General features: G+C 40.6%; 3 protein-coding genes across 12 annotated transcripts; 1 reads left to right on the top strand and 2 right to left on the bottom strand.

Moving 5' to 3' along the window:
- Positions 1-7,761: 7,761 nt before the first annotated feature.
- On the bottom strand, positions 7,762-66,210 carry bcl11aa (BCL11 transcription factor A a). 3 transcript variants are annotated; one of them, XM_054798314.1, is made up of 3 exons: positions 65,788-66,210; positions 62,707-63,159; positions 7,762-14,449 (listed from the first exon to the last, which is right to left on the bottom strand). In XM_054798314.1, exons 1-3 carry the CDS (start codon positions 65,840-65,842, stop codon positions 12,219-12,221), a joined length of 2,739 nt encoding a protein of 912 aa, XP_054654289.1. In that variant the 5' UTR covers positions 65,843-66,210; the 3' UTR covers positions 7,762-12,218. The 3 variants fall into 3 exon arrangements, with proteins under 3 accessions (XP_054654289.1, XP_054654290.1, XP_054654291.1); XM_054798315.1 differs by having other exon boundaries at positions 7,763-14,449; positions 62,707-63,156; positions 65,788-66,209; XM_054798316.1 differs by lacking the exons at positions 62,707-63,159; positions 65,788-66,210 and adding an exon at positions 41,700-44,396 and having other exon boundaries at positions 7,764-14,449.
- An 8,317-nt stretch (positions 66,211-74,527) lies between these two features.
- LOC129194230 (regulating synaptic membrane exocytosis protein 1-like) lies at positions 74,528-217,087 on the bottom strand. Of its 5 annotated transcripts, XM_054799302.1 has the most exons (34): positions 216,132-217,087; positions 201,301-201,375; positions 176,192-176,402; positions 169,783-169,794; positions 150,932-151,200; positions 148,879-149,558; positions 135,217-135,257; positions 134,910-135,023; positions 134,685-134,784; positions 131,713-131,836; positions 129,582-129,599; positions 127,920-127,966; positions 121,199-121,314; positions 120,984-121,114; positions 120,619-120,790; positions 118,834-118,987; positions 118,556-118,609; positions 114,300-114,465; positions 111,885-111,989; positions 111,423-111,482; positions 107,683-107,760; positions 104,049-104,138; positions 102,271-102,354; positions 100,205-100,270; positions 95,760-95,863; positions 93,163-93,281; positions 90,408-90,568; positions 90,069-90,283; positions 88,520-88,552; positions 86,243-86,408; positions 83,704-83,816; positions 82,521-82,622; positions 82,238-82,377; positions 74,528-78,715 (listed from the first exon to the last, which is right to left on the bottom strand). In XM_054799302.1, the coding sequence occupies exons 1-34, from the start codon at positions 216,281-216,283 to the stop codon at positions 78,497-78,499; spliced, it is 4,491 nt and encodes a 1,496-aa protein (XP_054655277.1). In that variant the 5' UTR covers positions 216,284-217,087; the 3' UTR covers positions 74,528-78,496. The 5 variants fall into 5 exon arrangements, with proteins under 5 accessions (XP_054655277.1, XP_054655278.1, XP_054655279.1 ...); XM_054799303.1 differs by lacking the exon at positions 88,520-88,552 and having other exon boundaries at positions 74,529-78,715; positions 216,132-217,086; XM_054799304.1 differs by lacking the exons at positions 88,520-88,552; positions 107,683-107,760; positions 129,582-129,599 and having other exon boundaries at positions 74,530-78,715; positions 121,199-121,311; positions 216,132-217,085.
- Positions 217,088-221,798: 4,711 nt separating this feature from the next.
- On the top strand, positions 221,799-238,389 carry asrgl1 (asparaginase and isoaspartyl peptidase 1). 4 transcript variants are annotated; one of them, XM_054799370.1, is made up of 9 exons: positions 222,385-222,477; positions 222,549-222,604; positions 222,680-222,717; positions 223,596-223,802; positions 225,062-225,204; positions 226,377-226,531; positions 229,800-229,921; positions 234,301-234,411; positions 238,082-238,387. In XM_054799370.1, exons 2-9 carry the CDS (start codon positions 222,582-222,584, stop codon positions 238,294-238,296), a joined length of 1,014 nt encoding a protein of 337 aa, XP_054655345.1. In that variant the 5' UTR covers positions 222,385-222,477; positions 222,549-222,581; the 3' UTR covers positions 238,297-238,387. The 4 variants fall into 4 exon arrangements, with proteins under 4 accessions (XP_054655344.1, XP_054655346.1, XP_054655347.1 ...); XM_054799369.1 differs by lacking the exons at positions 222,385-222,477; positions 222,549-222,604; positions 222,680-222,717 and adding an exon at positions 221,799-222,009 and having other exon boundaries at positions 238,082-238,389; XM_054799371.1 differs by lacking the exons at positions 222,385-222,477; positions 222,549-222,604; positions 222,680-222,717; positions 238,082-238,387 and adding exons at positions 221,799-222,009; positions 235,051-238,027.
- The last annotated feature ends 2,521 nt before the right edge of the window (positions 238,390-240,910 follow it).

Raw genomic sequence — 240,910 nt, 5'->3', positions numbered from 1 at the left:
AAACAAACCTACACACTTCGTGCATCCTCCACAGAACAACATGTATCTTTCGTATGTTTTTCTTGTGTCAGGTTTCGGCAGTTTTTTTGTAGGTCACACTTGTGGACCCCCGTGTGTTTTGTGCGCCACACGTGCACTCCACATATACTGTATGTAATTAATGTGGCCATCGAACGTTCGGATATTTTGTACGTCCTCCATGCATGCCAAGATTGTACTCCTTCATGGTCACAACAACTACATTCTGCACAAAAAAAAAGCAATCTGGGGAACACCAAAAACCACACAGCCAAAAAATCTTAAATCTGGTTGTGATCTAGGCTTAAGGGACAACCCAGCCACCCTACGGAGGAAATTTTGGTCGTTTATACCCGCAATCTTGTCCTTGTGGTCACTACCCAAAGCTCATGACCAAAGAGGAAAGCATCGACAGGTAAATTGAGGCTATTTTATGAGAAAAATAAAATACAAAAACATTTACTTTACTCGCAAAGTTGGGGTATGTCATCCGGAAGAGTAGAACCACTGCTCCTCCGCATTGAGAGGAGCCAGATGAGGTGGCTTGGGCATCTGGTCAGGATGCCTCCTGGACGCCTCCCAGGGGAGGTGTTCAAGGCACGTCCAACCGGTAGTAGGCCTAGGGGAGGACCCAGGACACGTTGGCGAGACTAAGTCTAAACTGGCCTGGAAATGCCTCGGAACGCCTCCGCTGGGAGGAGCTGGACTAAGTAGCTGTGGAGAGGGAAGTCTGGGCTTCCCTGCTTAGGCTGCTGCCCCCGCAACCCGACCTCGGATAAGCGGAGGAAGATGGATGGATGGATGGATGGATGGATGGATGGATGGATGGATGGATGGATGGATGGATGCATGGATGGATGGATGGATGGATGGATGGATGGATGGATGGATGGATGGATGGAGTTGGGGTATGCGATCACATTGCATGTGCTTGTCACTTCTATGTATAAACTACCAGTCAAAAGTTTTAGAACACCCCGATTTTTCCAGTTATTTATTGAAATTCAAGTCGTTCAAGTCCAATGAATAGCTCGAAATGGTACAAAGGTAAGTGGTGACGTGCCAGAGGTTAAAAACGGTAAGGTTACCCAAAACTGAAAAATAATGTGTCTTACAGAATTATACATAAAGGCCTGTTTCAGGGACCACAAAATGGGGTAATAAGCAGTTCTTCAGAAATGGAGGTTGATCAAGCCTTGGCAGTTGGTGCAAGAAATTCCTACAGGTGTTCCAAGTTCTGGAGTACTTACTACCTCCTCTGTCTGCATAAAACAGTGTTCGGAACACACTGTGGTACTATACCCTCATGAACATCAGTCGAACAGCATGGTACTGGAGAAAGTCATTTGTTGCTACAAAAAGGGCAAGAAAAAAGGGAATTATCAATGGAAGAGAGACAGACCATCTCAACACTTAAAAATGTGTGTTTTTCCTCCAAAGATATTGGGGTGTTCCAAAACTTTTGCCCGATAGTGTATGAGCCACTTGTGTTTGTTGCGTAGGGGGAGAAGTTGGTTGTCTTTTCGAATTAAAATGAAAAGTACCTCTCTAAAACTTTCAACAGTGCAAAACTGGTCAAAAGACTGTGCTGCCACGCCCGTCTAACCTTGTAAAAATACTGTCACCCACACACAAAATGGAGTTAAAGTTACATTTCGTGTTCTCGTATAACAATAACATATAGTGAAATGGGACTTCTCAAAAGCTGTCCGTAGCTCGCAAACAGAGGCCCATGAGTCAAAACAAAAGGCACAAGAGACATAACAATAGAAACAAAACATAAATACAATATTTATAGCAATCAATAATCACTCCCCAACAAACCTCCCTCAAACCCAAAAAGCATCCAAAGTGAACCAAGACATATCATGAGCTCCACACAATGTATCAGACACTGCATGGAAGTAAGACACAAGGGCTCAGAGCTACGTACAGTACATTAATACAAGTCCATCACTTTTACTTTATGATTTGAGCCAAGATGGGTTTGTACAAATCAACATACTTTAAGTAGCTGTTTTTTCAGTCTGTTAAAAACAGAGTGATGATGATTTACAGTTTATAGTGCTGTCTAACTCCGAATACTGTATGTGGACCATTACAGGTTACACTAAAACATGTCCCCGTAAGTTTTTGTTCCTTACGAGTTGTATTCCCTTCGTGTTGTAGCCAAGAGTGGGAAAAGTTATTGGAATGAGTTTACAGAGTTATTGACCGAGTTCTTACTGTCGTTACTGAACCGGAACTCACATTTGTCTCCTTTAACCCGTTCACTTACTCTGCTGCCGCTAGCTAAATTCAAAAGAAAACCAGATAACATGGCATTAATTGTGCAACTGTTACTCAAACTGTATTTGTATAAATGTATTAACCCTGTGGAAAAAGCTACACATCTGCTTCTTGCCTCAAATCAACTCTCCTTTCCACTTCCTGATCCTGTTTGAGCTGCTCGCTCGTCATTGCCGAGCCTAGCACTCGAAGAACCCAGGCGCTTGTGAACGTAGACTCACAAGCCTCACTCGCCAACACCGGCATGAGGGGGCCGACAAGTGAATCGTGAAACTGACTTGGGCTCATAGGTTTAGTGAGTTGTACACGTGCAAGAGTTTCACGGGTGACGTAGACGCCGCATTGAGCGCCGAATCATACGTCGACATCACCGCCATATTGGATGTGGCAAGAGAGAATGGGGAAGATGCCTAATTCATGTTGTGCATGGAATTTACCAACCGGTTGACAAGCCAAAGAAGATCTCACAGGATTACCAGTAAGGCTGAAAAATACTGATTTTCGGGTGAATCACCCTCATTCGTTTTCCACAAAAAAGTCAGACCTCACATTCGCTCGGTGCAATTTTCCTTCCCCTCATATCGCTATGTAAGACACTGCAGACACAAGTACACACAGAAGGGGAAAAAAGACAAACATGCATTCTTTTCTCATTCTTTTGGAACAGCGTTGCGTCAAGGCCGACAAAAGCAGTGAGAAAAAAAACAGACTGTAGGCGGAGGACGTCTTTTTGGGAAACCCTGCAGGCCAAAGACAAATGCGCAAGCATTTACAGAAGACTGCAGGTCACGGTTGTATACATTTTATTACAGTGACAAATGCATTATGCTTCTCATATAAAACCACAAAAGGAGAGCCCCACTGAAAGGCTTGAATGCTTTGTAGGTTTACAACAACCAGCGTGTCACAAAATCAACTCCAGAATCAGAGAAGAGAGTGAGCGAAAAAGAAAAGTGAAAAAATATGGTGCTGATTTGTTTTATTTGCCCAGGTGGTGCAGCCAGTGGCTAGTTTGATTGTTTAATGGGGGGCAACGTGGAAACTGTTGCCACTTGTCGGTCCTGGGGTGGGAAATAAAGTTTTTACTATATTTTCATGTCCAACACACCTGAACCTCGAAAACATGAGCTCTCAGGGCTTCCACTGGGTTTGCCAGACACATAAAAGACAAAATATAGAACTGATGCAGATCTTGAGTGTTTGTGAGTTCTTGTAGGTTCTATGGAAACTGTTACTATACGTTGCGCGACTATGTATGGGGGGTGTCACGAGATCTTGCCAGATTAAAACGTGATGTAATTTCTCATTCAGAAAAAAACTGTCCAACGATAATAAATAAATAAACTTGAAAATGAAAATGATCTCGATAATTTGCCGTGTGCATGCGTCTCTTGCCTCCAAATATGCACTCTGTGCATTAGTTCAGTACCTAGACCAGCCGTTGGCAACCTGTGGCTCCGGGGCAGCATGCGGCTCTTCAGCCTCCTTGTTGCGCCTCTCACGGCAAGATCTGATGTACTGACACCGAAACAAGTCTTGGCACTAAAAAGATTTCATTGAAAATAAAACACAGACATTCAAAAATTGTCATTTTGGCATCTTTTTTTACATTATGATGTGGTTTTCGGTGGATTTCCTCCTCATGTCCATTTTTTTTCAGTGACTATTCTTTTATTTTTTTATTGTGCATCATCATCCGCTTCCTGGATTTGACTTATTGCTTTCACTTAACAAATTATTGTTAAGTGATTTGGCATGAGTGGGTGTGGTCACAGGGAGGGGCTAGGAGCACGTGAATGAGTGGTCAGCGGAGGCACCTCTCTTGTCCCTTCTTCACCTTTCGGCCTTCCTAATTCATTATTGCCTGTGAATATTCTCATTCATCCGGATCATTGTGCTCTCAGGGTATTGAATTGATCATAACTGGACTACTCAGCTCGTCTTAGAAGACATTTTGCCTCTCATCCGAGCATCATCAGTTCATGCTCAAAAACTAACTAGGCCAAGTCGACTAGAGCTGTCCTATCTAAAACTAGTTAGGACCAGTCGACCAGTCGGTTACTGAAATAAATTTTGTGTAAATACCCGTATGTAATGTTGTGTAATTTTGTATGTTGACTGTTAAGCGTTAAGCGTGCTAAGCGTTAACGCCGTAAGAAAGGCTAGGAATACATTGTACACTGTTGTCCGCTTTACCCCGCCCACCTCTCTTGCTCACCATCATGGCGGACATTCTGCTCCATGCCATACTACACTGTTGCATTCATTTTTTGCGGCCGGGTCGACAGTCCTAGTCAATTCTAGCGTCCTCGGTCACAACAAACGTGGACACGAGGACAGCAACACAGCTACTGTCAGCGTCAGGTGAGGAGAATGCAGTAGATGAAGCTGAGAGTGACGGTTTTTAATCACAAAGATGTGAGTATTAAAGAGGTAAACTATATTAAATGTCGTTTAATGTTCTTATCCATTACAGTAAAAACGTTGAGATGATTCACTAATGTTAATCCACCAGTGGGAATGTAAGAACTTTATCTAGTTTAAGAAATAGGATAATTTTCTCATGTTTACACTTGTTAGAAGATGATAAACATGAATATTTCCATTCGTTTTGGGGGGGGGGGGTATATAAACATGGCTAAGTAACGAGCAACTTAAGATGACAGATAACTCTAACAGATTTCAAACACAAGAAAAAAGTGGCCTAAATGGAGGGCCCCAATGGCCCCAGGTTTGCATTGGGCCCCCAAATGAGAAAATACGCCCCTGGATAGAACATGTGTTCTAATGATAAAGCCCCTACGCAGTTGTGAGGCAGGTTACATCTTCTGGCTCTGTCACCCGTGTCCACTGAAGTATCCAAGTGTTTCTTTCTTTTCTACCACTCATTCCTGACCAACAAGACTGTTTTTTTGGTGGCTTGCCCAATTATTTACCTTGATGTCTGTACGTCTCATTTGCGCAGGAGCGCCAATTGTTGCGGCGGTGGGGGCACACACACAACTCTGCTGGAAAAGGCTCAACCTGACCGGTCTGAAAAGCTCACTCAAAAAACAAACGTCATATTTGCTGGATAATGAAAACAGCCCTTTATACATCCACAAATAAAGCCTATATCTTGCCATTCACACACACACACACACACACACACACACACACACGCATATGTCAGTGAACTGAACGACTAAATGTATGTAAGAAGAAGTTGAATTAATTAGGTCATATTTCAACCAATCCAGCACACCAGCCAATATTAGTTTGTTGAATCGTCAGTTTGAGGTTGTCTATGAGTTAGTATCAAGTCACGCCTTGGCTAAAGAGGCTGAAGAGTGTGTAAGCTGAGAAGAAGGGTGCGGTGGCTAGAAGACATTGTGCTGATTGATCCTGACAGCTTTATGAGGCTTTGTGACTATTGAGCAAACTGAGGGACATAATTATGTTTGCTTAAGGACATTCTGTGAGAGGAAGCCATTATACGTGTGCTCATACTGTTAGTATGTCAAGTGAATGTGTGTCTCTGTCTATGGGAGCAGCCCTTATCAGCAGCGGGTTGCCACATATTCACCATTCAGCATTCACAACCCAGCAAATTCACAGATTTTTGGTCAAACGGATACTTTTTTTCTTTGAAAATAGGTCATTTTTTCCACTCATTCAGCATAAGTCGGTTTTAATTTCTAAATACATAATAATACAGGTAAAATGCATAGCATACATGCACCACTGTTAGAAAGCCCAAAATGTTAACATGTTCATGCTGCAATGATAACTTTATTTGGACGTACCATAGTTGGATGCCGAGTCGCTGAAGTTTGTTTGTCTATGAGAACACTACTTAGTGCTAAAGTTGACTCCCTTTTCATGTGTTCATGGATCCATTCATCCACTTTCTGTACCGCGTGTTCTCACTAGCATCGCGGGTATCCTGCAGCCTATCCCAGCTGTCTTCAGGCAAGAGGCGGGGTATACCCTGAACTGGTCATCAGCTGTTTGCAGGGCACATATAGACAACATTCATTAGTGAAGAGTACCTCCATATTTTATACGTTAAATGTGTTTTGGAGCTGAATCAAATTTAGTAATGACAGTCACTTTTATTGCAAATGTGTATCTGAAATGGGAGGAAAACGTCAACATCAAGCAAGCAGGATGTTTTGGAGGTTGGGGGTGCGCTGTGTGTCAAAAATAGACATTTTTATGGGTGGATCATTTACTTGCGGTTTTTCGCCATTAACTACGGGTCCGGGAACGTAAGTCGGCCGAGTATAGTATATACAGTACTAGGGGTGCACTTATAATTATTGTGAGATTGTGAGTGAGATTACCTGTACTGTGCTATAGGGTGAGAGGATGGGCAAATCAAGCGCTCCTTTTCTCCTACGTGTGACGTGCTGTAAAGACGTGATGCAAACAAACGTGGCATCGATTGTGTGGGACCGCCCACTGCCTGCACGCTAGTCACACCAAACACTCCGCAAACACTTCATAGCGAGAGAAAAATAAAACATGGACCCTCAACACATCAAACCCCAACCTCGGTGGGGTGCTGCTAATTTTTTTAAATGTTTTGTTCACAGTGGTGATGTCATGATATTTGGTAGACTAATCTACGGGCACCATTTGCGAAATCCAACTTTGTTTGAGTTGTTCTTACCTCCAGGTGTGCACAAACTACAGTCAAATGTACATAAATTAAAAAAAATAACAGGTATAAAAACGTATTGGTTATCAGTGTCGGTCTTGAGAAGCAGGAAGTTATTGGGATTGAAAAAAACATCTCTCATCCCTGGTACAGTATATACAGTACAGTCATCCCTCGCAATATCACGGTTCGGTTATCGCTCCCTCGCTTTATTGCTGTTTTTCAAAAATGTATTAATGAATCAATGGTCACTGTTTTGTGGTTGACTATGGCCCAGTGTTAGTCAAAAATATTGAAATGCAAAGGCATATGTAGTATTCTGGCCACTAGACGCAATGTTTTAAACCCTTTCTTAAGTTTAAAATACAGTAAATAAATTGTTGGCTAAGTAACAGCTAGCTAGCTAGCTTGCTAATGGTTAAAGCCATGGCCGTGTCCCTGCAGTGATCCCGTAGTCTGCGTATTGCAGTTGAGCAAAGAATAATAGGAGTGGGGAGGTGGCCACAGGGGTGTTATTTTATGTCTACAGGGCTCTAATAATGGTAAAGATTGTATTTAGAAAGTCATAAATAGGTTTTCTACGCTCTAACTACAACAATGTTCCATTTATTGATACTGAATCTGACTTTGCGGAAATTCACTCATCACGATGGAGTCTGGAACCAATTAACCGAGATAAACGAGGGATGACCGTACGGCACTTTTAAGTAGGTCTGTGTACGGGTACTTAGAGATAGCATAAAAACCCAGGGGAAAATTGTATTCTGCATGGATATACAGACACACACGCAGTCACCGAGTGCATGTAGTACACGTCCAAAGACTGGCTTTCATTTATTTGGGTTCAATTTTAACTAACCAGAATCCAAAACAAAGTCAGTTTTGGAACACTGCTTACATTCTATATCCACGTGTACGTGAAAGATCTTTTTCTTCATGCTTGCTTACGTGAGTAAAACAATTGTGAACATGAGGACATATATACTGTAGCGTGGCACGTTCATGTGTGCTGTGAAGGTCGGCGATACGAACAAGGCAACAACCCCTGAGATAATAACAACCACAATGGAGATAAGGGACAAGTGCCAATATACTTTCATTTTTTTTATTAACTGTTTTTCGATAAAGGGACAAAATGGGGGTGTGAACAGGATTATGCAGACATCTGCCAGAAAACACAGACAGTGGTTTTCTCATTACAACTGAACAGGTACTTAAAACAAGTACAACTGGAATTAATAAAGAGCTTGGTTTGTCAAATGACCATTGGCCACAAATACAAAAGAAAGAAAAAACAGAATCAGAATGAAAATATACTTTAACATAAAATATAAAATTAAAATGAAACCAAACCAAGGATTGATCCCATATCTCTGTTTTGAACAGAGCATAAAGGTTATAATAAATAGCAACTCCCATTGCAAAAGATAAAGTTCAAGTTCAAGTTACAACAAACAGCTTTCAGAACAGGAATAGAAAACGCTAATAACAAAATATTCCGCATTGCCATTTACAAAAATTCCCGACTCAAGCAGTTTTCTCCACGTATCCCCGGTCAATTTTAAATATGCTTTGCATATGAAAGTTTACCCAATCTAAATAAAAAGCACCATTTTGCATTTGGCAATGAAAAAAACTGCAAAACATTGAATTCTTTTTAGATGTACTTATTTTGACTGGTGTTTTGTTTATTTTTTTAATCCATGTACTGCATATGATCTTTTTTGAATTTTTCTTTCTCTCCTTTTGTTGGAATGTTGTCAGGTAGGAGGGGTAAGAGAGACAGAAGCACACAACAGAACAGGCCAATGTCAGCTTGTGTTACTGCATACAACAATGGCAGCAGGATGGAACGAGGGTCCGAAGCAAAAACCAAAGAAGATATGTACAACAACCTCTGTAGACAGGAAAACTGAGCAGTAGCCATCTTATGACCAAGAATGCCTCCCAATGCCACGCACGTTAGCTGCTTTTTTTGTATTAGGTTTTTCCTTTTATCTCTTTAAACATACAAATAATTTGTACTATATTATCCTGCCAAATTAAAAAAATATACCGTGGCAGCTTGGGATTTTTTTTTTTCCACTACCAAAAAAGGTATGGTACCTTTAGAGAGAACAAGCAACAGTTAAAAATACGAGCCTCAATATAAATACTATAGTACCTACTCTAAGTGAACATGGAATTCAAATACAGTTCTAGAAATACAAAAAAATTGACCATAAATGTGTTTCAGTATAGGAATGGACATGTATGTGCATTTTCCTATATTTTAAGTTGTTTATATATTCATATATAATCTTACTCATTTCCCCAATGCAAATTGTATTTCAACCTGAAGAGCTGTGAAGAGCCAAGGCAAAAGAAAATATAAAACCATCACAGATTTTTTTTGTTTGACTTTTCTTTGTCCTTTTTTTTTTTAAATATTTCATATATACTGTGGTCGAAGTCTTGAACATCACCAAGACGCTGAGAAAAAGAGAAACGACAACAAACTTAACAGTTTACCCTAAAAGACAGCGAAGTGTTATTTCCAAAAAAACTTTTATTTCCATACCGAGAATGAAAGGAACATTTATACAAAAACAGATTCTTGCAGTGCGAGCAACAAGATTTGAGTGTTTATCGTCGAGTCTACAAGGTCTAGAGATGAAAGATGGCAAGAATGACACAATGCAGCCTCTTAAAACCAATGTGAACATTTTGCATTCATGCCATTAACACCATAGTCTGTTTGGAACCAATTTCAGAGTGCTGTCATTTTAATGTGCAGACCTTGGGGTTTGTTCGAGGTAACAACGTGACAAATGTTCTTACGTAAAATGGCAAGGGTGTGTAATTGAACTATTATGCAACTGGGATTGCTGTCACCACTGTATTTTACTGCTTTTACCAGTCGAACCCTTTTCCCCCTTCAGCGTGAACTTGGAATTTGAAACAATGCAAGAGAGATGATGGTACTTCCAAGTTGCGTGACGAGTGCTTTATTGGATACAGTGTAAAAGAAAATAGGAAAGAAATAAGAGGTCTCCTTTTAGGGAAAATAATCATCTTGATCTTGATATGATATGTGGGAATTTTACCACTATATCGATAAATCCGATAACATTAAAAATAATTCAGATAACCGATAATAAAAAAAACAAAGAGCTCCAATGAGGCGAGATTACCCGTACTGTGCAGGTGAGTAAATCAAGCGCTCCTTTTTTTCTCCTCCCTGTGATGTTAATGGCTTGTCGTAACTTCCCCTGACCTCACTTGTAAACAAAAATTCACTTCCGGAGACATTTGCCATGCTAGTTGGACCAAATGCCCTGCAATGAGGGGAGAAAACCCACATCGAACCTTATCAGTCACCTGAAACGCCACATCGCTGCCACGCCTGGGGCATGTTGCGCCATGGAGTTTGAAAAGTGCAAGGTTTGCCAGAGACCTTTGTGGCATCACACCAGCTTCTTGGAGCATGTGCCCAAATACAGTGCATCTTGCTGGGCCACGCCAGGTGGCTCCTCCCGCTCTATACTCCGGTTCTCCTGACCTCCGTAGCAGCACACCGGCTGCTCGAAGCATGTGTCCGAATATAGTGCACTTTGCTGGGCCACAGCAGATGGCTACTCTGGTTCTCCTGATAGTAATGGTGTGGTAGTTGTAATGTCATGATATTTGATTAGGACAAATCAACAGGTACAGTTGGTCAAATCCAAATTTGTTTTGAGTCCTTCTTCCCTCTAGGTGTTCACAAACTACACTGAAATCTAAATTTAAAAAGTAGATATAAAAACATTATCGGTTATCAGTTATCGGTTATCGGTTATCGGTACCATATCAGTCTTAAGAAGCAGAAAGTTATCAGTATCGGTATGAAAAAAGAAAAAGATCTTATGCATCTCTGGTTAAAAGTGAAAGCAAACAAAATGTGCTCTCCATTTGCCAACGCACACTGATTAAAATGCTCACTCTTTTTAAGAGCAAAGGGGCTATTTTTGCTGTAGTTCATAAATGCCGACCCTGTTTTGATACAATGTAACGTCAAATGAAATATAATCCCTATCACACGCACGGATTTTCAAGTTTGTTGTAGCTTTCTCTCTTTCTAGCGTGAATTTATTTCTCACTTGGAGGTCGTGTATGCCTTAATGCATCGTTCCACGCACCACAAATCAAAGCAGCGTTGCAGGTTTGTGCTAACTTAGAGACATGTCACTTGTATCCCTCAAGTTCAGGATTGTACATTACAGGTAATTGTTTTTTTCCCCCCTCAAAAGTAGCTCCTCATCAGAAACAAAACTACACATATTCAGATATACACAATACTGGTCGTACCATGCTCATTGTGAAATCTGTATACGGAAGAAAAGCCCATTGAACATGTACTAGGTAGCTAAATGATGATTAACTAGAACTCTGAATCTTTGATTATGAGTTGTCACAGTCAGGTGCTTGATGCAAGGACCTTTTGTTGGTGGTTTCAAGAGCCTAATGTGACCTCAGACCTCTGGATAGGATTATGGCCAATGTAGTTTTAAGATATCAAAGGCACTCTTTCTTGCTCTACTAAATGATAGTACATTTTAAAGTCACCATCGTGTTATTGAAATTTGACTTCCACTAATATTATTCATTTCAATCATAGAACAATGTGGTATTTTTTTTTAACCCTGTGTGAACATGGCATCTTTTAGAAAGATCAGGATAAGTGCATTTCCAGGGTTTCCAGAAGAGGGTCATGGTCATTTTCCATGTAACAACACAAAACTGTACATGATATGTGTTACAGGGTGTATGCAGCATGGATATACTGTATCTTTCTTGTCCTTTCTCTTTTTGAATAATAAAAAGAAAAAAAACATAACAAGAGAAAAACAGCAACACATTTACTCAACAAGTAACCAACCAGGGACAAGTTATTTTCTTTTTTTTCTTTCTTTTTTGATTAGCAAAAACATACTATGCATGCTGACAAATTCTTAGAAATGAAAACGGAAAAACTCCAAAAAGAAAATAGTACACAACATGTAATTTATTGCACAAGAAAAAGGCTCAAAATGTTGCCTCAATGCAAGAGTATTGCCCCGATACAGATCATGCATTCAATGGGTAATGAACACAGGCTGTGCTGGTGCAGAGTACATGGTCTTAACTTTCCACCAGCCTAGTGAAAGTTTGGGGTGAGTTTTGGGCGTTGGGGCAAAACTGCAAGAGTCTAGGGATAAACAGGGAGCTAATGGCAGACAGCTGCAGGGAAAAGGTCCCATAGTTCGGCCCTCTACTCAGACTTTATTTCGGTACTCATAGGACGGTCACTGTGCCATTTTTTCATGTGTTTCTCCAAGGTGCTATAGACACTAAAGGGCATCTGACAAATTTCACACTTGTACACATCCTTGCCCACCTGACCATGGGTCTTCATATGACGGGTAAGTTTGGAGCTCTGGGCACAAGCGTAATTGCAAAGCTCACACTTGTATGGCCTCTCCCCTGTGTGGCTGCGCCGGTGCACAGTCAAATTACTACAGTTCTTGAACACCTTGCCACAATACTCACAAGTATCACTCCTTCGACCGTCCTTGGAACTGGGCCTCCCTGGACCCCCGAGATGAGGTGTGCTGCCCCCGCTGCCTGTACCACTGCGGCCCGACATCCCTCCATCGAGTTCTCCCGGAGGAGTTGAGAAACGCAGACTGCCATTCTCTGAGGAATGCTCGGACGAAGAGGCAAAGGGCGATTGTCTGGAATCCCCAAAGTTCAGAAAAGGATCCTTGAGTTGTCGAGAAGCGGCGTAGCCAGCCAGCCACTGCGAGTAGACGTTCTCTGTGTTGGGGATTGTGGGGGTGGGCAGGTCAAATTCTTTTTCCAGCTTGATGCGTTTAGAGAAAGGGCTAAGTGGACTTGGGCTACCCAAAAGCAGTTTCTTAGAAAGGCAGACAGAGGCGGACTCATTAGGGGATGCTCCGCGCCCGTTGACTGTTGAGACAGAGCCCTCCTCTCCACGATCTGTTTCCGGCACTGAATTAGCATCACACATCTCCCGATTTTGTGGATGTCCTCTGTTAAGGTGGAGGTGGAGGTGGTTCTCTTGGGCAATTGCATTCCGTTTGTGTGCATTAAGGGCTTCGCTGAAATGCTGCATGCTTGCTGCAAGACCTATTCCCTGCATCACCTCAGGGAGTGAACGTGGAATGGACCCCTCATCAGTCACTCCGCCTAGTCTGCTTCCAATACTGCCGTTGTTTTCATGTTGACGTGCCGCGTCAAGGTTCAAGCCGAAGTGGTAGCTGTTGTTGTTTCGTCTAGCTGCCCTCTCTCCATGATGTTCCTCCTCTTCCTCTCCTTCTTCTTCCTCTTCTTCCTCTTCTTCTTCCTCCTCCTCTTCTTCCTCTTCTTCCTCCTCCTCTTCCTCTCCATTTTCACGCAGGATTCGGTTGTTTTCACATTTGAGCTTTGCCACAACTGACTTAAGGGCATTGCTTGCGCTGCCCATGTGTTCACTGGTGCCAGGCTCTGGAGAGGAGGCCGTCGAAAGTCCATCTTCTGACTTGCCGGTGTTTGGCGAGGAGGATTTGTGCATGTGAGTTTTCATGTGGCGCTTCAATTTACTCGCCTGAGTGCAGGCATGGTCACACAAATGGCATTTATACGGCTTTTCTCCTGTGTGGCTGCGCCTGTGCACTATTAGGTTACTCTGAAACTTGAAGGCTTTGCCGCAAAACTCACAACACTTTGATTTCATCGGAACGTTGGAGGAAGGTGTTGCTCCAGCAGAGGTGAGCGGAGTGGTCGGAGTGGTCTGAGAGCCCACTGGTGACTGCATGGAGCCTGGCAGAGGCGGGGGTGTTGCAAGATATGGGGTTTTGTTGCCCGTTCCACCTCCTGTACCGATGCTCCCTACTGCTGTCTGGAATGGCTGGAGTAAGCGCTGCATGGGACCAGGCCGGCTGGGGGATAGAGGAGGAGTGGACCCTGAGGTGTTACCCGCCAGCTCCCGCAACCGCCGGGAGAAGTCCATTGTCGGAGGGGGTTCCATGGGAAGAGGAGGATTGAGGCGCAGCACCCTGTCAAAGGCACTCGGGTGGTGGGCTGCCAGCGCCAGCTCCTCTGGGCTCAGGTGGTGGTGGTCCAGGTGGTTCCTTGGAGGGGGGCTGAAGATGGGTGGTGTTGGAGGAAAACGCTGATGAAGCACCCCAGCACCAGCCCCAAGTGCACTTCCTGCTCCCACACTGTCCCTTCCCCCTGAGCCTGAGCCTGGGATTCGAAGGAGATTGAAGGGGCTTGCATCAGGAGGCAGATGGAGGCCGTGAAGGGGAGGGTGAGAAGGACAATCTGCGCCCCCACCCAGGGAGGATGGCCCACCCATGCGCGGGGTGAGGGGGCTGCCATGTTCACTTTCCAGGTAGATACGGAAACCGTGGGAGTTCTGGGCATGCTGCAGCAGGAACCAGGCGCTGCCATATGACTGCTTACATGTAGTGCACGTGTAGGTTGTCGGTTCTTCTTTGCCTGTGATGACAAAGGGAAAAAAAGGACACGTTAGAAGTATGTATGCTTATGTCAGGCTAAATTCAGTACAAACTAAAAGCTTAAGTTCATTTTTCCCCATCAGTAATATCACAATACCAAATAATTACACAATACCAAGACATGACCAAATACTGTAATGTCCCTGTCCCTCATGCTTATGTTTTATAAGCATGAGGGACGGAGTCTTGGTTGAACCAATCACTTTTTGCAACCTTAGGCCAAAGTGTTACAGCTTTTAAAAACGGTTGGCACATGGTATGACAAGTACAATGGTACCTCTTATCGAGGATAAGGCCCACATGAGTAACATGTGACAATAAGCGTGTGTGTTTCTTTCAGTTTGCGCTGCTAGTCTAAAAATATCCCTTTGAGCTAAATGTTCATTCATTTCAGTTCAATGGCAATACATGGTCATATGCAACACAGTGGTGTTACATCTTCACACTAATGCAAGTATGAATATTGAATATATCTATATGTTGTAGATACACATGTGTGTGCGCGCGCGTGTGTGTGTGTGTGCATATCTACTCGTATCGGTACTTAAAAAAAACATACTAATTTTGCCTTTTTCTTTTTACAGAATTTTGTGACATGCAAGTTAAATAGTCATAATATAATAGAATGGTAATTTAAATAATTGACAAATATAAATAAAATGATAACTAAGTAATTAATTCAACAATACGGAAAAATGTACACAAAAAATTGTTTGCAAAATGTGCAAAAACATTGGCCAGATTTTACAGTATTATAAACGCAGACACTCCCGCACCAACTGGAGCAGAAATTGATAACTGGTATACAATTGTGGTCATGTCAGGTGACTGTTTCAATGATGTTTGCTCGTTAATCCCACATGCCTGAGCAACCAGCTTGTGTTATATGTTGAATGCACCTTGCCGTTAGCGTGACTGGTGGATAATGAGGCAGGGTCATATTGCTGGTGTAGACAGCGATGGAGAAATGCGTGTGCTCGCCTCTATACTTACGTTTTGCCACTTCAGTAATAGTAATATGTTCTGCTGTGTGAAGTTCATTTGAAAATCCTTATGTTTAATTATGTGATACACAATATTGCAGCTGCAACTAAGGATTATTTTCATAGTTGATTAATCTGAAACTTCTAGTTTCGATTAATTGAGTGATCGGTTAGGACCAAATCAATATGAACCAAACAGTTGGTGGTTTGGTCCACAACATATCAGAATTGAGGCAAAGATGTCCATCACTGTTTTCCAAAGTCCAAGCTGATATGTGTGAATATCTTTCATTCATTTTCTATGCCGCTCGTCCTCAGTAAGGTCGCGGGGGTTTGCTGAAGCCTATTCCAGCTAACTCCGGGCGAGAGGCGGTCGCCAGCCAATCGCAGGGCACATACAGACAAGAGTCGCCAATTAACCTAACGTGGGAGGAAGCTAGAGTACACAGAGAAAACCCACGCGCATCAAACTCCAACGAAGATTCGAACCCAGACATTCCATATCTCCTGACTGTGTGGCAAACATGCTAACCACTAGGCCACCGTGCTGCCGTGTGTGAATATCTATTTTTGCCGAAAACACAAAGATAATAGGATGGATGACTATGGAAATTCAAAAATATTCACATTTCAGAGGCTGAAATGAGAGGATATTTACATTTTTAATAAAAAAAAAAAACTATGAATCAAACACTAAAATATAATGACTTATTGGATAATCTATTAATTGTTGATTCAGCAATTCTTTGCTGCAGCGCTACACAATGATACAAAATATCAGCAAAGAGAACATCTATGATGTCTGTTACAGCAGGCATTCATTCACAATCACCATACTGATCAACAAATAGCTGGTGTGTAATTATGTAAGTGTTAAATTGTGTGTGAGAGTGTTGCATTTGCCTTGTGAAATCTCTTTTTCTGTGTCTATCCTTTCCAACACATGATTGTCCCACACGACCACAAGAGAGGCTTCTAAATTATGTATCATTAAAATTGGCACAAATTACCACTAATGTGTCCACCTGCATGGGATATAACCTCCGAACATCATTTGCATTATCAAGACTAGACATGGTTAATCTTATTCAATCATTCATTGTTTTACTCTTGTTGAACTATTCACTCTTTATTATTAGCAGGAGGCACAAATTGAACATTACTGTTATGTTGGGGAATGAGCCAAGTGACACATTTCAAATGTAGGTTCCTGCACGTTGTACCCATCGTGTTCTCCCGTAGTATCATTTTCCAGCAACATAAAAACAAGGGATGTCAATGAAAAAAACAAAACAAGACCAAACTCTGAAGCTAATATGTTCCTTTTAGACTGGTAGCTGAGATTTGTCCCTACACTCACTGAAACTGTAAGGTTAATGGATTTTAGAGTAGACCGCTCCACTCCGTCTTTCTGTAATATACTCCCATCAACCACTTCATTAGGGAAACTCCGCCACTCTGAGGTAGAGAAATGAAGTGAGAAAGTGGAGTGGAGACAGAGAGATGAAGGCAGGGGGCGGGGAGTTGAGATGCAATAGGTGAAGTAATCCTTTCAGTTCAAATAAATACACAATGACAAACATCTGCTATATAACTTGTTAGCTCGAGTACAGCAGATGAAGAGGAGGAGAGGAGGGGGGGGTAGCGCGTGTGACGATATCGGCTGATTCCTGACTTACAGGTAAATGTCAAAGCTCCTGGTGAGACTCTGGAGAACAGACGCAAGCTCAGTTTCAGAAATGTCCTTACACTCAATACCAGCCATGCTACGGTGACCAGCTCAGGCATTAAGCTCTATTAAACCAAGGGCATTGCCTGGACACTTAAGTGGTGCTAGATGGGAGAGCGAGGCAGTAAGGCTGCTTGGCTCGTGTTTCACTCCTTTACGAGTGTGTGTGTGTGTGTGTGTGTGTGTGTGTGTGTGTGAGAGAGAGAGAGAGCAAAATGTGAAGCGAAATAATGATAATGCTGAGTGCAATTGCATTAAATTATCTAAATTGCGGGTAATGATTTTGGATTGTAACACAATGCTACTTAAAAAAATGTATACTTAATTGCTAAAGGAATATATTTCACACCAGCCACAGCATTTAAAAAAATACATATTGGGTCTTGGGTCACAAACTGTGATAAAGACCATGTGAAGCAAGTACGTGTATGGACTAGTGGTGTGCAGCTCAGGGCCAGTAAGGCCTTCTCTGCCGGCCTAAATGGTAAACGAAGCACTGAATTACATTTAGTGACCTTAAATTCTAGCATTTGCTCTATGAAATTGTATTAATTCATTCCCAATCGTCTATTATCTTGCAGCGTGTTTCTTGGCTGCACTGCTTTCAGTAGTGTAGGTGTATATTACATTTTTTTGTGCAGTCAGATTTCAGCTTCTGTGTGTTGCCATGTCAATGTTATCTGCCCAGGGCCTTCAGAATCAAGAGTGCTGGCCCCTGTCACATACATACCATTAGCAATGGGGCTGTTTCTTTAACCAATCAGATTTCAGATTCACCTCTCAGGGCCAGCTAGGTGGCCCACAGTGACATCAAATTTGTCCATCCTCTGACTGGTTGATCAGAGCAAAGCTGTTCAACAAGCCAAGTTTCACCCACAATGGCTGACTGAGGAGGAGAAATTAACATCTGTGGTGAGTAGATGCATTTCATTTCAAAGGTTTTATATTTTTGTCATGTTATTTGATAAATATTGATTCCAAACTAGGCCAGGTGATGTTGTAGCATCGATTTTCGGAGTTGCCTGAACCCTCAATCACCGAGCCGTTCAATATATGCTCTTTACATTTGGCTGAGCATCAAGTTTAGCACCAGTGCCACCAATCACCACTGGAAATTAGTTACTAATGCTCAAAGTTACGAGCAGTAATGTAAGTCAGAATTATCGGTGACTTTGTATTCAAAGATAAGGGGACTTTTGTTATTATCAATACTGCATTGTTATCACGTAAATCCGTTATCACTCATCATGTTGGCGCTCTCCTTACTGTAACCTCCAGTATGGAGCAGTGAAACATCTAAATGTATTCAAGGGATGCATAGGCGGCTGTTTTTATCAGTACGGGTGGTACTTGTGTATTTCAAACAGCATGAAATGAAGCCAATCAGCTGTACTTTGAAATTCTCTTTGAGGATATAGCACTGTCTGTTAGTCTGATCTTCATCCAGTCATTCTGTTCTATAAATTAGCTGGACTATCACTATTACATTTCTTTCAGGCCAGGGACAAACAAACACAAATGCCAAGTCTTGTCCACAATTAAAGATAGACATTCCATCATTTTTAGCCTTGCATGAATTTCATCCATGTCTACAATTAGACTTTTCTCCATTTACCAGCCATTTCATTCGTTAGACTTATTTTTATACCTGATTTCCATCTTTTCTGTTCAATCTAAGCTCCCCATCCTCGAGTCTGTTTCAAACATCAATGGATTTGTGGCAGTGTCCTTGGCTGTGTCCATCTCTACGTCGGATGATAGTAATTGATGTAATGGAACATTGCTAAAACAGGATTAAGAACGCTCACTGGGAGTGAGGGACAATGGCTCTGAATCCAATTTGGCATTTATATCTACACCTCAGCCTTTTAGGTTTTACTGCTTATATTTGCATCTGGGCATCACTGTTAACCTTCATCCCCTCCTTCTTCACCCTAAAGGAATTGTAGGAAACGTTAGGTTCTGATAGCTTTCTTCATTTAATTATGCATGTTACGGTGAAGCAAGTGCAAAACTTCGTTGTATCTGCTGCTCTGGCTTGGTGATATTTTTCAAGGTAAATTCAAACTTCTGACTGAAGTCCAGTAATTGAGTATCTACCCAACATATTCATCCTAAACGACTAAATCCAGGGCAAACAATTGGAAAGCAAACAGAGGCAATCTGTGTCCTGTCAACACAGTAAAGTGACTGCAAACACTCAAAAAGGCAGAGCATTGTTTGGATGGAATTATGAAACACAGCAGGAATGTCCAAACTTTTTCCAGCGAGGGCTGCCTACAGAAAAGTGGAAGGGTACATTTTGTAGCTCGAAGATGCTAAAACCAATCCAATCTAGGTCATTATATGCTAAGCTTCTTGAAGAAAATATTTTTATTTTGTTTTATATGAGCCAAATCAAAGTTATTAGTGTAATATATAATAATAAGTCGAATTAATAATTAATTCATTTCAGTTTTCTAAATATGCCAAGGGTAAAAAAAAATTATAATTACAAATCCGTGGGCTGCAACAGTAGGATTCCTTATTTAGAAATGGAATATTTTCATAGTTCAGTTAAACAGTTAAGTTAAATAGTTAAGTTAAATAGTAAACCTGTTTACTGACATTATTAGAGAGAGATGAAATAGCACACCTATAGTCACCTTTACACTCATGTTACCCAATATAATAGACATAATAATAGAACATTTTATTTGTGATTTTTATTAGGGATTATTGTGCCTGTTGTGAGATAATTACTGACACCCAGTTATACTAAATACTAATACTAATACTACATCCATATCATCACATGTGTCTTCTGAATGCCTTATATTTCTATTTTACTTCATTTAGTCATTTTTTTGGCTTAAAAAAATTGATTTAGGCAAAACATATTTTAAAATTGTTAAATATGTATAGTTTCTTTTACTAATAATAGGACGCATTCAACCACAAAACAGCATTTATTAATATATTTTTGAAAAAAAAATGTGATAGAGTGAAGCTGCGGAATCTGTAGCGCAGTATATTAAATATTAACAAGTGGAGGAGACTGCTTCATGGCTCTGTAGAAACATGACGTCATGATATTATCATCTTCAATTGTTGTGACTCGGTCCAACCACAAGTCTTACGAGCCAATAAACTGGAAAAGTATTCCATGTGCTTTTCCAGTTTATGGGCTCATAAGATTAACCAGATAAACCAGGATTGGCTCAGTCCGTAAGAGGGCGCAGAGTACTGCCGAGGTGCCCTTGAGCAAAACACTGAACCGCCCCAAACCTCAGCTCACCCAGCCTCTGGTCGGACATCTGTGTCCTTGCATGCCTGTTTGAGTGTGGTCTGGTTCTGTGTGGTGTGTAACATAATATATGGGATTATAATTAGTAGAATAAATTCAATAAAAAATGACAGCTTGGCCTTAAAAATACAGTAGATCGCCACTTTTTGTAAGGGTTACGGTGCAGGACCACCAGCAAATGGTGAAAATCCGCAAGTAATTGAGATACACATAAGAATGTCTATTTTTGACACACAGTACACACACCCCCTTCTAAACCCTCCTGCTTGCTTGACATTGACAATTTCCTCTGATTTTGGATCAACATTTGCAATAAAAGTGGCTTATGAAATGATTTGATTAGATTCAGCTCCAGAACCTTCCACGCCTCACACACTTATTAAACACATTCAAAGTATCGAATGTGTAGGTAATCACCACTAATGAATGATCAATGAACAGATGGAATGGGGGTCACGGGGTAGAACTTTTATAAGGTTCACTTTTGCGTCTAACGGCGACGATGGGGCGTTCAAGGCCCGCTGAACAAAGTGAAATCTCAACGCTTGACAAAAAAAACATCATCAGTGAAGCCTAAAGACATAAGCATGTAAAAACGGTGGGCTTTTTTTTAAACAGTGGTACATTTTACCTGTAGTATCACCTATTTGTAAATTATTATTATTATGATAGAGTGACTGAGGTGCATTTATTGCACAAAAAATGGACTATTCTCGAAGAAAAAACATTTCTTTTTAAACATTTGCAAGTCTGTGAATGTTGAATCGTTAAAAAATTCTCACATTTCAGTTGTGTCAACAGTACGCCTGCAGCTACCAGTCATGGGCAACTCTTTCCACGCAAGACAATATAAATGTTTTTAAACGACACAAAACAAGAATAGATTTTCGACCATGTTTGATTGCACGCTGTGTGTGCGTGCTCCTGCTAAATAGCCACACACTCTCTCTCACTCTCGCCTTATGAGCAAAAAATATCAATATCGTCTGTCCGTGTGTGTGTGCGTTTGTGGAATATATCAATACCTTCTGTCTCTGTGTTTAGAACCCCTGCTGAGCTACAGACTGTGCTATCCGCAACTCTCTCACTTGTAATCTAGCATGTGTGTGTGTGTTTCTGTATGTGTGTGTGCATGTGTGTGTGCAGCAATCGACCGCTAACCATTATAGCTGCAATGTGCAAAGTTTTTTTTCTTTCATTCTGTCATACCATGCACACTTTGACGCTCAGGCGCACATACACACACACACACACACACACACACTTACAATAATGCATCTTGTAAAGGCTGTCCTAATGACAAAGCCTGCACTTTTAGACTGTGTTTTTAAATGTAATTAAATGGATGGCGACCTTTGTAGAAGCATGTGCACTGTGGCAGTAAGCTTGCATGTGTGTGTGTGTGTGTGTGTGTGTACAAGTGAGTTTGTGTGTCCATGTGGAAGGCCGGCACCCCTGATAGCAGCGACAGCCTCCACTTAACCCTAAACCACCATGGTGAAATTACAGAGCATCCAAATTACAGCACTTATGTTAGCCGGGAGAGAGAGCGAGACGGGAGGGTTTGAAAGACAGAAGGTGGTCCTCAGTGTGTCTGTGCTTGTGTTGGAAGCTTCTGAACTGAGTTACACAAGAGTCAGGCTTTAGTCTACAGACACACAAATGACTGAGCCTTTGTGGGCCACTCGAATGCAGAAGCTTCCTTTCAACTCTTAATCTCTTGCCGTTTCATCAGATTTAATTTGATCAGTCCATCTTGGTTTGGACTGAGGCTGAATAATTGAGGCTTTTGATTGATTGCGTAAAGCTGACACTGTTCTCCTTGCAGGACCTTTACATTAGAAGAGAACAAGAGCAGCTATGTGTTTACTTTTGTTTCCACAAATGTATATGTTCAGGAGTTTGATGGCAACAGATCTAACACACACACACACACACACGTAGGTAGTATTGAGCGATCTGCGGGGACCAGCAACAGCTGCCAAACAGGACAATTCAGTCATCATTGTGTATGTGTGTGCCGGCGTGTGTGTGTGTGTGTGTGTGTGCAGTGTGCGTGCTGCAGTGACCGCTGTAGGAGATCACTCTGAGCCGAGCAAACACCTCAGCTGGACGGAGGCCCACACATAAACACACGCACAGCACTTTGCTTCCTCTCCTCATCTAATCCCTCCTCCGCACACTTGGCTTCATCCCTCCATCTGTCCATCAACACTGCATACAGGTGGCTGTCTTCTCACTCTCTGTCTTCTTTTTCTGCTCTGAGTGGCCCACTGTGTGCCCTCCTTTTTGTTCCCCCATTCCATCCATTAATCAGCTTAACATTCTCCTCTCTCGCTTGAGGTTTTCGCAGCGACAGAAAGGATGCGATGATGAATTAGAACCGATCGATTACAATTACAGTAAAAAATGGCACAGCACTGGGACGGCCATAAAAATGCTTATTTTGACACTCTAACACAAACCAACCAAACAGCAAGCGCAATACTGTTTTGTGTACTTGTGGCCTTCCTAGTGTGCCTTGCGGGTTATAAATGAGAATTAAAAAAAATGTTTTGTACGTATATTAGTGTGGAAGTGTCTATTCCAAAATCCTAGTCTGTGTGGTATAGTTACATTGTGTGTTCCACATGTGTTACTTGTGTTAATTTTGGTTGCACAGATAGTGAGGTAGCCATTTGGGCCGGTAAGCTCCTGTTGGTTTGTGATGAGTGAGTCAGGGTGTAAATATTAGTGCTGTCAAGAGATTTAAAAAAATTGAGAGATTAATTCATTATGATCTGTAATTAATGTTGATTGATCTCTTTTAAATCTCACTTTAAAAATTTGAGAAAAGCCATCACCTGGAGGGGTTTTCATTTAAAATTCATTACATTATTATGGCAGATCAATCGTTAGCTATGGCTGCACTTGTGACTGCGTGGTTTGCATTGATGGCTGCTTCGGTGGTAAGCAAACCTCTTCCTATGAAGAAGGCATATCACGCTACCTTTATCAATGGTCCCATCTGGGCGTTTTTGAAATGTAAATTTCCCGGAAACTCTCCTTCCTCCATTTTCATGTTTCCTCTCCGCTACTCCCTGCTCCTCACCTTGCCCTCAAATACAATGGGAGCCAATGGGATTGATGCTAAACAAGCCCAAACACAATGGCAGCCAATCAAAATCCACTTCAGGTTGTGACTGACAGTTGTTTTTCCATCCTCAACAACTCAAGCACAAGAAGCCCAACACATAAAAACGGACTTTATAAAAAGACAACTCGCATCCGGAATCAGGAAATAAAAACATTTGATTAACACAAAAAAAACAAAAATGCAAGATGACAATGAATGTTTTAATTTGACTAATAAATATCAAGTTGATTCACTGCATATAAAGAACAACTCCTCAGGCAAGTCTACTTTCTGTGCAACTCAAGCTTTGCCAATGTAGGCCAAGTTCCCAAATGCCTGCAGAACCATAAGACAACTATCGAAAATAGCCCAGACTAGCAGTCAAACTAGTGTACTAGCCATCATTACACTTCCATTTTTTTTAAAACATAACAAAAGTTTTCTCCATTATTATTATTATTATTATTATTATTGTTATTATTATTATTATTATTATTATTATTATTATTATTATTATTATTATTATTATTATTATTATTGTATGTATTACAATTATATAAGAACATAATATATTATCTTCTTTCATATTATACATTATTGTCCATATAGAGTATTTTGTGTATTCTATCAGTCCCTTCTTTTCCTTTCCACCAAGTTGTCCGCCTTCCGGCCATCCCTCCATTCTCCCCTCCCAGGTGGGAAGTACTGGGAAGTACCGATCTCTTTAATTGTATTCATTTAAGGCTAATCGATAGGAGACATATTTAATACAAATTTATGAGCGTAAGCCATCAGCAATAAAAAGCCTTTACCTTCCGAGATAGCGCTGGTTTGTGGTGAAAGAGTGAAAGAAGAGTGGAGGAGGAAGGAGAGGAAATCTGTGCCATCCTGCCTTTAACACAAACAGCCTCCCACTGTCTCACTGTTGACCTTGGAGAGATACAGTTTAGGCTGCAGCAAAAACACTCCGATTCAAGATATTTTACCCCGCTGGTACTTTTCAGATGAGGCTTCAACTTCAAGTGGGTCTCGGGTGTATTTGGGGAGCTTTTTCAAGCATTTGATTTTAGTACTCAGCTCACAAGTGGGCTTCAAGACGGGCTCTGGCAGTGACAAGTCATATGAATTGGTTATTTTTTATATATTTTACCAAAATATAGCAACTCTTTAATCTGCTCAGATGGTACAGTAGCTTCTCATAAGGAGACCAGTGTTCCTCTTATCGCCACATCAGCTACTTTAGTGGTCTGTAATACTGCCAGAGCCAGCTGGGCACTTATTTGCTGTTTTTGTTTGTTTGTTTGTTTGTTTTACTCATATTTTGTGAGTGCTGATGATACCGTTCAGAAAAACATTATGATACATTTCTATTTTAGAGCAGAATTTTAAAAGATGCATCTTACAGATGGTTAAAATGCACATTCATCACTGTTGCACTGTATTGTGGCTGTGAAACTGAATGTATGGAGGGCTTTTTAAGATATCGATTGCAGGTCGTCTCCGACACAAGTCATTTTTGTGCAAAAAGGCAAATGAGGTGAAATTCAGCGATCGTGAGGGACTTAATTAACTCACAGATTTCTGGTTAAGTCTTGAGCACCAACATGAACACCAGCCGTTGTCACAAGAAGATGAAGCACAGAGACAAACTCCCCTCCAGCGTCTTTCTCAACCTTGTCTGATTAACAAACACTGTAGACTTCATTCATTAGAGCTGCAGTCACTACACCCTGAGAGCCCCATCGATCCCCCAGACATTTTATAACGGCTGGGGAAAAACTGAGAGCAATGACGGGGGGGAAAAAAGCAAGCACGACAGGCAGAATATATGGCTGTGTTAATATGAACCGAACAGCAGTTTACCTGCCTCTTTAACTGTGTGCTTCTGTGTGTGCAAGCCAACGGGGATGGATCTCGCAGAGAGAAACCCGTGCTGTTCGCCAAAAGAAATCTTTTGTCCTCCAAGAGAAACAAGGTGTGCAAGTACTAGAACCACAACCGAGATGAAGGAGACAGGTTTTTGGTTTGTGTGAAATTACCAGACAGATGTACTTGACAGACCTTTTTAAGAGCCTTATTTAACTTCACATTTCATTTTAACATATAGAACAGGGGTCCCCAACCACCAGCCGTGGAACCGTACCGGTCCGTGGGTGGGTGGGGCCGCAAAAAACAGAAGCAACAGAAGCAAATACAGTCGGCCTGTGTTGATAGCTGTGAATTGGTTACAGATCCGACCGCGTTAAAGGAATTTCCACAGTATAGGATTCAATGTAATAAATGGAATTTTTTCATAGTTACAGCATTGTTTAACTCGCATTGGGACTTTTATGCAGCAGGGACTTGTGAGATTACAAGCTAGCGAGCTAACCAGTTAGCCCCAAATGTATTTCTTCTAAACTTAAAAAGTCAAAAATGTACCACTTCCACTCGGGATGAGAGTAGAACTTGTTTTTCACTCTATCATGGCTGACTTCATGTCTCCATGCAGTGTTAAGGTAAGGTAATGTCTCAATGTTTTGTATCATTACTGCCGCCTAGTGACCAGAATACAACATATTTGCATTTCAATATGTTTTGACTAATAATAGACCATAGTCTACTATGAGACAACTAGCATTTACTAATTAATTCATTTTTTTTCTGAAAAAAAACTCTCATTCACCGTAAGTTGGCAATTTTTACATGTAGGCCTGCCACGATAATCGATAAATCAATTAATCGAATGATAGAAAAAAACACTTGCTAGGGCGCTTGCTGGGGCATTTGATCTGCGAAGTGAATGTATAGGGCGGGTCGGTGGTGTGCGCTTGTGGACGGTGTCGCTCACTGCATTGCAGGGGAGGTGCAGCCTTTCGGTGCGGTTCGGTTGAGGGGCCTGTATTTCGGCAGATGTTGGAGCATGCTGGACGGTGCGGGTTGCCTGGGAGGGCGTGCATGCATGGCAACGGTTCCTGAGAGGTGTGGCCGAGTGGAGGAGGACGCATTGAAGTACAATCAGCAACATTGCATTTTACACCGCTGCGGTCCAGCTCAAATATGACCCCCGACATTAGTTTAACAATAATAATAATAATAACTGCATGTGTGTGCGTGTAGGTTTTATTGGAGTGTTGTTTTTTTTTCTTAACAGAGACGCTCTATATAGTGTAGCGTCGCCGGGAGCACTTGTTGTTTCCCAGCACGCTTTGCTGTACTGTACTTTAACGACACCGTGAGTGGGATTGGTATTTTCAGTGGGGTTGTGAAGTTCATTATGAGCTGTGCTGTTACTTTGCTTGCAAAATAAAGTTACCTCTTCCTCACAGACTCGTGAGTGCCACAATAGGCAACTTCACACAGGTATACTATAGTTGAGTACCATCGAGTGGTTCAAAATGGGACATGACACCATGAAAATTGGTTTAAAAAAGTTGATATTATCAATTATTGACAATAATTTATAGCGCAATTATCGATCAGCAAAATTTGTTATAGTGGCAGGCCTATTTACATGTTTATTTCTCTATGCTTCATTGATGATGTTTTTCGTCACTAAAAATATTGTTTCATCACTTCCATGCTAATCCGCCAAACCACTTGTGTGTCCTTTGCATTTTCAGCGCTGACCACCACCAAAATAAAGCGGACAGTAAAAAACAAAAGTGGGAGGTTGTTAGTTCAACTTGTCAGATAAAAAAAAAAAATCAATAACAAAAGGAAACTTTTTTTTAACACTCAGATGGAAGCTTGAGTTACGTAATTGAAGTGCATAAAAAACAAGCAATTTTGTTTTTCATTTAGTCAGTAAACGTTTTTGAGCGTAAAACCAAAACTGGCTGCATAACTTATTACAAACATAATATAAAAATCCATATACCATACAAGTGAAAGGTCCAATGTAAAAAAAAAAAAACTCTTTGTGCCTTTGGTGGTGAAAAATGGCTTCAGGGTGGATGCGGCTGGTCGACGGCTGCCAGAGCATATGGTATAGACAGCGCTTGGGAGTGACAAAAGACTCGTGATAGATGTGAAAGGCTCTTCTGTTTTCGTGTGAAGCTGCATTCAGTTCTGCATACACAAACACACACACACACACACACACACACTAATATGCCTGGGGCCGGGCCACCAGGAGAGGACAAAAAGGCCAGTAAATAATTAAGAAGTGAGAACAGCACTGAGTGGTGGGGTAGCGTGTACAGTTATAAAAGTGATGTCCTCTTTAACATACGGAACATTCATAATGTGTGGATCCAGGTAAAATAGGGGTAGAATGTAAAGTGTTCTTTGTCTGCCGGCATGTGGCAAGATATGTGTGTGTGTGTGTGTGTGTTTGAGTGTCCAAAGATGCTCCATTAGTGATTTGGAAAGTGGTGAGGAGGCCTGGCATTCCCATCAGGGCCAGTATGGCTTAAGTGCTGCACCACACACTCCCAAACCCCCAAAAACCCCACCCTCATGGGCACGGCCTGTATCCCCCCCCCCCCCCCCCCCCCCCACCCCCCTTCAATCCCACCTAAGACGACCTTACAGTCTGACAGCTGATTTCCAAAATGCCACACACACATTTGCACACATACTCACAGTCCACTAATGACCAAACCCAAACAGCTTCCAAACAACTCAGAAAAGCTATTAAGAGAGGGATTTTGACGAGGAAGTGATTTTTTTATATGCCATTAAAAGCCATGGATAAAATGTGTGTTCTCGTAAAAAGCCACAGGTCAGAGGGAGCGCCAAACAGAGACAATTGAGAAACCAGACTTTCCCCCCTGAGATAAAGGTAAAGCAGTATCCACATGTTGGGCTTTATCAAACTGTAGCGCATGCAGAATACATTTGAAAGCAATCTTGTTTCTTCTGCTGTAAATGACATATTTGTCATGTGTTTTCCTTTTTTGTGGCATGAAAGTCAAAGTGTTGGATAATAACCCAACATGAATAAAGTTGAATATTGTAAATTGTCTTTCCCCATTTGGTTACATTTACATTTTTATGAAAACGAAAGAAAAACATGTTGTGGTCTTTTGTGTTTTGTCAGAAGAAACAAAACAAAAATAGATAGTCACACCCCACTGTGACTATCTATATAGTTTCATGGAAATCAGTTTCTTCATAATCCTGGTAACTATACTGGTCTTAGTATTAATTCTTTTACCACAACAAAAGAATGCTTTGAAAAAGGTAATAAAAACCACAAAAGCATAAATGAAACCTTGGTTAGCGTCGTTAGCTGTTCAAGAGGGTTGACTCTAACCAAGTACATTTTTCCCATAAAAAATCATGTAAATCCTATTAATCTTTTCCTGAAAGCAAAAACAGTTTTACAATTATAGTTTGACATGCACAAAACAATTCTAAATACATATGAATGATGAATGAAAAGGATGAATGAACATTCAAGGTTACTTTTACCTTCATTGAAAATATGATTCTTGCCAAAGACACAATGTGGCGGCAAGATCAACACAGACACCAACTTCTTGTTTTGTTATTTCTTGAATTCTCACCTAAAGTCTCTGCTTTTCTCCTGATCACAGCTGCAATATAACCCAAAATGGAGTCAAAGAAAGTTGCAAGTGCCAGCAATTTGACAAAAAAGGTAAGTAACACTATTGAATTCAAGAAATAACTCAAAACACCAAGGCGGTGTCCGTGTTGATCTCGCTGCCACATTGTTTCTTTGTCGTACGTCTTCAGTTAAAGTAAAAGAAACCTTAAATGCTCATTTATCCCTTTCATTCATCATTTACCGTATATGCATTGAGAATTTGTAATAAAAATGTTGTTTTGTGTTAACATTTTTGAGCCCAGTGGAGAAACCTTGTTAGTTAGCAAAGAACTCCAGAGCCCACCGCTGATGACATTGCGACGGGCGACGGAGCTGACTCCTGCTTCCTGTTTTCATGAATTAGCAAGCTGCTAACAAGGATGTTTTGCAATAGAAAGTGTACTAATAACACGACCGGACGCGCGCCATATTGTACGCCGACAGGAAAATGTACGCAAACCAAGGTCAAATTTTGGCATAAACTTTTGATGTTAACCGAAAAACACGCCAACTGGGCCGGACGCTAGTCGAGGTTCCACTGTAACTTGGTCAGGCCTTTTAACGCTGATTTTAAAGATAATGTAGACGTCATTGTACAGCTAATATTTCACTCATACATGTTGATGAACATATACTGTAATGCCTGACCAAGTCAGCTGTGGCTGCTTTACAGGCTTCTGATTGGCCAAAATGTGCATGACAGCCTGTGAATACTGTATGGTTTTTTTTTATTGACAAAGATTTCTTTAAAACTCCACTTGTATGGATGGTGATTTTTTCTGAAGCGGGGGAAACATGCTTTTGAAAATGTCGGTTTTAATGTGGCCTTTGTCTTAGCACATGTCACATGTATACTTTTGTTTTTCTTGTGATAATGTGCAATTACAACTGGTAAAACACTTAAACACCATGCTGAACAAGCTATACACATGGAATTTCAAATCTTGGGACTTGAATGCAGCATGAGCCCACCGGGGGCTTGTGATAGAGAGAAAATAGCTCTGGTTCCAGGGTAAACATGGCCCATTCCTTGCAAGTGGAGAGCCACTGGGATTCACGTCAGGTCAGGTTCAGGCATGATTTAAAACCGAGGCAATATTTTCCTAGAAGGAGATGGAGGGTTTCTATACCTGCTTATTAGCACCTTTTTACAATCTCCTCTTTGCCGCTGTCTTAAGGCAGGTAGTGAATGGAAGACAAAACGTAAACCCATTCGTCAACACATGCACTCACACACACACTGTACCACTACGCCCATGTTCAAACGGATAGTAAGAACACAAAGTAGGGAAGAGGAAACGTCCAGACACCCTGGAGGCCCCACACAGAGGCACACCTCATATTTAGGGTGGCTATTCCCCTCCACCTCCTCCTCTTTGGCTTTTTAGAAACCACAAGGCCATCGCATTTGTAGCTGCTATTAGGCAATCTGGAGAAAAATACTTCCTGAAGAGAAGGTCACTCAACCTATTAGACAAGTGTATGCCCGTTTAGAGAATGCACAACCTGAGAGGGGCCATAGCAGGAGAGGAGAAAAAAGCCTTTACATCAGGAGTTTCAAACTTGCGGCACATTTTGTGGGACGCTACTTGACATCAAAGTTGACTGTTAGTGCAGCCCGTGCACCCTGGGAGTTTTAGATTAATATTACATCTATAGTGGCAGCCTTGAATCCGGCAAGAGATGGTCAGAGGCACTTCAGCTTGCTTAAAGGAAGCAGCTCTTTAATCAGGGAAGCACAGAATTTGCAGTGAGGTTGTCAGTTGAATTTTTTTTTTGTGTGATTTTTATTAGGGATTATTGTGCCTGTTAATTGGTTCCGTGAAGTAGGATTCCTTATTTGTAAATAGAATATTTTCACAGTTAGAGCACAGAAAACCTGTTTACAACTTTCTAAATATGTTTTTTTTAACATTATTAGGTCCCTCTAGACATAAAATAATGCCCCATAGTCACCCGGAATAGTAGAAATAATAAAAGAAAATAATCCATTTAAGACATAAATAAGACTCAAGCTTGTGTGTTTCTGTACATATGTTCCGGTGTTGAACAGGAAGTGACACTGGGGGTTCAGAGTTGAGTTTTAGATTGGTGTGGGTGTTCAGGATTCTTGTGTCCGTGGTGAGATCATTCAAACCTGCAATAAAAGCCTGTTGTTCTGCTGATCAAGTCTTGTGCTTGCGTGTCTCACCCAACATTACAGTGACATTACAGCTTTTACCCACAGGCCATCAGGCTTCTCAACGAAGCACTCACACATGCCGCACGCAACACACGCACACACTCATAACTCTATTTATTTATTTATTTATTTATTTATTTATTTATTCGTTGGTATTCATGTCTGTTCTGTTGTTGTTGCTTAATTTATTGGAATTAATGTTTCTTATGTTCTTATGCATTTTCTTGTGTTTTCTTTCTTTTTTGGGAGAATGAACAGAACAAGAATTTCATTGCATAGCAGAACTACCTGTTTTACTGTGCATATGACAATAAAACTCTTGAATCATGAACATTACTGACACCTAGTGACCAGTGTAGAATACGACATATCATCACAACGTTTTTTGCATGCATTTTTGTATTTACATTATTTAGAAATGTTTATGCTTCAAAAATGCTAGGCAAAAAATATAAAAAATTTGAATATGAATATTTTTGGAATACTAATAGGCTGTATTCAACCACAAAAAAGCATGATTTATTAATGATTTTTTTTTAAACGTATAAGCTGCAAAATTGTATAAATTCATTCTGTTTTTACGTTTTAGATTTTTGGGGACTTTTCCAAACCCTTTTTCTGTGGAATACTTGACCTCCAGCGGCCTCCAGGTAAGTTGAGTTTGAACCCCTGCTTTACATGCTGATGCATGACATTAAAAGACAAAAAAGCAGTAGAGTGCTTATACATTATCATCCCAGTAATGCAAAGATACTGTATAAGCAAACATAAACCTCATGACCCTTCGCATGAGCCTTTTTAACAGTGTCATATTGTTCAACCACTGAAGTTGGATGGGTCTCAATGTCACGGGACGCACATCGCTGAGCACTTTTCACTTTTAATGTCATAAACAATACGAGCTGACTAGAATCAGCGCTCCTTCTTATTCCTTAGAGGTGGTTGGAAAACTTTCCTGATGAAGTGATGAAGTGATAAAAGCACAGACACCATTGCCTTCATGTGCATCCATTTATGGATCTGTTTTGGCTTTCAGATGAGCTTTTATTCTCTCAGTTTGTGGGATATCACTCTCTGCCATCCCCAGAACCCTGTGAGTCACATCATTAAAAGCACACACATGCATGTCTCTCCAAAGGCATCATCCCAGTCATTCGGAATGATCTACAAAGGACATTATTGGAATGGATTTTGAAGGGAGAAAAAGTCCCTGTAAAATAGCTGACACAATCATTTACGACAGTAAGTTCTCAAATGTCTTTCTCCAATATTTTGAGCAGAGCTGATGGAATGTAACTCTATGGGTTGTCTATTTTGTATATGGAGTGTATGGAGCAGTGTGTCAGATGCACAGATTAATTCCCACAAAGCACGCTTCTCCTTACACGGCAGCAACTACTGGACCTCATAAAACCCTGCACCATTTCTGTTTAAAACTCTTATACAGTGGCTATATTTCTTCCTTCCCAGGCCCACCACTTGTAAACTGTACTCCCCCATTTCCCTCCGTCTGTCCGTCTATGTCCCCTGCCTGCATTTTTACTCCCATTGCCTGAGGTGAGCCTTCTAAATCAAGCTGAAACATAGCATAGCTGCATGTGTATGAGTGCACACGTCTGTGTATATGTGCAGGTACAACCACTGCCAAATAACCAATAATGTTCCAATTGCACCCTTCCCTCTCTTCCCCCATACGCCTACCTATTTATGTACATGTGCAAGGTGTGCATGCATGTGTGAGTGTGTAGAAGGTAGAGCTGGGTACTGTCAGGGTCGTAGGGGTTGAAGGAGTGTATCATGCAGGCTTATCACATGTAGAAATAGTTGAAAAAAAAGAAAGAAAAAAAGAAAGAAAAGAATAAAATTGTGGAGTTTTATTGATTAGATATTGATTAATTACTTATTGTTGAGTGCAGTTAACTTAGTTTTTTTCCATAAATATATCTATATAGCCGAACAGTACAGTAATACCTTGTTTATGGTGGTTAATTGGTTCCAGACCTGACCATGATAAGTGAATTTCTGCAAAGTAGGATGTTTATTTATAAATCAAATACCTGTATGTTCGTAGTTGCAGCATAGAAAATCTGTTTCCGACCTTCTAAACGTGTTTTTTTAACATTATTAAAGCCCTCTAAACATTGAAATAACATCCCTATGGTCACCTTTACATTCCTATTACCCAATATAGTAGACATAAGAGAAAATAAGACATATAAGACATAAATAAAACTTGTGCTCGTGCGTGTTGCTGTAAATGTGTTCCGGTGTTGGGGGAGTTGAGTGGGGGGCAGACAGGAAGTGACATCGGACTTGAGTTGAGTTTTAGCTTGGCATGGGTTACGGCCCCAACAGTGGGCCGTGTTTGGGATTATTGTGCCTGTTGTGAGATCATTCAAACCTGCAATAAAAGCGTGTTGTTCCGCACAATCAAATCAGGTGCTTGTGTGTCTCACCCAACATTACAGTAACATCACGCACACCTAGTGACCAGTGTAGAATACTACATATCATCACAATGCTTTTGAATGCATCTTGAATGCCTTATATTAATGCCTTACAGTATATTTTTACTTAATTTAGCCATTTTTATGCTTGAAAATACTTCATTTAGGCAAAAAATATTGAACATTTACTTAAATATTTTTGACTAATAATAGGCCGTATTCAACCAGCAGACAATATGATTTATGAATCCATATATTTCTGGAAAAACGTGAAATTTGAAGCCCAAAGTGGTGAGGGATTACTGTACTTCTATTTTACGTCATTCAGTACAAACATTGTGCTTTTCCACTGGGGACAGTTTTCACTAAAACTTTGCCTTTGTTCTCCAGCACTGTCTCAGTTATCATACAACTGCACATAACAAACTGTTGTATTTTACCCTTTGGTGCGTTGAATCTTGTGGTACAGTCATCCCTCGCAATATTCTCAGTTCGCTCTATCGCGGCTTTCCAAAAATGATCGCTGTTTCGTGGTTCACTACGGCATATTATTAGTCAAAAAATATTGAAAGACAAGTCATATATGTAGTATTCTGGTCACTAGGCATGAGTAATGTTCCATTATTGATGATATTAGATTACCATCACACTGCATGGAGTCAGCCATGGCATGCATAGTGAAAAGAAGTTATCCTCCCATTCCGTGTGGAAGTGGTAAGGTTTTCGCTTCTTTGTCCTTTTCCCCCACTCCGTTTTAAAACCTTTCTTAAGTTTAGAATGCCAATATTTAGAATACAAAAATAAATTAGAGACTAACTAGTTAGTTCACGAGCTTGATAATGGTTAAACCATGGCTGTCTCTTCTGTCCGTGCATTGATCCCATAGCCTGCACATTACATTTGAGCAATGTGGTGTAAACAGAGAATAATAGGAGTGTAAAGGTGACTACAGGGGTGTTATATCATGTTTACATGGCTCTAATAATGTTAAAGATTTTATTTAGAAAGTCATAAACAGGTTTTCCATGCTGTAACTACGGAAATGTTCCATTTATTATTATTGAATCCCGCTTTGTGGAAATGTATTTATCGCGGTTGGGTCTGGAACCAATTAACCGCAATAAACTAACGATGACTGTATTGTAAAGATGTGCATGATAGCATCGTGTGTTTATTCATCCATCTTGGGTCACCATCTTGGAACAACCAACATCCAGTCTTATGACACAATACCACCGTATCCTGTTAGGCACATTCATTCGGCAAACTCAAATGAGAACGTTACGCAAACTAGCTTCCAATTGAATTGACGTTTCAGCTTTCGTCTGACCTTTTGGGACAAATTCATTTAAAAAAAAAAAACAAGGTACCTCTGTGTTCGTTTAAAGTAGAGTCTACAAACATTGTTACCGTTATATGCCAGCATAAACGTGTTTTGGAAATGTTGTACACGATGGATATTCTTGAAACTGGGCCTGGATCAGTGGTATATGTGGCTCTGTTCAAAATAGGAACAGTGTGCATTAGGCTACTAGTGCTAGACTGATATGTCATCTTTAACTGTTCCAAACCTCAGAGACTAAATACAAAGTTTTGCATTGGTCATCATTTATCAAAGGCCAGTAATAACAGTGCCAATAACCTTATTTTATGTTTTTCATACAGTCACCAGTATGAGAGACGTGAGTCACAGTTACTGTAATTCAATACAAATGTACTCCTCGGAGAACGTAGACGACTGATCTGATTTATTGCCACAGTGTTGGAGCACATTATAAATGCACACACAGAAACAGTTGGAACTTGTGTTGTGAACAGTACTCATGTAAAGGATTTTCCCCCCACTAGCTTTCCAGAAACTACAGTACATGAGAAGGGGGCACGTCTGAAAGGGTGGGAAAGTATGCCATATTTAGTCCAGACTGGCAAAGACAGGAGCTAACTGTTGCTTTTCACACATGCACTTGCATTACCATCTGCCCTCGTCTTCCTCGGCGAGTGTCTTCTCTGTTGCTCCGTCCCAATACTTGCCTCATACTTGCATATGTGCTCTGACATAACTTCCATCACTTCCTGTATGCCTTTTTCTCACCATTAAACGCACATCAGCTTCTCAACCAGACAGTAGCACGCCTCACACGTCTTGCCAAAACCCCCGACGGCCATCATAGCTCTACACTCGCAGTTTGCGCCTTAAGATGGCTCCCGTTTAACGCTGTAGCACACTTTGATATTAGAGGCTGCAGATACGCTGTAAAAAAAACTGTGTTCATCACAAATACAGTGAAGTTGGAGCTTCCACAGAGTCTGAAGTGTGTCTGTGGAAAGCAAGGAAGGAAGGTCAGAAAGGCAGAGAGGTCCGGCCTCTGTTCTAGTTCATCCCAAAAGTGTTTGATGGGTTTGGCTTTCACCGTACCTGGCAACATTTACATTTAAAAATAAGGAACATTTTCCGCAAAATAAGGGAAATTCCCCCACCCCGACAGAAGAAAAAAAGAAAACAGATCTGACTGCCCACTGCCATTGTCCTCACAGACTGTTGTGGCTCAAGCGTGGATACTGTGTTGGTAAATGTTTACATACTACAGAAGGCTTAGCGCTGTAGACCGGAACCAGAAGGTGGGATACTGTTGTCCGAGCTACGAGTGAGTATGAGAGGTGTGACATTAGAGCAATAAAGAGTTGAGATATTGTTACATGTTGCTGCTCCTGCTTTGTCTACACAATGAAAGTTAAAATACGGGAAAATTACAGGAAACTTTTTAAACGGCAAAGTAAGGCAAAATAGGGGAGTTTCCCAAGGAAAGGAGGGTTGACAGGTGTGGCTTTGACGTTTTTTCAAATATGCTGTGCTGGAACACGCTGGAAGCCAAAAGCGCCATTGCCAAACTGTTCCCACAATGGCGATGGTAATGATAATGAAAATGGTTGCATTTATTTTGAACATGCCTGCACAGGTTAGACTGGAATACATCACACATTACAATTCACAATTCCACATGTCCAAAAAAGTATAGGAAGAAGCACAGCCTATTTAATACTAATAGGACATAAATAAGGCTCACGTGTGTTTTTCAAAGTGCAAAGTGGTGAGGGATTACTGTATACTACCTGAATGTTGATACAGGTGTGTATCAATATTTTTACACATTTGTGTAAAATTTGTGTCTGTACAGACACAATGAGAATTTTCAGTTACGTACTGTCTATATATGTTTTACTTTGTGTTTAAAAAATGCTGGTGTGTCTGCCATGAGCACAATGAGGTGATAATATGCATAGATAAGCCTGTCTGCACCTGGGGACACTGAACTTGTACCACTGGTGCTGCTGTAATTCCGTCCGGAGCTCAACGTCCCTCCACTGTGGCCAACTCAGGGCTCATGTTGTGCTAATTAACCCTGTTAATCTAAGTGGGCACTGCTTTAGTGTGTGTATTTGTGTGTGTGTGTGTGTGGCTGTAGCTGGCTAACCCCAGCAGATGAGCCCTCACCCCATCCCAGCCCCCTTATTTGCTGGCAGACTGCCGTCCGACTTGGCAGACGCACGCTCACAAGGGGTCTGGCGTGCACGTGTGCATTAGTGGCTGTGTGTGCACACACGCATGTTCATTTGAGCCCGTGTGTGATTTCACAAGAGAGGGAGGATTATAGATGTTGAACATACACACGCAAATGAGCACAGGGCCCGACTGGTGTGCATGGTCCGTGTGTGTCTGTGTGCTATAATAAAGCCAACAGTGCTTTACTGGCCCGCTGACACAGCGCACAAAAAGATCAGTGGGCCAAATCCATTAGTGGTATAATTGCATTACATGGTAAATATTCCTAAAAGGTCAACATCTCCATCATTGGAGAGCATTGCAGTCCAAACAAGAACTGTGGGACTGCTCTCAGGCATCTACTGTGGCAATAGCGGTGTTTGCTTCAAATGAATACAGTAGGATTTTTTTGGTTCAAGTTTGTATCATCAAAACCTGTGAAGGATAAAAACAATCCAATGTGTTCCTTCCTAAGTAAGGATGGACGTATGCAATGGAGCAAGCACACTGAAATGGGAGGGACACAGAGCACACCTGTTCCCAGACAAAGTTTTTCTTCTAAGAGCCAGATACATGCCACGTATTGCTGGATGTCTTACATTGTTATGCTTTGTTTGTTTGTGTCACTCTACTGTAACGCCATACGACTTACATAGCATACACAGGTATGTGTTTGGAGCCGACACTGCAAACAATATGTACATTTGGTGGTTTTTGATCACCAGCCTGATCAGCATCCTTTCAGGAGAAAGTTTAGATGTCACAAAGCTAAACCACGGTTGCCACAGATTTATAATACAGCTTTAGCAAAGTAGCATTTTTATGGGAACCACATACTCTATACTATTCCTCAATAACAAACTATGCACAAATTTGCGGGACAGATGAATGCCGAATCGTGGATGTGCGAGGAGCCACTGTATGCATTGTTGGACAAGAGTCTGATCTTTTTAATGCCTGCCTTTTTCTCTCTGCTCAGTTATATTTCTGATGGATTTGTAAACAAAACCATTCTGTGAAACAACCCCTAAAATATAATAATTACACATAAAAATGCAAATGTTATGAAAGGAGCCAACAGAGTCTGTCTCTGTCCACACAAAACACTCCTCAGATTTTCTTTTTGGCAGGTTGAAAATACATTGTGTCCACATTGTGCCAAATTAGTGAATAGTTGCATCCAGACGGGAGTGGATCCCTGGGTGATAACGATGCAATACATGAGGCACACCAACGTGTGGCGCGGTGAGCAGACAAGCAGACGGAACCACATGACACACCAAACTACAGAAGAAGAAAGAACGAGCTGTTTTAAAAAGTGTTTTAAAAAAATAAAATAAAAGTGGGTCGCGACTTAATGACCATTAGAAAATGTGCTTCCCAGTTTTGAGAGACCCTGATCTAAAGGAATGAATTGTTGCATGCGTGTGTGTGTGTGTGCGTGCGCGTGTGTGTGTGTGTGTGTGTGTGTAAAAACCCTGTGCCTATCCAACTGCAAAAGAGTACTATACTGAATAACATGGTGCATGATTACATTTAGAATTTATGGAATTGGAGCAAGTATTTATAGGGCACTAAAAAAGGTTTGACATGCGGATACCTGACGCATGTTTTCATTTTGACTACAAGAACACATGCTGAGTCGCTTAACAGCAATATCAAACCAAGCATTCTTTATTCCAGGTTGTCTGGCTTCAGCCATATGTGATGGAGAAACACTGAAAAAGCACTTTAAGGAGCACATTTTATAGATTATGCTGCGATGAGGCATTGTTTGAGTTTCCAATGTTCTGGTAATTGGGTTTGGGTGTTGTCCATGTGCTGGGTTGTCCGATACCGGTGCCAAAACAGTACTTTTGAAACAGTCCCGGTGTCATTACGATACCCAGTTTCAGTACGCATCCCTACTGGTAATGCTAATTCACTCCCATTTCTAAAATTGGTGGTGTATAATGATCAAAATGTGTTTTAAGATTTGGGGTCAATCAGGCAGGGGCTTATTACTTTACTAGATGGATGTGAACAGTCGACGCCCTGGCAGCTGCTGCCGAGCGGATAAAAAGCAAATATCTGATATAGCTGTATTTCTCAAGAAAAAGATTGAGGCTAAAAGCGTTGAGGGAAACCAAAGAGCGGAAACACACAAGCACACGGTTTCATAAGAGAAGGCACACAAACACAATCACAAACACACACATAGCCTCCGGGCTGTTGTCCTCCAAATTTAGGTCAGAGTGAATCTAACAGTTACACACACACCCCAGGAGGCTCTCCTCACCTGCAAAGAGGCCAGTTTGGACACAGTGTCAAAGATTAAACCTGTTTTATCTCAGAGACGAGAGCCTGCTTGGGGGAGAGTGAGTAAGAGGGTGCGTCGCTCAGTCCTTTAAACCAGGAGGCAGAGGGTCACCGGGGAATACACTTTTCTTCGGATACACATGCACACACTTACACACACAGCTGGCCCTCTCTGTGTGCGCGGTCAAGTAGAAAGGTGGATCTGTGTCAGGTAGCAAGGGTATTTACTGCTACTGAGACAAGCGGGTTGAGGAAACACAAACACAGCGAAGGGGTGGGGAGAGGGGGCGTTAAGGAGAGCTAGCGTGAGGCTGAAAAAAGAAGACTAAACAAGAAGGAACTGAAACAGAACCATGAGGGGAACAGCACGGTCTGAGACCTTGGCAGTTATCCGAATGCGGCCGCGTGTGGCCTCAGGTAGCTGACTTAAAGCAGGCTGAAAGGAACAAGCATCTACATCGACGGCCATCTGACAAAACACAATGCCGGCATCGCCAAGAAAGCATGCGACTTAAGGAAGCGGGGGGGAAATTCAAGGGACTTGGAGCGCCGACCGCAAAATCTACATCGAGTTAAATGGAGGACCAGTGGAAGCCAAAGTACTTGTCACGGACAACAAGGAACTGGACCAATATTAACGACGACATCATCTTGACTACAAGGAAATAAAAGACACAAATGCATGCTGTTCATCAGTATTAAGCAATACAGTAATCCCCCGCCACTTTTCGCTTTGAATTTTACGGTTTCACTCAATAATGGTTTTTAAAAAAATATTAATACATAAATTATATTTTTCCATGGTCGAATACGACTACACGGCTATTATTAGTCAAGAATATACGTATTTAAGCACATTTTACATATTTGTTGCCTGAATGAAGCATTTTCAAGCATAAAAATGGCAAAATGTAGTAAAATACAAATATAAGGCATTCAGAAGACGCAGTCAAAGACATTGTGATGATATGTAGTATTCTACACTGGTCAATAGGTGTCAGTAATGTTACTGTAATGTTTGGTGAGACACACAAGCGCCAATCTTGATCGGCAGATCAACAAGCTTTGATTGCAGGTTCGAATGATCTCACAACAGGCATAATTATCCCTAACACAGGTGACCGTTCCAGCCGTGACCCACGGCAATCTAAAACTCAACTCTGAGTCCCTGACGTCACTTCCTGTCTGCCCACCACTCAGCTCCCCTAGCACTGGAACACATTTAAGGCAACACACACGGGCACAGGTCGCATTCATGTCTTAAAAGTTTATTTTCTCTTCTTATGTCTACTGTACTGGGTAATAGGAGGGTAAAGGTAATTATAGGGGTGTTATTTCATGTCAAGAGAGCTCTAATAATGTTAAAAGCCTTCAAGATGGTCGTAAACAGGTTTCCTATGCCGTAACTACGAAAATATTCAATTTATAAATAAGGAATCCTACTTCACAAACATTCACTAATCAAGGTCAGGTCTGGGAAGTAATTAATCACAATAAACAAGGGATTATTGTATTCCTATTTCATTAGTTTAATTAAATTGTAATCTTATTTAGTTCTGTTTTAGGACCAGGTAGATCAATCCCCAAATGAGCATAGATACCTGGGGCGATGTAGCGATGTATGCATCAGCCATCTCAAAGCTGTGGTGATGTATGGTGACGTTGTGTTGTTTCATTTTTATTTGAGCTTTTTTTTCACAAAATATTGTGTCAACATATAAAAGCTACGAATTATCAGTAATAGGCATGGAGGAATGTCTTAATAAGCTCTGCTCTGTCCCGCTCCTTTTCGGACTTGTGCAAATGTATCCTTAATGTAACTTGCTAGGCATGTCTGAAACAAATAAACCATACCGTACCAGAGCCTTCTAATTCCAATGTTTTGACATGATTTTGATGTACTTGAACATGGACTGTCACTCCAAAAAGTCATGGAAGGCCAACTGGAGCAACAGACAGTCATAATCACTCAATGAGGTTGAGAAAGCATCTTAAGGATTTAGCTTCCCACCTCCACAAACAACTCTAAAAACAAACTTTTGTGAATTATATCTGACTGGATCATTAAATGAAAAAGACAACTACTTGTACCAGTAGTGAACGTTTTGTCACTCACCATCTGTCATCCTCACGTATACGAGTCAAACAGCAAAGTGCCACCTCACGAGGCAGCTGGAATGTCTTCAGTCAGCGCTAAACAAAGTTTATAAGCGACTGACAAAAGCATCTGAATGATCAACTGATGACTGAATGTTAACACACGTGTTTCTTCTTCCTCGGCTAAAGGATTACCAAGAGAGACACTGAGGTGCGGACAGAGCAAGAGAGAGAGAGAGAGAGACGGAAAAGATAAGTACTAAGATGAGGTATTGTTTGCCTAAATTAAGCATTTTTAAGTGACTAAATGAACTAAAATACAAATATAAGGCATTCAGAAGATGCATTCAAAGACATTATGTAGTATTCTACACTGGTCACTAAGAGTCAGTCATTTTTCGGTAATGTTGGGTGAGACACACAAGCACCAGACTTGATCGCCGGAACAACAGGCTTTTATTGCAGCTTTAAATAAGCTCACACCAGACACAATAATCTCTAACACGAGCTACAGTTGCGGCCGTCACCCATGCCAAGCTAAAAGTCTACATCGCTCCCTGTCCACGCCACCAAAACACATTTGCATCAATACGCACAAGCAAGGGTCTTAATTATGTCTTATTTTATTATTATGTCTACTAAATTGGGTAAAGGTGACTATAGGGGTGTTATTTCATGTCTAGAACGCTCTAATAATGTTAAAAAAACATATTTAGAAGGTCGTAAACAGGCTTTTTATGCTCTAATTACAAATATATTGCATTCATAAATAAGGAATCCTACTTTGCGGAAATTCACTTATCACTGTCGAGTCTGGAAACAATTAATCACAATAAACGAGGGATGACTGTAGTCCACACTGTTTGCCTGTTGTAATTCCACGATGTACACATATTCACTTGTGTTCACTTCACTGCAAGCTTTGAGGCCAGATTCTTTTATATTTATGTTTTATACACATCTCACGGCAACTATGGTGCGTTCAAGGATCACCAAACAAAGTGCTAAATCTACTGAAAGCACTTAACAAAAAAAAACGTTAACGCTGAAGCATGAAGACACAAACATGTCAAAATAGAGCAAAACATGTTTTGACCAAAAATCAGCAAATGCTACATGGCTAATGTGCGGGGATCCACTGTGGTAGATTAATGAAATACCTTTCAATTATCATGACAACACTCCTGACTGACATTGAACAGGATTCAAAAATGCTTGTATATCTGCCAAAAGGACAACATCAAGACATTAAAATGTTTCTCCTTTCTGGTGTGGAGAGTAAAAGGGGAAAGGAGAGCAAGGGACCACAGGTGCTTGGGTGAATCCGATAGACATCCGTAATTTATCATTCATAGGCCAGTGATGGCAGGCCTAGCCAAAATATGGCCTGGTAAACACAAGCCATAGATCATTCACAGCCACAGACGACTCAGACATTCCCAGAATCTGATAAATACACTCTCATACACGCACACACACACACACACACACACACACATGCATAAAAATGTATCTTAGAAGACAGATGCTTTTATGCGTACACGGGGCTGGACATGGGTCATGTCACAACATGTCTCTTTCTGCATGGTGAAGACATCTTCTGCTTTCCTTCAATTCACTTCATCTCTGTCTGTCTTTTGTCTGCCTCCTGCAGTTTATACCTTAATCATGAGCATTTCTAGCAGAATACCCGGCACCCTTTTATTAAAGAAAGAAATAGATTTGTCCTTTAACCCTGTGTAGGGCAGAAAAGTGATTTCCCTTGAACAACTAAAACTGCTTTTTGTTGTAGATTCACACTGGGATTTTAATCAATGTGATGCATTAGCACCATTTTTCTTTCTTTCAGGCTAAAGACAATGAACAGAGCGCAGACGTAAACCTACCTCGCCTAAATATGGAGCATCGCTAAACTGTAAATCCAAGCTTTAGAGGTCTGTATCACAGTATCATCAATGCTGGCCTGCATCTGCCAGAAGAAGCTGGGAGCTGATTTTTGTGTTTACACAAGATTAGAGAGCAGGGACGGAAGAAGGTAGCGGATATGGTAGCTTCAAGCCAAGCAGCTCCACTTTCTAATTCAGCCAACAACGCACAAACTGGGGAACACAGGGGTGAGGTGAGGGAAAGCCATAGGAGGTAGAAACAATACGTTTTGCACCACTTACAAGCCTGGAAACCTGTATGTGTGTGTCGACTGCCTTGGGCAGTGGTGTCCAAAGTGCGGCCCGGGGGCCATCAGTGGCCAGCGACTGCTGTTTTACTGACCCTCGGCACATTCTACAAATACAATTAAACATGAAAAAAGAGGAAAGATTTTCCAAGTATAAAGTCAAAATATTAAGAATAAAGTCATAAATGTTAAGAGAGAAAAATCTCACAAGACAAAAAGTTGTAATTTTATGAGAATAACTGTTTTGTTTTGTTTTTATTCTGAGGACCAGCAACACAAAGAAGAAAGTTGCAATTTTTGGAAAATTTGGTTGGGAAAAAGTTTGGTATACTTCTGAGCTGTTTTTTACTGGCCTGTGGCACATTCTAAAAATATAATTTAACAAGAAAACTAAAAAATAAAATGTAAAAAAAAAACAACAACAACAGCCAAAATGGAAAATCAGCAATAATTTTACAAGGATCATGTAAAAAATATTAAAAGAAAAAAGTTGTAAGTCATTTTTATACAAGAGTAATGTCTTAATATTGTGAGGGAGGAAAAATAACATAAACAAAAGAAATGTTGTAATATTATGAAAAAACAGAATAAAATTGTAATTTTTTTGAAAATTAAGTTAGGGAAAAAGTCATAATATTATAGGAATAAAGTCAAAATATTATGGGGAATAAAGTCATAGTCTGATGAGAAGAAAATTTATTTAAAAATTATTGAAGAAGAAAGTTGAAATATTTGGAAAATGAAAAGAACAACGGCAAAAATGGGGATAAAAAGAAAAACCCCAAAAGTAGATAGTAATAATAGTTTTTTTCACCTATAGGAGAAAGCTGAGATGCAGTTTTTTCTTGAAATATATATAGCTTCTTAGCATATCTACATGTGTTGCTTTATAAAATATCATAGCGGCCTTTGCATCCTTTCATTTTTCAGGATGTAGTCCTCTCTGAAAATGTTTGGACACCCCTGGCCTTTGGCGACCATGTTTTGACCCGACAATGAGATATTCAAATGGTACTGGAATACATTTAAAGTCTGCCTCTGCTGTATGGATAGAAATACTACCTATAACCACAGACACAAATTCAGATTCGGCTTCCCAGAGGTTACCCAACATGTTTTATTGTGTCTAAAATAAAATAAAATGTCTTTGACAAGTTTCAATGATGCAAAAACAAAATCTCTGGAATAAAATAATAATAGAAATAATTCTGTATAAGAAAAATCGGCCTGTAAGAAAATAATACATCTATTTTTAAGTCTTACTGGATAAATAAATATCTAAAAAATATGAAAAAAAAAATTATATTAACAAATGTATATTTTTTTAATTGTTTAGTTTTAATTAGTTTGTAAATCAAACTACTAGGTGTGTCAGTGCCCAAGATATGCAGCGTCACTGTCCTTAAGAATGCTTTTTTTTGCTGTGTGGACAACAACGAATGAAAAATGCACACACTTACTAAATAAAATAAAAAAATAAAAATGAAAAAAACCCTCCTGCTAGTTTGACATTGATGTTCTCTGATTTCGGATCAACATTTGCAATAAAAGGGACTGGTGTAATTACTAGACTGGATTCAGCTCCAGGTATATAAGTATTTATAAATTATTACCCACTTATGGTGAAAGAGATGTGCATTCTGTGGAAAAAACAGCCTATTTTCAGAAAAAAAAACAACAAAAAATATTCATATTTTCGACCATTGATGAATTTAACTATATATTTATCATTGCAGTGATGCACTTTGTAACTGCACTGAATCATAGAGACGTTTACATCGCGTACTCTAGTTACCAAAAGATTGGCATTATTATTTAATTATCATGAAATTCTTCAGAAAATAATTTAAAACGTAATTGCCAGAATTAAAATGTCATTTGATTATTTCATTCTACCATCTTATATTCTTTTCAATATGTCTTCTTCAAGTCAGACATGTGATGAACAGACAGGACACACTGCTGTTGTTTTTATGTGTTGTGAACATGGAGTATAGTAGGTGTCAGCATGGCCAGGTTAGGGTCATGTTACATGCTGTAAAGGCTTATAATGCAACTTAAGTCCACTTACCACCTGCCCTGTCATATGGCACTCACACTGACACAAACGGTAAACATGCACGAGTGACCCTTAAAAAAATCACAACTCATGATAAAAATTACAATTGCAGCTGCACATAACACTCAGTATGTTTACATGCACACATGAGTCGGATAGTCCCAGTTTACATGCACATGCTCTAACTGCATCGTTGGGCAAACTCTGGGCCTGTCCACACACAAACATTTTCAGCATTTTACATTTTTCAGCCTTGCGTCCACATGGCTCTGACGTTTTGGACGTGCAAATCCGGATTTTTTTTTTTTTTAAACAGCTCCTTAATCTTGAAACCGCTTTGGAGTGCCTCCGTGCGGACAACAAATTGGCTACTTTTGTGAAACCATGATGTCACAACAGTAATATCTCGTTTATCACGGTTAATTGGTTCCAGACCCGACTGTGATAAGTGAATTTCCGCAAAGGTAGGATTCTTTATTTATAAATGAAATTTTTCATAGGTAGAGCATAGAAAACCTGTTTAAAATATGACTTTTGGCATTATTAGAGCCGTCCACACATGAAATAACACCGCTATAATCGCCTTCACACTCCTATTACCCAATATAGAAGACTTAATAAGCAAAAATAAGACATTTAATATATAAATAAGACTTGTACTGGTGTGTGTTGCTGTAAATGTGTTCCACTGGTGCAGACAGGAAGTGATGTTGGGGTTAAGACGTAGCCCATGTTAGAGATTATGAGATCATTCAAAGCTGCTAATAAAGCCTGTTTGGTCAAGCTTGCTGATTGTGTGTCTCACTGAACATTACAGTAACATTACTGACATCTAGCGGCCAGTGTGGAACACTGCATATCACCACAGCGTCTTTGAATGTATCTTCTGAATGCCTTAGATTTGTATTTTACTTCAAAATGCTTAATTTAGGCAAAAATATGTAACATTTGCTCCAATGTGCATATTTTTTACTAATAATAGGCCGCATTCAACCACGTAACACTGATCATTTTATTCATTGATATATTTTTGAGAAGCCACAAAATTTGAACCGCAACGTGGCGACGGATTACTGCACATTAAATTGCTCAATATTGTTACAGATAGCCAAACCCTAAACCTAACACATTCATTATCCTAAAGGCATTACATCATGAATTCCGACATGACGTGACTCCCAGTCTACATTTTGCTTTGAGTTTTTGTACTTAGAACGTAACTCATCCATTGCCACACCACGCTTGTTTTGGTCCCTGGCTCTCTGTCATGTCTGCTGTCTTTTTTGTCTGCTTTGGAGTTTGCACGCAGTGCATGCTCTGTGACACGCGTAACAAAGAGAGAAAGAAAAACAGATGCCGCACCGCTTCAGGTGTTGTGCAGAGCATGTCATGCTGGGGGATGCCACAAACTTTTTATTAAAAAAGAACACTCGTATGGCTAAAATGCCAATTAAGAGCCACTCCCTATGAAGGTAATTCAAAACTGTACGGCGGAATCACTCGGACAATAACCAAGTTCATGGTAAAAGATGTGACGCCTATTGGTACGGTGACCAAGTAAGAGTTCGTAGCGTTGATAAAGAAATATGCTTGGTAAATGGACCAGTATACACCACTACATAATGTACTAGTCAGAATACAGAAGGTACACACAAAACCTTCATACTGTAACCCTGAATGAAGTACTAGGATGGCAAACACATCAACATCCAGCCAGCACTAAACGCACTGGTAATTGGTACTGTGGTACTAAGTCACGCCTATTTTAATTCATTCTAACAAATAGACCAATATTGTGTTGATCATATTTAAATCATTCATTATTTGAATTCAGATTAAAAGAATAATATAATGATACATGATACATCATGTGCATCGGATCATATCATCATACACCTTGATATGATAATATTGTAGTATAATAATATAAGATCGTTTTCAAATAATTCATTATTTTAATTCATTATATGTTGAAAAAACAGAACTCAAAAAATTCAATTTTAAATCGCATATCACCATCATAATACTGGAGAAAACAATAGCGATGGCAGGAATGATCTTGTGCGTGTATGAACGTACGTAAAATAATACAAATGACAGACAATGAAGTGCTACAGCAAGTGTGTGTAAAGGTGTGGGAGGGGGGTGCCATGTACACACACACACACACACACACACACACCACCTTACAACACTCGTCTCATCAAACAGTTGGACGTAGGCCAAGTTCATCTGTTAATGGACAGCCGTCGTCAGGGCTCAGCCCTCCCCCACAACCCCTATCCATCTATATCCATATCCACCCCCCCACCAAGGCACAGCAGGCCTCAAGGCACTCCACCCCTATGTGCCCTTTCTTCCTCATCCCTCAATCCCGCTTTTTCTACCTTTTTTTCCTCACTTCAATCCCCCCTCTTTCTCTCATCACCTAACTTTGTCTACCAGCATTTCCTTTGTATGGCAAAGATAAATGTGAGTGTGCGCGTATGCGCGCGTGCGTGCGTGTGCGTGCGTGTGTACACATGCGGGTTCCTTTGGCTGTCAGCAGACAGTTCATGCTCACACTTAATTAATCAGGAATTAAGCAACGGCGGTAATAAATACGTTTCAAGGCAATAAAAAAATATTTAAAGCCATATGGTGTGTGCGTGTGTGCGCGCGCGTGTGTGTGTGTGTGTGTGTGTACTACAGTGTCTAACGGAAGAAGGGACAAAAATGATGTACTGTAGGACAAAAGAGAAGAGAAAGAGTGATGGAAAAAAGTGAGAGGTTGGTAAAGAATAGCTCAGGGAGCTTTTCGTCTCTGCTGTGTTCACCATTTCAACTTTTTCTGTGAATGAACGTCTCAAAACCTTTTATTTGTTTATTTATTTATTTGGTTATTTTTTTTGCCGCACACCAATAAAAAAAATGCCGCAGATGGGTCGGATGTTGAACAGGCAAGTTGTATTTTGGAGGTTTCAGTCTCGAGCTGCAACAATTAATCAATGGATCAATGATTAATCAATTATCCAATTAATCAACAGCTATTTAGGTGTTCAATTCATTGTTTTTTTTTATGTAAAAATGTAAATATGCTCTGATTTCAGCCTCTCAAATGTGAATATTTTGAACTTGCTTAGCCATCCGTGAAAGCAGATTTATTGTCTTTGTGTTTTAGACAAAACAAGACATTCACACACATCAGCTTTGACTTCGGAAAACAGCGATGCCTCTTTTCTGATATGTTGCGGACCAAACCACTAACTGTTTGTGTTTGCTTCATGCTGATTTTGTCCGTCTAGTGCCCAACAGATTACTCGATTAAGCTTCAGATTAATCGACTAAGGAAGTAATCGTTAGTTGCAGCCCTGTCTCAGTCGATATAAAATGTTAACGACCTGTCTACCAGGAGTCTACCGAATTTTGCCCTTCTTTCTTGGTGCCCGCCTGTTTTAATAGTGTCCCTTATTATTCCCATATTTTTACTGTCCTCTCCGGTTCTGCCGCACAGCTTCCATGCCACATTCTGCCAACATTCAGGGTGCTGAATCTTGTGCAAGACCAGAATTTCTCGTATTTTCCGGAAAATCTCCCTCATTTTCCAATGCAAACGTTGACAGGTATGATGATGTCAAATTGAGGTTTTCTGTGTGTGCACAAATTTTGGGCAACTTTTAGTTTTATTTAAATAAACTAAATCACACTTGTTTATCTTCATCAGCTAAAATGAGAATAACAACTCCAAAATGTACAAATAAACATTTCTGACTTTTAAAAAAGACTTTGTTTCAGTGACAGTCATAAAGCCTTCTATCCATGGAGTCAGTCTGTTTCTTCATTTGTTGATGATCAACTTTTTGTATAGCAGCAAGCACAGCCTCACAGACACTGTCCAGTTTTTGGTCTCGATAGAGTTTCGGTCGGGTGAGGAAGGGGGAGCCATGTCATTATTAGAAGAATAATGGCACGGAGAACCATACAGTCTTGGTCAGTGTTGCTGAGCTTTCAGCCTTCACTACCTCGGCCATGTCTCGGAGCACTGAACACCTTGTACTGCTGTGTACCCCAGTGGGTTACGGTTGTGGAATATGACAACACGAGAGGATAATGGCTTCCTGCAAGCTTCACCTTTGATTCTTCTAAAATCTCCTTTTTCTCTCAATACACTTCTTGCTACCCTGTTGTCTCTTTTCTCTGCAATTTCAAGACCGCAACATCAGAGACTAATGGAGACTTATTCGATTAATCTGAAGCTTGTTGTTTCGATTAATCGAGTAATCGGTTAGGACCAAATGAATATGAACCCACAGTTCTGCAACTTATCAAAAGAGGCAAATATGTCAATCACCGTTTTCCAAAGTCAAAGCTGATGTGTGTGAATGTCTTGTTTTGTCTGAAACACAAAGATAATAGCTGTGCTGTCATGGACGACTAAGGAAATTCAAAAATATTCACATTGGAGAGGTGGAACTCAGAGGATGTTGACATTTTTAAATAAAAAAAACGATGATTTGAATACCAAAATAGTTGTCGGCTCATTGGATAATCGATTAATCATCGATTAATTGTTGCAGCTCGATAATATTTTATTTTAAGTTTGCAAGGCTTGGAGTTGGAAAATATGCATAAAAAATAATGATTTAGTCAAAATACTCGCCTAATAATTGTTCACATGGTGAAAATACATGGAGATACATGCACACACACACACACACACACACACACACACACACACACACACACACACACACATGCGCGCAAAGAATGTCTCACTGTATTGTTTAACAAAAAAGGTGATGTCCTTATTTTAATTGGAAATAACATGTGTACATGTTTCCCTTCCTTTTTTGTGAAGCTGGTGAAAGGTGTTAAACTGCAGGCTGTTGAAATTGTCACGCATTTGAATTTCATTTTTAAACTCCAGCTGTATTAAAAAAAAAAAGAAGAAGGATTTGTTGAAGCTAAAGTTATACTGTTGGCAACAAAAAAAAAACATGGCTGATATTGGCTGCAGCAAATTTGTTGTAAACAAAAAATAAATGCTAATAAAGTAGCTTTATTTAGTTTTAAGTTGTTTTTTTTTTTTACTTTGAAAGCACGTTACTATTACTGCCCCCCTTTGGACCACACACAGTGAAAATGATACACACATGCGTGCAGGAACGGCCACAGGGGAAACAGAGAGAAAAATGGCTAAAAAGTACATTTTAGCCGTTCCATTTTGGGGGGATAAATTATCCATTAGATTTCATCATATCTTACAGGGCAATTACATCAAGAAAATGATAGCGGGCACGGGATCAATTATTCATGCTCTTGGCCTAAGACCAAGCACCGGGCATACACACACACACACACACACACACACACACACGCACGCACACGCGTGAGAAAATGGCCCATCAGTTCATCTCACTACCTAAAAAAGTTCATTCGCTTAATAATTTACCTGTACTCTGGATACAGTTTCCCAGCTGAATATTAAGCACTTTGAAGTGGGGAGGCAGCCACAGGTATATACGGCATGTGAGGTAGGAGTGTGTGTGAAGGGGGCGAAAAGAGACCTCAGGAAACAGAGTCTCCGTGGAGGCTCCGCCTCAAAACACACACATACCGTAAACCCACACGTGGGTCATTCTCCTGAAAGGGGTGCCAAAAGCCTGACATCGCAAGCAAAACTTGAAGTTGTTATTTTCTAACCAATTTGCACATTAAAACTTGCAAGAAAATATCACACGTTGGTATCTTTCATGGCAGCAGGGCACTGTTTACTGAAAAAAATGCTCTCATTTATTTGCTTATTATCTTTTTTGGAGAAATGCTTGCATTTTGTATGCGTAGATGAATGAGTTTTAAGTCAAACATAAAAAAAAAAAAACAATTTTGACATTTTCTGAGTGTTTCGCCGTTTCTTTCGTTTTTCTCTGCATACACAAACAGTACTGGAAAAATAATATTGTGCACTCTATTTATTACAATTTAAAGGCGTAGTTCAGATTTGTTGACATGAAGTTGTATGACATCCCCATCAGTGGAACACATACGTAAACAAGATGGCCGCGGCGCTGCATCGCGGAAGTAGAGGCGACAGTGCGCAGGAATATGGTGGGAGACAAATACATAACGCCGAGCGTTTTGTGAGCTCTGATTTTTCTGAGAAGGCATTTTTGTGATGCAAATGTCTTCTTTTGAACGCATATTGTTTTGAGAAGCCAAACTCTTTACTTAATTGTCCCCAGCAACTAAGTGAAACTACGTTCTTCATCATGAAACTCTGGCCATACTGGACTTAGGAGACCAAGTGGGAGGTAAGTCGCCATTATTGGCTACAATGCTGAACAACTTCATGTCAAAAAATCCGAACTAATGGTAATGGTGCCACGGTTATAGAACAGAGCTAGTGGACGGACCCTGCTTCAAACACTGTGTTCTTCCAAGCATTATTAGTTTGCACGAAAGTAACACACTTCACCTTCCACGGGACACATGACGTAAAACAACAGAAAAAATAGATAAAGCATATCATGTACTATCACGCCGTATTTCTGATTCTGAATCAGTGTCACTTTTGTTACAAGACAGGGAAAGAACGCTAAAAGTCGGCAGACAAATTCTTACTTTTGCTTGCTTATTTTTCAAGGAAAGGTTAGTTCAGCCCAAAAGTTGAAGCCCATTGTGGTTGATGGCATATTAAGCGTAAGGGTGAGCGTGTATGGCGAGGAGCAGCTAGCATTAGCTTCTGCTGCTGTTTGCTCTCCTTGGCTCGATTGTTTATAAATGCAGAGTTGTAACACTGAAACCTGTTTACATTTCTGTTGAAAGTAAAATCTGCCTGCTCCAGTAAGTCATGTGTGGTTGTACGTTACTGTATAGTAGCATTTTTTAAAAATAACCACTGGGAAGGAAATAATAACAGTTGTGTTCCAATGTACTTCGGGGGTCATTAATGGGCCTGCCTTTTGATAGCCAATACTTACAACAACAAAATTCACAAACCAGAGTAAAACAACTCAAGGATAGAATATAAAAAATGCATTTTTGTCATAAACAAACTTGGAAATGATTGGAATCAAATCAAAACAGTAAGTCAAATCATTTTTATAAAGTAATTCACAGTTTTACGTTAAATCAACTTCACATTGATGGTAAAAAACCTAAGCTATTAAGTTTCATGGTTGTTTTAAGTGAACCCACCCCGGCGGCGGCGGGGGGCGGGTGGGTTTCGTATGAGTGCCCAGTATTTGGTGCCACACCCCTGCTTGCACACACACTGGGAGGAAGTGCACTAGAACGTGGGGATGAAAAGACCAAGTAACAAAAGGAAGAAGAGAAGAAAAGCTCAGGATTCGTGCTTGTGTACGCCACCTCTAATCTTTGTCCTCATTTGAATCCTTCCACAACATCGTGTTTCATTGGCTTTGTTCAGGGTCAAGGACGGTGTCCGTGAGACATGTGTCCATGTATGTCCAACCGTGCAACACGCAGTCACAGTTTTCTCTCATGAATGACCTCATCATCATCATTTACAGAATGAAAACTCTTTTACGAAGACGACCGCAATTTGCAAAACCGGGGGAAAAAAGAGAGCTCGTCGAAATGTTTGTTGAAGACAAAGAAAAAAAGACAGTTGACATGTAAAATGAATGGGCTGACAAAGAGAGGGAGAGAGAGCGAGATGGGCATTGAGAAATCATTTTACCATGTCAGCTGACCCATATAGGACCCAGCCAGATGGTTTGTTGTCTATATTTTGTGTGTGTGTGTGTGTGTGTGTGTGTGTGTGTGTGTGTAAGACAAGAGCTGTAATGAGGGAACAGGCGAGACATCATGTAAATTAAATACGTCCAATCTCTGGCTCTGCTCTAAATCATCACAATTAAAAATAATGCAACTTTCATTTATATTAGCCTAAAAAAAAAACATCCATGGCTCTCTCACACACATCCTACGCTAGGCACAGAAATACACAACACACACACACACACACATAAGCATGAAAACACCCCCTGACATGCGGGCTCTGACAAGCGTGGCTGATGTGCACGGCGAATGCGCATGGTAATAGGCCAATCAAAAATGCAAAACAATTGGCAATTACTGTGAGGAACTAATGGTCATTAGAATTTACAACTAGGTAATGAACTAAAGTCTGCCCACTGCATGCATATTCATAAAGCTATTTGAGCTTTGAAGATTAAAGTAGCGCTTAAAATTCAAATGAGCGTCCGCAAATTATCTGGAAAAGTCAGTGCTGCTGCTGGTGGCAGTTTGTGTACGTGTGTGTGTGTGTGTCGGTGTGTGTGTGTGCGTGGGGGTGGGGTCCCTTATGCATATGTGTTTACGGGTGTAAAAAAAAAAAACTGTTATTTGCCGACGCTTATGACACGGTGCCAGTTTGTACATTTTTATGTTATCAGTGGATTTTCACCGATAAATGTTCACCAGCGGACTGAAAGCGGTGACGAATGAGTCGCTGCACAACGCTCACACTACTTCACATGTGATGAGAGTATTGACCAGTCTTACGAGGAATGTTGTGTGATGTTTCACAATTCAACAATTCTCTACCAAAACACGAGCGGAGACTGTTATCCTGAGAGTGAGCAAACACGCATCTTGTTGACGAGCTCTTTAACTTCCTGTGTAGTCGAACAGTGGCGACTGGCGCAACATCCAGACGGCTGCTGTACAGTAATCCCTCGCCACTTTGACCTTCAAATTTTGCGGCTTCACTCTATCACGGTGTTTCCAAAATATAATAATTAACCCATAAAATTCAAAATCAGTCAAAAAATACACATATTCCAGACAATGTCACCTTTTTTGCCTTAATTAAGCATTTTCAAGCATAAAGTAAAATTTAAAGCATTCAGAAGGCGCATTCTATGTAATTATTGTAATGTTGGGTGAGACACACAAGCACCAGACTTTTATTGCAGGTTTGAATGATCTCCCTAACACGGGCTGCCCATTCCAATCTAAAACTCAACCCTGAACCTCCAATGTCACTTTCTGTTCAACACCGGACAGCAACACACAAACACACAAACAACACACAAACTCGAATTGTATTTACTCGTATGTCTTAAAAGGCTTATTTTCTTTTATTATGTCTACTATGTTGGGTCATGCGAGTGTAAAGGTGTCTATGGGGCGTTATTTCATGTCTAGAAGGACCTAATCGAAAGTCGTAAACGTGTTTTCTATGCTCTAAATCCAAAAATATTCTATTTACAAATAAGAAATCCTACTTCACTTATCACAAAACCAATTAACTGCGATAAACGAGGGATTACTGTCCATAACAGTGCATAGCAATGCGCCACATTTCACTGTCAGTGAAATAGTAATTAATTTGATTACCCATTACTGGAAAACAATAGTAAGGCTGTTAACTCCCTGTGCTGCTTGGTTTGTTGAGAATGACAAAGGAGGAAGTTGGTCAATCTATGAACATTTGTACTTCAAAATGTGCAGCTTTTGCGCAGTAGAGACTGAGACACTGAGAATGAAGCCCCACACTAATCTAAAGCATTGAAATCATATCCACATTGTTGCACTGAGTTGCATTGAGACGCCATCTGCAGCTGTTGAAGTCGATCCAGCGAGATGATATAGCTGCACTTGAAATGATTCAGCCCTCATTATAAATTGCATTTCTTTCCATTTCCATGTGCAAACCTTAAAAGAACAGTGACTAAAGTTTCTGAACTTCAGAATTTGCAATGAGGGGTGAACACCGGTGCAAGTCGCCGTTATCGTGCTGTCAAAATGGATCCTACTTTTCATGGCAACGTACACACTTTTCATTTACTGCAGAGAGGGATGTCGAGTGCAGATGGGAGACAAATAGAACACACACACAACGCCACAGTAAAAGATTAGACCCACTCACTCCCAACAGTGTGTGTCTTATGACGTGTGTCTGCATCATTTATATAGGTCAGTAAACGCATCACTCTCTCACATACACACGCAACCTAGCAATGGATCTCCTGTGTTGCCATTGACGAGTTGCACACACTCGTATTCAAACGGCGTAGGTCATAATAAGGGAGGCGTTGATAAATGTGTGTGTGTGTGTGTCTGCGCGTTCACGAGTGTGTGTTGAAAAGTGCTCTGTAATCCAGCGGCATATATAAATAAACTTTGTAGCATATAAACACTTTTATGAAGCCTTCAAGATAATAAGAGAGTAACATGTGCAACCCGTGAGCAGTCTGAGTGTGCAGAGTGTGTATATGTGTGTGTGTGTGTGTGGAAATAAACACACCCAGTGAGCAGCAAGTGAGCCAAAAACAGACGCTTTTCCTTCTCGCCACGAGGAGTAAATGTAGCGTGGACACTGAATTGCTTAGATAAACACAAAGGAATCAGATCAATAAACAATCCTTCCTCATCAGCGCAATGCCGACTAGTGTGCTGGAGTAGTCGCAGACGCCAGGGATGCCACGGTAAATACTGCCGACGAGCATCATATCTATGTGTGTTTGTCATTGTTTTATATGCGGGAGGTCTGGTGCGGTCCACCAACCGCTCTCCATCTGTGGCGTGTCGTCTCAGGGATCAGCTGTCAATCAACGAGTGCGGCAATGTCATCCTTTTCAGTCTTTTTTTATTTAGTTGCTCCTATCCGTTTTTGTCTCCGGCTCTTATTACGGATTACTTGTGACAGACGGAGCGAGCATGGCTGCAAACGATGTCATCACCTCGCTTTCAGCGCCACCTTAGTATGTTAATACTTCAAATAGCCGGCGATATCACTCCCCTCCACTTCATTTGTTGTGAAAGTGTTCTCTGCATTTCTACAATCCCCCAGGAGGTGCGGGCAGCAACCGTGTAGCACCAGGGGACCAAATCAAGATCTTGTTTCAGTACTTTGATCTATGGAACTGACGGAAAATGAACACATTTTTGATAGTGAAGGTGGAGATAGCGGAGGGAACTTTCACACTCCACACAGAAAAGGTCCAAAAGTCGTGTGTTAGAGTGTACAGTAAGCCCTCGTTTATTACGGTTAATTGGTTCCAGACCCAACCATGATAAATGAAGTAGGATTATATATTTATAAACACAATATTGTCGTAGTTACAGCATAGAAAATCTGTTTCTGACCTTCTAAATACACTTTTTAATATTATTAGAGCCCTCTAGACATGAAATAACACCCCTATAGTTGCCTTTACACTACTATTACCCAATATAGTAGCCATAATAAGACAAAATAAGACATTTAACACATAAATAAAACTTATCCTCAAGCTAAAAGGTGTGGGTTATGGCCGCAACAGTAGCTCATGTTAGGGTGTCTGTTGGGAGATCATTCAAACTTGCAATAAAAGCCTCTTGTTCTGGCGATCACGTCGGGTGCTTGTGTGTCTCACCCAACATTACAGTAACATTACTGACACCTGGTGGCCAGTGTAGAATACCACATATCATCACAATGTCTTAGAATGCATTTCCTGAATGCCGTATATTTGCATTTTACTTCATTTAGCCATTTTCATGTTTGAAAAGGCTGGGCAAAAAAATACATAACATTTGCATTTTTTGCAGATTCAACCACGAAACAGCATATTTATTAATTAATTTCCATCCCTAATTCACACATTAGTAGAATTACACTCATAAACACAAATACTGCATATAAACTGCAATACATTTTGTTAATTTGTTGCCCTCACCAGCAAGTTGCTGTTTTGCCATTCAGTCATAGCTGTCCACTCTCCCGTTTTTCCTGGTACACGCCCGTATTTTGCCCTTCTTTCCCCACCACCCTCGCATTTAAATAGTTTTCTGTGAATTTCATCCAAAACATATCCCCTCCGGTACGGCAGGTGACGGTGGTGATGGTGTCCACGCTTGAGCCACAGCGGCCTGCGAGGGCAACGGTGCAGTAGTCGCGTCTTTCGGGAATTTCCCTTATTTTCCGGAAATCCTCGATGTTACTTTCAAATGCAAATACGCATTCAGTCTGTATGCGTTATATTTCATTCATCCAGAAAGATCTTGACATTTCCAGCTCATTCCGAACCCTTTCACAGTTTGTCCGTCACCAAACGAGAAGATTCAAGTTCCAAAAGGCTGCACTTGAGCCCACTAATAAATCTTATGTTGGAAAAGAACGAAACAGGGGCCAACAATAGATTAGTGATGGCAGCCTGTGTGTGAAATCTCTTTGTAGGCTCGCCGCGGCGTGAGAGACGCACACCAAACACAAGCAGTGGGCTTCACTTTCCGTCTGCGGTGCGGGATTTGCATCAAGTGCTTGTCGCAAGCAGGGGAGATGAACGCGTGAGTCAAAAGAGAAAATGAAATGAACGAAAACAAAATAAGAAAAGTAAGAGTCGGGACAGTGGGGGGGCAGAGAGAGAGAGGAATGAGGCTGAGAATAAGATCTGACATCAAGCAAGAGAATAAATGGGCCTTGGAGATGAACTAATATGTATCGAGGTGAGCTGCATTAGCTTTGATGATGAGATAATTACTAAACAATAAATCACACGCAACAATTATCATGTTGGCGGGATAGGGATGGGAATAAGTTATCAGAGCCATGCTAATGGAGTTCATTGATAGTTTGAAGAGGGTCTCGGTACATTTTGGAGTTCATCTGCGCAAGCACTAATAATGTCTGTGCTAATGGGCTAATATTGATAGGGTTGCACTGTTTGTCAGCCGATAACGTGATTGGTCAACAGGATGAACGATTGTTTCTTCTGGCTCCATTTCAGCTCGTTAACACACGTCATTACCGAGGAATGCTTTTATTTGTCTTATTAGGCGTCCAATCATATTCATAGAACAAAATAGTACCAAAGGAATCCATCCAAGATATTCAATTATCAAAGAAAGAATTTTATAATCAATCAAAGTCAAGCTGAGATGAGAGATGTGGTCATTCACACACACACACACACACACGCACACACACACGCACACACACACATGCAAAGCCCTCTCTTTTGAGACATTAGTAATGCTTTTTTTGAATGAACTGCGCCTCAGGGATTATAATCACAATTTTCATCTCAGTCAGGGATTAATAGAATAAATGGGCAAGAGAGAGTGCATAATGTGTGTGTGTGTGTGTGTGTGTGATAGGGAGGTATGCTGTTTTTTGCATCACTGATCACTGATTTGCTTATACAGTTCACACACACACACACACACACGCACGCACGCACAGACGCACAAGCAATGTATCCTCTCCACGGCCGCAGCTCTTTGATATGCAAATAGCGGCTGCCAAGCACGAGTCGGACGCTTTGTGCTCTTCGGAGCGTTGCAGCTGGAGCATCATTGTCGCACTCTGACCACAGATACACATTTCACAACAAGCAGCCAGAGAGCCATCACATCACACGCGCAGACCCGGACACAAAAACATGCTCCAAAAAAATGCAAGTCTAAGCTTGAATAATGGATCACATTTCCAGGAATGACTGCAGATATTTTGAAACAATTACTGTGGTATAAAACAATAAATCCTAATGTATGGTGTTTGGAGCAGGGATGCTACGAACAGTCATTTCCTTCGTCAGTTCACCTGAAGCTTTGTTGTTTCCATGAATCGAGTAATCGGTTAGAACAGGGGTGCCCAAACCTTTTCCACCGAGGGCCACGTAGTGAAAAACGTTGATGTTTTATATATTGTAAACCAACCCGTGTTTATGCTAAGACGTTGAAGATAAACCATCCTCCACCTGAAGCGTTGCATTATAGGCGCCAAAGCCTATGATTGATATGATGTTTTTTCTCTTTACAATTACTTTTTTACAAACATTTCAACTTTATTCACATCAATCTAATTTTATATTCTATTCTCTTAGTATTCTGACGTTGTTGTTTTTTTTATTTGCTGTTGTTTTTTTAAGTGTTCTTTCTTGGAATGTGCCAAGGGCCATTAAAAAACAGCTGTGGTCTGCAAATGGCCCCCGGGCCTCACTTTGGACACCCCCGGGTTAGGCCCTAGACCAGGGGTCAGGAACCTTTTTAGCAAAAAGCGCCATGGAAGCCACATATTTTAAAATGTATTTCCCTGAGAGCCATAGCATATTTTTAACATTGAATGCAACTAAAAGAGTGCATTTTTAATCAAGACAAACAATTTTAGAATATAATAAGTCTCTGAATTTATTCTTTTTAATAATGTTGGTTATACTGAAGCTATCCAATAATACAGGTAAATAAAATACTTCTTACCATTAATGCGACCTGTGGTGCTGCATGGTTTTGCACCGTACTCCTTGTCTTTCTTTCTTTTCGCCATCTTCTTCATCATTCTTCAAAGGCTCTGCAGAATTAGCTAGCTGACTATTTGATTAAAGGAGGCAAGCTTACTTGTTCTCAATGACCCGGGTGGGCTACCGCATTATCCGGTAATAATCAAGTTTTGGTGTCTGACCTGGAAGATTGGCTCTGGCCGCAGTAGAAAATGGATGGATGGATTTAAATGCAGAAGAAAGTTTTCTATTTTGAAGGTTATTTTTAACATTGTGATTTCTGTAACGTTTTATTTTAAAATGTCAGTGAAAAACATTGAAATATATCAATTTTATCATGTTAAGAAATGCCTGAGAGCCAGATGCAGGCACCAAAAGGGCCATATCTGGCTCCCGAGCCACAGGTTCCGTACCCCTGCCCTAGACGCACCAAATCGATGTGAAGCAAACACAAACAGTTAGTGGTTTGGTCCGCAACATATCAAAAAAGAGGCAAAAATGTCCATCACTGGTTTCCAAAGTCGAAGCTGATGTTTGTGATGCGTTTTGCCTAAAACACAAAAATACGTCCGCTTTCATGGATGACTTAAGGAAATTAAAAAATATTCACATTTGAGAGGCTGAAATCAGAGGATATTTACATTTTGACATCAAGAAACAATGAATCGAATCCCAAAATAGTTCATCGATTCATTGCTGCAGCTCTAAAGTGGACCGTGCTATGACGCATTTTAGCACACAAAGTGCGATATTTAAAATGGTGACCGCTGACACTAGATTGTCGATACATAGATACTTTATTGATCTCCAAGAGATCTGTTTGACCGATATACACTTCCTTTATTGTGCGACTGGCAACATTTACTGTAAGAAGAAATCAAATGAGTAGAGATGCGGTTTGAACACAACAAGTCAGCATGAATAAATAAGCGCCCCCTCTCTTCATTGCTTTGTCATTAGGAATGTTGGGCGGCCCTAATCAAGGCTGAAGCTACAGCAGGATTTTTCGGTGACATATTTACTTCGCCGTGACAGTTTGGGGTCAATTAGGATGAAAGCGACGGGGCAGGAAGGGGAACGCTGGCTTTTATTATAAGAGTAGATGTGTTCTTTTTTTTTTTTTTTTTTTTATCTAACATGCGGTTGAGATTTGCTGCCTTAAAATACAAATATTTTGTGCAGTCCAACACATATCACACAGTTATCCTCTTTTCTTCAGCGGTTTGAGTGTACAGCTGTTCATACCAGGACGTTCCCACACACACGGCTATTGAAGCAAGCAGACGCCGGCATTATGATGTAAATGTCTCTAATAACCCAGTTGAGCTGGTGAGTGCGTCGTGCATGTGTGGAAATATACACACCCAAGACCACACCCTCTTTCACGCAGACATAGATTTGTCAAGATGCAGAGGAGGTCAGAGGTGAAACGCACGACTTGTCTGTCGATAATTTTCCTCGCCTGGGCTCAACTCAACTGCTTTGTGGCTTTATTTCCACACAAACACGCACGCACACACCAAGCGGACTAAATGGGACACAAACTGGAGCACTTAGGATTCCTGAGACGCACTCAAAGAGCAAAATGATAACGTGCGTGTTTTTATTGTGTCTTTCCACTGCTCTATTTCATCTGCATCCTCTTTCTGCACGGGCTCATTTGGTACAGACAGGCTTCTGCTAAAAACTGCTGCTAATTAAAATGCACAGGGAGGAAAAGATGGCAGCGCAACAAATAATTAGTGGCGTTAAGATGCTTTATATAAGTGACTTTTCCTCTCTGAGCACAACTAAGGCTGGCTTTTCCCCCGCTATGCATGCTTGGTATTGGATTGATTGGCAAGAAAAAGATGCGAGTGAGGGCACATCTATTTTACCTATGAGGTTTGGTACACAGCAGGAGAAGAAGACGTTTAAAGCAGTTAAAGGGGAGCGCTGGGCTGCATTTAGTTGGGTAAGATGTGGCAATGGAAGAGGGGAAACCACACCAAGCGGACACATCTGCTCAAGCCACATAAAAGAGAAGCGATCACACACACACACTTTATAAAAGAACACACATTCTGCGCGCCCAAGCTCAGAAAGAGGCTGCACTACTCTCAAGAAGTCATAAATACACACACTTATACGTGCACAAACACACTGACCAGGAGGCCCACCAAGTGCACCGGGGTGATCATGTGACAAGACAGAAGCACATTGTTCCCGGTGTCGCTCCTAACCCTCATCTGCAGAAAAGCAAGACTTCAGGCCTGTTTGGACACGTCACCTTGCACCACAGTTAGGTGAAGCATGTGCAGGTAAGAGGCTCTTGCAACGCGACAACGCACACACACAGCACGCACTATCATAGAATACGTTGCTAAAAAGATGGAACTTAGCTGCAGTCCATTCATAATTGGAACAATGGTTTGTGTGTTCCTTATTTATACCTGAAAAGCTAACCTAAACGTTTACACGCTCTTCCTGGATGGGACAGGCGTCCACTACAAAGGCCTCAGAAAAGCTGTTTCGTCTATTCCGTGGCACCGCGTGCAACCCTGCCGAGTGTTGATGCATGATGGGAGGTGTGACAGCAGGTTACCTGGGAGGAGCTCCTGTTTGGGGCAGATTCCCCGAGGCGACGAGAAATGGTCATCGTCGTCGTCTGCCAGCGTGGCCTGGATGCCAACTTCCACGGGCCTCCGGCTGCGCAGAGAGCTCAAGGCGGGGGACGGGGTCAGGGCCAGGCCCGGGGAGGGGGAGGGGGGCTTGTCCAGCCCTCGGCCCACGGCCAGACAGGGTGGCCCGTGACATCGCTTCCTCTTGTGCTCGATAAAGAGCAGGATGTCCGCCAGGGGGAAGGTGGCCTGGCACTGTCCGCAGGTCAGCAGGTCCTGCTCCGGCGAGGGGTGGGGGTCATGACCCAGCCGGGACAGCCGCCCTGCGGTTGAGCCCGGGCGGTGCCCGTTGAGGCTGCCGCTCTCCTCCGAGTGCTCCGAGCAGCGCTCCGACAGCTCCTCCGATGAGACGACTGCCGTGGATAGAGGATCGGCTGCTGGCAGGGAAGAGAAAGGGCAAAGAAAGAGAAATAGGAGTGGGAGGAATGAGGAAGAGTGAGTAAAAGGGAGGAAATTAGGAGGTGAGTCTTACACTCAGGAAATGGAGTGTAATGTTCATACATACAATCTTCTTCAGTCTCACAATTCCTTGCGTGTGAACAACCAAAACAACTAAACAGACTTAAAAGATGCTTGGTATGTAATACCTGGAGTGTAGCTGCAAGCTGCAAATTACAATTGATTTGCCAGTGATAGAGAATTGATGGCTATATGCATTTGCCAGAAAAAGCGTGACAAACACGTTGAAGGTGAGTACAGAGTGTGTGTCGGGGCACCGTGCCTTACACTGACTCGTACAGCAAGAACCCAAGACGCGTCATTCAACTCTATTTCTCACCCAGATAGACGCCAGACTACTTTTAAGGAGGCTTTTGTCAAACGTGCACCATCCTGCAGCGGGGGAGACGTGTGCAAACACAGCGGCTGCCTGAATTCAAGAAGCATCCTTCAGTGTCCTTCTTTTAAAGGAGATCTTCCAGTGGAAGGTGAGGAGTGTGACGCCGCGCTCGCCGGATAACTCATGTCGACCTTCTTTACTCGGCCGCCCAATTTCACATTTTAATGAACTCGAAACCACTGAGGATCAAAAAATAGATTTTAATTTTCAACGTCTGGGTTGAACGGTACAGATTTTGTCTGGATGGAGAGTGTGTGTAGGAATGCAGGCCTGCGTGTGTGCGTGTGTGTGTGTGTGTGTGCTTGCGTTTGTGTGTGTGTGTGTGTGTGTGTGCTTTCTATGTTATGTGGACTTCATCCCCTCCAGGAATTATCAGTTGAACGCCGCACTCCTGCACACATCTGCGCACAAACTGGGACATGGAGATAACATGATAAATTCACCACTCCCTGCACCCCGGTATCATCCTCTGCCCTCCATCCCCTGAACCGTTTTGATTTAACTTTCAGGTCAGCAGCCTCACGCCCGTTACTCAACTACAAAAAGGAGCTTAGACGGCAGCACAGCCACAGAGGCAGGCCAGATGTAACAACACAAGCTGGACGTAAGTCCATCATATTTTCATGCATATTTTTAAGGTGACCAGTCTAAGTAAGTACAAGAGCAAGAGCAACACTGAGTATATATCGGTATTTGCAAATCAATACACGCGCAAGATGATGGATTATACCTAAAAAGTATCACACTAAAAGACTAAACTTGAAAAAAAAATAAATGTATTTTATATTCTTACTTACTACAGTAGTAAACCCATAATTTAGTTTTGAACTCTACAAATGAAGTGCTCTCATGCTGTAAAAAGTCCTATATAATAAATGGTGTGTTGCAAATGATTGTCAAATGTTAACAAATGTGTATTATCATGCAATCCTGTACTGCAATCGTATGTTAAATCAAAATACATAAACATCAGTGATGACAATCTTGTTGTGTATTTAGGATAGTGATATGTGCAATGGTAACGGTGGTAGTGGTGGGGGGCCTTCTAATGCATCTACCCATCAACACCCCCCCCCCCCCCCACACACACACACACACACACACATCACCCCCTCCCTCTCTCCAGTCTACACATATTACCCAGTGAGTATGTAAAGGGTTGGCAGTGAAAGTGATGAAGTTCAAGCTATGAGCAGGATTTTATGATCGTGCTCTGCCTCCTAGCGACAGTTTATCGCCATGGTGACTGTCACCCAGACCCCCCCCCACCCACCCACCCACACGCCCCCACCAAAAAAATAAATAAAAAAAAAAACACAGCATGAGAGACAGACAGTCGACATGCCAAAACATAATCAAGCGCCGATGAGTAAAAATGCCCAAATATGTTATTGCTTTTATTGTTGTTGTTTTTTGTTTGTTTAACTACTTGGGAGAGTCGTTGAAACACAACAGGACTCGTAATAATTCAATAACAAATTAATTTGCCCCCCACGCCATATATTCGAATTAAATGGTCCTTCAAGTCGTGAAAGACAACAAATTACCGCTCAGGTGGTCATGAAGTCGTCGTCGTGCGTAATAGAGGACTTTTCTGTAAAACAGCTATATGACTTGCCTAAAACTATTTATGAATGTTTACATGTTGATGCCCTAATTTGTTTTTTTGTACAAAAAACAAACAAACAAAAAGACAGAGAGGGACAGAAATACAGGCATGTTGCGGTCTTGGAAGTCCAAGCGAGAAAGTCCCTCAAGTAAACGTCACTATTATAATTTTAAAAAGATAAATCTGCACATCCAAACCACGTTTATAATAAATCGTCCAAAAATAGAAAGAGTTGCACACACAGAAAATGAGGCAGAAAGAGGGGATCTGTCCACCAAAGTGTGCATGCTAGAGAGAGCGCAGACTCCTGCGGGTCAGAGGCGCCGTGTGCGCGCCTCCACTGACCGGACCCACCGTGGGGGCACCGGGGTAGGAAAGACACGTTATCGTCTTTTTTGGCTCATATGCAACAAGAGCCACAAACTTGTTGTCTCTTTTATGCGCGCTAATGTGTTGCACTTTTGAGTCCAGTTGGGTCCTAGCGGTGCATCCCGGTGTCGGTGAGCTGAGCGAGATGTTCAGTGCATGGACGTTTGTGTTTCTGGCTTTGGTACTTACGCGAGAAATCCCGTTTACTTAAGTGCTGAGGTTTGCCTTGCTTGCGGCGAGACATGGTGGCTGGCGGCGGCGGCGCTCAGTGCGGATCACATCGGGAAAAGCCGGCGTTACGCATAGGAAACTCCGGTGGGACAAGAGAATGTCTTCATCCGGTGCCTTCGTCATCCACGAACAACAACAAAAATAATCATTTAGATCATGAAAAAAAATTACAAATATGGCGAGGAGGCGAAGATGGATCGCGGGATCGCCTTCATGGCTTTTTTGAGAAAGAAGAGCGGAGAAAAGAGAGAGAGAGTGTGAGGATGGAGAGAGAGGAGAGAGGGGAGAGCGATGGAAAAAAAATGGCAAAAGCCCCCCTCCGCCACCCCCCTCCCCCCCCACTACCACCACCACCCCTCCCCTCAACCCCCCACCCCCTCTGTGCTGTGCAAGTTCAAGTGCACGGACGTGACGTTCCCGGCGAACTTGAACGTCAGGCGGTGGACGGACACCCGACGCACAAAAACATGGGCAGGGCCGCGGCACCCGAGTGGGAGTGGGAGTGGGAGGAGGGACGCAATAACAACACCAATGGACGATCATTGGAGAGGGGAGGGGCAGGGCTGCACACGAGAAATAGACCCGGTGGAAGCCAATGGACACGGAGATCAGGGGGGCCGGACAAGACACACTTGGAAGGATATGTGTGTGTGTGTGTGTGTGTGTGTGTGTGTGTGTGTGTGTGTGTGTGTGTGCAGGAGAGAGAGGGAGAGAGAGGAGAGATGCATAATGAAAGCAATATGCAGAGAGCGAGAGAGAGAAAAGGGGGCGGGGGGGTACGTGGACGTGAAACAGGGCAAGAGTAATGATACTCGCGCACATACTTACGCACACATACCGAGCCATCCGCGTGCGTGTGTCGTGCGCGTCGTCGCTGGCACCGAACACTTGGAAAACTTAAAGAGAGTTGAGGCGTGTGCGTAATGGCCCGAAAATCCGAATCCACCAAGTTAACCTTTTGGGTGGCTTTTTACGCATCATAATGAAAATATGATTACATTGCTATCAATCTTATCAGAAATGTTCCTATTTCACCCCAGTTATAATGCATATATGGTCAAGCTGACTTTATTGCACGAATGTACGAGTTCATAGGTCATCTCGTGTCTGGGTCATGTTCACAAATCACTTCTTTTCACCGTTTAAAGCGCTTGTATGGACGTGTTGCGCGAGCGTCCATGTCTGTAGTGACTCCGTCAAGCTGGAAGAAGAAGTTTCAGATGTGCCTCAGGTTCGAGCTGGAACTGGGGAGGGTGCGTCGGTTGTGGGGGTGGTGAAGGGGAGAAGGAGGAGGAAGAGTGAAGAAGAAGAAGAAGAAGAAGAGGAGGGGGAAGAGATTGTAAATACTCTTGTAATAAAAGGGGGGTTTGGTAATATAAGACAGCAAAGGCGTACTCGTGCAGCGTGCATCGTCTGAGGAGACACCGGGCGGGAAGACACCGGTTCTTGCACGAGACGGATGAGGAGGACACGGGGATGAGAAGATGCAGAGAAAGTGGCTCGGAAGCAGCGGCTGAAGCCTGGAGAAGATGGAGCGAGCCACCTCGGCGTTGGCGGAGGGAGCCTGGAGTGGTGCTTGCTTGTCAGAGCCGGAGATACGCGCATTGACCGAAGAGGACGCGCACTTAATACAGAGGGGGTGGCTTGGGGGTGTTGGTGGTGTGGGGAGGCAGGCCAGAAGGATGGGGGTGGAGGAGGAAGGGGGGGAGGCAGCGAAGGAGAGAGAGTCGCCAGAGGAGTGGAGGAGGAGGTTCAACGTCAAAGGGGGGAAAAATGCATGACCAGTGAGTGAAATATTTTGCAGGTTGGAACTTGCTTGCATGGCTTGCACGGGACGCAGGCGCGTGCATGCGCGTCCATAGGTGTAACCGCGCGTGCACAGGAGATATGAAAATGTATTTGATCAAAAAGTGCTTGATCTTTCTAACGCATTCAAGTTGACGATAAATTGCATTTATTCTCATGCAAGGGCTGCCCTTATTTAGAGGATTTCTACCTCTTGAGCGAGCAACAATCATGCAGGACATGTTTTGGACTGCAGGCTCAGCGCACTGAAACTATGAGAGGCGCATTTATTCCGGATTCCAATCATTTTCTTAAATGATTTGAATGACTTTGAAACTCTTAGAGCACATGCCCCCTTTCTTCCCTATTTGTCGTCATTATTTAACACCGCGTCTTTGAAATATTAGACTCTTTGCATTTGTTTTGTTATTTTTAACAATAGCGACTTAGAATTGAAATCTTCCGATTTTCTATCAATATTTGATTATTTATGGAATATTTTCCTTGCGCGTACAATGTGATATTTGGCTGGCGACTTGGCATGAAGCTGGTCCAGTCCTTTAATGACACACTTTATCACATTTCCGGAATTGCCATGAGTGTGAAGCGGATTTCTTTACACATTCAAGTCCCAAACATCCAAACCCTTAAAGATGGGGGGGCCATACGTTTAAGGGGCCCATCCTAATTGGTAGCCACGCTTAAAGGGAGCATCATTTCACACTCCTCAAATTCAACCGTGACCTCTCTCTGCACTCGCCGCTTCATCTGTTGTGTTTTTTATTGTCTTTTTTCCTCCCTAAACACACGCACGCACGTGCACACGCGTTGGCCAAAGCCCGCAAAGCTGGGAAGCAGGGCGCGCGCACTGGGGTGTCTCTATATACAGTGTATGGAAACTGGAAGCGCGTCGCCGATCATAAATCTGACTTTACAATATCGAGGTGCACGGCGCGTCCGCTGCAGGTTGATGTCCATGCATGATCCAGCGGTGTGTGTGTGTGTGTGTGCGTGTGTGTGTGTGTGTTTGCGGACCGGTGACGGTCACATGCGCGCCTTCCTCTGCATGCACGACAGCTCCAGGGAAAGTGAGTAACTGGGGGCGCATTTCAATATATGGAAATGACCAGGGGCCCCTCATATAAATCAGCTCCTAGACACCCCACCCCCATTCACCCCCGCCTTCTTCACACCTTCATTTCTCTTTCTTGGTCTCTCGGGTCGCTGCTTAGATTGTTTTTAAATCCCCCCCACCCAAAAAAAATCGCACGCTTTGAGGACTGTTATGGGCTTTTTAGAACTCCAGTGTCACAATGACGAGACTACATGCTAAACTAAAACATGCTGAATTTATATTTCTAAATGTAGAATGCGTCTGTTGTACGTTGAAATGGGCTACTAGTCCAAAGTGAAACGCATGCTATTTGTTGTAGAACCGGACCCAAACTTACAATGTAGTGTTTGTGCCTACTTTTTACGCATACTTTTTACGCATTCATTTATCATTAATCTGCTTGGGATATTTTACTGTCAAAAATGTTCTGTTTTCCGACACGTGCTTCTAAAAACAGCTCCAAGCAATATGTTAAATTATCCCCCACCCTTTTTTTCAGGTGTCGTCTTAATTTCTAATGCAGAGCTTCAAATCCCTGTCACAGCCAGTCTTTGGCTTTAGCAGAGGAATTTCATGTTCGCACTTCCAGACGTATATCTCCACACACGCACACTCACGCACACACACACACACACACACACACACACCACCGTCAATTTCCACAGCCATTCTAAAAGATTTACAAAAACGGGAGCAGGCTGGATTTTTACAAGCAACTATTATCACGTCGCGGGATGTGCGCGCACGTCGCCGCGTCTGCCCGGTGGTATTAGATGAAATCAGGCAGGATTACGCAGCTATAGACCAAATTACCAGACACCCGCCCCCTGCAACACACACACACGCCGCTTGTGTGCACATGGACGTGACAACCGAGACAGCCACAATGCAAATCATTTGACACGATGGAGGTTCACCCAAAAACCTTCAATCTATCCAAACGCGAGTAAAAAAGTCCCTGCAGGTTGACTTGCATTGGCGTCACCGAGCATCACCTGAGAAGGGCCCAGCACTCCCTATTAAGCCTCCATCAGCACCATCCATCTGCCTCTAATGCACCGGCACGTTTATGGCCGCCGTTAGTTAAGTAGTTGTTAATTTTACACTAACTGGTTGTTATGAAGATGAATGACGAGGGCGAATGATACGCCTGGGACCTTTGTGTTGCAAGTATGGAGCCCAGCAGTGCGGATATACGCGTAAGAGATCTATAAAGGCAGCAAAGTGCTGGTCTGGAGGGACCTTGTAGTGCGCTGCTGGTGTTGAACACGGCGGTGTTGGAATGATAAGGCTTAAGTGAAGTGGGCATATTTTTATTTGACTCGTGCATCCCCAACATTTTGCAGGTAGACTCTCAAATGATGCCTTTAAATGAAAATAAAAGCTCCATGTAGCGTCTAAAATACGTACCTGAGGGATGTACAACTCATCTAACGTCCTTACGAGTGTTCATAAAGTCGGGATGGACAATAGTGAGCATCCTGCTGAGGTGGCTGGTTTAACAGCTCCAAACACGGATTGCGGCGCCCTCTAGTGGCCACATGCTGCAAGTGTAAGAGAAGCGGCCCCGAACTTGCTCCAGCTCCGGGCCCGCAGCGTCAACCGGACATCCAAGGCGGAGAGTTGAATTATTGTATTAGCAACCAAAATCAAACGCGATTAAACTGATAACACGTGTTATTTTTAGTCAAGTGTTTTTGTTTCAGACTCTTTTTTTCTCTTTGAAAGAATCATATTGTAATCATATTAATCAAACGCGATTAGATAGATTAATAAAATATACATTTAAGATCTATGTTGAAATATAACTATAAGTGTATATTAAAAATATATCAACATACAAGTTATCGTTATTCATGTGTTTTTTTTAATCAAGCTTTTTTCCTGTGCTAAAATAATCAAATTAATTAAAATAGCTTAAAAAAATGAAAACATAATGATTAAAAATAGCACGCTATCTTTATTTAAGCTTTTTTTTTTTTTTTTTTAGTTTTTCCCTTGAAAGAAGCCAACAAAGCCAGTCCGTAAATACGACTTGAAAACTAATTTCACGATCAACGTTGATAATCACATTTACTTTCATAACTTTTTTAAAGTCAGTTTTAAAAAATAAACCAAAAAAAACATAGCTGACACGATAAATACAATTTCTCTCCATTTCTACACATGAAATGATCATTTAGAGCTCAGAAATATGAATACGATTATTAAAGATTTTTTTTCCAGAGCAGTAAAAGCAGTGCAATATTAAACGTGGAATAAATCCTGGATATTCCAGGAGATGAGCAGCAGTCAAAATGAATGAATTGAATGCGTTCAACGCCGCTTCCACCTTGGGAAGGCTGTTCAGGTCGTACCTCGGAGATCTTAGTGATAAATCATGTATTTTTAATGAATATCAATACAAGAACCAGCTAATGAGATTAAGCGGCGGTGCGGGGGAACAGCGCGGTAATGACGGCTGCATCACGGCCGCCACTTTCTAATGGGCTCTGAAGCAAAGTAGGGGGCCTCTCAAAGCATTAACACCGAGGGGGGAAATAACAAATCTAATCTGACATGACACCCTTCTGTTTCAGTCTGCCTCTTAACCAGAAAGCCTCCATTACTGGCAAAGTCCCTGCGTCTAATGCCATCTGACTCCTCGACTTGTGTGTTCATTGTGCGTCTCTGGAGACCCAAGAGGACATATTATTATCATAATTGAGCAATTATAGGTTACACTCCGCATGTTTGTTTACACGTGCACGTCCCCCTGTAAAACCACAGCCGTGGAATCATTCTTTTTGATCGACAAAATATGCACGTGACGATAGCTTATGAAATAATAATAATTATAACAGGGGCGGGGGTTGATGTGGCTTCCTGAGGTTTTCCTGCAAAAACTTGCTTCATACACCCACGAGGTGCATGCGCACTAATAATTACAAGCATATTCATGATAAAAGCGGATTTCAAAGACGAAATAATGCTCGGTTTTGGTGCAAAATATGTTAAATATATCACGTCTGAGAGTGTCCGGCAAAACTAAGCATTATTGTCTCTGCAAAAAAGAAGAATTTCATGCACTCCACCCCACTTATTTCATTTTTTCACACAACATGAAAGCCAAAAGGGTTAATAATAATAATAATAATAATAATATTGTTGTAGGCCACAGAAGGTAATGAAGAAACTATTCATAGTGGAGCAATTGTAATTTACTGTCACAAAGCAGATGTGTTCTTATGAGACAGTAATTCTCTTCGCGGGAACAAATAACAAGCCATTCACTTTCACCTTACCCTTTTCCCGCCATGACGGATTTTCATGCTTTTTTTTCTATGATATGCGCACAACACTGATGTATTGAAACGCTAATTTGGCCGTCATCCGGGATTTATAGCTGTAAATATTTGACAGATTATTGATAGATGGCAAAATATGATATATATGTGACACTGATGTGTTTCACTTGCGCCTTAATTCCCAATAAATGAATGAATAAATATGATTTATCTACCTAACCCATTTAAAACATTTTGTTTCCATCATAGTCTTCTCTATTTTTTGTCCACAAAGTGACACATTTGAGCGAGTACTGTAAACAATGCAGTTGATAAGTTTGACCGCACGGTGGCGACAAAGAGCGGATAAGCTTCTCGTCAGCATGCATGCAGTTTTGGAAGTGCGGCGTCGCAGGGCGTCACAGTGAGACACGGTGAGTCTGTCATCTCCTAAGTACGGTGGCCAGGAAGTAGAGGTAACACTCCACTGGTCTGACGATGACTGTGCTGTGAAGCTGCTGGTAATGATGCTTGCTGACTCGCACGGATGATGAAGAGCTCAGCTTCTCGCTGACTTTCACTTCAGTGTCTGCTAAAAGTTTCATGTTTTCTCATTTAACATTTAAATGATTGCCCCTTTTATGCTGTGGCCTTATGTTTACTAACCTTCTCATGTTAGGCCACTTTCCTTTTAGCAGCTGATGTTTCCATACACACACATCAGACTATCACATGGAAACAAAGCTAAGATTATAATCATTCTCATAATAAACCTCTAATGCTTTCATCAACACCGTCAGGGAAGTATGAATTTAACATTTCGCTTAGAATTGCACCGCATCGTACGACTGCATGAATGAAGCAATAAGGTAACCACAACATGAAGACTTGTCAGCCTGGTCACATGACTAATGAAACATCATGTGCACTAATCCCATGCTTATGGACATTAATTGGTTCCAGACCCATCCCTGATAAGCACATTTCCACAAAGAAGGATTCCTTACTTATAAATGGAATATTTTCATAGTTAAGAGCTTATAAAACCTGTTTACAACCTTCTAAATACCATTTTAAACATTATTAGAGCCCTCTAGGCATTAAATAACACCCCTATAGTCATCTTTGCACTCCTATTACCCGTTATAGTACATAGAATACAAGAAAATACGACATGTAGACTCACCCATGTTAGCATTGGGCGAGTCCCTTGTTGTTGTTTTTGTACTTCCTGTTCTGTACAGTACTTCCTGCGGTGGCTAGAGTCTCATCAGTGTAACATTACTGTTAGAACACTACATATCATCACAACATCTTTGAATGTGTCTTCTGAATGCCTTATATTTGTATTTTACTTCATTTAGCCATTTTTATACTGAAAATGATTCATTTAGGCACAACAAAAACTGTAACATTTGCTTAAATATGTTTTTTAATATATTTTTTGGACTAATAATAGGCCACATTCAACCACGAATCAGCATGATTTATTCATTAATACATTTTGGAAAAAACATGATAGAATAAAGCCGCAAAAATCGAGGGAGTGAGGGATTACCGTATTTTTTTAGTATTTATTTATTTTTGGGTATATATATTTTAGTTATTTTTCCAGTAAGAGTGCTATTATTTTCTCACAGGCCAATTTTTTGTAATACCGAAGAGACATTATTTGCGTGATTATTTCATTCCAGAGATTTTCAAGGGTTTTTTGCACCATTGAAACCCATCAAGGAGATTTTGTTTTAGGCATAATAAAACATGCTGTGTCACCTCTCAAGCCCATCTGAATGTGTGCCTTGAAATGTATTTTAATGTAATGTTGGTCAACCTCACTCCCTGACGCCCTAAAAGAAAACTGCACTTTTTTTTAGAATTTTGCCCATCGTCCATCCACAATCCTAAAGTGCGACATGGACACACGTCTTTCTCTTTTCTGTGCATTCTAAAGATATAAAAACAGATCAAAAGAGGCAGGTAATTAATGCACCTACCGCCTACAAAGACTGCTAAGACCTTCACAACCTCCATCATTTTTATACACAGTACATGCTATATCCATATAGTAACATTCACGTTCATTGTAACATGTAATACTTATAATATTTTCACGTATTTTGGTCATTTTTAAGCATTACGGGACTTCCTTCCTGGGTGCACTGATTTCACATAGCAACATAGAAACGAATGCTACACCTAGCATTCACTTTTCCTCAAAAACAATATGTAGCGTTACCTTTTGGTAGCAGCCTGAGAGCAAATGTGTGTCGAAGCTAGTCGCTAGCCGGCTAGTAGCTAGCCGGTGTGGTGTGGCGAGGTGTCAGCACGCCAGTAACGCAGTTCTTCAGCGTAACAATGTTAATAACAATAACAATAAAAATATCGGGCCGCACGGTGGCCTAGTGGTTAGCACGTTGACCACACAGTCAGGAGATCTGGGTTCAGATGTCCGTTGGGCATCCCTGTGTGGAGATTGCATGTTCTCGCCCGTGCGTACGTGGCTCTTCTCCGGGTACTCCGGTTTCCTCCCACATTCCAAAAACATGCACGTTAGCTTAATTGGCGGCTCTAAATTGTCCATAGGTATGAATGTGAGTGTGAATGGTTGATTGGCTGGTGACCAGTCCAGGGTGTACCTCGCCCTAAGTCAGCTGGGATAGGCTCCAGCATACCCCCAGTGGATGGATGACAATATCCCTGCAGCTTGGTTAAGATACAGGTCACATTATTTAAACGGACCATTTTGGGAGTTTTTTGCAGATGCTTTATAGGCGGAATAGGTGCATCCCATTACGCGCGTTCCTAGCTGTCTCATTTGATCTGCTTTTATATCTTTAGAACGCACACAAAAGAGAAAGACATATGTGTTCATGTTTCACATAAGGACTGTGGATGAGGGGCAAAATCCTCCCCCAAAAAGTGCAGTTTTCTTTGGGCAACGAGTTGACAGCGACAGCTTTTAGGCTAGCGTAGCTCACCTCTCAGACAATGGGAATCTGTGAACGTGGGCCAAGATGCACAGTGCAGCCTGCAGATGAACTGATTGAAAATCAGGAAATACGAATAATGTCAAGTCACCTCTCTTACCTTGTCTCTAGCGAGTGGATCCGAGAGACAACTGGAACGATCTTTCCAATGTTTTCTTTGCATGTTGTCTTCGGCTCTGCCGCTAGGAACTGGTAATAACGAGGCATTTTCTTTGGAAAGAGCAGCTGTCTTCTTCTGCACAGTCTTTTATTTGTAAATAATAAAAATGAACTCTTGAATATAAAACATACACATCAGTAGAGCCACATCTGTTATACAAACAAGAACTGTTGCAGTGAATACTTCTCCGTCTTTCGTCTAGCATCGTGGTTTGGGTTCGGGGAGCCATGGGCTGTAAACAATCAGTATTTGTCAAGTAATACTGACAAAGGAAAGGGCAGTCGGCCACACTGCCGAGAGTTTCAACACAAACATCAGCAACGCGGGTCTGCAAAATCAGATTCTTCATCGGTTCTAGATGTCCGGTCCCAACCAACAGATTTGAACAGAAGGAGGGAGTTCGTGGAAAGAAAAACAACCGTTCAGCCGTTTCTGCTTTCTTGGGGAAAAAAAACAAAAAAACACACACATAGGGCCTTTCAGCGCCCCCCTGTGGCTCAGCACCGCTCAGCAGCTAGAGCTCAACAAAAGGATGACACTTTCTCTCCAAGCAAAACAAATCAACAAAACACAGAAATGCGTGTGTGTGTGTGTGTGTGTCACTGATGTTTGTCTTGTCCACAACCTCTCCTGGTTTTCTATGTACAAGGTGTGCAGGTACACTCGTTTATATATTCATATATATCTCTATCTCGATCATTTCTTTCAACTCCTAACGTATAGCTCTTTTACACACATTCTCTATCTCTGTCTGGAGCTGGCAAACTGACACTACAATTACATGGTCATGATCAGCAGGGGGGGACCAGTATGCTCCGTACTACAGCACAGCACTGGCATTCAAAGGGCAAAAAGGAGCAATTCTTGATATGAATAGTGAGACCCAGAGTGGAAGGCGTGGCCGGGTAGACACTACCCCCTCGGTCGGGGTGAGGATCGGCTTGGCGATTTCTCAGTTTGTATTCATATTCAGTACAAGCAAACTGTACAAGAACATGCAACGTACAAGCTGGTCTAAAAGTATGTGGAACTAACACACACAGCAGCGTCTTTTTTCTTTCTTTTTCTCTTTTTTTCAAGATTTGTTCATTTCTTTTGTCGTCGAGTTCAACAAATAAAATAAAGCAGCAAAAAAAAAAACAGAAGTGAAAGTAAATGAAATGAACAAAACATGCATGCAGCTGGGGGTTGGGACAGGGCGGTACCGTGAACGTTAAACAAAAGAACGGAAATTCTAAATGCGGCAATCCAGGGGTGTCCAAACATTTTCATCAAAGGTCGCATACTGAAAAGTCAAAGGGCGGATGGGACACGTTTTCCATTTGGCATTTTACAAACCAGCTCATGGTCATTTGTTAACAGGTTACGTGTACTCCAATAAGAAACAGCCTTTGGGATATCAGTGAAGAAGCGCATAACTGGTATCAACTTTTTCTCCTGAAATTACACTTTTTTTTGCTCCTTTTTCCATCTGTTGCTGGTTATTTTTCCAAATATTTGCACATTTACATTTTCTTTGTCTTGTAATGTTATGACTTTATTCCCATAATATTTTGACTTTATTCTCATAATAATATCAATTTTTCCCAACCAAATTTTCCAACATTTGCAACTTAATTCTTTGTTTTCTCTCTCATAATAGTAGCACTTAAAAAAACAACAGTTTTTCTTTAATATTTAAACTCAATGCGAAAAAAATGTTTTTTCCTCTGAATATTACGACTTTGTTCTCATAAGATGACAACTTTTTTCCTGTAACATTTTGAATTTATTCTCCTAATATCATCACTTTTCCCCCACCTGAATGTCCACCTTCATTCTTTGATTTGTCTCTCATATCATTCCCACTTTAGAAAATTACAGTTTTTCTTTAATATTCCAACTTTATTATGGTAACATTTTGTTCTTGTTATATTCTACTTTATTCTCCTAATATTTAGACTTTATTCAGGTCAAACTACTGCTGTTTTTTTCTATTTCTATTGTTTTGTTCTGTAATTGTATTTTTTTAATGTGCTGCACTTTGGACACCCCTGCAGTAATCCCTCGTTTATGGCGGTTAACTGCCGCCAGACCCGACAGTGATAAGTGAATTTCCCCAAAGTAAGATTCCTTATTTAGATATGGAACATTTTCATAGTTAGAGCATAGAAAACCTGTTTACAACCTTCTAAATACCATTTTTAACATTATTAGAGCCCTCTAGACATGAAATAACACCCCTATAGTCACCTTTACAGTTCCATTACCCAATATAGTAGATAAAATAAGAGAAAATAAGACATTTAAGACATAAATGTGTGTTGCTGTAAATGTGTTCTGATGATGGGGAGCTAAGTGGTGAGCAGACAAGGAGCGACGTCAGGGATTCAGAGTTCAATTTGTTGTTGCGGTGATCAAGTCTGGTGCCTGTGTGTGTCATCGGACATTACCGTAACACTACTGACACCTAGTGACCAGTTTAGAATACTACATATCTACGCAACGTCTTTGAATGTGTCTTCTGAATGCCGTATATTTGGATTTTACTTCATTTAGTCATGTTATGATCGAAAATGCTCCATTCAGGCCCAAATACGTAACATTTCTTTAAATAAGCAGATTTCCTTTGACTAATAGTAGCCCGTATTCAAACATAAAACAGCATGATTCATTAATATATTTTTGAAAAACTGATCCATAGTGCAAAGTGGCGAGGGATTACTGTAAAGCATAAAAAGCACGTACATTTGGCGTGTATTATTTCCTGTTCACACAAAGATCAAAACCTTTGCTGCCACTCTCTTGTGCTTCCGTTCATATCTCACAACAAGGCAAGGAATCAGAATGTGTGTGTGTGTGTGTGTGTGTGTCTTACTTAAAAAGTTTAGCAAACCATGGCAAACAGCAGCCCCTCGTTCTCAGCTACACTCATCAATGCCAATGGAGATCTCAGGCAGGCATTGATCCACATGAAGGTGTATCAGTTTGACCCCTTAGGAACTCCAACACAGAGTTTCTAGCACTGCTAGCTATCAGGTGCACAAAAGTAAAAAAAAAAAAGGAAAAAAGATACATGATAGAAATCCAATCCAGAGAAAAGATCATGAAGGTGGACATAAACCTGCAGCTCAGAGGAACACAAATGACCAAGCTTGCAAAACAAAAGGCTCAAGTAGAGAAAGAAGGGAAGGTGTGAGAAATGATTGTCAGACTCCTTTGAAGCGCTGATTGGCTCGTTCTATCTCTCCCTCGCTCATTCGCCGTCTCTCTGTCTGGCTTTTATTGTTTCACCGAGATCGGGCATTTTGCCAACCTCTGTGTTCCTCTATTTTGTCATTGAAGGGATTTTGGAGGGTTCGTGTCATCACGGTCACTAGGACCGAACACCCGGGGCTGGTCCTGAGCTGTCCAATGATGTCTGAGACGCCAGTCGTGTAAGCGGAGCTAGAGTCGGATCCACCAATGAGGACGGTGGAAAGAGTTTGTACCATCCGATCACCGTGCTTGAGAGATCCAAATCCTCCAGTAAGATCTGTGCTACACCCATAAAACATTTGTGGTCCAACCGTCCATAGTCGCCCCACACTATCACCTACAGGAGAGAAGAGCAGCGTCGTGAATGTGCAGGTTGGTAAAAAGGCAAAAGGACCCAAAGACAACGCCTCTATATTTTTAAAACACGCCAACTACCCAAAAGGGCTGTAATCAAACACTCACAGATGACACAGCAGACAGAACAAGAAAGGTTGAGGCAAGACTAAACAGCTGAACAAGCTGAAGAACCAAAGAGACCGGAGGTCCTCAACAGGTGGATTGCGGCCTGGATTAGGACGCAAACACAAGAAACCAGCCACTTATTCTGCATTTACTGTTGTCTTATTTGAACGTAAGCAGCTCTTCAGGCCATTCTAATGCTAAATGTTTGTACCAGGGGTGTCTTAGCATCACAGACCATTTGAAGATTCCATCCAGAGGAGTCTGATTCGACTATCAACCTCACCATCGAATTGGATGAACACGTCATGTGACCAAGATTCTGACTACATTGGGTGCTGAACATGGCTAGGGCTGTCAAATGATTAAAATTTTCAATCAGATTAATCACAGTTTTCAAATTAATTAATCACCGTTAATCACCATTTGCGACTATGTCTGAAATATGCCCATTTTTGATGTATTTTATTGACAAAAGATCAAAGGCAGGACAGGATTATATATATTTGTACGTATTAACGGCTCTGACTGAAAATTTAAATCAAGCTAAAAGACAGCACACATGTATGGAACTCTATTTGCCTGACACTAGTTTCTTTAATTGTAGCAGAACATTTGAATCAAACTTTAACCATGTGAGGGGTTACATTCAAAGACACCACCCAACTCAAGTTGAATTCACATGTTTTGAGTTTAGTTTCCGGGATTTCCAAGCATATTTAATGCAACAAATTGTTCGTCCGCATTAAGAGTTACAAAGTGAGTGACAAGAATATCCCACTTCTTGCTTTTCTTTGTCCTTCTGTTTATTTAGGCCACACATACACGTATGATAAAGATGTTGTTGCGATGTTCGGAGTGTCCCTGAATGCATCTTGCGGTTTTCCAGTGACAAAGAGGAAGCGTTGTCCCGAGGAGGACTAGAGATGTGTTTGCGAGTGGGAGATACACCGATGTACCTTGATACGTATGTGATGTTGGAATTGCACTACTGTTGATGTGTTAAGGTCAGAATAAAGTCACAAAAAAGCGTCAAACCTTGTGCGACTCTGTGGGGACACTACACTCGGCTTCCGTTTGCCGTTGGAACAGGCGCTATTTTTGACAGCCCTAATTTTTACATACAATGTCTGTTTTATTGAAAAAAGATAAAAGACAGGACAGGATTATATATATTTGTACGTATCAATGGCTCCAAATTAACTGAAAATTTCAATCAAGCAGCTTTTTCCATATGCCCCAACAACACCCAACATGGCGCATCGTTTACAACGAGTAAGCCTTCATGTTATATTCCCACTGTGGATTTTAATCCAACAAATGAGGCTGCTTACTGAGAGTTTTGGCAAACCATGCTGTTCCTATTTTATGTGCACCTGGCTAATGTGTGGTATGCCCACTTGCCGAAAGTGACCGTGTTTGGCTTTTGTTCATCTTGGTTTCTGTGTCTCTAAATGAATAAAGGTACTGTTGTTGCTCACCTATCATCGTTTATCTGAGTGTTTTAGCCTTTTTCTTTGAGGTGGAAAAAGTTCAAAATGAAATCTGTTTATTTGTAGGGATCCCCATTAGCTGTGCGCTAAAAAATAATGAAAAAAAAAAAAATTGACAGTCGACTACAGACAAAATCAGCTATGAAAATCCTTAGTCGAAGACAGCTCTAATGCATGCACACGGCAATATATCGAGGCCGGCAAAATGACCGAGTTAATTTTCATTTTAATGGTGTCGTTAATTAATTTATTTATTATCGTACCAGGTAGGTAGGCATGGACCGGTTACCAGTTCCAAGGCATACCACGGTATGAAAACGTCACGGTTTCAAACCCGCTAAAACAGTCCATCATACCGTCCTCCGGTCTGAGAGAAAGTGGAGGTCCAGAGTGGCCACTATGTGGGCTTCCATGTTCTGAAACCACGGGCGTGAGCTGTGTTGCCAAATGTCGGCAACTTAACCATCGCGGCCTAGCTAGCGGTGTGACAAGACGTGTGCCCTCGAAAAGTTTGGCGTCCCGTAGCGTGTGGATTTAGTGTGTATTTAAACTGGTTTTGCTGCTATCGAACTGATGTGTAAGCACATAACACTATTTAAGTACATTTTTAACATGTTAACATGAATATCATAACCAAGTAAGTCGCAAATGTCATCGTTTCATCGCTTGTAGTGTAAACACACGTAATGACACTCCACGTTGCAGCGTACAACGTATAGTAAATGACAAAATACACAAATGTAGCATTATTAAGTGAAAACATTGAATTCACGTGAAAGATTCCTCCCACGGGATGCACATTTACAACAGGTTTCCTTGTTATGCGCATGCACGGTAGCACTCGGTGGCAGAACTCGACGAAAGCACACGTGTCGTTACTCCACCGATACTGTCACGCTGTTATCGTTGTCCATCGACATGTTACCAAATGTGCAGATGTGATTCAGAAGGAGACAGAAGCCGAGGGTAAGTGATATAAACCCTCAATCTCCACTGAACAACAAGCAACACGTGCTTAGCAACAGTTGCTAACAACAATCACATGACCAAATGGAAGTGAAACTTGGTGATGCAAGCAAATGAATATAAACTCCGCAAATACATAATCCAACAACTCCAGAACACTTGTGGACACGTCGTGACCTGCACATTCAATAAATGACAAAACATAACAAAGTTTTTTAAAATTATTATTTATGTTGTGGCCATTTTTGAGGCACTGATTCAGCCAGTCATTGCATTTATCTGCATTTTGCGTTGTTTTTAGTAAGAAAATATTTGTGGTCTTGTGACATGAGTCGCAGGATTAGTCACCGTACACTGCATTAAGAACTGCATTCATTTGTGATTTATTTCGAAAGAATTCAGTTATGCAATTTAAATACATAGGTTCCACTTCCATCCTGCTCTGTTATGTTGTTTAAAAATGACTGTTCAACAGTAACGTTTTTTTTCTCTTCTTTTCAATACAGATATTTCAAAATAACACATATTAGAGCTGTAATTCTAATACCGTGGAAACCATGATGTTTGTGCCCAAGGTTATCATATTGTCGGACTCTCATTCCAGCCCGTGCCTTGTCCCAAGATATCAACCGGTATCAAAAATAGACATTTTTATGGGGGTCTCAATTACCCTTTTTTCGCAAAAAAAAAAGCAGGGATTTACTGTACTAACAGGAAGGAGAGGGGAACGACTAATGAGACACAATATTGATAAGACACAAGTGATGAGTTAACAAAAATACACAAAACTTAGTCCAACAAAAAAATCGTACCTCTCCTGTAAGAAAAAAAAAAAAGTTTGACAGAAACTTCAATTTTTTTTTTGGATTAATGCTGTTATTATCCATTCTTGATATGTCTGTCTCACACACACACACACGCACGCACGCACGGGAGATTACCTGAAGCACCTTGCCCTGAGGACTCTCTTCAAAGAGCAGATGCTGCTGGTACAGAGGCTCCAGGGTCTTTCGTGCAATCTTCGTTTTCTTTTTGGCTTTACAATTTCCATTATCCAGCAGGTACACCTTGACGTAGGGAGCTGAGGATGCAGTGATGGAGTTAAAGGGATTACAAAATGAGGCACTAAGGAGTGAAGGAATGGAGAGCACATTTTGGGTATAGTGATGTCCTGCAAAGTGAGAGAGATGCAAACAGGAAGAAGTGGCGAGGGAAATTTCTTACCTGGGAGGGATTTGGAGCCCGGTTTGGGAGTAAGGCCTCGCGCCCTGATCACCTCCACCTCCAACTGTCCTTTCTTATCCATCAAACCAATTTGAACATCACCTGTATATGTGGGGAAAACACACGAACAAAATCCAGTGAAGTAAAATTGCAAGTATTTAGATATCATAACAATAAGATTATCATTTAATAAATGACCTATTGCAGTGGTATCCAAAGTGTGTCCCGGGGGATCAATCGGGGAGTTTTTTGTTTTTATTGGCCCATGACACATATAATTTAACAAAAAAACTAAAAAAAAAAAACCCAGCAAAAATGGAAAAAATCAACAGTAATTTCATGATAATAAGGTAATTTTAGTGGCATAAAGTTGAAATATTGAAAAAAGACATCATACTTGTGTCATCATATTATAAAAACCAAACAACTAATACAATTGTACAGGTTGGAAAACGAAGTTTCGGAAAAAGTTTTAATGTTATGAGAATAATGTCAAAATATGGGTCATAATTACCAGAAAAAAATTGACAAGAAGAAAGTTGAAAGAGTTGGAAAATGAAAAAAAAAAAACGACAACAGGAGAAAACAATATCAGTAATTTTAAGAGAACAAAGTCAAAACACTAAGAGAAAATAGTAGTGTTCTAACAAAAAAAAAGCAGAATTTTACCAGAATAAACTTGTAATATTGTGAGGAAAAATAATGTCATTGTAGTAGCAGTAGTACAGTTGAAGTATTAAAGAAAAAATACATTCTTTTTTAAAGTCCTAATATTATAAGAGACAAACAAACCAAAACAAAAGCGTCAATTTTGGTAAATTAGGTTGGGGAAAAAGTTAGAATATTAGGGGAATAAGGTGAAAATATTATAATGGAAAAAAAGATATAATATTACGTGAATAAAATGTCCAAAGATTATTTAGGAAGATTATTGAAACATTTGGAAAATTAAAAAAGAAACAGCAAAAATTGGAAAAAAAAGAGCAAAAACCAAACTTGATGCTAATAATAAGCTTTTTCACCTACAGTATAATCACAAAGCTCAGATGCAGTGTTTTTCTTGGAATATGCAGTATATAACTTCTCAGCATATCTCTGCATCCTTTCATTTTTCACCATGTGGCCCGAAGTGGAAAAGGTGGGAACACCCGTGACATTCTCACCTCCACGAGTCAACACTTACCCATTGCAGGTGTTGCCAGTGTTTGCCGGCCCACCAGCTGACCGGGCCCTAAACCATCCAGAAAGTCACTGAACTGGCTGTCAGCACCCAACCTCATCCCTGAGAAGATCAGACTGAAACACACATTCACACACAATAACAGACACGGAAACCAAGTACGATATATCGGACTCGTAGTTGCCCATCCACCGCTGCAGAGATTTTTTTGTGCTAAGAAAGCCACCCCATCTTGTCTCAATGACTGTTGACAACACACCGTGAAGGTGATGGAGAGATTGATTGTGGGCCGCCTACGACCACAGGTGAAACCTGACTCTCTGCAGTTTTCCTCCCAGCTGCATGTTGGTGTGTATGAAGCCGCCATCTATCTGATGCATCGTGTTCACTCACTCCTGGAGGTAAAAGTGAGAAGATGTTTCGGATGGGTCTCCTGGATCACTGAGAACTTATCATTTTGCACACTCGCTGATGTTGTGGTCAGTAATGTCAGAACTGTCATGTCTACTTTTCTGCTCACATCGTACACCTCAGACCTCCAGTATAACTGTGCAACCCCGTAGAAGCTCTCTGATGACTCTGTGGTGTATTAGAGATGGACTGGACTGGATACAGCGAGCTGCTTGACAGCTTTGTGGACTTGTGCAGCAGGAACTGGTCCTTATCACTAGCAAACCGAGGAACAAGCGGTGGACTTTAGGAGGACCAGGGACAGCACTAAGACAGTTACCATCGTAGGGGAGTATACTGAGATAGTGGAGCAGTACAAGTACTTGTATACATGAACAATGGACTGGATTGGACGATGCTGGGGACTGTATTTGCAGACGAGGCTCAGATTCTTAAATGTGCGGCAACTGTTGGAGACCAGTCTGTGGTAGCGAGTGCCATCTACTTTGCCGTTCTATGCAGCATCAGTGGCAGGGGACACTAGCAGGGAGGAGGCTAGTGACACCATGGGACTAAAGATGAAGTTGTTTGGGTCAGGGTGGGACAACAGATCACTGAGCACTAGGTGTGTCACGAGACACTCGGTTCACGAGACGAGACGATGTACGAGATTGGGTCTGCGAGAACGAGACAAGACAAGATGTTACCATTACGTTTAAAAAAAGTACAATGAAAAAAAACATTTCTATATAAATACATTTCTATATATATAATTACATTGCAATCTACTAATTTAATTTCTACTGTTACACTCTTCTGCACTCTGTGTGTATGATAGCAGCCCCGCCTCTACCCACCAAGGCAAAGAGACTGTATGATTAACATAAGGGCTCACTTCGTTCATGCTGTTGTTCTATGGAACAAACGTGGTAAGGTGCTGAATCCAATGCACAGAGTGAAGCCGCTTCCTGCCTGTTTGGAGGCGGGAGGCAAGGAAAACAGACACGCATGCAAATGGTTATATATTGAGCCAGCAAAATGATCAAGTTCATTTTCATTTATAGTGTAATTAATACATTTATTTATTATCACCCCAGGCCTTGAGCCCATGAGATGGTTTTTTTCTGAAAGAGAAATCTTGGCACTAGGGATGCTCTGGCTCCGATCAGGGTTTTTATGCTGCCGGTTCCGAAACCGATCATCCATGAGTGAGTTGATAGCGATGCTGATCACATGGATTAATTATACATTTTTACATTTATGTATGATGAGTGCTATTAGCCAGGTGTATAGTATAAGGGGGGGAAAGTCAGGACAATTCCAAGGTCTCCTGACTACCATAGGCCCCCAAAAATAGGCAATTACTAATAAAAAATAATAATTAACAGGGGGATGGGGGTGTTAAAAGTTGTTTTATGTGCTTCCATCGCAAGTTATTTTTCATGTTTTGTTTTGGCACGCCTGTGCAGTGTGAAGGAAAGTGGAAGGAGGACGCTACCTAAGATGTATGTTAGGTTAAGACACTACACTGTACGCAGGGGTCGCTACAGCTGCAGTAGTGCTAGCCACAGGCTTTTGTGATCGGCGTTGAAAGGCATTTATCAGCATATGCCGATCATGTGTGTTTTCATGGAAATCGTCCGATACTGATCGGCAGACGATCATTCGGAGCATCTCTACTTGTTACTGTTTAATCTTGCGAGCTCTTGTGACACCTGAACCGAGCAAATTGCTTGCCATCAGGAAAATGGACCTTCTCATCCTCCCCATAACACTCTGCAGCAGCAGAAGAGCCTTTATACAAAACTCATTCATCCAGGCTGTCATATTCAATGGTTTAGGTCGGTGATTCTCAACTGGTGGGTCACAACCCGAAAGCAGACCCATTTTCAGTGGGTCGCGAGTCTTTGCCTGGGCAAATAAAATACAAAAGTAATTTGGCGCTTTACGCACTGCGTTGAATGTTCCACACCTGTCTCTTGTTGAGCAATTTGGGTCATGGCTTTTCATTTAAACCGGTTGAGAACCACTGGTTTAAGCCAATCCTTTTTCCATTAATTTGCAAATTAGCAATATTATACACTGAAATTGCTTGAAGGTACAATACTACATGCCGTACATTTCTAGATCTAATGGTGTAGGGTGTACTTACTTTCCCTCAGAGCTGTAGCTGTTCATGCTGCCATCAGTAGATTCCCTACTGGCCTGACGGTTCATGGCTGACCCTCCTCGTGGGTACTCCACCGCCCTGCCCGTCTCCACGCTCCTTTGGATGCTGCTGCTGCCGGCCTTAGACACCTTCTTACCCGCTGATGATTCTGTGGCAAACAAGAAATTTCAGTTTAGAGTTTGCGCTTGCATGAACTTTTTCACTGAGGATATTATCAGTTATCAGACATGACATGAAACAAGTGACTTCTCAAATTCATGTGTTGTGCTTTTTCTGGAGATTTCAAAGAAGGTCTGACAACCCTGATAACATCACAGCGCGCAGGCAAACAAATCGTCCATGGTGACCTGACTAATTTGCACCATGTGAATTGGAAGGATATTTTTGGTGATGAGTGGCGGCGCCCCTTACAATGGCATATTTAGTTCACCTATGTTTAAATGTTTAAAAGGTGATATTTGGGGATAAAAACGCATGCAGCCATCATCCAAACTAAGATGAGGGATTCAGCTCTTTCCAAAAACCTGCTGTTGAAAGTTCAAACCAGATGTTTCACCACTAGTAAATAATGCAGAAGTCCAAATGGTGATTTTTCTGGCTTCTTTAAGAACTGAACCACATTCAACACTTTTGCTGCATTTCAGACTACTGGGAAGTCCGCTGACAAGGTCAGATCTCAATGCATTCCAGCCAAATGCAGTGACAGAAAGCACGGTCAATAGTAAGTACAGTGGAACCTCAGTTGGCGTGTTTTTCGGTTAACTCATTTTCACCAAAATTTTGCCTCGGCTTGTGCACATTTTCCAGTTAGCATACAATATGTCGCACATCTTGTCATGTTATTAATACACTAAGTGAGTCTAACTGTGTTCTTTAAGTATTTTTATCACAAAACATCTTTGTTAGTAGCCTATTAGCTAGCTAATACATGGAATCAGGAAGCAGAAGTCAGCTATGTCGCGTGTCTATGACGTCATCAGTGGTTGACTGTAGTTCTTTGCTAGCTAACACAGTTACAAGTCTCAAAAATGTTAACACAAAACAACTTTTTATAATTTTATATGCATAAAACAATTGTAACTGCATATAAATAACACATTAATGTTAAACATTTAAGGTTACTTGATTGACACGAATTGAAAGACAATGGCAATGAGATTAACACGGACACCATCTTGGTGTTTTGCTATGATTTATTTCCTGAATTCAATAGTTCAATCGTTTCTCACCTTCTTTATCAAAATGCTGGCGACTTTCTTCAGCTCCATTTTGGGTTATTTTGCAGCCGTGATCAAAAGAAAAGCAGAGACTTGAGGTGAGAAACACTACCGAGTTCAAGAAATAACTCATAGCAAGACACCAAGGTGGTGTCCGTGTTGATCTCGCTGCCACATGGTGTCTTTGTCAACAACCACGTCTTCGATGAAGGTAAAAGTAACCTTAAATGTTCACTTATCCCTTTCATTCATCATTTATATACATTTTCATGCATGTAAAACTATTATTGTAAAACTATAAAAAGGTGTTTTGTGTTAGCGTTTGTGATACTTGTGATGTAACTGTGTTAGTTAGCAAACAACAACAAACAACCGCTGATGACATCATAGATGGGTGACCAAGCTGACTGCCGCTTCCTGTTTCCATGTATTGTCAAGCTGCTAGCAAGAATGTTCTGTGACAAAAAAAGTTTATTAATAACAGACGCGTGCCATTTGGATGCAAATGTACACAAAATGTTGACGTTCCGAGGTTCCAATGTACAGATTAATACAGTTTATATAGTCTTTTAGTGCATCTTGTGCATCTGAACTTCAACAATGTTGGGGTGCAGAGATTTGCCCCAAATTCATATAAAGGAACACAGAGTTGACATAGTTTCACATTTCCTAGTTTGAGGTCTGAAATATTCCAACTTCCTAGCTCCTTGAAATGCAGCAGTCATAGATGGAAGAGGACGAGGATCGGAGCGTGCTGGAGACAGAGGTCAGGAGGGGGCTGGGAATACAGATAACTACTTTTCCTCTCTGTCATGATCTGAGTTGCACTCTACTTCTAAATATTACACAAGTACTTAAACCCACAAAAATATTAGCAACTACCAGCTTACCATACTTTACACTACTGTGTGTAAAATGCGTGATATCAAAAAATCACTTATTTATGCACATAACTTTTACGTATAGGTGCTGGGTATGACTTAAACTTAATCGTAATATGTAGATTGTTGGTCCATTCTACACTGTCTTTCTATCGGTTTACCTTTCTGTCTCTCTGCCGCCTTACCCGCCGCCTCTGAAATAACACACATAACAACAAAACCAATGAAAAACAACAAACACCAAAGCACTGGAAACACAGATAAATGTCTTTGCATGTGTAGTAGTCTTACACTTAAAGACACCGGCGCATACTGTACACATGACTTTAAAGCCTTGGTCACAACCAGTCGTACGAGCTCCTTCGGCTGGTCTACGTGCAAAAAAACAAAAGAAACACAAGGAGGGTGCGCGTGTGACGTGCTGATTTTCGAGCTGTAGACTGGCAGCTTTTTTTGCAAGACAAACTTACGCACTTTGGATGTCTTTGTGCATCGTCCGTACAGCCAGCGTGTGTCTTTCCTATGTTTTGCTGATGTCAGGTTTGGGAAAAATCTACATTTTTTCGTACGTCGCACTTGTGGACTCCTATGTGTGTCGTGTGGCACATGTGCACCCCACATATGTAATTAGTGTGGACCAACGCACGTTCAGATATTTTGTACTTCCTCCATGCATGTTAAGATCTTACTCCTTCATGGTCACTACAACTGCTTTCTTCACGAAAAAAAAACAAACACAACGATTTGAGGAACGCCAAAAATCGTACGTCTGGTTGTGACCTAGGCTTTAATAACTTCCCATGACTGACAATGGGAGATGCAATAAAAGTGTTCTACCGATGCATAACCGCTTCACATTTCCATGAATAGATATTACCATCCCTGCTAGGTCAGCACTTGCTTTGAGTTGGCAATGACATCCACACAACCTCTTGACGGGTTGGCTTTCAAGGACCGTGATGTGCTTCACACACGCAACACATCATCAGTTGCGCAGCCCGGCTTCGTTGGGTGTTTCGGCCATTCAATACACCCGGTGAAGCCGAGGCAGGCCCACCACTGGCTGATCAGAGCAGGGTGTGTGTCGCATAGTGGAAAAGGTCATTAAGCAGCCAAGACAGCATCCTTCCACTTCAGCCACAGCCAGGCTGATTCTTTCAGGAGTGGTGGCGAGATCCTTGACGACCTTTTGCTGGGCCTGCCTTCTAATGCCCACTTACTCGAGGAGCCTTGTGGGTGACCTCGCCATAAATCACCATAAGTACTTATGTATTGTATTAATAATTTATGGGGGCACGTTCGTAACTACAAAACCTTAGAAGACGAAACGTCGTAAAATGAGGACCCCCTGTAAACAAAGAAAGATTAGCCAGGACATCTTCGGTTCGTCCGCATCAAGCCCCCTTGTGGCTTGACTGATTATAAAAAATGAACTTTTGACTCACTGAAAAATGTCTTTCTGGACCTTTAAGATTTGTATTGGATTTTCTAACAGACGGATGAAATGAGGCAAAACACATGATGAGGAGGTATCAACAATATCCTATACATAATGTTTGATACATTGCAATGTCCTACTACATATCCTACCATGTGGTTGGTGCCCCACCATTTTGTGCTCATTTTAAAACTCCACTGAGGAAGATTATGTGTCAGAGTGATTCCCTCTCACTGTGTCTCCATCCTGGATTTTCTTAGATCATATCTGACCTGTCTGGCTGAGCTGCGAGGTACTCCGACTGCGCCTCGATGGCAGGATGGCAACAACACGTTGGCTGAGGCTGGAGCGCCGCTTTTTGATCCCGTTTCCCAAGCTCCCGAGGGCGGTGTCGGATTGGCTGCCATCTGCGTGCTCCATACCGTAGATCTCGCCGCTCACACTGGTGCTCTTCATCATGTGGCGGCCCGTCACACGCATGGCTCGACTGATCGTTCATTTTCACAAAATCAATACTGTTATTTCATATCACTCCAATATTGATCCAGTCACACAGGAGGGTCTTTGCAAAAGAGACATGTAACTGCTTGAAAACAGTAGTATTTATGTACCTGAAGCGTCCTCGGGGTCTCTCTGACTGGATGGACATGTAGCTGGTGCTACTAATGCGAGAGGCACTGCTGGTTCGAGAGATGGCTGACACGTCGCTGACATCACTGTCTGAAGACTTATGGGAAGCATTCTCGCTGCTTGTCCTGTGGTCCTTGTAGAGCTGCAGGAACAAGCAATTACAGATAAGCAGTGTTGGGCAAATTACTTTAAAAAAGGGAATTAGTTATACAGATCCCTTGTTTATCGCGGTTAATTGGTTCTGGACCCAAACATGATAAGTGAATTTCCCCCAAGTAGGATTCCTTATTTGGTTTTCGTGGTGGCCGCACGGTGGCCTAGTGGTTAGAATGTTGGCCACACATTCAGGAGATTGGGAAGATCTTGGTTTGAATCGCCGGTTGGGCATCTCTGTGTTGAGTTTGCATGTTCTCACCGTGCGTGGGTTTTCTCCGGGTACTCCAGTTTCCTCCCACATTCCAAAAACATGCATGTTAGGTTAATTGGAGACTCTAAATCCTCCATAGGTATGAATGTGAGTGTGAATGGTTGTTTGGGGACCAGTCCACGGTGTACCCCTTGCCCTAAGTCAGCTGGGATAGGCTCCAGCATATCCCCGTGACTCGAGTGAGGATAAGCGGCATAGAAAATGGATGGATGTTTTCGTAGTTAGAACACAGAAAAGCAACATTATTAGCACCCCCTGGACATGAAATAACACTCCTATAGACATTTGCACTAGTGTTACCTAATATGACAGACATAATAAGAGACAATAAGCCATTTAAGACATAAATAAGACTCATGCTTGTGTGTCTTGCTGTAAATGTGTTCTGGTGCTAGAGAAGCTGAATGGGGGGCGGACAGGAAGTGACATTAGGTTGAAGAGTTTTAGCTTGGGGTGGGTTACGGCCGCAACAGTAGTCCGTGTCAGGGATTATTGTGCCTGTTGTGAGATTCATTAAGACCTGTGATAAACGCCTGTTCTTCCGACAAGTATGGCGCTTGTGTGTCTTACCCAACATTACATTAACACGACTGACACCTAGTGACCAGTGTGGAATACTACATATCATCACAGCTTTGAATGCATCCTCTGAAAGCCTTATGTTTGTATTTTACTCCATTTTGCCATATTTATGCTTGAAAATGCTGAATTTAGACAAAAAAAACATCATGTAAAACATCATGTAACAACATGTAAAAATAGCTTAAACTTGCACGATTTTTGACTAATAATAGGCTGTATTCAACCACAACACAGCCTTATTTATTAATTCATCAATGCTTGAAAAATCGTGATAGAGTGAAGCCATGATATTCCAAGTGCAAAGTGGCGAGGGATTACTGTACTTTATAGTTACTTTCCCGAAAATGTAACTGAATTAGTAACGGAATTACTCATTTACAAATATATTTATTTACAAGGGAAAGCAATTACTGCATTACTTTATGGAACAACACTTACATTTGGAAAACAGGGGTGTCCAAACATTTTCCTCCGAGGGCTGCATATTTAAAAATCAAAAGGATACGCGGACCACTTTTACATTTTCTAAACCAACTGTTTAGAAATGTTGTGAAATGTTTTATATCTAAAGAAAAAAACAGCCTGCATCTCTGCTTGGTGTTATCAGTGACAAAGCACATTATTAGTATGAATTTTTCTCCTTATATTACACTTTGTTGTTTTTTTGTTTAATCTTCTACATGTTTTTCTCATGATATTGACATTTTTTTTTTAATTATCGTAATATTAGAACTTTTTCCCAACCATTTTTTTTCAAAAAGTGGAACTTTATTCTTTGTTTTGTTTCTCATGACGACTTTTTTTTTCCTATAATGCTTCATTTTTATGCAATTTTTTTCCTCTTAATATTATGACTTAAGCCACATGGTGGCCTATGGGTTAGCATGTTGGCCACACAGTCAGGAAATCGGGAAGATCTGGGTTCGAATCTCCGTTGGGCATCTCTGTATGGAGTTTGCATGTTCTCCCCGTGCGTGGGTTTTCTCCGGGTACGCCGGTTTCCTCCCACATTCCAAAAACATGCATGTTAGGTTAATTGGAGACTCTAAATTGTCCATAGGTATGAATGTGAGTGTGAATGGTTGTTTGTCTATATGTGCCCTGCCATTGGCTGGCGACCAGTCCAGGGTGTGTCCCGCCTCTCGCCCGATGTCAGCTGAGATAGGCTCCAGCATACCCGCGACCCTAGTGAGGATAAGCGGCATAGAAGATGGATGGATGGATGGATTATGACTTTTGTCTCTATTCTTGTAAAAATTACTGCTCCTTTTTCCATTTTTGCGGTCGTCTTTTTAACTTTCTTGTTCAATTGTATTTTAGAATGTGTTGAGGGCCATTAAAAAAAAACAGATGTGGGCTGTACTATGGACACCCCTGATGTCAGAGAATTGGGATTTAGCTTTGTTGTGGAGTGTACCATTGAGATGTTTCATGAGATTAGGCTGGGGTCTGAGCTTGTGAATTGCAATTCTCTACCAAAACGCTAGGGGGCGGTGTTTCCATGAGCGTGAGTAACCTCAACTCTTGTGACTAGCTATTTAGCTTCCTGTGGAGGAGTAGTGAACAATGGCGACTGAATTGATATCAGTGCAGCATGAATGAGTGAATGTTTTCATTCAAGTTGGGTTGATTTCAGTCAGACACAGGTATTTCAATGTATCAATGTTGGACTAACTAATAATTTCATTTAATATTAACGTATGGCTCATTCAGGACTTGAAACTGACCTCCCGTTTGCTCTTGAGGGCTCTATCCAGGTCCTGCTGGCTGGAGGTATTGGCAGCTGACATCCGGTTAGATTGAACCCTCATCTGGAGTTCACGGACGCGCTCCTCTGCTACCAGGGCTGGACAACATAAGACAACATAAAACAAAATAAAACTAACGTTTCATGTACCACAGAGAGAATGAAGTGTAGTAGCCAGCAGGTGTGTCACAAGACGCACACAAGATTTTAACATGACTTTTAAGAAAAGTGTAATGAAAAAATATATTAATTATGTAATTATATAAATATTTTGCAATCTACTAATTTAATTTCTACTAATTTCTGTGTGTTGCACTCTGTGTGTATGCTAGCGGCCCCGCCTCTACCCCCCAAGACAAAGAGACTGTATGACTGAAAAAGGGCTCACTCTGTTCAAGCTGTTGTTCTATGGAGCAAATGTACTAAGGTGCTGAAACCAATGCACAGAGTGAACTCTCTTCCTGCCTGTTTGGAAGCGAGTGACAAGGAAAACAGACAAGCCTGCACATGGCAATATATTGAGGCTGGCAAAATGATCAAGTTCATTTTCATTTATTATAGTGAGGCTAAGCAGCTTAGAAAATAGATGGATGGGTGTGATTAATTAATTAGTTTATTGTCATCCCAGGCCTAGTTCCAAGTTGACATTTAGTTTCTGAACCAGAAATCATGTCACGTTTTAATCTCGCGAGATCTTGTGACACAAGATCTTGAGACATCCCTGGTAGCCAGTCGTTGTATCAACTGAGACTTTACTGAGGTACACCAAAGAATGAAAACGTCCGGATTATTTGGAAGTGTTTCAACGTGACAGTAATGTCATGTGCGCACTCTGCTGGTGTTTGCTGCCATCTGCTGTCTGTTTGCAGTACCGCTGTTTGGTCTCACTGGGCAGGTCCTCTGCTGCACACCTGCCTTCCATCAGTAATCACCAGGACTCTTTAACCTTGCTTGCAGGCTTGCTCAACACCAGCTTTGCCAATCCTGCTTTGATTTTTGGTTTTTACTCTCATCTCTATTTAGTAAGTTCTTGTGCCTTTTGCCATGTATCTTTTGTTGTACTTTGTTGTAGCTTTTCACTTCTTGTGGTGCGCCCTTGGTTCTTTTTGTTAAACCTTGTCAAATGGCTGCTTTCTCCGTCTCTGCAATTCTTCTAGAGCCAGAGAAAGCTTCAGCACTTTCCTCTTATTAAATAATACAGTGGAACCACGGTTAGTGTGTCTTAAAGCTAAGGTTGAAAATTTTGCCTCAGTTTGCATATATTTTCTGAAAAACCACAAGTCTCAAAAATGTTAAAACGAAACACGTTTGTATAGTTTTACAATTTACATGAATAAAACAATTGGAAATGTTTAGAATGATGAATGAAATGTATAAATGAGCATTTAAGGTTACTTTTATCTTCAGTGAAGCCATGATGATGAGTTGACAAAGACATAATGTAGTAGAGCGATCAACACGGACACCACCTTGGTGTTTTGCTATAACTTATTTCCCAAATTCAATAGTGTTTCTCTCCTTTATCAAAATGCTCGTACTTGCAACTTTCTAGGGTTCCATTTTGGCTTTTTTTGCAACCGCGATCAAAAGAAAAGACACTTGAGGTGAGAAACACTATTGAATTCAAAATAATACATAGCAAAAGGTAGCAAAGGTGGTGTCCGTGTTAATCTCGCTGCCACATCGTGTCTTTGGCAACAATCACGTCTTCAATGAAGGTAAAGGGAACCTGAAATGTTCATTTATCCCTTTCATTCATCATTTATATGCATTTAGAATTGTTTGTGCAATTTATGAACCCTCGGGGTCAACCTTGAGGGTTCATAAATTGCACTTCATACATTGTTTATAACTGCTTCTATCCTACAGAAGATCTTGCGGTGCCGACAGTTTTCTTCAGATCATAATGGCAGAACTAATGGGAAGTTGTTTTTTTTTTTACACAAATTAAACAAATTCAGATGGTACTCTATGCCCACTTACCTTGTCTTTCTGTGTGTCCTGGTGGAATGTTTAACCCACTATATGAGCCACTTTATTGACACATGCAACTTAAGCTATAGCGATAGCTTCTCGTTCTGGAAGGTATCAGTATAGTTTATGGTAAGATGCTGAACATCTGTAGTGTCGTTTTCTATAAACTGAATGGATTACATGGACAGTTAAACCTGAAAATCTTTTTAAAATCTGAAAATAGAGTACCATTTTTTTGGGGGGGGGGGGCAAATATGAGCATTTTTTTTTGATAATCCAAAATATGCTGCTATAGAAATAAAGGGAACACTTAATCCATCACAATCACTGTTATGTGAAATCAAACTGTCCACTTAAGAAGCAACACAGATTGACCATCAATTTCACATGCAAATGGGATAGACAACAGGCGGACAGCAAGACACCCCCAATAATAATCATAAAAAACAATTATAAATTGATTTCCATTTATAATTTAGTGTGATTTTGTTGTCAAGAACAAAGTATTTAATGAGAATATTGTGAGCAGTATATTTTGATGATTTAAAGCAGTATTTCCTCTCTTTTTTCCAAGGCATGCGTAGTGTACCAATGAACAAGTACCTTGCTCTACACTGTTGCTCTTGGGGGGAAGCTGGGGGAGCTGCCTCACTTTGCGAGCTGACGAAGACGTCACTGAGGATAGAGATGTACCTTGATGGTGACCCCTAGTATTACGTAAGAAGGGAACAGACAGACGAAGGGATCAGGAGATGACAAAAATGGAGAGTTTCGATTCCAAAATAGTAATGTCATAAAGCTGTACATTACGTAAATTGATTGTAAAGAGCAGGAACATTTTTTTTGTACGCACACCTAAAACATCACACACACACACACATACACACACACACATCACAAAGAGCTGTGGGTGAAAACAGAAATACAGCAGATCCCTGTGCATTCGCAATCCAGCATCCCTGAAAATTCATGGATTTTTGGTCGAAACATATTTTTTTCCATCTCAGAAAATAGGCTATAGTGGTTTTTTTGGGGGGCAAAAAACACATTTAATACATCCTAAATCAATTTGAATTGTGTGGCTTCACTCTATCACAGGGGTCACCAACCCATCGATCTTTCAGACTTTGCCGGTCGATCGTGAAAATATTAGAAAAAAAAATAATTACATCAGTGCCCTCCCCTCCCGGAGAGTGACCAACAGGCACGCATTTTGACCAATGGACACGCCCGTACGCCTCGCCGCCCTCCATGCACCAAACTCGCATGCTTCCGCCAGGAGCCCAGTCCCCAAAACCCGACTGGAGGTATCGGCGCACGTTCACCGGATCGCCTCACTGCAAAAGCAGTATCGGTTAAGTGATGGAGAGAGAGTGAATGACAGAGCGCAGCGACGTGCCTGTGCAGACATCAGTAGTTAATGCACGGTGACATTGGCTAAAAATCCGCCTTTGCTACCTCAAAATCAAGGCACAAATATACCTCCATAGATGTGCAACTCCAAAAAAATCTTTGAGTAAGGCTCAATCGGGCTGTGTCTCTCTCCTCACCATCGCTCGCCCACGACACCGAGCGAACAAGCCGAGATGTACTTTTCTCAGAGAGCCCACGCCACAAATGCGGCTCGGGGGCCATCTGCGGCCCATGGCTCATTCGTCACTGCATCACTGGAGAAACAAAATGGAATTTAAAAAACAGCAAAAATAATAAAAATGGAGCAAAAGACACAATGAGAAAAAGCTGAATTGTTGACACCAACATCCAATAATAACACAAAGCTTTGTACTGAAGACAAAGCTTTAAATATGCCGGAACATCAGGCTGTTATTATCAGATTGAGTGATCTCTACACAATAATCCCACGCCAAGCTAAAGCACAACTCTGTCCTCTCCCCACTCAGCTCCCCTAACACCAGAACACATTTACAGCAACACACACAAGCATAAATATTATTTATGTCTTCAATGTTCTTTTCTCTTATGTTTACTATATTGGTTAATATGAGTGTAAAGGCGACTATAGGGGTGTTATTTCATGTCTAGAGGGCTCTAATGATGTTAAAGCCCTATTTTAGAAGGTCATAAACAGGCTTTCTATGCTCTAACTACAAAAATATTCCATTTATAAATAAGGAATCCAACTTCACAGAAATTCATTCATCACGGTCACGATCACGGTCGGGTCTGGAGTGAGTTAACTGTGATAAATGAGGGATTACTGTAATTCCAATTAGAGTGTGTCAAAAATAGACCTTTTTACGGACGGATTAATTACGCGCTGATTTCTGCCGTTCCCTGGCAGCCTAGGAACGGAACCCGTGCGAAAAGCGGGGATCTACTGTATTTGGAGTCAGCCTGCAAGTTTATATTTATCATAATCTTGCACATATATTTAAAATAAAGCAGTAGAGAACAGTTCAACATGTGAAACACTGAGCAAATCGCACCTGTTATTGCATTCACTCAGGTGACACACACAAACTACATGCTCACACAACACATACACACTAAACACACACACTAGATTACATGTCTTGGGGCAGACATGTTTCACAAGAAAGGCAGTGTGCTTATTTCTCGCAGTACCTAGCAGAGTATCTAGAGTATCATTGGAGATGGAGGGGTAATCCCCTTACCAAAAGGTCACAGAAGAAGCCTCTTAAGATGAGAGGTGGATTTACTCACATACTGTAGGACAGTGCACAAGACAGCAGGCAAAAATAACAGAAAGCAAATGAATGACACACAACTCAAATAACGAAACACGGAAATCACACGTTGACAGGACCACTTTTACTTTGGCATGTCACACATTAGGTATAAAAACACTAAGGGATGTTTATTAAACTGTAGCAGGGATGGCCAAAGTGCAGCTCGGGGGCCATGTTTTTGTTTTTTTATTGGCCCTCAGCACAGCAAAAATGAAAAAAAAAAGCAGCCATTTTACAAGAATAAAGACAAAATATTAAGAGAATAACATCATAATATTAGGAGGGAAAAAATTGCATAGATTTGAAATATCTGGAAAAAATGAGTATGAGCAACAAAACAAAAAATAACATTGTAATCTTTGGAAAATTAGGTTGGGGAAAAGGGGGTGTCCAAATCTTTTCCACTGAGGGCCGCATGCTGAAAAATCAAAGTCTACGGGGGCCAAGTATACATTTTCTAAACCCACACATGTAGATATTAGGGATGTAAACATCTTTGTGACAGACCATTCCATTCAAACCCAGATAGACAGGCTACCATACGATTTTAAAAAATGCTACATTTTAAAAATAGAACAATTCGATGTCGTGTACAAACGATAGGATTCGATTTGATTGTACAGTTAATGTGTGTTGATGTAAATATTCATCTTACATTATAAAATAAAGATGTCAAATGAAAGTGCCATTCTTTGAGTATTTTCAACTGTGCAAAAGAGCACATCGTGTCCTTAAGTGTGCTGTAGGGCACTGGCAAAACTAAGGTCAACAGAATAACATCCATCCATCCATCCATCCATCCATCCATATTCTACCGCTTATCTGAGGTTGGGTTGGCCAGCAGCCTAAGCAGGGAAGCCCAGACTTCCCCCTCCCCGACCACTTCGTCCAGCTCTTCTTGGCCGGTCCCAAGGCGTTCCCAGGCCAGTTGAGAGACATAGTCTCTCCAATGTGTCCTGGGTCTTCCCCGAGGCTTTCTACCAGTCAGACATGCTCTGAACACCTCCCCAGGGAGGTGTCCGGGAGGCATCCTGACCAGATGCCTGACCCACCTCATCTGGCTCCTCTCAATGCGGAGGGTAGGAACGTAGATAGACCGATAAATTGAGAGCTTTGCTTTTCGGCCCAGCTCCCTCTTCACCACAACGGACCGATGTCCGCATCACTGCAGATGCCACACCAATTCGCCCGTCGATCTCGCGAACAGAATAACATGTCAAATGTATTTTTTAGACACACGCCAAAAAGAGAATTGCTGAATGAACATCTTTTTGTTTGATGGGATCACAATAACATATACAGTAACAATGGACTCCCTTTGGCCTTCAGAGCTGCTCTGTTGTCATATTTAACGACAAAAACTGCCTGCATCTCAGTTTTGTGTTATCAGTGACAAAACCGTGTTAATAGTAAGAACTTTTGCTCCTTTTGGTACATTTTTTTCTTGTAACTGTGACTTTATTCTCAGATTAATTTGACTCTCATAACTTTTTCCCAACCTAATTTTCTAAAAATTGCAATTTTATTATTTGTTTTGATTCTCATATTACAACTTTTTCCCCCATAATATTTCATCTTAATGCTATTTTTTCCCTCTTAATAATATGACTTTATTCTCCTAATATTTAACCTTTATTCTTGTAAAAATTACTGCTCGTTCATCCATTTTGGCTGTTGTTTTTTTAAAATTGTTTTGTTTAATTGTATTTTAGAATGTGCTGAGGACCAAAAAAAAAACTTAAATGACCCCTGTGCCGCACTTTGAACACCCCTGAGTTATAATATTATGATAATAAAGTAAAAATATTAGGAGAATAAAGTCAAAAAAAAAAAAAACAATTTATAAAAATAAAAAAACAGCAAAAAAGTGTAGTGTAAGCAGAAAAAGTTCATACTGTTAATATCTCTGATAACCCAAAGCTGAGATGCAGGCTGTTTTTTTCTTTGAATATAATAAACATCTGTGCATATCCATATTTTTTGGTTCAGAAAATATAACAGTGACCCCCGTATCCTTTTGATTTTTCAGTATGTGGCCCTCGGTGGAATAGTTTGGACACCCCTACAGTACCTACCTTTGCCCTATGTGTAAAACGGGAGACATTTGCATTATTGTTTTAAACACAAAACATGAACAAATTACAATACATCTAAAAATAAATTGAATGAGGCATCTGTTATTGGTCAGGAAGTGATATGTGTTATTTGTGTCGAGACAATACTGAGGTGCTGGTACACTTTTACACGTAGCCTCTCCGTGACCTCACGCATGATGCATGGCTTAATGATGCATGGCTGCATGGTGCATGGCTGCTGTTTGACATGTACATGCCTTACCTGCTGCTTTCAGAGAGATTCCTGCCACGTGTCTGACATTCAGGTGTATCCAAGGTCTGAGGCTGCCTGGAGGATGGCGGTGGAGCAACGGAGAGCAACCAGAACAGAAAAAAACATGGATGGATGGTGGATGAGAGTGTAAAGGAAAACAAATGGAGGACAAATATGGAGGATATACTGCGGTATCATTGAAGATTTTAATGGTGCTTACATTTTTCACAGCATAGAAAAGAGTGAATTAGTGACATGTGATGGGTGTTGTGAAAAAGGGACTCATTCTTCATCTGCAAATATGTGTGTTTGTGCAGATCCCTGAACAAAATACTTGCTTTTCAAGAGTCACAGACTTCAAAAAAGGGGAAGAATGACACACACACGTCCACACAACTAAGAGTTCTAAGCCAATGCTGAGCACGAGGTCGTGAAAAACGGGCTTGAGCACATAGAAGCTGCATCTGCGATTCCTACAAGAAAAATGACCACTGCAAAAAGCAACAAGGCAAGCTCTCGCATCAAAAGCAGTCCAAACTACCACAAGTTAAGAAAGAGCACAGGCTGAAGCTCAGCAAGGGAGGAAACAATACAAAACCAACGAGACACAACGTCAACACTAAACCATCACTACAAACCTTAGCCAAGAGATGAGAAACAAGCCTGGAAGCAAAAGCCTCACACAATGTGAGTGACAAACTGTGTACAACTTGTCTTTTTTGGGGACAAGTTCCACTTTGTAGGCCACAGTCACTCTCACTGTGTGGAAGCTATTCATAACCACAGAGTACCAGCAATGGAAGCTAAGTGATGAACAGATAACCAAGAAAAGCATCAATGTGCAATTTCATCCTATTAGTTCAAGTTCGGGGCAGCAGGTGCCTTACAGGAGGTGCCCACAGCAAATTTAGCAGTAAATTCAGTTTCATTATATTTTCCTGCATGCAGCTTCATATGTAAAATGAACTCAGTTAAAAGAGATGAGCATATTTATTTTGAACCTGCCTGTTTGCCAAGTTTGGCATAAAAGAGTGAGAGATTTGTATGATTTACAGTACAGTAATCCCTCGCCTATCGCGCGTGATAAGTTCATTTCTGCAAAGTAGGATTCCTTATTTATAAATGGAATATGTTCATAGTTAGAGCTTAGAAAACCTGTTTACAACCTACTAAACACGGTTTTTAACATTATTAGAACCCTCTAGAAATAAAATAACAAGCCTTTAGTCACCCTTACACTTATGTTACCCAATATAGTTGATATAATAACAGGAAAAAAGATATTTAAGACAAATAACATAATATAGACTCACACGTTAGGAATGTTGTTCTTTCTTTCTGGACAGTGTGCTACTTGTGTTTGCTCTTGTCTCATCAATGTAACATTACTGACACCTAGTGACAAGTGTAAAAGACTACATATCATGTTTTTAAAAGCATCTTCTGAATGCTTTAGCCATTTTTTGGCTTAAAAACGCTTAATTTTGGAAGATTAGGCTTAAATAACAGGCAGTATTCAACTACAAAATTGTGATGATTTATTAATAAACATACTTTTTATTAATAAACATACTTAACCCAAAACTGGGTTGAAGTGAAGCCGTGAAATTTGAAGCGCGAAGTGGCGAGGGATTACTAATGACTGCAGCTTCTCAAAAATAAAAAAAAACAATCCAATTAAAGTTTGAATATCCAATTAGTTTTAGCTGATGTGACAGGCCTGGTTGAGGGTCCGTGACTGCGTCTTTAACACCCCATGATAACCAGGGGCCTTAGAAACTAGTAAAGTATTGGCATATTTCTTTCATGGGGCTCCAAAGGAGTGTCTGTATCCCTGCTTGCAGTCTCCGCATAACAATCGAACCCAAGAAATTGTGGATTGGCTTTAGAAAATAAAAACAGAAATAAAAAGGAGAGCGATAAATTCATTACTATGCTTTGCCTGAAAACTTAGTTGATGCAATTTGATCAGGATTCAGTGTTTGCGGTAGGTACTCGGTGGCATCACACTTTAGATCACAAGTCAAACTGAAGAGAGTCAAGAGAGTGCAGGTCACGGCTCCACACAAGGGTACCTGTCATCTTCAGGGGAGGCATGTTGGATAAAAATCCTGGGACTGGGAGGCCGTCTCCAGGGCAAGGAATGGCACAATGATTTTCTATTGTGCACAAGGAAAAATAACTTCATTGACAAAAAGACGTAACTAATGTCCAGTAAGTTGAGAAGGACACACTGGTCATACACCAACACAATATGCAGCACCTTGTCTGCTATATTTACAACTTACAACTAAAAAAATCACAAGGATATCAGTGAAGCTATAATCAGCAAACCTTTGGATTTTATTCTCAAAAGTTGTAAAAAAAAAATAAATAAATCAATAAAAAACTAAAAATCAAAATAGCTGAAAAATGTTTACGATTTTTTCGGGATCCTAAATGTAATCCTTTTTTTGTAATGTAATAATAAATGTAACACAGTACTGAGTACAATTAAAATCAAACTGCAGTGCTTTATTTCTACCACTTGAGGGCAGCATAGACTGTTGTATTTATGTTGTATTTATGTATCGCCGTTAGGCGCTTAAACTTATTATATTTATGTCAAGTGACGTTTTTATTAAATCAGATTCAACACAGTTTTCAAATACATTAATTATGATGAATCACCATTTGCAACCGAAATATGCCCATTTTTGCAGTATTTTATCAAAAGAAAGCTAAATGACAAGACCGGATTCTACATAGTTGTATGTTTTAACAGTTCTAAATTAACTGAAAATTTGAATCAAGCTAAAAAAAAATAACCAACATGTCTGAAAATCTATTTACCTGTAGTCTCTTTAATAGAAGCAGCACATTTGAAACATACTTTAAGGAGGGGTTGCGTTCAAAGACACCACGTCGTTTAAGTTGAATTCGCATGTTTTCAGTGCATTTTCTGGGGTTTCCCAGCACACTTCAATGCTCAGAATATTCACCCATTGTTCTTTGTTTTCTTACTGTTGTATTTAGACCACACATACACGAACAATAAAGACTTCGTTGTGATGTATGGAGTCCCTAAATGCACCTCGAGAATGAGGAAGTGTTGCTCACCGGACAAGCAGACTCGAGGCAAGTTTGCGAGTTGGAGATACATATATGGTGTTAGGATTGCACTGCTGTTGATGTGTACCAGTCACAATAACGTTTTAAAAGCCTTTGTGTGACTCTGTGGTGAAGCTACACTCCCTGTGCCTCCATCTGCCGTCATAACAGAGGCGTGGCTTGCCATGATGCGCATGTGTTAATTACGCTAAAAATAATGTTATCGTAATTAATGAAATAAATGAGTTACCACCGTTATTTTTGACAGCCCTCATTTATATTGTTTTTTAAATTGAGTGTTATGGAACAATTTTACAATATCGTCTTTTTTACTGCACAACATGGGACATCAGTGATACTAGCTAGCGAGCTAAACTAGCTATGGATACGAGACACAAGCAACAAACATTAGGTCTTTAGGACAGAAATGAGCTAGTTGCATGAATCAGTCTCACCAAGCAGACAACTGACGACTGGTTATGGTAAAGGAGAGCAAAAGACAGCTGAGATGCTGACAAGTTGGTAAAGATCCAGGATTAACCTCGCCTATCATAGTAGAAATACAAAGAGCTTACTGTCTAAATGCATGCAGTTTATATGTGAGGGAAAAGTGGTGTTCTGTGGGCGCTGGTTGAGGTTGAGTGTGAAATTAAATATTGCAACAAGTGGGGAGAAAGGCAAGGGAGCATCAATGAAGGTGAAGAAAGGAAGAGGATAACGGCAGCACTGCAGGAGGGGTCGGGGTGGATACAAAGCATGGTACCTTTCCAACTCAGGTGAGGGGGCATGATTATCTGGAGTCAGACAGTTGGTGCTAGCACTCCTAACCCTGTCCAGAGAAGGTTGAAGATCACTACAGGCAGCACAGCACAACATGTCATCCAATGGTGGAGGAGGAGGATGGAGAGGAGAGACAGGGGGGAGAGGTCAACCACAAAGAGAAAAACAATGGACAAACACAAAACATACTTCAAACAAATGTCTGGTTGGATTCCCAAAATGGGACGTTTGAGAACTAAGCCATGCCAAGGAAAATCACGTGAATGGATGGAAGTTGTGTACTGTACTGTATGTCTTTAGCACGTACAGTGATCCCTCGTTTATCACAGTTAGTTGGTTCCAGACCCGACCGTGATCAGTGAATTTCCCCAAAGGAGGATTTATAAATGAGATATTTTCGTAGCCTGTTTACGACCTTCTAAATACCTTTTTTATTATTCATTATGACAGCCTTGAAGACATAAAATAACACCCCTATAGTCACCTTTACACTCCTATTACCCAATACAGTAGACATGGTAACAGTAAATAAGACATGAATAAGTGCTGATGTGTGTTGCTGTAAAATGTGTTCTGGTGCAAGGGGAGCTGAGGGGGTGAGGACAGGAAGTGATGTCAGGGATTCAGAGTTGAGTTTTAGCACACAACAGTGTGTTTTTAGTAGGGATTTCTACTGTGGCTGTTGTGAGACTATGTAAATCTAATCAAAGTCTGGTGCTTGTGTGTCTCACCCAACATTACAGGAACATGACCGACACTTAGGGACCGTCTTGGAATCAGTGTCTTCTGAATGCCTCATATTTGTATTTTACTTCATTTAGCCATTTGTATGTTTGAAAACGCGTAATTTTGGCCAAAAATACATACAATTTGCTTAAATACGCATATATTTTGACTAATAACAGGCCATATTTAACCACGCGCATGATTTCATGATTCTTGAAAACCCATGACGTGAATTTTCAAGCGTGGGAGGGATTACTGTATTTACTGTATTTACTACTAGTCGTTTGTCAGGTACTCAACAAAAATATAAACACTTGTTTTTGCTCTCGTTATACGTGAGCTGAACTGAAAGCTGTAAAACCTTTACTTTGTACACAAAAAAGGCATATTTCTCTGAATTACTGTTCACAAATCTGTCTAAATCTGTTAGTCAGCACTTCCCCATTGCCAAGATAATCCATCCACCTGACAGGTGTGGCATGTCAAGATGCTGATTGGACAGCATGATCATTGCACAGGTGTGCCTTAGGCTGGCCACATTAAAAGGCCACTCCAAAAAGTGCATAAAGCAGCACTTTTTAACCCCCACCCCAAATATCTTTACAGATGCCTGTCGGTGGTGTGCGTTGTGGTCATAAGAGGTCACCAGTGACCTGTTTACTTGCATGCAAATGAACTTGAATTATGGATAATATCTCATTTTCTAATAAAATACTCATATAAGTGAAAACTATAATATAATATGGCAAGTAGAGCAGCAACATTGAATCCATGATTAATTCATTATCCAATTAACCAACACTTTTTGGTATTTGATTAATGGTTTTTGATTTAAAAATGTAAATATCCTCTGATCAGCCTCTCAAATGTGAATATTTTTTTTTACTTTCCTGAGTCATCCATGAAAGCAGACCGATTGTGTTTTAGACAAAGTAAGACCTGCACTAACCGTTGCTTCAGTATTGATCTGGTCTGTCTAGGGCCTAACCAAATACTCCATTAATCAAAACAAGCTTCAGATTAATCAACTAAGAAAATAGTCATTAGTTGCAGCCCGAATGAAAAGTATCATCTACTATTACTAGCACATAAAACAGTAGCAAAGTAACGCCACCTTTGTCAGTATGCTTCAAACAAAGAATCAAATGACAGCATTCGACAACTTAGTAGCTTCCAAACAAGATATTAATTATTTTTCTTATGGTAAACTTTCATATTATAGGGCTCTGCTACAAGTATAATCACTGCAAATATGTTCAGTCTCTTTGGAGTGTAGTAAAAAAAAATAAAAAAAATAAATAATATTGGCTTGAACGTGCTTGATATTCATTAAAAACAGTAATTGGTGTGTTACCATGATTCGTGGTAATAGTAAAGCATCATGTCAGAAATGTTATACAGTGCTTTTGTTAAGTAGGCTTGAAATGCAATTGATGTTGATAAATTCACATTTTTTGTACTTTGAAGAAAGAAAAATAATTAACGAGAAGGTCTGTGCTGGGCTGAAATGTTATTTCCTTTAAGATTGTACTGTAAAATTATTACCTTTATCAGGCTAAATACTAGATGACTATACTTTGACGATTATGTTACATAAAGCAGCCTGAGAGTGTTTCAATATAAGAAACGGACATACGGTAATCTCCTCCCTTTGTGCTTTGAATCTCACGGCTTCACTCTCACTGTTTGTCGAAAACATATCATTTAATAAATCATGCTGTTTCATGTTTGAATACAGCCTATTGCCTATGTTGGGTGAGACACACAAGCACCAGACTTGATCGCCGGAACAGCAGGAATTTATTGCAGGTAGGCATGGGCCGGTATGAGATTCTGACAGTATGATAGCCTAGGGCAAAAATATGCCTGTTTGATGGTCTGACGGGATATAACAAAGCAACACAAAAATAACTGAATTCTTTCTAAACAAATAATAAAAAAATCAAATGCAGTTCTCAGTGCAGTCAACTGTGGCTAATCTGGCAACTCAAGTCAAATCAGAAGGTCGCAACATAAATATTAAAAAAAACAACTTACCGTATTTTACGAAATAACAATGTAATGTTATGTTATTTCATAGTGGCAGGCCACACTTTTCCACAAACTTCCGTTTGCGGGTCATGTGATCTGTCTCGATCTGAATCACATCTCCACATTTGGTGACCCTCGACGTGAGTAACAGTTCAACTGACAACAGCGACAACAGTGCAGCCGTACAGGCGCCGCTCTATGCTACCGAGGCAATACACCACACGCATGTGGTTTCAACACATTGAAGCCCAGTTCCGGCTGCGAGGAATAACACAGAATGTGGCGAAGTATTTCTACGTCGTGGCCGCGCTGGAGCTCCGCTTTCTCACATCTCGTAGGAACGGTATGATGCACAATTTCAGTGGTTTTGAAACTGCGACTTTTTCATAAATGTGATATACCGTGAAACCAGTTACCGACCCATGCCTTATTGCAGGTTTGAATGATCTCCCAACAAGCACAATAATCCTTAACACGGGCTACTGCTGTGGCCGTAACCCACGGCAAGATAAAAGTAAACTCTGAACCTCTAAAGTCAATTAATGTCTGTGCCACCAGAACACCTTTACAGCAACACGCACGAGGACAAGTCTTATTCATGTCTTAAATTTGTTCTTATTATGTCTACTATATTGAGTAACACAAGTGTAAAGGTGACTATAGGGTTTTATTTCACGTCTAGAGGGCTCTAATAATGTTAAAAACCTTATTTAGAAGGTTGTAAACATGTTTTCTAATGCTCTAACTACAAAAATATACCATTTATAAATAAGGACTCCTACTTGAAATAAAAATTTGGGAATGTATACAAACACTTCACATATGGTTTCATTTGAAGCATACTGAATCCCTTTTCTTACCTTTTCATGTTGTTGTGGGTATTGTTGAATAAAAGTGGCATCTTGGTTGGGAGTGTTTTATAGTGCCTAGTTGGTGTCCTAAATTAAGCATGCACGCCAGAGACAGAAGCAACAAAACGGACACGATTGCAAGACATGGGAAGAAAAAAGAAATTGGTTGTGCTGACAACTGACAGAGGAGTTCCACAGGGCAAATAAAGTGGCAAGGTTAGCAGTGATTTTATGCAATAGTATCTTGTGGTATGTATGTAGTATCTTGAGGTATAGAAGGCAACTATGATGAATGATGATACCCAAGTTACTCTATTTCCATTTAGCATGAACGTCCACAGTATGGTCTTTGCAAAAATCACAGCCTAAGCTTGCATTTTTTCACTTGTACGGGGATATAAATCCGGAAAAGAATGATGCCAGCTGCCATTTTTCAGCCAGGAATCAAAAAAGTTGTTCCAAGCAATGCGGTTAGACATGTGCTTGCACCATTGTTATTAGCAGTGGCGGTTCTAGCTTCAGTGGCGCCCTGTGCGAGGCCTTTGCGTCACCCCTTAAAAAATCCATGTAATTTATTGCCACATCAATTGTTCATTTTATTAGACATTTACCATCGTCGCCCACAGCCCTCTCTGCCCGCCCTCTTTCAGATGCTATCTGCGCTCAAGACAACACAGGAGAGCGCTAATTCCCCACACAGCTCAACATATGCAACCAGTGATTGACAAGACATGCAATTTATTTACTTCCGGCAGAGCCCCACACCCCTCCTTCATCAATGCTGCCTCATAATACGCATGCTGAAACCGCCACTGCCTCCAGAATTTCGGGATGTTGTGATCACACTAATTCTTGCAACCCTGCAACATTATCCAATCCACACAACTTCCCCGCACATTCTGGTCACAGCCCATCGAGTTTGTCGAAGTCAATGTAGCGCTCTAACGCGCATGTCAACCGTCTAACCAATAAAAGGTGTCCCTTCATCGCACACGCACATCCACTTCCTTGTTTACATTAACAAAGATGTTGGCTCTCATTGGTTTGGTTTTATCCACTCCATGTGAGCAGTATGGAGGACGCCATCTGACACATATCCTGACCTGATGAGCAAATAAGCGCTCGACACCAATAAATATGAATCTCCCCCCACCCTTGCGGTCCCCCCTAGAGAATGGCGCTTTGGCCAATTGCCCATGTGGTCCATAGCTAGAACCGCCACTAGAATTAGAAACACAGAGTGCAACTTACCTTTTTGACTGTGAGAATAGGTGGGACCACACTGCCAATAAGCATGCTAAAGCATTACCACAGACTTGTTCCGATGTTTTGCCGGTAATTCTGATTTTGTGTTTTACTAACTTTGCTGCTTCAGTGTTTGTTTGGGATTGCTATTACATCACCTTAGTTGTAATGAGCAGTTAGAAATATTTTCTTAAATTCCAACACAACATTGGTATGCCTGAGCAAACCACAGTCGTTTTGAAGGTCTAACTAGCACACTGTGCTATCTCGGTTTTTGTTATTAATTCATTCCAAAAGGTCCAACAAAAATTTAAATGTTCAAAAAACAAAGCCATTTTCCCGATTGGAAAGAATGTAAATTCAATAAATCAGTTCCAGGCGCCCCAAAATATTAATGCAAAATACATTTTATGGAGAATAATTATAGTTCTAGATGCAGAAAACAATTCTAAATAATTACTGTAATACTGTAAATGATGGATGAAATGGGTGTTGAGGGGGTCCAGTTTGGGGGCCTTAGGATCTCGTCTCTGGTATTCGCAGACGATGTGGTCATGATGGCCTCATGGGGCTGTGCCCTTCAGCATTTACTGCGGCAGTGCGCAGCTTAGTGTGAAGCTTCTAGGATGAAGCACTTCCAAATCTGAGGCCATGGTTCTCAGCCGGAAAAGGGTGGATGGCACCCTTCGGGTTGGGAGGGTGGTCTTGTTCATGAGTGAGGGAAGGCTAAACCGTAACAGACCTTTGAAAAAACATCTGATTTGGAAGGCAAAGCTCTCAATTTACCAGTCTATCCACGTTTCCAACCTCATCTATGGTCATGAGCTTTGGGTCAGGACCAAAAGAACAAGACTGTGGATACAAGCGACCAAAATGAGTTTCCTCCGTAGCTGGATTCAGACAGGGTAAGGAGTTCTGTCATCCTGGAGGTGCTGCTCCTTCACATGGAGAGGAGCCAGTTGAGGTGGCTCGGGCATGTAGTCCAGATGTCTCCGGGACATCTCCCTGGTGAGGTGTTCCAGGCATGCCCAGCCGGCCCCTATGTCTCACAGCTGGCCTGGGAACGCCTCAATGTCCCCCCCCCAGTGGAACTGGAAGGGGTGGTTTCATTCTCATGTGCGGCCTTACAGGATAAACTACAGTTAGTATCTCTAGATTTGGTGTTGGGTGTGTGATTCAAGATGGCTGAATAAACAAGCAATCCCGAAAGTATCGTCCGTCCACATCCTTATTTATGCCACAAGATTTGATGTGCCAAACTGAAATATTGTACGATAATTGACAAAATTTGGGCAAAAAAATTAATGGAAAACCATATTACACAAAAACAGGTCAAACCGAGGTTTGACTGTATTTTGACTTTTCGTCTTGGCTTCAGCTTCTTTAAAACATGTAAAATGCTTATTATTGTTTTTCCATTGTATAATAGAAAGATGTAAAACATAATGTTAGTAAATGCTGCAGCAGCAAAGTTAGTGAAACATTAAATCTCGGTCACTCAGGGCCGTAAACGGTGCTGTGGCATCATCTTATATACCATGGATCTCAGGCCACATTGCAACTATAATCCCATGTGCTACTCTTGTATGCTTTCTTTCTGTCCTCCTCTTTTTATACATGTGTGCATCTTAACAACAGACTTTCCTAATAGCTGTTATAGCTTTTACGTTAAGTGATGTCCGTACATCTTTTATCATTACTATTGCGTGTGATTAAAAAAATATATACTATTAGATTAGTAATGCATTGAAAATAACTGTTTTTATGTTTTAACAATACTATTAGGCAGGGGTTCTCAACTGGTCTCATACTGGGACCCACATTTTCCCATTGTCATGAAAGTGGTACCCACTTTTATAGACATAAAAGCATTTTTTTTTAGTTAAAATACCCTTCAGAGTACACTTAAAAGGAGCAATGCCAACTGCAAGTAAATTAGTATTTGTATACACCAAGGAAGAAGATGCCAGTATTTGCTTTTTTAATTTGTATTTCAAAATACAAATACGCCTACACAGACGTATTTCAAAATAAAGAAAAAAAAACACTTTAGACTATTAGAAAATTTGATTAAAATATTTAATGTAACACACCAACTAAAGTACATTAAAATATGTAATGTAATTTTCTAATGTATACTAATTACCTTCAAATATTTAATGTCATTTTCTGACATATGTTTTTATTTTGAAATACAAATATTTTAAACTGTTTTAATACCATTTTCTGATATATGAGGTATGTTTTTTAAATTTAAAATACAAATATTTTGAAAATATATTTTAACATATATTCTAAATATATTTTTTCCTGATCCACCATTTGAGAATCACTGCTACAGTATAAGGCATATATTTTTCCCACGATATTTCTCCCAGCCAAATCAAGTTGTTAAAATATGTGAATTTCAATGACAAGGCGCTGGAACTAAATACGATACACGTACAGTTTTGACAAGTTCACATCAACAACAATAATAAATATGGCGTGATTGGCCAAGTTACCTGGAGCGGATGCATTCAGCACTTTTGCCTCGCATTGATTGGTGAATCATGATGACTTCACTGTGGTAACCATGGTGATGCATGACACGAGGAAATCAACAACAATTCCCCAAAAAAGGAGAGCAAAGGGTGAAGAGAGTGAATTGGAACGAGAGGATGCTATGCACAAACACAAACACACGCTCAAAAACACACAAAGACAAAAAGCTAATCACTACCCCGCCAAACTCAGTTCAAGGGCCAAAGATGCCAACCATGAAAAGGCGACATTTCTGAACACGAGCGCAAAGAAACAACAAGTATTTAAATTGACTGACAGAATGAAGTTTCAGCGACAATGACAGTAGACATTCAAACACACACACACATACACACATTTGAATTTGATATCACTTCTGGCAGTGCATACAATTAAGCAGTCAGTATGGCTCCATGTACTAAGACAGGACTAAGATGGCATACCTGTCATCCAGGTACTCCTCATCCTTAAGGTGACTTCTAGCAGAGTCGTAGTAGCGGGTGGGAGAACGAGAACGCAGAGAGTGTGAAAGCTCCTCGTCTAGACTCCTGACAAAGGAAGACAAGTTCAAAATAAAAACTTAATGGACTTATGTCACAGTCGTGTTGGAGCAGCATGGCAGACAATTCTTGACCGGGATCATTTGGCTCTGAATGTAAAAGCAGAATTGGCAGCACAACGAGTTTCAGAGTAGTCGGGTCATTTCATCAGTAGTTTGGTAGCTTCCAACAATCATCGTCTGTCTCATTCTATCATCTTATAGCTTACCTTTCATATATATTGAACTGATGTGTACTCTGCATGCTTGACGGAAACATGTCTTAATAGCACTAGTTGAATAGCAGAGCACTTTTTCAAAGCAGAAATGCAACAGACTCAACATAGTTGACCTTGGTACTTTCATTTAGGAACAACATTATGGGCTGAAAAGTTCATAATGGTTAAATCTGACCAAATCTAGTATATTTTTCAACAAAGTCTCCCCTGTGGTTTGCACACTTCTTCCATCAGTGTTGCAGCGCTTGGATTCCCATGGCATTGAAACTCTCATCCTGATCCTCAAACAACAGCAGATATCATGGTACCAAATACGAAGAATACAGAGGGTGATCAACCTGTTCAAAGCCACAGTCGAGCAGAGCAGCCACTGCAACCACAGACTTGTGTGCAAGAGCATTGTCCTCGTGAAACACAGAGGAAGCCATTGAGCAGAAACCTTCTACATTCCAAGTTCCTTGTGCAGAATGTTCTCTACTCGATCACGGGAAATGCCTACAGTTTTAGCTATGAAAGTGATTCTCAACTGGTAGGCCAGGACCCAAATGTGGGTCACGGAGCTGTTTTCAGTGGGTCGCGGATTTATGCCTTGGCCATCCATCCATCTATCTACCGCTTATCTGAGGTCGGGGAAGCCCAGATTTCCCTCTCCCCAGCTACTTCATCCAGCTCCTCCCAGTGCATCCCAAGGCCAGTTGGGAGACACAGGCTCTCCAATGTGTCCTGGTTCTTCCCCTAGGCCTCCTAGTTGACCGTGCCCTGAACACCTCCCCAGAGGCATCCTGACCAGATGCCCAAGCCACCTCATCTGGCTCCTCTCAATGCAGAGGAGCAGCAGTTCTCCGGGTTTCTCCTGAGATGACAGTGCTTCTCACCTTATCTATCTAAGAGAGAGCCAGGCCACCTTACGGAGAAAACTCACTTTGGTCGCTTATCACTCTTGTCCTTTCCCTCACTACTTAAAGCTCATGACCACAGGTGAGGGTAGGAACGTAGATTAACCGGTGAATTGAGAGTTTTGCCTTTCGACTCTGCAGAGTCTGCATCACGGCAGACGCCGCACCAATCCACATGACAATCTCGAATTCTATCCTTCCCTCACTTGTGACCAAAACCCTGATGTACTTAAACTCCTCCAATTGGGGCAGGATCTCATCCCCAACCCGGAAATGACACTCCTCCCTCCACCCATGGACTAATCCCTGGGCTAAAAAAACAAAAAGTGACTTGATTTCCGTGAATGCACCTTGTGTTCTTGTCTGTGCTGTTCGCTTGCTACGCCACCACGAGGAGCGTGCCATGTTTGTGGCTTAACTTGAGTTGAAGGGGAAGAACTTTGAGTGGTGTCGTCTGTCCGACACACAGCTACAGATATCTGCTGGAGAAAAGCGCAGCATAAAGAGAGGACAGTGCCTCAACGCTGCATCTCACTTGTTGCTAACAGTCCCTTTAAACATAAGATATTTGAGAAGTTTGAGTTGAAAATTCCTCAATTTGGGTCGGCGCGTTTCGTTGGGCAGTGATGGCGCGTTGAGAACCACTGAGCTATCAGAATAACAGTGTCATTCATCAAAGTGGGATGAACACGGTTGATGTGTTCTTAGGTGGTGGCTGCGGCAGGACGTTCGGACCTTGCGTCATTTTCAAGGCTCTCGCTACCGCTCTTGAATTCAGCTGCCCATTTTTGCACGGCTGATAAAGCCGGAGCATCATTCCTTAATGTCACAAACATGTCAGCATGAATATCCTTGGAGGGCAACTCCTTTTTTTGCACTAGTACTAGTACTAGTGCCACTTGGAGTATACGTACGTTAATGTGGGTTTCTCTGAAAGGAAACCATGCACTTATCAGGAAAGTTTGAATTTCATGCTTACCAGTTTTCATTGCTGTGGCATAACTGGGATTGTAACAACCTATGAACTTTTCAGCCCACCCTCGTATGTTTCTCAAATATACTGTACGTGCAACAGAAGCAGATCAGAAGCAGATGACTAATACGTGTGATACTTTTATTAATGACAAAAATCATTGTTGCCTCTTTGCATGCAGCAATATGTTACCTTCTCATCCAACCCCTCACCTCTGTGCAGGGACGTTGGCTGGCCTAGACCGGATGCATCCTTGCTCCTCACGGTGCGGGGAGACCGAGCGGGAACGTATATGATGTGAGGGCGTCCTCTGGCGCTTGGGCACCTCCAAGGTGGCTGTGGGCTCCCGCTGTCGCTCCCTGCCACGCCCATCCGCTGCTAGGCACCAGTGAACGTGTATGGATACAAAGACACACACACACGCACACACACACACAAACACACAAGGTGAATGAAAAGGCCTGTGCTTGGAGCAGTTTTCAGACAGACACACACGCATATGGTTTTGAGATCACGCATGACAAGTCCCATCTATCTAGCACGTGAGGGAGGTGTTTGGTTTGATGACCTCCTGTTGGTTTGTGAGCATGTGTGAGTGTGGTGTGAATGTCAAGCTAATTCATTGCATACAAGCAACGCTTCCTCAAGGAACCCGATGGTACGTACAGTTCGGTAATGTCATAACCGTAGCCCAGACTTGATTAGAATGTCAAAACCTTTTTATAGTTGTCGCAATTACTCACGTTTTTTGCAATTCCAGAGAGGATGCACTGCACTAAAAAAAACATAGTATTTCCATACAGCATGTATGGAAATGCGTTATCTAAAGCACGGCACTGCTGAAACTGCATATGTAACAACTAAAACAAGCCTTGGATACAGCAAAAAATACTGACTAGAACTGAAGAGTGCTATTTTTACAATATATGAAACACACTTCTTTGTTGTTGCAATAGAACACTGTCTAAAGATAAAAATAGAAAAAAAGACGATGATCAGCCTTGAAAAGATATGTACCGCCTTGGTGGGCTTTGTTTTGATCCCAAGGTCCCTGGCTTCATTTCCAACAGTGCAGTCCTTCAAAGCTCATACTGGCCCACTAGTTTCTCTTTTGAGTAGTACCACCATGTTTTACATTCCCATTTATACCTACCCAGACACACCAGATGGTTTGCTTTACAAAATAATTGTTTCATGAACCCATCTGGGAAAGTGTTGATGGAAGCTCGATCGAAGGACAGGAACTTTCGGAATAAGTCGGAAAGTGACAGGATGATGGTGGTTCTGTCTGTCTTGTATGACAGGCCAATTATTTAAATAAGTATGTGGTTATTTTTGCCAAAACTACAGAATTTACACAGCAAAATTCTTGCCTGGCCAGTATACAGTGGAACTCTGGTTAGTGGTCATTAATCCGTTGCAGAAGGTAAGACGAAACCCGAAACATACGCTACCCATATGAAATAATGCAAATCCAATTAGTCCGTTCTGGACACCCAACAATGACACACAAAACACTCTTAATATCAACAATTATAGTTTTACCCGCAGAAAACAATTAAAAATGCATACGGATGACAAATGAAAGGGATAAATGAACATTTAATGTCAATTTTACCTTTGTTGACTAAGGCTACATTCACACTGCAGGCTATTCGGATTTTTTGTTTTTTTCTGTTCACATTACCAAAAAACGTGACGTGTATTTGTGGGGAATGTAAACGCAATGTGTCAGGGAAGTGTCGCGCATGTGCAATGACGTCCTACGCATGTGAGTGTGTTTATGGAATTAAACATGTCCGCAATTCATGGTCTTAGCCCTGCCGCATTTGTGGCAACTTCAAGGGAAATGCAAAATGCTATCACTTGACAGAAAAAAACATTATCAGTGAAGCATTATTACATAAACATGTAATTGTAATTGTGGTCTTTTTTTTTAACAGTGGTACTGTATTAACCATTTAAAGAGAATGGCATCTGTTTTCTGCACAAAAAAACTGCCCATTTTCTGAGAAGAAAAATTTTTAAAAAACTATTTTTGACCTAACATTTGTGACTTTGCAGGGATTTACTGTATTTCTGGTCTATCCATTGTTGCATATGGATTGTTGCGCTGCCCTCGCCTGGCATACATGTTTGTTACGTTGTTTGTGAGTTTGACTTTTGACCAACAGGCTTCCGTAGCCGAGTAGTAAGAAGCCAGCAGTCATAACTTTGCTTTCAGAGTGTATAAGAAATATATGCCTGTAAGTAATATAAATGCTGTTTTATGCCAAGTTTGTTCTGGTAAAATCTCTTGTTCAATGCTTGCAACAGATTATTGCGAATGCTAATATATTAGCATCAGGCTAGAATAGCCTGATGCTAATATATTAGCATATAGAAAATTGCTACCTTTCTTAACTAACGTTACTTACTTAAAAAAATATATATCATGCCATACTTTATTGTTATTTGAAAATCCGTTATGTGTATTTGAATGTTTTTTATTTTGTGTGCTTCAGTTTTACAGTAACTTCATTTGGAGGCAATCAATAAACAGCCTCCACTTGCAAAGTGAAGGACTGTTTACCGATCTGCCAAACTCAATATCAACATTCAGGGAGAGCAGAGTCAATATTTGTATTGACTTGACGTAAACATACATAAACAGAAACATAAATGAAAAAGTAAATAGGTGACAATATCAAAAGTTAGGCCACTATACCAAAGATTTGGAAGAAACTCATGACAGACATACTAATGCATACACAATGTCAATAAGGCACAAAGTCATGTCTTAACACATAAGGCATGAAATGACAGTCAAGCAAATGTTAAAATCAAATAAAAATGTCACTAACAGAACAAAAAAATAGGCCTTAAAGAACACAGTGCTTTTGTCCTTTTTTAAATGCTGCTCATTTTGGAATCTTGGGGCGTGGACAGTATCAACATATCATCTACATTGGAGTTCATTGCAGGGTTTTCCCCACCTAGGGTAAACTGTTACATGTACTGTATATGGTCAATATTATTTCCCATTTTTACAGTCGTGAGCCAAAATTGTTTTTATTTAATAATACAGTAATCCCTCCCCACTTTACACTTCAAATTTCACGGCCTGACTCTATTACAGTTTAAAAAATACTGTATATATTAATTAATAAATCATGTTGTTTTACGGTTGAATACGGCCTATTCAACGGCATATTTAAGCAAATGTTAATTTTTTTTTGCCTAAATGAAGCATTTTCAAATATAAAAATAGCAAAATGAAGTAAAATACAAATATAAGGCATTCAGAAGATGCATTCAAAGACGTGATTATATGTAGTATTTTACACTGGTCACCAGGTGTCAGTAATGTTACACAGCACCAGACTTGATCGTCGGAACAACAGGCTTTTTGAATGATCTCACGACAGGCACAATAATCACTACCACGGGCTACAGTTGCGGCCATATCTCATTCCAAGCTAAAACAAAACACCCATCGCCACATCCTGTCTGCCCCCCACTCAGCTCCGCTAGCACCACAACCTATTTACAGCAACACACATAAGCACAAGTCTTATTTACATCTTGAATGTTTTATTTTCTCTTATTGTGTCAACTGTATTGGGTAACATGAGTGTAAGGGTGACTACAGGGGTGTTAGTTCATGCCCAGAAGGCTCACATAATTTAAAAAAAAACATATTTAGAAGGTTGTAAGCTGTTTTTTTAATGCTCTATGGAAATTTTCTATTTATCATAAGGAATCCTAGTTCGCGAAAATTCACTTATCAAGGTGGGGTCTGGAAGCAATTAATAGCCACTGGCGAGGGATTATTGTACTACATATACAGGGTGTCTAAAAAAAATGATACACCGTTTGTTTTTCTTTGCAGATTAAACACACTGGAATGAATGATGGCAGCCAGACTAAACCTTGAAGAAAGGAAATTCATTCTAAAAAAGCGTGAATGCACGCGAATGCCAAGGGAATTGCTTCATGATGTGTGCAGTTCCATTGCTTTGCGTGTCTGCTTTGCCTCAACAGTGTCTGCATCGGAACGGTCAGTTTGAGAACAGGCGGTGACGAAACAATAAAATGATGTTATTACAGTTTGAAAATTGAACAAATTATAATAAACACCTAGTTTACAATGATTTGAAGTGTGTATATGTTTTTTTGGGGGACTTCCTGTATAAATTGCATGTAAAAAAAGGATGGATTTAATGTAAAACAGATAAAATGTGTTTTATTCAAATGCAATCCAATTTCTTTATTTGATTTGATTTTGTTTTATAACTTTTAATGATATTTAAATGTTTATTTGTATTCATCCCCTACTACCCCAACTGTGATTTAATTACTACTTGTGGAGCATATTTTTGAACAAAACTGACTTCTCATTCCATTCATGAGGAAACAAAATATTTAAAGAACAACACAAATAAAATAAATTGGGAAACATTGCATAGAGGAAAGGGTCCCCACCCACCTTTAGACACTACTGCTGTACCCTCAAATTCAGGCTCTGTTACACGCTGAGAACCTACATAGTCACACACACGCACACACAGGCATGCACACATTCCAGTACAGATAAAGTATTAGGGAAGGGAAGTGAAAGCAGACATTAACATTGATGTAAATGCAATACAAAGCCTGCCACTTGTAAACAAGACAGCCTCGTTCACACATTGAACATTTGACAGAGCTTCAAATAGACACTCATCATTGGGTACATTTGCTTCACACAGACACTGTGATACTTACGCTGCAGCTTCCTGCCGGGATTGTCTGTGTGTGTGTGTCGACGAGACAGGTACGGGGAGGGCCTTGGGAGAGGTATGGATGACACATCGTGGGTTTGGAGTGGATACCAGTGTGGCTTGTCATCCAGCAGGGCTGTCTCCAGCTCTATAAGGATCTGCCAAGGTAACGTTCTCACTGTAAATGCTTCATTAAAAAAAAACAAAGATTAAGCTTTCTATCTGGTGGTACATGTCATGATATGTTTCGTTTAACAATGCCTCCAATAGGGAGAGCAGGTTGCAGATTTGGATGTGATATGGGCCACCCTGCTTGAGAACAACAAAGAAAAACATATTTAGAAAATCTGCTAAAATGACTTTGATGATGTTTAAAGACAGCATGAATAGATTTTTAACACCTATGGTTAGGGTTGAGCAGAAAATTCCACAAAATATGCTCCAAAAATGAGTTTTTCAGGCAGCAAGCGAGGCCCCCAACAGTATTATGTTCTCTGAGCGAAGCGCTTTTGGGCAAATTACATAAAAAAATTAATTACTTATTGTTACTTTCCCCCCAGAAATAATTGAATTAGTAACAGAATTACTTCTTCATGAATGTAATTAATTACCAGGGAAAGTATTGTAAAGTAATTATAAAGTATTGCATTATTTTTTTGAAAAACCTTTAAATATGTAAAAGAATTCAGATTTAGCTTTGTATGACTATTCATGACATTTATGGACATGGACATTTTCATGACATTAAGGCTGAGCGTGTGCCAAAAATGCTTTCCTGAGAGTGAGCAACCACATCACTTGCTGACTCGCTATTTAACGTCCTGTAGTGAACAATGGCGATTGAAGCCACATGCAGATCGTTCATATAGATATCAGTGCATAATAACATGCCACATTTTACTATTGGAAACAGTAATTCCATTCGAAATAGTAATTAATTACATTACCCTTTACAGTACCAGACCTGACCATGATAAGTGAATTTCCATGAAGTAGGATTCCTTATTTATAAATGGAATATTTTCGTAGTTAGAGCATTAAAAACCTGTTTACGACCTTCTAAATATTATTAGAGCCCTTTAGACATGAAATAACACAACTGTAATCACCTTTACACTCGTATTACCCAATATAGTATACAGATTAAGAGAAAATAAGACATTTAAGGCATAAATAAGACTCGCGCTTGTGTGTGTTGCTGTAAATGTGTTCCGGTGTTAGGCAGTTAGTGATGTTGGAGGTTTAGAGTTAAGATTTAGCTTGGCATGGGTTACAACCACAACACTAGCCCGTCTTAGGGATAACCTGCAATAAAAGCCTGTTGTTCCTGCAATCAAGACTGATGCTTGTGTGTCTCACCCAACATTACGGTACAGTAACATTACTGACACCTAGTGACCAGTATAGAATACTACATATCATTTCACCGTCTTTGAATGAGTCTTCTGAATGCCTTATATATTTATTTGCATACATGCATATTTTTTTATCTAATAATAGGTTGTATTCAACCGCGAAACAACATGATTTATTAATGAATATACTTTTGGAAAACTGTGACAGGGTGAAGCTGCAAAATTGGAAGAGCCAAGTGGCGAGGGATTACTGAGTATATTTGCATGGCAATGTTCTGTAAACGGAAGAGATTATACTATGAGCAACTCATAAAAACAACATCTTCCTTAAAATGAGCGCAATAGTTTAGCAATTGCTATTGTAAACCTATTGAATTGAAAAAAACAAGCAAATAGTGAGGAAAGTCTGTGTGTATGTTTGTATGTGCACTTACTTCACCCATAAAGATGCTGTCCTCCTCTGGTGACCTGGGCTGGTCCCACACAGTCAGCTCCAGCATATGATTACGAAAATCCCTACGATGGATGTGAGTGTAGACGAATGTTTGGTTCCACTTGGGCTCACAGGTCTTCTTCACTGCTTTTGTCCTGCGCTTGCTCTTGTCACTGTTTTAAACACAGACAGACACGTCCACATAAATACAGAGACGTTACTTCCACAGTTGATGCTTCCAGCTAGTTTCATTCCAAGGACGGGAGCGAACCCCTGGAGCAAAAATGTCAATATCAAATGAAAAACGTTTTTTGCATGATAAAACCTGCCCCTTTAGAGTGGACCAAAGGTACATAACAGCTGTACCTGCGGTCAGGAAGGAAGTACATTTTGACGTAGGGGCTTCTTGGACGTCCATCAGGCCGGAGAGGGAGTTCTGCCGCCTGGAGCACATTGACTATTAGCTGGTGACCTGCTTTGTCATACCACAGCTTCACCTGCAGGAGAAACACAAACAAAAACATCTGATGCACAGCCTTCACCTAAATAAATACGCAACAACAGAATAACAGTGCACTCACAGAAAGTTTTCCTGGCATTAGCTGTGGAGCATCCAGAACCATTCCAGGACTGGTGGGAGATAAAAGATTTAGGGATGGTCTCTCCATCTTCTGGGACTCAAATGAACTCGAACCTGCTATGAAATAAAACAAAAAAGGACTGTGAAGTTTCCAAGGGAAAGGTAAGAAAGGAAATATTGCTGTCACATTGAGAGCAGCAGACTGTGTTGCATTTTTTAAGCATTTTATCAAAGAAGAAGGACATTTCATGTGTACAGTAGCTCAGTTTGTGGTGTCTCAACAATGGGGACTGGGTTTGGCCACGGCTTTAGGTGACGCTGTAAAGGCTATTTCTTCTCTGTAGCCTTTCTTCCCAGTTCTTGGTAGCGCATTGCTATCCGAGAAGCAGTTACGGTTTTCAAAAAGGAAAGTGAAAGTTAAGTTTGTGTTACGGATGGGAGTGAGAACAATGCACCTATTGCAGGGATGCTCCGATCAGGGTTTAATGCTGTCGATCGGCAGCATGGATTAACTGTACATTTTTCAATTTATTTATGATGAGTGCAATTGGCCGGGGGTGCCGTGAGACAATTCCAAGGGCCCCTGGCAAATAGGTAATTAATAATAACTAAACTTTTGGGCGGATAGTCGTTTTTTGTTCTTTTGCCTTTATTTTTGTGAAGCAATTTTTGTACTACCGTATTTTCGCACCGGTGTTTAAGCTGCAACCACAAAATTTAGAGAGAAAAAAAGATTTGTACATAAGCCGCACCGGACTATAAGCCGTACATGATGTCATAAAATGGCATATTACGGCACGCACGAGTCCGTGAGGACCAGGTAGCTCTTTCTTTGACAGGAGCCAATCATGAGCTATGAAAAAACTCACAACGAGCTTGTCAACCCATAAAAAATTGCAGGACGTCATTACTCTATATTACAGTCTGACTCATGGTGTCATTTTACAAAGAATGCTAAAATCATCACACAGCAACACTCAAAAGATAGCTAAAAAACATACAAAACAAGTACCGATACGAGTTTAAAATTAAAAAAAACAACTATTTTAACAGCTTCTCATCATGCATTTTGCCCCAGCAAAGCATTTCACTGGACGTGGCTGCCAGGGGAGAGTTAGCCGGCGTCTCCCTCTGGGCTCTGGGCTCCTCTGGCTACCTCTGGTGGACAGGGGCATCTGATAAATCATTGCAGCGCCCCGGCAGCCAAATCCAATGAAATGTTTTGCTAATCTGATATGATTGATGATATGATAATGATGATGTTGATAATCTGAATGAAATGCTTCCACTGACTGTCTTCAGCAGGACTTTCTTGTGCATCATCTTTCGAAGAAGCATCCTTCGGAGATGACAGAGTCATGCAGACCAGTTTGAGTGTGACGTGTGGTCTGACCCCCAACCCCTACCCCTTCAACCTCTGCAGCAATGCTGGCAGCACTCATACGTCTATTTTAGAAACCCAACCTCTGGAAATGACCCTGAGCAAGTGCACTCAACAGCCTCTTCTGAGTGGAAGCTGTCCAGTTAGCCTTGGCCACCATGCTGCAGCTCACTTTCAGGGTGTTGGCAATCTTCGCATCGCCTACAACCTGGGTTCCCAAAGTGGTGTATGCCTACCCTCAGGTGTACCCCAATTGTAATAAGGGGTATGTGAAAAAAAATCGGAACAATTAGCGCCTAACACTCTCAACTACAAGTGCGTCTGAATGCCTCACGGCGCAATGGAGAACGGAAGAGAAGGCAGCAAGGAGACAGCACACAATGTTGTTCATTGCTCTGTGTGCATCATATGAACAAATAAGTAAGTTTGATGATTATTTTGTGCATTAATAGTGTTTAATCTCAGAGATTTTAATGATATTGGTGTTCCAATCCCCGCACGGTGCAGCGGTGAAAACCTGTCACTGTGAGTGGGGCTTTATTGTTGGTTGTATGTATTTTTGTACTTCAGATACTGCTTTATCGTGATTGTGAAACTTTCCCCTTCAATTTGGTCATAAATTATTATGCAGATTTAAACCGTAGCCATGGTCATTGGCAAAAATATGAAACGTTATCCAAAATGTGACCATGCAAAATACACCATTTTTAACCCAAAATGACTGTAAAATTAATACCAATTAATTATGTTCAATATTTCAAGTCAATTAATATCAAAAGATGTGTGTTTTTTTTTAACTGTGCAGGAGTAGGGGGTACATGGCTTCAGGTCAAATGTCTGAAGGGGTACGGCACTGTAAAAAGTGTGGGAACCACCGGCCTACAACATCTTCATGTAGAGCAACTATTCTTTTTTTCACATCCTCAGAGAGTTCTTTCCCATGAGGTGCCAAGTTGAACTTCCAGTCACCAGTATGAGAACGACAACACCTACTCCTCATTCACACCTAAAACCTGGCAACACGAATGAGTCACATGACCCCCCCCGCGCTCAATTAGTACAGTTTAACATAAGGGTGTACTCAAATTTGTTGTCAGCGGTTCAGACATTAACGGTGGCGTGTTGAGTTATTTTAATGGGACATTAGCTGATGGGCATATGATGGGTACTTTTTGACATACTGCGTATGATATTTTAAGGTAAAAGTATTCCCAGCCCTTTTCTACTCACCAAGAGAGTCTAAAATGGCAGAATTTAGCCACTCTTCTGTTCCTGCTGGTGTAATGGTATATTAAGGCAATGGGCGTGGGTTCGATCCCCTGCCAGCGTTGCGTCAGGAAGGGCGTCCAGTGTAAACATTAAGGTAAAATCATCAAGCGGTTATTTTGCACAAAAAATTAACAATTTGCTTCCTGTGTTTGTATTAGTCCAAAACATGCATCTAATTAAAGGGACTGTTTGCAACGTGCTCACAAAATATATTTTTTGATCCCCAAAAATATAACATATTTATGATGCCCTACAAAAGTAATTTTACACAAATATAAAATGACAAAAAACACACATATATGATTGAAGACGATCGGGTCGGTCGGCACTGCCAACAAGGTGTCTCTTATTTATTTTTCAGTGAGATGACAACCCTAACCCGAACTTCATGTAGAAGAAGAAGAACCAAATTACTTCGAGAATCTGACTGTTTTAGATGTGTGATGTGATGTGTACTAATCCACGAAATTATTTCAGCCTGTATTGATGAGTCCATGACATAAGAGTAGCGACTGTCTCTCACAACCATCGGCACCATCGGGTCCTACAAGAAAGCAGTATGGGCATAAAATTACTTTTGTTCCATTAGCTTTACCATCAGCTGTGTTTGAACCATAGACTGCATTTAGAAGTGTTGATATTAGTGTCATTTTGCTACCTATAATCTGTCAAGTGCTCTCAACCAGGATTCCCCCACAGTGAGGTGCGCACTCCTCGTCATTAAAAGTATAATGGCTTTGGTTTTTTTTCCCTAAGAGTGTTTTTTGGTTTTTAAAAACTAAAAAGATGCAATATGAGCATTCCCTCTATGAAGTATATCTGGTCCCCTTCCTAGAAGTAAAATCAACATCGCAGGCCACACGATGGCCTAGTGGTTAGCATGTCAGGACATCGGGAAGATCTGGGTTCGATTCTCCGTTGGCCATCTCTGTGTGGAGTTTGCATGTTCTCCGTGTGCGTGGGTTTTCTCCGTGTACTCCAGTTTCCTCCCACATTCCAAAAACATGCATGTTAGGCTAATGGTTGTTTGTCTATATGTGCCCTGCGATTGGCTGGCGGCCAGTCTAGGGTGTACCCCGCCTCTCGTGCGAAGTCAGCTAGGATAGGCTCCAGCATATAAGCGGCATAGAAGATGGATGGAATCAACATAGCTGTTTGTACGCAGGTCATTTCTTGCAAGCATGCCAAATTGGCTCAACACTTGAAAATTTGATGGTTTAGTTTAGTTTCAGAAAGGAACCACTAAACTACGAAGTGTGCTGGAGTAGGAGAGAAAAACATAGCCGACATCCCAGTGTGTGGTATGCTGTGTTCTGGATAACAACTGTCTGGAGTACATCCGAAGCCCCTTGAGGATGTGAAGGGTTCATAGGTTAAAACTAGGGATGTCCGATAATATCGGCCCACTGATACTATCGGCCCAATACTGGCATAAAAATGTAATACCGGTTGATATCGGTATCGGGTTTTTCCCTATAATTAAGACTAATAATAAAAAAACTGCTGTATATATATATATATATATATATATATATATATATATAGTCCTATGGGCTCCCGTACTTGCCGTCATCGAGGCATCCAGCGGAGCCAATACATGGAAACACTTCGTCACGTCTTCTGTTATTCCTTGCAGTCGGAACTGGGCTTGATATGTTGAAACCACGGGCGTGGGTGTTAGCTAAGTCGTTAGCTTTGTAGCGGCGCCGACACGGTTTGTTGTCTCTGTTGTCAGTCAACATTTTTAGCCACGTCGAGGGTCACCAAATGAACACAACGAGACAGGAGCCGAGTTTACTCTCCACTCAACTCAACCACAAGCAACAGCCCTTTAGCAATAGCTAAGTGGCTACAACAACCTCATGATCTGGAAACGGAAGTACACTTGATAGATATATACATAGGTAGGTAGGTAGGTAGGTAGGTAGGTCGGTCGATCGATCGATAGATGGATAGGTTGATAGATAGATATTTTATAAATCTCCAATGTCTAAAAGAAAGAAATGTCTAAAACAATATTGTGGGTCACCACATGTGTTAATATCATGACATATGTGATGTTACACATATTGGTATCGATTGATATCGGAATTGTACATTGAGAGTTGGACAATATCGGTATATTGGTTATCGCCAAAAAAAGCCAATGTCGGACATCCCTATTTAAAACATTTACAAAAGTCCTTGCTGCTGTGAGAGCTTTCCTGGCCAATTTGATCCAACACTAAAAAGCTGTGAATAAAAACACCTCCATATCATGTTTTTTTGTGTGTGTGTGAGCACACCATGCAGCTAAAGAATGGCATCATTGTCCATATACTGTACATTTTGTCCTATGGTGACTCTGCTTTGCTGGTTTTGGAGTGCTAGCACCTCCTAAGTGACACATGTGTCTCTTCAGCTGCTAAATGCTCCACTGTGTTCACCAACTAACTGTGTGCATCATTTGGTGACAAGTACAGTATTTTGTATGCAATGTACTTTTTACTGGAAAAGGCACCTTTAAAGACTGAAAGTGGCAGGACCGATCAAAACAGTCCAGTCACTGTAGGACAAATAAATATGGGTTTATATTCACTATAAAGCCTCTGAAAGGCAAGAGAAGGTGACATTATACATGGTATGCACGGAATCCTGTCCTGTCTTAGTGTGGTTTTATAAGTAACTGGTTTGCTTGAAAATGGACAGGCGCTTGTGAAAACTGTCTGATATACTTCTGTGTTATTTCAGTCGCACGTTAAATACACATCATTGGTGCTGTTATGTAAATGTAAGTAGAAAATCACACTATTTATGGGCAGATAACCAATCAGGGTCAGGTCCTGAAAAAAATCCAATTTGAATCAAAGAAAATGATCTGTACATACAAGAAGTGTAATGACATGCATGCTGTAATGAAATACAGTGGAAGGTCCCAGACTTGTACAGTTAAGAATTCAACCAAAACTTGGGGGGAAATGTGCTTCTAGGGTCGCACAAAAACTTGAGAGGTTGAGCTGTCATTGTTTGTGATTGTCACGCGAGTCAAGTCAGCACAGAGAGCAGCGTAAAGATAAACTCCAATAGTAAAGTGGGTCCTCGCACATTCACAAATTAGCAGATTTTTGCTCAAAATAAATCCCACATGCGGGTGAGGCGGGACCTTTCCATTTTCTTTTTTTAAAAATGAGAGGTATTGCGCTGTCCACACTGTTTATAGCGAGGACGGAGGCCTGCTGACCTCAATTGAGGATATAGTCGGGCAGTGGAAAGAATACTTTGAGGCCCTTCTCAATCCCACTGACATACCTTCCATCGAGGAAGCAAGGAGTTCCATCACCTTGGTGACTGAGGTAGTCAAAAAAACTCCTCAGTGGCAAAGCTCCAGGAGTGGACGCGTTTCGCCCTGAATTGGGAACGTGAAGGATGGTTGGAACGTGACGTCAACAGGTGGATCGGCGCAGTGTCTGAAGTAATACGGTCGATATACCGGACCGTCACGGTGAAGAGAGAATTGTACCCGCATGATGGATGGTGAAAGAAAGTATATATATTTTATACTTCAAAAAATATGCCTTTTTTCCCAAGAAAACACATCTCAATCACCCTAAGCCAGTAATAATTTTATACAAACGTGATTATATTTTTTGTACATACAATGTTTACATGTTTACGTCGTTATGCTTCATTGATTATGTTTTTTCTTCAAGCGTTGAGATTCCGCACCTTGTTCGGCAGCCCTTGAACAAACCATAGTTACTGTGAGACGCACAAGTGAAACTTATACAGTATATAACAACAAGCAGAGTTCATTATGTGTGTTATGCTTCTCCCACAGCTAGCCGGGACGACCCAGTGGCCTGCAGGCAGGGGAGCCATGTACTACCGGTGGCCGCTTCAGAGTGAGGTGCGAAGTGGAGCGAAGCTATACATTTTATACTTTAAAAGTGTGTAGGGGTGTGCATTTGTGCATTTAGCATTTAGCTTGTTAGCCTCGGTCGCTACATACATTAGAGTAATGTGTATACATGCACAAATAAATTAGAGTCTCTGTGTGTTTTAGGTGTGTTCATATAACAAAAAAGACACCTACTAGATTCTAATGGAGGGTGGGACGTGTCTGGGATTCTTGGGATATCACTGAAATACAAAAAGCAAAGATACATCAGTCATTTGCATGTTTGCATCTGCCTGATTGAAATACTATGAAGTTAGTCATGTTGTGGATGCACAGGCATGCATGCTTGATTCAAACATAAAGTCCAGTCCAAACTGCTTATTTAGATGTTCAAGCTAAACCTTCATGGTAAGGATACTTGGCAAATCAAATTGAGGATGTGAGCCTTTGTTATAAATACACTGAGCAGTAGTTGGGTCACAGCAAGAAGCACCAGAATTTCTTCCACCAGCTTCAGGGAACTAAACTAATTGTGAAGTGAGGATCAATGCATATGAAGTTGTAACATCATGTATATACCCTCAATTGTGATCGTTTTTCATTGAATAAAAAAGTTCCCTGATGAAGAAGTCAAGGATTCTTTGCTGCATGATCTTTCTTGTCGTAAAAATGGTTATTGTTGTACAATAATCCCTCGTTTATCGTGGTTAATTGGTTCCAAATCGGACTGTAAAAAGTGAATTTCCACCAGGTAGGATTCCTTATTTATAAATAGAATATTTTTTTTAGAGTTACAGCATAGAAAACCTATAGACGACCTTCTAAATATGGTTTTTAACATTATTAGAGCCCTCTAGGCATTATAAGAGTAGGCATAATAAGTAGGCATAATAAGAGAAAAGACATATAAGACAGAAATAAGACTCATGCTCATGCTGTAAATGTGTTCCAGTGCTAGGGAACAGCAAGCGACATTGGGGGGGTTCAGAGTTGAGTTTTAGCTTGGCGTGGGTTATGGCAGCAATGGTAGCCCGTGTTAGGGATCATTGTGCCTGTTGTGAGATCATTAAACCTGCAATAAAAGCCTGTTGTTCTGGCAATCAAGTCTGGTGCTTGTGTGTCTCACCCAACATTACAGTAACATTACTGACACCTCGTGACCAGTGTAGAATACTTCACACCATCACAACGCTTTGCTTCTTCCTACTTCTTTTGGAAATGCATATGTGATGTATTCAAATGTACCTTGTATGCATATTCAAAGATATTAAACTATAACCATAATGTCTCTGAATGTGTCTTCTGAATGCCATATAATTGGATTTTACTTCATTTAGCCATTTTTGTACTTGAAAATGTTTAATTTCGGCCCAATATGCATATTTTTGACTCATGATAGCCCGTATTCAACCACCAACCAGTATGATTTATTAATTAATAGATCTTTGAACCGTGTTAACAATAAGCCACAAAATTCAAAGTGCAAAGGGGCGAGGGATTACTGTATTTACTGTATGTGGTGTTCGATGGACAGGAAGTTGCCTCAAATGCAAGAATAGAATCATGAATTCAGCAAACATTAGTGAAATAAACTCGTGCTTCATCAAAATCAGCAGTGAAAAAATTTGTGTTTTGCATTTTGCATCCTTTCACATTCAAATGATGTCAAATAGAATGGAGATGAAAATTAGAGACATGTATTTTCACCAAAGATAAAATGTGCATATTCCCAAATACAGTAAAAAAAAAGAGAGTCTTGCCCTTTTCAGGATGCAAAATGGTACCAGCAAAATGAAACTATTGCTCCATAAGCATGAGAGGATCCAAAAATCCCAATAAAACAATAAAATTACTTACTGATATTTTCTATACACCCTTTGCGAGTGTTTGGAGAGAAATTATAACATTCAACTTTTGTTTCAACAAAGCAAATGTGGTCCAATCTTAAATTTGCACATTTCAACATATGAACACATAATACATATGTCAGGTAAAATATGCTGCGTGTTAAAGCAGTGTCATGCATTTGGTAACAAGAACATTTCGATTGAACATTTCGAAGCAATGCGCCATACATGACATGAAAGAACACTTTCCAGGATCATTTTAAAGCTTTTCATATCATCCTAGAATATTGCTCTGTGTAGACAATTATTTTGTGTTTTGTAATATGTCATTGAACAGTCTGCAGTTAATATTGGAATACATATTCTTATGGATCACAGCTATTTAAGTACAAGGTGCAGTAGCTGCAACTGAGATTACACTGTGGGTCACATCTTACCTCTCTGAGCCCTACACATCACAAACAGCACCTTAACTGCGGCGTACGCCAAGGCTCAATTTTAGTCCTGTTCTCTAAGTATTTGCCACCTTTGGGGTCCCAAAACCAGGCAAATGCTCTGTTTGTGCTCTGTTGTCTCAGAGACATTAGAGTGTGGAGGTCCTGTCCATTTCCATTAAGCTAAATGACAAATGTAAAAGAAATGATTATATTTGGTAATACCCAGGGCTGCAACGATTACTCAACACAATCGACAACGTTGATTCTAAAAGTTTGTCCATGGAGAGTTGTTATTGTTGATGCATCGCTTAATCAAATTTTTATTAAAATACCTTTTAAATATTTTATTTATTTATTTATTTATTTATTTATTTAACAGTCTAACTGACTGTTAAATAACAGTTAATTTATTTTTTAGTTAACTTTTCTAACTTGATTGTAACTCATTGTCAAAACCTATTCTAGTAAATTACTTACTTCAGTTGAAATTACTTCAGAAGGAATGGTTTCATTTTACAGTAATCCCTCGCTTATCGCGGTTAACTGGTTCCAGACCCGACCGTGATAAGCACATTTCCGTAGCATTGCTTGTTTAGAGATTCAATATTTTTGCAGTTAGAGCATAGAAAACCTGTTTACTGCTTTCTAAATATGATTTTTGACATTATTAGAGCCCTCTAAACATGAAATAACACCTCTATAGTTACCTTTACACTCCTATTATCTAATATAGTAGACATAATAAGACAAAGAAGAATAGTGTATGTTGCTATAAATGTGTTCCCTAAGGGAGCAGAATGAGTAACGAACAGGAAGTGACATCGGCGTTTGGTTCAGAGTTGAGTTTTAGCTTGGCGTGGGTTACAGCCGCAACAGTAGCCCATGTTCGGGATTACTTTAGCTGCAATAAAAGCCCGTTGTTCTGGCGATCGAGTCTGGTGCTTGTGTGTGTCACTGAACATTACAGCAACTGAAAACTAGTGACCCTTGTAGAATACTACATATCATCGAAACGTCTTTGAATGCATCTTCTAAATGCCTTATATTTGTATTTTACTTCAATTAGCCATTTTGATGCTTAAAAATAATTTTGGAAAAAATTGTAACATTTGCTTGAATATGATATTTTTGGACTAATAATAGGTTGCATTCAGCATGATTGGAACCACATGATTTATTCATAAATATATTTTTGAAGAACTGTGATAGAGTGAAGCCACAAAATTCAAAGCATGAGGTGGCACGGGATTACAGTATTCATGTTATATTTTTCCAATAAAAGTGCCCTTTTTTTATTTATTCGTCTTCTTCCACCAAAAAATACATTTTGACAAACACTTTACTTAATATGTCAATTTAAATAGCTACCTAATATTAATTAGATTACATAATATTAGATTAGATTATTTAAAATAGTATTATATATATTTCATAATTCCAGTGGATAGACATTAAGTGCATCTGTGCAAAGTGCAAGGGAAATACTGTATGATGTGAATCGGTTCCAGGCTTGAAACAGCCTAAAGATGGCACACCTGCACAATCTAGAGAAAAGTATAAGGACAGCTATCAAGATCAGGCAATCAAAAATAGGTGGCATTCTTGTGCAGGTGTACATAATTAAGTGTGTAGTTTACAATTGTGTCCGGCTATGATGTTTTAACTATCCAATTAACAAACAGTGAGTGTCTTGTTCCAACTTACCCGATTGGTCGGGATACAACCAGCTCGACTTGAGGCTCAGCTTGAGATTCGAGGATGATGTTGTAAACTTCCTTCATGGTGGCTCCTGGTAACAGCTTCCCATTCCACTGTAAAACCTCATCCCCTGAAATAAGACATTGGCCAATATTCTGTGTGAAAGCGATTTCATGTGATGAGCAGTAAATAAATAGTGTTGACATGATAGTCTGGCTTGAGTTGTTTACTGGCATAATGCCCGCCAACTGTATGCATGCGAACGTACGGTTTGACTGCAGTGTAGCAGCTGCAACGAGCGATTATTTTCTTAGTCGATTAATCTGAAGCTTGTTTTTTATGATGAATCGAGTAATCACTGAGGCCCTTCATGTACCACATCAGTTTGAACCAAACACAAACTTTGATCCGCAACATATCAGAAAAGAGGCAAAAATGTCCATTATTGTTTCCCAAAGTCAAAGCTGGTGTGTGAATACCTTGTTTTGCAGAAAACACAAAGATAATAGGTCTGCTTTCATGAATGACTAAGGACATTAAAGACATTTGCGTTTGAGAGGCTGAAATCTAGGGATGTCGAAATTTTTAAATAAAAAACAATTAATCGAATACCAAATAGATTAACTGGATAATCAATTAATCATCGATTAATCAATCTATTGTTGCATCTCTACTGGAGTGTTAACAATTTGATAAACAATGTGCTTAGTAGTGCAGCAGTATTATATTATGGACAGTTAGATTAATTGAGATCAGGGGTGTCCAAAGTTTTTCCAGTGTGGGCCACATGGTGACAAATGAAAGGTGATATTTTGTAAAGCAACACATGTAGATACACTGGTGTGAAAAAGTGTTTGCCCTCTTCCTGATTTCTTATTTTTTTGCATGTTTGTCACACTTAAATGCTTCAGATCATCAAACAAATTTAGATATTACTCAATAACAACACAACTGAACACAAAATGCAGTTTTTAAATGAAGCTTTTCATTATTAAGGGAAAAAATCCAAACCTACATGAAAAAGTGGTTGCCCCCTAAACCTAATAACTGGTTGGGCCACCCTTAGCAGCAACAACTGCAATCAAGCATTTGCGATAACTTGCAATGAGTCTCCTACAGCGCTGTGGAGGAATTCTGGCCCACTCATCTTTGCAGAATTGTTGTAATTCAGCCACATTGGAGGGTTTTCCAGCATGAAGCGCCTTTTTAAAGTCATGCCACAGCATCTCAATAGGATTGAGGTCAGGACGTTGACTACACTACAAATCTTGCTGGTGTGTTTTGGATCATTGTCCTGCTGCAGAACCCAAGTTTCAGCTTGAGGTCACAAACAGATGGCCGGACATTCTCCTTCAGGATTTTTGACAGAGAGCAGAATTCATGCTTCCATTTATCACAGCAAGTCTTCCAGGCCCTGAAGCAGCAAAACAGCCCCAGACCATCACACTACCACCACCATGTTTTACTTTAAAGGTGGTTTAAAGTATTTTTTCTTTATGAGTTATTTATACGATATCTATATTTTCCTTACAACTTTATTCTCATAAAATTACAACTTACAACTTTTTCTTGTTAATTACAACTTTTACTTTTTTCTTTTAATATTTTCACTTTATTCTTGTCAGATTATTGCAGTTTTTTTTTTTTTATTTTTGCTGTTGGTGGTGTTTTTTTGTTGTTGTTTTTTTTGTTTTCTTGTTAAATTCTATTTTTAGAATGTGCTGCAGGCCAATAAAAAAACAGCTGCAGGCTGCAAATGGCCTCCGGGCCACACTTTTGACACTCCTGCCCTAAAGAGAACAAAGTGGTGTTAAATAATCCATCCATTTTTGATGCCGCTTATCCTCATTAGAGTTGCGGGGGTATGCTGGAGCCTGTCCCAGCTGACTTTGGGCGAGAGGCATGGCACATCCTGGACTGGTCGCCAGGTGTTAAATAATTTCAAGCAGAAACTGTATGATTTTGTGAAATTGTGTGTGAATGCTGACAGAACCTTTTGCCGATCCAAAATTTTAAAGAAACTAATTGAGATCTGTAATGCTGCTGAAAGCATTTTAGCAGGGGTCTCAAACTCAACTTACCTGGGACTGCTGGAGGTAAGAGTCTGGGCCGCATCAGACATTCCATAAAGAAGGTTTTCAAGTGTTCCATAAAAAAAGATGCAACTGACCCAATCTTACAGTTCAGAACATGAACAGTTCTTCAGAACATGAATGGCTCCTCAGAACGGAGGGTTCTCTTGCCTACTCTTTGCTGCCAGAGACCTAACAGTGCGTCCTCTTACAGTGTGATTCCACAGTGCTTTCCAGCATGCCTTGCAGCAGTTGTTTTGAAAAAGTTGCTAATGTAACGTGTTCAGAGTTAACATAGTTGTTGTTTATTATTCCCCATAGTAGTAGTAGTAGTAGTTGCCGTATGTGTGTGTTACATGTTGTGCTCTCATGTCGGTACCGTGACTGTAGGTAGTCTTTTGTCTAGTGGCCGCTTCTTTTAAGCAAGCTGAAGTGCCGCATACCATCTCTTGTGGGCCTCAAGTTTGCTACAATACACATAATATTAATAGACAACGTCCTGGAACACTACTTTGATGTCAAGCATTGGTCCACAAAATATGGTCCAACGAGCCGCAATTGGCTTGTGGGCTGCTAGTTTGAGACCCCTGGTATTTCCCATACTCCCTGGGAGGTGCGAGCAGTATATTGTCAGGATGACATGGAAAAAAACTCATTGGATGCTAGTTCTTGCTGCAACACAGTCCACAAACATGACAAGACACATTTTGGACATCATGTGCAGACTATATTTGTCATCAGTTTTCCAGGTTAGGTATATTATGTATATTAAGTATGTATGCATGCTATTCTTGTAAAGTCCTTTTACAATATGTGATGGAAAATGTCTGATTTAAAAAAAAAAATACCGCCGTTCAAACATACTGTTTGCTTGTTCTTCTGAGGATGTAGGAGAGTTGTGGTTACCTGCTCTCAGATGCCCAACCACATCGGCCAGGCTGCCCTTCTTGACCTTGGTGATGAAGGCACCTAATCTCCCTGACTCTGTGATTCTTCCTCCTACAACCTACACAGAAGGAGCGAGGAAGACAGATGCTTTGAGTAACAAAACATATTTGAAATGTTATCCACACCCACTAGAAACAAAACTTAGCATGTGTGTATCCCAGAATCAGCCAATCCCACACTGACCTTCAACCCCAGGAGAGCGCCGGCTTCTTTTGGCATGGATGCGCTCCTCTTGCTGAGGGTGATTCTGCCAATCAGATGGTCACCCTCCTTTGATGGCTGCCAGGTTACAGGATGCTGCAAGATAAAACAAAAGTTGACTAAACATTGGATTTTTTGACAACAATAAGCATTGTGATGACAAAAGTAACAAGTAGCGGTAGATATACACTTCTTAGGCTCCATATCACAATTTACCTTTTTTCATAATGGAATGAAAATATCATTTTGTGCCTGCTGGTATCAAATACAAAACTCTTAAAAGACTCACATGCCATACAGTGGGGTCATGAGGGTAGCACTCCCAGTCACCTGCAAGAAGAAGATGTTAAGTGAGTGAACAACTATACTGTCAGTGACGCCCTGGTTTCTATAGGATTCCAACCATTGTTAACATTTTATTAAGTAAAAATGGCTGAATTTGCACATTTCGTGGAGATACGAATGCAAGTTCACTGGTCTATATTTTCATGTATTTTGTCGAAAATTGCGATATTTTGTCATTTGAATTTGTTCGAAAATGGTGCTCTACAGTGCTACCGTATCATCGACAAGGAGAAGAAAAGGAAGACCATACAAACTTCCATTGAAAACTTCTTCACACGCCTTGGTTTGCATTTTCCAGTTAGCGTCCAATATGTTAGCGTATATCTTGTCGTGTTATTAATACACTGCGTGAGCGCAACTGTGTTCTGAAAAGTAACGTGCGGTCAGGGGAGGCTGGTGAGGCAGAACCTCACTTGTTTGGTTTGGTTTGGTTTGGTTTGATTTAATTTTATTTGAACATGCACCACCTGAACCATGTTGTAGTCAATATGCATTTCTTTACACTGTACTCTTGCGTATCTTGCTTGCTGCTGTAATAAGTAAATTTCCCCGCTGTGGGATAAATAAAGTACAAATACAATACAAATACAGTACAAATACAATGAAGGTTACGATGGAATACATCTCATGAATCATTTCGCAGTTCCACATGTTCAAAAGGAGTAGGAAGAAGCATGTCATGATGAAAAAGAAAGAATAATAACATACAATAAATATTAATATTTGTCCATTTAACTGTATTCTAAATGTATTTTCTGTATGATTCCAATTGTTTTTAACATTTTCTTAAGTAAAAATCACTGGATTTGCACATTTCCTGTTCAAATACAGGGAAGAAAACTGAGCGTAGCTTTACGGTTTAGTGCGCAAGCCCCGCCTACTGTCTGAGTGCACACTGTGTTGGCTCATGGTGCCTGCCAGTTTGTTTTTCTCAGCATGTGGGCAACAATATAATGTTGCAGAAACATGTATTATGCACCATGACTTTCTACAGCCTGTGTAATGTGTCGAATGTGTGACATCATTATCGTCAGACTTTTATAACAAAGTATCAGAGCTTTTCCTGGAGAAGGTGGGTGCATATACTTCACATATAAATAAAAGGTAAGAACACAAATGTTTTTCAGTAAAAAAAAATAAAATAAAATAAATGGGACGAAGAAGTATCTGAAAACAATTTGAATTTTTATTCAACCAAAGTGAATTAGTCGCTTCTTTTCTTTGGTTATCATCTTAATGAGCAACCTGTATTAACATTTACAAAACTACAAAGGAGACAGTGCCTCACCAGCCATGAACCTCACCGCACTTCACTGGTTGTTAATGTATTTTTATCACAAAACGTCCTTGTTAGCAGCTTGCTATTACATGGAAAGCAATCACAGTCGCCCACCTATGATGTCTAACACAGTTACGACACAAGTCTCAAAAATGTTAACACAAAACACCTTTTTATAGCTTTACAGTTATAGTTTCATACCCATAAAACAATTCCAAATCCACATAAATGATGAATTAAAGGCACAAATGAACATTACTTTTACCTTCACTGAAGATGTGAGGCGAAGACACAATGTGGCAGCGAGATAAACATGGACACCACCTTGGTGTTTTGTCATGAGATATTTCTTGAAATGGATAGTCTTTCTCACCTTCTTAATCAAAACGCTGGTACTTACAACTTTCTTTGGCTCCATTTTGGCTTATTTTGCAGCCGTGATCAAAAGAAAAGCAGAGACTTGAGGTGAGAAACACAACTGAATTCAAGGTATAACTCATAGTAACTCATACTCTCGCTGCCACCCCGTGTCTTTGGCAACAATCACGTCTTCAGTCAAGGTAAAAGTAACCTTAAATGTTCATGTATCCCTTTCACTCATTGTTTACATAGATCTATATGCATTTAGAATCGTTTTCTGCACTTAAAACTAAAATTGTAAGACTATAAAAACATGTGAATGGAATTTACATCATTTCTTTGGGAAAAAATTATTTGGCTAGAGTGCGTTTTGTTTACAGTCGGACCTTCTGGGATCCAGTAATGACTAACCAAGGTTCCACTGTATTTTGTGCAATGCATCATGCTACCACCACTATGCTTGATCGTTCATAGTGTTCTTAAGTTTGAAACTCTCAATTTGATTCCTCCAAACATACTGTGCTTCTGGTCACTGTGGCCGATCTTTGTCTCGCCTGACCATACAACTTTTGTCCAGAGGACGTTTGGCGTGTCCGTGTGGGCAGCTGCAAATTTCAGTGAAGGTGTCAATTTGGGAGCATGGGCTTCTGTGTCACGTAATGTCATGTTTCACTGGTATTCTTGAAGTTTGCAGTTTATGTTGGTTCCTGGGTTGCTCCTTAATATCCTCACCAACTTCCTTTCATCTGAACGTAAATATGTTGGTCTTCTTCCCGACACATCCAAATATCTTGCACTTACGTAGTGTGTTTTTACGTATTTTAATAGTGTGAAGTGATGATCTTGTTTAGAAACAACGCCAAGGGCCGTTCACTACTTCACTTATCCTTCTTAGCTCTTCAATGACTTCTGGTATTGGGGGATTATTGGTATAGCAGTGTTTCCCACAAATTAATTTATTAGTGGCAGCCCCCCACAAGTAACTTTGGACCGGCACCTGTTCGCCCTCGCTCTTAAACACATTCTAATGGGACTGTCTGTGACTAAAGCTTGTCGTTACAACTCGGTGCAAATGTGCTTTGCATTTAACACGCCACATACACACCTGGCCTGCGTCACAGGAGAAGACAAACAGGAGGGATCACCGTTTCCCACTCAGCAACTTTAGTTATATTTAGTGTTCAGACCCCTCTAGATACTCTTTTTCAAAAAAGCAACAAATGTTTCCAGCAACGTTATTCCTCTCTCCTACAGCGTTAAATTACAATTAGATGCACATGCGTAATGGCCAATTATGCAAATTAGACAATGGCAAGCGCACTTCCGCAACCTACCAACACTAATAGATTGGAGTCTTGTGGGTAACACTGTCCCTCGCCGCATCGCACTTTGAATTTTCGCAGCTCCACTCTATCGCGGTTTTTCAAAAATATATTAATTCATAAATCATGCTGTTTCATAGTGGAATACAGTCTGTAATAATCCATAATCCATAATCCATAATCCAAAAATATGCTTGTTTTAGCAAATTGTACCTATATTTGGCCAAAATTAAACATTTTCAGGCATAAAAATGACTAAATGAACTAAAATACAAATATAAAACATTCAGAAAACTCGTTGAAAGACACACTGATATGTAGTATTCCACACTGGTCACTAAGTGTCAGTAATGTTACCACAAGACGTCCCAGAAGTAAAAATAAATAAATAAATAAAATGAAGAAACTACAACAAGGACTGTGCTACCATGTGTGAGTCTTATTTTCTGTTACTATGTCTACTATGTTGGATAATACAAGTCCATAGGCGACTATAAAAGTGTTATTTCATGTCTAGAGGGCTCTAATAATGTTAAATTTAGAAGGTCGTAAACAGGTTTTCTTTGTTCTAACTATGAAAATATTCCATTTATACATCCTACTTTGTGGAAATTCACTTATCTATATATAACCATTGGGTCTGGAACCAATTAACCACGATAAATGAGGGATTAGTGTATATCATTGGTCAAATGTGCTGTCAAACTAATTATTTTATGCTGCTGAGATCAGCTGCAATCAATCATGCAACATTGTCAGTCCATTCCTGATTCACTCACACAGTCACTTCCAAAGGCAGGTTTGGCTGGAAGAAAGCAATGTATCTCTGCAGATGGATGTGAGAAAATGAACTTGACAAGGCACACGACTGACACACTGTCTAAACAGAAAGCCCAGCTGTGAGGTAAGCCCTCTTGCTGCTGTTGTTAGGGACAAAATCATAAAAGATATTCAGAGGTTTTTTCTACATACATGGGCAGAGGGGCAGCATTGAAATGTGTGCAGCACCTCAGCGGCAGTGTTATGACATAGAGTAAAACAGAGCCAAGCATGCCTAGCAGTAGACAGACTATGAGGATAATGAGTTGTGACAATTTATAGTGGCATTATGTAATCTTAAGGCAAACCAAGTTCTCAGTTTCATAACTCAAACCTAATCTTCACTGCATTCACCAATGGCTGGGCCACGTGGTTGAGTATGGATTGTGTTAAAGAGCCTGGTCTATACTGTAGGTATAATGTAGCTATCTACTGTATCATAAATATAACTACATAACTATATAACTACATATAACTATATCGATGACGGTCGTCAGTTACAAATTGATTGATTGATGATGTGATCTGCATCCATCCATCCATTTTCAATACTGCTTGTCCTCATTAGGGTCACAGGCGAGCTGAATTTTTGGTTCTGGTTAATAATGTGGTTTGGACTCTGCCAGGGCTGCCCTTTGTCACTGATTCTGTTAATTACTTTGGTAGAAAAAATTCTTGGCACAGTCAGGGCGTTGAGGGGACCTGTTTTGGTGGCTGCAGAATTGGGTCTCCGCTCTTTGCAGATGATGTGGTACTGCTGGCTTCATCAGGCTGTGATCTTCAGCTCTCATTGGATCGGTTTGCAGCCGAGTGTGAAGCAGCCGGGATGAGAATTAGCATTTATAAGTGCGAGTCCTTGGTTCTTGCCCGGAAAACAGTGGAGTGCCATCTCGGGTTGGGGATGAGATCATGCCCCAAGTGGAGGAGTTCAACTACCGTGGGGCCTTCGGGTCGAGTGCGGGAAGGATGGAACACGAGATCGACAGGCAGATTGGTGCGACGTCTACTGTGATGCGGATATCATTCTGTTGTGGTGAAGAGGGAGCTGAGTCGAAAAAGCAAAGCTCTCAAATTATCGGTCGATCTACGTTCCTAAACTCACCCTTGGTCATGAGCTTTGGGTGTAGTGTCTTGCTCTCAGGTGTGCCAAATCCAAAGCAAACATGTCTGCCGCGTGGAAGTTACCTCGGAAAGGCTCCCCGCAACCTTAGGAAGCTTCTAAGAAGAAGAAGTCCTAACCTCCATGCCTGGCCAATAGCAGTGATCATAAAAAAATTAAAAAATGTACAGTTAATTCATGAATGATCGTTATCAAAATCGACAGCATAAAACCCTGATCAGAACATCCATAATTAATGTCTCACTATCCAAAGTAAAAAGTACAAAAATATATACAACTAGCGATAAAGCCTAATTTTCGGAGAATCCCCAGTAACAGGTTTTCACCGCTGTGCCATGCGGGATTGGAACACCGACATAAATGATATCTTTAAGACGAAAAACTCTTAATGCACAAAATAATCATCAAATTTACTTATTTGTTCTTAATGCACACAAGGCAATGAACAACTTCCTGCTCTGTCTCCTTTCTGCTGTTCTCCTTACGCAGTGAGCCGTTCTGGCGCACTTGTATTTGTTGGTGTTATACGTTAATTGTTTTTAATTATTAATCACGTACCTACCATTACAATTGGTGTACCCCTGGGGGTATGCATACCACACTTTAGGAACCTAGGGTCAAGAATATGAAATACTGTACTGTAGGGTTGCAGCTAACGATTACTGGTACTTTCTTAGTCGACTAAACTGGAAGCTTGTTATTTCAATTAATCGAATAATCAGTTATAAATCAAGATGAACCAAACACAAACAGTTAGTGGTTTGGTCCGCAACATATCGGAAAAAAGGCAAAGGGGAAGGACGTGTATGGCAGCAGCTCTGTTGATGATACTGGAAATTTTAACTATTTTGGTGCTTTCCTGACTACACTTCATGAACACAAGATCAGTGCTGCTTGCTGAATCCCCCAACTTTAACTTGGATAGTCGAGAGGTACAGATACAAGTATCGATACCTGCTAGCAAGTGTAGCTAACTAGTGAACTGCTGAAGTTCAAAGAGGTTGCTTAGCAACAATGTCAAACACAAAGGAAAATGATTATGGCTCTGAATTTGCAGTGGACGTGGACATAAAAACAATGCCAGGATACCTAGAGTTGAAAAATCCTTCCAATCCTTCCAAAAATCCACAGAAACCATAGATAGTCGCTTCGAGAGTAGAGAGATCACTCTACCACAAATAATGCGAGCAATTGAGAATCTGCATCCAATGGTAGAGATACATTCTGCTTCATATACAGCTATCAGGAAGGCTATATCGTCTCTGGAAATAGAAGTTCAGAGTAATTACAAAAACCTCTTTGAAGTCACAATTACGTAAAGTCAGTAATGGTGTCACAAACATTATGGAGGAAAATAGAGCAAAGAGTCTATCAAAAAACTAAGAAAAGAAGTCAAGAAGTTGCAAGATGAAAATGCAGACCTGAGTTCTGCTCTTAGGGAGGTTAAATACCCTATGGAAGATATCAGGGCTCTGCAGGACGATATTAAGGAAATGTTGAATGACAATGCTGCCTTGCGCTCTGCTCTTCAGGAAGCGATAAACCGTAAAGAAAATACAGCATTAAGCAAGGATGATAGGGTTGATAGGGTTCTGCAGGATGATATCAGGGCATTATTGGAAGATAACACTGCCTTGCGCACTGCTCTCAAGGAGGCTATAAACCATATGGAAGCCACCTCATGTACTGATCTTAAGGCCGCTAAAGACCCCATGGAAGAAAATAGAGCATTATGCAATGATATCAACACTCTACAAGTTGGCATCAAGGCACTATTGAAGGATAATGCTGACTTTCGCACCACCCTTGAGGAAGAGAAAGAAGCAAAGGAGAATATCAAGGAGCAAATTAAAAACTTCATTGACAAGATGGATCAGATGGCAGGAATGAATGATGTGGTTCCCACAGGGCTCCAAATCACACCCAAGTCAAGAGATGTTCGTTTAATCAAGCAACAGATTGCTAACTACCTACAATCAAAGGAGGTGGATGTCGATGTCAACAGTATTGACACTTGTGTCCCACTCCATGGCAGAAACAACACCACACCTGTCATCATTAAGTTCACCAACAGGGAATTCAAAACCGCACTGCTGAAACAGGGAAAGAAGCTGAGAGGCACCAACGTCTACATGAATGAGCATCTGACAAAACGCAATTCCGACATTGCCAAGAAAGCACGAGACTTGAGGAAGCAGGGAAAGATACAAAGCACTTGGAGCACCAACGGGAAAATCTACATCAAATTAAATGGAGGTCCGGGTGAAGCAAGAGTGCTTGTTGTCCAAGATATCAGCAATCTGGATACATATTAAAGATCATATTACTATGACAATAAGGATGATGGAGGAAACACCCTACGAGACAGACCAACGCAACGAGAAGGACTACATTCCATAGCAATAACCTTGACATCATTCATAAAAGGAACTCTTGTATACAAACCCAGTGTCACTCGCAGTGCAACACCGAAGAGGATGTGGATATCAACAGGAGAGAAAGGACAGGATAAATAGAAAGGAAAAAGGAAAGGAAAAGGAGAAAAAAGGGGGGATTTTTTTTTAAACATTTGTGTACCTGTACACTGTATATGTGTACACTCTATATGTATATATGTGTGTACTTGTGTAGGTGCAGATGTATGTGTATATATATGTATGCGCGCGTTTGTATCTATACACATGTATGTATTAGCAATTGATGTGCTACGAAGAGGGGGTAGGATTAAGCTCTGCTTCTTCCTACTCCTTTTCGGACATATGCATGTTCGAAATAAATTAAACCAAAAATGTGGATCACTGTTTTCCAAAGGCAAAGCTGATGTATGTGAACATCTTGTTTTGCTTAAAAACAAAGATAATAGTTCTGCTTTCATAAATGACCGAGGACATTCAAATATATTCACATTTGAGGAGCTGAAATCACAGCATATTTACATTTTTAAATCCAAAACCGACGACTGAAATACCAAAACAGTCAGTAGTTGGATGATCGATTAATCGTTGATTCGTAGTTGCAGCTTACTGTATTTCTTTCACTCAATCAAATACTAATGTCTCACTTTTTCTGTTTTTTGTTTATATTCTGTCTCTCTGTGTTAAAACAGACCTGCCATAAAAATGGTGGACTGTTCATGTCTTTGTAAGCGGGTAAGCTTACAAAATCTGCATAGAGCAGATAGTTACTTCCCCCGCTGTATGACTATAAGTTTGCCTCTGACTATCGGCTACAGTCACTTTCAAAAAATACTGCCAAGTCACTTACTATTTTTAGTTGACCTGGTAGTGTTGAGAAGGATGTATACACATTGCAGATTCTATACTGTACAGGTCAAGCTGCATATTTGTGTGGGAGTGTTTCCGTCCTGATCTCACACTAATTTAAAAAGTCAAATGATTTAAAAGCCTGGATGCCTCTCAGCTGCCAGCAACCACATCTCATAATTGATCCTGTCTCAGTCTCAAGCTAAAAAAAGGAAGCAGTGTCTTGCTGCCATGCTGATGCGCATAAAACCCACACTGACAAAAACAGCTCAGGCGAGACCTCCACTTGCTCAATGTTATAACACCTGTCCAGCATCCAAGTTATATCTATTTCTTGCCGTGCCCCGAACTGAGATCCTGGGTTTAAAACATAGGGCTGAATGATTTGGGAACATCATCTAAACGTGGGGGACGCACGGTGGCCGAGTGGTTAGAATGTTGGCCACACAGTCAGGAGATCGGGAAGATTTGGGTTTGAATCTCTGTTAGGCATCTCCGTATGGAGTTTCTATGTTCTCCCCGTGCGTGTGTGAGTTTTCTCCGGGTACTCCGGTTTCCTCCCACATTCCAAAAACATGCATGTTAGGTTAATTGGTGACTCTAAATTGTCCATAGGTATGAATGTGAGTGTGAATGGTTGTTTGTCTATATGTGCCCTGCCATTGGCTGGCGACCAGTCCAGGGTGTACCCCGCCTCTTGCACAAAGTCAGCTGGGATAGCATCCAGCATACCTGCGACCCTAGTGAGGAGAAGCGGCATAGAAAATGGATGGATGGAATCTAAATGTGATTTCTTTTATGTCCAATATTGCAATTTGAATTTTATGTTTTTATATTGAGTTTATGTTGTTTTTTTTCACAATACTTAATGTACAATACATGTCTTTTTCCTTAGGCTGTCCGAATTAGTTAAAAGTTGTATAGCTTGTATGTTGTATGTGGCTTAGGCAATTTTCTTCTTTTATTAAACAAACATAATAGCCTTGTTTTATTGATCATATTTACACACCAATTCAGTCTTTACATACATTTACAGTTGTCTGCTCTCTGTATCGCACACTGTGGAGCGATCACATTAATTATATGACCCGTTTTTATTACGTATGGGGACGTACTTGAGCCAGCGCGTCTTTCTACTTATTTCCATTAAGAAAGTGGGGGTTATCATATAGAACTAACATGGCAACGCTGGGCATCTGCATGTGTGCACATGTTTGTGTTGGTGTTCGTCCGCGCCACCGCCCCCCAAAGCTGCAAACATAGGGGAAACACTGCTATAGCGCGAGGTTCCCCACTGCAGTGACAGAAGAGAAAATAATAGATATGGGGAACACAAACGGAGAAGGTTAATAAGGAGAGTTCAAAGCCACGGTCATACATAGGGACAAACTTGGACCGTGAACTCCACCTAGAGGGCCACAAAAAAAATGCCAGTTTTGCACCTAGGGTCCGAGAGCACACGCGCAGTGATCGTTGCTTTCCCAAAATAAATGACAGAATATAATCAGAAGTCATTAATTTTGTAACATTTACAGTTGGACTGCCTTACACACATTCCATAGCTAAATAACTAGAAGCTTAAATCAGGGTTTCCACGACATGTAATTGAACAAAATAAAAGCCGCCACACCTTAAAATGAGGGTTTTTTTAAAACTTGAAAACAATTTTAAGTAATATATTGAATGAATGGATATATACAGTATGTTAAATAGATACATACAGTATATAGCTTTGTATTTACACACATATTGACCACAGTTAGTTTGAAAATGATTTAAAATATCATAAAAATGTTTCACTGCGTTTTTTTTTTGTTTTTTTTTATAAGCATGCACCCGAATCGCCTGTCTGCCTTGCCGGCACTTGCGCATGTGACCAGATACGTGACGCGTCTTGTGTTGACTTTCACTTTGTTTCTTATTAGCAGGGAGAACGAACAATAGCCCGTAAAATGTGTAGTCAACTGACGACAGCTAGCTTGTCACATGCTCAGCCTATCTGTGCCAGCGAGTGTTATCGCTCGCATTTTAATCTGCCTTGCCTTCAAAACACAAGTTGTGTGTCGACGTTGTGCAACAGAAACAGCATACAGCTGTAGACAGTGATGCTATCACAGGGGTTTCAACAGGTAGCTCCTATGCTAACAGTAGTTCACCAGCTGATGTTGAGGACCTCATGACAGAATATTTGCTTCACCTCCTAGTATTTTATAAGTGTTCTACTCAAACATGACATCTGTATTTCATGACAAATGAGCACACTGAGTGGAGATATGCTTTGTAAAGAAAGTGCAATTTAAATGTTGCCAGTGCTCTCAGCAACTTCGCCATTCAAGTAACAGTTTTGCAATGTTCTCGTTTCATGTTCTGCTAGTTGTTAAAAAAAAAAAGTGAAATAAAAAATTGCTATTTGTTATAAAAAATGCGTTTAAAGAATAGCAGACGTTGCAACGGTACAACACAGCGGCAGCAGTCTGCCCTCCCTTGCAGCCCACCACCACAGCTTTAAAAAATCCTAGGGGAAACCCTGTATATAACCCTATATAACTATAAAAAACTAGTAAGTCCGACAAAGTATAAGTATTTCTCTCAATAGTGAGTTTATATGTTGTTATAATTGACATCCCGCTTTTTTTTATGAAAATAGAAATCATAATATGCTTTCATATATTTATACTCAGATGCAAGCCCTGAGCTGTAGTTCTAAAAGATGTTTAGTAGTGATATGACATCACACTACTTAGATATGACAATGTTAGCGTGTAAACAGCAGTGTCTTCTCGGGCTTGAGGACATAGTTTGCTGTGTGAGGCCACCCGAGGTCAACGCTGGAATCAAATGGGGTCAAACGGCCCCATCACAAACACGAACATGCACACACATGTACACTCTCAGAGGGATTGTCACCACCAACCCATTCCTTCAGGGCCAAGCTGAAAACAATATAACATGACACTCAGCAAAGCATCCAGGCACACAAGCATGCACACAGTCTAACACACACTAGTTCACATGCACGCTGCTCACAATGACAGTCAGGCTGCTGGCTGTGGCCTGAGGCATGCATTGTGCATAAAATGCAGTTTTTTCTCCAAACTGCATGGACAGTGAACAAATGTTGATGATTTACAGATTGGCAATGTTATTCCATATTAGTTTTGATTATAATTACTGCAAGCAACAGATACAGTAGTCAAGTCTGTATTTTCTAATGTTATTGTAAGCTTACCTATAACTGACTGAGTGTATGGTGTCTCCAGAATGGAGACGGTAAACTGAGGGGGCGTTCACACAGCGTTCACATGAAAGTGGACCAAGACCCATCTGTTAAGCAGTCTCTGATAGAGTCCGGCGTTTGGTAGATTGAAGAAGCGACATGTACTCGGCATCATACTATGGGCTGTTTGTAATATTTCTAATATAGCTCATGTAGCTAATTGACGTAACCATCCATCCGTTTTCTTCCGCTTATCCAGGTCCAGGTTGCGGGGGCTGCAGTCTCAGTAGGGAAGTCCGGACTTCCAGCCACCTCTTTCAGTTCCACCGAGAGGACACAGAGGCTTTCCCCGGCGAGCTGTGATACATAATCCCTCCAGCATGTCCTTGGTCTGGGCATGCCCGGAACATCTCACCAGGGAAGCGTCCTGGTGGCATCCGGACTAGATGACAAATTATTCCTCTTGATCTGAAGGAGCAGAGGCTCTACCCTGAGCTGCTGCCGGATGACCTGAGCTCCTCACCTTATCTCTTAGGGTGAGTCCAGCCATCTTACGGAGGAAGCAAATTTCGGCCGTTTGTATCCATGATTTTGTTGTTTCGGTCACGACCCAAAGCCCATCACCATAGGTGAGGGTGGGAACATAGATCAACTGGTAAATCGAGAGCTTTGCCTTCCGGCTAAACTTTCTCTTTACCACAGCGATCTGGTGCAGCAACCGCATTATTACAGACGCTACGCCGATGAACCTGTCAACTTCCAACCTTCCTTCACTGGTGATCAAGACCCAAAGATACTTCAGCTCGTCCTCCTGGGGCCTCACTCCCAAACCAAAGGGTGCAATCCACCCTTTTCCTGTTGAGCAGGTGCTGAGTCTCAGTCAGAAGCTTCACACTCGTACTCGTACACTCGCGAACCACCAGAGTAAATGCTGAAGATCACAGCCTGATGAGACCATCTGGACCACATCATCTGCGAACAGCAGAAACGAGATCCGAAGGCCCCCAAACCGGACCCCCTCAACGCCTTGGCTGAGTATAAAAGTCTGTCCATAAATATTATGAACAGAATCGATGGCAAAGTCAAACTAACCAAAATATATAAACAGCTCTCAGTATAATTACAGTATAGTGCAGTTGCATACAACTGCAAACTACTACCACAATAGTGAAATGATATGAAAGAAAAAAAAAAACCTTCCAGCTCGCCAAAATACACTCTTTTAGGATTCACCTAATAATCACCAACTCTATTGCCAAAAAAAGCCTAATAGCGCCAACAGTTTGTTACATTGTGCTGTTTGCATTAAGAATGTTGGGTTGTGTGTTTGGGCCCCCCGGTCACCTCATGGTTAGCACTTCTGCCTCACAGTCAGAAAATCAAGGATTCACATCTCTGTTGGAACACTTCTGTGTGGAGTTTGCATGTTCTCCTTGTGCGTGGGCGTGTGAATGTGAGTGGTTGTCTATGTGCCATGTGCGCTTGACTGGCACCCAGTTCTGTGTGTCCCCTGCCTCACCTACACTACTACTAGCCATGTCTATGAGCCAAACACCTATTGCGCCTAACTTAAATCTTATTGTTGGTGGCCTGCCATTGTGACTCTACAGTACCGTGCATACCCGGTACTTCTTCTGATGCCTCTAATCTTTTATTTTACTTTCTTTTTTTTATGTAACTGTTAGTCCACCATCGTCCTTCCAGCCAGGGTCCACAAAAAAAGCTAGCACAGTAGAGCCAGGTGTCTGACAGTCTGAAAACAAACCCTCCCCTGGTGGAATACGAGTATGAAAAAGAACTACTGTATATTCTTAAGTCTTAGAAGAGTGCAGTTCTTCAAATCCTCCAAAATATTGCTACATATCCATTCATCATCAAATGCTCGGTGAAAACCTGACCGCTTGATTGGCTTTTGGAAGATTTGGAGTGCCGAGATACAACTATGAGAGGCAGTGTTGCATATAGTCGTGATGCTTTTTAACTTTGGGACACAAAGACAGCAAAGGCAAACATTGGCTTGAAAATAGCCACAGTCATATTTTTGTCGTTAGCCATGGTTCAATCATCTTTTCAATGATAAAAATATACCTAGCACATTGCCAGCTGTCACAAGCGCACACTTGTACGCATGTGCTGTTGCTCTCCCTCGGATATGCTACATGACAGATGCACAGATAATGAGACACAGACAACAGAAGTCACAGATTGATTATGAAGAAGTCTCACCTCTTTCACTGACGCTTTCGATCTCAGCATCCTCACAGCTGCTGTACTCAGGTGTGGTCCCTCCTTCCTCCTCTGAGCTGCTGACACTGGTTTGCCTCTTGCCTCCAGATCCCAGCCCTCGTTTTGATTTGTATGGCCTGGGTGGTGGTGGACGCAAAGATTCCGATTGATCTGAGCTTAATGAATCATTGCGCAGCATGCTGTCGGCTTTGTCCCTTTTGTTTCGTCTCACTACAGGTCCCTGACCAGGGGTTGATCCAGTTGAACCCAGAGATTCTCTGAGTTCAGGGTGGTTGTCTTTTTGCGTCGTGTTGTGTTCATGCAGCCCTCCAGCTGTCCTCTGTTCAGACACTAGGCCATCTCTCATCTTCCCCATAATTCCAGTACCACGACCTTGTACAAGGTGGCCCTGGCCTCCAGAAGGGATTGGCCCTGCTTGGCAAGGGGGGCCACCGCTTTGGTCCATGTTTTGGTAGCCCCCCTCTTGTGTCCGCCTCACTGCATCACTTCCTCCTACAGGATCAATCTCCAAAGAACGTCCCTTTGTAAGCCGGCGGCTTTCCCTGCGTTCCCTAGATTCACCCCGGAGATCTCGATCCATGGAAACCTGGGTCTCCAGCTTGGCATGGCCTGTCCTGCGCTCTCCCCGACCAGTTCCTCCACCGCCTTTTCCATTTCTCCTAATTAAATGATGTGGATGGAAACAGAAGGAAAATCAAACAGGTGACGGTTAACAGAAAATGTATTTTGTGCTGTGGAAGAAACAATACTTTAAAGCACAATTTGTATTCCACAAAGACGTTCTTTGACATTTAAAACTGAGGTCTAAGATCAAAATGTTCAAGCATTGACAAATGACCAATCACTCGAGAAAAGCATGTCAACAGTCCAGGAAAATTCGTCTTCTGGAAGGACATTGAGAGGGTATGACACAAAGCCCATATTTTGAGAGATTAAGAAAATTGAAAATCACCAAAAATGAATTGTAACCAATTCAGTCATTGAGTTGTCTGTTACACTGGTTAAAAGTATGTACATTGAATAGACTTATATTTTTCTCAATATTGTACAGCCCATTAATAAGTAAGATATTGTCTTCCTGTTATTATTTGAGGAACATGGGGGACATTTTAAAGGAACATTTAAAGAGTCACTGATTCTAACTAGTGTAGAGCTGAAAGTGCAGCATGACGTAAGCTCCAGTGCTGCAGTCGGTGCGTGCACAGTACGCTTCGACTTTGGTTCTTTCTCAAAAGTATATTAATGAATAAATCATGTTGTTTTGTGGCTGAATACTGTGTATTATTGGTAAAAATATGCATATTTAAGCAAATGTTAAATGTTTTTGCCAAAATTAAGAATTTTCCAGCATAAAAATGGCTAAATGAACTAAAATATTAATATAAAGCATTCAAAAGACGCATTCAAAGATTTTGATGAAATGTAAAATTCTAGACTGGTCACTAGGTGTCAGTAGTGTTACTGGTGAGACACACAAGCACCAGACTTGATCACCGGAACAACAGGCTTTTATTGCAGGTTTGAATTATCTCACAACAGGCACAATAATTCCGAATAAAATCCCTAATAAACACATGGGCTACTTTTGCGGCTGTGACCCACGCCAAGATGAAACTCAACTCTGAGCCACGATGTCACTTCCTGTCCAACTCTCGTTCAGGTCCCACAAGGAACATAAGAAAATATACCGTATATATATATATATATATATTACACACACACACACACGTTATACAGGGTGTCCCAAAAATGTATACACCCTTTAGCAGCTGATAACTCAATTGTTTGTTTTTTCTTTGCATATTAAACCCATTGAAATGAATGATGGCAGCCAGACTACACTATGAAGAAAGGAAATTCATTCTAAAAAAGTATGAATGCACACAAATACCAAGGGAATTGTTTCGTTATGTATGCGATTGCATTGCTTATGGCCCTCGCTGCATAAATAAAAAGCCTAGCAACATTTTGGAAAAACAAAATGTGTAGTTTGTCAACAGTCTATTTCAGTTTAGCACTGCTTCAAACTTACGTGTCTCTTGGTGGTTCGCTCCGTGATCGGACATCTGTTCCAGCTGTGCTCCCTGGTGCACTGGCTCGGTTGGGTTCTAAGGATGTTGTGGAGCCCGGAGGGGCTTGGGAGTGGGACCGCAGCTTCTTATCACTGGGGGCTTGGCACACAGATGGCTCACTGATGGCTGAACCAAGACCAGTGGGCTTTCCTGATGGACCAGTGAACCAATCACCCGGCTTGGTTAGGATCTCCTGTTGTTTCCGGCAGTTATTACAAACCCAGATCACCTGCACAAATAGATGGAAAGATACTTAGGTTGTCACTTGTGCAATGTGCAGCTGAATTTATTCCCTTTGAAGTTCTGCAGGGACTGAATCCAGATCTAGCAGCACATTATTTAAGGGCTGGAAATGAACACCATCTTTTTGGTGGTGGCAAAAAAACAGGAGAAAACCCACATGCAAACACCGCAGAAAGGCAACTTTGCAAAAATGAACATCAGTACTGTAATAGATGTACAGTATATACTGTATGCATGCAAAAAACGTCACTCATCAGAGCAGCTTCAGTTGCAATGAATGTTGAAAAGGAGATGGAGTATTGCGGTTCTGTTCTAAAAAAACAATAATGAAAAGAAATGTACTAGATTTGTGCAATACAGAAAGCCTAAAAATATAGATTATGAAGTAAAAATCAACTGAAAATGTCCTTAAAAGGCATGTGCATCAAGAGGCACTGAAAAAGCTATTTTAACTTCTACCCACAATGCATCACTGCAACCAGAAACATTCATTGGTTCATCCATCCATCCATTTTCTATACCGCTTCATCCTCATTAGGGTCGCGGGGGCATGCTGGAGCCTATCCCAGCTGACTTCGGGCGACAGGCGGGGTACACCCTGGACTAGTCGCCAGACAATCGCAGGGCACATATAGACAAACAACCATTCACACTCACATTCATACCTATGGACAATTTAGAGTCGCCAATTAACCTCACCTGCATGTTTTTGGAATGTGGGAGGAAGCCGGAGTACCTGGTGAAAACCCACACACACACGGGGAGAACATGCAAACTCCACACAGAAAAGCCCAAGGGAGAATCGAACCCAGGTCTTCCCGATCTCCAGGCTGTTCCTGTGTTGGCCAACATGCTAACCACTAGACCACCGTGCGGCCTTCATGGGTTCATTAGAAGTTAAAATAGCTTTTGTTTGTTTTTTTTTTTTGATTGTTACTTTCATGTTATTATGGTATATCTATGTTATGTTACGTTATTTTGAGTGTTAGTTGCTGTGTGATAATTTTAGCTTCCATTGTAAGTTGACACCGTGAGTCAGACAGGTATATTAAGTGATGACGTCCTGTGATTTTTAATGGGTGGACAAACTTGTTTTCACAAAACTCATAACTGTCAATAACATTGACTTCTGTCTGATAAGAGTTACTGGACTTTGTCCTCATGGACTTGTGCATGTTGCAAATTGGAAGTTTTTTTATGTGATCATGTGCGGCCTTTAGTCCAGTATAAGAACAAATCTTACTTTCTTTCAAAGTTTTGTGGGTGCGGCTTCTACACTGGAAATTGTGGTAACATATTAGGAAATAAATGAATACAGCACACTAAATCCTCATTTATTATGATTAATTGGTTCCAGACCTGACTATCATAAGTAATTTCACACAAAGTAGGATTGCTTATTTATAAATTGAATATTTTTGTATTTTGAGCATAGAAAACCACGGATTTATAACCACGAATTTCAACATTATTGGAGTCCTCTAGACATGAAATAACACCCCTATAGTCACATTATAGAGGGCCGCACGGTGGTCTAGTTGTTAGCATGTTGGCCACACAGTCACAGAGATCGGGAAGACCTGGGTTTGATTCAACCCTGGGCATTTCTGTGTGGAGTTGCCATGTTCTCCCCGTGTGTGTGTGGGTTTTCTCCGGGTACTCCAGTTTTCTCCCACATTCCAAAAACATGCATGTTAGGTTAATTGGCGACTCTAAATTGTCCATAGGTATGAATGTGAGTGTGAATGGTTGTTTGTCTATATGTGCCCTATGTGCCCTGCCATTGGCTGGCCAGGGTGTACCCCGCCTGTTGCCCGAAGTCAGCTGGGATAGGCTCCCGCGACCCTAATGAGGAGAAGCGGTATAGAAAATGGATGGAATGGATGGCTAGTCACATTATACTCCTATTATCAAATATAATAGACAAAAGAACAACAAATAAGACATAAATAAGACTCGTGCTCATGTGTGTTCCTGTACATGTGTTCCGGTTGTGAACAGGAAGTGATGTTAGGGGTTTAGAGTTGATTTTTTTCCTTGGCGTGGGTTACGGCCGCAAGAGTAGTGTTAGGGATTATTGTGACATTCAAACCTGCAATAAAAGCCTGTTGTTTCGGCAATCAAGTCTTGGTGCTTGTGACAACATTACAGTAACACTACTGACACCTAGTGACCAGTGTAGAATACTACATATCATCACAACAACATATTTAAATGCGTCTTCTGAATGCCTTATATTTTTATTAGACTTTTATGCTTGAAAATGTTTAATTTAGGCACAAAATATATTAAAATTTGCTTAATTATGCATATATTATACATACATATATATATATATATATATATATATATATATATATATATATATATATATATATATATATATATACACATATATATATATATATATATATATATATATATATATATATATATATACATATACTGTATATATATATACACATACATATATTTATATATATATATATAAATGGTCTGACATTTAAATGGTTTTAACCACTCACATCCAGGATGTTATACAATGTTAGCTTTTGGGAGCTGGGGCACAGTTCATTTCCTAGCACTGTTCATTCACTAAGAAAACAAATGGGAGACAGATCAATTGTAAATGTAACTATTAGTTGCAGCATTGACAGTTGATATTGATGAGGGATGCAATTCCTTCCCACAATAGATATGATGAATCACTGTGTAAAAGAGGGAGCGCAGCACGAAGGCCCTGCAGCATGAACACAGTTGTAGTCATCACAGTGGATGACGGAGGAAGTGAGGCTGGCCGTGAAACACAGACACACAGAGGATGCAGGAGGAGAGCGATGGGAGGTTAGTCAGTCCCTCTTCCCCAGCCACCAGGGTTCTCATTACTCTTGAACACTCCCCAATGACTATTTAAAGAGAGCTAAAATAAAACATTCTGCCGTCTGCCATATCCGACCACCCTCCCCACACCCATACCCACTGCCCCTTTCCCCCATCCTTTCCATCCACTCTCTCCCCTTCCACTTCTCCTCCCTCCTCCAGATTGCTTTTGATTAAAGCTACAAAAGCTGAGGAGAAAACAGCTTTACACCGACGCCGCAGCTATATTTATCCTGCCAAACACCCCAGCACCACCAGGGAAAGAGGGAGAATGTGTTCCTAAATACACACATACACACACACACACACACACACACGCACACACAAACACACACACACACACAGGCACACTGCTTCATGTGGGACGTTACTGTATGTCTTTGTTGAAAACATCCAGCATGTGATTGTATGCAGCCAGAGCCAGGAAGTGGACGTCTGCCAGATTGGCATATGAGGATGTTTTAAATACATTTCAATTACCAGGTATGGTAGGGGTGTCCAAAATTGAGGCACCGGGGCAATTTGTGGCCCGCAGCTGTTTTATTATTGACCCTTGGTATGAAAAATGCAATTTCATTTAGAAAACTACAAAACAACAGCAAAAATGGAAAAAAGTGCAAATATTTTACAAGAATGAAGTTGAAATATTGGGAGAATAAAAGAAGTTGTAATCTTATCAGAAAAAAAACTTTAACGATAATAAAGAGGTCATATGTATTATGAGCAAAAAAATTACATTAAATACATTTTAAATACATTTTAATAATTGTAAAACTATCAAAACCTGTTTTGTGTTAACATTTTTGAGACATACATTAAAATGTTAGGCTGCAACTATGACAATATTTATATTCCTACATTATAATATTAAATTTTAGCAGCGGATGAGCAGCGGTTCTACTCAGAGTTTCTCCTGGATGACAGTGCTTCTCACCTTATCTGTGAGGGAGAGCCAAGCCACCCTACAGAGAAAACTCATTTCGGCCACTTGTACAGCCGATCTTGTTCTTTCGGTCACTTCCCAAAGCTCATGACCAAAGGTCAAGGTAGGCTTCACCACAACGGACCAATGCAGAGTCCGCATCACTGGAGATGCCACACCAATGCGTCTGTTGATCTCACGTTCCATCCTTCCCTAAGACCTCAAGGCACTTAAACTCCTCCACTTGGGGCATGATCTCATGCCTAGCCTGGAGATGGCACTCCACCCTGTTCCGGATGAGAACCATAGACTCGGACTTGGAGGTGCTGATTGGCAGCAAGGGTGAAACACACAAGAAACCCTTCTCAGAAAAAAACGTTTTTGTAGCACCTTGGCTGACATTTGTAGTTTTATATGGAAAATGTATCTCAGAATCTGCACACGTACTCCTCGCTTACTGCAAGACTGCGTGAAGCGCTGTTGCAGAGGAATGCAAATATGTTTTCCAATACAAATTATTTTATTTAGATTGAAATTAAGTGCTACCATCCCAGTGTGAGGGACAAATGGGGAATAAGACGCAAGGCAAAGCATGAGACTTTTGGAACCTCCTACTGTATGTAATGTGCCAGCAGGGAACAGTTACTATGTAAGATGTTAGAGTGAGGATGCCATACACCAACTGGCCAATGTGTTGGTGATGTAGAGCCATAAGCGGCAATGTTAGAGAGTCGCTTCATCACACAGTAATCCCTAATATTAGATTACATTGTTGGTGTACCCCACACAGGCAAGGAAGGAGTGTAGTAGAAGCCATACAGTGGGCTCTTGCAGATGGACTACACACACACATACAGTATAGTCATCAAATATACACACATACAGTAAGGAAGTAATGTGCATATGCAGTTTGTGATCACCGCACACACAATCCTGCAAATAGCGCAGCAGCAGCAGTGTGTCACATCACATGATCATAGTAAGATCCCCTGAGATCAGTTTGTGAGTGAAGGAGCGACGCTGGAGAGAGACAAGCTTCTCCATAGATGGAAACTAGGACACAAAACCCCTGTGTGGGTTTTTTTTGGCGTCCTGCTGCATCTGTGCCTGTGTGCATCCATGCGCACATCTGTGTGTGTGTGGGTGTGTGTGTGTGCGTGTACGTGCGTGTGTGTGTGTTGGAGATGGGGTCTGTACCCACATACAGTATGCATCATGTTTATATGAAGCGTTTGGTGCCTGTGCGTAACAATGACTAATCCAGTTGACATCCAGTGGGGTTTTGGAGTCGGATGCATTTCCTGGAGAGAAAGTGACACTTTTGCCCAGTGATTGACTGTGGGTGACCAGTCCTGGGTGTATGCATGTCCAAAATTATCTGACATAGGGTCCAGATACATGACACATAAAATGTGATGTGTGAAACAAATTCGGTTTATGCAATGCAAATAAAATAAAATTAACTTTCCTGTATTGTGGATTGATACAATACATAATAATAATGGACAGATGTGACTTCACCATCAATTACACTGTTTTGCTCGAATGCATAGAACAATGCTGATGCAACGCCACAATATGTGATATGGGAGTTCAAATATTAGTCACCGATATTGGAGTTATCTGGGAGCCCATGGGAGCCATATTATTATAATATATAATTACCATTTAATTGCCATATAATTACCATAAAGATAATACAGCAAAGCCTCTTTTTTACACCAAATTTCATTATTTTAATCTAATACTGTACAGTAATCCCTCGCCATTTTGCGCTTCAAATTCAGCGGCTTCAAATTATCACGGTGTTTTAAAAATGAATAAATCATGGTTTCATGGTAGAATACATCTTATTATTAGATTTTATTATGATGATTATTATGATTTTGCGTATTTGGCACTGATCACTTGGTGTCTGTAATGTTACTGTAATGTTGGGTGAGAAACACAAGCACCAGACTTGATCACCAGAACAACAGGCTTTTATTGCAGGTTTGAATGATCTCACAACAGCACAATAGTCCCTAACACAGGCTACTGTTGCGGCCGTAACCCACACTAAGCTAAAACTCAACTCTGAACCCCCAATGTCACTTCCTGTCCGACCCCCCACTTGGCTCCTCTAGCACCGGAAAATGGTAAAAAAAAAAATTGGGATTACTGTACTTTTGATTTTTACGGTGTCTTTAGATTTCGTTCAGGTATATATTTAACATTCGGACTTTTGGACACTGATGCAGAAGCCTATTTGACATCTCCATAAAAAGCATCACAGTGAACAAGTGCTTCAGACAACACTAAGCATGATCTTGGATTTGGAGGTGCTGAGTCCCATCCTAGAAGCTTCACACACAGCTGCAAACCTCCCCAGTAAATCGAGGAAAAGGCTTCTTTTCCCCAGTAAATGCTGAAGGTAACAGCCCGATGAGGCCATCAGGACCACATCGGCTGCAAATAGCAGAGACGAGATCCTAAGACCCCCGAACTGGAGATGATCATCACCAGGTGGTGATCAGTTGACACCTCAGCCCCTCTCTTCATGATGCAGGTCTGATGATACGACTACAAAGTCGATCATAGGGTGTCAAAGTCGCGGCCTAGGGTGTCCTGGTGCCAAGTGCACTTGTGGACATCCTTATGTTCGAACATGTTATGGACAAACTGCGGTTCGCTCAGACGTCCAATAACATCACACAGCACAGGTTCATATCGGGCAGGCCGTTCCTCCCAATCACGCCCCTTCACGTCACACTGTCAACGGCCACATGGGCGTTGAAGTCACAGTAGAACGACAAAGTCACCAGTGCTCTCCAACACCCCTCTGACGGACTCCAAGAAGGCTGGGTACTCTGAACTACCATAAGGCATAGAAAAATGACCCTTTTGTTCAATGGGGATGACTCCAACACAAAGGCACAGAGCAGAGGGGCGATGAATAATCTCACACCAGCTCACCGCCTCTCCCCTGCAACAACTCCAGAGTAAAAAACTGTTCAGTCCATCTCCAGGAGTTTGATTCCACAACCCAAACTGTGGGTCGAGGTGAGTCCGACTAGGTCTAGTCGGAATGCCTCAACCTCTCACACAAGTTCGGCCTCCTAGTATTTCTCTATCAGACAGGAGAAATATGATCTTATGCAGGAAGTGAATAATATGTACGGTACAAGATGTGGAATGGAAGGGGGGTGGGATTAAATAAGCTTTGCTTCTTCCTACTCCTTTTGGACATGTGGAACTGTGAAAGGATGATTCATGAGATGTATTCCATTGGAACCTTCATGCATGTTCAAATAAAACCGAAACCAAACCAAAACCAAAACCAAAACCAATCCTTTCCCACGAGAGGAGTGATATTCCAGGTCCCAAGATCCAGATTTGGCTGCAGAAGGCCAGATTACCCAGGCGCCCGCCCTCGACCGCCACCTAAAACACATTGCCCCGGACTCTCATGCTTGCCTTTGCAAGTGGTGGGTCTACAGGGGGGAGATACCATGTGGCTTCTTCGGGCTGGGGCCTGCCGGACCCCACTCGTGAAGGGTCAACCACCAGGCGCTTGCTTGAGAGCCCCTCCCATGGGCCTGGTTCCAGGGTGAGGCCCCAGTATGCCACGTCCAGGCGAGGTGCCATCCCTTCTCTTGTTTTTTTTCATAGGGTCTTCTGAGTCACTCTTGGTCTGACCCATCACCGAGGACTTGTTTGCCTTGGGAGACCCTACCAGGGGCATATAGCCTCAGGCAACATCGCTCGTAGGATCACTTGGGCACTCAAACCCCACCATGATAAGGTGGTGATTCATTCGGTGCTGACATTGTCTCATTTGCATAATTGGCTGTTACTGTGTGCATGTAATTTTTATGAACACGGTGGGAGACAAAATCGGAGCAAAAAACATTAAAAGCAAAACAAATGTGTTTACAAATTAGGGCTTCAAATGATTAAAAATTGTAATCAGATTAATGACAGTTTTTAAATTAATTAATCATGATTAATCAAGGGGCCGCACGGTGGGTTAGTGGAAGGGATCGGGAAGGCCTGGGTTTGAATCTTCATTCGGCATTTCTGTGTGGAGTTTGCATGTTCTCCCCGTCTGTGCGTGGGTTTTCTCCGGGTACTCCGGTTTCCTCCCACATTCCAAAAACATACATGTTAGGTTAATTGGCGACTCTAAATTGTCCATAGGTATGAATGTGAGTGTGAATGGTTGTTTGTCTATATGTGCCCTGCCATTGGCTGGCGACCAGTCCAGGGTGTACCCCGCCTGTCGCCCGAAGTCAGCTGGGATAGGCTCCAGCGTACCCCCACGACCCTTAAGAGGATAAGTGGCATAGAAAATGGACGGATGGATGATTAATCACCATTAACAACTATATCTGAAATATGCCAATTTTACTGTATTTAACGAACAGAAAGATAAATGACAGGACAGGATTATCTATATTTGTATGTATTAACAGGACCAAATGAACTGAATATGTCAATCAAGCTAAAAGATACCACCCAAAAAATCTATTTGTCTAACACTAGTCTCTTTAATAGTAGCAGAACATTTAAATCATGCGTTAAACCGTGAACAATGATGGGTTGCATTCAAAGACATCACGTAATTTAAGATACAGTAAATCTACTTGTTTTCAGTGTATTTTCCAGCAAACTTAAACGTAGCAAACTGTACATCTGAATTAAAAGTTACAAAGTGAGTGATAAGAATATCCACTTCATGTTTTTCTTTATCTCCCTGTTTATTTACTCACAAACACACACATTATAAAGCCATTTTTGTGATGTGTCCCTGAATGAATCTTGCGTTCTTGTAATGAGAATGAGGAAGTGTCGATCCCAGGATGAACGGACTACAGACGTGTGTGAGTCGGATATACATACAGTATATGCTGTTGGAATTGTTCTGCTTTTGATGTGTTCAGGTTAGAATGAAGTCATAAAAGGGCGTCAGACTCTGCGTGACTGTGCGGGGACGCTCCACTGTGATTCCGTCTGCCACCATAACAGAGAGGCACACTACCTCTGATGCACATGCGTTAATTATACCAAAACATTCAAAGTAATTAATTATATGAATTGGTTACCGCCTTATTAGAAATACATATGAACTTGCTTCTTCTTGCGTTTTGTTTTAAGTCACAAGCAAGACAGAGCCGTCTGTGCCCACAGCAGCACCATCCATATTACCAATTACTTTTTCAAAGTCATTTTGCCAACCCTGCTAACCATGCCCTATGATGAATATATAATATAAAACAACTATGACGATTCAAGAAAGAATGTTGTTATGGCGTATGAAGTTGTCGTTTGCTCGACCAGTTATCACTGTCTCTGTCCATCATCAACATTCCATGTGCATTAAAATGGACATATGTCGTGTAACATTACACTTCCTGCTAAAGATCACACACACACACGCTTGTCACTTATCAGTGAGATAAAGTCCACATTTGGCCAAAGGAAAGAAAGGCGTGAGAGGAGGGGTAGGAACAGGAAGTAGTCGCGGCCGAGGACAGTTTAACGTATGGCAGCGGCAGCATGCAGGCAGCAGCCGTAACTGAAGGCCTCTATAAATCCTGAGCTAAGGAGGAAAGACTGCCACAAAGGAGATTAGTGTCCACAGCAACTAATGAGGTACTACATCAGCACACACACATACTGTATACAGTGTACATGTACAGTACGCATACATCTACACACAAAGCTAATCCACAAAGAAGGGCATTTGTGTGTTGTAAAATGTACAGTGTGGCTGTTGTATTTACAATTTACAACTCATACCCACACCTTATGTAAATATGGTAGAAAACAGCTTCTTGCTAAAGAATAGACACATGACAAATAAAACTACAAAAAGTGCAAGGGTTTTTTTTAAACATCAAATTACGCTGAAAATGTCATTGAATAAAAATTCAGTTGATAAAAATTCAGTGCATATAAATTTCATACATACGCTTTTGTACACTTTTGTGAGACCTGTGTCACATGACTGTACTTACCTGATTGGCTGACTCTGACACATGATCATTTGATTCGCTCTTAATTTTCTGGAAGTATATGTGTGAATTTTGAAACATTTATTTACACTGACTTTTAATAGAATTTTTATAATATTTTTTAGAATTTCTATTTTTTATCATTTTCATAATATATATAAAAAATATACTTTTATAATTTATATATTTTTGTTATAACCTGAAACACCATATTTTAGCAAACAGAATTTTTAAATTAATAAACTGAATTTCAAAACAAATGCATTTTGCTTACAAAGTTTTATTCATTGAAGGTTTCTGCATAAAATCATGTAAAACAAAATTCAGTTTTATTTGTGATTCACACGAGCCTGTGCTGTGCTAAATGAAATCCTTTTTCTTTGCTGTAATTGATAACTATTTTCAATAACTGATTGTACAGAATCTCTCACCACTTCGCGCTTCAACTTTTGCGGCATCACTCTATCACGGTTTTTCAAAAATATATTAATCAATAAATTATGTTGTTTAGTGGTTGAATACAGCATATTATTTGTGAAAAACATTTATATTTAAGCAAATGTTATATATATGTATTTTTTGCCTAAATGAAGCATTTTCCAAAAACGGCTAAATGAAGTAAAATACAATAAGGCATTCAAAGACGTTGTAATAATATGTAGTGGGGTGTTCCCAAGCAACTTTTTCACTTCCGATACGATATTGCAGCCTTGAATTGGCCGATAACAATATTGGGCTGAGGGAAAGGCTTCTTGAGACGTCATCTGTACTTCTGTGAAGAAGGTGTCGGACGTTTCGCTCCTCATCCAAAGAGCTTCGTCAGCGAACTAACAAGTGCTGGTAGCCTAGGCCTTAAGTACAGTAAGAGTGGGCGGAATTGGTGTGCCAACACCCTCCTTCTATTGGTTCCTTACACTAAGCCTGGGCGGAGTAGTGGTAGTGGTCTTTGGCCAAAATCCAGAGGATCTTATGGCAACACAAAATTCCTACCTATTTCAAACCAGTAAATACCCTGAGACAAAAATTAGTGCATCCTAAGACAAGGCACCAAACCAAAAACAGAGCAATGTGGTCTATTCCATCCACTGTAAAGGAATCCAAAGAGCACTACATTGGGGAAACCAAGCAAATGCTCCAAAAAAGGCTTTATCAACATCGCAGGGACAATTCTAGTGGTCCTCAATCAGCAGTACATCTACACCTTAAAGCAACCAATCACTCTTTTGAGGACAGCGATGTAAAGATTTTGGCCAAAGAAAACAGATGGTTTGAAAGAGAAGTAAAGGAAGCTATTTTTGTCAAACAACAGAACCCATCATTGAATCGGAATGGTGGTTTGAGGTTTAATTTGGACCCTGTGTTCAGCAGGTTACTGAGACCAAAACCCACAGCTCTTAGTCTTGCAAATGAGGTGAAGCCAGGGCCGAGCCAGAACAATAGATGCTAACGAGCCAGTATCACAGTCGTTCATACCCAACTCAGGGAGCGACACTTCCCTTTTATCGGAGGTGCTAATGTCAGGAGAGGATTATACCACTACTCCGCCCAGGCTTAGTGTAAGGAACCAATAGAAGGAGGGTGTTGGCACACCAATTCCGCCCACTCTTACTGTATTAAGGCCTAGGCTACCAGCACTTGTTAGTTCGCTGACGAAGCTCTTCGGATGAGGAGCGAAACGTCCGAAACCTTCTTCACAGAAGTACAGATGACGTCTCAAGAAGCCTTTCCCTCGATGGACAACTCCTGTACGACTGAGAGCCTACACAGACAAATATTGGGCTGATATCAACACACATATCTGATATCGATAAAAATTCAATTTAGACATAATGAATCCTCCTTGGCGGAAATTCACTTATTAGCCAATCAACCACAATAAACGAGGGATTACTGTATTAGCCTTTTTCTAACAACTGCTCACTCGTCACAGCTGTCGCCCCCTGGTGGCACAACAGCTAATTAAAAAACATTTTTCCCTTATCTATCTATGTCCTGCTGCTTATCCTTTTAAGAAACACGGGGAGCTGCTACCTATTCCAGCTGACTTCAGGCAAAAGTAACCTGAGTAAGTAACTCATTTTGGACACTTGTACCTGTAATCTCGTTCTTTTGGTCGCGACCCAAAGCTCATAACCATAGGTGGGGTTGGGAACGTAGCGCAACCGGTGAATTGAGAGTTTTGCCTCCTGGTTCAGTTCTCTCTTCACCATGATGATCCGGTCCAGCGACCACATTACTGCAGATGCTGAGCCGAACTGCCTGTCAAGCTCCAGCCTTCCCTCACTTGTGAAGACCCAGAGATACTTCAACTCCTCCACCTGGGGCAAGACCTCACTCCCAACCCGAGGGGTGCATTCCATCCTCTTCAGAATGAGAACCATGGCCTCAGATGGGGAGGTGCTGAGTCTCATCCCAGACGCTTCACACTCAGCTGCAAACCGCCCCAGTAAATGCTGAAGGTCACAGCCTGATGAGGCCATCAGGACCACATCATCTGCAAATAGCAGAGACGAGATCCTAAGGCCCCCCAACCGGACCCCAAAACTTTTTTCACCCAAAAAACATAAGAACCTCACCACTGGCCAGTATATGTTACCGATAGTGCTTTCAGATAACAGGATATAGAAAAAATGTCTATATTCTTCACAATTATGAGTGAAACTGAATGACAGTTGTAGTTCATCCTGAGAAGGGGGAGTGGCATGAGTGGCTGTCTCTCATTCATGGCTTCCGCACACGCTCATGACGCCGTGTGAGCGTGCATACATTTAAACATACACGCAGTCTCAAAGAAGATCACGTCACATTTTCTTGAGTATGAGTGTTACTTGGGGTGTGGCTTCCATGCTCTGAGCAGGAAGAGGACGGGATATGGTATGTTGGAGCGCTAGCGGCCCCATTGCAATACCCAACCATGACAGATAGCACCTTCCTTGCTATATCTCACATTGAATAGCTTCCTTTCTGAACACAATGGACTGACCGGTCTCAAAACAAACAACTGCTTATACTGCTACTAAACTAATCTAAAGGTATTAGTAGTATTAGTACCATAATATCCACTACTTTTTTCTCACACCGTGTGGCTTATACAGTGATGCGGCAAATTTCTGGTCACGTTCTGTTCTCCCGACATCTCGTGTGCTGGAGCAGTCATTTTGCGCTTCATGCATTCACCCTCAAAACGCAGAACACACAGAAAGGTGCATGTGATGCGGCTTTCAGGTTGAAGGCAATCGATCTAGCAGCTTTTGTTGGGGTCTGCCGGTGGATCTTCGCAATGTAGAATGGTGTCGGGAGGTCCACTGTTGCCGACTAGTTTAAGGACAGCATGGGCTCGGGGGCTGATTTGCGATCGGGGCGAGGGTGGCGTTGGGAGGGACAATGGGAGAGAGACTGGCGGGGTGTGTGGCGAGGGAATTGTGGGGTTGTTCGGTTCTGGCACTGAATAAGATAACTTTTGTGGTTTTAGTGCGGAAGGAGGAGGATGACGATGACGCCACCATATCTTACTGTTGGTATGATGTTCTTTTTCTGAAATGTGGAATTACTTTTATGCCAAATGTAATGAGACACACACCCAAAAAGTTAAGCTTTTGTCTCATCAGACCAAAAAGTATTTTTCCAAAGGTCTTGGGGCTCATCAAGATGTTTTCTGGCAAAATTGAGACGAGCCTTAATGTTCATTTTGTTCAGCAGTGGTTTTCGTCTTGCCATTTTGACGTTGGATTGGTTTGAATCAGTTGAGAAATGTGAGAGGAGTTTGTGGACAAAAATGAGGCGGAATATAAGCCGAAGAAGATGTAGAGCAGGGATGTTCAAATTTTTCCCAGCGAGGGCCGCATAAAGTAAAATCAAAGTGTGTGGGGGAGACATTTTGTACACCAACCCATAAACATGTGCTAACAAACAGCCTACCTCTCAGCTTTGTGTTTTAGATTCAAGATTCAAGACTCAAGATTCAAGAGTTTTATTGTGAAATGAAATTCTTATTCTGTTCATTCTCCCAAGAAAATAAAGAAAACACAAGAAAAAGAATAAGAACATAAGAAACATAAATACCCATAAATTAATCAACAACAACAGAAGAGACATTAATACAGATAAATAATACAAATAAATAAATAAATAAAGTGCTATGAGCGTGTGCGTGTGTTAGGTGACAAAGAGTATTCTTACTTTTTCTCCACTACTCCTTCTTCCATTTTTGCTGTTACTGTCACTTTTTCTCAACCCAATTTTGTAAAAATTGCAACTTTATTCTTTGCTTTGTTACTAATCTCACAAAAAATTATTGTGAAAATTGAACTTTTCCTATGTTATGCTTGTAAAATTTTTGGTCAGAATTTTTTTTTTTACATGAATATTATGACTTTATTCTAATACTATACCTTATTCTTTTTTTTATTTTTCTTGCCGAGGGCACAAAAAATCAGCGGTGGGCCGCAAATGACCCACAGGCCACACTTTGGACACCGTTGACATAGAGGAATAAATAGCTAAAAATTAGTGTACAATTTTAGATGTGAATCCCAATAAAATATGGGGCATAATTACTCATTTCAGTTAGGGTAATGAATGGTGCAATGGTGAATTCCTGCTCTTGTGCTTAAAAAAAACATTTTGAAACCTTGGATACAGGCAGTCACAAAAGTGTTGATTCACAATGAAAGACCCTTCACCTGTATACTCACAAAATATGAATTTAAGCATATAAACATGTTTCATTGTTGATTCTGCGAGTATTAATGATATTCATTATTACATAAAAAGAAAGAGTGTATTAGGGTGTAACTGGCAACACCCAGTGAGAATGTGCTGTATTTTTTAACTGTGTGTGTTTGTGCGTATGTGGGTGTGTGTGTAAGCCTGCTTTTAATGGCAATGGACAGCAAGCGGCAGAAGAGAGATAGCCCCCTTAAGACCAGTCAATGAGAGATGGACATGGAGGTGGACGCAACTAGTGAGTCTGGTAATCAATAGTAATCATGACCCGCTGTGGCATTAAGAGCAGACGGCACATCATTCATGCTTTTCTACCACACAAAGCAGCACATCATTACTTGTATGGTCGGATCAATACATATACATTTGCCACACGTTATTTTTTTAGGTATTTCTGCCTTAATAGCACATTCCTGTCATCGTAAGATTCATTTTGTCAACCTCAGTGGCGAGCTAAAGAAATGCCCTCCAGAGCTTTCAGTGTGGTAGTTTATCTGCATCAGGTTAAGAGCCTTTCAGTAAAACCAATTTAACAGCTCAGCATTGTAACAGCAGGAAAATGTCAGGTGCAAATGTATGAAAGCCAAACACGGGCTACAGCAGTAGAGCTCGCCAACATCTCCACAGGATGTAGTACATAACAACGGCAGGAAATTATGGCAGCAACTTACAGGACAGCACACTCGTCCCTCGCCACTTCACGCTTCGAATTTTGCGACTTCACTTTATCAAGTTTTTTTCCAAATTATGTTATATTAATGAATAAATTGTTTCATGTTTGAATACGGCCTATTGTTACTGAAAAAACATGCATATTTAAGCAAATGTCATGAACATGACAACGCGGACAGGCAAGCTTCATAATGGGGTTTGATCTGCAAAGTTTTTTTCACACACATACATCAGGAATGTGCAGCACTCGTGCAGCGTTGCAACCATTGTCGTTTGATTGGCCTTCCTACAAGTTTGCATTGATGTTGCCATGTTGCCTTTGCCATCAGGAGGTCACGCCAGCGTGGATGTGACACAAAATGAAATGGAAGCCAGATGTTGCAGGTCTTTTATCAGCCTGTCTGAGTTAAATGCAGTTTTCAATAAATTGACAACCCTCTGTTTTGTCTCTTGCTCCTGTTTCTTCCTTTTACATTCTGATGCGCTACTTACAGTACAATGTGTTTAAAATCCACCAGCGCAAAATGCAAATACAGTAATCCCTCACCACGTCACGCTTCATATCACGGTTTTTCAAAAATATATTAATAAATCATGCTGAGTCGTGGTTGAATACGGCCTATTATTAGTCCAAAGACATCATATTTAAGCTCATTTTACATATTTATTGCCTAAATAATACAGATGTCAGGCATTCAGAAGACGCATTCAAAGATGTTGATGATAATATGTAGTATTCTACACTGGTCACTAGGCGTCAGTAATGTTACTGTCATGTTCAATCAGACATACAAGCACCAGACTTGGTCGAACAACAGGCTCTTATTGCAGGTTTGAATGAGCTCACAACAGGCACCAAAATACCGAATAAAAACACGGGATAGAGTTGCTCATGCTAAGCTAAAACTCAACTCTGAACCCCCGGCATCACTACGTGTCCCCACTCAGAACCCCTAGTACCGGAACACATTTACAGCAACACACACAAGTACAAGTCTTATTTATGTCTTATTTTCTCTTATTACATCTACTATTTTGAATAATAGGAGGGTAAAGGTGACTATTTTGAAGGTCATAAACAGGTTTTCTATGCTCTAACTATGAAAATATTCCTATATAAATAAGAAATCCCCTTTGCAGAAAAAAAACTAAGGATCAGTGTACTCTTCATATACTGATATACAAGCCTCTTCGACATGTCCGTGAAACGCATCATGCTGACCAGCTGATTGAACACTAAGTATGCCCTGACATGCTTAACTTTCATTCTGTGGGCCACTGTTATACATGCACTTATCACGTTCCTTCTTGGTTTTGTGTAAATGTGATACCTAATGACACTTTATTCGTTGTATACATGTAGTTGTCATGTTCCTCTTCATATTTTGTGCAATTTTAAATCGAGTTGCAACAATTGATCAATTAATCGATGATTAATCGATTATCCAATTAATCGACAACTATTTTGGTATCTGATTAATCTTTTCTTTTTTAAATGTAAATATCCTCTGATTTTAGCCTCTCAGATGTGAATATTTTTGATATTTCCTAAGTCATCCATAAAAGCAGGCCTACGATCTTTGTGTTTTAGGCAAAATAAGATATTCACACATATCAGCTTTTCAGCGCTGACTTTGGAAAACAGTGATTGACATTTTTGCCTCTTTTCTGATATCTTGTGGACCAAACCACTAACTGTTTGTGTTTGGTTCATATTAATTTGGTCCGTCTAACCAATTAACCGAAACCACAAGCTTAAGATTAATGGATAAAAAAAATAATCATTAGTTGCAGCCTTAATTTTGATATAGAAATATTTACATTTTTTACATTTAATTCCATTTTATTTTATTACATTTGAAAGGGTATACTTGCATTATTGTAATATATTTCATAATATAATATATTGCTTGAGCCGATATTTTGCTTGGCCGTGTTCGTGTTGGCAGGGTGCGGTGAGTTTTCTGGGCACCGCTGGTGGTGGGAGGTGGGGTGACGGTAATGTGGAGGGGCGCGGAGGTGGCGGCGGGCGGACGCTGTGCTGGACTCCTCTGCGAAGGGTGCGCGGCTGCCGGATTCACCGGGCTTGTGTGTGATATTGGAATCGTCAATTGAGAGTTGGACAATATCACCATATCGGATATCGACAAAAAGGCCAATATTGGACATCCCTAATTTCAAAATATAATTTGGTCTTAAAATATTGACAATAATATTGTTGATGTGTAATGCCGATGATATCCTGGTATGATGAAGAATATGGTGGATAAACTTTGTGCAAGGGACCATTTAGTGCTGCTTGCAGCTTTAAGCAATGTCCATGAGGGACAAATATAGTGGTCAAATTACGTAAAGGACAGATATGTCCATCTGGAGACCTCACCCTTGCAAAGGTTTGCACTTTTTTCCTTTCACACATGTAGTCGGCATGGTAAATTTTACTTGGTTTTTACGCATTCTCTTATGTTTGTCCTTAGCTCTTTAATAATATGCTCTAAAATACAGTGAATGACTAATTATGTGTAATTAAGTTACAAAAGATGGCACACAGGCTTGTGTTGACTCTTGTAAAATTGGGTCGCAAGCTAATGATCATGGGAAAATTAGCGTAACGGGGTGAGACCAGATGATAACCTAGTTCAGTGGTCACCAACCTTTTTGAGACCAAGATCCCTGGTCTTGGCCGTGAACCTGCGCAAGATATACCCCCAACCGCCCCCCTCCCACAACTATTTGGTCTGTTGGCTCAGTGTAGTGGACGAGCGATGCAGATTGAGGAAAGAGGGGCTGGTCAAAGCACTACAACGAGCGGCCTTGTTGCGGCTCAAAAACATTTTAAGAGGCTCACGTCTACATTTGTGCCTTAACTTTGAGGTAGAAAAGGCACATTTTTAGCCCTATTAACGTGCAATAATTACTGTTGTGTGCCCAGGCACATCACGGCAGTCCTCTGTCACTCCCTTCCTCTCTCGCTCTACCTTTTTGCTAGCCGGTACTGTACTGTACTGTACTAGTGTACCTCCAGCCAGGTTTTGGGGACTGGGCTCCTTGCTGAAGCTTGCAGGTTGCTGCCTGGATAGCAGCAAGGCGTATGGGTGTGTTCAGTGGAAAAATACGTGCCTGTTGGTTGCTCTCTGCGAGCTGCGGGCACTGATTTTTTTTTCATATTGTTTTCACGATCGACCGCCAAAGACCCAAAGATCGACTAGTAGCTCACAATCGAGGTTGGTGACCCCTGGCCTCGTTGATATGGTAACAAATGTGTGAAATAAATACCAATGACGTCACTGCTCCTGCAAATGATACATTTCTCCATCCAGTTTATATTGTGAGACACACATGCATTATTTCTCAACAAAATCTGTGTACTCACCACTTTGTCCTCCTTCAGCCCAGTCATCCATTCATGTACAATAAAAGAAGAAGGAATCGGAAAAGAAAGAAAGACACAAAGTTAGTAAGGTCTCTAGTGTGGCAAGTTACAGCAGGATTAAAGTACAGGTATTGTTGGTTTTTCCCGGTAAATTGAAATTCTTTTATCTCTAACAAATGTGGTTGTCACGTGTATAGCCCCATATCTACCGTATTTCAATCTGCAGGTAAAATTACATTTTTTTTGTGTGTATGTGGATGAAATCCATCTTTCAAAGACTTTCTCATCACACCGCAAGGGATCACATGGCTGGAAGGAATTAGGGTGTACTTTTGGATGTGGGAATGATAATGGGAATAAGTTCATTTGTCTCAAACATGCTCAACAAGTTTCATTGAGGAACACCACAGGTTTATAGCTGCATAATCCAACATATCCCAAAAGGAGTAGAAAGAAGTAGAGTATTTTAGTTCTACCCCTTTTCCGCATTTCAGCGATTTCTTTGTTTAATTCCTGTGCTTGAATATTAACATGTACTAATGGGTAGAGAATAGACTTGAGAATGTGTAACAATCGGTAGATGGTTTAGGAAGTGATGAAGGATTTTTTTTTTTTTGCTTTCCTCAGTATCAGACATGCCAACCTTGAAAAAAATATATGAGTACTCTCACCCTCCCAATCTTTCTAAATAATAAAACATAAGTAACTAAATATATAATAATCATTGCATCCAGTAGGGAAACCAATTACAGCTCATAAAGCACCAATTAGTCACAGTGCCACATAAGAAGCCCACCTCTGTTAGCACACAATATAAATGAAATCTTCAATATTAAACACTCCTAATGTAGAATATCACATAATATAATCATCAGGCTTACTTATTTGTTCATATAACACACACACAGCAATGGAGTAGTATTCCCTAAAGCACTGTACTGTGATAATCTTAGAAAGAGACGAGCACGATCAAAGTTATCGGCTCAGTAACGAAAACCAAATTTCATTCAAACACAAACAATGCCTCTTCCTAACCACTGGAAGTTAGACAATGAGCAGATTTCCATGGCTAAATGAAGTCAAATACAAATATAAGGCATTCAGAAGATGCGATCACAGATGTTGTGATGATACAGTATGTAGTATTCTACACTGGTCATTAGGTGTCAGCAATGTTACTGTAATGTAAAAGAACAAGAGGCTTTTATTGCAGGTTTGAACAATCTCACCACAGGCACAATAATCCCTAACACAGGCTTCTGTCGTGGCCGTAACCCACGCAAAGCTAAAACGCAACTCTGAACCATACTCACTCGGCTCCTCTCGCACTGGAACATTTTTAGTTATGTCTTAAATGCCTTATTTTCTCTTACTGTGTTGACAATTTTGGGTAACTGAAGCATAAAGTTGACTATGGGATGCTATTTCATGTTTAGAGGCTCTAATAATAAAAAATATATATATTTAGAAGGCCGTAAAAAGGTTTTCAAAGCTCTAACTCTGAAAATATTCCATTTATAATGGAGGAATCGTACTTCGCGAAAGTTCACTTATACGGTCGGGTCTGGAACTAATTAACTGTGGTAAACGGGATATGTTGCATTTTGATATGATATGATGCATATGCTTTTGATATGAGATTGCGAGCTCATTTTATCATCTATTATAACTCATAAAGGTTTATTCTCATGCAACCTGTCAATGTCTTTGCCATTTATCTATTTGTGCTGTCTCTCCTTCATTTGCCAAATACTAGTTTGTTAGTCAAACCATCTTTTTAATTTGTTAATTTCTGTCCTTTTTTTTTGCTCCTCCGAGCAAAATGCAGTCGTGTCACCTGCAAAAAGGAAAAACTTTACTGATGTAATTTATGTATAACATAAACCTGACCCCTGGGGTTCGCCACAAAGTATATCCAAGCATGAAGATGTGTGTTCCCTTAGCTTCACAAATTGCTTCCTGTTCATTGTGGGAGTGTGTTGAAGTCTGTGTGGGGTCATTAAATGCCAAACCGGCAACATAGGGCAGGGATCGAGAGGGGACATCACGTATTTCAGTGGAAGTTATAACCTCTTTATTTACACACACCAACCCCTGCTGTGTGGTTATAGGGCACCTCTGCACCCGGGGAGACCACCCCCTCGCTCCACAACTTACACTAATGCCCAATTAACCTTTACCGGCTTCTGTCTGGGTCGCACAGTGTATTCACACACAGGGAGCACATATAATCACAGTTACTAAATATATCAAATAAGATACGGTATATGCTATAACGCCAATACACACACAACACACGTTAGGCACAACACCCGCACCTGAGCCTCAACACATGAGGCCTCATACAGCTTTGGTGTGTTTTCTGCATTATATTGGAAACTTTGACCTGTCATACATACCTGTGATACCAATTTATGTCACTCCTAAAATTGCACAGATACTGACACTGCCACAGTATTATGCACACACGTGTGTGTTGGGACTCCATCCCTCCATATCCATCTCTCTCGCTTATTCTCGCTGTATTCGTTATTATTAAGCTGCACCAGCACAATGTAAAGAAATGCAATTAGAGTTTTCAGCCTTTTTCAGCCACTGGTAGGATTTTCTGGCCATAAAATTTGAGCACCAAAGGGCTCGATTCTATGAAAAATGACTCCATATACACTGCTGATCAAGGTTTTAAGACCAGTTGAAAAATTGCAAGAATTTCTATTTTTCATTTTGCTAGATCTTAAGGAGGTTCTAAGTAGAGCTTCAAAATGCAAAAAGAAGAAATAGGAGTGAGACGGTTACGTTCTGGTTGGGCTGGAGCTGTAGGAAGCTTGACCCCCGGTATGCAGAGACGAGGCGTTTGGCGTGCAAACAAAAAAGTCTTTAATTGTACAGGTGCAGGATAAACAAAAAGCGACAGAGGAAAAGCTCTATGACAAAAGGTGCAGCGTGACAGCACTAACTAGGAGACGAGAAACATGAGTCGCAATGGCAATGAACCAGCGGCGCACGTACGACGGCGCTGGCCTTTTAACCGCCGCAAATGACAATTGGCCGCAGCTGTCCGGCCACCAGGCGTGAAGTGGCTGTCTCCGCCACCACGCAGGAAGTACAGCTCTCCAAAATAAAGGCGCAGGACAGGAAGAACTCGCTCCTGTCCTGCGAAACCAAACGGAGACAAAACATTTATAAGTAAGCAAGTTATTGCAAACAACCATGAAAGTGAAAAAGGCTCTTGATCAGCTGATCCAAATTATAAGACCATAGCTCAAGATTCAAGATTCAAGATTCAAGATTCAAGAGTTTTATTGTCATATGCATAGTAAAACAGGCAGTTATACTATACAATGAAATTCTTATTCTGTTCATTCTCCCAAGAAAAGAAAGAAAACACAAGAAAAAGAATAAGAACATAAGAAACATATATACCAATAAATTAAGCAACAACAACAGAAGAGACATTAATACAGATAAATAATACAAATAAATGAATAAATAAATAAGTAAATAAATAAAGTGCTATGAGTGTGTGCGTGTGTTGCATGCGGTGTGTGTGAGTGCTTCGTTGAGAAGCCTGATGGCCTGTGGGTAAAAGCTGTTCGCCAGTCGTTTGGTCTTGGACTTCAAACTCCTGTAGCGTCTGCCTGACGGTAGGAGTGTGACCCCCAAACCCCCTAAAGTAGAAATCAAATGTTACAATAAAGAGTCAGTAATGAGTAGCTGTGTCATTCTTGTTAATATTTAAAAATCTAAACTTGTTTGCTTGATGCCAGTGTTTCCAGGAGGCTTGTAGGAATGTTGCTCCAGGTGGTGAAGATGGCTTCCTGGAGGGCATCAACTGTCTGGAACTGATGTCAATTTTTGTAAACTTCCCTTGCCATCCATCCCCAAATGTTTTCAATTGGATTTAGATCAGGGGAACATGCAGGATGGTCCAAACGAGGTTATTGCTCTGGAAGAAGTCTTTTGTCAGGCGGGCATTGTCCTGTTGAAAAAGCCCCCCTGCAACATCTCCATATAGCCAGCACATGGCTAGATGCCCCTGCACAACCTGAAGCTCCATTGTTCCACTTAAGTAAAAAGCACCCCAGGTCACGATGGCGCCCCCTCCGCTGTGGTGTGTGGAAAACATCTGAGTTGGGACCTCCTTGTCATGCCAGTAACGTTGGAGGCCATCAGGACCATCAAGACCATGTTTGGTGCTTTTGTGCAAATTCCCAGTGCCTTTGAAGACGTTTTTATATTCTTAAAACCCTTCTCTCACAGATGCCGTCTGATGGTTATTGGACTGCACTCTCCACCAGTAACAACCTTCACTTGGGCAGAGGATCGTCATGTGTCTTGGCCGGCAGTCAATTGGATCCTCCGGCTCAGGGCTAGGAATTTCTTATTGTCTTTCTTAGACTGTGAATGTCATGTTCCACTAATCCACATCTTATCAGGTTCACCTGGTACGCCAACACCTGACGCAGATTTCACTCATATCTGAGGTAGCCTTGTAGCATTGAGGGCCTTGCCTTGACCACACCCTCGTCAGGATTCCCGTCTTGGGGTAGGTGGTGAAAATCCATCTGTTGCGAGATACAGTATACAGTATAGTATACCTCCTCATGGTTGCCATTTGCCTGTTTGTAGCTGTCCTGTCCATCTCTTATGTTGTCCTTCAGGTAGTTCAACCCCTTCACTAGTTATAATCTTCCCTCCTTTAGATATGATTCGTCCACACTGACCTTGTCCAAAGGATCCGATGTCATTGCTCTATATCCTTGTGAGGTGAATCAGGGAGTAGATGTCGTTTTTGGTATACAGCTTGATGTCAGCCATTAGGGGCGGAAGGCACTCTCGGGTTATGATCTGGCTGATGGGTTTCAAGTAAAGCATGGGCCGGTTACCGGTTTCAAGGTATACCACAGTATAAAAACGTCACGGTTTCAAAACCAATAAAGTTTTACATCATACTGCTTTGTCACGTCCTGTGTTATTCCTCGTAGTCTGAACTGGGCTTTGCTGCATTTCAACTACGGGCGTGGGCTTTGTTGCCAAAAGTCGGGCATAGATAGCACCGATGTTAGCTGCCTCGTTAGCAATGAACGCTTGATATACTACTCATGTCGAGTCACCAAATGTGGAGGTGATTCGCAATGAGACAGGAGTCGAGGATAAGTGGTATAAACCTAATGCTCCACTGAACAAAAAGCAACAACCATTAAGAACATCTCAGTTACAACAACAATCACATGACATGACTATTTTAACTATACTGTGGGTCACCACACAAACAAATGAATCACAACTCAGCAAATACATAATCCAAAATTTCAAAACACTCTTGTGGATAAGTTGCTACGAGCACATTCACCACACTCTGAAATAATATAGTAAAACGTATGATTTTTTTATTATTATTATTATTTATGTGGTGACCTTCTTGAGCCACTTAGTGATTGAATTTATTTTGCATAGTTTTTTTACCATGAAAATATTGATGCTTGTCTGACTTGAGTTGTAGGGTTAGCCACACATTTTATTTATTATTGTGAAAGAATTCAGTTATTTTTTGTTATTTATATTATATACATTTTAGAGCTGAAATGATAATACTGTGTAACCGTGATATTTTTGCCCAAGGTTAACATACTGTCAGAATCTCATACCGGCCCATGCCTAGGTTCAAGCCTATGCAGAACAGCAGTGGGGAAAAGAGCATCCCGTCGGAATATGCCGCATTTGTGCTCAACTGTGCAACTAGCTTGGGGTTGTCTTCCACAGCCTCATTGAGTTCATGACAAAGGTTCCAGCTGATGTTATACAGTTCGAGGCACTCCAGTATCCAAGTGTGTGGCATTGCATTGTAGGCTTTCTTGTAGTAAATCCAGGCAGTGCACAGGTTATGCACAGGTATGTGTGTGTAATACTGTATGTGTACTTTGCAGTGCCCTACTAAAGTACTGAAGGGTGCTTCTAATCATTTTTGTCATGGTTAATAAATGTATTTTCAGGTCGTATGTACAGGTAGGAATGCTTGCACAATTGACCACATGCTGTGTACTCACATATTCTGATATCTGACACATGCTTTGAGCTGAGTGGCCAGTCTATTAAGATCTGGTTGAGCTCCAGGGCACATGTATTGTGCTGACTGTCTTATGTCTCATCCCAAATATAATCATCTTTGGCTCTCTGAAAGAGTACAAACACTAATAATAAAATACATTGTATAATTCGAAATTATAATTTTTGAATCTTGCAATTTCAAAAATAAATGCAACCAAAACAATGTTAAATGTTAAAAATTAAACACACCTTTAATTTCATTTGTAACATAGAAGGGGGGAAAATACCTTCAGTTTGATATTTGCATGACTGTATGATTCGTACTTTGGCAGAAAATAGAACCAATGAAACGGACACTCACCGTGTTGGATCGTAGGGAGACCCTCCCCCCACAGCGAGCACAAAACTTGGTCTGACAGTACGAGCACAAGTTCCCACAACCGTCTGCAAACTTGGTCTTCTGGCAGATGCCGCAGGTGGGGGCATCGTCCCGGTGAACTGCTGAGCCTGCTGCAGCCGTGGCCTGCCGGATCACTGTCTCCCTGTAGCTGGAAAGCTGCTGCTGGATGCCCCTGAAATACACAAAATGATGGATTTGACTATAGGCAAATATCGACCTGGCAATCCAATTGTAACCCGCCTTGTTTCACACCTGACCGCACCGGGGATTGAATACAGGACCTTCGTAACGGGAGGCGAGGGCGCTGACCACACGACTGAAAGCCCGGACTGTCGTCCGCGTTTTCAGTGCAGCTCTTAAGGCAGAGGGAGTGAGGTTTACCAACGTACACTCGCACAGCCTCACTGGCTGGCATCCGTTACACAATACAACAGCTTGTTGTAAAAAATACAAAAAAAAATATGTATTTGGAAAATAAACCTTGAAAAAATAATTTTGAATGTAGTCAGGGCAGCAAAACCTCCTCACTGTCATTGACAAGCCAACCTTCCAGCCTTTCAAACATGTGTGCGCTAATCTGCTTGGGAAAAGAAAGTGTAACAAAAAATAAATGCATTATCTTGTCCTGCATAAACAATATCATAAGCCACTGAGTACACAGTAAGTACGCGAACATTTGTCATTCCAAAACTCCAGTCAATGCAACACTCTGTTTTAATTGTCTGCTTGATTGTTTTAAGCTGCATTTGCTGACATAAGAAACTCTTGTCATCAGTATAAGAGAAAGAGCATTATTTTATCAAAGACGTGTTGATTAATTGATTTTCACCTTGTGGAAATTGAAGAGTGTGCAAATAGTGTGGGAAGAGAAAAGAAAACGGACAGGGGCCAAAAGACAGAAGGATGATGTACTCAAGGTAAGCTGACGAGACATTTTTAAGCACGCTATGTGGGTCTCCTGCCTCTTCTGTATGACTGGGCTCAGGGACCTCGCCGGCCTGGATCTTTGAGTGCTTGGCATGCCTTAGTGTTGCAGGACCTCCTGGTCCTCTCTTGGGTGTAGAGTTGGTTGCCTTATTGGGTCTAGTGGTGGTCCCCTTGGGTGGCCAGATAGAGTCGGCCTAGCTCCCTGCCTGTTGGAGTGGGGTGAACCGACGTGAAGAGTGGGGGCTTGGCGCTTTGCTCTACCCCATACCCACGACGCCACTAAACCAAATTTCAGACTAGGTTTTCAGAGGACATGGATAGACACTATCATGTGACTACCCTCAAATGTATCCACACAAAAAGAAAGACAACATTGAAGGTTGAGGGGAGCACCGCCTGCCACGTTTGCTCTCCCCTATTTTAATCACACTGGAAACACACACACACATTCTTGATTAGGTTTTTGAGGGTCAGGGCTGACAGAATGCTGCGCAGGGCCAGGCAGACATGACCAAGATGGTGCATGGTGGGCTTCCCTGGATGGTGGGTCCTTGGCCAGTGGGCCTGACCGGCGCTGTGTGTAGCAGGCTTTGGTGAGGTGGGCGTGCTCTTGTTACGCTTGGTGTTCCTCGAGGCTACGCTGCCACTTTCTCCAAGGTATGGGTGCATTGTTGTATTTGGGGTCGGCGGCTGTTTGCCCCTTGTCTCCTTCTGGGTAATCTGCTGTCCCTTGGGTTGTTGGGCGTGATTTCGTCCCCAGGCCCAATGATAACTATCAGTGTTTTCCAGTGACAGATTTTCTCAAATATGTCTGCACTTATGGCACGTCAGTGCTGTCTGGTGTGGAGCAAGGACTTCCAGATTTTGGATTCTAATATATGTGGACTCATGTTCCACATTTTTTGGCTTCCGATCCAATCAATTATTTTTTATAGTCTTGCCAATCCGATCCGATCCAATCCGGCACCAAGCCTTTTTTTTAATAATAACCTTTTGTTACAAACATGAATTTGTGGAATTGAATATGGTTATGAAAATAGGTCTTTAAAGCACTAGAAGTCCCAGGGTTTTCTTTTCCCATGCAAAGAGGACAGCAAAAGGCTGTGTAGTTTAAAATGAATAGCTCAAAAACCTACAAGTACCCACCTTTGTTTTATAAATGTAGCCATTACATGCCAGATTAGCGGTTCACAGATGATGACTGATTCTCTGAATATATTAGGATATTCGTTCAAAACTAATCTAGCCACTTGGCCTTCTTTGAAGGATGAAAGTTAGAAAAAAACAAATGGCTGGGCTGTGGGACTTCTAGTGTTAAAAATAAGGCAACCAAAGTATTGCTGAAATTACTTTTTTATTACATAGCATGACCAACAATATTGTTTGGATTTTGTAGCAAACCTCTGTGAGTCAGGTGCCTAATCCAATAAAAATCCACAAATGGACATGCAAAATACTTTTAAGGTAGGACTCATCATTTGACATGGTTATAGATCATTTTTGGTGTGATTTAGAATGTATGAACATTTTTTAACAAGCTCTCTTCCACACAATAGTAATTTATTGACGGTCCCCAGTATAAACAACCAGCATTTAGAGCAGCACTTCCTGTGCAAGCTCCCCACACAATGACACAGCACAGTGAGGGGGAACGACCGCTGTAGCTACAAAGCCGAATATCCAACGTCCAATGTGAAACTAACTTCACCACGGCACACCACGGACATGTCTGCATGGTGGTGTTGTATTTCTTCTTTTTGCAGGTGACGTGACTCGAGTGGCAACCAGCTTTAAGGCGCATTACCGCACTTACCGTGTTGGAGTATAGCCCACAGTTACGAACATTATACGCCAATGAGATCGGCCCGATTTGTGGTGGAAGCCAATATTATCCGATCTTCAAAATACATCAGATTGGCAGCCGATCCTGATCAGCTATCACTAACTACTAGTTCCACTTTCTTTACTGAACTATGAATATCACTGTCTATCTTGCACTCAGTGTCAGTGCTGCTGTTATTTCTAGTGTTGTTTATTCAGTCCAACTTATATTACTGTGTTTTTTGGATTACTTCCTGCCGTTCAATTTCAAATTGCCCGCCCTCCTCTTTCTATCGGTCCCCTCTTAAAATTGCACACCATTTTTCCATCTATTTGTTCCTCTACTTCTTCTTATTCTGCCTCATTTTTTTCCCACAAACTCCTCCCACATTTCAAAACCAATTGAAACCAATGTAACGTCAATATATTCACCTCATTCAGGACACGTTGGCTATTTATCACGTAAATGAATGGGCAATTTATTTGGCACCCCCACCAGGAGGTTGTTGAGTCGTTGAGGAGTTGTTTCCCAACCTGATGGCTGCTGGTTCGATCCTTGATCCTGCTGTTATCAATCAATTTATTGATACAGTTCAACATTTAGGCACCATTTTTACTTTCCAGCGTTTCAAATTCCAGTTTTTAGTCAGCTGATTCAAGACGTGGGTTATCTATCAGGACTTTTCTAAAAATTCCTACATTTTCCACAAATCAATATTTTCTGTGATATATTATTATATTTTCTTTTACAATGAAAAAACTTTTTTAGGGCCGTATGAAATCCGTTTTATACTTTTTACACTTATTTTATCACCACAGATTGTGTGTTTTTTTGTATCAGTGAATAAAATGTAAATTAACTAAATGTAAAAATCCTTACATTTATTGATGCTGCACATCATTGGACAATTTTGCCCCGTATTTCAGAAACGGATGAAGCTTCTCTAACTTTTTACTGCTACACAATCCTGAATAAACTACCACATCAGTGCTTGTGGCTAAGGAAGATGTAGACGCAGATGCAACTGTAATCGCTTTATTAATGTATTTAATGCCATTTTTATTTTGCTACAACTATTAGACAGGAAGTGTGGCATACTTATTTTGAAGGCCGGAAGTATGGCGTGTGTTGAAAATGTATTTTGATGGTTGCTAAGTGAGATAGGTAGGTGGGTGCCTCTTGCAGCCATGGCACATTGGAGTACATTACAATACATTACAGTAGATTGGAATACAGGAGGTGAACAAATGTATTATAATTGATGTGAAACGGATTAAATAAGCTTTGCTTCTTTCTACTCTTTTTAGGACATGTGGAAATGCGAGATGTGCTATGTGATGTACTCCAGTGTAACTTGTATGCATGTTCAAAACAAATTAAACCATTAAAGCATTATTTCACACACAACTAGCGCAAAGTCAGCGGGCATCCTAAAACGCTAACAAGCACTAAAACACAACTCATACAGCCTGAGTGGAACACACACAGCCGCACTAGTGTTTTCGCCGACTTAGCCGGTGTTGCAGGTTGCTGCCTCGACATGTTGAGTTCAGGAGGGGGCTGGTTAGTGTTTGTGAGGACATGCCGCTATGAATGAGCGGTCCGCTGGGTAAATATTTCCCCACACAAACGTTCCTTCACCTGACAATGACAGCATTTCATTCACACTGCCAATTTCCAAACAGTACATTCCATTTATATTGGCCTATTCCTCAATTCTGTTAACGCAGAAATTATAGTGCCCCACAATTTAAATGTGGCCCCCTATGGGTGGTAATAAATTTTACATTTGACGTTACATTCTGCTTATTTTGTGCATGTTGGCGGGTCATTTTGATCCTTTTTTGTTATTTTTTCTTTTTAAAGGCTAAAAAAAAGCAATTTTATACGTATTTAAAGACAAAGCTTTGTGTTAGCTTTGTGTTATAGGTGACAAAACACATTCTAAACACCTATTATTACACCTTTTTACTTTTCTTTCCATTGTTGCCGTTGTTGTTTTTTTTTTTTTTTGGTAAATTTAATTTCTAGAATGTGCCACAGTCCAATAAAAAGACAAGTTGTGGGCTGCAAACGGCCCGTGAGCCGTAGTTTGGACACCCTTGACACATTTATAGGATATTTCACCATTCAGTCTACATTTCAGTTCAGCTTCAGCATTCACACGCAATTTCTACTAAAACTACTTCTCCTGTAGTGACTGTTATTATTATCAATCCTGTTGTCTCTTCCAGTCGTCTTTTTTCCTCTCCTTTATTGTCCTTCTTTCACTCTTTCGTCCTCTCCTCTCTAATCCCGCTGTCTGTCCCCTCACAAACCATGCACTGTCAGTGACATTCCAAATGAATAAAATAAAAACCCAGAACCTCCTGGATGCGCTAACCACACTGTCACCGTGCAGCACCTGATCAAGGCTAATTAATACAAAATATTTAAAAATAAAAATTAATCTAACTCAACAGTTAATCTTTCAGGAGGTTATAAGTTGGGTTTTGTTGATTTTTTTATATGTAAAAAATAATTGACAAAAAGATATTCTGGCCAAAGTTGACCTTTTTAACATTCCTTGGTAATCAGTCATTCATTTTGCTCACGTTTACTGAGGCAATGTAGTGGCTGAAAATTTAAGAATGACTTGCAGGCAGGGAAGGCAGTGAAGAAACCTCCTCCCCCCTTCACTCAGCCATTACAAACTGCAAATCCCATCAGTAAAATCCATAAACTGATGTCCAAGATCCATAATTCCATTTAAAACAACAATCAATAGTCAAAATGTCTCCTTTGGGTGTACGTTACACAATAGTCCACCACACAGAACCAGCACCCAGGGGAAGCAGAGGACCCAGGAGTCCGTCACCCTCCCACTTACACACATACCAAAAAAGTGCACACATTGATACCACCGCTTGCAAAATGTAGACACATGCAAACACACACGATTACATGTCCTGGTACTAACAGCCACAGGTCACAAGGAGGTCACCTGCCGCTACACTGCAGGAATGACTTCCTGATCCATGGCTCTTCCTGTGCCCCATTCCCTGGCATTCTTCACTGGCTCAGTCACCAAAGTAATGTAAAATATATGTATCATTCTACATGGATGCAATTGAATCACTGATTAGATTTTATTTCATAAATAATTGTGATTAATATTATGATTTGGACTGATGAGTTCCATTAAAAGCTTTTCTATTTATGCCTGCAGGCCTAATAAAAGTTCTTACAGTCTGAAGACAATGCTATCAAAAATCTAAATCAATGTATTTGATGTTTTTTTTTTTATCGCACACCACAAATCCTTGGCTTTGACATGTTGCCTCGTATAGAATAAGTCTTTATACACATGAGCAGTTCCAACTGCAATGTACTTTGTTGCAGAGCTCATCCATCTTTTTTTCCACTTGTATGAATAATGGCTCCCGTGATGTGTGCACATTAAACAACAATGAACAATCAGAACAATTCTAAACTGACAGAACAGTGTCGGGCTGCAACTAACAATTATTTTCTTAGTTAATTAATGTGAAGCGTGTTGTTTTGAAGAAACGATTCATCGAGAAATTGGTTAGGTCCTCGAGTAGCGGTGTCCAAACATGTAGATTTGCTAAGAAGTGACATTTATTTCAAGAAAAAACTGCGTCTCAGCTTTGTGATATGGGTGGAAAAGCCTACTATTAGGATGAATTTTGTTATTTGCTCTTTTCGCCCCATTGTTACTGTTGTTTTGTTCCAAATATTTCAACTGCCTTCTGGAATGATCTTCATAAATTTTATTTTCTTAACATTATGACTTTACTCCCATAACATTATAACTTTCTGCCCAACCTAATTTTCGAAAAATTACAACTTTATTTTGTTTTGTTTCTTTCTCATATTACAACTTTAAAAAAACAAACACTTTTTTCTTTAATATTTCAACTCTATGCTACTGAAGTAATAATTATAAATAATACTTGTTTTTCCTCATAATATCATGAACATATTCTTGTGAAATTGCAACTTTTTTCTCATTAGAATACAACTTTTTTCTCTGAATATTTTGACTTTATTCTTACAAAATTACAGTTTTCCATTTCTTCTGTTGTTTTTGTTTTATTATTATCCATTATCCATTATCCAAATATGTTCTGCTCTGTTTTATTTGTCAATGCTACGTCTAATCCCTACCACACTTATTACTTACTCTTCCTTTTTTATGAGTTCATTGTCATGACTCACCTATTATTATGTTTTGTTACGTCTATTTCATATTATTTATTAGGAATGTCAACTCAAGTAGTAACAGGGACAAGAAATGTGGCAAAATGTGAAACTTGACGACTATTTTTCTACTATTTATCACATTGTCACATTATCTCATTCATTTCCGATGTATTCTACTAGAAGAGAGTGTATTTGAAATACAGGAAGTGAACAAATGTATTGCAATTGATGTAAAATGGATGTGGGTTAGGATTACATCAGCTTTGCTTCTTCCTACTCCTTTTGGACATGTGGAACTATGAATTTGAATATGTGATATATTCCCATGTGAATTTTTTTACTTTATTCCCATAATATAACTTTTTTCCCAACTAAATTTTCCTTTATTACTTTATTATTATTAATTTATCAACTTTATTTTGTTTTGTGTTTCACATTATATTATGATTTTTTAAATTCGTTTTTTCTTTAATATTTATAATTTATGCTACTAAAGTGACACTATTTTTCTTCATAATAGTACAATGCTACTCTCATAAAATTATGACTTTTTCTTGTTAAATTACAACTTTTTTGTCTTAATATTTTTGACTTTATTCTTGTAAAATTACTGCATATTTTTTTCATTCATGCTGTTTTTTTTTTTTTTTTTTTTTAAGTTTTCAGGTTCAATTATATTTGTATTATGAAAAAAACCCATACACAGTCCTGGATGGCTTTGGACACCCTGCGCCCGAGATAGACTAAATCAATATGAACCAAACACAGTTGGTCTGCAACTGTTACGGTCTGCGGCTGAGCTGTCGGAAGCTTGACCCTCAGTATGCAGAGATGAGGCGGTGGCATGCAAAACAAAAGATCTTTAATGGTGCCCGAACAGGTACAAACAAAAGTGACCAAGGGAAAAAGCTCTGTGGATAAAAAACACGAAAGTATCGACAGGTAAGTAGACACTTTAGGTGACAGCACCGGTGAGGAGACGAGGAACAATGCCAATGAACCAGCGGCGTACATGTGACGACTCTGGCCTTTTAACTGCCACAAGTGTACATTTTTGCCAGCTGCGCGGCAACCAGGAGTAAAGCGGCTGCCGCTTCCTCCCAGCGGGAAGTACAGCCCGCCAAAATAAGAGCGCACGACAGGAGGCGCTCGCTCCTGCGGAACATGACAGCAACATGTCAAACAAGAGGCAAAAGTGTTCACTTTTCCGAAGTCAAAACTGATGTGTGTGAATGTGAATGTCTTGCTACGCCTGAAACACAAAGATCTCCTTTCTTGGATGACGAAGGAAATAAAAAAAAAATCATATTTAAGACTCTGAAATCTGAGGAGATTTATATATTTAAATACATTTAAAAACATTAAACAAATACCAAAATAGTTGTCGATTAATTGGATGATAGATTAATCATCCATTAATCGCTTAATTGTTGCAGCTCTCCTTCAAGGATTGTTGAACCAAGTGCAAAATCTCAACGCTTGATGAAAAAACTTCTTCAGTGAAGCACAAAGACACAAACACGTAAAAATGATGGCCTTTCTAACAGTGGTCCATGTATGCTGTACATTTTACATGTGTTAGCGCATATTTGAAACATTTTTACAGACTTATAACGAATGTCTTCTGCAGACAAAGCGGCCTACTTTTTTTTTTTTCTTTTTTTTTTTCCAATGCCCATCCAATGTGAGGGCATCCACCATATGTGGGATTATTTGAACAATATGTTGTATGTGTATACAGTATATACTGTATACATGTATGCATGTAATTGTGGTTGACGTTACAATGGTGGAGAACTGCACTCCACCGAGTCATGTTTCAGTTTCTGTTCCAGCAGGAAGGCCAAGGCCAGTAAGGTATGGTTAGATGAGTTTGGTGTGAAAAAAGGTGAAAGCCCTGACCTTTACTCCAGCAACACCATGCTAGAACAGAGACACAGACTCCCAGACTTTCATCCAGATCACTAACATAAATGAAAGCTGGTCATAGCTGCAAAGTCTGATTCCATTTTCAGGTATAATGGCCAAGTGGTTTTAAAAAGCTATCTTTGGTTGACTGAAAGGCGATGCATTCATGGTAAAACTCATATTTCTTGCATGAACTCATCATTTAGTATCAAGGACTAAATATCATCGCATTGGGTCCACTCCACAATTCTTTACTTAGTTCTCCATTAAACTGTTTTTCTACAATGACTCGAAAAAAAATGACAAAAATGGTTTTGGACCAGAACCTGTATCCTCAACCACAATAAAGTCAGAATAAAAAAAGTTTGAAAAGACCCCCCGCCTGACATTCAGTAAATGTGTCCAAAAATAAGGGAACTAAAAGTCCCTCAGTCCTTGCTGTTGATTAGCGCCATGAAGCCAAATGTTGGCACTTTGTGTTTTCGTTCCTGAGCTTTTGCAAGGAAGATTGTTAAGCCAGCTTCAACTATCCCCTCTTGGGCTTCAGTCATCGATGGCCTGGCATGAGTCATTCTCTTGCTCTTGGATCGATATTCAAATAAAAGACAGTCATGGATACAAAAAAAGATATAGTCCACCTCTTCTCCGTTTAGAAATGAAATCTGGCTCATCTCTCGGTTATCCGTTCTGAAGTGAGAGCCTTCAACTCAAGATCTGAAGTCAAGTTTCACAACGCTTCCATTATTTCCAGCTCTTTGTCTTTCTCTGAGAGTTTGTTTGCATGCAAAGCACATCCACCCACACTCGCTTTAGCACCTTATTATTTGCAGAAAATACTTTAGCACCTTTTTTGAAACAGTATCGGGACTTTCGAAACTGCATCGCCAAATGGTCCAGGCTGGAGACTTGGTTCAGCATACTACATACATGCACGTTTTGTTCAAATATTACAATCAATAATATTTCGCTCGCAACACTTATTTGAAAAGAAAGATTGGTCTCAACAAGGGAAATTAAGAAAAGAAGAAGAAAAAGACAAGCTAATGTTCACATGACCATTGTTGAGATAACACAAGATTGCAAGGTCGTTCACTTGGAACAAACACACACTATTCTTTTTAATTATCTCCCACACACACACACACACACACACACACAGTTTCATTATGAGTCACCCCTTCCTGTCTCCTGGCTTGGACGCTCAGCCACCTGGCCTGGACTGGTTGAAGCCAGATCTTACCAATACGCCAAGAAACAATTAACGGGATGTTGGGGCCACCTCTACAGAGGGCTGGACCTTGGCTGCGTGGCTGACCGTTCTCTCCAGAGATGGCATTGCAACTGCCTTTATTCACTCCAAATAAATTGTTAAACTTTAAACTGAGCAACATCCCAGACTTTAGATCAGGGGTGTCCAAAGTGCAGCCAGGGGGCCATTTGCAGCTCGTGCCTGTTTTTTTATCGGCACATTGTAAAAATAGAATTTAACAAGAAAAATTTAAAAAAAAAACAACAGAAGAAATGGCCAAAAATGCATTAATTTTACAAGAACAAAGTCAAAATATTAAAAGGAAAAAGTTGCAATCTAATGAGAAAGAGTAGCAATTTTATGAGAATAGCGTGGTAATATTATGAGGAAAAAAGTGGAAATATTAAAGAGAAAATCTGTTTTTAAGTAATATTAGTAATATTATGGGAAACAACAAAATAACAAATAAAGTTGTCATTTATAAAAAAAAAAAAGTTAGGTTGTGGAAAAAGTTCCAATGTTACAAGAATAAAGTCAGAATTACGAGAAGTTTACATTAAATTCACAAGAAGAAAGTTGAACATTAAAAAAAAAAACAACAGCAGAAATGAAATAAACAGTTGTAATTTTACAACAATATTAAAACAAAATATTAAAAGAAAAAAGTTGCATTCTAACAATTTTATCAGAATAAACTTGCAATATGAGGGAAAATGATGTCGCTTTAGTAGCATAGAGCTGACACACTAAAGAAAACATATTTCATTCTGTTGAAGTCATCATATTATGAGAATCACGCAAAACAAAATGAACTTGTAATTCATGGAAAAGTACGTTGGGGAAAAAGTCATAATATTATGGGAAGGTTATCATATTAAGAAAAGAAAATTCATGATTCACGATTATTTAAAAAGAAAGTTGAATGTGAAATGTTTGGACACCCCTGCTTTAGATGCTACGATGTACATACGCTGTATCGGACATGCTGTGGCCATATGGCACCAGGGACATTTGGCCACTCTTATTTGCTCGCTCCAGCTCGCTGTGCCAAGCTCTGTTGTTCTTACATCCCTCACTTCCGTCAGAGAACTTTCCCCTGCTGATTTGCTTGGGCGGACTCGCTACCTTCCTCTATCCCAACTTAAAGTGGTCCCTTTGGCTCTTACTGTCCGTCTTTGAGGGATTGGGTACCAATGTCGATCTTAAATCTAACACATCAGCCACTGCTTTTGTCGCTTGGAAATGTTAACAAACACCAGTGGAAGGGAAGGTGGGGGGGGGGGGGGGGGGGGGGGGGGGGGGGGGGGAGAGAGATGAAAAATTGTTTATCTTATACGAGTCCGTTTATGTAACACCTTTTACATCACCAAATTAGGTCGCTGATGTACTAGTACACCTTTTTTCTCTTCCCTCCTCCTCCTCCCTCATCCATTCTTCAGGTTTTACCAGTTATTTATCTGATTTGGTATCGCATGGAAACCCGCACATTCAGCCTTCCTGGCCCCGCAAATTTGGTCGAACACACATAAAGACAATGTTAAACATGTTTACAAATTCCGTATCCAATATTAATGTGTGCTCCCAATCCTGCCTGCACTTCCATATTACGTGTATTATCGCTCATAGTAGCGGTGCAGTCTGATTGGCTGCCCTGTTCTTGCAAGACAGCTTTTCTCTAAACAATTTTAATCCCGTGCCCACTACATATCATCACAATGTCTTTGAATGCGTCTTCTGAACGTTTTATATTTGTATTATACTTCATTTAGCCATTTTTATGCTTGAAAATCCATTCATTCATTTAGGCCAGAAGTACATACAATTTGCTTTAATATGCATATTTTTTGTCTACTAAGAGGCCATATTCAACCACAAAACCGCATGATTTAACATTTTTGAAAACCGAGATAGAGTGAAGCCGCAAAATTTACGAGAGAGATTTACGATACTGTAAATACGAAGATTTGCATACCATCACTGTCCAGTGACAACCACGAAATCCTTTTTTTTCCAGAAGCAACAAACTCACTAAGAGTAAGTATAGACGTAATAAACGTTCTGATGAACTGATAACTTTGAGCCCTTTAAATTCCTGTCATCTTATGACAATAAACAGCACAGAAAGGTCAAATATGTTTCCATAAAGCTCACAATGTCATCAAAGCAAAGAATTAAATGAAACTGGTTTTGCGTACACTTTCCTGTTAGTGTACAATATGGCGCATCTTGTATTTTTATCACGAAACGTCCTTGTTAGCAGTTTGCTAATAAATGGAAGCGGAGGTCAAAAAATGTTGGCACAAAAATCTAGTTTCACAATTACAGTTTTACAGTCAATTCAAAACGCATATAAATGATGAATGAAAGGTATAAATCAACACTCAAGGTGACATTTACCTTCAATGACGATGTGATTGTTGCCAAAAATGCAATGTGGCAGCGAGAACAACACGGACACCACCTTTGCGCTGACTTATTTCTTGAATTCAATAGTGTTACTCACCTTCTTCATCAAAATGGAAAATCCAAACTTTCTTTGGCTCCATTTTCGGCTTATTTTGCAGCCGTGATCCAAAGAAAAGAGACTTGAGGTGATTGATAACTCACAGCAAAACACACACGTGTCCGTGTTGATCTCGCTGCCACGTCGTGTCTTTGGCAACAATCACGCCTTCAGTGAAGATAAAAGTAACCTTGAACGTTTATTTAGCACTTTTATTCATCATTTATGCGCATTTACATTAATATAATACATACATTATAGTCGTAAAGCTATTTTTAAAAAACTGTTTTGTGTTAGCATATTGGCTTTCTGAAATGGATTAATTTCCATTTACATCATTTCTTAAGGGAAAAACGGATTTGGTTAGAGTACGTTTCGTTTAGAGTTGAACCTTCTAGAACGGATTCATGACGCTAACCAAGGTTCCACTGTAACATGCGTTTATAAATGTTACAATGCTGCAAACACACACGCATACATACATCTATATTTGAATGTTTATTAGATTAGATTAGATTAGATTAGATTAGATTAGATTAGATTAGATTAGATTACATTAGATTACATTAGAACAGGAGAAAGAACCTGAGAGAGAGAGAAGAAATAATAAATACCATAAAACCAAAAAGCACAGAGCAAAAGCGGAATAACTAAGTGATAATGAGACGACGAAATGGAGTGCGGAACGAGAGAGAGGATGGACAGATGGAGGGAGCACCAAAGCCAACAGTAGAGGTAAGTGGGCAGTGTACTCCCCAGAAAGGGCTCCATATGTCGTGGTAATGCCGTACGTAGTATACAGCACATGCATACGTGGAATGATGGCAAAGTGGTCGAGGGATATAACACATATGCATCCAGAGTGGATCTAAGGGCCAAAGCTTTCCATTCCCTTGAAGGATGCCTTTGTGGACTACTTTATTTAAAAGGTCACATACTTCTCAGACATTACTGTATTCTGCCAAGACCAAACAATTCTAATTTGGATCGGCCCCAAACTGTAACATCTTCATAGGTATTCGCCTCCTGCATACTAAATGCCATCCTGAGGTCATTAAGATTGATACCGTTCACTAAAAAGGAAAATAAATGTTTAGAGGTCTTGGATCTATCGAACACAGGGGACCCCAACCACCGGGACGGGGCCCAGTACCGGTCCGTGGGCGGGGCCGAACAGGGCCGAGGAAACCTTTCAGGTGCAATGATATAAAAAATACACACACAAAGAAATACTTCTGTAAATAACTAAATACAATTTTAAGTAAATGCATATCAATTTTGGAAATACGAGCCATTATTTTATTCAAAAAATAATATAGTTTGAAGTTTTTGCATGTTTATGTTGTTTGTTGCGAGTGTCCCACTTTGTTTGGCAGTCCTTGAACGCACCATTGTACAGTGCATGCGCTAGCCTTCTCCCACTCTGCACAGATTGTCAACTATACTGTATTTTTATCGGGGTTTTTTCACTTCATATTTGCTCCCAAATGCTAATACTCTGTGGGAATGCAAAAAGGTAAAGTTTGATGACGTTATTGAGTGCTAATGTGTATATTTGTTGTGTGCACAGCTTCAAGTTAATTCATGCTAGCACACTGCCTGTTAGCACACACATGAAGTGGTGGATGGTGGGTCTGTATTCACGTTGTGCTTTTGATTTGATGTTGTTCCTGCCTTAGTTTTACACAATACATACTAAATGAGATAAATTACATCGCTATACGACCCCCACCACCAACACGCCGGTCCACGGAGATTTGTGGGAACACGAGCCGGGCCGTGGGTCCAAAAAGGTTGTGGACCACTGATGTAACAAACAAAACCAAATCTAGTGATAACCTACCAAAATGGCCACATGCCAGTGTTTGGTGGTGACCCGCCACCAATCACTTTGGCCCACCACACGTTTTTTTTTTTTATATATTTGGCACTACCTGGCTTACAAACACATCACAGTGGGACTGTCGGTGTAGCTTGGCGTTGCAACTTCGTACAGTAGATGGCATCGCGATTCAGCTTCATAACACACATCATACGTGTAACAGTGGTCATCCCGCTCAGTCCAGCCCCGCACATGCCACGGATCAATCCCACGACACCCCACTGACTGAGAGTTGAGCACGCTAGCCAGTAGGCTAAAATCCTGGGCTCCCACTGACCAGTGAGGCAGGAAGTGAGGTTTACTTAACGCTAGCTGGCATCCTTGACATATGCACATAGCATAATGGACGTTATTATAACACATCTGTTGACCAATATACAGAGATTTTACATGTACAACAATAGTGTCTAAATTGCGGCTCAGGGGCCATTTCTGGTCCGCAGTTTGATTTTTATTGGCCCTCGGTATATAATAAAATTAAAGACGGCCCTCATCAGAACATTGCAAGACGTTTACGAACATTGTGAAAGGAAAAAAAAGGTTTATGCCACAGCTGATTTACATTAACAACAATGATAATTATCAACGTATTTTTTTTTTACTGTTTCTGTAAGCCCGGGGTGTCCAAAGTGCGGCCTGGGGCCATTTGCAGCTGGTAGCTTGTTTTTTATTTGCTCACGGTACAGCATAGAAGTAAAAATAAACAAATAAAACTTTTCTAAAAAACAGAAAAAATTGTTGCAAATGTAATGAGAAAAGCTCAATACTAATAAGATAAATAAAAAATATAAATTAATTTTGTCACCTATTGCAAAAAGCTGACATTTTTTTCTTCTTATATTTTTTCTTTTCTTATATATATTTTTTTCTTTTTTTAAATTTAATTAATTTTATTTATTTAAATTGCTTCATTAGCTTGTTGTTTTATTGGCCTTCAGCACATTTGAATATAAAGCAAAAATGTGTAATGTAACAACAAAAACTTATACATTTTGACACGAATAACTAATAACAGCAGAAATAATACATTAAATAATAATAAAAATAGAAGAGAGAAATAATACTTTGTCAGCTATAACCCAAAGTCTTTGAGTTAGGGCTGACAAATGATCAAAAATGTTAATCAAATGAATCACAGTTTTTCAATGAAATAATCACCATTTGCAACTATGACTGGAATATATCCATTTTTACTGTATGTTATGAACAGAAAGATAAATGGCGGGACAGGATTATATATATTTATATGTACTAACAGCTCAAACTGAACAGAACGTTTGAATCAAGCTAAAAGATACCACACGTGTCCAAAAATGTAGTGAACTTTTGAATCACACTTTAACCGTTTTATTATGAGCTATGAGTGCAATGGGGCAATGAGGGCATCACATAATTTAAGTTAAATTCACGTGTTTTTAGTGTATTTTATGGAATTTCCCAGCATACTTAAATGCAGCAAATTGTACTTTCGCAAAGAGAGCTACGAAGTGAATGATAACAACATCCACTTCATGTTGTAATTGTGACGAAGCAGGACTGTTTTGGAAGATGATACCATGGACGACGTTTATCACGGCAGAGGAAAGGAAACTGCAGGGTCACAAGCCGATGAAAGACCGCTCTGGCTTTATGCTGCAGTGCAAGTGGCGACTGTAAGGTAAAACCACTTCTTCTCATAGAACCCGCGTGTTTTCAAGGCCCACAAAATTCTAAAGGAGAAGTTGAAGGTGTTGTGGCAAGCTAATGCTAAGTCATGGGTGACCCGGCAGTTCTTTGTCCAGTATGTGAACCCGGAGATTGGTTCTACTGTCAAAAAATACTTGCTGGAGAAGAATTTGCTCCTCAAGTGTCTGTTCATCCTAGACAACGTGCCTGCCCACCCACCTGGCCATAAGGAGGACCTCCTGGAGGACTTTAAATTTATCAAGGTGCTCACCCCCATCCTCCAGCCCATGGACCAGCAAGTCATCGCCGTCTTAAAGAAGCTCTACACCAAGCATTTGTTCAAGCAGTGTTTTGATGTGACTGAGAACGCAACGATAACCCTTCTCCAGTTTTGGAAGGAGCATTTTAACATTGTCGTGGCCCTCAAAATCATCGATGTGTCATGGCAGGGTCTCACTCAGAAGACCTTGAACGCTGCCTGGAGGAAACTGTGGCCAGATTGCGTCCAGGAGGAAAACTTGGTGGGAATCCAACCTGAGCTTGAGGAAACAGTTGAAGACATAATGTCCTTGGGCAGGTCCATGGGCCTTGAGGCTGACATCAATGAACTTGTTGAGGAGCATAACAAGGAGGAGAACATGCAAACTCCACACAGAAATGCCCAATTCAAAGACGCGATAATATTTATTATGCTACACTGGTCACTAGGTGTCAGTAATGTTACTGTAATGTTGGGTGAGACACACAAACACCAGATTTGATCACCGGAACAACAGGCGCAATAATCCCTAACACAGGCTACTGTTGCGACCATATGATAAAACTCAACTCTGAACCTCCGACATCGCGACAATAACTTAATGTTTTGTCGTTAAATTAAATAAAAAGCTAATGTCATGGACAGTTAACTAATCAGTCAATCAATTCTATCAATTAAAGTCCCGATAGGATAAATTGCACGGAAACTTGAAAGAGAATGGAGCAAGAAAAGAGTAAAGCAAAAAGTAGACCAACCATTAAGGAAACAGTCTGATAGATGTAAGATGATTTTTATGGAGAATGAATTAATATTTCCTGCTGCTATGGCACTCTCCTTGCTCTTTATAGGTGTAATACTATCCATATTCTCCATATTGTAGGTGTAATACTGTCTATATGCCTCATAGGTGTAATACTATCCATACTCTCCATAGGTGTAATACTATCCATACTCTCCATAGGCGTAATAAATACTATCCATATTGTCCATAGGTGTAATACTATCCATACTCTCCGTAGGTGTGATACCCATAGATGTACAGTAATACTATCCATGCTCTTTGCCATTGTTTACGAGCTTGCCATTGCATTTCACTTTCATCCCATCCAAACCAAATCCCCGGCGTCTGCCTTCCTCAAAGAAAGCTGTTGGGCCTGTTCATTTTTAGACTAGCCACAAGCATATCAGTGTTAAGCTTAGGAAGATCTAGAAGCACTGCTAGGTTCACGTAAAGACAGGACTCCCCCAGACATCTACAGTAGATATGAAACAGAGATTGAGTTAAACATCTTCCTGGTCTCTGCTCGGGCAGAGGCACATGGGGGGGTCAGGATAACAGTCAATCCCTGGAGGAAGTCAGGAAATGACTGCTTGCCAATCTCAGGGCTTACTAGTGGGGTGCTGGGCCATCGCCATGGTACCCTGCTATCAGGGGACATTTGCCTTCCACATTTAGTGATGTGAAGTGTAAACATCATTACACTTGCTACATCTGCGCTGTCTTTACAGAAGCATGGGCCATACGACAAACAAATTGGCATCTACAGTAAGTCAGGGGGAGGGGATGAAGAAAGGACCTAAAGATTAGAAATAATTGTGTTGCGCAGCATTTTTCCTTAATAGTTTTAAGAAATAGATGTGGTGTGTTAAATTTTGCTTTGGTGCCAAATTTATCTCTGTGTTTTTCAAATATTATACAGTGGATCCCCGCAGATTTACCATTCAGCATTCACCCCAAAATTTTCCACAGAAAACACATCTCAGCATACATGTATGACCTGTTAGATATTATTACACTTACAGATTCAGTCAAAAAGCTCAGTCATAGGCATGGTGCCCTCATGGTTAGCATGTTGGCCACACAGTAGGGCTGGGAGATATGGACCAAAACTCATATCCCGATATATTTAGGTTGAATATCGACATACAATATACAGTATATCCCGATATTTTTTAAGCAAAGTGAGTTTAGACAAAATCAAAGCCAAATATGCGTGTCAAGTTGTTTTATTAAAATAAATACTTAACATGAGGATGTTTTTTTAAAATGTTAAAGCTTCATGCAAGATGCACATAAAATAAATCCTCAGCTAATAACAAAAGAACAAAATACGAAGAAGTGCCCGGTTTAAGAGGAAAGTTTAAAATGTCAGCAACTCAAAAATACTTTAAATTGAACAGTTGTATTTTTTTAAATAAACATGTTTAGAAGACACAAGCATGTCCTTATTTTGTGCCAGGAACACCAACCTGTCAAGTGCATCAGGCTTAGCAACTCTACCTTCCTTGCACATTTGCGGTAGAGCTTGTCGTGCTAAATAATTGTGACTGCGAAGCTCACTGGACATCTGGAGTCCATCGTTTTCAGCAGGTTTTTAAAGCCTTTTTTTCCACTGTTGCGATGGGGACCATAACTTAGCCACCTCTTTATAATAGCACACCACTTTGCTTTTCCTTTCAAGAGGAACGCAACAGGAGCGCGCAGCTTCACACATTCCTCGTACTGGAGTTTGTGCCAAGTTTTAAGGTGGTGAAAAATATTTTTTTATGCTCTGAATGCGAAGTACCTCCACATTACTGAGCTACCGCTTATTCCTTGCTGACTAATTCTTCCACCGCAGATGCTGTCTCTTCGACTGGAGCCGTCGGGCTTCTGTTCCGCCCCTCCTCCCTCCTCCTACATGCAGGGATATGGATGGCTTTGATAACATGCTTAAAGTAAATATTGATATTTTTAAAATATCAACATATCGCCCAGCCCTACCACACAGTAAAGAGATCGGGAAGATCTGGGTTCAAATCTGTGTTTGGGAATCTGTGTGGAGTTTCCCCGTGTGTGGGTTTCCTCGGGGTACTCCGGTTTCCTCCCACATTCCAAAAATATGCATGTTAGCTTAAATGGTGACTCTAAATTGTCATTCATAGGTATGAAGGTGAGTGTGAATGATTGTTTGTGTAGTGGTCTCAGAGGTATGCCGGAGCCTATCCCAGCTGTCCAGGGTACACCCTGGGTTGTCTGTGAGTGTTGCACAACTCTGGTTGTGCTGTGTGAGTGTATGTGTCAAGAAGGCCTTGTATGACAAACCATTCATCCATCCATCTTCTTTGCCGCTTGTCCTCACCTGGGTCGCAGGGGGACTGGTTGATAGCCAATCACGATCGACACACACACTCACAGCACAACCAGAGTTTTGCAACACTCACAGACAACCCATGGAAAAGTTTTGAGAGGAGACGATAGTAAACAGACACACTATCGACATAGTTAGAACCAGTTCGAGCCAGTCTCTTCAGACTTAACTTTCACTTTCCAGGCACACAAGCTTAACTTTCACTTCCTAGAGGGATACATACTGCTATACAGACTCTATGCACGTACTTTCATTCTGTGCTCTTTCTTCAATCTTCCTCATTGATGATAAGAGTCCAGTGTTGTAACCAAATGTATTGCTCTTATTTTTTTAATACAATTTGAAAATCTTCTTGCCACACAAACTCACATAGCACAACTACAGTTGCATAACACACCCAGATAACCCTAAACATTCTCTCTTTGCGCAGCGCACGTCCAGCCAGCCTTTTTTTTTTGGTGAATTGGGATTTGAATATATATTTATCGATGGAGTATATTTTAGTTGTTTTGATGATAAATAATTGTTGGGATATTTTATTTGCACTACATTTTTGGGGATCATGTTGCAAAATCCATCGTGAGGGCGATTGCGCATTGAAAGTGCAAGCTTTGCTTGTGCGTAAGAGTCCTCCTGAGCGTTCGTAGAATTTGTTCTTAGATCTAAGAACTGTGAGTTAAGAACACGTTTCGTGAATGCCAAAAATCTTCGTAAGAAGGCTTTAAGAACACATTTGTGCGTAAGAACGTTTCATGAATGAGGCCCATTGTGTTTAAAATAACCTTTTGTTTGTTAGTTCTTCCTATTTTATGGTTCTTTGTTACTTTTTTTATATACAACCAAGTGGCAATGTAATTTTAAATTTGGGTTTTTTCTCCATTCGCTGGTGGTCCCGGAACGTAACAGCAGAAATCTACTGTAGCTATGCAAATTACATGGCAAAATGATAATGCAGACACATTTGAATAGAATAACTCAATTTAAGATCCTAATGATCTTTGTGTAATTCATACAGCAGGAGTTTTTGTCCTGGTGACTCATCCAAGGTGTAAAATGGATCTCAGAACAAAACACAGTGGCCATTCTCTGATGGTCCCGGATAGTAACCCCCAGGAAAAGTGGGGATCTACTGTACTTTTCTTACTATCTACTTCAAAAGGTCGGGATAAGCCTGCTTCTCACAACATGGTCATGCATTTAAATGTCTTCAAGCTAATTTTAATCGTGAAGCTTTGAGACAAGAATAGTTACATAACCACCATACAGCGCATGAGACATTGCCTCAACTTGAGTCAAACTGAAAAAAAATGTGAATACATGCAGTAACACATGGTGAATACAACATACAGTCATGGTAAAAAAATATTCAACCACCCTTGCAGTTTATTGAGCCATTTTAATGCCTGGTACAACTAAAGGTACATTTGTTTGGACAAATATAATGATGATAACAAATATAGCTCATAAGAGTTGAATTTAAGAGCTGATCTCCAGCAACTTCCATGGTTTTCTTGATGATAACCAAAACCACTTCTTACACGAATAGTTATAGCATTGCACTGCCAAAAAATGTATGAGGTATTTTTGTTGTCATTGTTATATTTGTCCTAACAAATGTACCTTTAGTTGTAAAAAACTGAAGAAACAAGGATGGTCTAATAATTTTTTCCATGACTGGATGATGGCAAAGTAATATCATGACTGAACATAGGAATGGTGAGTGAAAAAAAAAGCCTTTCTGTACTGCAGTGACCCTGGACATCGTTTGGCAGCGTTGGACACTCCACAACCACAACAACAATAATTCCAGTTTTTCCCACATATTAACTTATTTCTTACCATGTGCTATTACAGATAGATTTGGCGCTTGGGGGGAACGTAATAACAAAAAAAAAAAACATTTATGACCGCAACAGTAACTCGTGTTAGGGATTATCGCTCCTGATTTGAGATCATTCAAATCTGCAATACAAGCCTCATCGAAAATTACAGTAACATTACTGACACCTAGCGACCAGTGTAGAATCATCACAACATCTTAATTCATCTTCTGAATGCCTATTAGCCATTTTTATGGCAAACATATGTAAAATTTGCTTAAATGCGTATTTTTTACTAATAACAGGCTGTATTCAACCACAAAATAACGATTTATTTATCATTATATATATTGCAAACTGTAATAGAGTGAAGCCGCAAAATTCAAAGCACGAAATGGGGATTACTGTATTTTGTAAGCCTCGGCTAAAACAGAAAATGACAATGCGAAAAGTGTATTGCTGTTACTGACGTCCTTTGAACAATGTCTGATGTCAGGTAATTCTTGCTCAAATTGTGTACAATTTTAACAAGCTTTGCAAAGTTGCATTTTTACTTTCATTGTTGTGGCCGCACGGTGGCCTAGCGGTTAGCATGTTGGCCACACAGTCAGGGGATCTTGAAGATCTGGGTTTGTATCTCCGTTTGGGTAGTCTCTGTGTGGAGTTTGCATGTTCTCCCTGTGCGTGTGTGGGTTTTCCCCGGCTTCCTCCCATATTCCAAAAGTATGCATGTTTGGTTCATGGAAGACTCAAAATTGTCCATCGGTATGAATGCGAGTATGAAGGGTTGTTTGTCTATATGTGCCCTGCGATTGGGTGGCGACCATTCCGGGGTCTACCCCGACTCTCGCCCACAGTCAGCTGGGTGAGGCTCCAGCACACCCCCGCTAGTGAGGGCAAGCGGCATAGAAAATGAATGAATCTAATATGAGCTCTGTGAAATGAATGGTCTATATCGTTTCTCTTCCTTCAAGTCTAAAGTAACTCGAGCACAGAATCTTGGAGCCACTGGAGAACGTTACGCAAGACGTGCTTTGGCATGTTTCAGGAGCTGGACTACTGACTTAATGTGTCGTATGACAGGCGGTGCGCATATTGAACATTTGGGAAGCTTTGTGGAATCAAGTAGAAAATCTGTTTGATTATATTGCTGGAATTCTGATAAATATTTTTTTTTCACATAAAGCCTAGTTCATTTAGTTTGCACTGTAAATGTAGTTACTCAGATACTGAAATGTGTTGGGACACCCTGTATAATGTTATAAATGACAGTTATATTGTTACATTCTTCCGAGGGGCAGCTGATTTCATCTCCATCTCTCATCTAGCGGCAGACAGAATCCACATGTACAGTGGAAATGGGGAAAAAACATAGGCTAGTGTTATCCTTTGATCACAGTGTGGCAAAAAGAAAGACATTACGGGCTGTAGAAGTCATGAGTCTGAATTTCCGAGCGCAAATAAGCCGGAAGGGATTGAAATGCTCATATTACATCAAAGCAAGAGGACAGAGGCTGTTTCAAGTAACACTGGCAATTCACGTCTGTATTAATGATCAAAAAATGTTTATACATGCGTGCGCACACACGCGCACACACACAAAGAAAAAGCCGTCACCACAGCACACAACACGACTGTCTGTAAATGAATGCTACATGTTTCAAAAGATACAGCGGGAAAAATAATCGTCTTAAATCAGCAAACTTCTCGCTTGACGAGATAACAGATGTGAGCCAAGCAAGTGGCTTACCTGTGCTTGAGTTGATCAGTTAGCGCTCAGAAGATGTCCACTGACAACCTTTTGAAAAAGATGTGTTTTAACCTGGATTTTTCACCATTTGAGGCCACCATAGTTTAATACTTTCACCAAATATTATTTCAAGATGATATATTTTAACCTACACAGCCGATACCCACGTACATTTTCTTTCTCCCAAAGAAAACACATCTCATTCACCATAAATCAGTAATAATTTATAAATACAGTAATCCCTCGCCACTTTGTGCATCGAATTTTGCGGCTTCACTCCATCATGCTCCATCATATTTTCCAAAATATATTAATTACCAGATCATGTTGTTTCGTGGTTGAATACCACTTTTTATTAGTCAAAAATATGCATATTTAAGAATCTTTTACTTAGTTTTTGCTTAAATGAAGCATTTTCAAGCACAAAAATTAGGGATATCCGATTATATCGGCCCACCGATATTAGCGGCCAAATATTGACATAAAAATGTAATATTGGTTGATATCGGTATGGGGTTTTTCCCTATAATGAAAAGCTATAATAAAAAAACTGCTGTATATGTAGTCCTATGGGCTTCTGTACTTGCTGTCATCTTGCTGTACTTGAAGCATCCAGCAGCGGAAATTCGTGGAAAATACTTCGTGACCTGTGTTATACCTCGCGGCCGGAACTGGGCTTCAATGTGTTGAAACCACGGGCGTGCGTGTGCCAACGCAGAGAGCACCGATGTTAGCTAACTCGTTAGCTTGTAGCAGATAGATAGCGAGATAGATAGATAGATAGATAGATAGATAGATAGATAGATAGATAGATAGATAGATAGATAGATAGATAGATAGAGAGATAGAGAGATAGAGAGATAGATAGATAGATAGATAGATAGATAGATAGATAGATAGATAGATAGATAGATAGATAGATAGATAGAGAGCTTGATAGAGAGCTCGATAGCTAGATAGATAGATAGATAGATAGATAGATAGATAGATAGATAGATAGATAGATAGATAGATAGATAGAGAGCTTGATAGAGAGCTCGATAGCTAGATAGATAGATAGATAGATAGATAGATAGCCGTTGAGGCAGCAGTGGTGTTCAAGATCTCGCTGTAAATGACGATGATGATGGCTGGGTTTGCTTGAGAGATGAGAAGAGCATAATTTGGATGAGCCTGCTGATGAGCCGGTATCGTGGAGACAGAGATCTGACATATTCTGAGCCTGGTGATGTCATAATATGCACATAAAATGAGTAAATGTACTCCCATCACAAACCTTGGGTCATACTGATGATTTTTCTAATTTACAGTATGCTTTTATCTCTAACCATTTTCAAGCTACAATCTTTTGAAGTAGTAATGTCAAAACTGAAAAAAACTCCGGGGCCTAAAGGGTTAAACCTGGATTGTGTCATGAGTGAACAATGGCAATTGAAGAGGGAAAGAGAGATGGGGAGGGCCGTGTAGCTACAGTAAATCTAATCAAACAATTACAACCATCACATTTATTGCAAATGTTGATCAGAAGGGACCATCAACATCAAGCTAGCAGAAACCGTGTGTCAAAACAAACGCTTGCGTTTTTTTTTTCCCCCGTTCTCTGGTGGTCCCAGATTGTAACCCCCACAAACAGTGGGGATTTACTGTAACGACATAAATTACAGGACAAATATGCAGGCACGTTTCATTACGATAGTTCATCTAAAGATCCAAATGATTTTTGTATAGCAATGCAATTCATACAGCAGGAGTTACTGTCCTGGTGACTCATCCAAGGTGTAAAATGGATCTCACAACAAAACATAAACATGAAGCAAAACAACAGACGGACAGCTCTTGACTAGGATGTAGTTAACATGACTAATAGATGACCCAATTTAGACACTTCTTTCTATTTGATTTCCAGAGTCTCAACTCCTGGGAAATGCAGTGAACTGTTAGCACTCACCGGACGTCATTTTGCTGCTGAGGTTTTTTCTGCCCAACCAAGTTCACGGTTCTGGCTTGGATTGGCTTCTCTTCTCTGAAATACACAAGGAAAATACACATTGTCAGTTTAGGTTTACACTTTTTACACCTTGTTGCTGTCCGACAAAAAAATGCTGAAAAGTTCATTTGAAATACAGATGTTATATTGTATGTTTTTATCCAACTCTCGGCTGATTTGACATTACCTTGAAAAACATGATAAAATCGGAGATATCTGTTTTTGCAAATTAATTACATCACAACTTTGTCAGTGTCTTCTTTTTATCCAAAACACTAACTGTCTTTCATTGTATGAAAATAAAAGAACTTGGAGATACAGTAATCCCTCAATTTCACGGCTTTACTCTGTCATGCTTTTTCAAAGCTATATACATTAATAAATCATGCTGCTTCGGGGTTGAATATGGCCTTTTATTAGAAAACACATATGCATAGAGAAGCACATTTTTTGCCGAAATGAAGCCTTTTCAAACATAAAAATGGCTAAATGAAGTAAAACACAAACATTCACAGTATGCATTCAAAGATGTTGTGATGATATGTAGTATTCTACACTGGTCATTAGGTGTCAGTAATGCTGGATGAGACACACAAGCACCAGACTTGATCGCCGGAACAACAGGCTTTTATTGCAGGTTTAAATGATCTCTCTACAGGCACGGTCATCCCTAACACAGGCTACTGTTGCAGCTATAACCCATGCCAAGCTAAAACTTAACTCTGAACCCCCGTCATCACTTCCAGTCCACTAGCACTAAAACAAATTTACAGCAACACACACAAGCATGAGTCTTATTTATGGCTTACAGATCATATTTTCACTCATTATGGCTACTATATTGTGTAGTAGGAGCGTAAAGAATGACTAAAGGGGTGTTATTTTATGTCTAGAGGGCTCTACTAATGTTATAAAACAGATTTAGAAGGCTGCAAACGAAGTTTCTATGCTCTAAATACAAAAATATTTGTATATAAGAAATCCTGCTTCACGGAAATTCACGTTTGGAACCAATTAACCGCGATAAACGAGGGATTACTGTACATGATTTTTGTTTCTGTGCCCTGTGACTAGTGCAGGGTATGCCTAGTATGCCTTTTGCTCAAAGTCAGCTGGGATAGGCTCCAGCTACCTGAACAGGCTTAATAGGCCCCTATGATTTCCGCATTAACAGAAACGCAGACAGAATCGGAGAATTGGCCAATAAAAAGAGAATTTGCTATCAAACGTGAAATCTCACGGAAAGTGACAAATGTAAATTAAATGATGTCGGCGTGACGATAAGGAACATTCGTGTTGGGAAGTATTTCCTCAGCGGACCGCTCAATCATGGCAAGATCTCATCACAAACTCTAACCCGCCCCCTCCCGAACTAAACATGTCAAAACAGCGACAAAAAAACTTGGAAAGTCCTCTCTTACGGAAGCTAGCGGGATTCGTTTGGTTTAGCAGAGCGTACTATTGCGGCTGTGTGTGACTGGATGAGTGTTTTACCGCTTTAATGTAAGCGAGCATTTTACAATGTCCGCTAACGACGTGCAGGTTCACAGTTAAAAAGACAAGAAGTGCGTTTATTCTTGCACCCAGCTTGTCCTAGCCGTCAAGACACATTCTCAACACACACAACACACTTCCGGCTTTCAAAATAAGAGCACTGTTTGCCGCATCTTGTCTAATTGTGTAAAAAAAATAAGGGTGTCATAAAAAAATCTTACATTAATAATGCGATTAGAATTGAATTGGTGACTACATCTTCCTTCATCACAAGCACGGGCATTACAGTTTGTAGAAGATTTTGTAACCATGTGTGCTGAGGTTGACATCCCATTAGAAAAGTTAGCCAGGCTACATCCATTTCTCAATTACTAGGCAAAATTGCTGGCCAAAATCATGTATTGCATCAATAAATGTAAGAATATTTGCATTTAATTCACGGACATTTTATTCACTAACCCAAAAAGCACACACAAAATAAGTGTAAAAGGTAAAACACGGAATTCAAAAAAAATGAAAAGGGAAAAAAAAACAGAATTCGGCAAAAAATAAAACTGATTTTATAGGGCCCTAGATTAAGTAGTAAAAAATGAATGTATGGATTTTTGTTTCATCAGAAACAATATACGGTATACAGTGTATTTATTTCAATTTCATCCTCATTTATATTTTCTATTTTTACTGTCATACACCTTTTCCATCTTTTCTGTACTTTTCTGTCCATTGCATAAGCTATCGCTCAATTGCTACAAATTCTCTACAAATTTTCTTGGTGACACTTAAACATAATAAGTGAACGAACTTTAAATGACAATATGTAAACAAACAAAATACTGTGTCAACATGTAAAATACACTGCTCAAAAAAATTAAAAGAACACTTCGAAAACACATCAGATCTAAACTGGGGGAAAAATGATCTTGAATATCTTTCCTGATAGTAAGTGGGTGATGTATTAGTAACAAAATGATGCCACATCATTTGATAGAAATGAAAATGATCACCCTATAGGGGGGGGAAATCAAAGACACCCCAAAAATGAAAGTGAAAAAATGATGCAGCACACTGGTCCATTTTGCTAAAATGTCATTGTAGCAACTCAGAATGATTCTCAGTAGTTTGTGTGGCCCCCACGTGCTTGTACGCATGCCTGACAACGTCGGGGCATGCTCCTAATGAGACTACAGATGGTGTCCGTAGTGTCCTGGGGGATCACCTCCCAGATCTGGACCAGGGCATCACTGCGGTACCTGGACACATGGAGGAGATTCCAGGAGACAGGTAGTTACTCCAGGAGAGCTGGACAGGGCCGTAGAAGGTCCTTCAACCCTCAGCAGGATTGGTATCTGCTCCTTTGTGCAAGGAGGAACAGGATGAGCACTGCCAGAGCCCTACAAAATGACCTCCAGCAGGCCACTGGTGTGAATGTTTCTGACCAAACAATCAGAAACAGGCTCCATGAGGGTGGCCTGAGGGCCCCACGTCCTGTAGTGGGCCCTGTGCTCACTGCCCAGCACCGTAGAGCTCGATTGGCATTTGCCTTAGACCACCAGAATTGGTAACTACACCACTGGTGCCCTGTGCTCTTCACTGATGAGAGCAAGTTCAACCTGAGCACATGTGACAGACGTGAAAGGGTCTGGAGATGCCGTGGAGAACGTTATGCTGCCTGCATCATTCAGCATGACCGGTTTGGTGGTGGGTCAGTGATGGTCTGGGGAGGCATATCAATGGAAGGACGCACAGACCTCTACAGGTTAGATAATGGCACCCTGACTGCTATTAGGTATCGGGATGAAATCCTTGGACCCATTGTCAGAACCTACGCTGGTGCAGTGGGACCTGGGTTCCTCCTGGTCCACGACAATGCCCGACCTCATGTGGCTAGTGTATGCAGGTAGTTCCTGGAGGATGAAGGAATTGATACCATTGACTGGCCCCCACGTTCACCTGACCTAAACCCAATGGAACACCTCTGGGACATTATGTTTAGGTCCATCCGGCACCACCAGGTTGCTCCTCAGGCTGTCCAGGAGCTCATTGATGCCCTGGTCCAGATCTGGGAGGAGATCCCCCAGGACACCCTCCGTAGTCTCATTAGGAGCATGCCCCGACGTTGTCAGGCATGCGTACAAGCACGTGGGGGCCACACAAACTACTGAGAATCATTTTGAGTTGCTACAATGACATTTTAGCAAAATGGACCAGTGTGCTGCATCATTTTTTCACTTTCATTTTTGGGGTGTCTTCGATTTCCCCCCTCTATAGGGTGGTCATTTTCATTTCTATCAAATGATGTGGCATCATTTTGTTACTAATACATCACCCACTTATTATCAGGAATTTCATTCAAGATCATTTTTCCCCCAGTTTAGATCTGATGTGTTTTTGAAGTGTTCCTTTAATTTTTTTGAGCAGTATATATGAATTATCAGTAATAGACATGGAGAAAGGTCTTAATAAGCTCTGCTTCTTCCTACTCCTTCTCAGACCTTCTGCAAATATAACAACGTGATGTATACTTAATGTAATTAATACTTAATACTTAAAGTAACTAACGTAACTAACCATGTTTGAAACAAACACCACCCTACAATACCATTTTACAACATAGATATAGGTATGTTTTCAGTGTCGTCATTGTCATATTTTCATGATTACAACTAGGGATGCACCCAAACACACGTTTTCACTTCCCATATCTGAATTTGACAATATTCCAAAACCAGAGCTTTGTTTACTTTTAATATTATAATTATCATTGATTGATTTGGCTGTAATAAATTCCCCCCTACAGGCAAGTATGATATGTATTCATGCAGGGCTGCAACTAACGATTATTTTCTGAGCCGATTAATCTGAAGCTTGTTGTTACAATTAATCGGTTAGGCCCTGGATGGACCAAATAAATATGAACCAAACACAAACAGAAAAGAGGCATAAAAGAGGTCCATCACTGCTTTACAAAGTCAAAGCTGATGAGGCTTGTTTTGCCTAAACACAAAGATGATAGGTCTTCTTTCATGGATGATTTAAGAAATTAAAAATGTTCACTTAGGAGGCTGAAATAAAGAAGATACGCACATTTTTAAATAAAAAAAACATTTAATCCATGACCAAAATAGTTGTTGATTAATTGGATAGCTGATTAATCATTGATTCATCTTTTTTTATTCCTTGTTGACTGGAGAGGACACACATGGCAAGCTGTCGATACTAGAAACTTAAAGTATTTTGGTGCTTTCCTGACTACATTTCAGGAACACAAGATCACATCGGGTTGCTGACTCCCTCAACTTTATCTCGGATAGGCGAGAGGTGCTGATTCCTTGAAATAAACAAGTTACAAGTACTGATAGCTTTGAGCAAGTCAAGCTAACTGGCTAACTGCGGAAGTTCAAAGCGGTTGCCTAGCAACAATGTCAAACACAAAGCGAAATGAAACTGGCCCTGGGTATGTGGATTCAAATTCAGAAGTAGGGCCACTCTGGCTGTCAGATGAGGTCGGACGACGCCTCGATTGAAAAAACAGTTTCAGAATTAAAGAATACTCTGGAGCGCCAAAGTTTGATATTTTTACACGCCTGGGAGAAGTAGATGAATGAGAGGGTTGCCCCACCTTCCCCACCTCCTGGCCCAGAAAATATTCTCGACTGAGAGCAAAAATGTTATATTATTACAAGCCTTGAAGAAGAAGATGAAGGAGACACAAGAGCGTACTGCAGCACAAACAGAGTAAGAATTTAGGTGTTTGCAATCACGCCTGCCATCACAGATTCAATATGTACAATCGCAGAACGACAGCCTCATCAAAATGATCATGGGGTGCATGGTGATGTCAAAAACCTTATGGAGGAAAATAGAGCACTGAGCAAGGATACCAAGGCACTAAGAGAGGATACTGAGGAGTTGCAAGATGAAAGCACTGCCTTGTGCACTGCTCTTAAGAAGGTTAAAAACCCTGTGGAAGAAAATACAGTATTATGCAATGATATCAAGGTTCTGCAGGACGATATCAAGGCATTATTAAAAGACAATGCTGCCTTGCGCACTGCTCTTAAGGAAGCTAAACACCCTATGGAAGAAAACAGCATTATGCGAGGATGTTAGCGTTCTGCAGGATGATATCAAGGCATTATTGGCAGACAATGCTGCCTTGTGCATTGCTCTCGAGGAGGTTAAAAACCCTATGGAAGAAAATAGAACATCATGCAATTATATCAACCTTCTACAGGATGATATCAAGGCATAATGCTGTCTTGCACACCACTCTAGAGGATGAGAAAGAAGCAAAGGAAAATCGCTGAGCAAATGAAAAATATAACTGATGAAATGATAGGCCTGGGCGATATATGAATAGTTTTAAAATATAAATATTTAGGTTGAGCAAAATATCAAAATCAACTATACAGACTGGATTTATGCTGTATCTCCATCATCCCTGCATGCAGGAGGAAGGGGGGGGGGGGCAGGGCAGAAGCTCGGCGGCTCCAGTCGAAGCGATAGCCTCTGCGGTGGAAGAATTAGCATGAAGGAATAAGCGTTAGCTCAGTAATGTGGAGCTGCTTCGAATTCAGAGCATAAAAAAATATTTTTCACCACCTTAAAACTTGGCACAAACTCCAATACGAGGAACGTGTGAAGCTGCGCTACGCTCCTGTTGCATTCCTCTTGAAAGGAAAAGCAAAGTGGTGTGCTATTATAAAGACGTGTCCTATCACATTGCTAAGATATGGTCCTTGTTGCAACAGTGAAAAAAACGGCTTTAAAAACCTGCTGAAAACGATGGACTTACACGACAAGCTCTACCACAAATATAAAAGGAAGATAGACAGACAGTTGCTAAGCCTGATGCACTTGACAGGTTGGTGTTCCGGGCAGGACATGCTTGTATCTTCTAAAATGTTTACCTACAAAATACTACTGTTCAATTGAAAGTTTTTTTGATTTGCTGACATTTTAAAATTTCCTCTTAAACTGGGCATTCATAATTTGTTCTTTTGTTATTAGCTGAGGATTTAAGCATAGCTAAAGGTTTGTTATAAAAAGATTATATTTGACTTTTTCTATATTTATTTGAAAAGGAGAATGGCCTACTTTATTTTAGAGGCTACTTTCAGATAAGATTGTTTTATGTGCATCTTGCATGAAACTCAAAAAACATCCTCATGTTAAGTATTTATTTTAATAAAACAGCTTGACATGTATATTTGGCTGTGATTTTGTCTAAACTCAGTTTGCTTAAAAAACATCGGGATATATATATCGTATATCAATATTCAATCTAAATATATCGGGATATGAGTTTTGGGCCATATCGCTCAGCCCTATAGACGGCTCAGAATGCACGATTGAACGATGTGATCCTCACAGGGCTCCGAATTACAACCAGGTCAAAAGATGGGGTCGTCCAAAACAGCACAGAAAGATACAAAGCACTTGGAGCACCAACGGCAAAACCTACATCAAGCTAAATGGAGGTCCAGGAGAAGCAACAGTGCTTGTTGTCAAAGATATGAATGATCTGGATACATTAAAGATCATATTACCATGACAAGGAAAATGAAGCATTACATTCAATATCATCTGACATTTGATATCATCGTTGCAAGGGCCTGCTCAACAAAGTACTGGAATTAGCAACTCATGTATCTACAGTACATTCAATGACACTCACAGTACAATGCGAAAGATGGCAGGAAGTGGATCTGGATATCAACAGGGGAAAAAGGTATAAAATAATAAAATAAATAAAATAAAATAGTAACAATAATGATGATAGTGATAGTAATGATAGTAATAATAATAATTACTATATTATTTGGTTTGATTGGATGGAAAAATAAGTAAACAGTGAATTAGTGTTTGCTGAATACAGGAAGTGAACATATGTATTAACAATTGATGTGATACGGCGAGGAGGTAGGATTAAATAAGCTTTGCTTCTTCCTACTTCTATTTGGACATGTGGAATTGTGGATTGTAACATGAAGCACTCCGTGTAAGCTGTATGCATGTTCGAAATACATTAAACCATGAGCATTCATCGACTGATTGGGGATGGGCCTAATATAGCCTAAAATGCATATTGCGATATACAATCCTGATCAATATTTTAAGATGAGTTGAAAAATTGCAAGAATTTAGATTTTATTTCCACACTTTCAAGAAGGTTCTAAGTAGAACTTCAAAATGCAAAAAGAAGAAATGGGAGTGAGACAAAAAAAAATTCGAGTAAGCAATTTATTACAAACAAGCATTAAAATAAAATAAGCTGTTCGTCAGCTGATCAAAAGTTTAAGATCACAGCCTTTAAAAACCAAATTCTTGGCACACTGTCATGATCTCTTCATGGCAAAGGCAAAAAAGCTTTCTCTCTTTGAACGCGGTCGGATTGCTGCTGAGGTTGGACGCAGTAAGACAATCATTTGAAACAGTCAAGTCGCAGACCCAAAAAAATGTCACCAGCCGTGAACCGGAGGATCCCATTGGCAGTCTGTCAAGACACGGGAAGGGATCCTCGGCATAAATTAAGTTTGTTACCGGTGTCAAGTGCAGCCCAATAACCATCAGACGGCATGTACGAGAGAAGGGTTGTAAGAACAAAACATGTTTTTAAAGGCCTCGTCTCTTTCAAAGTTGCCTGTTTGGAATTTGCACAAGAGCACCAAACATAGGACACTGAATGGTGGAAGAAAGTTTTACCCTCTGATGAGAAAAAATGCAACCTTGATGGTCCTGATGGCTTCCAACGTTACTGGCATAACAAGGAGATCCCACCTGAGATGGTTTTACTTCTATTTTAGGTGTGTTTCTGTTTTTATTGAGCTATGGTCTTAAACTTCTGATCAGCTAAAGAACAGCCTATTTCACTTTAACGGTTCTTTGCAATAAATTGCTTACTCACATTTTTATTCACATTTTTTTTGTCTCACTACCATTTCTTCCTTTTGCATTTTGAAGCTCTACTTACCGGTGGAACTATGTCTCTCAACTGGCCTGGCAACGCCTCGGGATCCGCCGGGAGAAGCTGGACGAAGTAGCCGGGGAAAGGGAAGTCTGGGCTTAACTGGTTAGGCTGCTGTACCCGCGACCCGACCTCGGATAAGCGGAAAAAGATGGATGTATGGATGGATGGATGGATGGATGGGTGGATGGATGTATGGATGGGTGTATGGATGGATGGATCGATGGATGGATGTATGGATGGATGGATGGATGGATGGATGGGTGGATGGATGTATGGATGGGTGTATGGATGGATGGATGGATGGATGGATGTATGGATGGAAGGGATGGATGGATGTATGGATGGATGGATGGATGGATGGATGGATGGATGGATGGATGGAAGCTCTACTGTACTTATAACCCCCTTATGATTTTTACGATTCACCAGTGCAAAATGTAAATTCTTGCAATTTTTCAACTGGTCTTAAAATTTTGATCAGGAGCGTATGATCGTTGATTTTATGTTGAATACGGTGATCAGATGTGGGCATATTTTCTATTTTTCTATTTTCTTTTTTAGTACAGATGCTTTAAAACTGGCAGGATAAAAACAATCTAAAAAAAAATTGCAATAATAATCGAGATCAGATGATTTGAAAAAATACATCGTGATCATTTTATTTTGCCCTGGGCCAGTTTGCACAGAAAAAGTTGGCTGTTAAGGTCAAAAAGTTAAAAACCCTGTCCTCGACAACTCAACATGTGAAATTCCAACCTCGATGTCAACCCTGGGAGGAGGCACACATACGCAATACGCAAACATCACACAGTAAGGCCTGAGTCGAGACTGGAACCCAGAACCGTAGTGCTGTGCATTAGTACTGTCAGGCTGTGTTCACACGTGTTCCGATAATATGACCCTGACTGTTTGAAGAGCAGGGTTTCCGCTACATGTAATTGATCGTGGCGGTGCACCACTACAAAATAAAAGTCGCCACAACTTAAAAAATGTGTTTTTAAAACTTGAAAACAATTTTAAGTAACATATTGTATTAATTGATATTTTTTATATATAGATACACATATAGATTATTATTTACGCACATATTGACCACAATTAGTTTGAAAACTATTTAAATATCATTAAAATGTTTCACTGCGCTTTATTTTGATAAGCATGCACCGGAATTGCCTGTCTGCATTGCTGGCACTTGCGCATTGTGCGACCAGATACGCGACACGTCTCGTGTTGACTTTCACTTTGTTTCTTATTGTTGGGAGAATGAACAAAAGCTTGTAAACTGTGTCGTCAATTGACGACAATTTGTCACATGCTAAGTGTGACTACAACAGCGTGTGTGATCGCTCACGTTTCAATCTCATTTGACTTTCTGCCATTTTTGTTTACACAACATGCCTGCATCTAGCTAGCTCGGAGCTACAAGTGGCTATTACGTTCATGGGATACATCGATCATCGATTATCATCGCAACTTACTTTTTTCAAGTGTGGCTTAACAATCTTGCTCTCTTGTTATCATCATAATAATTATATAAGACAATGGCTTGTCTTCAAAACACTATTTGTGTGTCGAAGTTGTGCAACAGAAACACGTCGTGTGTACAGCTTTACATGGTGTAACAGTTTTTCAAAGTTCTTGGTTCATTTCCTGCTGGTTGTTGAAAAAATTTAAATAAGTAAGTTATAAAAAAAAAGGCTATTTGTCATTAAAAAAAGAATGCAGATGCAGATGCGGCGCGATACAGCGGCGGCAGTCCGCCCTCCCATGCAGCCCGCCACCACAGCTTCAAAAAAACCTAGGGGGTTTCACTTGAAAGTGAACTCTTGTGTGATTTGGTTTACTTGAGCTAAACATCATGGACCAAAGGTACAGAGCAGCGTTCAAATGACAGTAAAAAGCATATAACAGTGAAGCACAGCACATGCGTCACAAGCAGCATTTCTCTGTGGCTTGTGTCTCTCTCTGTGTGTGGGTGAGTGCTGCACGCAACGGCGCTTTTAAAAATACATTTTTGACTTTTTTTGTGACATCTCAGCGGGTACAAATAGTACAACACAAAATAACTAACATTTTTAACCCAGCAGACAGCTTTTTTTTTTTTTTTTTTCGAAAATTTGTTGAGTAATATTTCACAAACACTGTCCAGTCAGTCGGGACTTAATGCATTTCTTTTTCATGGAGCATCCTTTGGTGAGTGCTAAGCAATGTAGACCAAATGTACCAGTGTTTACCATACATTCATGTATTTGTGGCGGCTCACAACAATTAAATTCAGCAGTCCTTTCATTTTGCCCTCACTCACACACACAAACACACACACACATTATGCTGGGGCTCTCTGTCTGGGTAGCTTGTCATTACAACTCCGTACAGTAGATGTAAGGTAACTTACATAAGGTAACCCAGAGTCCACACATCCCCACTGATTGAGAGTACAGTCAAGCAGCGTTGGCCATTGAGACAAAAGCCTCGGGGCATACCGCAGTTTACTTGGTCGCGCATCTGTTCGTTGATATAGTGAGATACTACACGGACAATGACATTACAGTCAGCACACACATACATGGAGCCAGGAAACGCCAAGATTTTTATTTTAGTCTACCGCTGCACGAAATGAAACCAACACTGTAAGTCAATAACTTCAGGTTCTGATGTTATATAAGGTTTCAAAATCATGGCCCATGTTTCTTATGACGCCAACCAAAAAGCTCTGTTTTTTCTATCCACACACAAACGCTAAATTTTGCATCATGGCCAGGGTTTCCGCTAGGATTGTTTGAAGCTGTGGTGGTGGGTTGCATGGGAGGGCGGACTGGCGCCGCTGTGTCATGCCGCTGTGGCTTCTGCAATTTTTTTTCTTCTTCCGCTGTGGAACACATACGTAAACAAGATGGCCGCGGAAGTAGATGCGAGCGTCTTCGTCACAAACACATGAACACATAGGCTACAGTGCGCAGGGATACGGCGGGAGACTGATATAACGCCAAGCGTTTTGTGAGGTCTGATTTTTTTGAGAAGGCATTTTTGTGATCCAAATGGTTTAATCTTTTGAATTGTCCCCAGCAACTAAGTGGAATCTCTTTTCTTCATCACGGAAATCTGACCAGAACTGGACTTAGGAGAGACCAAGTGTGGGGTAAGTCGCTGTTAATGGACTACACTGCTGATGGGGATGTCCGACAACTTCATGTCAAAAAATCCCAACTATCCCTTCAAGTGACACTTCAAAAAAGTAAGTTGCGATGACAATTGGTGACTGATGTATCCGAGCTAGCTAGATGCCGCCAGCCAGGCATGTAAACAAAAATGCCAGAAAGTGGAATGATATTAAAACGTGAACAATCACACACGCTGGCTCAGATAGGCTTAGCATGCGACAAGCTGTCTTCAATTGACTACACATTTTAAAGGGCTTTTGTTCATTCTCCCGATAATAAGAAACAAAGTGAAAGTCAACACAAGACGTGTCGCTTATCTGGTCACTGGTCAAGTGCCAGCAAGGCAGACAGGTGATTCCAGTGCATGCTTATCAAAATAAAGCGCCGTGAAACATTTTTATGACATTTTAAATTGTTTTCAAACAAATTGTGGTCAATATGTGCATAAATAATAACCTATACATGTATCTATATAGCATATATATATATATATATATATATATTCATACAATATACAACTTAAAATTGTTGTTAAGTTTAAAAAATAAAAAATTTAAGGTGTGGTGGCTTTTATTTTGTAGTGGCACACCGCCACAATAAATTACATGTAGCGGAAACCCAGATGGCTGTGTACACTTTAGGGCTGTCTGCCAATAAGGATTTCCGTAGTCGAATCTGATTAGTATTTTTTGCCCGTAGTCGACTAATCGTCGAATGTTTCAGCAAGTGGCCATCTCACACAAAGTGCACATAAATAGTAACAGCATGGCTTGAAAAACAACTTGCCAAACAGTGTTGATGATTTTTCTTTTTTCATGACAATAAAGTGACAGTGACAAGCTAAACATGGCTCTTTGATGACTAAAACATAATGAGACGTGCAAGTTTTTGTTGACGAGACGGGACTGTACAAACACGTTGATGGGTGGTCTGTAAGACGTTCAAAATGCATGACATTTTTGCCTTTTGTGCGTGTAATGTCTGTCAAAAACAAAGAAGTATCAAATTTGAAGCGGCACCTGAAAGCTCATCTTTCGAAGGTAATTTATAAGTCCTGTTATCATATCTTATACATTTAATGTTACTCGACAATCGGCTTGTGATAAATTTGACAGTAAGCTTAAAGCTTTCCACAGCTTTCCTAGCTTCAGGCTAAAGTTAGCTTTACTGTGCTAATGTCAGTTGATTAGCTTATATGTGTGTTACTGTTATGTATGGAACATGCATGGATTTTTAGCATAATGGGCTGCACCTTTTCCACCTATAAAGGCTTCTGAAAAAACCTCCAAAAACAACGCTACATTTACATAATGTGACCTGCTAGCTACAGTGACATTGTTATTATTATTATTATGAAGAAGCAGCAGCATGAGCCAAAACAAACAATGCTTGCCACCTGAAACTGTACTATGTTTACTTACCTGGTGGCTAAACTGGCTACCTCATATGTTCAGTGCCAAGCTGTCAAAATACCCTGTTCGGAACAGGCCACTTGATACACTTTTTGCAACACTTCATAGTCTCTCATCACATCTTTGATTCATTTTGTCCAGCACTGAGCTGTTGACTCCCTGTCCAGTCAGAGCCGTATTTTGTGTAGCTTTCACTTTTCAGTTCATTTCAGTCAATCCAAGTCAATGGAACTCTCACAAGATGCCACCTAAATTACTGTCCCTTTCAAATCTTTCCGAAAATAATGTAAGTGTATACAATTGTATCGTATCGTGAGATTAATGTATCACTACAGCCTAGTACATATCATTTTTATACTTTGTCCGTGAGCATAGCCACCTACCCTATGTGTGTATATTTTTAGTATACAGTATATTTACTATATATTTTAGTAATAATAGTAGTAGTGTAATAGGTAGCTTACCCAAAACTTTTACGAATAATTTGTCATCCCTTTAGACATAACCAGAATGACAAAAAGGGCATCAGTGTAGTGTACATCAAAACACTGACGAGAGGAAAGTGACAGTATCACAAGACAGAATCCTCGACTTGTGAAAGATTACTAAAAATGATGCATAGCCACTTAGAGCCGGGGGTATATATTGGACATTTCCTACTTTAGATGCAATGAATCGATTCTTCCATTCCAGCGCTGGGCTATCAGTCCATGCAGTGCTTAAAATAGCACAGAAACGTACAGCTTGAGGAGCGTGTAGCTTAGGTGGGTCATCCTAGCTATCTATCTGCTCGATTTTTCCAGTGCAGTTTCGTGCAGTTACTCTGGAAGGAGGCTTTAACTTGATGCACTCTGTGCTACTAGTAAAAAGGGGGTGGATTCGGGTGCACTGGTGCATATATGGTGATGATATAGAGAGGACGAGAAGGTGGACAAACGCTGTGGATACAAGTCACTCCTGATTGAAAATGACATTAAACAGGCACCTTCTCCCCACTCGGTTTTTTCGGCCTACTGGTTCTATAACAGCCTGTGTGATGTCTGTTTGCAAGAGCTCTGCCCTACATATCGTGCGTAAGGATGGGAAAGGCTCAACCGCACCCCAGAGCTGGGAAGAGCAGCTGTTGAGATGGATGCTGCACAGATAAAAGCCAACAGGGAGGGTTTTACTTTTACTATGTGCCATGCCAGGCTTCAGTGAGCTTTCTGCTATTTCATTGCCCTCCTCCCACTGCATCTGTCAATGAAATAGTTCAAGTTAAAAGCAAATACAGTCCACCAGACTGAAGCGTAAGCATGACTCATAGTGGTGATGCTAATGAGACAAGTGCAGATGAGAAATGAGTTTCTATTTGTCAGAGAAAGGAGTAAGTGGGATGTGATGCTGCTGATGATGGGCCATAGTCACACACTAGCATCATCATCAGGTTACCCATAAAGTCATCAGGATAGAGGCCTGGGTTTTATTTGTTTGCTCCTTTTTCTCACTGGACTCCTGGACCATGTGTGTGTGTGTGTGTGTGCGTGCGCGTGTATGTGTGCGTGTGTGTGTGTGTGTGTGTGTGTGTGTGTGTGTGTGTGTGAGTGTGACTGTGTGTGAGCTGGAGGAAATACACACAAACACATGCATGGTCAGACAACAGAGACCAGCAGTGGTCCTGATGCTGAAGTGCTAGTTACACAAAAGAGGAAGCAGAGTACTTGTCTTCCTCAAACACACACACGCGCGCAGAGAGGGAATCTTTCTTTGGCTTACTTTAGCATGGCCTCCTCTTTTGCCTCTTCCTCCCGTTGCCGAGCCAGCACAGCCATGATGATCTTCCTCTCCTCATCCGTCAAGTGGCTCAAGTCCGGCTCCGGGATGGCCTGGGCGACGGGTGGACCCCGAGGGCCTACTGAGGCGAACATCTTGCCTCTCCTCTTTCTTCCTCCTCCTTCCCCTCGATTGGGATCACGGATAGCAAAGCCCACGGATCACGACATGGCCCACGGATGATGTGGTTCGAGCGGCTGATGTGGAGTTCCCATGGCGGCGGTGGGGGGCACCCGGGACGGCGGTGTCGGTGCTCGCGGTTGTAGTAGCAGCTGTAAGAAGGGCGCTTGTTGTGGCGGATTGCCGTTACCAGCTTCGCTTCTTCACTATTGCTGCACCGGTGTCTTCTACCCCCCACCCCCGCCCGCCAGCCCGCCTGCTTCTCCCCTCCACCACCTCCGTTTCACGGGGAGCCCATTTCTCCAGCGGTCGGTGTGGACGATGGCACACGGGGACGATCCAGGTTCAGGCCGAGCAGAGGAGAGTGGGGTCTTGGATGGCGGTCTGCGTCGCTGCCAGGCAAGGCGGACACTTGGTGCTGATGCTGATGCTGATGCCGAGCCGTCAATGGGACCGCAGCCCCTCAAGCGCGTTCACTTCTCTTGCAGCAGGAACGCGCCGCCCTAATTTAAGAATGGGGGCTCCAGCGAGTGGGAAAAATGCGCGCTCACGGCAGCCTGCCGCACGCATCAAAATAAAGGGTTTCCTCAGGGGCGAGATATCAGGTTTTCCCGCCCCCATCTGACTCCTTAAGGTTCACTTCCTCTACGAGAAGGCGACATAAACATTACACATTTAACAGTGCTGTTTTTACTTTGAGGCCATATACGAATGCATTTGTTTCAGCTCAAGACAAATAAAAAGGATTAATTATCTAGCTTATTAGCTTCATGTAGTCTGCTCAATCATCTCCTGCTGTTTTGGTTCCTGTCTCTTTAAGGCTTGAAGGTTTCCCACAAGAGACCACCTTTCTATGATTGGTCAGTTTTGGGAAGACTACAGCAGGGGCGGTTTTAGAATTGCAGATCAGAACAATGGTTTTTTTTTTTAATTCTATAACACCACAACTTTAAAATTATCACCATCTTAAAACAGCTAAGAGGCACTGGAGAACACTTCATCATCCAATGCCTAATTCGTCAACTTAAATGAAGCAAACTAACAGCATTATTATTTACAAATTTGGCCTCCATTAATTTATTAACAGGAGAACGCAAAAACCCCTAACATCTGGTTATAAGAAAAACATTTTAATCACAAACACATGTTTTGTAGGTACAACATGTGTATCTTTGTTTAAAAACGATTATTGCCGTGTAACTACGTAACATTACCTTGCTGTCTTTCATAGTATAACATGGGAGTAACTAGTTAAAAATAATTTTAAACATTAACATTTGTAAAACAGTTATTGTTTTCCAGTAACGGATAATCTAATGAATTACCATTTAAAATGTTACAACACCACAACCGTTATCGACAGTGAAATGTGGTGCGTCATTATGCACTGATATCTATATGAACTTTCTGGATGTGGCTTCAGTTGCCATTGTTTACTACTGCGACACAGGAAGCTAAATAGCTAGTCAGTGAGAGTTGTGGTCCCTCAGTCTCACCATTTTTCAACCTTGCAATGACTTAAAATACTTGCAAGGCTCCCTTGCCTCAATTAGTAAATGGTGAATGGACTTTCACTTGTATAGCATTTTTCCACCGTTGACAAAAGAAGCCCCTCAGCGCAAAGAGTCCTTCCAGATGACATCGTGCTGATCATCGGCGGGTGATCGAAGCAAGGGACGAAAGATGGCCAACCTCATTTTTACAGTGGCACAATAATCCTCTGGGTGGTGATAATGTGAGCAGAAATGACCAAGTTGAACTGACACAAGGACAGAGGCATATAAACAATGGACGGTTTAGTTTGTTTGGGGGGTTTTGGGACTCCCAAAAGGGAGTGATTATACTGTAGAATGAATCTTTCAGTGAACTCCAAATGTACTAAAGAAGAGGACAATTGACCTTTCATTGAACAACTGTGTTCTTTCATAACGTGTTGCTAAATTCCTTAAGTCTGGAATGCACCCCTTACATAAGCTCGGGGACTGCCAAAAGCCCTAATTTTGTAGATGGAAGGATGTCCAGATGAGGAGTAACTTCTGGTAATTTCACATCATTTGTTATGATGTAGAAGGTTATTTAACTGTTGTTGAATAAAGGAGTGGAGCCGCTTCTCCCTCAAACAGCAGGTGTGTCTTTGAGCGGTCTCTTAATACTCCATGCTAGCAACTCAAAGGGCTTTGACATTGTTACCTCATTCACCTACTGATGACGCAGGATCAGGAACAAATGGTGGTTCAGTATCTTTCCCAAAGGTACGGTATGGTCATGGGGGGACTGAGAATCAAACTCAAAAGAGCCACCAAAGCCATGCCGACTGCTGCGGTCATGAAGATGACAACATTGAAAACTTTTCTCAAAAGAAACATCAAACCGATGAAGATCAGAGACACAACAACAGTGGAGCTAAATAGCTGGTCCGTACGCCCACTGAAGGAAGTTGTTGAGCATTGTTATGAAGAAGTTGCTTTTACTCTAAGGGGCTGTTTGGATGTGCCCCCACTGTGCCAAGGTCTGGAAGAATACCCAATCTGTCACCAGGAACCACCAAATTTCAAGCCTGCCATGAACTGCAAACTGCTGGAACATCAGTATCACTGTCCACAATGAAGCCAGTTTCACATCACAATAGTTTGAGAGGGTCTCTACTGAGAAATAAGCCACTGCTCTGAAAATAAAATTGCATGTATCCACATGGACAAACCAAGTTTGATGGTCAGACGAGACAAAAGTTGAGCTATTTGGCCACAATGACAAGAATTATGTTTAGAGGACTCCGGTAAGGCTTTCAAACCAAAGAACAATGTATCTGTTGTCAAGCATGGCATAAAACCATGTGGATGGAATTATGAAGAAGGAGAAATACAACACAATTCTTCAAATTCACATGAAATTAGGTAATAGCTAGAGAGCTGAAACTTGGACATAATTGGATTGGACAAAAACATTTTGTTGCCACACATTCTGGTATATGATTTAGATAATCGAACGGTCACAACTCTCAGGCACTTATTCAGATCCAATATAGTCATGAACTACAATATGTAGTCCAAAAATGACCTCATGATGTAATCCTTCTACTCCTGAACTGCTGCACACAATTGGATGAAAGTTTGGAAAAACATGCACCCCTCGTGTGTTGCCAGTGCTCTTAATTTTGTGACAAATGTGCTACATAGGGGTGCTGTCATTAAACCCCAAAATTTGACCGTATAAAGTAAATTGGATTGACTTGAAATTTTGACTCTTACAAGGATTGGCTGAAAAACATGGTCGCCATTAAACAAGGGGCATGTGCGAGATTTCGTCATTGACCATTTGTCCATTGATCATTTAAGGATATCCTATTGCATGTATGGCAGCATATATTTGAAAGCATTTTGAGCACAAGCCATAAGTGTTGCTACAAAATATCATGTCCTACTTTTTCACTTAGTAGGTAGTTGTGCATCACATTGTCACTGTATTCCATCAGCTCAAACATCACATTTACTCTCTGCGACCACTGACATTACCTCTGAATATATGTTCTTCATGTTGTTATCTTGTTAGACAAAGTATGTTGCTTCACAGATCAAAGCATAAAGGTCCAGGTCAAAGGCCAAAGTCCCACCAGTGCCAAACACGTAAAAACAAACAAAAAAACAATAATTTTTACGCAATTGCTGCCAAACTTGGTGGACATAGTAGGCAGATGGCAGCTCAGGTGATTGGCTTTTGGCGGTAACTGACTTTGACTTTCAGGAGATCACCTAAGATTAAAGGCCAAAAATCGCAACAAACGTAATCAAATCATACATGAATTTAAAGGTCTTTCCTGGTATTTGTTGTCAATACATTCTAATACAGGAATCTCCAACCTTTCTTCTTCCGAGTGTTACTTTTACAAAATGAAAATGGCATAAATGAGGAAGATCAACAAAGAGCCCAGAATGGTGGTACACAGACTATACAGTATATACTGTATGTAGCAGTTCCTACACTCTACAAAGTGCAAGTTAAACTTGTGTGAGAGACTGGCTCAAAGTGGCTCTAGCTATGCGGATGGCATGTCTGTTTACTATCTTCTCCTCTCAGTATTTTTCTATTAGTTATCCGTGTGGGTTGTGCAGCTCTAGTTGTGTCATGAAATCATTCCTATGGGAAGCTTAGACTGAAATCCATCCATCCATTTTCTTTACCACTTCTCCTCATTAGGGTCGCGGGGGCATGCTGGGGCCTATCCCAGTTGACTTCGGGCGACAGGCGGGGTACACCCTGGACTGGTGGCCAGCCAATCACAGGGCACATATAGACAAACAAACATTCACACTCACATTCATACCTATGGACAATTTAGAGTCACCAATTATGCATGTTTTTGGAACGTGGGAGGAAAGCGGAGTACCCGGTGAAAACCCACACACGCACGTGGAGAACATGCAAACTCCACACAGATATGCCCAAGGGAGAATCGAACCACTAGACCACCGTGCGGCCCCCATTAGTTTATTCTTAGTATTATTCTTAGTATATTAGTATCAACTTTTCAGCTTTTTCACTTTACATTGTGCCTTTTTTATTTACAGAATGCATTAGGTCAGAGTGCATACTTTAAAAGATCAGCAATTAATAAATTATTCACAGGTTTTATTGACAATGATAGAGGAAATTTTCATTTCCAAAGTAATGAATATAATGTTATAAATTAATTTTACATTTCTGGAAAAATACCGTTTGCTTTTGTGAAACAACAAATATAAAAAGAATAACATAAAAATGTGTTATTGTGTGAAATCAGTTATATAATGGGAAAAAAGTAATAATATTACAAAAGGAAAGTTTATGGTGATTATTTAAGAACAAAGTTGAAATATTTGGAAGATGTCAAAAGCATCAACAGTTTTTACTCGAAATATATATAACTTCTTAGCATATACTGTATGTGGCGCTCTGTGGAAAAAGTGTGGACACCCCTGGATTATTTGGTGGAATAAATTGGACTGAATGCTAAACCAGGAGTATGAGCATACAGATTATTACAGGAGCTCCAAATACTTACTTAACCTCCTAAACCCCTGCATGTTATTCTATTTTATATGTCAGTTTAAATGAAAAAATAAATAAATGCGAAAATTGATGTAACATTTAATAGCCAGTTTGATGGAGGTCTCTCAGTTTAGGAAACACCAGGTGTACGTTTTTAAAAGGATCATGTTTGCTTTGTAGGAAAACAGGATATGATGTGGCATAAAATGACTGATGGTAACAGACTTGTTCAAAACGTGCGGTTTATGAGCCCTCCAATAGAGGGCGACAGGCACCACTTATGTTGGTTTTTGCAATGCTTTCCGGTGTACACTGAATCCAATTATGATGAGAAATTCTTCTCTTTTCTGAGAACTGGCTCTTTTAGCTCGGTTACCAAGGATAAGAGTCGGTTATTTCCTCACGTGCGATTTGGCTGCATAGCGTGCCCATCAAAACAAAGTTACGCCCCTGTCCTCAAGTGAGCAGAGCTGAGAGTGGCAGCTGATTGTTCAAATGGACAATATGGGAAGGCAGCTGTCACCGGTTGAGAATAGGCTCTTCCGATTCGGCTTACTGACTCTTAAACCCGGTTCTTTTGCGCATTACACATCACAATTATCTTATTGGCTGTGTCGGTGCAAAGTTCAGTCGAGTAGATTTAGAGGAAACGCAGTGCACAGCAACAAGCCTAAAAGTAAGTGCAATTTGCTACATTATATCAGCATGTTTCCAAACAATCTTGTCAGCTTTTTAACGTTTGGATACAAACATTATTATTATACAAACAAATATTGCTTAAATTAAGCACCGTGTAAATACTACTTGGCTCTCCTCGAGCAAAGTTAATCAGAGTCACATACCTGTATAATGTTTATATTAGCCGAAGGCTAACCTGCCAATCATTTAGAAGACTTGAAAAAATATATAAATAAGTGTGGTGATATGAGAAGACACGTGCACTGCTTATTGGACTGATCCTCATTGGTTGCTAGCGCCAGATGGCGTTCTATAAGAGTGCCTGCTGCTTTGTCGCTCGCCCTTTGACCTCTCGCTGGGTGCCCTCCTTCGGCGTTAACTTCCGCGTTCGCTTCGTGCCTCTCGGCAGCACAGACAGCCGCTGCACAAACGGGGTTAATGCCGCTCGCGCGCAACTAAACTCAAGGTAGGGTTTCCCCTGGTTACGGCGTAGCGCATAGCTTAGCTTAGTTTATAGCCTCTATGCTATGTTTATAGGCTCCCGTGTCTGCGCCTCTCGCCTCTCTCTCAATGAGCGACAAGCTTGCTGTCAAGTATGTCCGTCTTCCTGGTGCATGAGCTGTCTATTCCAATGTGATTTATTCCTCCTTTTCTTCTGTTTTTGGTAGACGCTGCCGTGTGCAAATTTCCAAGCTGACACATATAAGTATTGCATGTTGTTTGTTGTGCCGGTTCTGCATGTCCGCCGGTCCCGTCTGCTTGCTGTTAATGTCACTTTTCTACTGCGGCTACTGCACGCTCGATAAATGCGAGCTACCCTCCAGTGTCTAAAACTAGCTGGGGGCTACGTTTGGCGCTTTCTGCGGGAGCTACCCCACTCCCCCCTACGGAACGCTTTTCCCTCACCAAACAACGAACTGTGCCGCTCGCGTTGACTTGAGTCAAGTCAGAACTGACTGAACTGTTGCTCTGTTTTGCACAGAAATGTTTGTTGTAAAAATTGTGTTTTTATATTTGCAAAGCACTTGTTTCGGTTGATTTTGGTTTTGTAGTGGTTTTGTTGTGTTTTGGTGCTTTATTTAGGTTGCCCCATTTAGTTTCCCCCATCCATCCAGCCTAACTCCAGCTCCCTGGCTCTTTGTGGGTGTGTGCGTTTGAGTTCCTTGGCGCCAAATTTTTAGAAGACAACAAGAGCCAATATTTTAATTAACTTGAAATAAAAGTCTGTTTTAAGAATTTGAAATAAGAGTAATAAATATTGTAAATGGAGCCAGTGTCTCTGTCGCTTCATTCACAGTAAGCTTACCCGTGTGCCTTAGTTTCATTATTCCCCTCTTAGGGGTGACGTTGTTAAACCCTTTACTACATCAGTCCATACAAACTTTGAACCCTTACCCTCCCCGTCACATAAGGAAAACAAAGGTGTTAATAAAGCGACCTGCTAACACTGTATGCACTACATATACAGTTGGAGCATTTAGATGAAGCAGTGTGAGGAGTATGGCCACGGCCACCCCTGGCCACCACGTACTGATTGATTACAGCCACATACAAGCCCCATAGTATGACGCTTTCTCTTCCCAGCTTCTACGAAGGTAATGGACATGCTTCCTGTAGTGGTGGTCCATGGAGGGGCAGGCAGTGTTCCAAGGGAGCGATCAGACAAGGCCAGCTCTGGGGTTTGCTCAGCAGCTCAAGTTGGGTATGTGATCCTGCAGAGGGGGGGCAGCAGCATGGATGCTGTGGTGGAGGCAGTGACCCAGATGGAGAATAACCCCGTCTTCAATGCAGGTTAAGTAACAATATGATGCAGCACTATGTACCATCTCCACAGTCATTTCGTAAATTATTAGCAAATAATGGCATTTTAAACAAACCATGTTAAAGCTATTCAAAGATATGCAATGCAGAATTCAGTTCCGCTGAGAGATTATTATATAAGTGTGTGTATGTGTATGTGTATATATATATATATATATATATATATATATATATATATATATATATATATATATATATATATATATATATAAAATAGTATTATGTATGTGTGTGTATATATTTGTACATATGTAGTACAATAAATGTAAAAATGTCTATATGGTCCTTGCGGAATTAGCCATCACTTCAGTTATCCTCTGTGGCACACAATTACAGTGGGACCTCTTAAGTCGAATGCCCCTACAGTCGAATAATTTGGAATTTGACCAAAAAGGCCTGAAGATGACCAAAAATGTTAGCAGTGCCATCTGTTGTGCAAAACATAACTTTTAAGATATGCTGTACAAGCAGGGAGGCCTGTCTGCAGTGAAGGCCTCTCCATGGAGGAAAACTCAGAATTAATGTTTTTATTAGAATTTTGTTCAAGCATTAAAAGTACAGTACAATTATGTGAATTGCCCAGTCACAAACAATGAGGGTACATTCACAAACTGTCAGTCTGTGTTTCATTTAATTTTTGTGTTTAGGGTTTTTACAGTTTGAGTGACTTAGGAGGTAATGACATATAATTTAGGTAGTCGTATGTAACCCAAGGTCCGCCTGTTCATTATTTACTGCTTTAGCATCAGGCAATTCTTCATGCACATTTTTTTTTAAACAAATAAATACAGTACTTGTGTGTGAATTAAAGCACATGGCGATGGCAGGTGTGGACTGGCCACAGTAAAAGGCTACTCTGTTCATTTATGTAGCACACAGTGCCTCTCAGAGATGTGATTAAAGGATCGGTTTGTATGGACAGACAGTTTCTGCACCAAAAATCCGCTGCCTTGAGTTGGCACATTTATTGCAGCGAGTTTCAGTCTTTGAAAGCGTGCTTATTGGGTTGAGATCAGGTGGAAAAAATTCCAAATGCATTTCCTGTCCACCATTATATTTTACGCTTTGAATGATGAGATCTTGCACCCCTGCTGACACATTTGTCATCCATTAATTTTGTAAGTGAACCTAAGTTTTGCTCTTGCTTCAACCCAAACAAGAAGTCCCTTCACCTGTAGCTTTATTATCCACTAGCTAGATTTTGGACATTTATCTGTAGTTGTTTTTAGGCTGTGGGTCCGTGCTGACCAACAATGGGGAGGTGGAGATGGATGCTATTGTGATGGATGGAAAAACACTGGCGAGTGGTGCTGTTTCTGCTGTACGCAATATCGCCAATCCTGTGCAGCTAGCAAGACTGGTTATGGACAAGGTAAATATGAGCACACCTGGTAGCACCCGTGACTCATGTAAGTACACTTTGTGAACTAAAGTATAGCGTACATCTTCGGGAACTGGTAAGGAAAAAGCCAAAAAGTCCAGACCAAGCACTGATTGATAAGCTATGCGTGTCCCAAGGCTTTTGTCCATAGGCTGTGCAACTACGTATACTAGAATATTGTAATAATATCCTACCATTGCAAGATTCTTTGGCTACTGTATATTACTCCTAAATATGAAATAGTTAAGTACTAAATAGTACGCCTACTAATTAGTACTCAGTGCAGAGTACTAATCTTTAATACAAATACAATGACATCTTAAAATTTGAATGCCGTGAGGTTTTTGGATATCACCCAACATTATTCATTTTTTACATACAGTAATCCCTTGTTTATTGCAGTTAATTGGTGCCAGACCCGACTGTGATAAGTGAATTTCTGCAAAGTAAGATTCCTTATTTATCAATGGAATATTTTTGTAGTTGGAGCATAGAAAACCTGTTTACGATCTTCTAAATAAGGTTTTTAACATTATTAGAACACTCTAGACAAACATCCCTATAGTCAACTTTCTACTCCAATTACCCAATATAGTAGACAGAATAAGGGAAAATAAGACATAATGTAGACTCACACGTTAGCAGTGGGAAAGTTCCTTGTTGTTCTGGTTTCTGGACTGTTCATTCTGCGGTGGCTATTGTCCCATCAATGTAACATTACTGACACCTAGTTACCAGTGTACAATACTACATATCATCACAACATCTTTGAATGCGTCTTCTGAATGCCTTATATTTGTATTTTAGTTAATTTAGCCATTTTTATGCTTGAAAATGCTTAATTTTAGTCCAAAATTATGTACCGTTTGCTTAAATATGCATAATGTTTGACTAAAAATAGGCCGTATTCAACCACGAAACAGCGTGATTTATTAATGGTTATATTTAAAAAAAAAAAAAAAAAAAAAACATGATCGAGTGAAGCCGCAAAGTGTACTTATGACTGTATTGTGCTTGTGGTTGCAGGTGAGCTGAATCCCTTGGCAGTTCAGGATTAAATTCTCTTACTTCATGAAGACGCAACTTTTTTTTTTTTTTTTCCCTCATGAAGATATTCGTTTAAAAAAAACTCTTATTGAGATAACTGCTTATATCTGTTTTAGACGAGTCACAGCTGTCTGACAGCACACGGTGCAAATCAGTTTGCCCGGGCTATGGATGTCCCAGAGGTTCCCCAAGAGTCCCTCATCACTGAGTACTCCCGAATGCGTTGGAGAAAAAACCTGGCACCTGATGCCAACCCTGTGGAGTGCCAAATGTGAGTTATGGCACACAATAACAGAACTTCAGGTCCTAGTGGAAATTCTTTTCCCTTATTTTGCTATAACACAAATGTTGACAGGTATGGGAAGACGCCGCACCTTTTTATTACATTGATTTTCATTGGAGCCGCACGGTGGTCTAGTGGTTAGCATGTTGGCCAACACAGTAACAGTCCCAAGGATTCTCCCTTGGGCATCTCTGTGTGGAGTTTGCATGTTCTCCCCGTGTGTGCGTGGGTTTTCTCCGGGTACTCCGGTTTCCTCCCACATTCCAAAAACATGCATGTTAAGTTAATTGGCGACTCTAAATTGTCCATAGGTATGAATGTGAGTGTGAATGGTTGTTTGTCTATATGTGCCCTGCCATTGGCTGGCGACCAGTCCAGGGTGTACCCCGCCTGTCGCCCGAAGTCAGCTGAGATAGGCTCCAGCATACCCCCGCGACCCTAAAAAGAAGCGGTATAGAAAATGGATGGATGGATTTTCATTGGATTCGAGACACGTGTGTTTCTATGTATATGCAGTGGAACCTTAGCGTTAGGAATCTTTTCCAGAAGGTCCGACTCTAAACGAAACACACTCTAACCAAATCAATATCGGCCATAAGAAATAATGTGAATCCAATTAATCCATTCCAGAAAGCCACAAATGTTAACACAAACATGTTTTTGTAGTTTTACAATTGTAGTTTCACATGCATAAAACAATTCTAAATGCATATAAATACATATAAATGATGAATGAAAGGCATACATGAACATTTAAGGTTACTTTTACCTTCATTAACGACATGACTGTTGCCAAAGACACGATGTGACAGCAAAATCAACACAGATAACACGTTTGTTTTGCTGTGAGTTATTTTTTTAATTCAATGCTGTTTCTCAGCTCAAGTCTCTGGTTTTTGTATTCATTATGGCCGCATAATAAGCCAAAATGGAGGCAAAAAAAGTTGCAAGTGCAAGGTGAGAAACACTACTGAATTCAAGAAATAACTCATGGGTCATTCCTTGTCATTTCAACCAATGGAGGGGACATTTGCTTAACACACTCCCTCAGATTTTATTATTCACATAAAATATTCTCTATACCATATAAACCAGAATCAAAAAGTTTTTTGTTTTTTTTCAAAACTCCAATTATTAAGGGGGTAATTAAGGATCGAAGATTTAGCAACATTCATCTTTTAAATATAATCCTTGTTTTCTCCCAAACTATTAAAGCTAGCTTAACCAAACCTTGCACCTTAATGTAGTTTTTCATGCAGAATTGAAATCTGCAGTCAGATTTCAATATTCTCAATACTTACAAAGTTATTCAAGATTTTCAAAATTTTGGCACACAATCTCAGGTCTCCCTGAAATGATTTTTTTCCCAAGATTTGCATGTTATGTTCTTTGGTCCATCTAGGACAAACTCAGTTTAGGGGGCCACTGGAGGTAGAGCCTGGGTGAGGCTGGGCGTCATCAAGTATTGGGAGTAAGGCTCACGATAACGATATCGGGTATGCTGCAGAAAACAGGTCTAACATGTTAGCGCACTTAAAGTGGTATCATCCGGCAGTCAACGTTACGTCTACAAGAAAGAAAACCAGCTTAGTGCAAACACCGATAACGTCAGCATATAAACAGCCTCTAGCAAACAACTCGTGGTCTAATGGGTCGCTTTTATTTATTTAAAAAAAAAAAATGTTTGCACTTTTTAAAATAAAAGCATTTCAAGTCATTTTTTCTGCCTTTTTTGTACCGAAAATGAACTAAACCGAGCACTTCAAGAAACTGAACCGAACCGCAATTACATTTTAGTGTACCGTTACACCCCTAGTAGTTACTTACCTGTTACGTGTGTGTGTGTGTGTGTGTGTGTGTGTGTGTGTGATTCTAGGCAGTGTTCTGTTTAGTGACCCCCATTTCTCCATGTGACACACTCTTCGTTCCGTGGTAGGTTATGCTTACACCCTGTGAGCATCATTGGCTTAACTTTTTGGCTGCATTTGCAGTAGTCTTTCCTGTCAAGTCCGCAAGTTTGAGACCCCTGCTCTAGGATGTAATATCAAAACATTAGGAGGGTGTTTTTCCTTATTGCAAAGAAAAATGACAAAACAGATGAGCAACCGGTCGTTGCATCCTTCCACATTGCCCTAACTTCATGTCTTGTCATCTGTGTGATGTACATGCTGAGATCATCAATTTATTCTGGGATTAGTGGCTGTAATCAATAATCAGAGTCATGTGCAAAGATTGTTTTACTCCCAATGTATAAACATAAAATGTAAATATGTTTTGGGGGTGTAAAATGACTTTGAGCGACCATGCAGGTCTGGATACCACAGATGATTGCACTAATCATGTGGCATTTCACTTGGCATTGAATAAATTATGCCAGACATGCCAGATGTTTGACTACCATATTTTAGAAGACATAAACTAATCTTAAACTAATCACTTGGCATGCTTGGCCTTTCGGTGCCAAGCGACTGACCCTTAAAATCCTGTGAAATAGACAAGTTGGTGACTTGGGTACAATGCAATGTTCAGAGGCACAAAAAGAAATGTTAGCAAATATTTGCTCAGGGTTTGTTGATCAGTTGATAGTCGTCTTAATTACTCCATGTTGCCGGTGTTTTGACACCTTTTTTTATTGTGCGTTTTGGGGCTTCTGTCTCAGCTTTGAAAGTGTACGAGACTGAAGAATTTTGTGTTGTTTTAAACCCTATAAAATGAGATGAGCAGTCCTGAGATTAAATAGTGTCAGGCATGACGGAAGATACTCTCTTCTACACAGTTGGGACAAAATTAGGTCTACCCTGTCATAAGACATTTTGTACGAAAAAAAAGGATGTTATTTCAAATTTGTCCAAAGGAGATATAGACTTGTTGGTCTGGAAGAAGAGTGGAGTATCTGCAGCTGACCTAACTTCCAACCCAGATGTAACCGTGTGTTATCAACACCATGAGGTTTATTACAAAGATATTAAGATGACCACAGACAATGCTGTGATCCTTTTTCCAGTCACCGGAAACCTGCCAGGTGTAAGTACTGTGATTATACCTGAATTCTATTATCTTTTTCATAACTTGTCAGAACAAATAATGGTCAGGAAATGCAAAATACTAACCAGGTGAAATGTTATAATTGAAGCAACGGAGAAGATGAATTCTTTAGTGATATTTTACACTAAGAATCTTCAGAACGCTCATATGAGATACCGTGTGTGTGTGTATAAATTGATAAAGTAGTCTGATCTCATCTTTTGTTGCATAGGGGAAAGATGGGCACTGTTGGAGCTGTGGCAGTTGACCTGAAAGGCAATGTAGCATGTGCAACCTCTACTGGTGGGCTTCTCAATCAGATGGAAGGACGTGTGGGTGACACACCTTGCATCGGTCAGTCCTACAATCTGGTGTTAAAGGAAAGCTTGTGATTTGTAAAAAAGTTTCTTCATGGGTTTGACTGATGGACAGGAGGCGTAATGCTTTGAAATTTTGTTAATGTATTTATTAGGGCTGTCAATAGGAACTCATTTAGCGGTAACTCATTTAGTTGATTAATTACGTTACACTGTTTAGCGTAATTAACGCATGCGCATCAGGACAAGCCACACCTCTCTGTTAGGCTGGCACAGTGTAGAGTCCCCACAGAATCTGATGTTCTTTTAGAACTTTATTCTGACCTGAACACATCAGCAGTGCATTTCCAACACCATAGACCATGTCTATAACATGGAACACATCTCTAGTCCACTTGTCCTGGGAATGACACTTTTTGTCACTACAGCAAAGGGGCATTAGGGATACTCTGATCATCACAACAACATCTTTATTATGCGTAAATGCGTGGTCTAAATAAACAGAAAGACAGAGGGGAAAAAAAACAAGTGGATATTCTCATCACTCATTTTGTAACTCTTAATGCGGAAGTACAATCGGCTGCATTTAAGTCTGCTCGGAAATCCCAGACAATACACTCAAGACGTGAACGCAACTTAATGACGTGGCGTCTTTGAAAGCGACCCCTCATTGCTCATAACACCGTGTGATTCAAATGTTCTGCCACTATGAAAGACACTGTATATTTTTTTTTTTAGATGTGTGGTATCTTTTAGCTTGACTTAAATTTCCAGTTCATTTGGAGCTGTTAATACAAACAAATATATAATCTTGTCCTGACACTTCTTTCTGTCAATAAAATATGGTAACAATGGGCATTTTGCTGACATAGTTCCAAATGGTGATTCATTTGATTTAAATTGTTCAATCATTTGACAGCTCTAGTATTTATAAATATTTTAACAATTAATAATAACATGAAAATATATATGTATGCTGGTAGCTTATGCTCTACTTACAACAAAACCAACACAAAACACTTAATATTTTTAAAAACGACACCAAGTATTTTCTTTCAGAAAAAATAAATCAAACAACACCATAATTTAAATAATAACCACAATTCACAATGTTTGGTGACAATTAGCAGGGCACTATAAATTCATCCATCCATCTTCTATGCCGCTTACCCTCATTAGGGTCGCGGGTATGCTGGAGCCTATCCCAGCTGACTGTTCGCCCGTCAATCACAGAGAACATATAGACAATCATTCATGGGCACAATGTACGACCTGTTCAAAATGAACGTTATCCTTCAGTGACTTACATTACTTAAATGCAGATTGCCAAAGCCACATATGTGCCGTTATGTGTGTTTGTAATGAATGCTTAATTTAAAAAATTGATTTATTTTAAGCCCTGCAACTTTTAACTAATTTGGACAGCCTAAGGAAAAAGACATTAAGACATTAAGTATTGTGTAAAAAAACAACATAAACTCTATAAAAACATAAAATTCAAATTGCAATATGGGTCTCAGGTATGCTGGATCCTATCCCAGCTGACTTTGTGCAAGAGGCAGGGTACACCCTGGACTAGTCGCCAGCCAATGGCAGGGCACATATAGACAAACAACCATTCACACTCACATTCATACCTATGGACAATTTAGAGTCTCCAATTAACCTAACATGCATGTTTTTGGATGTGGGAGGAAACCGGAGTCCCTGGAGAAAACCCACGCACGCACGGGGAGAACATGCAGACTCCACACAGAGATACCCAACGGAGATTCAAACCCGGATCTTCCCAGCTGTGTGGCCAACATGCCACCGTGCAGACACTACAAGTTCAATATAAAGTAAATCTAATTAAATAAGTAGCCAAAGTATTTCATTTGAAGTAATAACCAATGAAAAAAAAAATATACATGTCAGTTCATTAACAAAAAAATAATCATTTCATTTTGTCAGTTGTATTTTTCTTGAAGCTTTGAATTGTTTCACTGGCAAACGGTTCAGTTTAAGAGTGCACTACCAGTGTACTAAATATGAATCAATCTGCCCTGAATTGGCAAAAAGTAAAATGATGATTTAAACAATCATTACTCCTGTTATGGGCCGCACGGTGGCCTAGTGGTTAGCATGTTGGCCACAGTCAGGAGATCGGGAAGACTTGGGTTTGAATCTCCGTTGGGCATCTTTGTGGAGTACCCACATTCCATAATTGGCGACTCTAAATTGTCCATAGGTGTGAATGGTTGTTTGTCTATATGTGCCCTGCCATTGGCTGGCGACCAGTCCAGGGTGTACCCCGCCTCTCGCCTGAAGCCAGCTGGGATAGGCTCCAGCATACCCGCGACCCTGGTGAGGATAAGCAGCATAGAAAATGGATGGATGGATGGATACTCCTGTTACTAATCAAGCGAGTTGTATCCTCACTGATATGCAAACGTAATTGCTCAGAGCCTCCACTACCACATCACACACACAAACATTGTACTGTGTTATTGTAATGCAGTTAAAAATACATTTTAAAAAAGGAAAAATTAGATAAAGATAAAGTAGACTGCATCTACTGTATTTAAGGAAGATATTGATTTGTTTTCTTTGTTTTGTGTCATGGATGTACTCTGTGTCAATACAAAGTGAAGCAATAATAAGGTATTTTGAGAATAAAACAATACTTTTATCCAGATTCTCATCCGGTTAATGCGTCATGTGCAGTCAGCCGGTGAATGGCGCCAACAAGGTTGATAGTTGACGTTGAGCTCTGTGTTTTCAGTCAATACGTCATCTAACAACCGCTGCATTTATCGTGGAGAAAGTTCAACTGAATTGTGTTCACTGTGTAACATGAAGTTTGAGGGGTAAAGTGCAGAGGCTTTATTTCTTGCTGATTTCGTCACACAGGCTTTGTGTATCTCATAGATGATATGACATCGAATTGTTTGAACACAAAAGTACTGCAGATGAAATGGATCTGTTGTTGACTGCTGGGTACTTAAGGGGCTGAAGCAAAGTGTGGACACAACAATAAATAATGAACAACTACGATGTAATTCATTTAAATTTGAATCATTGCTTTCACACAGCCAACACGAATCTTTAATAACGACAAGCACATTAACTTGGGGTCATGCTTCTGCCCATCCAGTCTTTTTGTAGACCAATAATACAGTATGTGACTGTAATGCAAGGGGGGAGGGCCACATAGTGAAAAATAAAAAGGATGCAAGGGCCGCTTTGATATTTTGTAAAGCAACACATGTACGTATGCAGAGAAGTTATATATATTTTAAGAAAAAACTGCATCTCAACATAGGTTAAAAAAAAAGCCTATTCCTATTACGTTATGGGATCACTGCAGGGACACAAGACGGCCATGGCTTAACCATTAGCAAGCTAGCTAGCTAACCAGTTAGCCTCCAATTTATGTACTGTATTCTAAACTTAAGTGTTTAAAACAGAGTAGGAAGAAGGACAAAGCCAAAAACTTACCACTTCCACACGGAATTGGAGGAGAACTTATTTTCACTCAATCATGTTGGACATGCCATGGCTGACTCCATGCAGTGTGACTAATCTACTGTCATCGATAATGGAACACCAATATTTTTTGAGTAACAGCGATTTATTAATTATTTAATATTTAAAAAACCACGATAGAGCAAGGGAGCGATAATTGAATCGCGATATTGCGAGGGACGACTGAATTAGTATGAACATCAGTCTGTTTTTTTTCCCCCATGTTTGCTGTTTTTTTTCCCCCCAAATCTTTCAACTTTCTTCTTAAATAATCTTTGTAAATGTTCTCATAACATTTTGACTTTATTGCCATAATATTCTGACTTTTTCTCAACCTAATTTTCCAAAAATCATTTTATTTTGTTTGTTTCTCATAATATTACAACTTAAAAAAAATAAACATACTTTTTCTTTAATATTTCAACTTTATGCTACCAAAATGATTTTTTTTTTACAATGTTATGACGATGTTATTCTCGTTTTCTTTTTATTCTCATTCTCTTTTTCTCGTTAAATTACAAAGTTTTTCTCCTAATATTTTGACTTTTGTTGTAAAATGACTGCTGATTTTTTCCATGTTTGCTGTTTTTTTTTTTTAATGTTCTTGTAAAATTATATTTTTAGAATGTGCCACGGGCCGCAAATGGCGCCCTAGCTGCACCCGTCATCACTGACTGTCAAATCCAGTCTTCCCTGTCCCACTATTTTCACTCCACACTTCAGCTCACCTCAAATGTACAGATAGGAAGCAACAAAAACAAACCACTTTTCTTATAACTTTATAAACTGTTGGTATGTGAATGCTGTGCAAAACAACCTAAATGTGTGAAATGTATAAACTAGACAGGTTTTTGTTTCAGTGATCAGATCTTGAAGACGTGTGGCTTATGTGATGTTGATGTCTGCCAGGATGTGGAGGCTATGCTGACAATCAGGTTGGAGCAGTGTCAACCACAGGCCACGGAGAAGCCATTATGAAAGTTACTCTTGCCAGGCTCATCCTGTTTCACATGGAGCAAGGTATACACACAGTGCGCACACACACACACACAACATAAATCATTTCACGCAAGTATGATGAGAAGAGATTCAACATTCATTGCCCACATGAATGTTAATGTAGTGTTTATAGAACGCCTATATATTTTTTGCTAGCTTTTTTTTTTTGACAATCGTCACTAAAAACATACTTAATGATGCTATTGTAATATTTAAATGCTAATGCTCTTCATTTGTGTTGTGTATAAAACACGACATATAATCAAGGGTCTTACTAAAATGACCACTGAGGCTGCGAAAGAAAGCTGAATATGAAGGAAAATGGATTACCAACAACACACTTCCAACCCTCACATTAAAAGCCTTATGCATTACATCTTGTCTGATTTCACTGAACAAAAGTCTCAGAAAAGTAGCTTCCAACAACATCAAATTAAAATCAGGGTGGGTAACAGCCAGTAGGCTAGTGTTGCGTCTGGACAACAGCTCACGAACTTGTGCCCTTGGAGAGGACGTGTCGGCTCCTTTTATTGACCACCACAAGCCAGCCACACCGGACTACAACAGCCACCTCTCTTTTTTATGACATCTTTTCTTTCACTGTATTTACACAAACACATTTTGGGAGGACTTTGAGGACTGGCTTTCTTCTTTATCCAGCTACAGGACACCTTCACGATGGAGAACATATTATTTGGGGTGAACCTGTAGGAATTGCAAGCAGACTATGTTATAAATAACCTATTATTACTCTCGAAATATTTCATTCATTGCTCAAAATGGAAAAAAGTAAAGCCTCTTTTTACAGTGTTAAAAAAACAGCCTTAAAATGTATCAAAGGTTAAAAAAAAAAAAGCAATGTCACTCTTGAATGCATTTGAAAATATTCGAAGACCTCTAGTGTTTATCATACAAATGTGTGAATGTGTGTTTTTGTTTTACCTTGTGCCTTGAAGTTGTTGCCAAATTGTATGTACTGTATGCACTTTTTGCTTGTTTAATGTGTGCGTTCTATTATACGTAATAAAAAAAAATTAAAAATAAATAAAATAATAAAAAAAAAACTCTCTTTTTTATGACATCATCTGTGCATCTCACTGAACAGGCATGACCAATCAACTTCCGTCAAATCCAACTGTTACACGAGCATGAAGTAACTTGACATCGAGTAAATACGAACACGAACACTCAACACACACATAATAACGTCATCGAAGCTTATCTTTATGCGGTCGCACCCAGCACTAACATGTAGGAACAACCGGGAGGTGAAAGAAGGGGAAAAATAGTCTATTTGTGGCAGCATCGGAGAAACATTCACTTTGTCTGAACGCACACCACTATGGTGCGTTCAGGACCGCTGGGAATACCTCCTCCATTAAACGTCATGAAATAAAATGACAAACATGCAAAAACTATGGGCATTCTAACAGTATATTATGTTTCCAATAAAATTTTAAAAGCTTTTGTTTCCAAAATTGATATGCATTTACAAAAATTTCATGTAGTTATTTACAAAACTATTTTTAAAAACGTCTTTTTTTTTTTTCATTGCTTCTTCCGTGTCACCCACAGACTGGTACCGGGCCAAGTGGTTGGGAAGCCCTGCTATAGAACGAGATTACAGCATTTTAAACATATACACTAAGTCCCCCACTAACAAACACAATTGGTTCCAGACTGTTCTTAAGTCAAATTGTTCTTAAGTCGGGGAAAAGGTAATATTACCAATGATATAGGTACTACATGTACGTGTATACATGTACAGTATATATATGTAAATATGAGTTTGGATGTAGTAGTAATATTAAACGAGGATAATTAATGAAAAAAACAGTAATAAAAATGATATAATACGTAATGATAAATGTTATTTACCTTTGAAGAGGAGTGGTCGAGCATATGTCGTGGAGGAGGAGTTATTGAAAAAAAGGACAAATCGTCGTTGTTAGACTCTTCTAAAAGAGGTAGTGTTCTGTGAGTGGTGTAGAATTAAGCAGGCCTATTAACTCTTCATAAACTTTAACCACACGCTTTGTCCAGGTTGTATCATAAAACTCTTAGCCTTCTTCTCTCCTCTTCCTCCTGTATCTGTTGGTCCCATTAGCAGTGTCACAGTGCCCTCTGCTGGTCAAGCATGTAGCAGTATAAATATGGACTTATAAGGCAAAACACATGAAAAAATAGACCAGTCGGCTTGTGTTCGTATCTCCGAATGTTGGCACGTCGGATGTTCGTTAGTAGGGGACTTAGTGTACATGCTTATGAAATATACATAGAATAGAAGATCCTACACATCTGCAGGTTTGGAGAATGTGTCATATAGTAATCCCTTGTTTGTCGAGGTTCCGAACCCAACCGTAATAATTGAATTTCCACAAAGTAGGATTCCTTATTCATAAATGGAATATTTTTTGTAGAAAACCTGTTTACAACCTTCTAAATATACTTTTTGACATTAGAGCCCTCTAGACATGAAATAACATCCATATATGTGGATACTTAATTCACCTTTATACTCCTATTACCCAATATGTATATTATTACCCAATATAGTAAACATAAACATAAATAAGAATGTGTAATGCTGTAAATGTGTTCCGGTGCTAGGGGAGAAAGTAGGGGACGGACACGAAGTGATGTCGGGGGGTTGAGAGTTGAGTTTCAGCTTGGCGTGGGTTATGGCCAGAAACAGTAAAACAGTGTTTATTTGGTATTAATGTGCCTGTTGTGAGATAATTCAAACCTACAATAAAGGCCTGTTGTTCTGGCCACCGGTCTGGTGCTTGTGTGTCTCGTCGTACATGACTGACCCCTGGTGACCAGTGTAGAATACTACATATCTTTGCAACATCTTTGAATGTGTATTCTGAATGCCTTATATTTGTTTGGATTTATTGTTTTTGAGTCAGTGTGGCACACCTGTGTGCGCTCACATTACGTGGCCACGGTAGGTGGACGCCACACTGTCATTGCTATACTTGGCCTTTACGCTTCTATTGCCATGTTTACCTGCTTTGCTGCTTGCCTTGCAACTGTTTTTGCCTTGCTCGTCCAGCATTTGTAAGTTTTTAACAAGCTTCTGCTACATACCTGATGGTTATTCAGCAGAATCTAGCAATCAAGGTTGGCTTCACGTACCCTCCTTGGCTTTACTTTTTGTATTTTCGAGCCGGTATAAGAGAGTAAATCGTGTTTACAGAGTATATGAAAGAAGCAGGATTGTACAGTGTTACTACTTGATTTATTCTGAATGTATTCCCTATTGTTCTTTCATCAAGGTTTTACTGATGACATAGTTTGTTTTGACAGTATTTCTCGTGTTTTTATTCCCTTATGTATTTTTTCTTCCATTACTGAATAAACTTATCTCCAAACTATTAACCCTACTTTCACACTTAGTTATCCTTTCCTTGTTAGAAAATTCTAATACTGTATATATATATATATTTTTTGCAAAGCAATAAAAGTTCAGACATTTCTTCTTGTGTTTAAATGTTTGCAGTACTGCATATAGGCCACTGAAATAGTTAAAGTTTACCATGGTTATAGCAAAGACTATTCTCCTTTCCAAGCTAGTGTACTTTTTTGATGTTTGCACGGTTTACATATTGCCCTCAATCACATTGTTAACATTTCATCAATCAACCTGCCAAGTTAACATCTTGTTCTACAAACGTTCTCTCTTCAGGTCAGTCAGTAGAGGCAGCCAGTGACTTGGCCCTGGCCTACATGAAGTCCAGAGTACAGGGGCTGGGAGGGGTGGTGACATTGGATCCTCAGGGCCACTGGGCCGCTCGCTGCTCCAGTCTTCAAATGACTTGGGCTGCAGTCCAGAAGGACATGCTACACTATGGCTTAAACGCTGGGGAGCACTTTACCCAAGGAATTGATGAACCCCACTGACATAGAACATTACCATCACAATCATCTTTACATTTGATTTGTACTCACAAAAAGCTGTTAAAAATGAAATATTCAAATAAATGTAATGATTTTACATACTTGAAGCTGCTCTTTTGCATTGGTTCATTTTCCTGGAGCGCTTTTGGTCACAATGATTGTGTTTACAATTTTACGCCACTAGAGGATGCTGTTGTTGAACACAATATAAAAGTGAAAAGTAGGAAGTCGTGGCAACCCGTGCATGTGTGGCCTCCTCCCACAGTCAAAAACATGCACGTTAGCGTCGTTGGAGACTCAAAATTGGCCATGGGTGTGAATGTGAGTGTCGGTGATTGATTTTATATATGTATCATACGCTTGGGTGGCGACCAGTCCACATTCACTGATATTGTGTTGTGATGAGTATAATATAACACACACAAAAAACTGGCCACAACAGGTATGTTGTTTTGAGTGGCAGTCCCTGTTTACCCAGCCTTGTTTTTTTCCTGGTGTTTCATCTACCTTGATTTGAAAAAAAAAACAACTGCTATTTGAGTTTGAGGGTGCTTTACTCATCGTGGATTATCACGATTGGACCAATATCCCTTTTTTCCATTATATGTCCTATATATCCCATCTCATAGGACAATGTTTCTAGACACATCATACGCCAGCACAGTCATACGAGATAGAATACATCTCCAATAAATGAATGCTCTTTTATTCCATTTTTACAGTGACAAATATGTACAAATTTATTTGATCTATAGTTGGAGTTTCAATAAGAGGTGTTTCCAATGTTTGTGTTGCAAAATGTTAGAAACGAAAAGTATGATGACAGTGGCGGAGCTATGGGGTGTCCACCCTTGGTCACTCTCCGTCCACCTCCACGGCTGGGGGACAATTTTGACAAACGCAACTCTGTGGTGCATAACATGAGTTCAGCCTGATATCCGTTTCCTCTTGGACGCATTTCACTGCGACACACAACAGTAGCGGCCACCCCTGGTCACTCTCCAGCCACCCCACTGGCCATCTAGACAATTCAGGTATCAATTTATTGCCACCCCATGTGAGTAATGGTCTCACCTTGGCCACCCCAATGAAAAATTTCAGGCAGTACGTAAAATGATATACAGTACTAGATACAATACTTGACGGCATCCCTCACCATTGGTGTCCACCAACGGGTTCTGGGATTACCGGCTCGACTGGCACCGACCACCTTACAACCACAGCTCCGATCAGCCGCCTCGACAATAGAGGCACACAATATGGCCCACTCGGACTCAATGTCCGCCACCTCCATCGGGTCATGGTCGAAGCTCTCCCGGAGGTGGGAGTTGAAACTCACTCTGACAGGGGACTCTGCCAGACGTTCCCAGCAGACCCTCACAATACGTTTAAGCTGCCAGATCTGACCGGCATCCTCCCCCACCATCGGAGCCAACTCACCACCAGGTGGTGATTGGTTGACAGCTCCGCGCCTCTCTTCACCCGAGTGTCCAAAACATGTGGTTACAAGTCCGACGACACGACCACAAAGTCGATCATCGAACTGCGGCCCAGGGTGTCCTGGTGCACATATGAACACTCTTATGCTTGAACATAAGTTTTGTTATGGACAACCTGTGACGAGCACAAAAGTCCAATAACAAAACACCGCTCGGGTTCACATCAGGGGGGGCGTTCCTCCCTATCACACCTCTCCGGGTCTCACTGCCGCTGCCAACGTGAGCGTTGAAGTCCCCCAGCAGAACAGAGGAATCCCCCGAGGGAGCACTCTCCAGTATTCCCTCTAAGGACTCCAAAAAGGACGGGTATGAACTGCTGTTTGACGCATAAGCACAAACAACAGTCAGGACCCGTCAACTTACCCGAAACTACCCTTTTGTTCACCGGGTTAAAATCCAACGTTCAGGCCCTGAGCCGGGGGGCCACAAGAATTGCCACCCCTGCCCGTTGCCTCTCACTGCTGGCAACGCCAGAGTAGAATAAAGACCAACCCCTCTCAAAAGGACTGCTTCCAGAGCCCTTGCTGTGCGTTGAGGTGAGTCCGACTATATCTAGCCGGAACTTCCCAATCCAACTCACGCACCAGCTCAGGCTCCTTCCCCACCAGAGACGTGTCATTCCACGTGCCAAGAGCTAGCATCTGCAACCAAAAACCGGACTGCCAAGACTCCCGCCTTCGGCCGCCACCCAGCTCACTCTGCACCCGACATGGGAGGGGAGCCCATGTTACCTCTTCGAGCTGTGCCCGGCCGGCCCCCGTGGGTACAGGCCAGACGCTCGCCATCATGCCCCACCTCCAGGTCTGGCTCCAGAGAGGGGCCCCGGTGACCCGCGTCCGGGCGAGGGAAATTTTGTAAGTTGTGTCTCTTCATTGGGTTCTGTTGAGCCACTCTTTGTCTGGTCCAAGCCGCGGATTTAGAGGGGGGTGTCCCCCCGTTTTGAGGCACCCACGATTTTTTTTACCACAATAAAAGCTAATAAAATGATAAACTATCCTGGATTCCAGTCACCCAGTCCCAGTGAAGGTACATGTTCTGAATTATGGGCGCGTGGTGGACGCATATGCCAGAATGCAACCGAGACGCATGCTATTCCTGAACCCACTGTCAGGCTGATA

Source organism: Dunckerocampus dactyliophorus, chromosome 14, assembly GCF_027744805.1.
Source record: "Dunckerocampus dactyliophorus isolate RoL2022-P2 chromosome 14, RoL_Ddac_1.1, whole genome shotgun sequence".
NCBI lineage: Eukaryota > Metazoa > Chordata > Actinopteri > Syngnathiformes > Syngnathidae > Dunckerocampus > Dunckerocampus dactyliophorus.
This window is presented reverse-complemented; position numbering and strand designations above follow the sequence as displayed.

Coding starts and splice junctions, on each gene's coding strand:
- asrgl1 (XM_054799369.1), top strand. CDS start 221,829: ATGGACAATATGGGAAGGCAGCTGTCACCGGTTGAGAATAGGCTCTTC. Junction 223,803..225,061: donor TAACCCCGTCTTCAATGCAG/GTTAAGTAACAA, acceptor AGTTGTTTTTAG/GCTGTGGGTCCGTGCTGACC. Junction 229,922..234,300: donor GGGTGACACACCTTGCATCG/GTCAGTCCTACA, acceptor GATGTCTGCCAG/GATGTGGAGGCTATGCTGAC.
- bcl11aa (XM_054798314.1), bottom strand. CDS start 65,842: ATGTCTCGCCGCAAGCAAGGCAAACCTCAGCACTTAAGTAAACGGGAT. Junction 63,160..65,787: donor AAGTAAACGGGATTTCTCGC/GTAAGTACCAAA, acceptor CTTCCCTGCCAG/CAGCCGATCCTCTATCCACG. Junction 14,450..62,706: donor CAAACAGGAGCTCCTCCCAG/GTAACCTGCTGT, acceptor TTGTCATCACAG/GCAAAGAAGAACCGACAACC.
- LOC129194230 (XM_054799302.1), bottom strand. CDS start 216,283: ATGTTCGCCTCAGTAGGCCCTCGGGGTCCACCCGTCGCCCAGGCCATC. Junction 95,864..100,204: donor AATCTCTCTGAAAGCAGCAG/GTAAGGCATGTA, acceptor ACGTAATACTAG/GGGTCACCATCAAGGTACAT. Junction 82,623..83,703: donor ACTGGCAACACCTGCAATGG/GTAAGTGTTGAC, acceptor CCACATATACAG/GTGATGTTCAAATTGGTTTG.